This window comes from Girardinichthys multiradiatus, chromosome 18 (assembly GCF_021462225.1).
Source record: "Girardinichthys multiradiatus isolate DD_20200921_A chromosome 18, DD_fGirMul_XY1, whole genome shotgun sequence".
Classification (NCBI taxonomy): domain Eukaryota; kingdom Metazoa; phylum Chordata; class Actinopteri; order Cyprinodontiformes; family Goodeidae; genus Girardinichthys; species Girardinichthys multiradiatus.
This window is the reverse complement of record NC_061810.1, coordinates 17,607,205-17,884,666: the sequence shown is the minus strand read 5'-3', so window position 1 is coordinate 17,884,666 and position 277,462 is coordinate 17,607,205. Positions and strand designations below refer to the sequence as shown.

General features: G+C 39.3%; 2 protein-coding genes across 4 annotated transcripts; one reads left to right on the top strand and one right to left on the bottom strand.

Annotated features, from left to right (window-relative positions):
* Positions 1-38,761: 38,761 nt before the first annotated feature.
* Positions 38,762-203,558, top strand: dscamb (Down syndrome cell adhesion molecule b). 3 transcript variants are annotated; one of them, XM_047392202.1, is made up of 33 exons: positions 38,793-39,548; positions 67,302-67,619; positions 69,488-69,634; positions 142,322-142,468; positions 143,714-143,992; positions 144,111-144,386; positions 146,444-146,740; positions 148,982-149,254; positions 152,565-152,843; positions 153,665-153,784; positions 162,026-162,205; positions 174,309-174,505; positions 176,710-176,806; positions 177,085-177,213; positions 177,290-177,457; positions 178,680-178,750; positions 179,010-179,253; positions 180,810-180,956; positions 181,983-182,138; positions 182,221-182,354; positions 182,499-182,652; positions 182,886-183,003; positions 183,087-183,253; positions 185,985-186,083; positions 187,332-187,520; positions 187,802-188,092; positions 190,632-190,808; positions 192,676-192,706; positions 192,929-193,044; positions 193,125-193,289; positions 195,905-196,105; positions 196,532-196,834; positions 202,215-203,558. In XM_047392202.1, exons 1-33 carry the CDS (start codon positions 39,506-39,508, stop codon positions 202,727-202,729), a joined length of 6,228 nt encoding a protein of 2,075 aa, XP_047248158.1. In that variant the 5' UTR covers positions 38,793-39,505; the 3' UTR covers positions 202,730-203,558. The 3 variants fall into 3 exon arrangements, with proteins under 3 accessions (XP_047248160.1, XP_047248158.1, XP_047248159.1); XM_047392203.1 differs by having other exon boundaries at positions 38,794-39,548; positions 193,125-193,274; XM_047392204.1 differs by lacking the exons at positions 181,983-182,138; positions 182,221-182,354; positions 182,499-182,652; ... (10 more) ...; positions 196,532-196,834; positions 202,215-203,558 and adding an exon at positions 181,055-181,217 and having other exon boundaries at positions 38,762-39,548.
* Positions 203,559-222,106: 18,548 nt separating this feature from the next.
* pcp4b (Purkinje cell protein 4b) lies at positions 222,107-276,151 on the bottom strand. Its single transcript, XM_047390915.1, has 3 exons — positions 275,905-276,151; positions 241,467-241,518; positions 222,107-222,740 (listed from the first exon to the last, which is right to left on the bottom strand). Exons 1-3 carry the CDS (start codon positions 275,911-275,913, stop codon positions 222,610-222,612), a joined length of 192 nt encoding a protein of 63 aa, XP_047246871.1. The 5' UTR covers positions 275,914-276,151; the 3' UTR covers positions 222,107-222,609.
* Between the last annotated feature and the right edge of the window lie 1,311 nt (positions 276,152-277,462).

Below are 277,462 nucleotides of genomic sequence, written 5' to 3'. Positions count from 1 at the left end.
AACCTTCTGATGCCTTTCTTTCAACAATTGCTTTCTTCCTGCCACTCTTCCATAAAGGACAGATTTGTGAAGTGCACAATGAATCGATGTCCTGTCAAAAGATTCTCCGAGCTAAACCGCGTATCTCTGCAACTCCTTCAGAGTTGCCATGGTCTTCTTTTACATCACCAATCAATGCAATCCTTGTTCAGACTGTAAGTTTGACTGGAAAGCCATGTCTTGGTAGGTTTACAGTTGTAATCTTCTTTTCATGTTGGGGAAATGTTGGTCTATCACATTAAATGCAAATAAAATGCAATGAAGCTTATAACTTTTACATAACTGAATGTAAAATAAAATCAGTGAGTATGAATACTTTTGCAAGGCACTGATGTCTTGCACATTTAGTTTGGACAACAATGGGCAATAAAAAATAGAATAAGCAGAAAACAATTTTGACATGTTGAAAACGAATTATCTCCTCGTAATAAAATGTGTATATTAAATTATCAAAATTGTTTGGCTGTTTTTTAAACTAATAGTTTAGGTATTTTGATATTAATAAGATGGAATGATCAAAAATGTGTTATTTATGCCCTGTATAAACAATATAAAGCCAGCAATCCACTCCACCTCCCCATCTTTTGAGCATCTCTGAGCCCCACGATAATCAGCCCTGCGGCCCGACCACAGTAATCTATAATGCCGATGAGAGATTTGCTGAATCTGTTGCCATTTAGGATGCAGGGTAATTACGGCACAGACATGATGGAGCTGGATGAGCAGTAAATGGGGATCACAGTGGGGTAGATTGTCCACATGTTTCTGAGGCAAATCTCATTTCAGAATCCAATCTAGCATACTGTTTTATTAGCGGAGCAGACGGGGTCATTTAGCTTTTACACTCGTTTATTTAAATGTTTAAACAGATAAAAAGTAGCTTTAGTTTGCTTTGGTAAATGATTTACAACTTGAGACTGTGATAAAAAAAATGTATTTAACACTTTTTATATTTTAAATAACAACCCTTGCTTATTACTTTAATGTTTTTGAGCTTTTTTTTCCCACTTTAGAGACAGGCATAGTTGTAAAGATTATGATTCTTGATTAATAAATATTTATCAAGAATTATAATTAAAAATCATAACTCAGGAAAATAGTTTTCTTAACCAAAAGTCATTGCTTATGAATAGAAATCAGAGATGTCCTCTGGTGTTGTAATTATGGACTCAAATCACTTAATAATTACAATTATTTAATTATCATTAATAATTGATGTTAACCAAAACCACTCTAAATGTCACTGTTTAATTAAATGCTTCACCGAACGGTGGGGGAACTTTGACCTTATTTTGACAGATAAATCACTCTTGCACGAAATAAACGCAAACGCTTCGCTTAAAATGTATGTGAACATTTATTAAAACCTATTACTATTCTGGTCTAAAAATCTTCACCCAACTAAATATGGACTATTTTACAGAAGGGAGTAAAATGCCTATCTAAAAATAATAATAAAAGAAAATATATGCACATTGAGTGTCTATAAAGATCAAACCAGCAGTTTTATGGACAAAATGTGCAATTTGGGTTAACTTGGAAAGTGGAGCAGAACCACTGTACAGGGAAGACTTCTTGCTGTGCTGATGCGTCTCGATGGCAGCTATCAGCTGGTAGAACGGTGGGGCCATGCCCCCACTAACTGCTGAGTGCCCCAAATCTCGAACAAAGGGTCATACAACTATGAGGTGGGAACTCAGTGGAAAAACTCCAGTAATAAAACTGGGACAAAGAAGTGGTCAGGCAACGAGGCCCAGACCGCAGCTGCTTTGAATGGAAAACCTTTAAAAGTCCGACTTCTAACTCCTGGCTGATTTGGGATCAGCTGGATAAAAACATGAACACGCACCTTGCTGATCGCATCCGCGCTCCACGATTCAGCAACACAGCAAATCAAACAGCTCCGCATAAAACAGTTCATTCAGTATCGCATGCAACAAGTTAATACCTGGGATTAACTACTGGTGATTCTAAATCACCTTAAACTATGACACACCCTGGCCAGACCTCTAAATACACCTATCTGATTTAATATAAAAAGAACAAAATTACTTTGACGTTGACTTCTTCTCTCCACCGGTGTGAGGATGGGTCGTAGGTCTGAAGAAACCGGGGGGGACCAGAGTGATAGACGTCCATATTTCCATATTCAACTCAAATACTGTAAAGTTCTCACCCGTCCAAAATGGGAAAATATGAGGAACCGTTGTGGTCGACTGAATCAACAAGAAGGAAAACTCATCTGCTTGGCAACAAACCTTTGTGGGTTTTCACCTGCGCCGGAGTGTCGGCGGGATCTTTGATTGGTATATGAATCTTCTGATCTTCTTGTATCAGACATAATTCCAGCTTTCAAGCTCTTCTGGGAATGGCCGTGTGGAGGAAAAGTTCGCCTGGGAGCTTTTGTCTCTCCAGATATGCGCCCCCGTTGCGTCGTCCCGTGAGACACGCTGGAAATGGCGGCGAAAACATTGTTTCCTCAGCTTTTTATAGCTTTGATGACGTCAGCTTTGATGTCCATCGCTGCAGTGAATGCTGAGCTGCCCATGTCGAACTGCGCTGCCCAGTCGGTCTATCTGACCAAAATGGATGACCCTAACATAGTTAACATGCTTTTTATAACTAGCTGCTTCCCTTTCTTTCCCTCCCAGACTTGTCAACCTTGTAACAAGGTGTTCCTATTCACACCTGATTCCACAAGAGAGAAGAGACTGCGGATGAGATTAGACAGACTAACCAGACAGCAAGTTCATGGAAACACTCTTATTGCATGTTTCCAACCTCATGAAGGACAAATGATTTTGATCATATGTGTTTTTCAAGATTGCTACTTTTAACTGAATGCATGTACTTGATGTTGAGATATTCAGAAGTATGGTGAAGGGTATAACAGTCTCTCACAGACCATTCACACTTACACTTCCCTCTGTGGTGGTAGTGTTGCCTTTGCAGGGTATCTGTATATATTTGTTCATTCATGGGAAAAACCTTAGTGACACATATGTGAGTCATAGAAGCTAGTGTCCAAAAAGACTGCGGTAGGAGTTAGATACTGTCCCATCTTTGCACTCCTCAAGGCACTAGTCATACCCGCAGCAGTCTCCTTAGTTACTCCACAGCTTGCACACACAAACAGAGACACACATGGACCTTCTGTGTTTATTCAAATACCACAGATCCCACCTGATGCTCGGGTTGGAACAGAGCAGAAGTTACTGCAGCTGTGGGCGGGAGACCGCGTGACAAGCTGTGGACCTCCTCATTACCGAGTTGCTGTCAGGGCAATGCTCTCGAGTGGGATATGTTTAATGAAGCGGTCCTTTACTCATTCACACCAAGGCCCTCATAGAATCTGTTAAAAATTAGAAATTAGTTGAAATCCACCAGATTGATTTAGGAACCCACAAAGATTTTCACTGGAGGGTAGAAATTGGTTATAGATATGCAAAAACTAAGATGGAAATGTAATGCCCTGCAAATGTTTGCACACCTCTTGACTACATTTTTGTCACAGTAAAACCGTAAACCATAATGTATTTTATTGGGATTTTATGTGACAGATCAATTCAAAGTACAACAACATTGTGAAGCGAAAGAAAAATACTCTGCTGCAATTATCGTACGTAAAAAAATGAAAAGTATGGCTTGCATTTGTATTCAGCCCCTTTAATGTGATATGCCTACATAAAATCCAGTGCAACAAATTGCACAAGGTAGGGTGATTGTACATCTCAATTCTGAATCCATCGTCAAAAACATACAGTATGGATGCAAAACCACTGCAAATCTATTATAACATGGCCACAAATTGTGAAATGGCAGCAGGGAAACGGCTATGTCAGCTCTGGAGGAGCTGCACAGATCCACAGCTTAAGTAGGGAGAATCAGTCAAAAGAATAACAATTCTACTACTACTTCTAAAAGAAGTAGGAAATTGAAGAATTTCCTACTTCTACATGAAGAAGGAAATTGTTGGAAGAAAGTCATGCGATGTCCTGTGAAAAAGGTGTTCTAGTCAGATTATGCAACAGAATTCTTTTAAGTCACCCAGAGAAGGGAAAAATAACCCCATACTCAATAAACAAAATACAATACTGTCATGGAGTGACATTTTGGACTTGTTGGTTTATTTTGTAATTTTGATTCTCCTTATGGCTCTTTGTTTATTTCTTAAGTTATTGTTTCTATGTTCCCCTCTAGTTTCTCTGTTTACTTTAGTTCATAGTTATTCTAGTTCTTTATTTCCTCCTCTGATTTATTCTCTTGCTTAGTTTGTGTTTTCTGGCTCCAGTCTACTTTTCCTCCTTGTTTTCGGAGCCAGAGTTGCCTGCAGCACACTCTCCCAGTTCGGAGCCTGCCCCATCTCGTCGGAGATGTCGCCGGCGCCGCAAGCAGTCCGCAGTAGCAGCTGCAGCAGTAGCAACGCCTAAGCTCTTCACGTCCGCAGCAGCAGCAACGCCTGAGCTCGTCACGTTCGCAGCAGCAGCAATGCCTGAGCTCGTCACGTCCACAGCTACAGCAACAGCAGCGCCTGAGCTTGCCACGTCCGCAGCAGTAGCAGAACCTGAGCTCGTCATGCCCTCTGCTGGTCTCCGGTCATCGGTACGACCTCCTGCTCCGCCATGGGTTCAGGCTGGGTTGCAGGAGATCAAAAAGGAACTTATGAAGTCACGTTGCCTAGAGTGTGTTCCTCACTTGACTATCAATCCTCAGGATCTGGTTGACATGCACACTATCTTACTAGATGAGTTTCTTGCAGAGGGATGGCTAGACGCTCCAGCTCCACTCTCCGCTGGAGGTCCCTTCGATCCTCTTCTCGTGGCCGTTATGGCAGCCATGCCTCTGGACTCACAGCATGTAGCTAAGCCTACAGAGCCTCAGCCGGCCGCCGCCGGATCTACAGAGACTCAGCCGGCCGTCGCCGGATCTACAGAGCCTCAGCCGGCCGCCGCCGGATCTACAGAGCCTCAGCCGGCCGTCGCCGGATCATGGAGTGACATTTTTGGACTTTATGGTTTCTTTTGCTAGTCCTTAGATCTTAGGTTGTTGTGCTACCTCCAGTTCTCAGTTTCCTTTAGTTCATGTTTATTCTTGATTCTGTTTTATCTTGGTCTGTAGTTTTCGTTTAGGTCTGTTTCACTGTTTTGTTAATCAGTCCCTTTCCTCATGTCTTAGTCTTATTAGGTTCACCTGCTCCCTCTGTCTCCCTGCGTCCATGTCACACCTGTTCCCTGTTTCTTTGATTACCTGCCTTTTCTTCCCCTCTCTGTGCTCTTTGTATATTAGTTGTTCTGTTTGCTTAGTTCCTCGCTGGTTCGTTCTGTTACTACCCCGTTCCCTACCACGTCTATGCTTTGTTTTGCTTCGCTTTGTTTTTATGCTACGTTTACCATGTCTATGCTTTGTCTATGCTTCGTTTGGAGACTATGCTACGTTTTTGCTACGTTTTTGCCTTAAGTGACCTGCAGAGTTCATGTAAGTTTTGGACTGTACTTATGATTCCTCCCTGCAGTGTTTTTGTTACGTTTTTGATTTTTTTGAATAAACAAGGAAGTACTAAGATGCGGCTACCGAGCTCTTGTCTGCGCTTTGGTCCGACCCACAGTCCTCCTCCGACATTACGAACCAGCCAAAAAGAGGACCAAGCAGAACCAGAGACGATTACCTTGTTTGAGTATTTCCGACGTGCTGCGGAGAAGAGCGCACGTCAGGATCAGGAGGAGAGAGAGCAGCGGTCACCGTTTTGGGGCACAAGACTGGCTAGGCCTCTTCCGGGTACCGGTCCGCTGCGTCACAGACCCTCTCCTCATCCCCGGAGTAAGTCACTAGCTCCAGTCTACTTTTCCTCCTCGTTTTTGGAGCCAGAGTGGCTTGCAGCGCACTCTCCCAGTTCGGAGCCTGCCCCATCTCGTCGGAGATGTCGCCGGCGCCGCAAGCAGTCCGCAGCAGCGCCTGAGCTCGTCACGTCCACTGCTGCAGCAACAGTAGCGCCTGAGCTCTTCACGTCCGCAGTAGCAGCTGCAGCAGCAGCAACGCCTGAGCTCGTCACGTCCGCAGCAGCAGCAACGCCTGAGCTCGTCACGTCCACAGCTGCAGCAACAGCAGCGCCTGAGCTTGCCACGTCCGCAGCAGTAGCAGCAGCAGTAGCAGCAGCAGTAGCAGCAGCAGTAGCAGCACCTGAGCTCGTCATGCCCTCTGCTGGTCTCCGGTCGTCGGTGTGACCTCCTGCTCCGCCATGGGTTCAGGCCGGGTTGCAGGAGATCAAGAAGGAACTTATGAAGTTACGTTGCCTAGAGTGTGTTCCTCACTTGATTAGCAATCCTCAGGATCTGGCTGATGTGCACACCATTTTACTAGATGAGTTTCTTGCAGAGGGATGGCTAGACGCTCCAGCTCCACTTTCCGCTGGAGGTCCCTTCGATCCTCTTCTTGTGGCCGTTAAGGCAGCCATGCCTCTGGACTCACAGCATTTAGCCATGCCTCTGGACTCACAGCATTTAGCCATGCCTCTGGACTCCCAGCATTTAGCCATGCCTCTGGATTCACAGCATTTAGCCATGCCTCTGGACTCACAGCATTTAGCCACGCCTCTGGACTCACAGCATTTAACCACGCCTCTGGACTCACAGCATTTAGCCACGCCTCAGGACTCACAGCAAGCAGCTAAGCCTACAGAGCCGCAGCCGGCCGCCGCCGGATCTACAGAGCCTCAGCCGGCCGCCGCCGGATCTACAGAGCCTCAGCCGGCCGCCGCCGGGTCTACAGAGCCTCAGCCGGCCGCCGCCGGGTCTACACAGCCTCAGCCGGCCACCGCCGGGTCTACAGAGCCTCAGCCGGCCGCCTCCGGGTCTACAGAGCCTCAGCCGGCCGCCTCCGGGTCTACAGAGCCTCAGCCGGCCACCTCCGGGTCTACAGAGCCTCAGCCGGCCGCCTCCGGGTCTACAGAGCCTCAGCCGGCCGCCGCCGGGTCTACAGAGCCTCGTCACGACACGGAAGAGCCCGTGGGCGGGCTGCCTCCATTTCCACACCATGCTTCGGTGGAGCCCATGGCTGTCTCCAAGACCTGGTCCTGAGCACCTGCTCAGTTTCCTCTGGGGGGTGTTACTGGAGATACGGACTGACTTTTTGACTTTGCCTGACACACCAGAGCCTGACTCTTTGCCTGACTCTTTGCCTGACTCTTTGCCTGACTCCGAACCGGACGCCAGGGCCAAGTCTTCAGGGTTTCTGCCTGGGTCCAAGTTGGACGCCAGGGCCAAGTCTTCAGGGTTTCTGCCTGGGTCCAAGTTGGACGCCAGGGCCAAGTCTCTGAGGATCTCGCCACATCATACACTGCCTGACTCCTCGCTTCGTGGGTTTGCCTGGCATCTCCGCAGACCTCCGAGGCGCCTGCATCCTTGCCACAGACCTCCGAGACATCGGCTCCTTAATCGCTGGCGTTGCCGCCGGCCTCCGGATCATCAACCACTTCGCTGGCTGCTTCGTCACTGCCGGCCCCCGGATCATCAACCACTTCGATGGCTACTTTGTCACTGCCGGCCTCCGGATCATCAACCACTTCGCTGGCTACTTCGTCGCAGGTTTCCGGATCATCGGCCTCCTGGATTTTGTTAGGCTCCCCTGGAGATTATGGAGTTTGGTTTTGTTGTTTTGTTTATTGGGAGTTATTTTTGTTTGTATGTTTTGTTTCATGCTTCGTTTTGCCATACTACCTGGAGTGTGGAATAAATTATGATGCGGCTACCGAGCTCTGTTCTGCGTTTTGGTCTGACCCACAGTCCTTCCTCGACATAGAAACAAGGAACCAGCAAGGAACTAAACAAACAGAACAACTAATATACACAGAGCACAGAGAGGGGAACAAAAGGCAGGTAATCAAAGAAACAGGGAACAGGTGTGACAAGGAACAGTTGAAACAAATACAAAGGCTGAGGATGGGTGAAAGGACTAAAACAGACAACACAAACTAAGCAAGAGAATAAATCAGAGGAGGAAATAAAGAACTAGAATAACTATGAACTAAAGTAAACAGAGAAACTAGAGGGGAACATAGAAAGAATAACTTAAGAAATAAACAAAGAGCCATAAGGAGAATCAAAATTACAAAATAAACCAACAAGTCCAAAATGTCACTCCATGACAAATACATACAATTCTAAAAAATGTGTAAGGCTCGTACTCGTACTCGTCGTCTTCCGCTTATCCGGGACGGGGTCGCGGGGGCAGCAGACTCAGCAGAGACGCCCAGACGTCCCTCTCTCCAGACACCTCCTCCAGTTCCTCCAGGGGGAGCCCAAGGCGTTCCCAGGCCAGCCGAGAGACATAGTTCCTCCAGCGTGTCCTAGGCCGTCCCGTGGGCCTCCTCCCGGTGGGACGTGCCTGGAACACCTCCCGAGGAAGGCGTCCAGGAGGCATCCGATATAGATGCCCAAGCCACCTCAACTGGCTCCTCTCGATGTGGAGGAGCAGCGGCTCTACTCCGAGCCCCTCCCGGATGGCCGAGCTCCTCACCCTATCTCTAAGCGAGTGCCGGCCACTCTACGGAGGAAGCTCATTTCAGCCGCTTGTATCCGGGATCTCGTTCTTTCGGTCATGACCCAAAGTTCATGGCCATAGGTGAGGGTAGGACGTAGACCGACCGGTAAATTGAGAGCTTTGCTTTTCGGCTCAGCTCCCTCTTCACCACAACGGACCGGCACAGCGCCCCCATTACTGTGGCAGCCGCACCGATCCGTCTGTCGATCTCCCGCTCCATTCTTTCCTCACTCGTGAACAAGACCCCGAGATACTTAAACCCCTCCACTTGAGGCAGGAACTCCCCTCCAACCTGAAGAGGACAAGCCACCCTTTTCCGGTCGAGTACCATGGCCTCGGACTTGGAGGAGCTGATTCTCATCCCAGCCACTTCACACTCGGCTGCGAACCGCCACAGCGCATGCTGTAGGTCTTGGCTAGAGGGGGCCAGCAGGACCACGTCATCCGCAAAAAGAAGAGACGAAATCCACTGGTCCCCAAACCAGACCCCCTCCGGCCCTTGGCTGCGTCTAGAAATCCTGTTCATAACTTTTATGGACAGGACCGGTGACAAAGGGCAGCCCTGCCGGAGTCCAACATGCACCGGGAACAGGTCCGACTTAGTGCCGGCAATGCGGACCAAACTCCTGCTCCGCTCGTACAGGGACCGGATGGCCCCTAATAAAGGGCCCCCGATTCCATACTCCTGGAGCACTCCCCACAGGGCATCACGAGGGACACAGTCGAATGCCTTCTCCAGGTCCACAAAACACATGTGAACCGGTTGGGCAAACTCCCATGAACCCTTGAGCACCCTGTAGAGGGTATAGAGCTGGTCCAGTGTTCCACGGCCGGGACGAAAACCACACTGCTCCTCCTGAATCCGAGGCTCGACTATCGGTCGGACTCTCCTCTCCCAGGGTATTGGACTCTCCTCTCCAATACCCTGGTGTATTGGACTCTCCTCTCCAATACACCAGGGTATTGGAGAGGAGAGTCCAATACCAGGGTATTGGACTCTCCTCTCCAATACCCTGGTGTAGGCCTTACCAGGGAGGCTGAGGAGTGTGATCGCCCTGTAGTTGGAACACACCCTCCGGTCCCCCTTCTTATGAAGGGGGACCACCACCCCAGTCTGCCAGTCCAGAGGCACTGTCCCCGACCGCCACGCAATGTTGAAGAGGCATGTCAACCATGACAGCCCTACAACATCCAGAGACTTGAGGTACACAGGGAGGATCTCATCCACCCCCGAAGCCTTGCCACCGCGGAGCTTTTTAACCACCTCGGTGACTTCAGCCTGGGTGATGAAATAGTCCAACCCCGAGTCCGCAGCCTCTGTTTCCACCACGGAATGCGTGATGGCAGGATTGAGGAGATCCTCGAAGTACTCCTTCCACCGTGCCTCTGCCACAGCCCGGGCCGCAGCACGCTTGGCCTCACGGTACCCGTCAGCCACCTCAGGAGTTCCACAAGCCAACCACTGCCGACAGGACTCCTTCTTCAGCTTGACAGCATCCCCCACTGCCGGTGTCCACCACCGGGTTCTGGGACTGCCGCCGCGACAGGCACCGCAGACCTTACGGCAGCAGCTATGGGCAGCAGCATTGACAATAGATGCGGAGAACATGGTCCACTCGGACTCTATGTCTCCAACATCCCCCGGGATCTGGTCAAAGCTCTCCCGGAGATGGGAGTTGAATACATCCCTGGCCGAGGGCTCCGCCAGGCGTTCCCAGCAGACCCTCACTATGCGCTTGGGCCTGCCAAGTCTGTCCGGCTTTCTCCTCCTCCAGTGGATCCAACTCACCACCAGGTGGTGATCAGTGGACAGCTCAGCCCCTCTCTTCACCCCCGTGTCCAAAACATGCGGCCGAAGGTCTGATGATACGACAACAAAGTCGATCATCGACCTCCTGCCTAGGGTGTCCTGGTGCCAAGTGCACTGATGGACACCCTTATGTTTGAACATGGTGTTCGTTATGGACAATCCGTGACTAGCACAGAAGTCCAATAACAAAACACCACTCGGATTCAGATCGGGGAGGCCATTCCTCCTGATCACGCCTCTCCAGGTGTCACTGTCGTTCCCCACGTGGGCGTTGACGTCCCCCAGCAGAATAATGGAGTCCCCGGGAGGGGCACTATCCAGCACCCCCGACAGGGACGCCAAGAATGCCGGGTACTCTGCACTACCACTCGGCCCGTAGGCTGAAATGACAGTCAGAGACCTCTCCCCAACCCAAAGGCGCAGGGATACGACCCTCTCATCCACTGGGGTAAACCCAACACGAGACGGCTGAGCTGGGGGGCAAGAAGCAGACCCACACCAGCCCGCCGCCTCTCCCCGTTGCCACTCCTATGCGTGGAGGCGAGCCCGACTATTTCTAGTCGATATCTCTCGACCTCCCGCACAAGCTCAGGCTCCTTCCCCCCCAGCGAGGTGACATTCCACGTCCCCAGAGCCAGCCTAAGCATCCGGGGATCGGGCCGCTGAGGTCTCCACCTTCGTTCGCCACCCAATCCTCTTTGCACTGGTCCCTCAAGGTTCGCCCCGCAGTGGTGGGCCCACTGCAGGTGGTGGGCCCACTGGGGTAAGGCAATAAAGAAATATTAGGATGAGACCAAAGTGAACTTCACATGCGAAACACTATGTGCGTACCCCACGACTCTACGGTGAATTACGATGGTTGATGCATCATGCTGTGGAGGTGCTTTTCTTTACGCTGGTTAGAGCTGAGGGCAAGACGGACGGAGATAAACACAGACCAGTCCCGGAAGAAAATCTATTAGTGGCTCCACAAGGCTTGAGACTGGGGCAGAGGTTTACCTTGCAACCAGGCAATGACCCTAAACACATAGTCAGAGATCAAGGCTTATTTATTGAGAATCCTTAGCAAGACTTAATAATTGCTGTTCACAGACACTTTCCATCCAACCTGACTGAGTTTGAGCTACTTTGCAAAAATGATTGGACAAAAAGTTCAGTTTCTAGATGTTTAAAGCTGTTGGAGACATATCCCAAAATACGTTGAGCTATATTTAGGGTGAATATTAGTGCATGCCCAGATTTTTGCACACCATGTGTTATAACTCTGACAACCCAGGGTTCAGACCAGGAAGCAGGGTCGTAGTTTAACACTCCTCTCTGCAGCTTCTGTACTGTTACCCACCCATTACCCTGTTAAGAGTGTCTTGCCCATGGCCAAAACTGAACAGTTTAAAAAATAATCTAAAAGGAGGAAATCATGAAAATCTCATAAAAATAAATTCAACTTACACCGAAAAGAAGAATAAAATAATCAAATGTGGCTTATTGAACATAAGATCTCTCTCTTCGAAGACATTGTTAGTTAATGACTTGATTTGTGACAATCAAATTGATTTATTTTGTCTCACAGAAACCTGGCTGCAGCAAGAGGATTATGTTACTATAATTGAGTCAACTCTTACTAATTATTTAAATTTTCACATACCTCAGAATACTGGGCAAGGCGGAGGAGTAGCAACCATATTTTAGTTCGATGTCTTGATTAGCTACAATTCTTTTGAATATTTATTCCTCATTTTTTCTCATCCAAATTGCAAAGCACTAAAACCACTTCTGTTAGTTGTTTTGTACCATCCACCAGGCAGATCAGCTCTCAAACATCTTATCTAATTTAGTGTTAAATACAGATAAGGTCATTATAGTTGGGGAGTTTAACATTCATGTTGACACTGAAAACGATAGCCTAAATATAGCGTTTAATGCTATCTTAGACTCAATTGGCTTTGCTCAAACCATTAGCAAACCTACCCACCTTTGTCTTCATTCTCTGGACCTTGTGCTGAAATATGGCATAGAGTGTAAAAAAATAGCAATATTTCCTCATAACCCTGTCATGTCTGACCATTTTTAATAAACTTTAAGTTTAATTTAACAGAGTACTCCCACACCTGCAGGAAAATTTTGTTATAGTAGATCATTATCAGCAAATCCTCTAACAACCTTTAAAGAATCTGTTACATTTTTTATTTCCTCATTATCACAGAAAAAAACAGATGAGGGTGATAATATTATTTTCTATCCCCTTTACAAATTGATTCTCTTGTTCATAGTGTTACTTCCTTACTGCGATAGAATGCAGCCCCCTTGAAAAAGAAGGTACTTATTCATAGGAGACTGGCTCCCTGATTTAATTCAGGGCTGTGTACTTTAAAGCACAATGTTCGAAAATTGGAGAGAAAATGGCACTCTACACAACTAAAGGATTCCTACTTAATCTGGAAAAATAGCCTACTGCTGTATAAAAAGACACTTCACCAAGAACGGCTTATTTCTCATCATTAACAGAAGAGAATAAGAATAATCCTAGGTTTCTTTTAGTACAGTTCGTAAATTTACACAGAGTTATAGCTCTGTTGAGCCATCCATTCCGTTAGCTCTCAACAGTAATGACTTTATGGAATTCTTCAGAAAATGGACTTGTGTCTGTATTTGTTCTGTTAGATCTCAGTGCTGCATTTGATACAGTCGATCACAATATTTTCTTAGAAAGGCTGGAACATGCTGTAAGGATCAGGGGAACAGCACTAAGCTGGTTTAAATCTTATTTTTCTGACAGATTCCAGTCTGTTCATGTAAATAATAAATCATCTTCAAACTCCAGGGTTAATTGTGGAGTACCACAGGGTTCAGTGGTTGGTCCAATTCTCTTTACTATATATATGCTTCCAATAGGTAAAATTATCAGGCAACATGAGATAACTTTTCACTGTTATACTGATGATACTTAGCTTTATTTATCTATGAATCCTGATGAGCACAACCAGTTAGAAACTACAGGCATGATTTGAAGACATAAAAACGTGGACGACTTTAAATTTTCTGATTCTAAATTCAGACAAGACAGAAATTGTTGCCTTTGGACTGATGTCTTTGAAAAAGAAACTGCTTAGTCAATCAATTAATGTGGACGGCATTAAATTGACCTATAATAAAGTAAAAAACCTCGGTGTTATTTTTGACCAGGACATGTCATTTATATTCCACATTAAACAGATTTCTAGGATTTCCTTCTTTCACCTCCGGAACATTGCCAAAATTAGAAATATCCTGTCCAGGAGTGACGCTGAAAAACTAGTCCATGCATTTGTTATTTCAAGGCTGGACTATTGTAGTGTTTTACTATCAAGATATCCACAAAATGAGGTTAAAAGCCTTCATCTGATCCAAAATGCTGCAGCAAGAGTTCTGATCAAAATTAAAACGAGAGATCATATTTCTCCTTTTTTAGCTTCCCTTTATTGGCTCCCTGTTAAATCCAGAATAGAATTTAAAATTCTCCTTCTCACATATAAAGCCCTTAATGATTAAGCTCCGTCATACATCAGAGATCTGACTGTTCCATATGTTCCTAACAGAGCACTTTGTTCTCAGACTGCAGGTTTACTGGTGGTTCCTAGAGTCTCTAGAAGTATAATGGGAGGCAGATCTTTTAGTCTTCAGGCTCTTCTATTGTGAAACCAGCTCCCAGTTTTAGTCCATGAGGCAGACAACTTGTCTACTTTACTGACTAAAACTTTCCTTTTTGATAAAGCTTATAGTTAGAGTGGCTTAGTTTATTCTGAGCTATCTCTGTAGTTTTGCTGCTATAGGCTTAGGCTGCTGGAGGACATAATGACTACTTTCACTCTATTTGCTACATTGTCATACTACTCTCCAGTTTTGGGTTATTTGCTGTTATTTCAGCTTTTAACTTTATGTTTTCTCTCTGTTTTTTTCTCTTTCTAGAAGCTACATGTGGCCTTGCTCTGTGTTTACCTGTGGCACCTTCCCAGAGGGGGATATTGGCCAAGCTGCTGCTGCCAGCAACCTAATACTCACCTTCGACAGATCTTTCAGTGTTTAACCCTGTCTCTCTTAGACAAAGCTACTGTCTGAACTTCTGCTGTGTCTAAATGTATGTGCTCTCTTTCATACTCTAGACTTGAAAACTCATCTGCTATTTCTGCTTAACTGTATTTCTCTCTTACACGAAGCCACTAAAGGAGCTACAACCATTAATATTTCACCTTTCTTTCACATAGAAAGTACTACTGGATCGGTGGTTTTGTGTTCTTTTTGTGTCTCTGCTCTGTTCTCTCAAACCAAAGTCGGTTGTGGCAGATGGCTGCTCACACTGAACTGGTTCTGCTGGAGGCTTCTTCCTGTTAAAGGGGAGTTTTCCTTTCCACTGTCACTACATTCATGCTCAGTATAAGGGACTGCTGCAAAGTCAAAGCATGTAGTGACTTCCAGTGTCGCTACATGCTCATTTAGGAGGAGTGTATACTGCAAGTCGCGGACTCGATGCCATCTGCTGGGTTTCCTAACAAAGAAAAACATTTTAACCAATTTCAATAATAAACTGAATCCGACTGCACTGTTTGATTGTTAGGATTAATTGAAATGTATGTACCTGACTTGAAATTTGTATGATTCAATTGAATTGACTTTGTAAAGCGCCTTGAGACGACATGTTTTGTGAATTGGCACTATATAAATAAAACTGAATTGAACTGAATTAAATTCAATATCTCTTCCACTTCCCAATTGTGAGCTTCTTTGTGTTGGTCTAGTGGTTGGAATACTATAACTTTTTACATCAAACCTCTCTGATGCAGTTCAATTCTTAATCAATTTTTTCTTATTTTTGCATTAACCTTTTGAAGAGATGTTTGTGTGTATTGCAGGATTGACAGGAGGAGCAGTTGTGTGTATCACATTCCCAGTGTGACTACCAGAGGTCATATCCGATGTTACACTTGGAGTTTGCTCCCTCATTAGGATGGGCATCTCCAAGGTTTTCCCAATTAGAAACTCTGAACCTGGCTCTTAGTTCCCATGAGTGAAAGGAGATCCGGTACACCTCATCTCTCGCCAGAAAATTGCTCCCACACACTTACCTTACAATATTTGAGAGGTTCATTAAAGGACGTGTACATTATTCTATTGTTCCCTCATTTTCCCACACTCTGTTCTGTTTCTCTGAAAAGACACTCTTCATTGAAGGAACATTGTGATGAGGACTGGTGCACCAGCTCACCTTGCAGAGCGCTCTTGAGTCTCCTTTGCGCTTGACTGTGTCCCTCTATTCTTACAGCTATCTATCAGTTTCATAGTATGCAATCTGCATCGTCCTAGCCTCCCACCACCCACCCACCAGGGCTGTATCCGTTGTGTTCTGTGCAGATGTGGGGAAAGAGGAGGGTGTGTAGCGTGGTCGTAGGAAGGACTGAATGATAGGAGGAAAGGAGGAGATTGGAAGGCAATGTGGTGGGGGGCTAGGAGGGGTTTCTTCATACATTTTTATGACCACATAGATAAGGTCAGTGGTGTGCCATCGTTACTAGGCAACACTGCGACCCTGAGTTAGATTGAGTCATGAAGCTGAGAAGTCAGATACCCTTCTTACAACAGCATCGCTTCAGTTCGCTGTGTGCATTTGATAGCAAGCCGCCTGTCTCCATGTGTGCTCTGAGAGTCAAGGATGAAGGACTGCTTGAATGGGACGATTGACTGTGACACCGGAATAATTAGAAGGTCATTGATCGGGTTATTACGTTACAGCCATGTTGGTGATATACTGATGTCCTCACCCGTTAACATGTGTGATGATGGTAATGGTGATAAAAAATGACAATAAAGGAGTTTGATTATATATTTTTAATGATCCGGTTCATGTGGGGATATACCAGACTGTGGGCGTATTGATTTTTCCAGTTTTTGAACAGAGAAAAGGAGGAGACGGAGACCAGGCGCAGATGGAGCCAAAGTACAAATGACCAAAATCCACCCTATTATCTCCCTCCCTGTCCTTCTATTTTCCATCTTCACTCTGCTTCCCCCTCCACTCCCCCTTTCTCTGCCCCCACTTTTCCATCAGCCTCACTTCCTTATTCCTGCCACACCTCCAGCAGCGTTTCATTAAGTTTTTGCCCCCCCACACTTCCTTACTCTCTCCCTCCTCCATATGATCTCGCTCTCCTGCACTCTTCGCCTCCCATTTCTGCCCCTTTCAGCGTCCTAGTTTAGCACGTCAAGGTTGGCTACAGATATGCTGCTCTGTGCCTTGGGGCTAACCAATGGGAAACTGGCTTGGGTTGCTGTAGTAGGCTGGGGTGTTCGTTGCAGGAACTGAGTGGGAGATGGGAACGGTTACTGTATTGCAGGGCCTATGGTCCGTTCCTCTTGCTGGAAATTTAATCTTTTTTTAGACTGCATCAACTTAACAGTTCATATGTGGGATATCTAATGATGGGGCTAAAACATTTACAAAAACTTGCATTTTTACTTAATTTTTCACCCCATACATATCAATCCATGTACCTTAATGAGTCATGATGGCAACCATAGCAATAAAAACTCATCCCATCATGTTTCTTGCATTTTAATATTCCGTTGGAAACTTTTTAATGGGATTTTTATCACTTGCATTTTATAATACAATTAGGTTTTGATTTTCTTTTGTGTTTTTACCATTTGCTTGTTGTTCAGTTTTGTTCTTTAGGTCTTGCCTTATTCATTGCATATCCCTGTGTTCATTATCGTTAGAAACATATTGCAACATTAGTTTTTTCCATTGTGTTTAGTTTCTTAGTTTATTCTCACGTTCTGTTCTTTGTACATTTAAATTTTATTTTACTTTAACGTATTCCTCCTTCACTTGTAGTTCCATGAATCTCAGTTCAGCCTTGTTCATGTTAATGTCTTCTTCCATCAGCTTTCCTGCCTTTACCTCATAAGAGCTTTTGCACATTTAAATCGTGGGTCTTTCCTCCCCTGCCCCAGTATATAAGCTTACCTGTATCATTGTTCTTCATTGGATCTTCCAGTTATCCTGCTCGTTATTCTTTGTTGCCATGCCTGCAGTCCTCTCTGTTGTCCTGTCTGTATTCCTGCCCATATTCCTGGTCTCTTTGTATTTGTAAGTTTACTATCTTCTATTATAAATCCATACAAAGTTATTTCCACATTCCTGTCTGTGCTGTGGTCCGTCAAACAACCTATATCACATGACAGTTTGTTTATGGGCACAAAATTAAGTATGCAGGGGCATCATACATAGGAAAGGTGGGTCAGAATTAACGTAGGCAATAAGTAATGAACACACAAGGAAAATATTGAGTAACAAGGCAAAGAAAGGGTGAAACTGACTGAAATCTGTCAATATTTAGAAAAGCATTTCTGCATTTGCTGCCATGTGCAAACATGTGGTTTAATATGAACTTATTGAGTGTCTTATTATAAGAGTATTCCACAGAGTGATACAATTGACAGCAGCAAAGATACCTTTTCACAAAAAAGTCTTACTGTTGCAGAACATAAGAATGGCAATGGTTACAACTGCATTTACGTCTGAATATTCCATTTAGCGCCTTATGAGCCATGATCTGGAAGTGGAGAGAACATTGTTTCACCATGAACAGGCTATAGCCAGGTGCCCCTGACAGATTTTTGACAGAGGAGTCAAAAGCATGAACAGAAGACTTGTTCAAAGCAAAGGAACACTTGCAAAGAGCTTCAGAAAGACTTGGAAATAACTGTTTTTCCCATGAGCAATGCACTCAACAGTGGCTTCTACGCAGACTTGCTGCACAAGACTCAACTGCTGAAGAGAGAACATGTTGAAACTTGTTTAAAGTTTTTCTGGAGAAGATTTGGACAAATCAGTAAGATACTTGGAGAAAAAAGTTTGGTCAGATGAGGCCTAAGCTGAGCTCTTTGGATGTTATTGGAAACAACATGTTTGGATGAAGAATATTTCTGTAGATCACCCCAAAAACAAGATTCTGAAGATGAAACGAGTGAGGCTTTCCAAGCAAGACAATTGTCTCAAACACACAGCCAAGGAAACTCTTAATTGCTTTTATGGAAAGAAAACTGCTAAAACAGGCCTGTCATTTAGCTGACTTCTATACAATTCAAACTCCATGGAAAGAACTTAAGATCACAGCGCAGAGAAAGGAACCCCTGAAGACAGTTTCCATGGAAGAATGGTTCAAAAATGCATCCTGAGCATGGCATGAGACATTTATTCCCTGTGTCATTCCCATCTTTTGTCCATAACTACATTTGTGGACCAATTTGCTCTGCCTTCTTTGTCTGTGTGGATTACTTTTCCTGACAACTAGTGTGCATTTTATATCAGTGGCCTTACTACAAATATTTTAACAAAAAAAAACCTTTCGAAAACCAAAATCTAAGGGAACTAAGTAAAACAATTACGCAACACCTACACATAAAACAAACACAACTGAAATCAGGTCCAAACCCCCTTGCTATATCACTCTAGGATGTTCTGTCACTGAACATAAACTGCAAGCATAAAGCTTCTACTCCAAGCTTAAAAATGTAAACACCTCCTATGAAATAGACCAACATTAATTAGTATTTACTCAGTCACAGAGGTAAACCCATTTAACAGTGTATAAAATTACCACACATGCACGTGCAACGTTTTAGTTGCATGTGCGTTCATAATGTTTTAAAAACTCTACACCAAATACAAACAGCCCTATGCAGTGCTTTACATATATATTACATACATTATGTACATCCCATAATAAACTGGCCTATGAAAGCTATTGAAGGCCTCCTGCTCTGGTTTGAAAAACTCACAGAGAAAACTCATGGAGGTAGGAGGGAGGAGCAAATAACACATGTGCAGACCTATCAAACACAAACAGTTTAAAATGATTTAGCTGTTAGATAACGTAGGACTAAAGCTAGTGCTAAGTAGCTGATATAACATTAGAAATATTGCATTCACACTATATTACAACACAAAGCAAGCTACACCAATCTATAGGCTGTTGTGAAGTGTATATTCTTTAACTGTGCAATTTATAAAATTAATGTGTGAAATGTATTGTGAGACTTTTATAAAAGCAATATAAGTTTAAAACAATTCTCTACAGTATTAAATTCTGCCATTTCTGTTCATGGTGATTTGGCAAAATCATTAAAAGAACATCTGCAATTCTTACTCCACAATGTCTCAAGCCATTTTAATTTGAATTCCTTATATACTAGTGATGACTTCAGCTCTCTCAAAGGTTTGTTGAGAGGGGTGTGGGATTTATAGCATGCCTCATTGCTTAGGTGCTACATTTGTTTTGCTTTAAAATCATCATTTTGTGCAGCTGGATGTTCACATTTGGGTGTATTGACAAAATACACAAGAACCTGCTTTTGAATTTGAACACTGCTTTAGAAAATTTGCTAAAAAAAATTTCTGGCATAATGCATTTAATTCCGTGAGCTGGCAAAGACTTGAGTTTCCTCCAATTTGACATTGTCCAAACAGTACAGGGGTTTAGTAGATCACTGCAAACTGAAGTCCTGTCAGTTGTCATCCAGTTGTCATCCTCACCTGTGTACCATTTCTTGGTTCTGTCATGAAGTGTTGTGTTCCTGTCGGACCAACATGCAGAGCAACACTTGGCAGCAGCATGGTGAGCTTCCTTCGAATACTACTACTACTACTACTACTACTACTAATAATAATAATAATAATAATGCAGATTATGACAGGTTCATTGTAAAGATTTATATAAAACGGATGAAAGCATTTTATGCAGATTTATCCATTTGTTACTAGGACTTAAGGTGAGTTTGTTTCTTCTATCATTCCATCCATTGTTTGTACCACCTATCCAAGTAGGGTTGCAGGGCACTGGCGCCTAATTCTAGAGGTCATTGGGAGACATGTGGGTGTATTTTGACCTGGAAAGACTCAAAGAGAAGGCAGGGATGCAATTATAAAAGTTTATTAGTGAGTGTTTATTTATTTGGCGCTCAGACCCCAGTGGAAGACGTAAATGCTGAGGATGACATGCGCTTGAATGAACATCTTAGGGTTAGAATTAAAGGTGTCTTCCCCTCTGGGATCCAATCCTGGTGGTGGAGTGGAGGCCTGAGGAGATTTGGAAGGAGTTTGAAAGCCAGGGGATGGAGATGGGGTGGAGGAGGGTCAAACTTCAGCTGAAGAACACAGGGCTCCATGGGTGAAGATCTTAGAAAGCGGAGCCATGAAGGATGAGTGGCCGGGGAGAAATGCGGACTTGACACTGATTGGTGGAGCAAAGCCGCATGGAGGAGTAATTAGACGAAGCTGGAGGTGATGATGAGTCTTCCATGTTGAATTTTCGTTTAAACTCCATTTGTTGTCTTTACTATTCAGCTAGCTAATTGGCCTCTAAAGAGTTCATATTTTAAGGTATCTTCATTGTTTACCATTTAGAATTAATTTATTTTCACCAATCATTGTTTTCATGCTTTAGGTGCAATGCGAGGTTTATCATGTGTTATATTATATAGATTTTGGGACTTTTTGGGTGATATCAGTGTTTTATTAGTCAGTCAGTCATTTTCTACCGCTTATTCCATAGTGGGTCGCGGGGGAGCTGGTGCCTATCTCCAGCAGTCTATGGGCAAGAGGCAGGGTACACCCTGGACAGATCGCCAGTCCATCGCAGGGCAACACACAAACACTCATTCATACACCTAAGGTCAATTTAGAGAGACCAATTAACCTAACAAAAGCATGTCTTTGGACTGTGGGAGGAAGCCGGAGTACCCGGTGAGAACCCACGCATGCACAGGGAGAACATGCAAACTCCATGCAGAAAGACCCCAGGCTGGGAATCGAACCCAGGACCTTCTTGCTGCAAGACAACAGTGCTACCAACTGCACCACCGTGCAGCCCCTGTTTTATTAGTTTCAGCTATTTTTGTTTAAACTTCTTGAATTTATGTCGATTTACATGTTTATAGCTGAGACTTATGTCACTTCACAAAATGATGATTAATCTTATTTTTATAAATCAGTATTTGCAAATTAGGTGCATTTTCTTAGATATATATTTTCTTAGTTTTCATGATCTTGTAAAATGCTCTACTATAACAGTATGTATATCATTGCAATGCACTGTATACAGCATATGGCAGCTGCATGATCCTTTCCTAGAATATACACATTATCCTTTTGATTTTACCAGATGTAACCACACTAAGAACCCCTCTATATTCTCTTTACATGGAGATCAAAACATGCATCTCAGTTTTAGCCTTTTGTCAGCAGTACCTCTGATATGATGAATTCAGAAGCTCCCGATTCTTTTGACGCAGTTGGCACCCTCTCAGTTGTAATTTAGAGAGCGTGCATGTGTCCTCATGCTGATTGACCTGCAGGTGTCTTTTCATCCCTAGGGGACTGCATAGTGTAAATCTATACCACACTGAAGTCTGTTTAAGGGCCACATCAATCTGGGGTGGGCAACTTGTAACCTTACACTCACTTGTATCAAGAGCCACGAGTGTAGCTTGTCTTTTATCAATGTCATTGTCTTAGAAAACAAAGGGGATCATCATAGCTGTGCTTAGGATGTTTCTATTTTGAGTTAATGGGCTGCACATTGTAAAGGCAACCCGATCCTCCTCTGGGTGGTGTAGGAGTGAGCCGAGGGCTGACATTTTGCTGGTGATTGGCCAGTCTGTGTTTAGTTGTGAGAGACACTGGTCTTCACAGAAATTATCAAAACAAGTGGCCCCATCCTCAGGGATTACCCCAACTGTCTGCACACAAGTAAAAAAAAGAGTTGACCAGCGGGACATGGAGGAAGGGATATATGTGTGCATAAACAAGTGGGGTGAGGGAGGGACCTGAAGGAAAGAGGACGCAAGATCAAAAGATCCAAAGCTGAAGAAGAATTTACTTTATTGCTTAGACAGCTTACAGATTTTTATATACACACTTATACTTCACTTAATCACAAAGAGACAGAAGAGCTGCATCTCACTCAGTTAATATTAAAAGTAAATGACTGCAGAAGCCAAATGTCAGATTTGAGTATTTTATCTTTTAACATATCAACTGGCAGATCAATGAGCAGACCTAAAGTTTCAGTTTAGCGGCATCATTAATGACTTCTCTGGAGCTGTTGAGTAGAGTTGAGTAGAGTTTATGTATATGTTCAGTTAGTCACTACATTACCTAATCATCTAATTTGCATAATTTGCCATGTGCAAATAAGGGTAATGGAATCTGTTGAAGAGAAGAATAGTAATGTGGGAGAAATAAAAAAAACACCTTAAATATACTTAGAACAAAAAATTTACTTTGACCTATCTTTTTTACTTTGTCCTATTTTAATATCAAAATACCAACCCACGTTTTTTATCTCAGCTTGACAACAGCAAATGTTGTCAAGCTAGAATAACTTAGTCTGTTTCAAAAAATATTTATAATGAATTATTTTAGTTTTTATACTTAGTTTTCTTTAGTCTGGTTTGGTTTTTACCCTAATGGTCCACTTTGCAGCCTGCAACTAGTCTGCAAAACATGAATATTTGTAGCATAACAAATTGGACATTTTTTGGGGGGATACAATCTACAGCAACAATCCAAACCTTGATACAAAAAGAGACATAAGAGTGGTCTAAATTCTCATTAAATACAGCTTCACTTAGTTGGTAACACCTCTGAAAATCTTGATTTGTGGGACTTTAGATTCCTGCATCTAAACAGCTGCTCTGCCTCAGTTAACCACCCACCTTGTCCCTATTCTGTGATCACCCCTTCCTAAATATAATTTTATTGGTCCTGTAATTGTTTTGCCAGTTTTTTCACTTTAATTGTCTCCTTTGTGTTTAACTCCCTGGTCGTTACTTTTGCTTCTTTCAACCAGCTCTATTATGAGTTTGCCATCCTCCTGCTTGTGTTTGGGTCCAACTCCCCAATCTACCATGATAAATCTTGTTTTTCCAAACAATCCATGCAACTTCCTCTTTGTCTCTGTCATGTAACCGACTCTCCTCACAGAGCAAAGCTGACAAACCAGTCATTGACACGTGCCAAACGGCACTATATAAATATCTTATCAGCGGGAGTAAGATGTGCTTTTTATTGACAACTGTAGCTGTGTGTGTTGTGTCACAATTTGTTAAGTAGGCACAATCCCAACAATGTGGGTCCTGATATCTGCAATGCCTAATCTTGAATGACTTTGAGTGGCATTTATGGCAAAAAAAATAATCATTGCACGGTGGTGCAGTTGGTAGCACTGTTGCCTTGCAGCAAGAAGATCCTGGGTTCAATTCCCAACCAGGGGTCTTTCTGCATGGAGTTTGCATGTTCTCCCCATGCATGCGTGGGTTCTCACCGGGTACTCCGGCTTCCTCCCACAGTCCAAAGACATGCCTGTTAGGTTAATTGGTCACTCTAAATTGCCCTTAGGTGTATGAATGAGTGTGTGCATGGTTGTTTGTGTGTTGCCCTGTGATGGACTGGCGACCGACCTGTCCAGGGTGTACCCCGCTTCTCGCCCATAGACTGCTGGAGATAGGCACCAGCTCCCCTGCGACCCACTATGGAATAAGCGGTAGAAAATGACTGACTGACTGACATTCCTTCTTTTTTAACTTAGTTCTCTATAAGGATTTCATGGGTTATTTACTATGAACACCATAGTAGTTTACTGTATGTAACAATGACTTACATGCAGGGACCAAGAAAGAGACACATTTATGGATAAGAAGTAGGCAATGAAATAAAAAAATTCTTTATCACATTCCAACATCAAGGATGTTGCTGAAGACTGCTATTTGTGAAAGACTGGTTCTCTCTCAGGTCTTCTCCTAATTATAGTGCAGTGCCATGATAGGATGCCACCTGTGCAATAAGTCCAATTGTAAAGTTCCTTGCTACTAAACATTCCACGATCAGCTGTTAGTGGTATTAGCACATAGTGGAAGGGATTAGGAACAACAGCAACTCAGCCACGACGTTGAGGTCATGTGAAATCACAGAGTGGGGTCAGGTTGACAACTTTCTGCAGAGGCAGTAGCTACAGACCTTCAAACATCATGTGGTACAAAGTGCAAAGACAAGTGTTGGATGCTGTGGTGTAAAGCAGTGGTTCTCAACCCTGGTGCTCAGGGCCCACTGTTTTAGATGTTTATCTGATCCATGACAACAGAATCAAAGGATTGCATTACCAGTTTGCCAGTTTGAACCTTTGAGCTCAGGAAGGCGTTATAAGGTTCCTGGCAACATAAAACATTTTTAAGAAGTTATTCATCCCTAGTGCAATAATTATTCTTAACCAAATGAAAGGATGATATCTAACCACGGTATGCAAATGAATATACAAATTGTTGACATTGTTGATATTATAACTGTATGAATGACTGTCTGTGTGAATGTATTTTATTTTGTGTTTTGAGAGCCAAAGGAACATTTCCACCTTGGTGGAAAACAAAGTTTTATTTTACCTTCTCAGCATGCCTGGATTTGCTACAGAAGCCTGTTAATGACCTATTTATTTAAGTCAAGTGTGTGGAGTGAAGGAAACACCTAAAAAATGCTGGACAGCAAATCCTGATGACACGGATTGAAAACCACTGGTGTAAAGCACATAATCATTAGACCAGGGGTGTCAAACTCCAGTCCTCGAGTGCTGGTGTCCTGCAACTTAAATATGTGTCCATGGTCCAACACACCTGAACAAAATGGCAGACCTACAGGGGTTGGACAATGAAACTGAAACACCTGGTTTTAGAACACAATAATTTATTAGTATAGTGTAGGGCCTCCTTTTGCGGCCAATACAGTGTCAATTCGTCTTGGGAATGACATATACAAGTCCTGCACAGTGGTCAGAGAGATTTTAAGCCATTCTTCTTGCAGGATAGTGGCCAGGTCACTATGTGATACTGGTGGAGGAAAACGTTTCCTGACTCGCTCCTCCAAAACACCCCAAAGTGGCTCAATAATATTTAGATCTGGTGACTGTGCAGGCCATGGGAGATGTTCAACTTCACTTTCATGTTCATCAAACCAATCTGAAGGCACTGCCTTCAGGATACAATGTTTGAACCATTGGATGCACATGGTCCTCAAGAATGGTTCGGTAGTCCTTGGCAGTGACGTGCCCATCTAGCACAAGTATTGGGCCAAGGGAATGCCATGATATGGCAGCCCAAACCATCACTGATCCACCCCCACAGCTTCACTCTGGGCATGCAACAGTCTGGGTGGTATGCTTCTTTGGGGCTTCTCCACACCGTAACTCTCTCGGATGTGGGGAAAACAGTAAAGGTGGACTCATCAGAGAACAATACATGTTTCACATTGTCCACAGCCCAAGATTTGCTCCTTGCACCATTGAAACCGACGTTTGGCATTGGCATGAGTGACCAAAGGTTTGGCTATTGCAGCCCGGCCGTGTATATTGACCCTGTGGAGCTCCCGACGGACAGTTCTGGTGGAAACAGGAGAGTTGAGGTGCACATTTAATTCTACCGTGATTTGGGCAGCCGTGGTTTTATGTTTTTTGGATACAATCCGGGTTAGCACCCGAACATCCCTTTCAGACAGCTTCCTCTTGCATCCACAGTTAATCCTGTTGGATGTGGTTCGTCCTTCTTGGTGGTATGCTGACATTACCCTGGATACCGTGGCTCTTGATACATCACAAAGACTTGCTGTCTTGGTCACAGATGCGCCAGCAAGATGTGAACTAACAATTTGTCCTCTTTTGAACTCTTGTATGTCACCCATAATGTTGTGTGCATTTCAATATTTTGAGCAAAACTGTGCTCTTACCCTGCTAATTTAACCTTCACAATCTGCTCTTACTGGTGCAATGTACAATCAATGAAGACTGGCAACCAGGCTGGTCAAATTTAGCCATGAAACCTCCCACACTAAAATGACAGGTGTTTCAGTTTCATTGTCCAACCCCTGTACCTCCTCAGTATGCAGTCAAGTTCACAGAGTCCTGCTAATGGCCTAATTACTTGACTCAGGTATGTTGAAGCAGAGACAAATCTAAAATGTGAAGGACACCAGAGCTTCCGGACTGGAGTTTGACACCTGTGCATTAGACTATAGAGCAGTGTTTTAAAACCTGGCTCCTGAAGGCACACTGCCATGCATGTTTTAGATGTTTCTTTGGCTTAACACACCTGGTTCAGATGATTGCAGTTCAGCAAAAGCCTGTTAATCAGCCATCAACTGAAATCAGGTGTTCTGAAGCAGGAAAACATCTAAAACATGCAGGGCAGTGTACAATGAGGACCAGGGTTGACAAACACTGCTTTAGAGCAGTGGAGACACGTGCTCTGGAGTGACAAATTATGTCTCTTTATCTGGCAATCCAATGAATGAGTCTGAGTATGGGAGTTGCCAGGAGAACAGAGCTTGCCTGACTGTATTTTGCCTCATGTAAAGTTTGGCACAGAGGGATTATGGTGTGAGTCAACTTTTCAGGAGCTGAGCTCGGCCCCTCAGTTCAAATGGGAAGCCTTAGTGCAGCATGCCAAGAAATTTTGGACAATTTCCAGCTTCCAATGTTGTGAGAACAGATTGGGGATGGCCACTATCTGTTCCAACATGACTGCACACCAATGCACAAAGCATGGTTCATTGAGATTGTTGTGGAAGAACTTGACTGGTCCGCAGAGTCCTGTCCTCAACCTGACACAACACGTGGATAAATTACAGTGGAAAACATGAAAGGGCAGGCCAACATCAAATTAAAACATCATATTACTCAAATTTGTGTGAAGGCATTGGAGCAAATACTTATGGCAATTTAATGAATCTTTTGCAGGTAAGATACTGACTCCGGAAAACATCTTAACCTCCAATAGTTCTTCAACTCTAATATTTATATTTAACATATAATTGTAGACTGTGAATTTTTAAAATGTCTAGCCACTGTCTGAGCTTGCAGGAAACTAGCCCAGATATGTCCTGAAAAGACTGACATATCTTGAATGCTTTCCACTAGTTAATAAGAAAAAAGGATTAGACCTCAAGAGCCTTGACATATTGATCAGCTGCAAAAATTGCAAAGGTCATCATTGATGTCTTTTTATTCTGGTATTGTGTTAACATACCTACTCTTAATTGCTCGTTATTGCTCCAAACCAGCAAACACCCGAACCTTCTGATTTAACAGAGGCTCAAACGTGCTGATCGTCAATTAATCAATTTCATTTATTTAGCAGCATGTACTGGTATTTAACATCTAAAATTCTGCAGAAGTAGCAAAGGTGTACCTGATTTCACACACTTACATTTAGACTGTTTGCTGTAACAGAACCTTGACAGACATGTCAATTCCTGCAGGGGGAGGGTGTGTGGAGTTTCCATGTTCTCACCCGTGCATGCACGGTTTCTTGACGGATTATCTGGTATTCTACAACTTTTAGATGCGTCCCTTGTCCAACACACCTGAATCAAATGGCTGAATTTCCTCATCAGCATGTCATTTAACTCTGCAGAGGCCTGGTAGTGAGGCATTCATTTGATTCAGGTGTTTTGGATAGGGAACGTCTAAAACTTGCAGGATAGTTTAGAGAGACCAAATAACCTAACAGGCATGTCTTTGGACTGTGGGAGGAAGCCGGAGTACCCGGAGAGAACCCACGCATGCTCGGGGACAACATGTAAACTCCATGCAGAAAGACCCTGGGCCGGGAGTCGAACCCAGGACCTTGCTGCAAAGCAACAGCGCTACCAACTGTGCCACCGTGCAGCCCCACTTTTCTTTTATTCAATGACAAATGAAGCAGTATGGAATAAATAAATTAACAATATAAATACTGACTTTGATAATTTCCGTTTGCAAGCTTGTTTGTTTTCCTTTTGTCTCCCTCTCTTTCTACCAAAGAGACTGGATGAAAAAAGGTTTCATTCCGGTGCATCGTTCCCGACTCATCCCTCCCCTTCTCATTCCGTTAGCATAGGGAGGAGTAAACTCTTGCGTCAGGTACTTGCCATTCGCAATGTCTCATTATGTACCTTCAGAGTGTGGCATGAGAGCCCCCTGTGAAGTAGCAAGCCAGATGTACTCTTGTTGAGATTTGGAAAACCAGAAATGGAATTGATTTCAAAGGCGAATGCCACTGCTGCAGTGTAGGAGCACGATGGATCCAAACCGAATGACTGAAGTGAACCACTTAACCCGTACGAGCCTTTATGTCACATCTGTTGTAAAACAGTAGCAACTAACCTGCATCTGCACTAAAACATAATCATCTGATGCTGTTTTCACAGCTGGGAATAAAAAACTTAAACTGGGCCGTCTCCATCTTCCTGACAATCCACAATCACTGTGGTGTTTAATTGTTTAATTTGCCAGACTAAAGTAGCTACAGATTCGCATATGGTCTGTTGAGGCATCTGCTCTTTTTCAAATGGAGTTCTGTTGTTTTTAGTTTGCACTTTTTGTCTTTAAACCTGGCAGTTTTGTCTGTTTTCCCTGTCTGGGCCTAATGATTAGTATTTTTTGAAGGGCAGTTTTGTTTACAGAGACTTCATAATCCATTTTATTTATTCTTTATGGTTGCTTATTTATTTTGGATATTTAAAATGTCTTCCAGTTCCAATGTTAAATGTTCTTTGGAAATTAAAGTTTATTGATCTTTCAGTTGGTGTAGCTACTTGCATTATTATGCTGTTATCATTTTATTAATTGAAATTGGTCTCTAAATAACATTATCGTTTATCGCAATAATTTCTGGGACGATTTATTGTCCAGCAAAATTTTTTATTGTTACAGGCCTAACAGTGATAGTGGTAATTAAGACAAAGAACACCAACAGATTCAATGTTAGCACATAGAGTCATATCCTTGGCTCATGACGTGTCTTATATGTGTTCTTTTGTCTTCTGTCTGTCTATTAGCACACACACATGCAAACATGCATGGCCACACAGCAAGGCCACTACTGTCTGCAGCAGCCCAGAGGCCCCATTGTCACATTCACTTACCACTGTTTGGGCATCATGGTAGGAGTGGGGACTACTCACCATTTAACCACATGCTGTGTACTTTTACTGCATCTTATATATGTTTAGAGATAATACATTGTCTATACCTTCTCAGCTGTGCCAGAGTATAATTAGGTTAGGGATCATGGCTGAATACCTCAGCTCAGTGATCACAAGGTCATGGCTCTTGCCTTCAGAGTGAAAATTAATGTATTGTCTTTCACATCGGTTGCACAGCTGTTTGACTGTTGTAAGTGATAAACACAAGCACCTGTTTTTCAGCAAGATGTTCCTCCAACCGAAACATTTGATTTGCAAGAAGCTTCAGAGTCTGTTAAATATAATCTTCTAATCCAAACTACAGTACTTAGCAAACATTTTTATATTTTGTCACAAGCTTCAATGTATTTTATAAGACTTTAACAGGAAAGGCCAAAACTAATTTGTGCATTTAATAAACTGATACATTGTTATGATTTTTTACATCAATAATCTGAGCAGTGTTATGGGGATTTGTATTCTTGGTGTCTCTACCAGCTTTTGAGGACAGGACTCAAACTCAGCAGAACTTGAATGAAAATATCTGTAAAAAGTGTTACCAAAGATTGTCATTTGGATTTAGGTAGGTCCCTGGGCCATTCTGTCACATGAATGTTATTATATTCCTCTCTTACAGCTCTGCTGTATGTTTAAGGTCATTGTCCTGCTATAAGGTAATCTCTGCCCTAGTCTTTTGCAGCCTCCAACAGGTTTTCCTCCAGGATGGCCCTGTATTTAGCTCCACCAATCTTCCCACTAACTCTATACCTGCTGAAGAAAACCATCCTGAAAGCATAATGCTGCCACCACAATGTTTCTCTGTGGGATGGTGCTTTCAGGGTGATCTCCAGTTGGAGTTTCCACCACTTGTAGCGTTTTACTTGTAGGCCCAAAATGCTGACCAGATGTTTGCTGTGTTCCCTACATGGCATGTGGCAAACTTTAAACAGGCCTTCTTATGAATATCTTTCAATGATGGCTTTCTATTTGCCACAATTCCATAAAGGCCACAGTTCTGCATGGCTAAGTGCATAGCTAAAGATAATCATCTCAGCACATTCTCCCACATGAGCCGTGGAACTCTACAGCTCCTCAAGATTCACCATGGGGCTCTTGGATGTTTCTCTGATTAATGCCTTTGCCATGTCTGATAGGTTTGCTGTACTCTTTTCATTCTTTGCCAATTTCCTGAAAAGTGCTGTGTTTCTTGGTCTTCATTACGTTGTTTGTTCACTAACTTTCTCTAAGAAACCTCTGAGGCCTTCACAGTTGTATATATTCTTAGATTAAATTAGAAACAGGTGGACCAAACATAGACTGCTGGAGATAGGCACCAGCTCCCCCGCGACCCACTATGGAATAAGCGGTAGAAAATGACTGACTGACTGCATTTAAATTGCTTTGGAATTGGTTGAATGCAAAGCAACATATTCAGAAAACCATGTACCCTTTTCAAACCACTCCACAACAATGGTCTGCTACTGTTAGTTCACCACATACTGTACAAGTTTAATTTTGTATTTTATAAATGACAAAATGTGAAAAAGCCAATTCAGTGTACATGTCTCATTACATTTTTGTCGTGGAATTAAATAATATAACTTTTGTTGTAACTTTAAATGTTCTGGCTTGTAATAGTTTGCACCTTAGTGAACATTGTAATAAAATAAGGTTCCTGGTTTCACAAAGCAGAGCAGCACACGAATAATTCTCCAATTATTGTTTTTAACCAGAATAGGGCAAATACCTAATCAAATATTGGAGGCCATGGAAGCTTCAGCCAAGGCTCTGGCAATGGACAATACAATAAAAATTAGGAAAACAGACCTTAATAATATGCCCTGCGATGGACTGGTGACCTGTCCAGGATGTACCCCTGCTCCCAGACTGTTGGAGATAGGCGCCAGGTTCTCTGCAACCCACTGTGGAAGAAGCAGTAGAAAATGACTGACTGACGGACCTTAAAAATATACTAATATTAGCTAATGTTTCTCAGCAAATTACATTTGCGTTCTTTGCATACACCTGTTCTCACCTGCTTGCTGTAAGGTCACGTGTTTGATGGTGATGTGACCACCTGTTTGTGTGCTGTCAAACACAGAGTGTGTATACAGGTGGAACTCCCATGTTTGGAGCACATGTACAGTGGTGGGAGATTGTATATACTGTACACACAACACATAATGACTTTATGGGATTCTTCCTAAATAAAATTGATTCTATTAAAAATAAAATCTTTGACATTCTCCCGAAGATGATTACTTCATCCTCAGCAAGTGAGACAACATTGAAAATAATTGTAGAACCTGATTTGTGTTTGGACTGTTTTGATCCTGTGGAGCTTCCTGAGTTATCAGAAATATTAGCTTCATCTAAACCTTCAACTTGTATGTTAGACCCAATCCCAACCAAATTATTTAAGGAAGTGTTCCCTCTGATTACCAGCCCCATTTTAGATATGATTATCCTTAGTAAATGGATATGTACCACAAGCTTTTAAGGTAGCAGGTAGCTGTAATTAAACCTTTGCTTAAGAAACCTTTGCTTGATCGAGATGACTTAATAAATTACAGACCTATATCCAATCTTCCATTCTTATCTAAAATTCTTGAGAAAATAGTTGCTAATCAAATCTGTGAGCATTTATACAGCAATGACCTGTTTGAAGAGTTTCAGTCAGGTTTCAGAGCTCATCATAGCACTGAAATAGCTCTGCTGAAAGTCACTACTGATATTCTTATGGCCTCAGATAATGGACTCGTGTCTGTTCTGGTTCTGTTAGATCTCAGTGCTGCATTTGATACAGTCGATCACAAAATTCTCTTAGAAAGGCTGGAATATGCTGTAGGGATCAGGGGAACAGCGCTAGGCTGGTTTAAATCTTATCTGTCTGACAGATTCCAGTTTGTTCATGTAAATGATAAATCATCTTTAAACTCCAGAGTTAATTGTGGAGTACCACAGGGCTCAGTACTCGGGCCAATTCTCTTTACTATATATATGCTTCCAATAGGTCAAATTATTAGGCAGCATGGGATAAATTTTTACTGTTACGCTGATGATACTCAGCTTTACTAATCCATAAATCCTGATGAACCCAACCAGTTAGATAGACTACAAGCATGTCTTGAAGACATAAAAACTTGGATGACTTTAAATGTTTTGCTTCTAAATTCAGACAAGACAGAAGTTGTCGTCTTTGGACCGGAGTCTTTAAAAAAGAAACTGCTTAGTCAATCACTTAACCTGGATGGCATTAAATTGACCTCCGGTAATAAAGTAAAAAACCATGGTGTTATTTTTGACCAGGACATGTCATTTAAATCCCATATTAAACAGGTTTCTAGGATTTCCTTCTTTCATCTCTGGAACATTGCCAAAATTAGAAATATCCTATCCAGGAGTGACGCTGAAAAACTAGTCCATGCATTTGTTACTTCAAGGCTGGACTATTGTAATTTGTTTCTATCAGGATGTCCACAAAATGCAGTTAAAAGCCTTCAGCTGATTCAAAATGCTGCAGCAAGAGTTCTGATGAAAATTAAAAAGAGAGATCATATTTCTCCTATTTTAGCTTCCCTTCATTGGCTCCCTGTTAAATCCAGAATAAAATTTAAAATTCTCCTCCTCACATATAAAGCCCTTAATGATCTAGCTCCATCATACATCAGAGATCTGATTGTTCCATATGTTCCTAACAGAGCACTTCGTTCTCAGACTGCAGGTTTACTGGTGGTTCCTAGAGTCTCTAGAAGTAGAATGGGAGGCAGATCCTTTAGTTATCAGGCTCCTCTCCTGTGGAACCAGCTCCCGGTTTTGGTCCATGAGGCAGACACCCTGTCTACTTTTAAGGCTAGGCTTAAAACTTTCCTTTCTGATAAAGCTTATAGTTAGAGTGGCTTAGGTTATCCTGAGCTATCTTCCTTATTTTTTACCTCCATCTTCTTCCCTCCCTGTTTGATGGAGTAAGGGGGAGTCAGGTTTAGTATAAACCGGCTCAGTTATGGTTGAGGTGCAAACACACCCTCCATTTCTGCTACCTGTATGACCCCTTCTCTTTTCCAATGGTTATGGTTTTTAGTATAACAATAGCCATCAGTGGGCTCTAGATGGACAAACTGTCTACTTTTAAGGCTAGGCTTAAAACTTTCCTTTTTGATAAAGCTTATAGTTAGATTGGCTTAGGTTATCCTGAGCTATCTCTGTAGTTATGCTGCTATAGGCTTAGGCTGCTGGAGGACATAATCACCACTTTCACTTTCTTCGCTACATTCTCACACTACTCTCTAATTCTGCATTATTTGCTGTTATTTCAGCTTTAAACTTTGTTCTCTCTTTTCTCTTCCTAGAAGCTACATGTGGCCTGACTCTGTATCTACCTGTGACACCTTTCTGGAAAGGGGCATCATCCAAGCTTCTGCTGGAAACAACTTAATGCTCACCCTCTGCCGATGACCCACATGGCTCTGTCTTTTAGTGTTTAACCCTTTCTCTCTCCTAGAAATGGAAATTGACTGAGCTTTTACTGTAACTAACTATGTGCTTGCTTTCAGACTCTAACCTTGAAAACTGGCTCAGAGTTTATCTGTTCTTTCTTCCTAGATGAAACGACTAAAGGAGCTACATCCATTAACATTTACTTTTCCTTCCCATAGAAAGGACTCCTGGATCAGTGCTTCTTTGTTCTCTTTGTGTCTCTCCTCTGTTCTCTCAAACCCCTAGTTGGTCGTGGCAGATGGCCGCTCACACTGAGCCTGGTTCTGCTGGAGGTTTCTTCCTGTTAAAAGGGAGTTTTTCCTCTCCACTGTCGCTACATGCATGCTCAGTATGAGGGATTGCTGCAAAGTCAACCCCAGTGACTGTCCACTGTCTCTACATGCTCATCCGGGAGGAGGGAATGCTGCAAGTCTCTGACTCGATGCAATCTGCTGGGTTTCCTTAGATAGAAAAACTTTTTATCCAATTTGAATAAATAACTGAATCTGACTGCACTGTTCAATGGTTACGATTAATTGGAATGTATGTACCTGACTTTTGTGAAGTGCCTTGAGACAACATGTGTTGTGAATTGGCGCCATATAAATAAACTGAATTGAATTGAATTGAACATAACCTCTTGCAATTGTTAATTCGGTTGTGTGACTCTATGCCTTATAGCATTAGTTTTACAGTCTGTTGCAAACAAACATAGCCTTTTTTATTTGGATTGCTTTATTTATTCCCCAAATGTCTTCATTTCAGCTTCTCATAAAATCCTGTTTGCCGAGTTATATCACACTGATGTTTAATTTCTCCTAAAATGTCAGATGGCACACTCTAATGCCATGGATCCTTCTGTCAATGGCTTGAACCCACATTCAGATCTTTTTCTTCCTCCATCTTTGGAGCTTGTTTGCCTTTGCAGGCTGTGAATGTCACCTTCAGTTGAAAAGAAAACAAAATTTAATTCTTCTAACACTGCTTACTGAACAATGGGAAAATATGTCACATTTGTGATTCTAACATCATTTTTTCATGCATCATATACATGTAATCCTTAAGAGATATATTAGGGGATTGGGAGGTCTCCTGGGTAAGAGCTCCTATTAGAAGCAAGAGCTCCTGATTTATTTATTTATAATTTTTGCGAAAAAGAGCATTCGGCAACACTGACGGTGAATTACAACATTTAACATACAAACATGTCAAAATTTTGCAGCGGTTGATAAACTTGCTTGCATGTTTATGCAAACCATTTAGAGCTAAAACTGCAGCACGCTCCTGCTAATCCCCTGTTAACTGACTGAGGCAGTATCTCTGACCCACTGCCCTGATTCACCAATGTTTTCTCCTTAGCACCCCAGAGACTTAAACTTATTTGGATTTATCGTTGGGCTTAGGGAAATAAGCAAGTTACTTTATCCTCTTACCCAATTAAACATGCATTCTGGAGCAATAATAGCTACATTTGTTTTTGTAAAAAATGTCTGAATAAAAAAATGTCTTATTTAAACATCTTCTGAATAAATCACATAGAAGGAAAAACAACAAATAAAAAGCATTTGAGGCAAGCTAGAACAGTTTGTTCAGGTACAGACAGCTGCACATGCAGAGTGGCACTGCTGTTTGTCTCCTGCACTGGAGTGAAAAGAGCCAGACAGACAAGTGGGCAGATATTGTAGACAAGAAGCCCCAACTAAACAGGAAAATGTACTGAGCACTACACCTGCAGTCACACAGCCACCAAAGTTATCTAGCCTCTGCTACAAAAACATGTTTGACTGACCAGTATAAAATCTAACACTGTCACCATTAAGGATCTTCCTCTTTTGTTTGTTCACATTCAGAATTGCAAAATCAAACCCTTCCTCTCATATCAGATATAAGCACATAAATAAAATGAGTAGCCTGGAGATTACACTCTCAGTAGCATCCTGTCATGTGGTATAGAGAGTGAGCTGCAGACTGTGCTGCTGGATAAATCACATTCAGCTGTGTGGACAGGCCCACAAGGCTTCTGTAGCCTTCCACAGCAATACTCCTGACTTCAAGGAAGGCATTAAAATGGAGGGGTGGTGGCAGGGTGGAATATGGGGTTCAGGGAAGCGATGTGCAGAGGGCATGTGTGTGCTGACGATACTGTTTGTTAACCCCCTTTTCTCCAGGCTCTGACTGAATACCACCTTTGCTTTGTGTTTTCTTCAGAATTATTTAAAAGTGTGGGTTAATGAAATAAAAGAAAGAAACATTAACGCCCATTTTTTTTATCCCTTTTAGCTGCTCATAAATGTGCACCACTTGTCTTTGAAGATTTACATCCCTACAAAGGGGTGTTGCCGGCCTGAAGAATATGCAAACTAAGCTGCTGATAAGGGCCTTCTTGATCATCCAGTGCAACAAAGACCCTAAGCCGGTAACTGTTTACAAATAAATCACAAGTAATCGACAACCTTCCATATGTGCTGGCCCTTCCTCCCATCGCCCTTGAGTCTGCCTTAAAAAGATGTGAATGGACTGAAAGAGCAAATGAGTAAGTAGGAGAAAAAAGCTATACCAAAACAACAATTTCCAATTTCACCTTCCAAATCACTTCATCCCAAGTGCAATAAGCAGGTTGATACTTTGGTGGGTGATGGTTTTATCTGCTTGATTCACTTCAGTCAAGAGAAACAAATAAGTGGCCATTCTAAAACTGACTGGATGGATGGATGGATGGATGGATGGATGGATGGATGGATGGATGGATGGATGGATGGATGGCTAGCTGGATGGATGGATGGATGGATGGATGGATGGATGGATGGATGGATGGATGGATGGATGGATGGATGGCTAGCTGGATGGATGGATGGATGGATGGATGGATGGATGGATGGATGGATGGATGGATGGATGGATGGATGGATGGATGGATGGCTAGCTGGATGGATGGATGGATGGATGGATGGATGGATGGATGGATGGATGGATGGCTGGATGGATGGATGGATGGATGGATGGCTGGCTAGCTGGATGGATGGATGGATGGATGGATGGATGGATGGATGGATGGATGGCTAGCTGGATGGATGGATGGATGGATGGATGGATGGATGGATGGATGGATGGATGGATGGATGGATGGATGGATGGATGGATGGATGGATGGATGGATGGATTTTAAAACCACTTAAAAAGGTCATTTGAAAATGAAAAAGATTTAAATCACTTTGAAGTTGTTTTGATGTTTAGACAATCCAGTGTTCCGGATGTACTTGAATGCACCATAAAAGTGCAGCTGTTGGGAAATCTGGTCAAGACGGTACCAGTGTGTTGTCCCATCTCATATCCTGTGCAGCGTCTTGGACTTGTTGAATGCTGCAAGTAGCTGGATTTGGACTTTAGCTATTTTCTCTCCAGTAATGTTTATAATCCCATACTGTTTAATGTTGTTTAAGATGAGCAATTTAGTCAAGTGCAGGGTGAGCTATGTACCTTATTGCTGTTGTTCCTACACTGAGATAAAGTTCTGGTTTGGTCCATCTTTCTTTCTTGACTGTAGATGCATGAGAAACTTAAAGGTTCAGAAAAAGCAGATTTTAGTGAAAGCTGGGAGTCCTCTCTGTTTTGTTTAGGTATCAATTTTTAAAGTTGAGTTACAGAACATTCCATTGCGCACTTGGTTCCACCCATACACATCCTGCCTGTGTTCAGGTATAAAACAACGCTGTATTTGTTTTGTACATGTGCATACTGAACCGACAAGGCTGCACTTTCGGTGCTTTTGGTATATTACACCTCAACTATTAGGGTACCACTGGTGGCACAAAGACGATTAGAGTTGTGTCCGTCTTCATCTCTATATATTTGATGACCCTTCCACTGACCACAAAGTCTTATATGCATAATGTTTTTATTGCATGAAATTATGCAACAAAAAAACAAGCTTTGAGTAGTAGCAACATTTATTTATTCATTCCTATTAATATATTCTTCTGTCATTTGTTGTGCACGTTTTGATTGTCTGACACTCTATCTTCAATCTTAAACTGTTTTAGATGCATCAACCAACTGGTTAATACTCAAAATCAGTTTTCTGTTGATCAGCTCTAATTGAGGATCAGCAGGTTAAAAAGATCTTTTTAACCTATTACTGAAATGCGTAACTCAGAACTCTCACCGTTTTTGTTCTATAAATACATCCACCCACAGCATGTTCTTTGATGCATTAGTTCAGTAAAATGAGACAAAGGTTTTGGACAGATGTTTTGCTACAAAAATGCTACATAACTGGTCATTTTTTATTTATTTAAATTAACTACCTCCAACAAAAAACTTGCAGCTTAAGTTTTCTTTTTTTCATGTGTCATAGATCTTGGAAAACAAGTCTTATTGGTTGAAATCGTAAATTTAAAAGAAGTCAGTAATGTCCTGGTAAATGCATGTGCTAATCAAACTGGCAGATTTTTTGTATGTAGGTGGTGGGTGCATGATTTTGCAGACTATTAGGTTTTAGAAAAAATCATAAGGAGGATCAAGTTTTTCTTGTCTTTTTCCATCGACATAGAAACATACCATTTTGTGCGCCACCCCTTAATTATTAGTGCCTCCCATCTGGGAACCCATTGCAAAAGTTTATGGAGGCGTCCCTGGGGTAAAAAACCGGAATGCTAGATCAATTAAAGCCAGACCTAGATGATGTGTGCACCTGCACACAAACAACGCTTTACTCTGTGCCGATATAACACCGTGCGTAAAAATCCTTGGTGCCTCGGTGCGTCAGGTGCCTTATTTCCTTAATGCAAATGCACCGCTCAGTGCGTGCTCTCACACCTCCTTCTCCTGGTGTCCTGCCCTCAAGACGGACCGCTAGCCGCCTCTGCTCCTTTAAGGCAATGAGGAATTAAAGCGTCTGCAGGGGCAGGGGGAGAGGGTTATTCTGTGTAATGCTCAAAGAGGCGGTGAGACTGCGATCAGAGAACGACAGCGGGGAAGATGCGCTTGCTCGCTTCTTGCTGGACGCAAAGAGGCGATGAAGATGGTCTTGACTTTGGAGTCTGAACAAAACAGCGTCTTTTTCATTTTCGCATCCTCTCTCCACTTTTTTGCCTCATTGTTCTATTAGTTGGTCAATTTTTAATTGTCTAAAACTATTTTTTCCCAAGGATGACCCGGGAGTTTATGTTTAATTTAGATAATCGAAGCTTCTGATTTGTTTATTTTGCAAATTTAGTCTGGGCTAATTGGGGAAATAATTTCTGGCACCAGGACCCGACTCTGACTCAGCATCACACACACCTGGGCTTTACCACTTCAGCATCCCCTTTGAATAACAGGGAGAAGCAGCAAGACGCGGAGCACAAGAGGAGAGTCTGCGCGCAGCGCTCTCCCCAAGACAATCACAGAGCCTAATTTTGTCCTAGGGAAAAAAAAAAACAGAACAGCAAAACATAGGTCAGCGACACGAAGTAAAAGTAGGAAGTAGATTTTAAAATAAAAAAAAGTATAGAGACTAGAACTGGTTTGCTTCAAGACCCACGCAAATGTTTAACCTTACACCAGGCGCACTGAAGAGAAACCCAGGGAGGCACCGGTCGGAGGAAGACGAGAAAGCATAGCTTTGGGGGGATTGAACGGAGCAGGGCATGTGGATATTGGCTTTTATCTTCCTCCAGAGCATCTTGAATGGTAAGTTTATAATCTGCCACTCAAATGTCTATTACCTCCTGCAGAAAACTAAACAAAAAACAAATCAGTGTCAGGCTGCTAAATGACTGAAGGGGTGGGTGGGGGGGGGGGGGGGGGGGGGGGGGGGGGGTCACCTGTGACCCACACGGAATGGATTTTATACGGTTGTGGAAAGGTTTGACACCGCTGATGGAGGGAAAGGGCGACGGGTGAGGTTTGAACTGATGAATCTCTCAAGCTCTCCTGCAAAAATACAAATTTCTGGCCTTCAAAAGCACATCCTGAGCCAAATGAAACCATGATATCGTTTATTGGGCGTTAGTTCATAGATAAAAATTAAAATGCATTGATGGATTTTGTGTTTTATTCAAAGTTTTAATTAATTTAATTGCGACAAATTAATGTTTTTTTTCCATTTTAATTTCAAACACATCCTGTCACATCTTACTTCCACTGAGGCCCTTAGTAATGAGTGACGTCTTTAATGTAATAGACATTTCGTTTAACCCTTTCCCCCTCCCCCACTGTGAACATATTTTTCAAGTTCATGTGGGCTTAAATGAATGAAAAGGTGTTCAATTGCCAAATATAAAGACACTAGCATGCACATCCTCTTTGCATTAAGATTATTTTAATTTCATTCATTGCTCTTAATGCATCATTTCTACAATCATTTTCTCATATGTTTTGATCAGTTTTATTAATCCTGAAATGCAGTTTAAAGATATTAGTTAAAAATTATTAAGTCTGTTTAATTTAGAAGTAGATCACACAGAAATAAATGTTTGAACCACATTTCCCTTTTTCTCTTTAAATAATAAGTCATGTTTACATCGTATGCATTTTTGTGTCACTGCTGTTACCAATCACAGATTTTTTTGTGCACCCATATAATGTATCCATAATCAATGGTGGAAAATTGATACAGTTTATTGCATTCACTTACTGGCCGGAGTGTCTCCTACAGGGAGGGATTATGGCTGCCTGGGTGTGTACGAAAACAGGGGGAAGGCACAGGGAGTGTTAGATGAACGAGAAGGGAAAGAAAATAGTAACATGTCCGTAAGAAAACACACCAGGACGATATGTTGGGGTCCATTCACGTACCGAAAGTAAAACCAGCCAATTGTTGGCTGGCCTTGTATGAAAAAATGGCTAAAATGAAAAGATGAATTTGCAAATCAAAAATTGGCAAAATGGAGATTTACAGGTATGAATGTGTTTAACCGCATCAAGGGGCTGCAATATGAGATTTCGTATCCCCCCCAAAATGGATTTTTCTCTCTAGCCGGAATGATAAAATACGGCTTCGAAATTGATTTTTGTTTCTGTGTCGACTGTTTTTTTTTATCGGAGCTGAGGCAGCCCTCGGTCGGCGCTGTTTATTGATACTGACTCCATATAAAATGGTATCTCCCTCAGCCCAGCTTGTGCTGAAACTCATAAAGGAACAATAAGGAATCCTCATTAATCATAATCATCTGGCTCTGACATTAGATCAACCACCATGCAAGATTGTGTCCATTTATTGCAGAAGGGATTATTAAGGAGGCCTGTGGCAAAAAACTGATAGGGATTAAGCCGCATTCAGCGTTCAGTGGCAGACGTCATACTTTTCCATGATGTCTCCTTGATGTTGTATGATGCATATGTTTCCATCCGTTGCTGTTACTTGATTTCTCCATCACTGTAGCAGAGCCTGGCTCTAAGACTTTGTCCTCTGCGGCTGGATGTTTTGTTGATTATCATGAGAATGAGGTGTTCATCGGCTGAGCAGTCGTTGTCAGAATGAATGAATGACCTTGTAGATTGAAGCCAGCGAAGAGATTGAATTCCAGACAATTCTTGCTGTTTCCTAGTTGGGCCTGCTCTCACTGGCCTGTCTCTATGGTAACCTGCTTAATGGGCGTTGGGAGCTTTGTCCTAAGCCCCCCCAAATCTAAACTTACAACACAGTGTGGAAACCTATATCTTGTTTTGCTTGTGGGGTCCTTTAGCCAGAGTATGGTTGGATCAAACCTCTTCACAATTTGGGTACCACTACAAAATGGCAGAACCAGAACAAAGCAGGAAAGGGAGGAACAACTCCTTACTCAGATGTCAGAAGACAGAGTTGGTCTACAGGTCTATGAATCCCAGCACACACTGTTGCATTAGATGTGTTAAATAGACAAATTGCAGCCAAATGGGTTGATTGTCCCTGTCTTAACTATTAAATGGCAAGCATATCATTGTTGATACACGTGTCTCGAAAAAAACAAATTTTGTACTATCTTCAAAACCTATGATGTACTATTGTAAATTATGTTTACGTGTGTCATGTGTTTCTTCTTAAAGCATACATAATGCATAATTTTAATGTGGCAAATGTGGTACATGTTACTATAAATGCCTAATGTATCAATTATGATACAAAAAACTATTAAAATCCAGGTAGTGTTTCAAACTGAATTTTTTTCCGTTTTATTCAAATCATACAGAAAAGTCAAACTTAACTAACTTAATTCTTTTGTGTAAATATTGTGTAGAAAAAGACTGATGATCAATTGTGTTTGTATAGAGCTATGAATTGTGAGAATCGTGGATTACAGTAAATCAGGGTTAATATGAAGACATATTTAGATATTTGAATTTTACTGGAAGATGAAAATAAGACATATTTCTCCGGTGAAATTTTTTTATATGGACAGGCTTTGGACTGATGAGATGGTTTCTGGATACCATTTGAGAAGATGATGAGCTCATTTTTACAAACGCAAACCAGTATGATACATAATTTCCAACCAGAACTACTACACTTCTATCAACCACTGAAGGTATCTCTCTGAATTGCCCTCTTTCAGCAAAGATAATGCATTACTGGCAAGATGTCTCTTAGCCAGCTAGGGAACTGAGTTTAAGTTTTATGCGTTATGAAAAATCAGGCAATTTTACGGGAAGGGTAACAAAACAAAACAATGACAGAAACACATGAAAAGTTCTGGACTTATATATATGTTGTGCATTAACACCTGTGCAGGCATGTAGCTCATCTGGTCAAAACACCGGCACATGTTGCTCTGCTTCTTCTGTTCATCTACTTTCAAACCACTAATACATGTACAAAAAACAGATTTAAACAACTTTTAGAGCAAGACCATAAACATAAATCTTTATACACATTTTAGACAGATTAAGAATGCAAGCATATTGTTTTAACCATGCAACTTGCTCAACTGCACAGTCAATAAACCACAACAAATATACATAACCAGGACATTTCATGTGTCTCCATTATTTTGTCTATATTCCTGTATATTTGGTTTTTAACAAATAAGAATTAAAGTCTGCTCTTCATCTACATAGAAACATCCTGTCAGCAGAGCGTCATGTCTGTGTTTCAGGGGAACTTTGGTGAGTTAACTTCAAAGAGTTGCTGCTACTGTACGAGAGTGCAGTAGTTCTGGTTTGGAAATTTCAACAGTTCATTCAACTTTCTCTCTGATAATACATAGAAAGCATCTTGTCAGCGCACAGCATGTCCAACTTGAATGTATATTGACAATTGAATTGTTCATCTGACACATTTCATAAATATGCCTTCATTTATACAGTTGTTCACTCACTTTCTTTGCTTTCAAAAGGAATTCAGTCTTTCTTCACACTTTGATGTTGCTACCACAATATCACGAAATGAAATCTGGCATTTTTATATGATTAGTAGACTTTATTTTGTGGACTTTTAATTGATTGTGTATGATATTAAAATTAATTAATGAGGAGAAAACTGGTTGGTCTAAATGTAGATCAAATATCTCCCACTAAATCTGGGTCATGTATAGAGGTAACTGACTCATGTGTAAATGAGGTCTATATGTAGCCTCAACACTGAAACGAGGTCCATTGCTCAATGAGTAGACATGGTTGTGATACAGTAACTCTGTAAGCCTTGCTATCTGAAAATTGCAGCAACACTGCTTAAAATACTGCATTTGAATTTCATTTTGGTCGATAACAGACAAAGGTTTTTTTTCATGTTCTGGTGTTTAGCCATTCTTACCTGCTCCCTAGTGTTGCCTATTGTTTAGAAGAGATATAGCCATGAATGCAGTAGGTGTGATAACTTTGTGGTGTCAACTGGCTTGAACCATGATATTGAATTAACCTGTTTGTTTTGTAACCTAATAAAATTACTTTTATAAAATCTTTAATAACATAACTTTATGAATTATGTAAGCCAAATCAATATAAATCACAAATAGTGTGGCAACCATCAGAGCGGAGGAAATAGAGCAAGCTGGATTCTAAGTTAACTTCAGTGAATCTCTCTATATAAAAAATGCATTTTAAGAAAACTAAACAGAGCTGATTGGACATTATTGCTAACCTGTGATCGTGGTGTTAATTTGACAAATCCCCCCTTTTACTCCATGTTCCACATGTTGCATGAAAATGAAGGTTTGTGTATTGCATGTTTTTTTAGGAAATTGAGAATTAATAAATAAATAAAAACTAACTCTAACGAGTATTCCATACACCACGGTTTTTGTATCAAAACTTAATTTTAAATATATAATGTATGCTAATAAAAGAATGGGTTTAACTTTGTCATGTTATTAGAATGGATATCTTAAAATGTACATGATTTAAGTGCTTTTCATAAAAACAATAAAGCAACAATTTTTTTAATGCTGCTAAAATGATGCAACATTGATTATTACAGCTATAATATTGTTGTCTGTGACATTTATTTATTCTCATTTTCATTTTGATATAGAGGCTCAGGCAAAAATAAACACCCACCAATTTTCGTGGTAGTACTCTATTGCTAATTTTTATTGCTAATCGGACCAAATATTATCCTTTATGCCATCCTGCTCTTTATAGAGCATGACAGATGTGACAAGCTTATACTAGCTGGGTAATTAGTTGGGTTTTCTGCTCTGATTTAAAGGTGTGCTACACGTAGCTTGCCAACACTAATTTTAAAGCAGTTATACCTTAATAACGGTGAAAAGTGGAGCTCCTTTAGTTTCCACACCATGAGTTTGCAGTACCTGGAAATATTTCCAAACAGCCAACTCTATCTGTCTTGTAAACAAGGAAAAGATTAAGTACCCCTTTTTCAGCCAGCTGACCTGCAGCCTGTGCACCAGTCTAAACTAAATACAGCCAGGGGAAACTATGGTCACTCTGGTCACTGCAGCACCCTAGTGTAATTAAAAAGGATTTCTAACTGAGAAGGTTCAACATAAAATTTTTGCGATTTTGAAACAATACCTTTTCCAAACCTTGTTATAGACTGATATTGGGACACTGTCCATTCCATCATACCTTGCTTTTTACAATTAATGCAATGTACAAAAAAAATGAAATCAAAAGACAGCTTTGAGTCGTAGGTCTTATCAGACACACTCACAATATGTCGCCTTCTGCAGCTTATCTCTTTATTTAAGATTTCATAAGTCTGCTGTCGCCGGCCCTCACCAATGTTTAGGCTATAAATTTAGCCATCATCACAGAAGAAAAAAACATGAAATAACTGCTTGAAAGTTGCCTCTAGGCAAGAGCACAGCAAGCTAAACTGGCCTATTCAGATCCTCATTGAAAAGCTATAATGAGACAGGGTGTTTCACAGAGCCCCCACAAAGGCTGTGATGATTTGTAGACATACACGGTGCTTCGTCCCTGTGCTCGTGGTTTAAAAAGGACTTATCTTGTTTGCTGTCAATAAACGAGCATTTATGCAGAGGTCATCAAATCATGCAATCAAATTTTGATCTCAATTAGCTGTGACCTTTAGACATGCACACACACACACACACACACACACACACACACACACACACACACACACACACACACACACACACACACACACACTCTCTGAACTAAAGGAGCTCTTTCAGAACATCCAGTCGTGTGCAGCCTGTAGCACGCTAAATAGCTGCCAGCTTCAGTTAGCTTGCCAATTTTACATGACCTCACGTTATTAGCAACCTGAAACTCTGGATGGAGATGTTGGAAGGACTGGGAGGGATAGATGGATTAAATCTGGCCACAAGTAGAAGGAGTGAGCTGGACTTTGTAAGTTGATAAATCTACATGAGGGCAATGAAGGCAGTGTACTTATAAGAGCCCATTTGTTGGAGTTAAAAGGCGATTCTCAAGTCTGCATGAAGATGCACAGTGATAAGTGGTGTCCATAGTTAGTGTCCTGTAAAGAAATCTGATCAGCTTTACAGCTGCACTCACAGCCATTAGTCTGTTTGCCAAGTAGGACAACAAACAACAATTAGGGTTTGGTTGTGCAAGAATATAGTTGCCCACTGAAATTAAATGTACTCATGAAAACAAAGGGTATAGTCAAGTTGTGCAGTCTTACTCTGATTTGAATATCTAATGGACTAAATTAGGTTTACAAACCCACTTACTTCTTGCTCACCTGAATGAATTATAAAATGTTTTGTTAGGTTACGTTGCATGATTCCAGTTGAAAGAGTTGCTAATGTTGGGTAATGGATACCCTGATGTGTGATCATAATAGATATCCCCTAGCTCATACATCTTAGATCTATAATGAGGGCTACTCTACTGTACCATTCCTCCTCGAGTCTGTCTAGCTCTCCAATTAGGCGCAAGCTTTGGTGGGTCGGTGTGTGTGTGTCTGTACATGTGTGTGTACGTTTCACCCAATGTAAAATCTAATTACTGATCACACTGTGTCTGTCTGGATTTCACTGAATCAGAGGTGTAATTGCACAAGCCCGCGTGTAAATGTCGTTTGCATTAAAATGTTAACGATATCATTTAGCATCTGCGGGGAAGAGCGGCAAAGCCCTCGGCAGCCAGATGTAGTAGGTGTTTGATCATGCGTGCAAAGTGAGGTTGTAGTACATCTGGCATGGATTTCCCTTTCTGACAGGGTTCCTAGGCAGAAAGGATGTTTTTAATTCACTCAGCACCTGTCAAAGTGACATGTTATATTATTGTGCTGAGCTGCACAGATACTGTAGAGGCAGGATCGAGTTTAAAGAATCATCTGACAGAGAGGAACTGTCCAGAACAAGAAATATGTACTGCTTCTATGTAGTGCTGAAGCACATTTTTTTAAATATATTTTTTAATAATCTTAAAACAGTCCAATGCAAAGAGTAAGATTTTCTTTCTTTCTTTAGTGTGTCAGCATTATAAACTACTGTATATAGAGTTAATGTACACTGCTACTAAAAAGCAAGAAAGCAAAACAAAAAACAACCAAAATGATGCGGATTTTTTTAAAACACTCAACTTTACTTTTTGATGCACACAGACTAACATGCTGCTGAAAACATATTTAATCAATTATTTTTACAGATTCCACATGAGCAGCATTTATTGCACCAAAATCACGTCTTGCACTTAAAACGACAAACCACAACTACAATATATTGATTGTTCAAATTATCCAGAAATCATAAATCGGATCTTGGAATTAAGTTGCACTCATATTAATAGTGTTCCGGCTGAACGTTGGTAAACCAGTAACATTTTATGATAGTTGTGGTCAGTGACCAGGCTAACTAAGTTCAGCAGTTCAAGCCAAGAACAAAGATATTTCTATTTTTGTTCACTCAAATTCAGCAGCAACATGCTTGCTAATGGAGGTTATACTTGAAATCTGACTAATTTAATGAGAGACAAAATGTCAGAAATTACAGTAAGCACGGGGCTGCACGGTGGTACAGTTGGTAGCACTGTTGCCTCGCAGCAAGAAGGTCCTGGGTTCAATTCCCATCCACAGGTCTTTCTGCATGGAGTTTGCATGTTCTCCCTGTGCATGCGTGGGTTCTCACCGGGTACTCTGGCTTCCTCCCACAGTCCAAAGACATGCCTGTTAGGTTAATTGGTAACTCTAAATTGCCCTTAGGTGTATGAATGAGTGTGTGCATGGTTGTTTGTGTGTTGCCCTGTGATGGACTGGTGACCTGTCCAGGGTGTACCCTGCCTCTCACCCATAGACTGCTGGAGATAGGCACCAGCTTCCCCACAACCCACTATGGAATAAGCGGTAGAAAATGACTGACTGACTGAAAATAAGCACATCGTTGCCACAGACAGAACTGTTTAAATGTTCCAACTTGAAACTCAGCAATTCTGACTTCTGCATATAAAAGTAACTAACATGGTCTCAAGGTTTTCTTTGTTCTGCCAGATTGTCCTGGTTCCCTCATCTTTTTAATCCATCCCAATTATGTTTAATGCCTGTTCTTTTTCCATTAGGCTGGTTCATCCTGCTTTGAAAAGCTCTGGTGGAAGTTGCCCCTCTGCTACTTTGTACCACCGTTTTTTATATACATATTGCCATTTTATCCCATTCTTCTTTTGTGCATTTTTATTGCCTGTGTCCTTGCTTTATTTAGGAGCCAAGTAATTATTTGTTACTGAGTTTTGACTGAAGAAATGCTCACTTTGTTGCTCTGTTTCCTTGTTTTTTTCAAAATATTCTTTTATTAAATAATAAAAAAAGCAAAAAAGCTACTAGAAACACCAAAATTTTAAGGTTTTTCCATACCCCCTGTATATTGTGATAGGACAATCTATAATTGGGTTTTAAAAGATTATAGCAATATATTTGGGAAGACACATTCTGTTACTCCACAGCATCTGAACTAGTTTTAAGTGCAGACTTTAATGACACCATTTCAAAATGTTTTTTTTCACTATCATTAACATTATCCACATAATATTTTAGCCTACTTCGTGTTGCCAGACAAGTTGTATTCACATAATTTCTTGAACAGGTTAGACATAAAAAAAATAAAAACTTAGGAAATCTGTTAGGGGGTAAATACCTTTTCACATAAAATATTGCATAAAATATTATAAGTATATATGAATAAAAACACATGTTGATAGCAACTGGATAGCACTTCAAGACAGGCTTAACTTTGAGGAGAAATCTCGTAGCATTTTAAAATTGCAAGGTCTTGTGAACTGATTATACTCCTACTCTTCAGTCTGTAAAGCAAACATATTACCCCCTATTCCAAGGTTGCTTGGCAAGGTAATGCTCAGGGTAGTGCGTTGTGTGAATATTCACATATGCATCCTGTCTTCTGCTGTGTTATAAACGGTGCACTATTCTACTGCTGTTGTGCAACATCTAAGCTCCTGTTTATTGTGAAAGACATTGGGTGGAGGTATTATGAGTTTCCTATCTATCCCGCATCCACTCAAACATTCACATTGCACCTCATAAATTCTGCCTCTTAATCCAGTCCTCCACGTAGCCAGACCAGGCTTTGAACTCAGCGACCAAAAGGCAGAATTGATCTCCGCTACTGAGGCCTGAATGTGATGCATGATAATAGTTCTGCAAACCAGTATCTCCAACACTAATTTATGTGCGCCTTTCTACACACATTACACATTACAGACATTGTGTGCAAAAATAAGAAAATAGAGAAATATATACATTTTTCCTTAACCTCACTGCGGGTTTTCAGTAATTGTATCATTGCTGCCTTTGTAATCCTAATATTTAGGGCTGCATTTCCTGTGGACATTTCACCATCACATCTGCCCACCTTCCAGATATTAAAGTAAACTAAGGGATAATGGAAGAGGCAAAGCTGGATAGACAGTGTGACAGAAAGACAAATGGGTCCAGCTTGGTTTCTCGACACTGCTCTTTATTTTTAAACCTGGCACAGATGCTAAGATTTAAGACCAAGCTGGTAATGGTTATTTTTAGCCCACCATTTTTAAAGCGCTGTCATCTTGTTGGTAAGATGCTGGGGTGTGAAGTGCTCTTCACTGTGCATTTGTTGGTGTTTATGTGAATCTCCAAACACTTCTTTTATTGTATATTGTGAGGTGTGTGTTCTTGGGTGTACATGCTGCTGTAAATGCAAGCTTTTAATTGGAAGGCTGGATGGGTGGGTAAGGGTGTGACATCAAAAGGAGCCACAGGAGTCTGATTTATGCCCTTCCAGCCACCCATCGATCCCTCAGCCTGGTGTGAGACTGAGTGCATTGTCAATAATCTTAGCACTTTGTGGTATTCCTAGATTCCCAGACCTCCTCTGCTCACTGGAAGGTGTGATGCTGCAGTAAGCCATCTTGTGCAAGATCAAATAAAAGGGCATGGGGCTTGGCTGCAGTACGTTTGATTGCTGGGTAATCTAGCAGTGAAAAGATCATTTTGCAGTTGCTGTGCTGTTGACAAAAATAGAGAACTGGTGCTATTGTTTGTACAAAGGAAGGTAATTTAGACAAGGCCCTGCAGGGGTCCCTTAAAGCATGTAGCAGTGATGCACATTGTCTGTGTTGCTAAGTGTTGACAAGACACTTGGCAACACAGAGATGAGGTCTTTCATGGGTCTCTTTATCTGGACCATCCATTCCCAAAAGTGATTATGCTAATAAGTGTTTGATCAGATGATTAAATTGATACCCAATTTATCTAAAGCACTAAATGCCCTGAATACATTTGTGCCTGATTCACTGCCAAGCTTCATATGGCATTAGTCTATTGGTGGCCTAGTCACAGACAGAAAAGATGACCAGAAATAAGAGGAAATAAACTGTACATAAATATCTTTTTATTTAGGCAATGCCTCATAAAGAAGATGGGGTTTATATAAAGCAAGCTGTGGGGACTGAGGGAGTGAGGAGCAGAGAGAGAAAGGAGGAGAAAATAAGTGCGCCTTACGCTGGGGATGGGGAGGGGGTGCTAAAAGGAGCCGTGCTGTGGTCCCTTAAGTGTTGAATAAACATGCTTGGTTTAGCGAAATTGCAGTGATAAATGTTTAATATGATAAGTCCATAAAGACGATCAAATGAGTCTGGAGTATTAAAATGAGCGCAGCACACAGCAGCAGCTTACAGAAGCAAAGAGCAAGGTGAGGGGGCAGGGGCTGATAATGGCAGGCAGAGTTAACAGGATGAGAGAAACCAGCTGCTGTGACATCAACATTAACCGGCCCAGCCAGCTGCTCGTTGTGCACGGCTCCTGGACAAATCAGGGAGCGGTGCTGGATCTTTAAAGGGCTACAGCAGCCCTGTAATTCTATTACTACCTGAGCAAAATTTGTAGTCAGAACAGCAGGGTTTTGGTACCACTAATGCCAACCATTACCACATTTTGAGTTGCCCAGCTATTCAAGATTACTGGAACGAGCTTCATACCATTTCCTTCCAGTGGTAGACTTCTTTTTTGGGAGATTTGACTCTGGATTATTGGAATGCAAACGTTAAAAAAATACTTCGTATCCCGTGGTTGCCAGTAAAAAAACAATAGCCAAAAAGTGAGTCACCCAGCATTGAGGACTAAATTGACACAACATATGACATTTGTAATGGAAAAACTGTCTTTTCCACTGAGGGTACAATTAGATACATTTTCTTTGATTTAGACTAAAGGGGCTATATATAAATGGGCCATATATAGAACGTTAGTTCTGACTTTACATATTTATGTATGAGATGAGGGTTGATGAACGGTTTTGTTTCAGTCACTTATTTTACCTGCATACTATCCGTCTGGGTTTCTTGCCTCATTTTCTTAACACCTCTCGATGTACTGTCTAACACAAGGACCACCTGTGGCGAGCTCCCCCACCCTGTTCCATTGTGTTCGCTGTAAAAACTGTAAAACCAGAGGTTGTAATGGTGATTAATTTTTCCATCTGTAATTATTAAATGTTTTTCAAACTGACATTTTATTTTAAAAAGAACAGCATGGTTGCAAGAGACTTTTCAAAGAAGACTACAGAAGTGCGGCAAAAATTGCAGAGTGGTACCAGTAATTAGTTAAAAGGAAACAAGGCTAGAACTGATAAAACTACTCAAATAACACCTTCAATGTAAGTATGAACTGTAAAATGTAACACAAGATACCAATAAAAATCAAAGTCAAAGTTACATTGTATTGGCAAAAGTATTTTCTCATCTGCTCATCTCTCATCTGGGAAGGCTGTCCACGAGGTTTAGGTGGGTACTTATGGAAAAATTTGTCTCGCTTTCTAGAAGCACATTTGGCAGGTCAGACACTGATGTTGGATGAGAAGGCCTAGTATACTGAAGCATTCAGACCCTCTTTCACTATAACTTAGAGGTCAAGCCGACATCACAATCTCCTTTGCACCAAATTTTACAGTTGGCGCCATGCTGTCAGGTAAGGACCGCTTTCCTGGCAGATGCCAAGCTCACATTTGTTCATTGCCAGACTGAGGGACATTATTGGTCACGCCAGAGAACTTGTCTACACTGCTCTTGAATCCAGTGGCACCACTGCACCCAACACTTTGCATTGCACTTGGTTATGTGGAGCTTGGAGGCAGCTACTTTGCCAGGGAAACTTCTTCCATGCAGTTCTCTACTCGTTGTTCTTAATCTAAGATGAAGGCTTTAGGACTCAGAAAGGTTGTTTTGGACAATGCAAGCTCTGTAAGAAAATTTTCCTGTGCTTGATCCCCGACTTCCGAGTCTGTACTAAATTAAGGGCACATTTTGGATATTTTTAAGAATCCAGACTGGATTTGATCATCCTTCGTATAATATCCAGAGTACTTACAAATATAGTTTGGTCATCTATGAAATAATTTTGATGAAGCTCATCAGTGGCATTAAACTGATCAATATCTTTTCAGTTGAATTAAGTTGCATAATAAAAACATACATTTTTTTTTTCCAATTAAGCTTTCATTGCAGGATTGGGGCTTGGGGAATGGTGGAAAGGACTTGCCCAGGGCTACATTCATGCAAGAACCACCACTGCTCGTCAGCATGATAGAGCCTTGTTTAAAGCGCTAAATTATGTGAAGTGAATCAATTGCTTTATTTAGCTCCCAGATACACTTTCATCATTTCAGCCTGCAAACAAATAAACCTAAACTTCCTTTTTTCCTATAGTGTTAAAAGCAGTTAAAAAGACAAACGATTGTTGTCTGAGTTGGGGTCATTCTTTGTGAAAGCTATTTGGAGTTGCTCTTATGTTTTGTAGCGTGCAGGTGTTCAGCAGACATCCACTACTGCAGCATCTCTGACGACCCTTAACCCAATGGCTGGTGACATAATAAGGTTGATCGTCCAGAATGTGACATGTCTTACTAAAGGAGGGCCTCTGCTAATGGGCATCTGTTCAACAAGATTGCTGCAGCTTAATCATATTATAAAGGTAGGCAGTGCATGCTGACCATTAGATTATTTTTGAGGCAATTCAATTTTATCTACTTATGTCTCCATCAGACTTGTAGTAGTAGAGTGTACTACCGCATGTACAACCCTTCTACTCTTAGATTACAGGCTAAACTAGGACACCAGCAATGATTTTAATACGCTGAACAGTGCTTTGCAACAGTGTTAGTACTATTTGTTCACATTTTGTCACAAACTTCATATTTAGATTTCTAGGATTTGATGTGATAAACCAACACAAAGCAGTGCAGAACTATAAGGTGAAAATAATACAATAAATGGTAAAGATTCCTTATCTCCTAGTTTTTCTGATTCATTGTGAAATACAGCAGAGCATCTCTGCACTTCAGAAATCACCTCATTACTAACTGGAGACCACCTGTATGTAGATTTTCTGTGAGGGCCTCGGAGGTTTGTCCGAGAATATTAGCATACAAACAGAATGATGAAGATCAAAGAACAGAGCCATACAGGATTCAGAGATACAATTATGGCAAAGTTATAGTTGAAGTTCGGTTATTAAACTAAATCTCCAACTTTGAAGGTCTCACAGAGTGCTATTCAAACCGTCATTTGAAATCTCTTTAGAGGAACAGCAGAGATCCACAGCTCCGGTGGGAGAATCTGTTTACAGGGCACTATTAGTTGTACACTCTACAAATCTGCTCTTTATGGAAGAGTGACAAGCGGAAAGCAAATTTCAAAGAAAGTGGTGGCAGCATCATGGTATGGTAGTGCATTTCCTCAGCAGGATCAGGTAGATTGGAGCTAATTACAGGGCAATCTACGAAGGAAATCGGTTTTATATACAAATTTGAGACTGGAGTAGAGGTTCACAATCCAGCAGTAAAATATCTCAAAACATACAGGAAGAGCTACAGTGGAATGGTTTAAATCACAGCATATTCATGTGTTAAACAGCCAAGTCAATGTCCAAACCTAAAACAAATTGAGGATCCGTGGAAACATTTGTGGAAAATGTTCTCCATTCAATTTGAGGGAGCTTGAGCATTTCTTCAAAGAAAAGTGGGCCAAAAAATGCTATTTTTAATGTGCAACGCTGGAAGAGATATTCCCAAAAAGACTTCCAGCTAAAGGTGGTTCTGCAAAATATTGACTCAGAGGGACTGAATGCGAATGCACGCCACACTTTTCATGTGCAATTTTTCTTTCTCTTAATTATAAATACTTTTGCAAGGCACTGCATGTACCCTCAGCATTAGAAATAGAGTACACATTTTCTTGCATCTATTAATATCTACTGTTAGTTTGAGCACATAATAAAAATGAGCATATTCTTATACTGTATTATATTGAATCAACACAATTTCATCCTTTACGCAGCAGGGAATTTTTCGGTTTATTTTTCAACACAGTTGCTCAGACACTAAGAAACATTTTTATATAATGCATTAAAGCTGTCACAGTCTACCTAAATAGCCTCAGTGTTGTTTTTTTCTGATCATCATAATCAGATACACATGTTGTCAGCTGTCACTTAATAATTTTGTATATACCTCACATAAAAAATCAGATATACAATATCTTTCTAAAAATGTATTTGCCTTTGTCTCTCAAAAGGATGAGCGTTTGCTCTCTATATATAGGCTTTAATCTCATTAAATAGGTTGCACAGGGGTAATAATGCAATGCTTCTCTTCTCATTTCTTGGTGAAATTAGAAATGTATTCCAATTAACCAGGTAAAACTGCATGTATGGTAAATGTAAATAATTTGGAATAGATTCCTTCATATCACATTGACTATTGCAGTTCAGTAACAGCCTTTTCTTTCACGCTGAAATCCAACCCAGAGTAAATATGCAGGGAATCATTGCAGCGGCTCGAATGTAATATTTGCTTTATTTACTCTATCACAGCCATGGAGTTCCCTCCACCTTTGAGCGACTTTCTTACATCACTAAGCAATATTAGATTTCCACTAGTGGAGGTTTTTATTTATCATCATCAGCAGCAGAGGGAGCTCCTATAATTTGCTACAATATAATCTCAGATCCAATCTTGTGCACTTATCATCGTCATCAGTTGCAGGAGCATAATTTAGACATCAATGTCTTTATCACTCAGTTTCACTAAGAAACAGTCCAGGGTCTCTAGTTTCCCCTCTTGATGAGACGGGAAGTCACACTGGCCCATATGAGACATGAAATAGACTGAGGTAAAAGGAGGAGGAGGAGGCTCATCTGGTGTGGGGGCCTCGTTTTTACTGTTGCCCATCCCTCCAAGACATCAGAGGACAGATCTGTCGGTGTGGATCAGCAGCTTGCATACATCCAGCCCTTTCTACTGTCACAGCCCTGCTTAATATTCATGAGAGCAAATTGGTAGACCGTCATTTAACTTGCGTGCATGGTGTATTGCCTCTGGGCAAATCAGTTCAGTGGGAATGCTTACTCATACTGCACTCTGTGGCCCTGACTGGTTATCATTTGCCTATTTCAGACTTACTAACTATTTAGTTACCTTCACTTTAATTGACTTTCACATAAAATAAAATTTATTTTGGTGAAATCAAGGTTTTAATTTTCAGGCATTTCACAGAAGGAGCGTGTGTGTGTATAACCTGTATTTTAAATTTGTGTCATAGGCAGGTCATTGTTATTTTTAGCTGCTGCGAACACAGCCTCATCACATGCGCTGCATATATCATACTAATTCTGTTATCCATAAATGCACAGTGGAAAAAGAATATTTGTTGAGATTGAAAATTGCCTCAGCTTGTGCTCAGTATGAGTGGGCCAGGTATGATCTCCACATCCCAGGCAGACTTACCCTACGGGTATGAAGCAGAGAGCTGCTTTAATTACCCAAGGATCCTGGTGTCACACTGTCACTGGAAGGCACCCAGTGCCACCCTACCAAGCAATGCAGAGTCCCTGTACCGAAGTGGCAATGACAACTCAGACAATGGATCTGCTTGCCATTCAGATGCAATACATGAATTGTCTGAATCATTTGAGAATCAGTCCCACTGTCTCTTTGATTCTCTCTTTGCCTCTTTTTGTTTGCTAGTCCCCTTTTTCCATATCAAAGAGTGTGCAGGATAAAAGTCGGCAGTACCACGGAAGGAGGAAATATGGGCACGGCACATGTTTGGATTAAAAATCACACCAACCCCAAATAACTTTAGTATGTTTGGAGAGTTGGTTATTGGAAAATAATTGTAAAAATTGTGAATCCAGGATCAAATATAGTATGTTGTTGGACGCTCTTCTGCAACCACTTTTCCGTGCAACACTGATTTCTAGTCCAGGAAAATAAATGTGTGTAATTTATCACACAACTGATCAGTTATTGACTATACAGTAAGAAAAGTGTTCACACCCCTGTAAAAATTCACAATTTCTGTGTGGGGCAATATAAATTTTTAATTGTCTGCTTTAATTATGACTGTTTAAGGGAAACATGTATATAACATAAGGAGCTACAATAATCTGGTTGTATAAGTGTGGTTTACATATACCATAGCTGAGAAGCAAATGTTTTTTTTTTGAGTTTCCAGTGTACTGCCTTTAGGAAACGTTAGTTTTATGTTAAAGTGGCAGAATAAATAAAATATAGAAGCTTGAGAAAGGTTTTAATAACACATGACTGGGGAACTGGTCCAGTTTTTATGTAATTTAGTAGATATGTTGGGTGTATGTGTAAATAATCCGATCTGCAAACAGCTGGCACATTTATGCTGGAGCATTTATTCACGATCGGTCAAAAAGGTTTCTGAAAATTGCCAAACTATTGGAATGTCTCATTGATGCATCAGGCAGCATTACAAGCACCTAAAAGAGTTTAATAAGGGTTGTGTTATGGGTACAAATGTGGCTGCATGGAGGTATTATTGCCTGGTGAGTGGGGGTACAGTTATACTGGCCCAGTTTTGGAATCAATGGGTATGTGAGGGCAGCCACAAGTAATGAAGTTTCGGGTCAACTAAGACAGACATAATCTGAGGATGATTGATCGATAATGTCTCAGAAATCTCATGGTATCTGCAGCTGCCAACTAGATCAGGACCCAACTATTGGAAGCTCCTGCACTGTGTCTCACCAGCTGGCATCAACTCCACTGTGCAGAGTCCCATGCACAGGCTTCCATTACCACCACAGCAGAGACAGCTGCGTTTTGAGTGGTGTCATGACTGGGAGGAATGGAGTGATAACTAGTGTCATCATATCATATTCACCCATTAATCTGGGTTCTCCATCACCTTAAATGGTGGCACTGAGGAAAAAGAACACTCCATGCTAATATTATGGAGTGACACCCCTGGTGTTATTCAGGGCATTGTGAGGTGATTTTTAGGATCAAAGGGTTAAACGCTTTCTTCAGTAGCCGAAATGCTTGAAAATAGAAAAAAACAAAAACAAAAAAAAAAAAAAAACCCAGAAAAGATTACATAATCCAATAGTTTTTAACTAAAAGAGATGTCTTACACTTTTTTTTTGCATCACACAACATTTACTCTACTGATATCTACTCCACACATCCTTCAGTTCTACGATGCCAGCTTCATTTTCTAAAGCTCACATATCCACGGGATTTAATTCGAGGTTTGTGAATGGCCGGAGGAAGCAGCTCGTCTTAGCAGCTATTTTACTGAACTGTTATGACACTGTATGTCAATGGACTGGCTATGTCATGCTGAGATTTTCTCATGGCCAGGCAGTTGCTCAATCTTTTGCATCATATGAAATAGATAATCAGACCTAGTACTAATCCGCTGGGTGTCTAAGGTCAATTTAGACAGCTGTGGATTGAGAAGTTCCTAGGTAACATTTAAATGATAAAATAAAAAAGGTTAATTGGGGAAAATAGCTGTAGTCAATAGAGACACTTTTAAAAGGTGGCCTTGAGTAATAGTATATCCGCAACAGTAGTAAAACACACTTTCCAATTCTGTTTTTTTACACACTAAATCTTGTTGTAAGTCAAGTTTTTCTGTATGACAATACAAGAATCATTTCTTTTGCACACATAAATAAAATAGGTGTTTATCATATCCATATTTATATATGGATATGAAAGGAAACCACAAAACAACCAACTAAAACAAAACAAAATAAGAAACAGTAAATAAACAAAGCACCATAAAATCCTGCTTTGAGCAATAAAAGATAGCTGATGATCTCTGCCTTAATTCGACTAACATTTTCATACTGGGGAGCAGATGCTTCACTTAGAAGGTGGTGGACACCAAAGCAGAGCAAAAAGGAGCATGATTCTCACACTTGAATTATCCCAAATGATAGGTTTTGGAAAAGTACATTAATAGAGTTGCTCCAAATCAGCCATTTTTGATAAATTGCTTTAATGCTGCTCTTTTGTCATGCAATCTTTTATCTTCCTTTGACATGGAAACACTGTGAGGTAGTTCTCTTTGCACATTTGTATTCTGATCTTGATGGAAATTGCTTAATAGAACACTACGATCAGTCTGCACTCTAAAAGGGGTTATTATAAAAAAAAAAAAAAAGCTTTTTAAACCATTCATTGCAGCTGCTAAAACACAGGTTAATTTAGCAATGAAAACCTAATAGATTGCACTTCCTGAGAAGATTTCTTTAAGTACATTTCCAAAGAGCTTAATGGTGAACTAAAAGCATTATGCGAGAGAACCAAACAGAAAACAGTAGAATAAAAAAGATTATTTAACTAGAACAGATAAAAAAGACATAGTGACACCTCTCTTGGTCAAACAGCTTTTTTCTTTCTTCCCTGAGTATATTCTGGTTTGGGAAAGATCAGAGTCAGTTATAGATACATATGATGCATTATTGAACAGTGTCATTTATTTCATCTTTACAGTTGAGCTCATGAAAAATGATGTCAATTACTGATTTTCTCTGAGGCAATGTAGTAAGTGGTTGTACCCTGAGGTCATTTGTTGGGGCATGAAATGGTGCTTTCTGTGAGGTCGGAGGGAGTGACGTACCTTCGTCATCAGAGCATGTGCTCTCTGGCTTCTCGGCCAATTAGGAAATTGGGTAGTGAACTGATTTGTTCCCTTCCACCAGTCCATTTCTTTTTTAATGAAATCAATCGTGCTGTCACTCAGTCAGTCTAAATTGAGTTGCTGTCATGTTCTTTTTCATATGTCACAGAGGTGCATATTGAAACCGCTGTCGCATTAATCCTGGTCCAATTTCCCAATACTTCTTATACTTTATATATTAACTGAGAAACAATGATTTACAAAAAAAAAACCCGAAATCTGTGTTGTTTGTTTATCTTTTAAATCAGCAAAAGTTTTTGTTCATCCATCCATCTGTATCAAGGTCAGTGTGGCAGTAGGGTTGGAGTTTACAGTGCATCTGGAAAGGATTCCCAGTACTGCACATTCCACATTTTGTTATTTTACAGCCCTATTCCAAATGGTATCAAATTAATATATTTCCTCAAAATTCTACAATACCCCATTATGACAATGTGAAAGATGTTTCTTTGAGATTTCAAGTTCCATCAGGTTGGATGGGAAATGACTGTGCACAGCCATTTTCTCTCCAGAGATGTTCAACTGGACTCTAGTTTTGACTCTGGCTTGGCCAATCAAGGACATTCACAAAGTGGTTCTAAAGCCACTCCTCTGAGATCTTGGCTGTGTGCTTTGGGTCTTTGTCCTGCTTAAAACCTTCGCTGCGTTGTCTCAGGTAAAGAGCACTCTGCAGCAGGTTTTCATCCAGGATATCTCTGTACATTGTGGTATTCATCTTTCCCTCTATCCTGACTAGTCTGCTAGTTCCTGCTGCTGAAATACATCCCCATAGCATGATGCTGCCAACGCCATGCTTCACTGTAGATATGGTATTGCCGTACGGCCGGCCTGCTCTGGGAAAGAGTCCTGGTCGTCCCAAACGTCTTCCATTTATGAATGATGGAGGCCACTGTGCTCATTAGGACCTTTAAAGCAGTAGAAATTGTTCTGTGTCCTTCCCCAGATTTGTGCTTCAAGACAATACTTTCATCTCAAGGATGAGGAATGGTATCAGTAGGCACCTCAGCTCAGTTTTGCGTTCATGGTGAAGCGCTATGAAAACTTATGTAAACGTGAATTTTTTAGTTTTTTATTTGCAATGAATTTGCAACAATCTCAAACAAACTTATTTCACATTGTCATAGTAGAGTATTGTGTGTAGAATTTCGAGAAAAGAAATTAATTTGATACATTTAATACAGTAGGCTGTAACATAACTAAATATGAAAAAAAGTGCAGCACTGTGAATACTTTCTGGATGCAATGTTTAAAATAGAATGGATTAGATCACAATATATTTCATGTCTTAGAATGACCCAGTCAAAGTCCAGACATAAATTTAACTGAGAATCTGTGGCAAGGCTTGAAGTATACCACAATACAGGTCCTTCTCAAAAAATTAGCATATTGTGATAAAGTTAATTATTTTCCATAATGTCATGATGAAAATTTAACATTCATATATTTTAGATTCATTGCACACTAACTGAAATATTTCAGGTCTTTTATTGTCTTAATACGGATGATTTTGGCATACAGCTCATGAAAACCCAAAATTCCTATCTCACAAAATTAGCATATTTCATCCGACCAATAAAAGAAAAGTGTTTTTAATACAAAAAACGTCAACCTTCAAATAATCGTGTACAGTTATGCACTCAATACTTGGTCGGGAATCCTTTTGCAGAAATGACTGCTTCAATGCGGCGTGGCATGGAGGCAATCAGCCTGTGGCACTGCTGAGGTCTTATGGAGGCCCAGGATGCTTCGATAGCGGCCTTTAGCTCATCCAGAGTGTTGGGTCTTGAGTCTCTCAACGTTCTCTTCACAATATCCCACATATTCTCTATGGGGTTCAGGTCAGGAGAGTTGGCAGGCCAATTGAGCACAGTGATACCATGGTCAGTAAACCATTTACCAGTGGTTTTGGCACTGTGAGCAAGTGCCAGGTCGTGCTGAAAAATGAAATCTTCATCTCCATAAAGCTTTTCAGCAGATGGAAGCATGAAGTGCTCCAAAATCTCCTGATAGCTAGCTGCATTGACCTTGCCCTTGATAAAACAGTGGACCAACACCAGCAGCTGACACGGCACCCCACACCATCACTGACTGTGGGTACTTGACACTGGACTTCTGGCATTTTGGCATTTCCTTCTCCCCAGTCTTCCTCCAGACTCTGGCACCTTGATTTCTGAATGACATGCAGAATTTGCTTTCATCCGAAAAAAGTACTTTGGAACACTGAGCAACAGTCCAGTGCTGCTTCTCTGTAGCCCAGGACTGGGGGATGCGGCACCTGTAGCCCATTTCCTGCACACGCCTGTGCACGGTGGCTCTGGATGTTTCTACTCCAGACTCAGTCCACTGCTTCCGCAGGTCCCCCAAGGTCTGGAATCGGCCCTTCTCCACAATCTTCCTCAGGGTCTGGTCACCTCTTCTCATTGTGCAGCGTTTTCTGCCACACTTTTTCCTTCCCACAGACTTCCCACTGAGGTGCCTTGATACAGCACTCTGGGAACAGCCTATTCGTTCAGAAATTTCTTTCTGTGTCTTACCCTCTTGCTTGAGGGTGTCAATAGTGGCCTTCTGGACAGCAGTCAGGTCGGCAGTCTTACCCATGATTGGGGTTTTGAGTGATGAACCAGGCAGGGAGTTTTAAAGGCCTCAGGAATCTTTTGCAGGTGTTTAGAGTTAACTCGTTGATTCAGATGATTAGGTTCATAGCTCGTTTAGAGACCCTTTTAATGATATGCTAATTTTGTGAGATAGGAATTTTGGGTTTTCATGAGCTGTATGCCAAAATCATCCGTATTAAGACAATAAAAGACCTGAAATATTTCAGTTAGAGTGCAATGAATCTAAAATATATGAATGTTAAATTTTCATCATGACATTATGGAAAATAATGAACTTTATCACAATATGCTAATTTTTTGAGAAGGACCTGTAGTGTATACACCAAAATATATGCTTTAAACAAATCGGTTAATTTGTTTATTTTAGAACTGAGTCCCTTAAAATGTGGGGTCCTTCACACTCATCTTGAGTACCATTTATCAACAGGTACAGTTTTGACCCTCCAACCCCTCCCACCTCCAGTCTGCGTTATCTATGCTGTGCAGAGAAGATTGATACTTCCCGAGGGTGATGGAAAAAGAGAATGAATCTGAATTTAATATGACTTTGATGTATTATTTTCATCTTGGCCAGTGCCACAGACCCGCTGAGAACCCTTAACACCATCCTGCTGCATTTTAAACTGTTCACACTGGCAAAAAACTTTTTTGATTTGAAAGACTGAAGAAAGGACTTTATACATTAACTTTCAGCACCCTGGGGATTCAGCTCTTGTTTGAATGATTTCAGGGTAAAGAGCCAACCTTTAATAGTGAGGACATTTTGCTCATGTGTTTGGGCCACATTACACATCTGTGTTTCTGTTATTTTCTCTAACACATTACCATGGATGATAATGGTTAAATACCGGCCACAAGTTAAAAGAAAGTTGTCATAATAAAATTGCTCTGGGTTTTGCCAGAGGACTCTGCATGCCTTCTGGTTTTCCAGGAACAGACAGAATGCTGGTATCTCGATTTTAAGCACTCAAATAAAAATGGCAAAGTATGTAATATGTTTTCTAGAGGTTAAATCCATTGCAAAGTATCCATAAAAAAGGAATGCATTATTTGTCCTTGCCTTTTTTCTTTGAAATGCTATAGAGTAAAATCCATGGCAAACCAAATATTGTATATATATATTTATGAACAAATAGATGGATTCAGTCATTAGAGTACCCTGTTACAGGAACCTTGCAGGCTTGCCTGAAAGCTGAGTCACAGTTGACATCTTGGAGAGGGTGATTATTTTCCAACAACAAAATTTAACTCGAAAATATTATGCAAGGTCTGTGCTTCATTTTTACCAAGAAAAATACTTTGAGACACCCAAAAACTAGCTTACAGTCTGTAGGTTTTCATTTTCTTACCCTAAATTTGGTTAAATTAGGGGCCTCTAACGCAAGTCCTCCACAGTCACTGTCCTGTGACGTTTTCATGCATCACTGCTCTAACACAACAGAATCAAATGGTTGAACTACATCCTCAGGATGTAACTGGGGTAAGCAGAGGCCTGCTAATGAGCCACTGATTTGATTCAGGTGTGTTGGACCAGGGATGCATTCAAAAACTGCAGGTCAGTTGCTCTCAAGGCCTTGAGTTGGAGACTACTTCAGACTTAGTTAAACATGCAAATCTAGCAAAATTGACATATTTAAATTATTGTTTTTGATCAGATTGCACATATTTTGAATGATGTCTCACAACTGAGTAATATCCAGTAATTATTTGGGCCTCATCTTTTTAGTTGTCTGTTTTGATTTTAGGATGATGATATTATTATGGTCTGTGCAGTAGTAATAAATATTTGATGTAAAATAGAAAAATAGAAACAGTTCTTAAAAAGATAAAATAAAAACACACATACATACATTCTTACTTATTGCACTATTACCATTTTTGCATCTCCCTTTACATTCTGAATCAATAAATGGCTCATTACCAGACCTGTGCAGAGCTGAGAGGGCATGCTACTGAGGGCATTCAGCCTTTAGATCCAGGTGTACTCCAGAAGGGAAGCATCTAAAGTTTCAGGAAAGTAGCTCTCCAGGACTGGACTTGGGCACCCCAAATGTACAAGGTCAGTGTATCATAACTGTGTTTTAGTGATAAACAAGCACAGGCAAACATGCAAACTTTGCCTCATTAAGGAACTTCTGATGTGATCAAGAAGAAACAAAAAATATGCAGACATTTTTGTCCCTTCTCCTTTTTCTATCATGGCATATTATTTGATCTGAACTTTAACTACAAGTCTAAGATCATGAATTTTCTTTTTAACCTGGCCAGTTGTTGGTTATTGACAAACAGGCAGGAATGTGTTCTGGGAAAGATTGGAATAATTTTTTTTCTTCAAAATTAAAACATCCTATCTTCCATCCATCTATCCATCCATTTTCTTCCATACTGGGTCGCGGGGGAGCTGGTGCCTTTCTCCAGCAGTCTACGGGGGAGAGGCGGGGTACACCCTGGACAGGTTGCCAGTCCATTGCATGACTTCCAAACTTCCTTTTTTTGTATATCACAACAGCAGAGAAACTGAGGTTTATCTTTTTATGGATTTGTCATCTTGTATCCTCTGGCATCATTCCACTAAATAAAGAATTTATTTTTTTAGCATGGTGAGTTTTAATAGGCAATATCAAGCATGTGTTGTTGCAGCAGCAATCTGTACATACTCACTACACCTCAATGGTTGCCAGAAAGTGAAAGTCAAGAAAAGGATCAGAAAAGATCACGCAACATTTAAATGGATGGCCCATGGGACTTCTAAACTACTACTTTTATAAGACCTCCATCACTCTGTTGCATGTCTGCCTTGTCGTTCATTGGCATATAGATACATGGGTTTATGCAAACAACATCCCATCCTTGAAAACTAGTATATGTAATTTGTAATCTAGCTATGCTAGGCTGCCATTTCCTCTGATGCCGCACTTATTTGATTTGTCACAGAAATAAAATTCTGCAGCATTAGCATTATATGTAATATACTTCACATTGACACTGTTGCTACAAAATATATGTAAATGCTATATAAATGTCCTGACAAGGACCTGGTAACACTGTTACATATTCTTATGCTACATTATGCAAACTCTTTGTTTACACTAATGAAGCTACACTTACCTCAGCATCCCACATGCCTGCAGTTCCTGACATGGCAGAGGACCTGACCTTATTTTCAACTTTTTTCAGCTAATATTTGGGGACACTGACTGTCTGCAGAGAATTGAACTTTAATTTCAAGGTGGTCAGACAGTAATAAATATAGAAAAAGAAACAAAAGATGGTGGCATTTTTGCAAAAAGTAACTAACTCAGTTGTTGCGTCCTTACACGGCCACCCTGATACAAATTTTACGAACATGTTTCATTTACAGGTATTAGTTTTTCTCAATATTGTCTTCATTTCTTCATATTTAAGCCCATGTAAAGCAAGGGTTTACATATGCCAAAACGTGCCAAGACTACAATTCTGTAGCATCTTGATGTGCTTTACTGCTAAAGCCGGGCTTAGTTTTCTGGGGCCATTATTACTCTCCTGCATTTTCTCTATATTTGCATGGGTAGAAACATATCTTAGAAAAAGGCCCTGGTAGGAATACATTTTGTAATTTTTCACTTAAGCTTTTGGATGTTGGAGTTTTGTAAAGTGATACCAGACTGAATTTGTTGAATTTTTTTCTACATTTTAATATAGCCATATCAAATAAAAATAGTCCGCAGCGCCTATGTTTTGTTAACTTTACCTTTAAATAGTTTAAAATCATTAATATCTGTTTAAAATTGCTTTGAAATCCTTCTTTCAAAGTAATATTTTAGGTTTTAAACAGTTTATGCTCTGAGGCACAAAGAAATACAACCACAACCCTCTTGGATCACTAACTGATTTTAACTTAAGAAATGATGTGCTACTGCTGCTGCTGAGTGGGTGTGGTTTATGTTGTTGTTTTTTTCTGTTCTTTATAATAGTGCTATTATTAACAACATTTTCATCTTACTTATTACTTACTTATTTACTTATTTACTTATTTAAAACTGACATCAAATGTAGATAAATACACACCTCAGGTTCTACCATCATACTATTTATTAAATGAAAATGAAGCCAAAATGGAAAAATTTGTGAAACAAAATAGCTATGTATAAAATGAACAAAATTTGCATGTTTTTTTGGGAAGTTACTATTAAGTTGCTACTTCCTTGAACATATACTTCAGCTACTGGAACGGGTGGCTGAAGCAACTACTTCTATCATGCTAATGGTTATAGATGTTCCCTTCTCTTTCCAATCCCATAAGTTAGTTCACATTACTTGAAATTGTATTTCCTATATTTATTATTGTATATGTCAGCTTTTTAAAAGTGCTGTTTTCATTTTAGACATTTCTACAGTAGCAATAAGTAAACTACTTTTATAAGAAGAAAAATACTGTTGTATTGATCAGGAGCATGGTAAATAAAATAAAAAAAATTATCCTTTCTAATCTGTAACAACAATAAAAGTAGTGCGGACGTGCCTGCTGACATAAACAGGTCACTCAACTGTCTCATTGCTAGTACAGAACTGCTCAAGCAGAGAAAAGGAGGGAAACGTCTGCAATTTGAAACCTAGTTAGGAATTTATGAAGTGCTAAAATGTTTTTTCCCCAGAGAGCTAAGCCAGCTGCTAGTGCCACTGTGAGCCGTTTAGTGCAGAGCCTCGTCACCAGGCTGAGATGGCAAGCGTGATGCACACAGTTACTGTGCTTTTGCCTGAAATACAAACAAGCACAGCCTTTCATATCTGCTGGCCTGGCTTTTTATGCTAAAATAAAACAACTGTAGATTTCTATGAAGCTAATTGGCCCAACATTGACATTTATTACTCTTCTTTCCTCTAGAGAATAGTCCTGCATTTAGTATCATTCACCTTTCTCTGATACAGGTTTACATTGAAACTTACAGTATCTCACAAAAATGAGTACACCCCTCACATTTGTGTAAATAGTTTTTTATATCTTTTCATGGAACATCACTGAAGATATGACACTTACTACTATACATACAATGTACAGTAGTTAGTGTTCAGCTTGTACAATTATGTCTGAATCCCTGGCAACAAAAGTGAATTCACCCCTGAATTAAAATGTCTAAATTGTGCCCAATTTACCATTTTCCCTCCCTGGTATCATGTGACGCGTTAGTATAACAAGGTCCTAAGTGTGAATGAGGAGCAGGTGAGTTAAACACTCTCTCATGCTGATCACTTGAAGTACAATATGGGAACTTACGGCAAAAAAACTCCTTGAGGATCTGAAAGAAAGAATTGTTGATAGAATTGTTGACTATAGGCTATAAAAAGATTGCCAACACCCTGAAAACTGAGCTGCAGTTTTCAGGGTGTTGGAGCAGCCAAGACCATACAGTGGTTTGACAGGATAGGTTCCTCCAGAGCAGGCCTCGCCATGGTCAACCAAAAATGTTGAGGGCACGTGCTCAGCAAGATGGTGCACAAGAAAGCCCACAAATACTTTGCTGAAGACTAGCAGACTAAAAACATGCATTACTGAAACCATGTTTACATTATTTTACATTTGATCAAATTGGCCTGAATTCATAATTTATAAAAGTGTATGTGAATTGAATAGCCCCAACTTCCCAGGAATAAAATACAATGAAGAATCTTACAACTGTCTTTGTATAGACACACATTGAGTGAAAGACTTTTGAAGATTACTCATTAGAGCTTTCTAATTTGTAAGCGAGTGTGTCCAAACTCAATCTGATTCAAAGAAAATTACCTGAAATTTATGTGATTGCATCTTCTTTTAGATTGGTGCTTCCAAACTCCACTTTGTGGAAAACAAAATGAAAACATAACTAATGTAAAAAAAATTTCTAATAAATACATGTAAACATTAACAAATAAAGATACAGCATCCAAAAAGTGGTGAACAAAATACTGTTTAAATAATGAAAATGTTGTCTCTTCTCTTTCTTACCAGTTTTCGGTGAAGATCTGCATTCCAGCCTATACTTTGTCAATGCATCTCTGCAAGAGGTAGTATTTGCCAGCACAACGGGGACTTCGGTTCCCTGTCCTGCTGGGGGTGCGCCACCCGCTTCGCTGCGGTGGTATTTGGCTACTGGCGAGGAGATCTACGATGTCCCTGGCATCCGCCATGTTCACCCTAATGGAACCCTCCAAATCTTCAACTTCCTGCCATCCAGCTTCAGCAAGCTGATCCATGACAACACATACTACTGCACTGCCGAGAACCCTTCTGGCAAGATCAGGAGTCAGGATGTCCACATCAAAGCTGGTGAGTTTGCCGAGTAGATGTGACGGGGGGCAGTTTTCATTAGGGTAGGATAAATGAAGCAGTAATAGTAAAGGGAGTAGAAACTACAGAATAAAAATATCAGAGCCTTATATCTACTTACTATAGTTGCAGCGAGATTTTACGCACACACACAAGATTTTACTGTAATCTGAAGACACAGTTCAAGGTGTCGCGAATATTATTTTCAGTGTTGTATCAGGATTTTAGTTGATGATTGATTTAATTCATTGAACTTGTTACACCAGATACAAATTCACAAACATTGGCTGATATTTGTACATTAAATTTCAGTTTCCATGCATGTATGAACTACCTGGCAATAATAAATTTGGCCAGTTGGTTAGACTTCCACTGTCTGGATAACCTACAGGTGATATAAATGACAGTGGCCGAGATACCAAAGATCATGTAATGGTAAATCAGCCCTCTCTTACAAATTTGCAATGTAGTCACTGTATTCAACTGGTTTTCATATGACTTATCTAGGCGAACACTGTATGTGTGTATTGATAAATAACTGTTTCATTGTAGAAATAAAGATTGATGTTCCATCCATTCATCCATTGTCTATACCAGCTTATCCATGGATAGTGGGATGTTCCTCAAAGTCTAATATTTAATTTTATTTGTCTAAACAATACTAGAAAAGGACTAGATCAGGGATGTTTAACGTGTGGCCCGGGGCCATTTGCGGTCCTCAGAATGACTTTGTGTGGCACCTGGACCAAAAACATTTTTGTGTAATTTTGTGACCCTTGACTACATTCGACAGTTTTGGCCCTGTAGCAAAAGGTTAGGAAACCTCTGGTGTAGATCCTGCTGTGGTTCACTTCTATGCAGATGATACAATTATTTATATAGTGGAATCATCTTTAAAGTTAAGGCAAGTTAAAATGCCAAAATATACTCCTTCATATACTCCTGCTGATTAAATAGAAACCTTAATGTTACTGCCTTTTATGACACTCATTTAGAAGGAATGGTGTTTTATATTGATTATAATTATCTTAATTGATAATTACTTGTTTAATCTCCTGAAAAACGTAGACAAGAATTAGGCTAATTTTGTTTAATCTGTTTTATTTACATGAATGCACATATAGTGATCTTTTAGAAAAAAATGGATAAAGTATATCATGCTGCTCTGCACTTTGCAACAAATGCAGAAGCAATGACATACCAATGCAAACTTTATTATTTTGACAGTTTGACATGAAAAACTTATGTTTTTATTTTCGTTGTTAAAACATTGATAGGTAAGTTAACACATTGTATGGACTGTCTGTTTAAATATATATCCAGTGTTTACTGGATAACACCTGGTTTTTGAAAAAGGTTCTTTTGATATTTCGTATTCCACAAATATACTTGCTTTGTTAATATATATTACTTTAGTGGGGAAGGCTCTCCATAACATGGGTTCATTGTCCTAACATAAGAATTTTAAACAAATCAAATCAAATATTTTTTGTTTATAGTCCAAAACCATTGTTAGGGTTCTTTCTGCCACTTTATGAGCTTAATCCCATTGGTAAACATCAGTGAAAAGGTCATATGCATGAACCTTTTACCATTCTGAACAGGTCAAATGCAAATCCAGTTCATTTCAAATTGACAATGACCATTCAATCCCGTCACAATCAATGCTCAATCAAGTAATTAAGTATATATATATATATATATATATATATATATATATATATATATATATATATTTATCAAGTGTATATTTAGAAACTATTTTCTTGCTATGAAGGCTAACTAATTCCACAAGTTCTTTGATAATGCAACATTACCACACTGTACTGTTACACTGACATGTTTTTGTATTTTTCCTTGCTTGTTAGTTTCGCGGGAACCCTACACAGTCAGAGTGGCTGACCAGAAGGCTATGCGAGGCAGTGTGGCCATCTTCAAGTGCATTATCCCTGCTTCTGTGGAGGCCTATGTCTCGGTCGTATCATGGGAGAAAGACACAGTTTCACTGAACTCAGGTATGACTAATTATATTATTATATTATTATACTGTAGCTGCATGCAAACTGCCTGTGGTGACAGGCAGAAGAAAGTGCATTGCAATCCGTAAAATCTGAAGGTAAAAAATAAATGCAATGGCAGCGAAATCTTGTAAATTTTGTTTGACATTTTACATGAAATAGGGTAAAATGTAAACTTATATTTGTGATATTAAACTTTTGACAAAGGAAAACGCTGACTTATCTTTCATTGGTCTCTACTGTTTGACCAATATGTGCTGTGAGTTATCTTCTTACATGGTTGTTGTTGTTGTATGCTGGGGCTCTGCAGACTCTACAGCTCAGTCTCCCACTAGCCAGAGGATGTTGATAACTGTCAGTTTGAATCACTGGCTTTCTCTCTCCTGTACACACTCCCCTCTCAGCCAACTCCATTTTGAGTCCAGCAAGGGGGTAAAGTGGCTCAGTTTACATAGCGTTATATTACACTGACCTAGTTACCTGCCTTGCTTGAATCCAGCAAAACCACATGATAACACAACATTCAGCATTCAGCTGGTTGAATTTTACTCATGTTAAATGGGATGCATATCTTTTTGATTGCTTCATATGCTGCCCGCTGGTTGATTCCTACTCCATACTGAGGCGTTCGGGGACCTGTAAGTGAGCCCTTGATGTCATTTGACTGAGGGCGGAATCTGGGACAGTGTTTTGGTGGCATTTTAAATGCATCTGCTCAAGCATGAAGATGTGTCTTCTGATGCATGCCACGGACTTATTTACTTGAAGTATCCCGAGCTGCTCGCTGAGAGTTTCAGGTTGAAGACAATGCCTGATGTCACAGAGATTGAGCAAATATGCAGCATGCAGATATGATTATGTTCTGCAAATAAAATGAGTTGTGTAGACAAGGATTTAATGTTCAGCTCTGCAGTATGTGAAAAAAATTCTCCAATGTCAAGGTTTAACATCCAAAATCCTGTTTCAGTTCTTTAAAAAAAAAGTTTATTGGTAATAATTTGGCAACTTACAGTACCTTTTTTGCCTTACAATCACACATCTCTATGTGTTTTATTGGTATATTGACAAAGAGAAAACTAATCAGAAAAGCAGCTGAGAGGCACATGGTAATTCTGGAGGAGTTTCAGGTATCCAAGGCTCAGGTATGTTGGCAGGACAGACAAGTAGTTATTAGTTTTGCACTTCAAACATCTAGCCTGCAAAGATAAGTGGCTATTTTTGAAAGAAAGCCATAACAAGTGCAGTTTAAACTTTTCCACAAGCCAACAAGCATGTGAAAAAAGGTACTTTGGTAGGCTGAGACCCAAATTAAACTTGTTGGCCTTCATGCAAAACACTTTGTTTGGAGGAAAACTAACACTGCGCATCACCCTGAACACATTATCCCTACAATGAGGGTGAAGATGGATGGAGCTAAATAAAGACCAATTCTGGAAGAAAGCCTGTTATAAGCTGCAAAAAAGCTTGTGACTGGAACAGAGGTTAACTTTCTGATATGACAACAACCCTTAAACACACCACCAAAGCCAGAACCTGTGGAAAGACTTGACATCTGATATTCACAGACGCTTCCAACCAGTCTGACTCAGCCAATACATATTTTGTGATGATGAATAATCAAACCATTTATTCTAAATGTGTAAAGCCTGTTGAGACACAGCCGGAATTACTTGCAGCTGTAATTGGAGTGAAAGATGGTTCTTTAAAGTAATGACTCAGGGGAGCTGAATGTAAATGCATGCTACACTGTTCCAATTTGTAGGTGTACACTTTGAAAACCATGCATCATTTTCTCTTCCACCTCACAGTTATGCACTACTTTGTGTTGGTCTGTCACAAAATCCCACATTAAACACAAAGAAGAATGTTTGTTTCTTTATTTGGAAAATCAGTTGTTACCAATTAAATCAGTACTCTTAATGATGTGCTTTCTTTTTATATGCAAAGAAGTTCTAATGGATCCTACTGTATCCTTCTTCTGTTTTGGGTTTTTTCACTAGCGTACAAGGGAACAACAATAGTGGATTGTCCATGTTTACTCCAATAAGCACTGCAGCAGGCGAGTGCTGTCAAAAGTATGAGCACACGGTCAAAATCACTGCTGCTCGGTGATAAATATTTGATGGGAGATTCTGATGCATGAGCGGATTCACCTCGCACTGTTATGGAGAGGGTATGTTGACTCAAGGAGTGTGTGTGTGTGTGTGTGTGTGTCTGTGTGTGTGAGAGAGCAAAGAACAAGGGAGAGACACACCATGAAGAAACTTGACAATGGCAGCTGCATGCAATTTGACCCAGCCTAGTTTTCTGACTTTTTTAAGCCCCTTTTTTCTTTTCATAAAAGAAGATTCAGTCTCAGTGGAAACAAAATAAAGCTATCCCACAGATGCACTAAATTATTAATCTGGGGTTTTTGTTCGAAATGGTAGCATCAAGTGCACTTCTCTACCCTTGCATTGCTCATCAGAATAAGAGCAGAAACAGGTCTGGAGATGAGTAGATGCTCTAAAACAACTAAACCTTTGGTCCCCACTGTATTACTATGAACTGTAAATGTGTGTTTGTGTAAGGTCTGTGACTCACTAACTCACAAAAATGAAACTAGTTTAAACCACAGCTGCTAAAATCTTGGACTAACCAGTGATTCACATTAGAAGTAAAAATAGATGCATAATTACAGACCAGGGCTTGTCTTAATTAATCAGCTGTGATTGAAAAGTTAATTACAATATGAATTACCTTTCAGAACGAGGACTGCTTAGTAGTCATTTGAAGTGGCCTGCTTCAATGTAAATGGGCACGATGCAGGCTCACTGGGTCCTAATGTTGCCACTAACATACCATTAACCTGTCATGCATTTTAAAGCGCATCTGTCTGCCCGAGCTTTCAAATGCCCGGCTCCGATCGCCTCCTCACTGCTTTTAATAAACAATTGACAGAGCTAATAGAGACATGAAAGGGTGAATAGAAAAAGACAAAAAAAGCAGAGTGGGAAGTGGGGAGTGGGGGGTGGGGGGGGGAGGGGTTGAGCCCCTGCCTACTCTGTTCCTACCAGGATTTTATATGGCCAACCTGGACACCTCATGTGTGCAGGTTGCATTTGTTTGCATGTCCTTGTATGTACCTATGTGAAGTGTCTTTGCTTTTCAAAAGGGATGGATCTGGGATGGTTTGTGTTTTTTGTTTTTACCATCTACTTCCCTTTGTCTCTGAAGACAGAGAAATTAGTTTGGTGGCCTTGGGTGAACACAAGAGCTCACATACAGAATGAGATGCAAACTCAAGTTGCTGCAGGAACCTTGTGCTACTTGTAAATGTTGTGCAGATGAAGCATAAATTTGGTGTCTGATTGCAGCAAAATCCTAAATACTTGAATCCTCCTGATGGATCTTTCAGATCCATCTTTCAGATCAGTGATTAACGTAATTTTCATGAAATATTTAATTCAGCTGTACTTTATAATTAGAAAATGTACAAAAAATCACTAGGATATCTACAATAATATTGCTCACTTATATCTATAATGGGTTTTAAATTGGCTCAGACTTGTGTACTAATCCTTGTATAATTTATAATGTACAGAGAAAGCAACACGGGAAAGTTTAATTTGGAACAGTGTTGAGACTATGTCTCTGTCCATCATTTAAAAATATGATGAGATTACTGCTTAGAATACATTATTAAGCCCATTTTGGGTCAATAGACAAACTACAAATGCACTGAAAAATTAATACCCCTTGAACCTTTCCACTTTTTATCAGACTATAAAAATAAATCTTAATAAATTACTTCATGCCAAGACCTAAAAACTGTTGGTCCCCCTGAACACACCACTCCCATGGTGAAAGACAGTAGTGGCGGTATCAGGCTGTGGGGATGCTTTTATTCAGCAGCAAAAGAAAAACTGGGCAGAAAGATGAATGAAGTTAAATAACACTATAATAACATGTAAACATATGGAAGAGTTGATAGAGTATTAATACATTTGCAAGGCACATTCTGTAAGTCTTCTGGTCTTTTCACAGAATGCAAGTTTATTTTTTATTTTAATGTATATTTTTTTAAAATAACAGATTATATTTTTTATGAAATAATGAAGAATATCATAGTTGGTTAATTTTACTTAAAGATATATCAAGTTATATTGATGGTCTGGAAAGAAATACATGTTATAAGCTAAGGTTTTCTTGTCAGCCCACTTCAAACATGTGTAGCATTATCTGTGATAATGAGTCTCATTCTTTTATTATGTATAATCAATAAAATGACATAAACATGACAGACTGAGAACTTTGGCTGTCATTGGAGGACAGACAGTTTTATGTTGCTAAGAAGAAGACTTATAACCTGACAACAGAGAAGAGAGGGGCCTTTCTTTTCACCACCCTTGGCATTTTTCATGTTGTGTTGCCTCACAACCTGGAATTAAATTGGATTGTTTGAGGATTTGCACCATTTCATTTAAAGAACATGCCTACAACTTTGAAGATGTATTATTTTTTATTGTTAAGCAAACAATAAATAGGACAAAATAACAAAAAACTTGAGCATGCATAACTGTTCACCCTCCTAAAGTCAGTTCTTTGTAGAGCTGCCTTTGTAACACACTTAAATGTTTTCTCTTAAACCACCTGAGTGTTGCTTTAGCAGTATACTTTGGGTCATTGTCCTTCTGGAAAGTGAACCTCTGTCCCAGTCTCAAATCACAGGCAGACTGATAGGTTCTGTTCAAGAATATCGCTGTATTTAGCACCATCCATCTTCTCCTCAACTCAGACGGGGTTTCCCAGTCCCTGATGCTGAAAAACATCCACAGTATGATGCTGTCACCACCACATTTCACTGTGGGGAATGTGTTTTTCTTGGTGACCAAAAGGTTAAATTTTTGTCTTGTCTGACCAGAGCACCTCCATACATTTGGGGAATTGCCCACGTGCCTTTTGGCAAACTCAAAACATGCCTTCTTTTTCAAGACTAAGTAATTGCTTTTATTCTGGCCAATATTCCATAAAGCCCAGCTTTTTGGAGCAAATGGCTTATAGTGGTCCCATGGACAGAAACTCCAGTCTCTGCTGTGGAACTCTGCAACTCCTTCAGGGTTACCTTTGGTCTTGGTGCTGCCTCTCTGATTAATGCACTCACTACCCAGTCTGTGAGTTATCCTGGGCGGCCCTCTCTTGGCAGGTTTGTTTTGGTGTCATGTGCTTTCAATTTGAAGATTTTTTTTTTTACCCCACCCTGACTTGTACTTCTCAACAACGTTGTCCCTGACTTGTTTGGAGAGCTCCTTGGTCTTCATGGTGAGATGGCTCTTGATTAGTGATGTTTCAGCCTCTTAGGCCTTTCAAAAAAGGTATGTTTATACTGACAGATCATGTGACACTTAAATTGCACACAGGTGGACTTCATTTCTCTACTTATATGACTTGAAGGTAATTGGTTGTACCAGAATATTGTATTGTCTTCATTGCAAGGGGGTGGATATATAAGCACATACTTTTCATTTTTTTATTTTTTTTCGTTATTCTTTTGATAAATGTTTTTCATTTTGCGTCACCATGCTAGACTTTTTAGTTCAGACCCATAACATAAAATAAAATAAAAAAATAAATCATAGTTTGGAAGTTACAAAATAGGTAAAAAGCCAAGGTGGGTGAATACGTTCAAAAGGCACTGTAGATGCCTGGCAAACCATTTCATAATTTCTTTCATCATTCTGATAAACTCTTTTTTTATCCACATGTTTTTCGAGGTCTGCCAACTTTTGGTAACAATTTTCTTAGCGAATATACACTCCCTGACAACTTTATTAGGTACACCTTGCTTTTACCAGGTTGGACTTCCTTTGACTTTCTGAACTGCCTCAATTCTTTGTGGCACATATCTTGTTTGGAACATTCCTCCTGGACATTTTGGACCTTTGTCCATATTTAAATTTCAACATCTCTGATCTACTGCTAATTTATCAAGTGCACTTCCAAAATAAGAATGTCCTGTTTCACTACATCCCGAAGGTGCTTCTTGGACTGAGATCTGGTGACCATAGAGTACAGTGAACTCATTGTCATGTTTAATAAACCTGCCTGAGGTAAAGTGAGCTCTTTGACAGTACATTATCCTGCTGTAAGTAGTTACAAGAAGACAGGTACGCTGTAGTTGTAAAGGGATGGAGGTTGGTTAACAAATATACTTAGGTAGGCTGTGGCACCAGCTGTGGTCTTCTCCTGCTGAAATTCATATGCTTCAAGGTTTAACATATAATATGTTCAGAGATGGTATTCGGCTTACCTTGGTTGTAACAACTGGTTTTTTGAATTGCTGTATCTTTTCTATCATCTCAAACCAGTTACCCCATCTTTCTCTGACATCAACAAAGCATTTTTGTCTACACAACTGCAGCCCACTGGATGTTTTCTCGTTGTTGGACCATTCTTTGTAAACCAACCAGATGGTTGTGTATAAATATCTCAACAGATGTGCAGTCAGAAAAACTCAGACCAGTGCATCTGGCACCGACAATCACCCATCATTCAAAGCCACTTAAATCCTTTTTTTTCACCATTCCTATGCTGACTTTGAACTATATTGTCACCACGTCTAGATGTCTAAATGCTGTCAGTTACTGTCTTGTGATTGGCTGATTCACTTATTTACTCTTTACTAGGCTATTCCAAACTTTAGTGTAGTTAAAGTATATACAGCAGACATCTCTTCCTGGCAAAGGTAAAGGAGTGTTGTCCCTACATCAAAGATCCGAAGCCTGTGATGTATGCCAGAGAAGCCCAAACCCTGTAGTGGTGTGTCAAAGATTCAGTGCTGCTTTGGCGCAATAAGATAGCAAAATCAAATGTTATAGTACCATAAAAGCAGCTCTGGTATCTTCACATTTTATGCGAAATCAAACTTTAAACTATTCATATTTCATTACATAACCTATTTGGCACAGTGCCCCAGTCAATTTCTAGCTGCATGGAAAAATGCTGGATTTTATTTGTTTTATGCAAATAAGTCAATCCAATCCAATACCCAAAGCATTGAGTGAAAAAGTGAATAAATCTGCTAACATTTTTCAGTCACATTCATTTTGCTCCTCTCTTGCATTCTGCTCACTCCTCCCTCATGGGTTTGTGTGAGTGCTTATAGAGGCTAATTAAACAGTTTGCTTGCTAATAGAATCACAGTCACAACTATCCACAAGCCGACTCGCAGGATTGTTCAGACTGTCTTCAGAGGGGCAGCTGTAGGTGTTTCGGCTCAAGGGGCTACTGTTTGTGTAGGGATTTATCATGCCAGTGATGTGCCACCACCTCCATTTTTTACTGAGATTGACAGTGAGGGCAAAGAGAGGCAGGCAGGGATAGGGCTGTAAATTCAACATGCCCAAAGTCAGGCCAACCTTGAAAGGAGGGCACAGTGGTGGGATCAAGCTTTGAAATTTAGAGAAGGAGAGAGCAGATTGAGAAAACATGAAAAGGAAAAGACTTGAAAGGCACAGGGGGGTGTTCTTTGGTAAACTGCATTGTATTAACCACATGAATTGTCTTCTTCTTTCCTGCATCACTCCCAGATTTCAGTTTGTTCTATTCACTCAAAATGTGCTTTGTTGATCTCGCTGTTTGGAGGCTGGAAATTGGGTCATGGCTCAAGCAGAAATGGCTGATCCATGTATATAAATAAATACCAATTGGGCGACAGATCTGGATATTGATGTAAAAGTGCGTGTATGTACCATACATATAGGTTTCTGAGTGTGTGTTAGGAGTTATTTTTTGCACACTACTCCACCCGTCCTGCAGTGAAACCTTATGAAAACAACACAGCCTCATCATTTCACCTTCCTCACCATCCCTCCACCTCCCACACAGATCAGCAGTTAGTGAAATGCTGACCCTTGTCTTTCACTGCACCCCTTTTCCCAGTCCACACACACACACACACACACACACACACACACACACACACACACACACACCACACACACACACACACACACACACACACACACACACACACACACACACACACACACACACACGGTGTGGGAGGCTTATTTTCAGTGGTTTTTTTCCAAAGTTGTCATTTTTACATTTATTTTAATTTAAATCCATAATCCGCAGCTGTACAGATAGAAGGTGTTTTTGGGTTTGGGGGATTGGGTCAGTTCTATAAAAAACAAGGAGGAGAAGAATCTACAAAAAAAATCAATAGTTGTGTGCATTAATCATGCTGCTGCCACAAAGAATTATGGAAACGTGAGCTGACGGATGTATTTCATGCATTTGCAACATAGGAGTGCCATATGAAGGGGAGTTTGGGGAATTGGAGGACAAGACAAGACCCTTTTAGCAAGAAGCAACATTAAAACATAGTAGCTGGGTGGTGCTTTTTTTGGTGTTGTTTGCAGAAGTGACATTAAACCCATTGTAATTTTTAAAGCTCACTACTTGCATTTATTCAGTATTATTTTAAAGGCTTTGATGTTACAGCTTATTATATTTTAATTGTAAAACCTTTCCTAGAAGCAGTGGTTTCTTGATAATGTGGCTCACTGGCTTTTTTTCCTTTATCATTATCTTTCAGTTTCTCATCTTCACTCAGTAATGAGGTTTTTCATTTGGAAAAGAAGTAAACCTTGTCCTCCTCTGACTTTCTCTTTGAGCCGCTGGTGTTTGAAGTCTCCATCTTAGCTGGGTTGAGGGTTTGAGGACGTGATACATATTTGATAAGGATCGATTGCAGGGTTACTGAGACTGAGATGGAGGGAAATCGATCCTGGACTAGGCTTCCCAAAAGCATCTTAAAGCAAATGTGATCTTTGGAGCATCTTTCTGGCTCAGCAGCATAGCTATAGACTTGTACATTTTATTTCAAATGCAATGCAAATTGTAGGTCATACATTTGTTTCCTTTTTTTTTTTTTTTTTTTTTACAAGAGCGCTCTTTGTTAGTTATTAAATGTCCTATCTAAGGTTTATTTGTTGTGAATCCTTCACTTACAACCATTATGCACATATAACAATAAGGCAATCTGTTTAGTGACGAGAGTCTAAACAGCAGACAACATTCTGGCATGGTGGCTGTGATTCCCAGCTGATACTCCATACGGATAGACAAAATCAACAACTGTTGAGTCGGGCATCCTTCCATCAGTGTTTACTGATAAACAGTGGCAATATGGCAGCCATTAGGTTGTTTAGGCAGGGAATGATTAGGGTGGTGATGGCTGGGCGCAATGGGAGACTGAACACGCTCTCATCTTTAATAGGCAATTTGGCTGTGAAGGATGGCTCTTTGTTTTTGACTTGGACTCAACGCAGCTCCAATGGGTGCTGATTTGAAGAAGCGCGCTGCAGTAATCTGGTTTATAGAAATGTTGTAAATTTATAGGATGCAGACCAGTGAGATTTACTGAAATAAGGTGTAGAATATGAGGAATAAATTAAATTTTGGCTAGCTGATGCTATAAAGATCTGCTACCAATCCGTGTAATATTATTACCAGAATTAGATTTGAACACTTATACCTTTTGAATAAAGAAATATCAAAGGATAATTTGTGTCATTTGCTCAGAGATATGTAGAAATAGGGATTTAACAAGGGAAAAGCTCAGTTATAGTGGAGGGTCTGCCAGAGTTTAAGGATTGCTGTGGACTGGAACCAGACCAGAACCACCCTGGCATCAGCTCAAAACACAGATCAGTAATATGCAAAGTGTGAGCTAATTACACCCAGGACCTGCAATATTTCTAATTAAAAGGCAGCCTGTATGTAGATTTTATTTTGTGACAGGTGGTGGGGTTTAGGTCCATATGTTCCCAGCTGAATAACTGGGATACATGGAGACATACTGGTGTGCTTAGTCACATGCGATAATGTCACAACGTCTGATCCCATCTTAAAAGTGCCTGATTAGAGTAAAAAAAGCACTTAATAACTAAAATCACCCTGCTGACCCTAATAAGGATTGTACACTCAGTTTTTTACTCCCTCATCGTCTATCCAATCAAGGATTATTACGCGCTCTTATTCCTCTCCCAGGGTGGTAAATCTGGAAAAATACAGTAAATCACACTGAGCCTCTTCAAACTTTCACACTGAGCTTCAGAGCCGACGGCCCCATGCTAAGCATCTATAACACTGATTAGACATGAGCATGGTTTTAGAACACCTGCTGGACACCATTCAGAGGAGGAGATATAATTGGGCGTCTTTAGTACAGAACAATCAGACAGATCAGCTCACGTTACATTTATACTTAAACATCTTATTTGAATGTCCAGTTTACCTATGATAAAATTTACAATTCAGCCTCATTTTTTCTGTGGATTAGAAGCGAGTTGATCAAGGTGTGTAGATATAACCTTGTTGTCTCAGACTGTTTTCTACTAGCAAGACATGTAAGCATACAGGATGAAATACAAGGGTGCCAGGGAGAGTGTCTATGAACATTCATTTTTTCATTACATGAACTCAAACCTCAATTGAATTTGGGTCTGGACTTTAACTGGACCATTCTAACAAATAACTAAACCATTTCATTGTATCTCTGGCTGTTAAGGTTTGTTGTCATGCTGGAGAGTAAGCTTCTGCTTCAGTCTCAAGTCTTCTGCAGTCTCTAACAGGTTTTCTTGCATGTTTGCCTTCTATTTAGCTCCATCCATCTTTTCATCAGCTCTGCCCAGCTTCCATGTGCCTACTAAAGAAAAGCATCCCCACCCCATGATGCTGCTTCCACCATGTTTTACATTAGGGATGCTGTGCAGAGTGATTTGCAGTGTTAGCTTTCTGCTCCACATCACATGTTCCATCTGAGTCAAAAAGTTGAATTTTGCTCTGTTCTGACCAGAATGTCTTCCACATGTTTGCCGTTTCATCTACATGAATTGTGTAGATGAACAGCAAATGGGACCTCTAGACTGTATTCTAGCCATTCTTCCATTAGATTTGTGAAATATGCGACTAATCTCTTTATGTCCACCAGAGGTGTCATGAGTGTCTTTGCTGCTTCTCTGATTACTGCTGTCCTTGTCTGGCCTATCAAATTTAGGTGGACAGCCATGTCTTGGTGAAGTTACGGTTGTGCCATACTCTTTCCATTTTTGAAAAATGGATTAGGATTGCCCTGTGAGATGTTTAATTCAAATACTCACCCCCCTGTTCCGATTTTTATTTGTAAAATGTTTGAAAATGTTTTTCTTTTTCCTTCTACTTAATAGTTGTGTGCTGCTTCATGCTGGTCTGTCATATAAACTCCAAGTTTGTGATTTTTATGTGACAAAATGTGTAAAGGTTGTGAATACATCTGTCAGGCACTGTAATAAGCTTCTCTTTTGGTCTGGTTTGGCTTTGAACATATAAATCATAATAAAGGAGCCTTTCGGAAATTTATATTATTCCTACTTTTGTAAATATTGCTGTATGTTATTACTTAGTTCATTTGAATTAATTATGTTAGAGTTTTAAAAATTTTAATAGTTTTTATTTCTATCATGTTCTTTTACCTGTTGTGCAGTACTTTGGTTAATCACGTGATTTTATTTTTTTTAAAGTACTATATAAATAAACATGGTAAATTACATGAGATACACGATGTTGCGGCTTCTTGCAGTAAAATGTAATCAGCAAATGTTATTTGGTAAGAAAATTTTATATTTCTCTATCTTCAACCCTTTGTGCCTAAAATATTAAAGTCTTACTCTCTTAGGTAGTTCCAGTGGACTTTTGTTTTCAACAAATTCTTCATCAAATTGAATCCTTCACCAGCAAATGACCAGCTGACCTCACTGCAAGGTGACCTTCCATATTATTCTTGATGTATGAGGCACACAGCACCATTAGTTTTCTTCAAGGCTTCATTTTCTTTCTTCTTGCCTTTTTCTTGGCATATCCACTCTCGCAGAGAAGCAGTCCCACGCAACGAGTATTCTTGCAGCCTGTCTTTGACCTCACCTTCCCATCACACATCCAACAACTTAGTTTCAAACACCAGAACTCCCAGCTGACTGCTGGTAAGTGGATGTGGTTAAATCAACAGCGCTGGATAGGCAACAGGGAGTAAGTCCCTGCCTTATTCCTACTTTAATGTTCACAGCTGCTTTGCTCCTTTCTAAGTAGCCACGCCCATTTGCCTGAGATGTTTATGATTGTTTTCATGTTATTTCCAATGAATTTATCATGTGAGAACCTACCAGGCATGATTTCTAAATTAGGCTCGTAAATGAGCAAATCCAAAAATGGTTAAAAAACAGAGCAACTGGACTTCAGTTCTTGTAGTTGAAGACGCTGCGCTCTTCATCCGAAGGGCTTTCTCAGTTCTAAGCGAGGGTAGGAGAAAATCCAAGCTTTTGAACTGTTAGAAATGTGTTGTTCTGCACATCTAAATACACATGCAGCTCAGACTCCTCTAACAATAAGGCATTGTTAGTGCCGTTGTTAGTCTGGATCACTGAGAGATGTTTTGGTCACATGCAGAAAGATGTGAACCTTTTTTTGGATTTGCCAGGTCCTGGATGACTCAGAATCCTCACCAGCACACTTGTAAATTGGCATAAAGAGTTAAATCAAAGGGTTTGCACTCAGACTGTAGTCAAACTGTTGTTTGCGGCAGTGACGTTATGAGGTGACAGCCATGTGGCCTTTTGACAGACGCAGCCTGCAATCCTTCCATCAGCGTAGGAGTCGAGCTGGCCAATCAGAGCCAAGTACGCATCGCTGCACACGCTTATCACCTGCATACAGCTGCTGCTGCCCCTCTGAGCGAGTGAGTAAGCGAGTGACGGGACTAGGGAGAAAGAGAAAGGAGGAATGGTGCATCCAAGACAGAGGCTGATTTATGTTCTGTTGTTGAACAGTCAAAGCAGCACCTCTCTCATATTTTTTCTGAGAAGTGGGTATAAGGCCTTTTTTTACTTAATGGCACAATCCACATTTGCAATTTAGTATAAATAAAAAAGAACAAGTTTTATTTTTGTTGTACGTAGCAAAAGTCCTGCAATAGTTCAAATGTGATTTAGAGTGGAAGCATGCTTCGTAGCCCTTGTGAAATGAGAAGGGGACGAGAAAGAGGGAGAGATAAGCTCAATCTGAATTGATTTTTGTGTTACTTTCTGCTGTACTTTAGTTTCCATAGCAACATGGTCAGGTTCTCTCGGCCTCCTAGGGCAAGTGTAATTGTTTTGTATTTGTCCCAGCCTAGCTCCCTTTCTTTTCTTTTTTTCTTTTTTTTCTTTTCTTTTCTTTTCTTTTCTTTTCTTTTCTTTTCTTTTCTTTTCTTTTCTTTCCTTTCTTTTCCTTTCATATTTGGCTTAGAAACTGAGCAGATAAAATTGTCTTCACTGCATATCTATACCAATAGCTATAAGGAAGGTTTATGATGTGAGAAAATCTGCAGAAATTGCATATTTTAATTTATTTGCCTAAGGGATTTTATCACAGTTTATTATGTGTTTTTGTAGATTTTTTCCATAAAAGGTTTGTTGTTTGTTCAAATTATTTCAAAGCTAAAAATAGCATATTGGTACTGTTTTACCTAATTAACAGCTTAAATCTAAAGATACTCAGTTGATATAATTCAATAATTTTTTGTTTATTTATACTGCACCAAATTACAACAGATGTCATTTCAAACAGGTCTATTTGTGTGTCGCTATATAGAATCTAATTCAATTCAGAACTGTTTAAGTCATTCCAATCCAGTCCAATCATACACGAAGATCTAGTAACATAAATGGCAACTAGATCCTAATACTTTAATACAGTAAAGTCAAAATCTGTCAATCCAGTTGGTAAACACCAGTTGGTAAAAATGTTTCTAAGGAATCCCAGCCAATTGCATCAACTTTTAAGCAATCATGCCAAAAGTTTTTTTTTTCATTGTCACAGGATTTAGTCTCTTGCCTTAAGAGTTTTGTAACTTCCAACAACTAAATGGGTGGACCTCAAAATGTAATTGTGTTTCTGTTATTATTGATGCTGTGCATCTACTGTAGCTCTTGAGGACTGGACTTGGGCATCCCTGACTTATCGCATTGACCGACATTATCACATATCACATGTTTCCTATAGTCATGCCCTTAGTGACATATTCTTTCTCTTAGGAATAAAATGACACCCTACTTTAAAAAAGGCATTTACAGGAAATCTAGGCCTGTTGGTTCAATAATGTTGCCCCAACTCAGCAAGTATAGATTTATATCTATGTTTGTTGCTGTTGATCTGGAAACATTAACTTGAGAAGAAATAGGGAAAAAACATTCCCAGAGAGGAAGCCTAGATCCATACTGAGACCATGAGTAAAAGACAGGATGCTTGAAACAGAAAAATCAGATGAATTTCCTCGACGTAAAGTAACACACAGCAAAATATAAAGTAATATTTAATTGGACAGTGTTGCATTTTTGTAATACTCTGGTTAGTGATGTCAGTTAGTTCCTTTTAGTGTAAAGTGGAGCCAATGAGTTTAAAGTAAGCTCCTGCATCTGTGAAAGCCTTGGACCTGCACCAACCTGCTCCGTGTTTTATGGAGCCAGATCAATGCTGATTAATACACATATGCCCCAGGGACAGTGAAGTAGCTACACTGAGAACCAAAGATACCATCCAAGGCAGTAACAAAGCTGGCGTGTACTGAAGATGGCAGATTAAATAATTCAAAATGTGACCATACAGAAAGAAGTCGCAGCCTGTGTCATGTGTTTCTTACAGTGAATCAGTCATAAGCTTAGGTTCAGTTTCTAATTGGACAAATAACGTTCATTTCGTTGCTCTCTGAATGTAATTTGGTTTATTAAGTTGTGATTGTGCCTTTTCCAAACAAGGTCTGCAATTGCAAGCCAGGTTACCAAAAGTTCAACCACACAACACCTAGATGCAGAGTTGCTCACATTATTTGTTGAAAGACAGAGCCCGGCAGTGTCCACACACTTAAAGGCCTCTTGGTGTGGTGCATGCATTGTTATGTCTCCTGTTTCCTTGCTTTCTTCTCCATCTCTCTCTCTGAAGCGCAGTGTTGAAACAAGTAAGAAAAATGAAAAAAAGGAGGAGACATGTTTCTGTGCATGCCTGGCGGATAGATAGGCGCTGCATAACTAACAGTTCTCCTCTGAAGTAGGGAGAAATCTATTTGCTTGTAGAAGCTGCTTGCATAATCCTTTAGTTACACTTGCCAGCTGTGAGCAAAGATAGGGCACTGTGGGATTCGGCATGAATATCACTGGGAGGACAAAGAAATTAAACTGATAAGTGTTTGTGCGCAGGGTCCTTTGCATAATCCAGGATAACCCGTAATCTAGGTAGTTTAAAATCACATTGGAATAGATGTGGTGAGGAACCATTAATGAGAGCATGCTGTTTCAAAACATTTGCCTTGGCTAAAAATAATCCAGGCGTTTGAGCTAATCTGAAATCAGAGGCTTGATTTGTTTTGTTTAGATACATGCCGCTGAATGAAATCTTCATGGACGCACTTTTTCTGCCCTAATTGCCCATAAGTAAAAGTCTGTACATATTTTGGTTAACACAGTGGGAATAAAAGCCATATGAGAGGACTGAAAGGATTTTCTTCTTAACACCTCTCCTTTCTATCTGCTTGATATTCTTCTTTTCTTGTGTCTCAGCCAAAAGTGTGCACAGCTTTAAGGAGCCCACCCACATTACTCAAAAGCTTTCAATACCTCCATCCCATCTCTCCCCACCTTTTAGGGTATTTGTTTCCTTAGACTCCTCTGCCCCCGTACCAGCATTTTACAGCTCTGCCAAAGTGTTATTGGACAGTAATAGACAGCTGCTGAAAGAAATACTGTCTGCATGCTACAGTGCGTGGACCCCATGTTGGCTGATCCACAGAGCTCTCACATCTAAAGGATGTGGGATGTGATAACCAAGCTGAAAGATAAACTGGTACATTTTTCCCTTTATTGGCGCAGCTTTGCCATCAGCGTTTGCTGCAGTTTAGATCCACCACATCAGCTTTACATACTTAAAGACCTAAAAATATTTCCTCAAGTGTGTGACACACTTAAACCTAAATCAGAAGAGCTCTTAAGAAGAACGACTTTGACAGTCACATAAAAATCTGACAAGAGATCAGTGTTTAATTTATTTTTATTTCCAGAAGTTTTATCTAAATCTGTTATACAACTTAAAATGTATTATTGCTTGTAAACAAATTAATAGATGGTCACAACTATAGGACTTGATTACTGAATTGAAAGCATTTGCTATTAAGTGTAGCTGCATGAAGCCGTCAACCAAATAACATCACTTAATTTCTGCATCATGTTATTATGTTGGTTTGTGAGCCTTTCAATGCAGCCCATTTAATAGCTGTTTGTTATGGGGTGTGCTGCAGAATGCAATCTGCTTTTTAGCAGAATAAGAACAGGGTTCTTATTCTGGGTTTAGGGTGTAGGGTTTAGGACTGACTTGGTTAATCTGAGACTTTCCTAATTTCTGTTGGAGTCATGGTCAATTATAGAATCTGCCTGTCAGTTACATGTACTTACAATAGGCAAGATGATGATAACTTTGAGTATAAATTGCAAGGTTTGCCAGTATCATGGTATTTATAGTACGATTTACAATAAAATGTATAATATGATCTAATTTATCTAATTGCTTTTATATGAAACTGCAGCTAAAGTAATATATTTTTATTATTATTTCAGCTCTAAGGAAAATTAGATGTTGTTGTGATTTTCCTTATCTAAGTTTCTTCAAACCATGATTATAGACGGGTATAGCCGTGGGCAGGAAGGATCTCCTGGTCTGTGTTACAGTGGATCTTGTCCTACTCAAAATATTTTTATTTTACTAAAAAGATATATGTAAAACTAAGAATTTTTTTAAAACAGATACTGACGGATTTAATAGTACTTAGCTAACTTTTTGAAGCACAAGAATATATATATATATATATTTTTAAGATTTTGAAAAACACTGCTTCTCTATGAGACATTGGAACAAGACAGGCTTGTGCTATTTTTCTTGATCTTGTTGAAGTAAAATGTTAATGCTACTTCTTTTCCTCATGTTACATGCTATCACTTAAAAAACCAACAGGTCTTTTGTATGTACTATAACTATTAACAAAGATTAGAAGAGATTAGAATCTCTCAACCCTTGATGTTTTTGCTCCAAGAAAAGAAGTACCTCCCCAAAAAACACCTTCGTTTCCTTGGTTTTTTGCCTTTGTCGTCTTGTGGTTACAGCATATCTCTCAAGCCCATGTAACATTAACATTTAATGACCCAGGAAAAACAATAGAAAAATACAAAAAAAATTGGAGTCTCCGCATCCGTTAAGGCTTAAATATTTATGAAGTAGCAGGTAAATGACTCAAAATCTGAGTGCAAGGAGGAAAATGGGAGCTATGAGGAGGGTGACTGAGGCAAAGATGGGAAGAACTCCCTTGTAAACCTGGACTCTGAGGGGGCTTCGGCGCATAATCAATGAAGCACAATGTGTATTGTATCTGTGGCATTGAGTCGGCTTCAAAAAAGCCAATCCTATTTTTACAGGGGAGACATGTCTGTTGCTATGCTCTCTGAGAAGGACTCCTGCAGCTTGAAGCAGACGGAGAACTTCAACTCAGGGTTCATGTCACACCTCCAGGGTGGACGAAACAAAAAGGACCCACCAAAATGAGACAAGCTGCCTCCGTAGCCCCACACATTCAATTGTTTATTAATGATTTGATCCATTATACCATTAAAGCAACATGTTGACACCAGCAGAAATAGACTGCATTCCTTTATTTCTTTTTTGACGGAGGTGTGAATGCAGTGAGACCCAAGCTTTCTGTCAAAAGAAGAGGGACACATACGGAATGAATTTTAACAATTTATTAAGTTGTTTATTATTCAAATGTTGGATTTAAACAAAGGAATAAAACAGTGCCATGCAAACGTTTTGCCCAATGCAGAGTTCTTCAAATTTTTAATATCAAAGATAACCTTATTAAATGCAAAATGTAGTTTTCTAAATTATGATCTGTCTGTGACATTTATTAGTCTGGAAAGGGTTACAAGTCTTTGGTACTCTGGTGAACAAATAGTGAGAGCCATTATCCACAAGAAAACATCAAATAGTGGTGAACCATCGCAGGACTGGCTGGTCTACAAACACTACCCCAAAATCACACATTGACAACTCATCCAAAAGGTCACATTAGAACCCAGAATGATATCTAACGCGCTGCAGGCCTCGCATCAGTTAAAGTTAATGTTCATGATTGAAAAATAAGAAAGTTACTAGGCAAAGTGACCCCCATGGCAGTGTTCCAAGGCCCAAACCACTGCTGATCAAAGAGTACCAAAAGCCCCATCTCACATTCCTCCAGGACACACCTTGATCATACCCAAGACTTTGGAGAAAATATTCTTTAGACTGACAGGACAAAATTGAAACATAATGCAGTGTGTGCTTCCTGTAATATTTGTTATAAAACTAACACAGCATTTCAGAAAAAAGACATATACTGACAATCAACCATGGTGGTGATAGTGGTGGTGGTTTTGCTTTTTTATCACTTTACCGATTTGCCATAATTATTGAAACTTTCATTTAGTGTTCTACCAGAAAAGCCTCGTTGTCAGTTATCACCAATGCTTGATGGCAGTTAGTGCTGCCAAGAGTGGCACAACCAAGAAAAAGGTTTTTAGGGCAATTACTTTTTAACCTTGGGCCTTTTTGGTTGGATAGCTATTTTTCCTTTATATCTTAAATCATCATTTGAAAACAGCTATTTTATGTACTCAGGTTACCTTTATCTGAAACAAAAAAACATGCTTGATGAGAAAAACATGCAACGGTGACTAAAAGGCAAAATCAGAAAATCTGTAAGTGGGCAAATTTTTTTTCAGAACACTGTAACCTGTTCAGATGGACATTTGAACAGGTTTGTAATTCGATGAAATTGTCGCAAACATCATGCTAATGTGGTTATGGTGAAATGTTTTGATTAAAAAAATGGCATTCGCTTTTAGCTCTTCTAAACACTGTCTATAAAAAAGTTGTTTGTCTGTGTTATTCCTTAGTAAACATGAAGATTAACTATTGCATACATGTATTAACTACTTACTGTAGAAACAAGATGATTGTTCCCAAACAAGTCAAAGATTGTCTCCTTGTTGTGTGTTTTTATGTCATCTTGTCCAGATGTCATCTATTAGACATCAGATTAGGAAGAGACTGGTGTTGGATTAGCCAATCCAGAGCCAGAATCATTTTAGATTAGATTATAGTATATGGACATCTGGGTCCTTGTGATGGCTCTGCTCAAATGAAATAACATTAAGTCAGTGTTACAGAGTAAGACAGTACACAGACTGTAATCAGTCGCCAAGCAGAAGGAGGATGACAGCATTAAGACATGGACAGATGAGAAATCCTTCGGTTTTACAACTTCCCAATTACAGAGCACAACAAAAGCTCCGCTGCGGCTCATAGCTGTCGCTATGAAGTCAAAATTATAAGGGAAGACAGGAGGTGTTTGTCTGTGTATGTGTGTAAGTACAGAAAATCTGAGCTTGTGTAAAGAAGGTGATCAGGGCTTCAGTACAGAGAGGCATGTCTGCTGATAATTATGGTTATTTTCTCCTTCTTCTCTCTCTTTGCTCAGCATTTGTGCTCAGGGCTCCTGGCAGATAGATGTGCAGAGATTACACCTTCTAATTGGTGCTAGTGGCGGTGGGACGGAGTGGTTCACTGTAGTTTAGTGCTGCGTAGACAGGTTCTTATGCATTGTGGGTTAGTAGTAATGACAATAATGGCTTTAGAATGTGTGTTTGTTGTGTGGCCATAAGGTAAATTAAAGCATTCAAAAATATGTAGTCAGCAATGGTTGCACAAAAAGATTAATAATTTAATACCAAATTAAACACACTAAATGCATGTTTAGGAGGAATGAGATAAATATTTCATGTCACACTTAGAGTAGTTGAAGTAGACTGACACTACTGATTGACTGGTAGCTCTTTAATTATAAACTTGTTTAGGTTTTTATTAAAGATAAGGGTGGTGTGATACTGGGTGTTAGAAGCCTGTCGGGGGTTTTCTTTAATTTTTTATAAATTTAATTATGTTCAGACAAAAGAATTCTTTATTCCATTTTTTTTTTGGAAAATAAGCTTTCGATTTTTGTGTTTGTATATGTAGAGAATGTGAAAACAGCAATTTTTAGCAGATCGTTGTTCTGAAGCTTTACAAGACTGGCAAATTCAAACATGTATACAGAAACATATCTTGTATGAAAACAGTTAAAAACCTGTTAAATTAGATATATTTAAGTTTCTAATTGGAACGATTTGCTTCATTTTCAGTACCCCTGTTTATTTAATTAGCAGTGTGATTTTCTATTTCATTAATTCGCTCAATCAGTTCTTAATATGAATTGTTTCTATTTTTTATTACCCATGTATTAATTACTCTGGTATTTTCTTATCTGCCCTTTAATTACTCCATTAAACTAAATATTTTTGTATTATTATTAATAATATTATTATTGTTAATATTACAAAGATGCTTTCAAGCAAGTCAGACAAGCTTTCACTCGTTACTACAAAAAAAAAGAAACAAAACCAAAGGCACTGTAAAGTTAAAACAACAAAATCCTTTTCTTGTTTTACCTTTATACATGAGTCCTTAAAATGAAAGAGAAAAAATCCCTCCATCCCTGTACCTAACAGAAAAAAATGCTGTTAAGTATATAAAATTGTGTATACAGTTACAGTCTGAGCCCATGCATATAAAGTGTCTCTGTGAACACAAAGTATCTGGCGCTCTATGTTGTAAATTATCAATCAGGCTACACAAACATCTGACACAAGGCGTATGATGAATGATGATGAAGTTGTTAATATATGACATTACTGGAGATGACAGTGTGATGAGGATGATGCTGGAAGTGCATCACAAACTCATCTGCTCACTCTCTCTGTCTCACTTACAGTTTTTTGGCAAAGTGTAAAAAATGATCCTCAAATGAAATATCATGAAGGTTTTTTTTGTTTAATTTTTGCACATTTTGCAAAAGATACCATGATGCACACCTGTAAAACCATGATGTCCAGACGCACAAGTGTATGTGCACACAGTAGTTCTATTGTGTCATTTGTGCGTACAGAACATGTTTGACAACCAGCCTCTCCCTTTGCAAGGGTATCTATGAAAATATGAGATTCTGGTTGCAATTGTTTCTCTTTTTTCCTGGGGTCTGTGTCATGTCTGATTAAAGTTAACCCCTCTGAAGCGGCTGGTGCACCGCTCCTCTGTATCCTCCATTCTCTTCTGTTTCTCTTTTACCCCCACCCTCTGCTTCTGCACACTTCAATCACTCCATCCCTGTTCTCCTTCCTCCTGGCACTCTGACAGCACAGGAGAATATGCACCCTCAAGGTCCCACCCTCCCCTACTGGCTCCCACGGGTGGCGTTTCCTTGGAAACAGTGTCAGAGTTGATTGAGTGGGTGCAGATAGATGGCTGCCCTTTATCGGACTACACCACCGCTCCATCAAAAGCAACGAGAAAAGACCTGCTTGCACGCACCCCTGTGTGCTCAGCCTGAATGGATCGTTCCACCTGACACGCGTGAATATTAGCTCGGCCCAGGCTGAGGGTGTGTTTGTCACTGTGTGTGTGTGTGTATTTGTGTGTTCTCTTTTTTTCCTCTGTGTATACTGAATTTCTGTGTTGAAAACTGCTTCTGTGCAGTGTGTCTGTGAATGAGTGTGACTGACTGGCAAAATCTCTCAGTGAATTGGACATACAAGGGGAGAAACTGTCTGCAAGTGTCTTCCCTTCTCCTTGTCCTTGGGAAAGAAACAAAATGGAGACTGTTTTTTTTTTTTTCCTGCTTTTGTCTCCCTCTGCTCCAAATGATGCAGCAAGGAAACGCAGATCCCTCCACAATTAGCTTTAGAGAAACTGAAAGGACAGATTGTTTTAAATACCTGTATTACACCCCCAGATAAACTGTATAGTGAGAGTAATTGGTTGTTAAAATGCTTAAATTGAAACAATTGCAAATAGTGCTTTGCCAACACATCACCGGTGCAGCACTGATGGTCTTCATCTAAAAATGGGCTGATGTAAACAGCTCACTGTTGAATGTGTCACTAAAAGCTGAAACAGCACAAACTTTATACTTTCCCACTTAATTACTCTACTGTGCTTTGAACTTTACAGACCATTGTCCAGTTAAATTGATATGAGAATATTTTAATATCCTAAATCTTGTTTTTGGGTGCATTTGGGTGAAGGCATGCAAGGAAAAACATAGCAGTGCATCCCATATTTTTCATAAAAGATTCATAAAACTTGGCTTACAATCAAATTACAAAGCACAGCATCATAAGCTGCAAACTTGATTTGCTGTCTGCTTCTTTATTTTGTACAGCCTCTGAGCTTTCATATGAAAGCTTGTCAGTAAAATTGCAAGTGTAACTAATGTAAGATAGAAAAAAGAATTACTGTATTGTTTTTTTTTTTACCTTTTTATGTCCATAGGTAAACCTGCATTAGAACAAATGTTTTAAAAAGTAAACATAACGTAACAAAACTTAAACTGAGCTACATATTGTTAGATGTAGTAGCAAACATTAATTTGCGTCAGTTATGTTTTTATATAATATGAAAAACTCCTCCAATGCAATTAAAATGTTTTTCTTCACTTCAGGAGGAAGTTTTGATATATGAAAACATCCACGTCTGTGGATTTGTATGTGTGTGGTTAGCTAAACATTTAAGAGTAAACAAATACAATCAATGGAAAAGAAACTGGATATTTTAAAGCACAATGTTTTATGCTTATCAATAAGACATGGGATGTATCTTTAGAGCTTAGGTTGCACCTGTGCAGACAAGCAGCCACTTTAATGCTGTAGCCTATAAGCACATATGCACAGTATTATGAATTTAGTCATCGCCTAAGGCCTCATCTGGGCTAAGTTCAGTAGCCTGTGATAATCTGTGATGGCAGCGTATTGAAGGAAGTGAATTAAAAGTTTGGAAAAAAATAAAGAAAGTAAAATGTTCTGGTGGCTGTGGATTGAACATTATGCTTTTCTGTGACTTTCCAATGGTGAATTGTAGGTGTCTGAGTACAACTGTGCAAGGAGATCTCAAACTATGATACATTTTCTGTATGTACATCCAAGCATTCATGTATATAATCTGCAATGAGGATAACAGAAGAGTAAAGCTGGGTCGTGCTTCCTGAGTATTAGAGTATTAGACAGATGGAATAATTAATGACATCACTAAAAACAGCACATAGCTGCATGCTGCAAAAAGGGTCATCATAATATTACCAGAGGAAACCTCAGCTGCTTGATAAGGACATGATGAAAAAATCAGCTCCATATTGTCAAAATCACACACTAATTTGGATAACCTCCCCCACAGAGACTTTGTAAATTGATTGAACTGCCACAGAGCCTGTACTTTCGACAAATTCTCATCCAATTTCACCTCCTGTTTTCTTTGGCACCAGGGTATCTTTTCCTGGTTGATTTGCATCAATAAACCTCAGTAAGCAAGGCATTGTAATGCCTAATTGGGCGGTAATGAGCTGTCGAATTATGCAGAGTGCTGAGGTTCAAGCTTATTAGTTGCTTGGTTGCCCATAACATTTTCCTGTCTTCCCTTTGCTACTAAAGTGTTACATGATTGTCAATGCAATCTTCCTTTCTGTCTCACCTCCTGTACTCCCTCACTGATTTATCCTTACACATTTTTCTCCTACCCCTACCCCCACCCCTCTCTGTTGGTCTAAGATAGCCCCTTATTGTCCAGGAGGCCTTGGTCATGTACAGCGAGGCAGCAATCAGCATGGTGGCCATGCACATCAAGATTCACAATAGCCGTCATTCTGCTGCTGTTAGCTAATGTAATTCTCTGAATTACTCAAAGCCCCAGCAAAGGGAACACAGGGTTACAAGCCAGGCTAATTAAAGGTCTTAAAGGTCTTGTCTCTCCTGAGTAGTCAGAAATACCTCACAAATGTTACATTTGTTCTACCTATTCTTTTGTCTCTATCAGAGCTGGCATTTTTGTACAGCATAGATTTGTTGATTCGTAGGTATCCAGGGCTAGGGAACACTACAGAGAAAGAGCGGTTTGCTAACTTGTTTACTGCCAAATGGGTTGTGTTAGTATCAAAAAAAGTTAGATCTAGATTTATCAATTCAAGAAAACAGCTCTTCCTTCATTCTGTAGTTATGCTGGTTATTTGTACAGCTTGGCTGTGCTTCAATGGCACAGCAAGGTTCACATTTTCTGCCAATCGACCCTAAAGCTTTTTACTCTAGAGATGCAGTAACTTCACTGGATCAAAACAACTTAGGAACTACATTTCTCATTATTATTATTACAGCTTTTAATAAAACAACAGATTCTTCTGTACTTACGCAACAAGCCAAACCTTTGGAAGCAATATTAAAATTGTATAAAAACGTTTGTATATAGTGCTCATTTATTGGTTTTATGTATATATTTTGCACAAAATATATATACACATCGGATATCAATGTCAGTCCAAACAACAACCACATTGTGTAAAAACAAATAAGGACAAGGAACAGTATGTACAAATGTGTGTTTTTTTCTTAATCAATATAAAATATGGATGGCAGATTGTGATAGTGCAAGTATACTTCTTTTGTTTCTCAGCAGAGTAGCTGACTACTCAGGCTGCAAGGTGTTTATTGTGTACAACAGACAGACAGCCTGGGGAAACAAACGCTCTGTAGTGGCTGTCTCATTAGCGCTATGAAGTGCCGACCTTAAGGTAAAGCTCTAAACAGTTTGTGTCCAGGATGTGTGGGGTCTGCAGAGATGTTGGCTGCCATTTTCCTGACCCTAGACCTTTTATTTTGAAAGTAGGCAGACAGGTAATGGGGTGAAGAGAGGGGCAAGACATGCAGCCCAGATCGCCATGGCCAGGACTCAAACCAGGGGGCAGGCACGTCGAGGGCTGAGGCCTCTCTATACATGGGCTGCTCGCTCTACAGCTGCACCAGCGCACCGCTCAGATTTGTCCTGTTTTGGAGATGAGCCAAACCACACAATGATGAATGAGCACAAAACAGGCTGAATGATGGCAGTTTGGAAGATGACCAGCTGCTCCTTTGGAAGGTTGTACTTGTTGAGTTGCCATTGGACATACGGTCTCTGCTGGGCCTTCTTCCGAACAGTGTCTATGTGTGAGGACCACCTCAGGTCTCGAGAAAGGGTGGTTCCTAGATCCACAATAGGCACAGTGTTGTTGAGGATGTTGAGGAGAGGCAATGTAAAGGGGTGTTCTCTGGAAGTCCACCGTCATCTCCTCTGTCTTCAGTGGGTTTAGCTACAGGTGGTTCTGAGCGCACCAGTGGACCAGTCGATCCACCTCCATACAGACAGTATGCAGACTTGTCAATGTCCTGGATCAGACCAATGACAGTGGTCATCTGCATACTTCAGGACTTTCACAGACAGGTCAGCCGAGGTGCAGTCATTTGTGTACAGAGAAAAGTGGAGTGGAGAAAGAACACACTCCTGGGAGATGATGGTGCTAATGATTCTTGAGCAAGGAGAAGATGCTTTTCAGCCTCACCTGCTGCACAAAAAATTACTTTAGGTGACGATTACATGTCTTCTGTAGCAGACATCAGTTCACCAACCTTCATTTATATCAAAACAGATCCAACGTCCTCTGCTTTTTCACATTTTCTTTATAAAACACACTCATATTTACATGCACATATCTTTTTTAACAATATTTCCTGAAAATATCTCATATCTCAATTAGACACACATATGAAAACCTGAAATTGTGATCTGGCCGCGCGAGGACGTAGAGTTTGTTAGTTAGGTTTTTTTTAACCTAAAAGACCCTTGCCAACAAATTGTAAAGCCTCTAAGGGCTACTCATCGTCATGCTTTAAAGGCCTTGCAATTAGCACTGCAGGAAGGAGGGTGTTTGCATGTCAGGGTGTTAGTGGTGGGTGGAAGTGGTTGGTGGGACTTAGGGATTTATTTTCATCTTGCAATCTAAATGCATTAAGAAAGAAAAATGTGCCCCCAAGCAACTGTTGGCATTGCATACAGAGCTGCTCTGCTCTAAAACAACACTGAGCCTGTGCTCAGTATTGTTTTAATGTATTTACATAACGCCGCTAAATGGCGAGACTTGTTCCACATTCACCTACATAAAGCAGTGCTGTATTGCCTAGGGGTGGAAAAAGATGCACAATCACACGTTCATGGTCAGGCAAATAGACACACGCAGATGAGATTGTTAAGCCTAGCCCTCCCATTGCTACCCCCGACCCAGCAACACACCCTGTGTTCACTGGTGATCCCCCTGCTCACTTGTCACTTGTGATTGCCAAAAAGCAAGGCACCATATGTCATTCTTTTTGTAAGATCGACCACCTCCTGTGTCATCTTAAATACACACTCATGCACGGACGCTGGCACAGACACACACCTACAGGGGTTGGACAATGAAACTGAAACACCTGGGTTTAGACCACAATAATTTATTAGTATGGTGTAGGGCCTCCTTTTGCGGCCAATACAGCGTCATTTCATCTTGGGAATGACATATACAAGTCCTGCACAGTGGTCAGAGGGATTTTAAGCCATTCTTCTTGCAGGATAGTGGCCAGGTCACTACATGATAGTGGTGGAGGAAAACGTTTCCTGACTGGCTCCTCCAAAACACCCCAAAGTGGCTCAATAATATTTAGATCTGGTGACTGTGCAGGCCATGGGAGATGTTCAACTTCACTTTCATGTTCATCAAACCAATCTTTCACCAGTCTTGCTGTGTGTATTGGTGCATTGTCATCCTGATACACGGCACCGCCTTCAGGATACAATGTTTGAACCACTGGATGCACATGGTCCTCAAGAATGGTTCGGTAGTCCTTGGCAGTGACGCGCCCATCTAGCACAAGTATTGGGCCAAGGGAATGCCATGATATGGCAGCCCAAGCCATCACTGATCCACCCCCATGCTTTACTCTGGGCATGCAACAGTCTGGGTGGTACGCTTCTTTGGGGCTTCTCCACACCGTAACTCTCCCGGATGTGGGGAAAACAATACAGGTCCTTCTCAAAATATTAGCATATTGTGATAAAGTTCATTATTTTCCATAATGTAATGATGAAAATTTAACATTCATATATTTTAGATTCATTGCACACTAACTGAAATATTTCAGGTCTTTTATTGTCTTAATACGGATGATTTTGGCATACAGCTCATGAAAACCCAAAATTCCTATCTCACAAAATTAGCATATTTCATCCGACCAATAAAAGAAAAGTGTTTTTAATACAAAAAATGTCAACCTTCAAATAATCATGTGCAGTTATGCACTCAATACTTGGTCGGGAATCCTTTGGCAGAAATGACTGCTTCAATGCGGCGTGGCATGGAGGCAATCAGCCTGTGGCACTGTTGAGGTCTTATGGAGGCCCAGGATGCTTCGATAGCGGCCTTTAGCTCATCCAGAGTGTTGGGTCTTGAATCTCTCAACGTTCTCTTCACAATATCCCACAGATTCTCTATGGGGTTCAGGTCAGGAGAGTTGGCAGGCCAATTGAGCACAGTGATACCATGGTCAGTAAACCATTTACCAGTGGTTTTGGCACTGTGAGCAGGTGCCAGGTCGTGCTGAAAAATGAAATCTTCATCTCCATAAAGCTTTTCAGCAGATGGAAGCATGAAGTGCTCCAAAATCTCCTGATAGCTAGCTGCATTGACCCTGCCCTTGATAAAACACAGTGGACCAACACCAGCAGCTGACACGGCACCCCAGACCATCACTGACTGTGGGTACTTGACACTGGACTTCTGGCATTTTGGCATTTCCTTCTCCCCAGTCTTCCTCCAGACTCTGGCACCTTGATTTCCGAATGACATGCAGAATTTGCTTTCATCCGAAAAAAGTACTTTGGACCACTGAGCAACAGTCCAGTGCTGCTCCTCTGTAGCCCAGGTCAGGCGCTTCTGCTGCTGTTTCTGGTTCAAAAGTGGCTTGACCTGGGGAATGCGGCACCTGTAGCTCATTTCCTGCACACGCCTGTGCACGGTGGCTCTGGATGTTTCTACTCCAGACTCAGTCCACTGCGTCCGCAGGTCCCCCAAGGTCTGGAATCGGCCCTTCTCCACAATCTTCCTCAGGGTCCGGTCACCTCTTCTCGTTGTGCAGCGTTTTCTGCCACACTTTTTCCTTCCCACAGACTTTCCACTGAGGTACCTTGATACAGCACTCTGGGAACAGCCTATTCGTTCAGAAATTTCTTTCTGTGTCTTACCCTCTTGCTTGAGGGTGTCAATAGTGGCCTTCTGGACAGCAGTCAGGTCGGCAGTCTTACCCATGATTGGGGTTTTGAGTGATGAACCAGGCTGGGAGTTTTAAAGGCCTCAGGAATCTTTTGCAGGTGTTTAGAGTTAACTCGTTGATTCAGATGATTAGGTTCATAGCTCGTTTAGAGACCCTTTTAATTATATGCTAATTTTGTGAGATAGGAATTTTGGGTTTTCATGAGCTGTATGCCAAAATCATCCGTATTAAGACAATAAAAGACCTGAAATATTTCAGTTAGTGTGCAATGAATCTAAAATATATGAATGTTAAATTTTCATCATGACATTATGGAAAATAATGAACTTTATCACAATATGCTAATATTTTGAGAAGGACCTGTAAGGGTGGACTCACCAGAGAACAATACATGTTTCACATTGTCCACAGCCCAAGATTTGCGCTCCTTGCACCATTGAAACCGACGTTTGGCATTGGCATGAGTGACCAAAGGTTTGGCTATAGCAGCCCGGCCGTGTATATTGACCCTGTGGAGCTCCCAACGGACAGTTCGGGTGGAAACAGGAGAGTTGAGGTGCACATTTAATTCTGCCGTGATTTGGGCAGCCGTGGTTTTATGTTTTTTTGGTTACAATCCGGGTTAGCACCCGAACATCCCTTTCAGACAGCTTCCTCTTGCATCCACAGTTAATCTTGTTGGATGTGGTTCGTCCTTCTTGGTGGTATGCTGACATTACCCTGGATACCGTGGCTCTTGATACATCACAAAGACTTGCTGTCTTGGTCACAGATGCGCCAGCAAGACATGCACCAACAATTTGTCCTCTTTTGAACTCTGGTATGTCACCCATAATATTGTGTGTATTTCAATATTTTGAGCAGAACTGTGCTCTTACCCTGCTAATTGAACTTTCACACTGTGCTCTTACTGGTGCAATGTGCAATCAATGAAGACTGGCTACCAGGCTGGTCCATTTTATCCATGAAACCTAACAACACTAAAATGACAGGTGTTTCAGTTTCATTGTCCAACCCCTGTACATTTGGGAGCGCTCACATTCAGACACACACTACAGACACAATTTTTCAGTCAGTCAAAGACAACGACAAACTGCTATTCCCCTCAGCAAATGGCTCTCAGATGATGAAAGTGAGCTTATTTTGCTTCTGGTTTTTAATGTGCTGCGTGGATGTGATCAGAAAGGGATCGCATCGCCGCTCTTCTCTCTGTCTCCCTTTCTCAGCATTATACTGTCTGTCCCACCTCCCAGTCGAATTGAAGCACACTCGAACTAGAGAAAAAGAAACAATTCCCAGCTGGTTGCTAATTCTTAATTTTTTTTATCCTGGCTAACAGGTGTTTTCCAGGGGAACAGCGTCTTTCACCTCCATTTCCAGGCTCAACTTTCCTTTCTTCCCTCTCTGTAGATTTTGTACATGTTTTCCAGTTGACAGTTTGGTAAGCTTGATTTTTTCACATGTTGTCAGACTGGAAAAGAAGATCCAAAGAAACATCTGGCTGAGACACACTGCTGTCGTTACCCTTCATGAGCTTCTGGTTCATCATCACGTCGACTGGCTGACTGACAGCAGTCACTGATCAACATATTGACTCTAATTAACTGTCTGGCTGGACATCTAAATGAGTGACTCAAGCACAGACATACTGGCTGGCTGGCCTGCTTAATAACTAACACAGGCACATGCCTGGTTTACTGACTCACTAATTTACTGAGTGACCTACTAAAGTCCTGGCTCTCTCCTGACTGATTGACCTGCTATCTGCAGACTGACCAAGTGCCTGTTCCCCCGACTCACCTGTCACTGGATATGTTTTCATCACTTTTATGAGGGAAGCCTAACTCCTCGCATCAGTAGAAATGTCAGACTGAGGGGCCCATTTCCATTTTTTCCAATTAAGTCTGATGGAAAGTAAAGTGACGGAATGATGAGATATGAAAAGGGCCTTGTATTGGTAGCGTTGCCTCTTTGTTGGTGCGTGTGTGTTTATTTAAATAGGAGACTCCAACCCTGCAGTCTGTTTCATCCATTGACAAAGTTGTGTATAGCTCTGTTGCATATGTCTTTAAATCTGCAATCAGTGTATTCGAGGATTTGGAGCAAGTTGTTGATATTGAGCTGCTGCCTGATTTGTATGTTCAGTTTATTGCTACTAGTTTGCTTAATGTTGTCTATTTTTTCTCAGTGTTGGCTGTGGGTTTCATTGGTTAGTTTGTTAAATTAAAATTCTCAGTTGTGTATTTAATTTAGTTTTAATGGAGAGATTTTCCAACAATCTAGTGATATTTTGATTATCATAGACATTTGATAGAGATTTAAATATGTGCAGCATCTAGTAATCAGAAGATCTTCCCTACAAAGCCGCTCATCCATGGACCAGAAAAACAATAACATTTCTGACAGAGACTTGAGATTAGCTTCTTTTATACCATAAAAGCATTTGATAAAGGGAAACATGATTTTCTACATAACTATAACTTCTTTACTTCTTAGTAACTCAGCGACTCCCCTTTAAGCAAATATGTGTTAAACAGACACAAGGAAGACCCAGGACACGCTGGAGGGACTATGTTTCTCGGCTGGCCTGGGAACGCCTTGGGATTCCCCCAGATGAGCTGGCCCAAGTGGCTGGGGAGAGGGAAGTCTGGGTTTCTCTGCTTGGGCTGCTGCCCCCGCAACCCGACCCTGGATAAGCGGAAGACAATGGATGGATGGGCATAAAAAGAATAGTGTTGTCTTCTGTCAAAACAACAATAAATTAGGTTTGAAAAGTTTGGAGAAATTTGGAGAGGACATATGGGCTACAAAAAACTAGTTTTCAATAGAAATCAAGACTGGACAACCTTAAATTGCCTAAAAATGACTATTGTTTAGAGGATACAATTTCAACAATTTTAATTCAAATATTCTTAATATGTTTCAAGCACCCTAACATCTTAACCACAATAGATAACCTTCATGCTGTCCTTATTTAGAGTAAATCTAGATTAGCTGGTCCAGGAGGCTAAAGCTAACGGTTAGTCCGAGAACGGCCAAGACCAAAATGGACTTCTAATTTCTTCAAGAACTCTAACCCCAAAAATTAATAGTCACATGAATTTTTCAGGTGCATACACTCTCTCAGCCACAGTAAACATTACAATAAAAAGACAGAATTGTTAGACTTGTTAGCTCAAGAACAGAAGTTGCATGCAATGCTGTCTTATGGGTCATTCACATGAAAATATGCTTTGATTTCTAATTATTGGATGCACAAATTGTGGCCACATGGCGGACTGAATGTGTGACTTTCAGTGTGCGAGTTTGTGCGCAGGAGGTCTTAAGACGCATGCTTGTCTATGAATCCGTGGCTATAATCGTGTGTGTAGTGACTCATAAAGTACGGCTGTGGACGCCATCTGTGACAGCTGCTACATAATCAAATTACTACTGCTTCAATTTGGCTTTGTCTGTGTGGTGGGTCTGTCTACGTGGCCACAGCCACTCAGTCTGATCCTGTTTCCTTCTCTGTTCTTCTCATGACGTTACCAGGTCTTGTGTGTCTGTTGTGCGTGTTTTTGTTAGATGTTTGTGGCTGCAGGTCGGTTCACAGGAGATAACTGATCAAAACATCACCGCTTAAAAGGAAGCGTAGTGTGTCAGTGTGTCACACAAGCTGTGCTTTTACATGTTCTGCTCCATTTATTGCAGACACACAGGCCTTCTCATCTTTTCCTTTCATCTTTAATTTTTACATTGCTCCTCTCGCTCTCCGACTCTTGTAGAATTCCCAAAACCTAATTAATGATGAAAAGGACATTTTCTTTAGCAAAGTCCTTAAAATATGTTTTCTCTTTCCCCTGAGGGCATCTTATCACACATCCAGATTCAGATTTTACTAAAATTAATTTAGACATTTTTAAAGTTCCATCCTTTCAGCATTTACTGCTGTGTTAGGTGTTTCTTTCAGCCAGTTAAAATATATTTTGAAAGTAATATTTTGTCAGCATATAACAACTGATTTGGAATTACAGTAGGCATGAATGTTGAATTCCAATCAAAATAAATGTTTGTGACTAAATTGGGGTGTAAATTAGTCATTAAATAAATAGCAGTTTTTATTTTTGACATGTATGGTACAAATTGAATTGAAGTAAATCCACCAAAAACAATGTCTACCACATAATTTACCTGAATAGTATCACAATTTAATGATATATTCAATGTTAGTATGTGTTGTATGATTTTATGACCCCTCTCAGACTAGTTATTAGCTTCTGCCTTCAGGACCAACCAATCTGGATTAGTTCATATTAACTACTTATAAGGTTTTAACAGGACCTCACTTGAAAAAATCTCTTTAAAGCACCTTTCATAACTTGTCATCATTGCAGAGCATCACAAATCTTCTTCCAGCTCAGTCCCTGCTGCCATGTGTGACTGTAAATACTCCTGCTATCAGAAACCGATTGTAAAACATTGACCTCAGTCAGACTATATTTCTAGACCAGCTGGTTGCCCCTGTGTGTTTACCCCTGTCTCAGTCTCCTGTGTGGGTATTGTGTCTCCCACAAGGGCATTTTGTCACCACCCAGCTGGTCTTATCAGAGCCTTGCAGAGTTATATGGCGCTGCAAAGGTCATCCACACCGTAGGAAGCAGCAGATAGAGACTTGCCACAGTCTTCTATCTCTTCAGCTCCACTCAGGCCTCTAGAATCTCTGTCTTTATTTTTTTTTCTGTCATTTGTGAAAAGAATCAATAGTTCACAGGTAGACAGCATAGCTCAGTGATGTTTCATCTTGTTTATTGCCATCCTTCAGACGCAGAGCAAGTCCAATGGACTAAGATGAAGGATTGCATAAAATGTCCCCAACTTTGTCATTATCTTCTTGGCTGCTTATGCCCTTGTGTAGAGCTGGGGCACTTTGCTTCATTACTGTAAGGAGAGTATCTTAAGAGAGGAATGGCAGGTTTCCAGTTGGCTCTATCAACTTGTCAATCACTCGGGGCCTAATCTTAGCTCTGCCCCTCAGTGCTGCCCATCATTTCCTGGCACTGTGCTGCAGTGAGTAGATCCAGTGTACCTAATTCCCCTGAAAGAGATAAGACTTAATGGATGGCCTGCTCAATTATGCAACTATGGTTTGTTGTCTTGCATCTTTCTTGGTGGGATCCTCCAAACTGCGCACATCTCTTTTTTAATTTCTGTTATTTTAGAAAACTATGAGTGACATTCAGCGCTGAGCTGCTACACAGTTCCAAGTCTCCTAATGATAAATACAAACACAATTAAAAAACCTTTTTGTGATCACTCAAACCCATCTACTCAACAAACACACACATAGGATGTACTCGCCCATCATTCCCCGCTGTTGTCACAGTAACCATCTCACCTTTCCCTCACAGTCCCACCCTAATGAGACCACTGGAGGACAGCAAGAGAAGCAAGGGGGTGGAAGAGTGAAAAAGGCACAAGGCAAAGCAGAGATATATCACAGGAAAGATAAGCAGCACGCAGGCAGAATCGCCATCATCTTGTTTCTGCTTTATGCATACAAGCTTCACTCTCCGTCAAACGGCCAGGATCATTCTGGAAACAAATGTCGTGGTCCTGCCAGCCAACATCTGCTGATTACAACGTCTGCTCCTGATCGCACCACAGTTTGCTGCCTGGGCATTTCCATATAAATCCAATAACATCGTTAATAGATAATTACTCCACGCTGCATGGTTTGTGACCGCAAACAGAGATTAAAATTCAATTAAAGGTAAAAGTGTGCGTGGGTGCTGCCAGCTCTGCCTTGCTGAGTGGCTCCTAATAAACTCAATGAATCACGTTCAGCAATTATATCTGATGCACGAGCCTATAATAAGGCCGAGGCCAGAGAGCAACCAATTTTCAGCACGGAAGTTCTAAACCCGCACATTTCTTTTGTGAAGAGAGGGAAATCAAATAAATTGAAAAAAATAAAAGATTAAAATGTTTACGTAGGACGTATCCCAACATTTCAGCCACAACACTCTCTGCACCTTTGTTGATTTCTGTCACAGTTTCTGTTATTCTGAGGGTTTTATTTTGAGTGCACATTAACATTAAGGCCTCTAAGTGCCCCTGAGTCAGCAAGCTCTTTAACATGTTCTCTACAAGCTTTGTTAGAGAGAAGCCTCTCTCACTGACCACTTAAGTGAGTTAAAAACAAAGGATTAATACATTTCAACATCTTACACCTACATTAAATTATATTAGAGCAATTTTTATTTATTAATAAAATAAGTGCAACCAGAATTTATAAGGAAAAGACTTATTCTAACCCTAAACACTTCTGTTGTCTTTTGAATTTTCAATCTAAATGTCAAATTATTTACATTTTATCCAGAACCCATTGTTGAATAGTGTGCATATGCATTTTTATTAAAATGCAACGGTTTCTCTCTTTTTAGCAGTCAGATTCAGTGTGTCTAATTTCAGACTCATCTTCATTCTCAGCAGAGGATTGGGTTATTTGTAGCATAAAAATTGAAAGAACGGTAAAGGGATTATTTTAACCGCACAAGAAAAATTATCTTTAAACATTTAAAAGTTTTATGCCTTAGTTCAGATTTGTTAACAACTTAAAAAAATAAGTTACTTTCCTTGAAAAGTCAGTTTTGTACAGAAAAATACCTGTTACTCTTTTCACATTAAAAAATCATACCCATAATTTTAACTGCAATAATATTGGCAAAGGAAACCACACTTCTCAGCAGCATTGCTCTCTTATTCATGGAAACTGCAGCAAGACATAATAGAATGTTATGATAAAGAGCTGAAAAAAGTAGCACTAAGAATCATGTTTGTAACATTCTGCAAAGACCAGACAATGTAGGAGAACCTACCTCGTAAAGAAAAATAGTTTGTCCTGGCATGTCTGCTACAACTGGTATAGTCTTTTGCACAGTCTTGGTTAGATCGTTTGGGTGTTTAGAGAACACAATAAGCTTTCATGAGTAAGCAAAAACCTTCTGTCGCAGGATCATGGTTGTTTATGATTGTGGTGGCAGTGCATCACTATTTTGGATGGAGTGTAGCAGAATGTGCTGGCAGCAGCGCATCCATGACTTGGGACCATGTGAACTGGTGGACAGCTTGAAGCATGAGAAAATATGTGGACTTGTTAGACTGGCATGATCTACCTGCATACAGCTAAGTCCTGACAAGGTCTGAGGGTGTCCTGCTGTGCTGGACCTGGGTGCGGTCTAATTGTGGGCATACCTGATAGTATCCATGTGGGATCATCATGGAAATGTGCTGTTTATACATGGAGTCTGGTGAGGGTGTTTCTATGACACAAAACCTGTGAGCATAACACAGAGTTGCAGCAACATGATTCCAAAACTGCCTAAATCTAGCAGTGTGGTCTTCATCTAATGTGACAGGACAATATTTGAGTTAATCATTCATGTTTACTTTATAGTATAATGTTAAATGTAAGTATAGGTGTCACTATTTAGTTGAGAAAGACAGGTTTATATTGGTTCACAACAGTGTTAATTATAAATGACAAACTAAAGTGACATTTATCGTAATGTATTTGATTTGGTTTTTATCCATATTTTCTGTAAAAAATATACGTAAGAACGTTAATAGAAGAACACTGTAAAGGACGGCCTTGGAGCTGCTATTGTGCTGTATTTTAATTACATTTTTCCAACCTGTTCATCTAATATCTACGAATAATCTAACCTTTGTCTTTGCCACTCTTACTATATAACCGTGATTTAGAGATACACTGTGAATTTCAACAGCATTTGTCGCAACAAATTTGTAACAGTTTTTAAAGTGAAGTTTTACATATGGTTCTGCCATTTTTAAGTTGACTTGAGCTCCTCACATGTCTTACTGTCTAATTTCTCTCTCTTACACCAGTGTAAAGGGATGATTGTGGAGCTGGATGCAGGCCTATTGGTCTTAACTACCTCTGACAGTTTAGAACGGGGGAAATAGCATCCATCAGATCTATGTTTTCCTGAGGCTGCTCAGAAGCACTTTAAGCACTTTAAGTAGAACAAGAGAATTGACCAAATTATTTGGCATATTAGCTGGTTTTTTCCAGAATTGTCCTCATGGCTAGATTTAAATCACTATTAACAAGAAGGAATATGTCCATTCAATGACAGCTGCATTAGAATACTTAATAATCATATGGTAATATTAGGATAACTGTGATCAAAACCACACAAACATAGATACACATGTACAGCATTCAGACACAAAGAGAAAGAGCAAGCCAGAGCAGACAGCCAGAATTACATTGACATCTGTTCCTTTTATGTACTTTTAAAGTCCCTCCAGCTGCTATGCTACTATAAAAACCTTAAAAGGAGTTAATGAGTCCTCAGGTTTTTAGAACAGAGGGACAATTACCCTCTACTGATTCAGAGCTGACTATTTCATATTGAGGAACTAAACTAGCAGATGTTATTTGGCAAGCTTTTTGGACTATTAGTGTGAGCAACAGGTTTAAAGGCTCTCTAAATGAAGTCATATACTGTACTGAGACTACTTAACAGATAGAGAAGTAAGATAGAAGCTGTAAAAGCTGTGAGCTGTTTTTTTTTTTTTGACAGTGAACTATAATGTATTAGTTTTCAAAGCAAGACATTTTTTTTCAGCATGTTTTAAATGAGATTGAAGGATCTGCATCTTCAGGGTTGATCTTTTTGTTAGTATTTTTGTCAACACTTAGGGCCTGATCTTCAAAAGGTTTGCGTGTACAAAGCCGCACACAAACCTGTTTGTGTCAAACGAGGTGGTAATCGGATTCCAAAATCAGGGGAACTGCAGTCACAAACTTTTTAGCATGTCTGCCTTCATGAGTCTGCAAAACATATGATAATGACTCAAAAGCGCAAATTCATGGGAGGAGGATATGCAAATGTCATCCCTTACCACCTGCAATGCGATTTTCAAAGCCTGAAACAGTTTGCGGGCGCAATTTTGCGTGTGGATTTAGCACGTTTGAAATGCAGGTGCTGTCTGGGACGCAAAAATGTCTGCTGTCACTTTGGCCAGAAGGAGGCAAAGATAGAATGACAGATGACAGAGAGAGAGAGAATCTTCTGTACATGTGCCAACAGATTTGGGTTGTCAAAAATCAAAATATTAAAATAAATGAGAATAGGTGATTATATAAAGGATTATCTAAGCTCATATTTGGAGCCAATCACAAACAAAGCCACGATATTTCTCCTATGGTAAAACTCCTGGCAACACTTCATTTAACATCCTTCCAGCGTAACATCGCTGTCAGTGATCATCTGATGAACGCGCACATAACTGATCAAGCACGCACAGCCTGTAATCACACATCATGATAAAGAACCACTGTGCTTTGATGTTGATAATTTAATTAATAGGAAAGAGCTGAAGACATTATAAGGCAGCTTAAATCCTTCATCTGCAAACTGGATGCTAAAATCACATTTTAGCAGGTGAAAAATCACCATTTTAAGGCAGCATTATTGACAGTACGTTATATCATGGCAGGGCAATCGGAGCTGGATCAGTTTGATTACGTTGTTTAAATGTGAACATATGCTAGGGGAGGGTTTTGTTTATGCGGTAAAAATTATTTTGCATCACCAAAAAACTATTTAAACAATCAAACACATTGTATATTGTTAAAATACTGGCAGAAGAAATAAAACCAATTTAGTTAAATCATTGGAAAATTATTAATTTTTGCGTACATAAATGTTCGATTAAACCTTTTTTGCAGGACAGTTATGTGACGCTATGTTTTAAAATGAGCAAAGCTATAACATACAGATTGACTAATATTTTTACTAATACTTTTTTACTAATATTACCAAAAATGTATTGCAAATTTGTTTCTCTTGGAATATTACATAAGTCAAAGTCTTTCATCCTCTTTCGCTTTTAATGCAAGAGAGACGAGACAGAGATTTAAAAACAAAGATTGAACCAATGCAAAGAGGTTAGCATTCTCCCTCCTCAAAACTCAATCCAAATGTTTCTGGTAGATGAAAGCGTGCTACCTTGCTATGGGGTAAATTTGTAGCCTGTTTTACTTTGGTAAATACAGTGGAAACACTGGGAGATGATAATGGCCCCAGAAAATTACTCTGGTCCCTGGAAAGGGTTCCTGCTCTAGAAAAGTGTCTTGAAACAGACTGGCAGTAACAATGCATTGAGGTAACTGGCTAGTTAGAGATCTAATTGCAAACAAATAGCTTAACATGAAAGATCTTGATGTATATTATTTGTAATATTGTAACTGTGCAACATATAATGCTAAATGTCAGCTGACAAAAAAACCCAGTTGGTATTTGGACGATACATTATAAGTGATGCGTTTATTGGAGACAAATTATTTTCAGCTTGACCAAAGCCTATAGCAAGTAGGTTGAGGTGGCCACTACTTAATATTACAGGTGATATAGTACAAGCGTATTTTGTGGACCCTTTGGACAAATGTAAATATTTATTAGCTTTATAGTTATTATTGCAAAGCTGCAGCATGTGCATAGCTATAATAAAGTGGGTAATTTACCAGTCAGATTGCTCAAGCTGTTTGACTTGTAGCCTTTAAACATTACGTTGGAGGATGCTGCAATGTATTGTAGACTCAGGGCATTTAATAAAAAGAGTTTTTTCTGTAATCTAATATACTTTTATCTTTTGAGGAAAAAAAAAAAAACCCTGTCCAGTAACCTGGAGCACTCTATAATTTGGCACATCAGAGTTGTATAAAAAAATGGAAATTGAATTTGGTCATGAAAACTACAAATGGAACATCTTTAAATAAGGAATAACAATGCCCTGCCAATGGTCTTCAGAGATAAAATGTTAAGTAAAATACTAAGTTTAGTAGCAGAACTCAAAGCTTGTTTGTCCAGTTTTGTCCTTCTTTTTGTAATTTTGTAATTACGTCAAACGTGGTACTTCACTATGCATTAAAAACACACATCTGTGTTTCGATCATTATTTCTTTACCTTTGCAGCGTTGCATTCGCATGCCCAGCACTGTACTCAACACAATGTAGACATTCACTTTATCAGTGATGAAAACTGATTATCCTGATAACATTCCAGCTCTCACAATCCTCACCCTGTCGTAGTGTTCGCTCCCAATCAACTTCTGCTGTCAATATTTACTGTCATCTGCCCCTGCTGTTACATCTGCTGTCTTTGCCTCGCTCTCGTTTATCACAGTCTGCCTAATTAGTCACATCTCTTGGTTTAATTACATCAAGTAGAAGGAGGTTGAAATCTCAAGTAGATCAAATTAAGCTCTATGCAAATGCTGGCGTGTCTTGTTCCAGGTCTCTGTGGCAACAATGTCTATCTCCCTTATTTCTGTTGGGAGGACACACGTGAGGCTTGTCATCAGTTGCTAAATGAAATCTTACAGTGGAAATCACCCCTATTAGGCTAGTTAGGTGGTTGACTGTCTGTTTAAGTTTCCAGAGAGAAGTGACTAATCTCTGCTGGGATTGTGTGCGAATGTGTGTCAGAGAAAGAGATACAATCAAAGAATAAATCAATTTCATTTTATTTTGGGAGCAAAACCAACAAAGTTTTACTGTGTTTCGATAGTCCTGTGGAAATGACACACACCTTGCATACTAGTTGTTAGCGAGTTACTAGCTGTTAGCGAGTTATTAATGTTGCATACATTTGAAACTAGATTTTTTACATACAGTGTATAAAAAGATATAACATTTTTTTCTCTGTCTGACAATAAATCAGACTAAATTATTCCTGTTTTTGGTCAGTTAGGATTACCAAAGTTATTTCTATTTACTAAATGGCAGAACAATTAGAGAGAGAATTTTCATAACTTTTCTCACACTTAAATGTTTACATACACAAAGTATACAATGCCTTGAAACAACTTGGAAAAGTCCAGATGATGAGGTGACAGCTTTGCAAGGGTCTGATTCACAACATATCAGTAAAATGGAGGCACATCTGTGGATGCAACATCTCAAACACACTGCTTCCTTGTGTGACATCATGGAAAATAGGAAATAGTAAACCAAAATTGGTCAACTGGTCATTCTGACTGTTCTAAAATAGAATAAATATGGTTTGATTTAATTTTAAACAGTGTTTGCTTATACAGTGCATGTAAATATCTAATATCAGCTGCATTTTCAAAAATCCAAGTAATTAAATCAATAAACAAATTCCAACAAAATATTAAAAAGCAATGAACATCCTGGTGTGTTTTTATCGCTATGGTTGCCATGATGACTCATAAAGGTACTCAGATTGACTAGCTAAATGAGGTGTGAGAAATTACTGTATATACTGATATTAACAGAAATTTTAAAATTGTGTAAAAGTTAACATCCCCTCATTTAAGCTTTTAACGTACATTTGTAAACAACGAGGTAACTTTTTAGGGAGAATGTAATCTCACCACTGTTATTAACAATAAAACATAAAAACATGCATTGTGCTTTGTGTCAAAGCACAAAAGCTGATATTGATGTTGGTGAAAAATTATGCAGTTTGTTGAATAAATATCACCTCAAGAAAAAAATGTCTAAATATTTATTACTTATTAGAGGTGTCGATTTAGTTTTAAAAAATTGGCTGCCCAGGAATCCTCTTCAACAACATGATGATAATAAAGTAGTTAGATTTTGATTTGTTGTTTAGGAAATGTTGGAGATTTTATCATAGCTATTTATTATGACCAGCTGCTATATGCATTTAGACAATAGAAGGAATCAATAGAATTGCTTTAGGAAAAACAATAAAACCATAGAGATGTTCAGTGGAGTTGGTAGAAATTGGAAAGTTCATTTAATATTTGGACATAATTTTAAAAGAAGCATTTATGATTTTTGTATTGATACATACTTGTGCTATATATTTTGCAGAAAATGAATAGTATTTAATGAAAACAACATTTCAGTAGTAAAAAACAAAATTTGAAATCAACAATTAAGTTTTGTTTGTCTTGAAACTTGTCTAAATGTGAATCACAAAAATGAAAATTTAGATTATTGCAGTAGTGAAAACTGACCTTTGTGTCATTTACTCCACCCCAGTCAGGAACCTTTTAATTATAAATCCCTAAAAGCAAACACATGCAGTCACCTTGTTGTAGGCATATTGCTCTCACCAGTTCCAACCTTGTGTCCCATCAGTGCCATCATTAAGATTTCAGCCACGCTGTAAGCCAAAGTCTCCTAACCCTTCACCCTTCTCATCAGTCCTGTAGCCCCACATATGTGACGAATATGCTGACCGTGTTACCACCAGAGACTGTAGAACTCAATCTGGGAGGGACATTGTCAGAGTTATCTCTGCAAATTTGTGCCACATATTAAAATGCTTCTTTTTGAATTATAACAATTTTACCTTGCTATTTTCTTTCCTGCATCTTAGTAATTACAAACATTATTTTACTTACATGATGTAATCATTTTTGTGTACCTTAATAAAACTGATAAAGGTTTATTGCCTGATGTGCTAGATAAAAAAACAATTTAATGATTTGTACAAATCGTGTATAGGGTTCATAATGTGCTTTATGCCAAAACATATTTTATTTCTGATTTTATTCTGACAGTTTTTTAAATTCTTATTTTATATGTGGCCCTCTGTAAATGCTTCCCAACAAACAACTGGCCATTGTTTGCGTTGTACCCCAGATGATCCCCAACATTGAATAATGCGTTATGTGTCCAGCTGCACAAAACTCAGCAGGGGGCTAGCAGTGTTTCTTTGCTCACATATAGCACCAGAAATAGAGCGGGGGACACTATCTCACTTCACTTTATTCAACATTTTAACAACATCTGTATGCAGATAACAGAAAAAAGACACAATCAACTAGATGTAGCATTTAGCACAGTTGCTAAATTGTATGTTTTTCTGTAACTGACACCTCAGATTTAACATCGAGGGTCCTTGATGCAGCCTCCTCCATAAAACCTACAACAGCAAGGAGCAGAAGTAAAATAAGCCCTGTGGCAAACGGCCCTGTGTGTCTTTTAAAATAAGCCAAGATGAGAAACTAGTTAACATTTACAAATGCATGTCTGTCAACTACAATGCCATCCAAAAATGTATATTTTTAAGTAATTCAATTCAAAAACTAAATCTCATACACAATTCAATTAATTCAAATGAATTACACAATGAACCATTAATTAATCTGTTAACTTTAATGAACATTGCTCAAAATAGGTTTTTGCAAAAAAAAAAAAAAAAGTCAATATTACATTAGAGGAATAAAACATTCATTTATACAGAAATGTGAGCCTAATAAAAAGTGTTTCCATTGACTTTGCAGTATAAAGAGTCAACCCAGAATCTGGTGCTTGGGTTTATTTTCCAAATTAAATGCAAACATTATTTTTTATCTGACTTCAGAGCAAAGGTCCAGGCCTTTTTCTCCCTGGCTCAGTTAAGATGTTTCTATCTGGTGCAGGAGTTGTTTACCTCAAGGAATGCAACAGTTGTAGCCCACAATAGCCCTGATACCTCTGTGTGTGGTGACTCTTAAAGCTCTGACTCCAGCAGCAGTCCACACCTGGTGAGTTTCCTCCAAACTCTTTAATGATACTTGCTTCACAATCCTCTAAAGGCTGCTGGTGTTCCTGTTACTTGCTCACATTTTTCTACCACCATTTTTCATTTCCCTCAGCTTCTCATTAATATGCTTAGCACTCACTATGTGAACAGTTAATGTCTTTAGAATGACCTTTTGTTACTTAAGGCTCAGGTACAACTTCGATTGCCCAGTTTCTATGGAAAACTCTGATGTAGAGAATTAAGTTTATGCCTTTGCTTTTTGTATGAAAATTGAATTTATTTATCTTTTAAATTTTTTTTAAAATAACTTCTTGAAATATACCACTAATGAATAATAATTAAAAAAAATACTAAAAAGAACAGGAGTTAGCATTTTGGGGATGAAATCACTGAAAAAAATTCACTTTTCAGTGATTTCCTAATTTGTCAAGAACTGCCTCTACATTATCTCTTTAGCTAAAATCAAACATTTTCTGAAATGGGTGCATAATGGTCAGAGTGGAGAACTGCACTAAGACGGCAGCAAGCATCAGTAGCTTTTTAAAGTGTTCACAGTTGTCATTATGGGTTAAAATGTTAAAAAAAGACATGAAGAACAAAGTAGTGCTTCAGCTGTTTGACTGAACATTCACCTGCTGTTAAACTGCCTCTCACCCACCACAAATCTTTATAAACTAAATAGTCAGCAACTAGAGCTGCAGAAATACTAAGATCAACAGCCACGCATGTTGATTTTATGGATAAATGTATTTTTTTCATTTGTTTGGTTAGTCATAATCTACCCTAAATGGTCACCCTTATGCCATAGTTACAAACATTGGAGTAAATAAAGAAGCCTCTCTCCTTGACTAGTTGTCTCACATCATTTTCAAGAAGAAGAATTACCACCTTTATTTAAAACAGTTTTCTACTGAATATTTTGCTACAGATAAAGAAACACTTTGGCATGAGGATGTGTTAAATCTTCTTTAGTAAGATTCTACAGTAGTTTGTTTTTAAGTAAAACACTCTCTCCTTGTGCAGCAGTCTGGAATTAGTTGACACTGAATAGCTCCCATTACCCATCAAATAGAGGTCATTTGTGCCACAATCTGACATTAGTGACAAGCCACATCAGCCAGTGCCTACTCTTTAACTTCAGATGAGCTTAGACGCAGCAGAGAGACGAAAGACAATGGGGGTGGAGAGGAGGAAGATGGAGGAAAATGGGGAGATTGTGCAGCTTTTTCAGACAGATGTTGATGTGGAGCTGTCTGAAAACCTGGATTACTCCCCAGAGTCTGACGTTTTAGAGAAAGGCAAGAGCTAAAAAAGTAAAGCTCAAAGAAAAGAAAGAAATGAAAAAGGAGAAAATGAACTAAGCAGATAGAGACTACTGAAGGTAAATAAAACACTTACAAATAGAAGTTAGATGAGATGCAGAGAAAGTGTCAGACATGATGAAAAAATGTAAAGTCTTCTAATATGTGTATTATTGTATTACGTTTTGCTTTGTTGCCTTTAACTTAAAGTTCAGTAAATACCTGGCATAGCTAAGCAAGTACTGTAAATAAAACTGAAAGAACTGACAGAAGTACCTTGTTGAGCCCTTAAACAGAACAAAACAAGGCCATCTTTATTGAGAATTAATTACCTGTTATTTCCTTATTGGTTTACCAAGCTGACCTTCTTGTTATCTTGTCACAGGCATCCTGAAGGTCTATCTATTTTATTTTATTTTTTTCAAATGTTTTGCTTTGAAACACATTTTAATACCATTTCATCAGTCAGCATGATATGTCCTGTGCCCTGCTTATGTTGGAGAAAAGTTATAATATTATTATTATAATATTTTATTATAATAATTTTTTTTTAAATGCAATAATCCTTCCCTGACCACCTTGGGATGAAAGTTCAGTGATCTGTAAAACAGCCTACTAGTGCCCCAAATGGTCACATAATTGGTTTGAAAAGTGATTGGACTGCGCAGATGTCTCAGCCTCTGAAAGCATTTAGGATGCTGAGATAAGTCAAATTCATCAGTGCAGACAGAGCATCTGCATAACATAGCATTACAGTAGGTTAAGTAACACTTATATTTAGATTATTACTGTGACATTTGTGTCGCAATTATATAGATTTCATAGTAGTGCTGCATATGGGTGCAGTACATCTGCCTGCCTAAGTTTGACACTCTTGCCAAAGATTTTTTTGACATGTTCAAAATATCTGTGGCAGCCAGTCTTAGCTGCAGATCGCAGGTACACAGCAGTGTGATGGTGACATTGTTTTATTTATTGAGATAGATCCATCTATTTCCTATACCCGCTTCTTCCGTACAGGGTGGCAGGGGAGCTGGTGCCTATCTCCAGTGGTCTACAGGCGAGAGGCAGGGTACACCCTAGACAGGTCGCCAGTCCATCGCAGGGCAACAAAGAGACACACAGGACAACCAGACACACACCCATTCACACTTAAGGGCAATTTAGAGAGACCAATTAACCTAACAGTCATGTTTTTGGACTGTGGGAGGAAGCCGGAGTACCCAGAGAGAACCCACTGTGCAGCCCGGAAATATATCCTTAAACGAAAAGAAAATTAACAAGGGATTTGAAGACTTTTCCCAAAGCCCACATTTGGTGATTAAAGATGCATTAAGAAATTATAGTAATTACATATGATGTCATTTGTGATTATCTTTATCGTTCTTTAGTGAAACATTATAAAATAAAAAAAGATAAAAAGTTACACTGATGAAAAAATTTGTTTTACATCTAGCAAAGTGTATCAATTTTGAACTGTGACATATATTTATTAAAGGAACAGGAGCATATTACAGATTTACAGCTGACTCTGGGTACAAACAGCACACCAAAGATACAACTTTCGTTCGTCCCTTGAGTTTGGGTAACGTGTAAGCTTGAACAGTTTATGGTGAAACAAAAACAAATACAAACATTCCTCTGAAAATTATTAGATACACAAATTTGACTGTAAAAACAACAGAATTATTCCAATTACTGCTCGGTCACCTGGAAGACTTCCTTGCCTTTAGCGTCAGTCAAAGGAATGTTTGACCCTTATTAAAGTGAACATTTTACCCTCTCTGCCTCAGAAGATAACAGAGGAGGGAAATTAGGCAAATACTGGCTGGAGATCTGATGTAGATGCTGCTAAAAGCAGAAACAGCAGCAGGCTGGTATAATAATCCAACTGTCTTCTACCCATGTGTTCCCCTCAGACTGAACTAATATAGTTTTTGCTGGGTAATGATACAGGGATGCAAGCTCACATTCCCCCGTAATTGATCCTGCCGGCTGCCTCGCACTAACGAGCTAAATGAGGAGGAAAACCCTCCCAGCAACTGGAGGCTAAGAGAAGACACACAGAGGGAGAAGAAGAGAGGAGAGAGATGGCTTAGACAAACAAATAAACATGTACGAGTCAAACTAATGGCAAAAGAGGGAGAAAAGCTTCTGATACAAAGGCACTGAGATTTTGATCCGTTACTATGACGGCAGGATGCTGTAAGGAGATCAAAGCAGGTGGAGTAAAATGGTTGAAGAGAGCAGGAGCTACTTGAGTATTCACTTTTTGTTTTTCTCTCTGTTCCAGAGAGAATGAGCAGAGAGAAAGAGAGAGCGTTGCGGACAGAGCACCAGTGCATGCTGCCTCTTTCATCTCTGACAACATCCATGGGGAGATTGGGCTATTGTGTATGTGGAGTGAAATATTTCAAAGGGATGCTGGCGCAGAGCTCGGGCTGGGCTTCGTTTGGTTGTGTTCCGGCTGTGAGATGAAACACACCTGGTTCCCAGCCCTTTTCTGGATTAGACCACAGTTTGTCCCCTAATGCCACAGGCACTGACTGATTAATCTGCTCTTAATTTAACTTCTGGCTGATAGTATTATTTAAACAGGCCTCTATCTGGCAGTGCTGAAATGGCCGATCATTCTATTTTTTACTGAAATTTTCTTTGTTAATTACATTAGCCTTTCGTATTAGTTCATGTTGTTTAAGAATGTAATTAGAAGGCTTTGCTATAATCTGGTTCCTTGTCAGTGGAGTTAGCCAAAGGCTGAATGCAAAGATTAATTGGTGAGCAGTGATTTGAATTTTGAATGAATGATTTGAATGATTTGATGTATAAGGTTTGAGGGGACATATCCCAAACGACTTGTAGCTGTAACTGCAGTGAATGACGGTTTAACACAGTATAAACCCTGGTTGAGTGAATATAAATGTTTGCCATAATGGCATTCCTTTCCTTTTTTATGAAGATGATATTCAGCTGTATATGTCTTTTAAGCCTTATCAGCTGGATAGGTTGTCCACCTTAATCCACTGTTTATCTCAGATTATGTTTGGCTTTCCAGCAATTACCTTATTTTAAACACAAAATGACTGAAACCTTCTCCTGAGCAAGGATCAGTCAGGTTCTTGCCTCTTTTTGTGATGTTTTTGTCTGTGGAAGCTGCTTTAACAAATAAACTTTACTACTTACTTAGTACCTGCAAAAAAGTTTAAACCCTGTATGTTTTTCCTTCCACTTTACAATTATGCACTACTTTCTGTTCATCCATTGCATACAATCATAGGAAAATGACTTGAAGTTTGTGGCTTTTAGGTGAAAAAAATGTGAAAACCTTAAAAGGGAACAGTTGTGAGGAATTATCATGTACCTTGTTGCTAACATATGATCATGTTGTGCTCTGAAACGGATACCCTGAATCTAAAGCTTTCCTTCCCTCCCTGTTTCATGCTTTTGCCTAATGGCTACAGACTCATCTAATGGATAAGACTCACAGACATTCTAAAATGAAAATAAGTCCATTCCCAACCCACAGAACAAGCGTAATATCTACACAGCATGCAAACTGCATCTGTGGATCCACCTTGAATTTTAATCAATAACCCCCAGAAATACATTGTTCTTTCTGAAGCCAATGAGGGCAAAGACACAACATAGCGAAACTCAGTAATGTGTAAACAATTCCCGTTTTAAAATGGTTGGTGCAGGAGAAAAGTCCTGTTTGTGTATATGTATGTGTGTATTTATGTATTTTTGTGCTTTTACCCACATGTGTTGGTGTGTCTGCATGCGTGCTGGCAGTTGTGTCTGCTGAAACGGAGATGGGAGCTGCTGAATATTCATAATGTCTGTGTTCAGTTAGGGCCAGGAGATAAGACGTTTATGTTCTGGCAGCCAAAGAGGGAAGAATTGTGTATGTGTGTGTGTGTGTGTGTTTGCGAGTGAATTGGGCTGTGGAGGTGGGGGGAGCAATGGGTGCGGCCAAGATGTGTCGACATCACTGGTTTAATGGTTTGAATCTAACTTAGGCCAATTAAAAGGCACGCTGCGTGCACTAGGGTGCACTCCCATTCATTTCGGGGGAAATTGAGGTTGAAATGAGCCATTGTTAGGCCACGTGGCCACCGTGCATACTAAGTGGCAGACCTGCAGTGGCTTTCCAACACAGTGCATAGAGGACAGAGGAGAGTCTTTGACTGTAGACAAGGAGAGGCAGTGTTCGCTTTGAAAATGGGAGGAAGGAGAGAGGAAGGGATGCTCGTTGAGAGGAGCGCGAGGGATGGAGACAGATGAGGAGAGAGAGCGAAAGAGGAAAGAGGAAGATGTAGGGAGAGAATGGCAAGAGGCAAAAGACGAAAGCACAGAAAAAGTATATGCTCTAAGAGAAGAGGACATTTATGAAGAAAAATGTGGAAGATAAAATAGTTGTGGAGCCAGAGATGATGTAGAAATAAAACAGAAGGACATAGCAACTAACATTAGAGAAATGAGACAAAAACAGAAGGATGTGACCATATGGTGCATACACACAAAGCCTTCATGGGGCTGCAGATGGAGGTTGCCTGGCTGTTTGGTACAGTAGCTCTTGCCCTCCTGACGTCAGCTGGACAGCAAACTGGAAGTGCTGACTGAGCCTCAGACACACACACACACACACACACACACATAAGGGGAAAATGCCTGCAAAGACAATGCCTGAATATTGTACATCACAGCATATCAAGCAAATGTGTGTGTGTGTGTGTGAGAGAGAGAGAGTGTGTGTGCTTGCGTATGGGTTAGTGTGTATGTGTCTCAGGCTCCAAAATAACAGATGCCCTAGCTGATAGCATCCAATGAGAGCCCAGTCCTCATCCGTGCCGTCGCTTCCTATCTTCTGCAGTCCACAGCATCTTGCCCTTGTCACATTCCCAGATGAACATGGCTTTCCGACTGCTAACAAGCCCCCTGTCAAAAACAGCAACCTAACATTTTTCATCATCGTGAGAGCTCGCTGTCCAAATCCAGATTCGAGTTGCCAGAGGCGATTATGTCACAACAGCGCCCAGTGGAGAAATGGAGCCACACGATTCACTTCCTGTTTGGCTACGAACGTTGCCACATGATTGGAGGAAAGCATGTATCACTGTGAGGCTCTGAGCCACTCCATCTGTGGCAGTAGTCTACATGTGACCTCTGGTTAATGTCACATGTCACAGACCTTTATCTCAGCCCCTGTGACAACGTGACTTGACAGAAATCTATGACTGGAGTGTGTTTCCTTTACAGAGTTGATATTTAAAAGTAACTGCTGGGATACACAAAATTTCAAAATTTTTTTGATTATAGAAGGGAGGTCCTGCACATAACAAAGTCAGTCAGTCATTTTCTACTGCTTATTCCATAGTGGGTCACGGGGGAGCTGGTGCCTATCTCCAGCAGTCTATGGGCGAGAGGCAGGGCAGACCCTGGACAGGTCGCCAGTCCATCGCAGGGCAACACACAAACAACTATGCACACACTCATTCATACACCTAAGGGCAATTTAGTTACCAATTAACATAACGAAGTAGTTATCTATTTTATCATAAGCATTTATTTGCTTAAAATGCCAACATGGGATAGAATTTAGGGTTTAATTCACTCATATTTGACCACACATTGATCTAAACTTGCTTATTTTGACATGTACCTTCTTGAGGTAGGCTTGAATGTACCTGGTACGAACCCCTTAAGTTAATATACATTGCCTTGCAATAGTATTCATACCTGTTGAACTTTTTCACGTTTCAGCCTCAAACTTCAATATATTCTACTGGGATTGTATGTGGTAGAACACACAAAGAGGTGCATAAACGTAATATGTGATTGAGCACTTGTACTTGGAGAAGATCAGGTTGACAAAGGACAAATGTAATATGGTCACCTTTCCTTAATCCTTACAGAAGGGCAGATGCTTCATGGGACATTGTATGTATTACTACAGTTGTAGCATTGTAACACTGTGTACTGGTCTTTATAATGTAAGATTAGCTGTCATTCAATCGTTTGTGGTCCCCGGTGTTTCCCAGCTCTCCGCATACGGTCTAGTTTTCAGAAACCTTATAAGATATTAAATGAATATGGTGTAAATATATGCATTTATTTAGATTTTGTAACCTCAGTGGAGCTGGATTGTATAACAAGTTACAATTTCAATAAAAGTAGAAATTAAAAGGAAAAAGATAGTTTTCATGTTTTATTTTTTGTTTTGTTATTTTGAGTCTGAGGGAATTTGTACTCAGGCTTGTTTTCTCAGTACTTTGTAGAACACCTTTTCACAGATTCCCAGTTAGATTATGGCTGGGCCATTCTATGACATTAATATTTTCTCATCACTACTATGACATTACAGCTAGGGTTGTATGTTTATGTGGTTTTGCTGCTAAAAGTTAAACCTCTGCCCCAGTTTCACTTTTTTGCAACCTCTAACAGGTTTTTACAGTATTGCGCTATATTTATTCCATTCATCTTTCCTTCAGCTTTGACCAGCTTTTTCTTTTCCAGCTGAATAAAAGCAAGTACAACATAATGCTGCCACCAACATGTTTTAGGTTGAGGACGTATTAATTTGTAAATAAATAAATAAATCACGCATTATTCTCCTCCCACTTCACAGCTAAACCTATCACAACTAAGTCTGTGGTCGCAGCATGATAAAATGTAAGATCATATTTTGTATGAAAATCCTGTTTAGGTTTTTGTTTGGTAAATGTTCACCTTTTTACATAGTCGTGTTATTGTTAACATAAAGAAAATGAGGCAAATGTCCGAAATTTTTATTTCCAGTTAAAAAGCACAAAGACTAAAAAAAGAAAGCACTACTGCATAGACACAGCGCACTTCATCAGGTCTTAAAAATCAAAGGGCTAAAGGTGTCTTCATCATCAGATTACATCTTGTCTGAGGGCTGTGGGGTGATACTGACAACTGTGTGAACTGCCCTTTAGTTTAGCTACACTTGTTATCATATTTTCATTTATGTTAGGCATATTTGGTTTAAGAGGTTGTGTCGATAAAAACCACGTTGATATTCATTTACTTAAAATAAATGACTGTACGCCAGCTCATGACACCTGCACTTACAGATGAGACATTGAAATATTTTCAATGTACAGTTTGTCATTTAGTTTTAAGCCAAAGACTATATGTTAGGAATAAGCAGGGGTGTAACAATGCATTCACCTCAAGAGATGATACAAAAAGGAACTAGATAACACAGGACTTTGTGGAAAATTAGCTTTGACATATTTGTTTTGTTTTAAACAATTGTTGCAGTGGAGAATAATCTAGTTCAGCTTTGTCTTGATCTATGTGGGCTCCAATGCAAAAAAGCATCGAAAGAGCTAGATAGAGTTGGATTTTTACAACTAGAATAAACGTTCCATAAATCTCAAGCTGTCTTTTATACAATCTCTGTTTATTACAGAATTATCATTTGGAGGTTTAATCCGTGTTGTATGGTTTGCCTTTTTTTTTATAGTGCTTACAAATAATTTGTATCTTTTCTGTCGCTCTGTCAAAAAACTCTTTTTTTTACAGTGTACCCAAAATGCTTACACACAAACTATTTAAGAGTAAAGAGGGCTTCTTTAACGCTTATGAACGTGGTCAGCCAGCCCAAAAAGCTGTCTTTATTAGCCCGCCCTGGCAATACATCAGGGTAACTCAAGAATTGCTTCCTTTCGCGGTCAAAATAACAGTCTCAAACACAGACACAAAAGAGTGTTGAGCTTAAAGTACAAACCGGTATATCCAAAAGCTCATATAAATATATGCTGTTACACTCATTGAAATAAGTAAAACCAAGTTATTAGATGTGTTGGATAGATCTCCTAGGAGCAATGCATTGTTTACATGAAACTGGGTATGCCTTTATGCTCTTTATTTTGCTTAGAGGATATACACTGAATATAATATTATGTGAGGCATTTTATTTGGTACAAGAAAAAAGGCCAGAGGCTACAGTTTGTTTCTGATTGCATCTTGTGTGAGTAGCTCTGATAGTTCTGCCCTTTTTTTGTTATGCTTCTTTTGTTTTTCTTACTTATTTTTCTGTTATCGCCCACTCTCTGTGAATAATAGGCTTAGTTAGCATGACTTACAATAAAGCAAATAGACAAGCTCCTGCCACTTTGCCTTTTTCCTTAGATACCTGTGACCTGCTCTAAAAGCTAACTTTTGTCTGTGAATATCTATTCATAGCAACTTTGAAGGACCATATTAAGCCATTTCTAAAAAATATCAATGTCTTCATTCTAAAACCTAAAAACCTAAAACCTGACAAATGTCTTTGCACACAGTGCCTTGCAAAATTATTCACCCTCCTTGGCCTTTAACCTAGTTTGTTACATTCCAACCTGTAATTTAAACATGTTCTAATCTTATTTTATGTGATGGATCTGCACTAAATACTCTAAGTTGATTAAGTGAAATGAGAACAATATATATATAAAATAAGAATAAAAAAAAGAAAAAAAACTGACTATTGGCATGTGCATATGTATCCACCCCATTTGCAATAAAGGCCATAAATGTTCTGGTGCCAGTTCAGTTAACTCTTCAATTTACTCAGTGAAATGAAGTCCACCTGTGTACAATTTAAGTGTCACATGATCTGTCTGTATAAACACATCTTTTATGAAAGGCTCCAGAGGCTGCAATACCACTAAGCAAGAGACATCTTATCATGAATCTGTCATAGGACCACAATAAGCTTTACAATCCATAGAGCTGGGCTTTATGAAATAGTTGCCAGAAAAAAGCTGTTACTTAGAGTAAAAAATAAGATGGTATGTTTTGAGTTTGCCATGTGGGTGACTCCCCAAATGTATGGAGGAAGGCGCTCTGGTCAGATGAGACTAATATTGAACTTTTCGGCATCCCAGGAAAATGCTATACCCACAGTGAGACATGTTGGTGACTGCATCATCCTGTGGGACCACAAAAGATGCATCTACAAAGCACTTTATGGGGGGCGAACAGTTATGCATGCTGATGTTTTCTCTTATTTTGTCCTATCTGTTGTTTGTGTCACAATAAAAAGATATTACATCTTCAAAATTGTAGGCTTTGTATGTTCTCTAAATGATGTGGTGCTACATAACTCTCAAACCGTCAGTCACACCAATTTAATGTAAGGTGGTGAGGCAACAAAACATGAAAAATGCCAAGGAGTGTGAATACTTTTGCAAGGCACTGCAAGGCAAGAAAAGAACACCAGATCTTGCAAGATAACTAGCTGAAAATTTAGGTAAACACTGAATAATTTAATTTTGTCTGGATAAACATGTAAGATGTGTCCTAAAAGTATCTTATCTTACAGCAGTTGTTCCTTGTCAAAGAGAATGACTTTAAAATTCACCAGAGAGAGCAACTCTAAATTCAGTTTCTTCAAATAAAAACACAACCTCAACAAGTTATAAAATTCATTAAAGAAAACACAAGACAGAGACACAAAAGACATGAACTGTGTGTGGCTAAGAGTTAAATTTAGTTTCATTGTTCTATATCATATTTTGTAGCCTCTGAACACTAGGTATGTTGTTTTAAAAGGCTATCATTGATTACATTTTTTCCAACTTACACCTATATAATAATAATAATAATAATGCATTTTATTTGACAGCGCCTTTCAAAACACCCAAGGACACTTTGCAACATTAAAAACACAATTAAAACATTGGGGAAAGGAATAAAATAAAAACATAAAACCACAAAATAAAAACATTTAAAGTGAGAAGGCTAACTTGAACAGATGAGTTTTCAATTGTGTTTTGAAGAAGAGAAGAGAATCAATATTACGGATGTCAGGAGGAAGAGCGTTCCAGAGTGGGGGAGCAGAGTGACAGAAGGCTCTTTTCCCCATGGTACTGAGATGGACAAAGGGCACACTGAGTTGGATGGAAGAGGAAGAACTCAGGGAACGTGAATAGGTGGTGATGTGTAGAAGATCGGACAGATAAGGAGGGGCGAGGTTATGAATTGTCTTGAATGTGTACAGCAGGATTTTGAATTGAATTCTAAATGAAACAGGAAACCAGTGAAGTTGTTGTAGAATTGGAGTAATGTAATGAAATGAGGCCGTTTTAGTAATGATGCAAGTAGCAGAGTTTTGAACCAGTTGAAGTTTACGGATTGATTTCAGAGGCAGACCAATGAGAAGAGAATTACAGTAAACAATTCGAGAAATGACCAGACTGTGAACCAGGATGGAAGCAGAGTGCAGGGAAAGAGATGGACGAAGTCAGTTAATGTCACGAAGGTGGAAATATGCAGACCGGGTAATATTAGTAATATGAGAATAAAAAGACAGAGTGCTGTCCAGAATGACACCCAGACTTTTGACCTGAGGGGTTTGAGAGACCACAGAACTGTCAACACTGAGAGAAAAGGTATTGACTTTAGAGAGAATTGATTTAGTGCCAGTGAGTAGAAACTCTGTTTTATCACTGTTTAATTTGAGAAAGTTGGATGTGAACCAGGATTTTATTTCTGCTAAGCAGTAAGTGAGGGAGGAAGGAGGGAGCAAAGAGTCAGGTGCAGTGGATAAGAAGAGCTGGGTGTCATCAGCAAAACAATGAAAGTGGATGTTAAATTTACGGAAGATACTTCCAAGGGGGAGAAGGTAGATGATAAAAAGAAGGTGTCCCAGGACAGATCTCTGGGGCACACCAGAGACCACGGAGGATAAATGAGACTTGAATGATTTAAGCTGGATGAACTGAGTACGGCCAGAAAGATAAGACTGAAACCAAGCGAGGGGTGTGTGTGTGATACCCATGGAAGAAAGTCTATGAAGCAGGATTGAATGAGAAATTGTGTCGAAGGCTGCACTGAGATCGAGGAATATGAGAAGAGACAGTAAACCTGAATCTGCTGCCATGAGAAGGGTGTTGGTGAGTCTAAGGAGAACAGATTATGTGCTGTGACCAGAACGAAAACCAGGCTGGAACTGTTTGTACAAACTATTCTTGGTTAAATGAAGATGGAGTTCAGATGCCACTGATTTTTCTAGAATTTTGGAAATGACTGGAAGGTTAGAAATCGGGCGGAGATTATTGAAATTATTTGATTCCAGTCCAGGTTTTTTGAGGATAGGAGTAACAACTGCAGTTTTGAGGATAGTAGGTACAATTCCAGAAGAAAGAGAGGAGTGAATGATGGCAGAGACAATTGGAAGAAGGGAGTAAAGGCAAAGTTTTACAAGAGCTCTTGGAAGAGGATCTAATGAACATGTGGAGGGTTTAGATTTCTGGATAAGGTTGGCTATTTCAGAGACTGGAGGAAGCAGAAAGGAAGAAAAAGGCTGACTGAGGAAATGAGGATCAAAGAGAAAAGTGATAGGAGATGCAGGACAAAGTTGCTGATGAATTTTCCTAATTTTATCATCAAAAAAGGACATGAGAGAATTACAGGTGTCATCTGAATAGAAGTGAGAGGGTAGAGGATCGGGGGTATGAAAGATATTGTTTAACATTGAAAACAAGATCTTGGTATTTCCTTTATGCGAAGAGATAATGGTAGAATAGTAAGCCAATTTAGTTTGAGAAATTAAAGTCTTATAGTGTGCAACATGAGAAATATACATGTCCTTATGGACAGTAAGACCCGATTTTTTATGAAGTCGTTCCAATTGATGACGTTTGGATTTAATAGACTGGAGTTCAGGAGTGAACCAGGGGGCAGAATGAGTAAAGGTAACAGATCGTGTTTTCACTGGAGCAAAGGAATCAAGAATATGGGTTAGGTGACTATTATAAAGATCAGTGAGTTGATCAGAAGTCATAAGATGTTCAAAATTCAAAGTGGAGCAAACAGTAGTGGAGAAAGAATGAGTATTGATATCTTTAATGTTCCAAAAGTAGATGAGCGGGGCTGTCTTGGTTAATGAAACACACAGTGAAATACTGAACGACAAAAGAAAGTGGTCAGAGAAAGAGAGTTCATCAGCTTTACAGCCAACGGGAATGATTCCAGAACAACAAACCAAGTCCAGGGTATGTCCTTTAACATGGGTGGCAAAATCAACAGATTGACTGAAGCCAGAACTGTCCAGGCAGGATAAAAAATCGTTGGTAAGTGCGAGGTTAGTGTTATCAATATGAATATTAAAATCACCCAGTAAAATAACATTTGGTGAGAGAGCAGACAGATGGCTAAGGAAGGAAGAACAATCATTTAAGAAGTCTTTGTGAGGCTTAGGGGGGCGATAAACTGTAGCAATAATGGTAGGAGTTGGTCCAGAGACTTTACATACAACGCTTTCAAATGAGCTGATAGTAGGCACACTCACTCGCATGATTTTCCAGTTGTCGCAATGAATTATTGCGAGTCCACCCCCGCAACCGGAGCTACGGGGTTGACAAATGTAAACAAAGCCAGGTGGGGTAGAGTCGTTAAAATGTGAAAAATCCATAGGTAGTTGCCAAGTTTCTGTCAGGCAGAGAAAATCAAGCTTATGGTCAGTTAAAAGATCCTGGATGAGTTGTCCTTTGTCCATAAGTGAATGGATGTTGAGCAGTCCGAAGTTGACAGAGATGGATTTAGCATGGTGGTTAGCTGCTCTAGCAATGCTAGCTAGCATGTTGAGATTTGCGATCCAGGAAGCTTTCCTAGTAGGTTGACGGTTATCAGTCCAGATGGAATGGATGGTTTTTGATCTGTCAAGCTGAAAACTTCGTCAAGACCCATGGTGGAGGTATCTCCGGCGGGGCAGGAAAGCGACATCCGGATGAAGGTGCAGCATAACCGGGAGAGAATTGGACAGGTGCCAACGCAGACCGAGGAGCTCAGCAGATGAATATGTAGAATGGGCAAAACCGGTTCAACGAGGAAGGACAGGATAGTCCATACAAGCAAAAACCAGATGCAATAGTGATTAATCCACATCGCGGCAAGAGTTCGGCTGATAAGATGAGAAAATCCACAAGAAATCCACAGAAGTCCACAGAAGAGTCCACAAAAGAGTCAAAGGTATGGTGATGAGCAGCGGCAGCAAAGCGCGCCAGCAAAGCGCGCCAGCAAAGCGCGCCAGCAAAGCGCGCCAGCGTCCACTCACTGATTGTATGTTTCCATGGAGGTAGCTTCTAATGGTATATTATGAGCAAATGTAGCCAATATGTTAATATGAAAACAATCGATAAACAGATTGAAAGAGATGCAAGGGAAAATCTGAATTCATCTAGTACCGTATTTTCCGCACTATAAGGCGCACTTAAAAACCATTAATTTTCTCAAAAAATGACAGTGCGCCTTGTAATCCGGAGCGCCTTATATATGGATCAATTGGTTAATTGGTTGATCCATACTGGTTGTACACGGCGCTCTGTCAAAATGTTTCAGTACGACTGGTAAACTATAAAGCCGCACCGCTTGCAGCATTACGGCTACCTTAGTCAGGGGTTGTCGCCGAAGTAATAGCGGTAAACACCTGTACTGTGCTTACTCCTAGTCCATCACCACTTGTGTGTGTATAACGACCCCAAAATTGCACCTTTCAAGAGACATGCTTACGATGCTGAGTTCAAACTCAAGGCTGTCAGCTACGCAGTCGAACATGGGAATAGAGCAGCAGCGAGAGAATTCAACAGTTAACGCTACTATATTGTGAATGTACTGACGTTTGATTTAGTGCATCAAACTGTTTCTTTTACGTGTTTACTGAATCAGGGAAAAGTTCCCTTTCACGTTTTAACTAACGTTTGATTTCAACTTCAACTTCATAGACTCCAATGCATTCCTAACGTGCGGTTGGCTCTATTCAATAGAATTCTATGTAGAGGAGACCTTACCATGAGAGTGAATGGAGTTATCAGAACGCTGGTTTGTAGTGTATTAATAAAGTTTGACTGACTGACTTATCTGACTGTTTTGTTGACATTCTCTTTAGCACAGCTCCATCTAGTGGATGCATAACGCAACCCCAGTCAAACGTTTGACTGCAATAGCTTCTATTCTATGCGCCTTATAATCCGGTGTGCCCTATATATGAAAAAAGTTCTAAAATAGGCCATTCATTGAAGGTGCGCCTTATAATCCGGTGCACCTTATAGTGCGGAAAATATGGTAATAAAGACGTGAAAATGATTTTAATTGTGTTCAGTGCATTTTAAACACTGACTTAAGATTAATTAGAGCAAGGGTGTCCAGCTCCAGTCCTCAAGGGCCGGTATCCACCAGGTTTTACATGTGTCCTTGCTTCAACCCAGATTATTGCTGAGTCACTTCTTTAGCATGTCACTTAGCTCTGCAGCAGCCTGCTACTGAACCATCAATTTAAGTCAGGTGCGTTGAATCAGGGTGATGTATAAAACATGCAGGCCTTTGAGGACTGAATTTGGGCACCACTGGTGTAGAGGTTAGAAGTTAAAGACATTTTAACAAAACATAGTTTGCTCCTTAACACATGGATTCAATTCAGAAAATAGCTCAGATGATGATTAGAGAGTGAAGATCTTTGTATTAGTTGGCCCCATCGGTATTGAGTGAGGTCTGAACTTGTGTCTCGTTAGTACATTTTTTATTCCACCCACCCTGTACCCTTGCAGACTTGATGTAATGATTCACAGTGGTTCTATAGTGAGACCGAACTCTGTAACCGTCCACAGACTGAGTGCTGGGGATAAAGACGATTCACAGTTATTAGATTAATTTGCTGGATCTGTTGGGCAGAACATGTCTTTCTCTTTGCTTTGTTGTTCTTTTTGTGTGCACATGTGCGTGTAGGTGGATGAGCCTTAAATGTTTTGTAGTGTGGGCTCACATGCCATTGTTCAACGCTGGATCACTTCCAGGTGCAGTCTGTCTTTATTATATTCTGTGTATTTCAGTTTGTCCCAGAATGTGTGCATTTGTGTGCAAGGCAAGCTAAAGAATCGATTAGTGAGGGGGGCTGACAGCTCTGCCCGCTGTGTGCAGCAGAATGCATACTGTAGCAAGGGAGCACCATCAGTTGCCCTGACAACACCAGTGCCTGTCAACACCTCCGTCTTAATAGTGACAAATTGTCCTTATTACATCAGCGTTAATTCCCCCCGATCTCCCTCAGATGAAGATACTTAGCCCCTCACTGATCAAATTGTGTCAGCATAATTACTGGGAACAGAACCATATTAAAAACCAGGGCTTCAGACCCACTGTCCAGATTCATCTGCAGGCCTATCACTCAACATGCATCTCTGCCTAAGAAGGAAGGGATGCAGGGTGGCAGGGCAGAGAGAGAGACAGGGAGAGAAGGAAATGGGGAGGATAAAAAGAGCACTTTTTACTTGTGCGCACAAAGAGAGCTGCAACTTTCCACTTTTAAATTGTTCACATTGTTTCTTATCTGACCATCTTGGGGTAAAAGTGCAATGCTCGATACATGACCTCTGAGTGGCCCCAAGTGATCAAATAATCATAATCTGAAAATTCCGAAATTAGGGCAAGCTTCCCTGCTGTCTCAGCAACTATAAACGTTCAGCATGCTGAGGTGAGTAAATCTTTGCAGAGCGTCTGCATAGCACGGCAAAAGAAAGAAAGAAAGAAAGAAAGAAAGAAAGAAAGAAAGAAAGAACTAGACACTGAAGTTGTTAGTTTCTGTCATTAGTTTCTGTCACTAGACACTGAAGTTGATTCCAAATATTGTTCTTAAGTTTGATTTTTGTTAGTATTACAAAGACATGGCCCTACTTAGAGCTACTGAACCCATTGAATTGAAATTATTGCATTATCAGTGTCTGTTATATCACAAACACAATAAGCTGCTTGGAAAGAACATTTTATACACAGTTGTTAAGTTTAAGCTAACATTATAAACCAAAAATGATTAAAGCATAGGACGTGAGCATCACTAAATCAGTGGTGTAGGGTGTGGATGTCAAAGAAGCATAAATGTGCAAGTATTGCATAGTGTAAAACTAATCAAACCCAAACCAGATGTAAACTAAAAGAAAACTGGAACCAAACCAAGACTAAACCAAGCCAACCCTCTGGAGTTGCCTGCTTCCACCAAAGGATATGAGAAGCAGGCAGGTTTAAATAGACTGGGAACATTGGTCCCATGTGTTCCCACTCAGCATGGTTGGCTGTTAACACTATACCCGAGAGACAAAATGTTAAGAGTGCAAACAGAAAGCAGTCGTTACAGATTTGGGCGACTAATGCTTCTCTCCACTGGTACCTACTCAGCTCGGTTCAGTACAGCTATATTCGCTTTTTAGCCTTTTCCTTTGGTAACGTGTACTGACGATACTATTTTTAATATCTGTTTGCTTGCAGTTCCAAATGAGCTGACCGGTGCAGAAAACACAACATTAGAAGACTGTCACAGCACATTTAATTAACCAATATCTTCAGTGTTAAATCGTTGTATGCTGGGCTTATTGTATCTTACCACTGTCACTGTGTGAATGTGTGCATGAATGGGTGAATGACTGATTGTAGTGTAAAGCGCTTTGGGGTCTCTGGCTATACAAGTTCAGGCCATTTACCATTATTGTGTATATGAGTGCTATAGCAAGCTTGCATTAAGTATCGTTAGCTTAACCTCACATGTCCTGTAGCTAAAGTTTGATGCTGCTCCATGGCTTCTTTGGCTCTTTTCTTTCACTCTGACCACAGCCATTGACTGAGCAGCAGGTCCTCTATTGTTCTGTTTGTGCCACTGCAAATCACATCATGTTGAGATGGTACTTAATTGTAACGGAAAATGAACCAAAACATGTAGAACCAAACCTTACCGTATCTAAGTTGAGTACAGTAGATACTAATGAAAATGCGGCCAAAGAGTCTTTAGTTTATGGAGTGTGATGTAGACATTATGGAAAATGATGAGAAAATGTAGATTAACTGCACATGATCTAGTCATCAATAATAATATAAATTTCTTTTTTCCCTTAATATTGTGGACCCCTATCATAGCCATAATGTTTTCCTGTCATCTGCTATAATAATATGCATATTACAATAGTTTACTTAGGATGCTACAAAAATGTCATTCTCCACTCCCTTGGAAACTTTTGTTTAATAGAACAATTTCATTTGTCTTTGAAAGATGTTGGGAGAGGCATCTCGTGGGGTTGAAGAAGCATGGGCTACCTAAGGGGAAAACCTATGTGGACTATACAAAAACAATGATTAAAATTTGAAATTTCATTAAAGCGCCAGCCTAGTTTTACAATAACTGGAATTACCATAAGCAATTTTCACAGCTCTATAGATATGGATTTAGCTTTGCCTTTAGCTCAGCAGTGAATTAAGTCTCTCCCTCTCGCGCTGTGCTCGTCCTGAATGGCGCTGGAATGGAATTCACAAATTAGTGTCGTCTGATGGAAATGTGCTAATTGGTGTTGTTAAGCTGCTACAATAATTAGGTTATGATGGCAGACTGCTACACATGTTGCATGTGCAAATACACGTGCACCCAACTGCACATATAACACATTCCTTATTGGGCGAATGTGCACCCGATCTGCCTGAAGCCAAGAGTCCCTCTGCAGTGGAAATAAGAGGCAAGATTTAATTAATCATTTTATTATCCATCTGTGAGTATAATAATTCTTCAGACATAAAGTCAACACAGAGTGCAGCCACTTCTCTGCTGTGGCTTAGGGAGGTTTTTATTCTTTTACCATATATTGCCATGAAGTAAGGCTTTGCAAATTATTAGATTAGTCATCTGGCCATTTGGCTGCGAACTATCTCTCTAATAAGATGAAAAAGACAAAGCACAGATGCAAGGGATAAAGGTTTGTGTAATAAGAGCTTTGGTAATCCCCCCTTCTTGAGGTTTATGGGTACAAAGATAGGGTGGTAGAAGTGGATCTACTTAAGCTGCGTGCCTCCCTCCTCAAATTAGTAAGCTTACTTCATTAGTGGAACTCCAACAGTGTCAGACTTGGAGTAAATTTCTTGTTTCTGTGAACTGTTTTCCATGCATTGAGCATTAATTTAGTTCAATTTAATGTACTCATTTAGCACAGATTCACAACCAGCATTGACTTATGGCACTTTACAAGGCAAATGGGTCCAATTTATATAGAGATATATGTAGTCAACTCAATCCAATGATATAGACAGATTCAAAGTCAAATACAAAGTCAAAAGTCTTTTAGTTCTATCCTAGTCATATTGTAAAGGCAATCAAGTTCTATTTATGAGTACAATTGGTAAACTATTTTATCTACGAAAACCCAATAGATTGCATCGAGTAACTGAATTTGCATTAACAAAATGCTAAACAACCACATGGAAAAGTTTGCACAATCACATACATTTCTTAAATACTGTAACATTGCTTTACTAGCTGAAAGCACCTTCTGTCCTACTAAAAATGCTCTAAAGTCCTGCTGCTATTTTGATGCACCTGTCCTGACGTGTGCCAACCTGCTCATCAACATGCTGTTTAATGGCTCTGGGCTTTAGCAGAGATTACTGGATTGCTAACCTCATCAAAGACATCAGCAACCCCCCCCCCCCCCCGTCTCTTTAACCTTGGAGACCTGACTGTTTTTCAGCAGTTCTTGTGTAGTACTGTATGTGTGTACAGGTGAATGCCTGCAGCCTGCCTCAGCAAGCTGCTATACTTTAATGTAAAATTAATCTTCTCACCATGTGGTCCTGTACAAAGGTGCCCTCCTATTGGGAACAGAAACATCTTCTTCATTTATTTGTAGAGTGTTGCTTTTCTGTAGCTTTCTTATTGTAGCATGCTGAAGCTTATGTCTTTGAAATGTATTACTCAACTGTTAAGCCAACTTCTGCCTTTAAATCTGATGTGTATGTTTTGAAGGAGGCTAATTATTCCTTGATAAACACTGTTTTCTGAGAGAATTTATGGCTCCGAGCTTGCTGTTTAGCAGCCCCATTAGCATTTTACAGCATTTACAATAGAAGGAAAATCTGTTTTTAAGGAAAAGCATTAAATGGATAGTCTGATGAAAACCTGTTTTTGTTTCATTGTCCCAAGTGCTTTGTTGTTATGTACATTTAGCATTATAAATATTGTCTTGTTCTACATGATTAAATTTTTTCTTTAATGTTGATGAGAGGGCTCCTGGAAGCATTATTTCTAAAAATTAATTATGCTTCTGAAAATAGTTTTTTTAAGTAGGGTTGTGTGGAGTAGGTATGAGCAATCAGCGCTTAACCTGCAGTAGACAACAATCTCTGTTAAAAAAAAAAAAAACAAGCTCTAAACTTTCTTTGCGTTGTCATCAAACACTTTTCTAAGAGAATTTTATCAGTATTTCTTTAGCTCAACAATGTTGTTTTATGCTAAAATATCCTACCTTTTTTTTGTGCTGTTTTCCAGCTGATTTAAACATGTATTAGAAAATGTATGTTGTTTTTTTTTTTTCAGTCATTTAATTCATGTTCTGTTACTGTTTGTACAATTTGGGCTTTTAAAGTCACATGAAGTGACATGAATGTTGCTCTATTGAAAAACATATTCTAATGCAACAGTGACTCCAAAAAATAACTAATATGGGGTATGGTTAAAAAGGTTCAAATTTTGTCACATTTAAATGAGTGACATTTCAGAATGGGCCTTGTATGATTTGAGTACCTCATGAGACCGTTTTCTAGATTTTCCAAAATATGATTGCTTTGTTTGCGTTCTATTGCAGGTAAGATATTAATTGCTCAGCAACTAGCCAGCACAACCCCACTTAAAAAAAGAGTGAAATCAAAACCTTTAATTCACCCAGTAAAACCTTCGCAAATTGATTTCTGGACAGAATTGTTTATTTCATTGTTCTACACTCAACCATAAGCAATTTACACAACATGGAGGTATTTGTCTACTTTATATTTTCCCTAAGAACGCTTCAATATCCAGACTTATGCAAACCAGTTTTTGGTTAACAGGCTCCACCTCCTCTTACTCAGTTGCATCAACCTAAATGAGGGAGTGAAAGGCATTATTTATTAAAACAACATCTTTACTTGTTTTTCTTTTTCTTTATTAAAAAGTAATTGTTCATCTCATGACACTTGGACATTTTTGCATGAATTATAAAGCACAGCTTATTTATAAAAAAATGTAAATAAATGATTGAATTCTGAGTAGTGTTCTTGAATTACCATTCAGTTCGTTTCACTCTGTCAAGTTGTCGTTACCTTTTTGAAATTTTTCTTCCTATACTTAGAAAAATACCAAGTTTTAAGTTTAAGTTTCATTTAAGTGATATGATTTAACACACATTTTAAAATAAAGTGAGTATTTTCTTAAATTGTGAACACTATATTAATTAATGCAAATTAGAGTCCATGTTCTTTTCAAATATGGAAAAAGTGCATTTATTTTTGGGTTTCAGTTCTGGGATTAAGGTGCATATATTTGGAATATTTAGCTGGCATATTAAATATGCCAGCTAAATGTGAACAAAAAATTTGCTTTTTAGACTTATACATTTGTTTTTAATTTTCATAAGCCAGTTTTGAAAGCATAGAACTTATCATGATATGGATGGTGGGCAGAGGGATCATAAATATGGTACTCTAACTCATATTTTGCTTGTTTACTTAGAGGTGTTTAAAAATGTGTTTATATCCTATATCTTATTAGCAAGTATAGTTTATGTTTTGTTTAGTGACGCCATATGCAGACAGAAAAGAGTCATAACTTTTAAGCACATGGAGCATGTACCATAAAATAAAATGACATAATTTTTTTTAAGGTTATTATTGAAATAGTAGACAAATATGAAATAACATTGCTTTTTGGCATCCACATTGTTATTATTTTGTTTTGTAAAACAAGTTCATTCTTCCATTTAGGACGTTTGGGACTGCAGGATTTCATTGCAGTGTTCTCACACAGCCAGCCACAGTTTTAGCGTTCAGCACACAGAAGGAAAGACGGGGAGGAGGAGAAAGAGAGAGAGAAAGAAAGCACAGGAGAAGGAAGTAAAATCAGCCAAACAGGAACACAGAGTTGTTTTGAGGCTGACAGAGAGCCTCTTTACATTCCAGCTCTGATGCCAAAACTTTCACTGAATCAAGGATGCCTTCTTCATTCGGGCTTCAATGGCAGCTCTGTCATTTACTTGTATCTTGAACATCTATTCACAGCGCAGGTGCATTGATAAAAAGACATTTTTTAGATGACCTTTACAGGTGCTGAAGATTTTTGCAGACTAATTTGTATTTTAAATATTTATTTATAAACATTTATTATTTATTCACAGTTCATTAAAAATATATTTTGTTCACTTTTTTCTGCAGTTCTAAGAAAATGTATCTTTACTTCTCTAAAGGTATCTATTTTTAAAACAGAAGAAATAGGTTCACTTAGTGCTTCCCTCAGACTTTTGATTATGCTGGAAGTGTTACTTTGTGCACATTTAAATCACATATTGGCAGACTGGAAACAGTAAATACTTTATACCTTGTAATCTTCCGTTTTCTGAAGGGTTGGGCTTTCCAGGTTTCTGGGGATGGCAGTGTTAAAAAGTCCCAAAAGCCCCTCTTTGAGGCCTTATCACAATTAACAGGGCATTGGTTGCACAAAAATGTCAAAAAATGAATGTTAGGTGAATTTATTACTCTAAATTGCCCTTAAGTGTGTGTATGTGTATGATCATTTGTCCTGTGTCTTTGTGTTAGCCTGTGATGGACTGGCAACCTGTTCAGAGTACACCCCCGTCTATACTGTTTCATTGTCCAGACTTGCTTAACCTTGTAGGGTTGAAGGGGGGCTGGTGCCTATCTCCAGCGGTCATTGGGAGAGAGCTGACTACAGATCGGCCATTCTATACTCAAAACCCGGAGTTCCTAAAAAAGAACTAAATGAAAAGTCAAAAGGTGAGGAAACGTTGTTGCACAAAGCTATGCTAAGTAGTGCAGGGCTATTTAAGGATTTATAATTAACTTAACTTAGTCATACAGTAATAACCTGTTTTCTAGCCAGTAAAAAAGACACATGAGTGAGACCTGCAAGTGGACAAACACATAAGTATTGATGCAAAAAAAGACACCCTGTCAAAATGGCCGGATTTAGGAGACTGTGGGCCCCTGGGCTAGAGACAGTGTCAGTACCCCACCCAAATTTATTGAAACTCTCAAAAATGTTAGATGTGGATTTTAAATTTGATCATGATTTTTGTAAACTTCCAGAGTTTTTGTTTATTTATTCCCCTTTGACACATGTTTAATGCTTACTTCTCATTACACTCTAAAAACAGCCCAACTCAAATACGGTTTGGTTTATTGACCTAGAATACTGACTTTAACTTTCAACCTGAACTGTTAGAAAAAATTTATTAATGTCTGTAATGTAACATTAATGTAACACTAAGACTACCAAAGAGAAGAATTCCCCATAATATGGATTAAAAATAAATGTATATTTAGGTTAAAAATGATCATATTAAGAAACAAAGAAAGTAACCCTATAATGTCTGACACTTCCATTTACAAATAATTGAATTTAATGGCAAAAATATATACCCTATATAAAGGGAGCATAACATTTTGCCTTTCTATATGGACTTTATGACCAATTTCTTGGTCAAAGAATGAATTTTGAGTATAGCTAGCATAACACAACTTTTACCACTGTGAAGATATTAACATTGCTTGCTTTTGGATATTCAAATATTTAGAAACTTAGGCAATAAGATTACTTGTTCTTCCTGCAGAATCATCATGGTACTGATTTCAGTTATTTTGCATGCTGCTATGCATTAGCCCAGAGGAGCTCTAAGGTGGAGAGTTCAGTCCAGAGATCTGACCTCAATCAGAGCAGATTAAAGCTGTGATCTGACTTGTAGCCCCCCTGTGACCTGTTTCACGATGCAACTCAGAGCAGGCAGAAATGAAAAAACTCTTTCCTTTTAAGCAGTGTATCCCCTCTGCTGCTTTTCCAAAGAACGAGTGACATCAGAGCCTAAAAATAGGTGGATATTCCTAATGAGAACCAGTGATAGCTATTTGTTAATAATTGTTTTGTCTTAAAGGACACTGAAAATTTGAAGTGGGCCAAAGCAGGAGCTGGACCTAGTACATTCATGAGCCCATTTATCATCCCATTCATCATCTCTGTGGCTTTGCTGACCTGACAATTACTGGGACCCTCTTCACTGTGTTGTATACACAGTATGAGAATCAGAGCTGCCTTTGTCGTTAAACAGCAATTACTCACCAAGCCAACCTTTACAGAAGTGAATACCTTTTCTTACACTTTTTTGACCTGTTAATGATCTAACCTATAGATTCATGTTTTTGTGGTGTAATATTTATATCAATTTATGTCTTGCAAAAATATTCATACACCTTGAATTTTGTCACACTGCAACCACAGATGTTAATGTCTTTAATTGGGATTTTTTGTGACGAACAACATAAAGCTGTTTGATATTGTAAAGTCAAAGGCCAATAATACATAGCATTCATTTTTTTACAAATGAAAATCTGAAAATGGTGGTGTGCATTTGTATTAATCCCCCTTTAATCTGATTCTACATAAAATTCTTTGCAACCAGGTGTCCACAGAATGACTTAATTAATAAATGGTATCCATCTCATTATAAGTACAGCTGTTCAGTGAAGGCCTTGGTAGTAGTTTGTTTGAGAATTAGTGAACTGCATCATAAAGAACAAGAGAAAGAGCAGGCAGTCGGGAATAAAGTTGTGCAGAAGTTTAAAGTAAGGTTAGGTTATAAAAAGATATACAAATCTTTGAACTATTTACAGAGCATCGTTCAATGCATCCTTTAGGAATAGGAAACCTAATGAGACCGGGCCATACCACTTCAACCAATAGACCAGGGGGACTAGCATTAATCAAAAGAGTAGCCAAGATGTCCATGGTAACTCTGGAGGATCCCCAGATCAGTTTGGAGAATCTTCTGACTACACAAATGTTTCTGAAGCACTCAAAAATGTGTCCTTTATAGACGAGATGCAAGAAGGCACCAACCATTAAAACAAGGGCATAAGGAGTCCAGTTTAAAGTTTGCTTTAAGCAATGAAGGAGACAAAGCAAACATGTGGAAAAAGCTGTTCTGGCCAAAACAGAGCTTTTCATTCTTCCATGCAAAAAAAAAACCAGCACTGTACATCACCTTAAAAACCATCACATTGGAGAAGTGTGTTGGTGGCAGCACATTGCTTAGGATGCTTCCCTTTAGAAAGAATAAGAAAGCTGATCAGAGTTGATGGGAAGATGGATGTACCTAAATAACACGTAACCATGGAAAAAAAAACCTGGTAAAAGCTGCCAAAGACTTGAAACTGGTGCTGAGGTTCACCTTCCAGCAAGGCAATGACCCTAAACATACAACCAGACCTACTAACTGGTTTAGATCAAACCATACCAGGCTTTAGGATGGCCCCAAGTCTGGATCCAAATCCAATTGGGAAGTCCTCAAGTTTATATTCACCCATCCTGTCCATCAAGTCTGATTAAGCTAGAACTATTTAGTAAAAAAAATGGATTTCAATTTCTGGTTGTGCAAATTGACTGGAGATATAAACTCAAAAAATATGCAGCTGTATTTACAGTGAAAAAGCATTCTACAAAGTATTGATAAAGGGAAGTTAATACAAATGCACACCACACTTTTTAGATCCATGTATTCTTTTCCTTCCCCTTTACAACTAACAATACTTTGTGTTAGTCTATCCAATAAAAACATTTGTGGTTGTAATGTGATAAAATGTGAAATATTGAAGGGGTAGGAATACTTTTGCTAGGCATTCTAAAAAGCATTGAAGAATGATTTTGATATATTTATTCAAGTAAATATGTTTTTCACATCTCACCAAGCTGCTTTTAAAGCCAGGATAAACACTAAAATTATGTTTATTTTGGAGACGTATGAATCACCTCCGGTCGTGCAGAGCGACAGATGAACGCTGCATTGCCAATTAGGGTAAAAATGTTGGTAGTTTGTCTTATTCAGTCTTAAATTTGTCAGGTGAGACCAAACCAGCTTGACATTCATTTGAATCACAGAGAGATCAGAGCGCATGTTGGCAGTGTGACACCAGTTCATCTGTACGTCCGGGCTTATTTAGCCTGCTGAGAAGAAGGGCCCGTGGTTTGTATTAGATCCTGTCTTTGGCAAAGTGGAGATGATTAGATAAAGTGTGTCTGGTTGAGTGGAGCACTTTTTCACTTTGCAGCGGCACTGCTGTGAATGAATGGAGAGAGGGACTTTACTGTCTGACAATAGCAACGAAGTATCTTCTAAGAGGATTTTCAATGCATGTGGGAACTTAGACTTCGATTAGCTCCTTAGTTAATCCAAACCAGTGTAAACCCCACACTACACTACAGTGCGTTTTAGCATACTTGCTGTCAAGTGTTTAAATTACTGTATACCTTTTTCCCACGCCTACACCTATGTGCACAAAAAATCCTCCTAAAAGCTGATGCTGTAAGCAGGTGAAAGAGCAACAAAATTAAAGAGACACACAATAGAACACATTTTGAATCTCTTCCCTGCTGTAGTGTCCCTTCTGCCTGCACTTTATTCTGTCATAACACAATAACTGAGCTCTGATGTCTTAAAAGGTTTAGCAGGAGCATAGGGGTGCGTGAGGAGAAAATTGCTGCAGCTCACAGCGGCTGGAGTGAAATACCATTTTGTCTCACTCAAGATGGATTCCACAGTGAGATTTCAGAGGGCCAGTACTGATTCAAAATGGAGAAGCCAGAAGGGAGGAAGAGAAGCGAGGCATGGATGGGGATAGATTTGGAGCAGATGACTGGATTTTGGTTTTTCCTTCTGTGCCACAATGCACAGGTTTCAGGTTTTTTTACTCTTTCTAGATATTAAGTTATTTGCTATAGTGTTAGGCTCCAACTATTTGCACATTATGCAGCCCTAAATAAGGATTAAATTATAACAACCCATTTCAGAATAGACATGAAAGAAGCGCTCAGAATGAAACAAAATATCGAACAAAATGATAAAAACAGGCCTTCTTAACAGTGAAAACAACTCTTTTTACCAACTGTCTTGCTTTCTGGTATGCATACATGGCTGCTGGGCAAACAGATACACACACACCGTCACACCCTCCCTCCCTCTGTTTATAGATTTTACTTGCTGGTTGCCCGTCTAACAGCCCTGTATGTAAAACCCGTGAAACCCCTTTAGGACATCATATCCGTGGAATCCATTGTCGGTTCTATCTAGGTCAGTGCTTACAATAGCTGTGCAGTTTCATTTCACTTCTCCCGCCTCTGTCACCCCCACCCTCCGCCCACCCACCCCCCTGTGCTGAACCCCACAAGGCTGATTTCATTTTGCCTGTGTAAACATCACAAAATGCACATAAAATCCAAGCATATTAAGCATGCTTTGCTTCTTTAACACATATTAGTCTCCAGCTAAATATTAAAACAGGATGGTTTGATGTTAATATGAGTGCAAAATCCTGTTTGGAATTCTTTTTTTTTTTTCTTTTCTTTATTCAGCAAATTGGTCCAGGCCATGTCCTAATTCAGCATTTCCATCCTGAAATGTTGTAAAAGAACACAGCATGGCAGCCTGCCATTGAAACATGAAACATTGAGAAAGACTAATTATAGCCTGACATATGGTTGTTTTTGTCTGATATATAGGGGATGATGTTAAAAGGCCTAAATAAGGCCATATGTAATTTGGTCACCCACACAGAGACAAGATTACCATCCACTTGCTTGTTTGTGTCTGTTTGGAAAATATAGTTTTATTTACCCTGTACTGCACAAAAACATTTGTTTTAATTTAAATTAGTGTGGGATTCTTGTTGGATATTACATGTATTATTAAAATTACACAACAAATCTGATTTAGCTGCTTTAATGCTGTCTAGTTGCCATCCTTTTTTTAATTTAACTGGGGTGCAATTATAAAATAATACAGGCGGATTTCTTTTGTTATAGTTCTCATACAATACCCAAAGTTCTGCAATGATGCAGTACTTGCAATCCTGTTCTGTACAGAACTTTGCAAGATGCACGTTTGTTTTATTTCAAAAATCTTTCTGCAGGTGTGCAAAAGCTGAATGTTCAGTATACTGCAATTGTTTCTGTTCAAAACATATGCGTCAGCAGCCAGTGTAAACATTATCTGTACATTTGAATGTGTTAATAACTGTTACTATAATATTAATCTGTCACTCATTGTTTTTGAAAATTATTTTAAAGTGTTAGACTTTTAATTATACACAATTTTATATTTGTATGGGTAGAAATAGGAAGCTTTTTGTTTTGTTTTACATTAATAGGGTTCATATCTGAAGATCAGTCTAAAATCTTCCTCCTTAGTTATTTTGTGTCTTTTTAATACAATCAGGAGTTCAGGGTAAATTTTTCCAATTCACCAAACTGTACCCCGATTTCATGCCTACTTTCACTTTTATCTATTAAAAACATTTTCCACCGATGTACTTTCACCACGGTGTGAAATTTTATTTCACTTTTTCAGTTAACTATTTGATAAGAATGCTGGATGAGGATAAATAAGTAAAAATACTCAGATGTCAGCATAATTCCATTTCATTAAGTATAATTGGCTGAAGACTCTGTATTGAACTGTAATTTAATTGATTTGGGTTCTGATTATCTTTTGGGGCAGTTGACCCGTCTTCAATATGACAGATTATGACCCCTGATCATACCAAAATAACTGTGAACAACATCTTGCTGGTAGATGTTTATTGGGGACACATCACCACATTGACTTACAGTAGATCTGAGTAGATTATAGAAAATTACATCAAATCACCGGATGACAAAGGACTGACATGCAAGGCATGATGGAATGAAAAAAAGTTTGAACACAAAATGATCAGAAAAAACTGCTAATTGTGTGATTTATTTATTTTTTTCAAACCTGACAAAAAAGATGCCACACTAATTTGTGCGCTAAGGCTTTAATCTGTCACTGTCTGTGTAATTATCAAAGTTTCTAAAACTGTTCCTCCTCTGGCTTAGGAGGCCTTCTTCACAGTCTCTGTGTTAGAATACCCACCTTTACACAGTCTCCTTTAAATTGCCTTTTCAATCAGTTCTGACATCAGTCAGCTCCCTTGGGAATGTGAGGTTCCATTTGATGCTGCAGAGGAAGGTTTATTACCTCATGGATGTTGACAACCCCATTCAGCCTGGTTTGATCTGTTGAATTAACATAATGTTACTTCACTTAAGGAAGTGACAGTGACAGCCAAAAAAAAATTGGCTTTCTATATTAAACAGCGACACCGGTGAGGTTACATGGCAAGCATGAACACAAAGACAATGAAGGCTGTTAAAGATCAGAGATGCTTAAGATATGCAGATCTGAATTCCTGATTCTGACACTGCTGGTTCGTTATGAAGCAAGTTTCTATTTTGTGTTCCAACACAGCTAACATTACTCATTTAAATATGTACTTAAACTCTGTTTAAGAGGCTTTCTAAACCTGTGTTTTCTTTCAGATTTATTCTTAACTGTTATCCCGTGGAGAAAGAAATCTGTGTAACAGTCTTACAACTGCTCCCCAACATGTCTCTCCCCTTGTTCTTCTATCTGCCCCAGGACAAAGATATCTCATCACATCTACGGGAGCCTTGTACATTGTGGACGTCCTGCCTGAGGATGGCCTAAATAACTACCGCTGCACAACACGCCACCGCTACACTGGTGAGACACGCCAGAGTAACAGCGCGCGTCTCATTGTGTCAGGTCAGTATACTGGTTTCATACCGGAATATGCTTAACCAAATAAACTTAAAATGTGTGTTAATGCGATGTATAATTAGACTGAAACTGATCCATCCATGGTTCTATCATTTAACACATAGTGTGTCTTGCAAAATTCTTCATACCCCTTGAACCTTTTAATATTTGGTCACTACAAACCTAAGTGTAATTTCTGCAATGACCTCCACCAGGGTGAATGGTGTGTTCAGGAGGTTGGGCATATTAGTTTATTGCCACACATAGTGTTTTACATGTAGTTTGACCAGAACACCTGCTTTCACATGTTGGCTGTGTCCACTACATGGTTTGTAGCAAACCTCCTTACAACTTGTCGTCATCTCAGGAGATTTTGTGGATCCATGTAAACTTTGTGGACCTTTGCAGCTCCTCTAGACTTAATAAGAACATCTTCTCTGCTTTTCTGCCTAATGCTCCCTTTTCTTCCCAGTTTAGGTGGATGGCCAAGTCCTGATAGGTTTGCAATTGTGCTGTACTATTTCTATTTTTGGATGATAGACTGAACAGTGCTCCATGAGATGTTCAGAGCTTGAGATATTGTTTCATAACTTAAACCTGCCTTAAACTTCTTCACAGCTTATCCTTGTCTGTCTACTTTAACATGTACATGAACTTTGATGACATCCTATTCTTGATCAATAGGTCCAATTTGTTGATGGACCCACCGTTGTCAGCAACAGCTACTTTAACTATTCTGTTAACATCTTCCACAAGGTTTAGGAGTGTATTCATAGTTAGATGAGAAAACCAGAATTGCAGCCTCTGCTCTAATTCATCCAAAAGGTGTTCAAGAAAGTTTAGGTCAGGATTCTGTGCAGGTCAGTCAGGTTTTTCCACACCAAACTTTATACACCTGCAGCCATGGAAGTGATTGTAACACTGGATTCATTGATCTGGTGGTGAGACCCAATACTTCTGGCAATGTAGTGTATGTCAGATTTTCAGATTTGTAAAACAAATAAATTAAACAATTTATTATTGTCCTTCTATTTCACATTCATTTGCTGCTTTGTGTTAAACTATCATATAAAATTCAGATAAAATACAGTGAAATTAATGGTTGTAATATGATTAAGTGTAAAACAAACACAGCTCATGAATGTTTTTTAAAAGGGGAACACAAGTGATGATGAATATTAGTCTTTGATCATAATGTTCAGCATGGAGATGCTCACAACAAATTAACTCAAAAGTCTCTGCTCTGTCCAGACCCCACCAATGCAGAGCCAGCCATTTTGGATGGCTTCGACCACAGAGAGGTTAAGATTAATCATCGAGTGGAGCTGCCCTGTAAGGCCTCAGGCTTCCCAACACCCAAATACCGCTGGCTGAAGGACAACAGCCCTCTGGAGCCAGACAGTCGTTTTCGCCAGACCATCTCAGGGTTGCTCATAGAGAATGCACAGCCCAGTGACTCGGGAACATATGTATGTGAGGTTTGGAACAGTTATGGCAATGCAGAGGTTATGGGACATCTGTATGTTAAGCGTAAGTATCATCAAAGAAAATAAACTGTGTTGATAATCTTTCCTAACTTTGTCTCTTAACCATCGCAATAAAAGAAAACCTCTCTACAACAGCAATTCTCTGTTTTCTGAACCTACAGAGCCCTTGAAAGCAGTGGTCAGCCCTCGAAAGGTGAAAGGCAGCGTGGGTAGCAAGGTGTCTCTGTCTTGCAGCATGAGTGGTTCCGATGAGTACGAGCTGTCATGGTATCGCAATGGAGAGATCATCTACCCTGGAAACAATGTTCGCTTCACAGGGCTTAACCGAGAGAACCTAATCATTGAGGGAATGACAAAAAGTGATGGCGGAGCTTATCAGTGCTTCGCCAGGAAGGGCAAGATGTCTGCACAAGACTTTGTGCAGGTTATCCTGGAAGGTAAAATACCCCTTTAATAAAAAATAAAAAAAACCTTGTGTACAGATGAATTAGCAGCTGGTCTATGTATAATAAATGAGTTGGATATTAACATGGGGTTTATGTGACCACCAGTATGATCATACTAGACTTCACACAAACACATATAAAATGTAAGTGCATGGTCATGTCCAGCCTTGGCATTGTTGCTTAGGCAACTGTCTTCTGTGGTCAGGGAGGCATGAGAAGAAGATATTGATCATCTATAATCACGTGGAACAAACCTAGATTATCAGAGAGAAGCTGCAGGCAGGCAGAGAAATTTCAAAGGCCAAACACACTGCATGTCTAGAGGATAGCTCCTGGAACAGTACTAATGATATAAAAAAGAAACTGGCAGTTTTGATTAAATAAAAGTTGTATTTTTTTGTTGACTGATGTGTTCAGACAGTGAAGAGAAACGATCCTGCATTCTGACTCCTAATCTTAAAGTTAGATCCATAATGAAAAGCAGTTTTAAATCTTCTGACAAAAAGGTAATGCTTTGAAGTTCACATACATTAATCCTTGACATCAAAGTCATATTAATTTAAACACTGTATAACCTTTGCTGCATATTTGACAATTTTTTGGAAGAATTCGTAGAGTTAAATTCAACTGGTTGGTCTCCTACCATGGACTTGATTTTTAATATAGTCAATACAGTTGAGGTTGGGTCCGTTCAGTGCACCAATACCACCAGCATAAACTTCATCCTCAGCATAACGCTAACACCAGATTTAGGAGTGTTCCTAGATTCAAAAGCATCACCTTGACTCCTCCAAATATTCCTCTAATTGTGGGCAACCTTTGTCTTGTCTGATCATAAAACTTTTCTCCAGAACACATTTATCTTGTCCATGTAGATAGCCCCATATTTCAGTCCAATCTGAGAGTGCTGATTTTGGAGCAGGAGGTTATTTCTAGGTTGGCACCTTCTTAGTCGATGTTGGTGTTAAACACTTCTCTCTGGACAGTGATTCTGGTGTTCTGGCAGCGTTCCTCTGTGGTGGTAGAGAAATAACATATCTGTACAAGTCTACAGATGTGTTATGAAGTTAGATAGTCCAGGCTTTCTAAAGATGTACTCAATTTATGTTATAATTTTATGTTATAATAAAAGCAAATCCCACAATGCAGAAATGCAGAAAACTGTATTAAATCATTCTAATGGTCACTATATATTTTTTAGATTAGGGAACTTCAATGAAGATGTCCAGCATTGCCACCATACCTCTAGATCCGCCACTGCCTTGTTGACACTGTAGTTCTATTTTCTAATTCAGATAGTGTTTAAAAAGTGATTTCTTCCTCACTCAGCTGCAGCTACCCCTGTGCTCCTGTCTTGCCTTTTCTTGTTCTGTTCGTTCATAAAAGCTTGGTTTCTTTGCATTTCTCACCTTTAGTTAAACAAAACACATCCAAGCGCTATATTTTTACCTGGGCACAGCGAATGTTGACAACACTAGTAACTTTTCCTACAATGAACCAAACCATCATCATGACAAGGGCAGTCCAGTTCAGGGCAATGTGCTCAGTTCTTCTTCTACTCTGTCTGTGACGTTAATAGCAGTGCGACTGGCTACCATAATAGCTGTTGTTGAGCGCACCATGCTCACTCGCGCATTCTACCAGTTTCTACCTGGTTTTACCTGGCTTAATAACAGTCCACATGCGACATTTTTTTAATTCTCATTCACAAAACGGTAAAATCGGGGACATTTCCGGGGACATGTCGTCTAAAATGGGGACTGTCACTGGAAAATCGGGGACGTCTGGTCACCCTACCCTAAACCAGAGGTGGAGCCAGTGAAAGGATTTTAAGTATCGGAGTGATGCGGCCGTGTTTCTTAGTGTTTGTTATGAGACAGACAGCAGCATTCTGTATGGTTTTAGGCCAACTCAATAAAGACTGGCTTATGACAAAAGATACTGTACCATCTGAAGACAAGTTAAAAGACAGATGTCTAACGCAATGCTTTGATTGACTGACCCTCTGTCTCATTCCCCACTGTGCTCTGCATCGTCCCCCAACGCAGATGGGACCCCAAAAATCTTGTCCTCTTTCAGTGAGAAGGTGATGAACCCCAACGAGCCCCTGTTCCTCGTCTGCAATGTGAAGGGAACGCCACCTCCCAGGTGCAGCTGGTCACTGGATGACGACCCCGTCATCAAAGACGCCCACCACCACCTGGGCCATTTTGAGACCCACGAAGGCCACGTGGTCAGCCAGCTCAACGTGACCCACACCCAGGTGCAGGACGGCGGGTTGTATCGGTGCACGTGCAGCAACTCGGCCGGGGTCGTGTACCACCAGGCTCGAATAAACGTAAGAGGTGCTTGTCAAATCAGCTCCTCCAAGAACAACAATACACAAACTGTGTGTCTCTTTGTGTTTGTCTGCAGTGAAGGAATGAATGCTGTTGTTAGGAACTGAAATATGAATTGCAGCTTATTTCCTTTAAGATTTTGTTAATGTTCTGTAATTTCCTATGTGCTTGTCTGAAGGTTTGTTAACGTTTATTTACACCTGAATTTTGCTCAGTAATTTTATTTGATTTATTAAATCTCATCACATGGATGTTCCCTTTATGGCTTCACTCAATGGGCTGAGCTTGCCTATTTCTGTTTCTTTCAGCCTTGAATAATGTATAATATTATAGTCTCTTTGAATTATTACAGAATGATCATAGCTGTATTCATAATTTAAGGTAATTATCTGGGGTTTTTGCACATAAATTTATCTGAATAAGGTTTGCAAATACCCAGAAGACAAATATATTTCTTCTGTCTAAATACATTCATCCACAGTGTGGTTGTGAGTGCGAGTGACTATTCATGTGTGTCTGCGTCGGCATGTATTTACTCAAGCAGCCAGCCCAGCTTTTTGTCAGCAGATGTTAAAGAGATTACTCTGTTTCCATTTTAATAGATACAAGATGAGACTCTGAATGCATTACATTTTATTAGACGCTTAATGTACAACAGTTGAGTTATAAGAGCGAGTGTTACTTAAATGTTACATTTCCTTCAGATAGTTAGCCCACTTTAATCTGCTTGTCATTTCATAGCCTTATGTTTATTTACATTTAGAGCTTGTGCAGCAGCAACAGCAGCTTAAAACAGCAGCTTCACAGCATATTTAGAGACAGGTAGCACAACTAAAGCTAGATTGAAAATATACAGTAGCATGGAAAGTATTTACCAGCTTACACATTTATTTATTTATTTTTTTATGTCGCACTTAATTGTTTCTGATTATCAAATTAACTTTTTTATCAGACAAAACTAACCTGAGTAAATGTTTGTGATAACAATGAATCGCTGTAAAGGAATTTTGGCCCACTGTTCTTTGAAGAATGGTTTTAATTCAGTCACATCAACGGGTTTTCAAACGTGAAAGGCCTGTTTAGGGTCATGCCACAGTAAGACCTTACCTGTTACCTCATGTGGTAAAGCATGACTTTACCTAGTAGACAAGAAAATCCATGGCTTCATCAATCATGGCAAATTGTCCAAGTCATGAAGCAGCAAAGCCGCCCCAGGCTGTCACACTATAACCAGCATTTTTGACTGTAAGTATTATGTTATTTTTTCTTAAATGCTGTGTTAATTTTACACTAAACGTAACAAGATGCACAGCCTTCAGAATGTTTCATTTTTGTCTCATCCGTCTAAAGAATATTTTCCCCAAAATTCTGGGGATCAAGATGTTTTTTGGGATGTCTTTGTGTTCTCTCTGGTTAGCTGTGGTTTTGGTCTTGGAACTCTGCCATGGATGCCATTTTTGCCCAGGCTGTTTCTTATTGTTCAGTCATGAACCTTGGCTCAGGCAAGAGAGACCTGCCATGATTTAAATGTTGTTCTGGGTTCTTCTGTGACTTTGTGGATGAGTCGTTAATGCGCTCTTGGAGTCATTTTGGTTGGCTGGCGACTTCTGGGAAGGTTCACTATTGTTCCATGTTTTCTGCATCTGTTGATAATGATTCTAACTATGGTTCACTGGAGGTAGACCTTTCTACCCAAAGCGGTAGAAAGCTTCTTTGTAGCATGCTCCAGACTGATGGATTTCGATGCCTTTTTTTCTCACCTGGTCTTGATTTTCTTTAGATATCATCTTATGATCTTTTAGCCTGCTTTGTGTTGTCAATCAGCTGTAAGTGGTTTGCTTATTTTAGAGGTTCAAGGAGTAATAAAGCCTAATGTGACAGTGGCTAGTGAAATTAAACCAAAAAATCTGATCATTCACAGTTAATTCATGAAGGGGGTAAGAAACATTTTTAAGTAGGGGCAGGTTGATGTTGATAAAGGTTTTCATTTAATAAATCATTCGAAAAACTGAATTTAGTATTTACTCAGAACATCTTTGTCTGATATTAGATTTTTTCAATCATTTGAAACATGTAAGTGTGACAAACTGTAAGTTGGCCAAATGCTTTTTCACAGCATACTTAGTTTATTTACCAAAATGACAAAGTAGCGGCTACTTTGCAGCTAGCTCGATGTGATATTAATACTCCGGTCTCTTTCAGTGTTTTTGAATTGAGAACCAATTCTCAATCTCTGTCCATTTGTAGGCCGTGCCAGCATCCGTCCAATGAAAAACATCACAGCAATTGCAGGACGGGATGCCTTTGTTCACTGTCGTGTGATCGGCTACCCTTACTACTCCATAAAGTGGTACAAAAACTCAGCCCTGCTCCCATTTAACCACCGACAGCGAGCTTTTGAGAATAATGGTACTTTGAAGCTGAGCAACGTACAGCAGGTGGATGCTGGGGAGTACAACTGCAAGGTGATGGTGCAGCCCAACAAGATGGAATCCCAAAGTGTTCATGTTCAGGTCAGAGGTCAGTATATTAGGCTTCACGAGAAAGGGTTTGCCAAGATATAAGCTTTGCCCAAACTGTAGATGACATTTTGTAGGAAATGTCAGTGTAATGCTCCACATAAACAATTAGTTTTAATGCAACTGTCATATCTCAAATTGCTAGTCTGCCCTTAATTAGATAATTTTATGTCTACAAGCACCTCAAATTCTATCATTAAACATTTTTAAATCCATTTGCTTAAACTTTAAACTTGCATTAAATAGTTAGTGCATGTGTTTTGGGGTGATTTTGAGGTCTACTGTGATGCTAGTCAGTGTTTGTGAGACACACATATTAACATTTTTATCTTTTTGGATCTAACTTAGTGCAAATAAAAACTTACCTTTTTTTTTTCCTTTTGCACATGCCATTTTGTTTAAATATGTAAAGCTGAGGAGAGCTTTGACTTATCGTGTAATCCTTGTGCAATTGTGCATTAGATAGAGTGGGTTTATGTATTCTTAAGTGTGATAAACGTCAGTAAGAAACATCTACAACTTTATAGTGTGTGCTGTATTTACTTCAAAATAGAATAGTGTGAACCAATTGCATTTATTTAAAACATAAACGCAACATTTTTTATGCTACTAAAATAACATAACTAGTACAATTATAATATCATCTATAACTTTTTTTGTATTGATTTTCTTACATGACAAATATATAAGAAAAAACGTGAAGAAAAACTAAATGTAGTAGTTTTCCCTTTTCCTTTTTTTAGTTCTACTCTTTATAGTGTATTAAAAAAAATAAAGTTCATATTGGCTGTTATTTAGCCAGGCTATCTGGTTGCCAGTCTCCATGGAGATACTTAATAAATATATTAATTATAGTTTGCCAACTGTACTTTAAAACTATTAACTTAATAAAAATGACAGGTTTTGCTCCTTTTAGTTTTCATACTCTGATTCTGTGTTTTCTGCAACTGGAAATGGCCACAAGAAGTCAAACATATCTTTCTGTTAAACGAAGTAAAAGTGGGGATGTCCCTTCTTTAGCCAGCTGCCCAGCAGTGTGCAGCAACAGTTAGATATGGGAATTGCTCTCCTTCACACTATGCCTTATACAGTCAGTGAAGGTGCTGGTCATTCATTAAAAGGACAATGTAGAAACAGCTTGAGTGCTTTTTAAATCAAAACTTTTCTAAACCTTGTGGACAAGCAGTTAGCCCATAACAAACTTCACATTTAACTTTGTTTTCTTAAAACTTCATATTTTAAGTAAACAAAGAAGCAGCACAATATACAGTATTACTAGCTATACAAGGAACAATTGAAGTTGTTATTCCATAGTTGGGATTGCTCTGAACTTTAGAGGTTTTCTTTTCAACTTTGATACAAACAGACTCCTGCTTTTTGTAGGAGAGGTTTTCTTCTGCAAAAAGCAGGTTCTGAAAATATCAAAGTTATAAATTATTGTTTGAACAAAAGCTAGAATGTTTTGTCACCTTTGAGGAAGAGGATGTTGGAAGTTTACAAGCTGTCACTTATTACTTTTTCAGTACTAAAATTAATGTCCTCAGAGGTAGTTCTTTAAAATAAATAACAGCATTTCACAACAAATCATGCTTAAAGTCAGTTTTCAAAAATAAATTGAGACATATATAAAGTAGAACTAGATGGGATACTCAATTTTTCATTGTGCTTCAGTCAGTCACAAACATACAACCTGTGCCACTGACTGTGTTGCTGCGTTGTCAAGAAACAGTTGATTTAAACTGGTGGACATGTTTTCAATGGGTCATCAAACATAAAAAAAAAGTAGATTATTAAGAATTCCTGTAGTGTCAGCTAACTCAGAACTGCCTGCTAGTGACTAACAACAATGCCAAATTGATTAATAACATGAGGACAGGAAGGCTTGACGTTAGAAACCGGATGACCTAATTGCGTGTGTAAAGAAAGCTTAAATGGGCCTTAAACGTAGGTGATTATAATAGCTAAACTCACTGCTTTTCCAACAACTTGAATAAACAATTAAAGTAGGTTTATAACATGTGCTTCCATCAAAGTCACTTTATAAAACTGATTATATAATAGAGCTTTATGAATAGTATAGGTCATTGCTCTTTAGCCTTTCTACTCTCAAGGACAACTATATGCAATGAACAGATATCATCAGCTTTGAAAATTAAAATCTATGGGATAAAATTCCCAGGGGACGAAATTCACTTTATTAGGCAAGTCAAGTCACTGAATCAATGCATATAAAGCTGTTTGAGTCATTCATATCACTGGGCTGAGTGACCGATCTCCTCTGAGATCTTACCACTGAAATAGGTAATACTAAAAAGGGCTTCCCCATTACGCCTCCATTTAGGTGTCTTGTTGTCACTATAAAATACATTCCCGTGGAGCAAAAGAAACCAGGGCAAAAAGAGACTGATAGCATAGGAGAGAGTGATGATATAAAGCAAACCTTCCCAGTGGTGCTGTAGCTAGCGAGTGCATTTGTTAATTTACTCTGCTCATGCTTAAAATGCGGAAGTGTTTTGGGGGAATCCCTGGAGTCCATTATCTCCACTTTGTTTTGAATTAAATAAGCTGCTAAAGTGCTGCGCATTTCAGTGCAGTTTGAACTCGCTTGGACACACAAGCTGATGACTTGTGCAATGGTTGGAGATTTCCCACTGAATACAGAACAAGCAATTTGAATACATTATTTTCATATAACTGTGGGATTCCGCAGCCAGACTCAGTTTCCTGACCCACTAAGCAGTGGAGTCATTTTAGAAATCTGCCTGTATTTAGAAGGCTTGGTTATTTGCATGGGAATGAGATTATATTTTTACAGTGGCATTAAATTCAGTTACTGTACGATGAATGGACAAATAAAATTTATATATAAAACATTTTCTAATTATTTTAGTGCTCATTGGGAAGCTCTGTTTCCTGTGAGATTGACAAAAATCATAGTTTAACAGTCATCAAATGTATTAATAAAAAGACACAGCAGTGTGATAGATTTCAGAAAATCTATTGTGAAATTATTGAAAATAAATGTTCACTACACTTATTATTTTTATTTGTAAAAATCTCATAAAATTTCAACAAATTACATTGAAGTTTGGTTGTAACATGAGAAGCATAAGTAAAAGTTCAAGGGATATAAATGCTCAGGCACTGTATTTTCTAACAAACAAATCACAGACATTTGGTCTCACACAGTATCCTCAGCTGTGCCAAAATGACCCAATCTGTGATTGCCAAAAAATTAATGACCTGTTCAACATAGTTTCTATAATTATGTGAGGGCCTTAAACTGGTATTTTTTATGCTCTTGTTTGCAGTCCCCCCCTACATCCAGCCCTTTGAGTTTCAGCGCTTCACAATCGGTCAGCGTGTGTTCATACCTTGCGTGGTAATGTCTGGGGACCGGCCATTGGACATAACCTGGCAGAAAGATGGGCGCCCAATTCCCGCCAGCCTGGGTGTGACGGTTGACAACATTGACTTCACCAGCTCACTGAGAATCAACAACCTGACACCTGACCACAATGGCAACTATACCTGCATCGCCCGCAACGAGGCCGCTGTTGTGGAGCATCAGAGTCAGCTCATTGTTCGAGGTCAGAAAGCAATATTTAAATGTTTATGTCACCTTCCTCAGTATGCCTGCAGACCTTTACTAAAGATTCACCAATGAGTTTTATAACCCCGATTTCTTATCTCCAGTTTTTGCAAAGTTTTGACATGCCAATATCAATTGTAGACAATTGAAAATATTTTTTGTAGCATAAGAGGTATCATTAATAATTTATATTAGAAGCAGAGGTTGTGTCACACTGCTCTCTTTAGCTTAATATATTAGCAATTAGCATTGTTTGCACATCAAGCGTTAAAAAAACAAGGAGACTCTGTGTTCATAGAGAATGTAGATTTCCAAAAGACTGCCAACATTATTAAATTTAGCATTCTCTGTAACAAACAAGGTTTAAAGCTCAACAGGATCAAAGAGAGCTGCTTTACTGCAAAAATGTTTAGCCTTCGTGTTGTCTGCTGATGCACTCTTTTGCTCACGTGCAGCTTGACTGATCTTCAGACTTGTAGGCACATGTCATAGAAAGTAGTTTTTTTTAATAGGTTCTTACATCTCTGTGATCCATTTGACTTAATTTTTAAACAGCTATCTGATACTAAAAAACAGAAAACGATTAGAATTTTACATCTCTGATTAATGAGCTGCTGGTCATTAATCGGGCCTGTTCAAGCAAGAAATCCAGTCACCAGCTAATATCTTGGTGCATTTCTTTGTTTTTACTTATATTAATCCCCACTGGAAGTCCCTTCCTACAATAAATACCTATACAAACCTTGTCCTATATTAAAGACATCAAATGCATTGTGCATAACAGTAAACTGTTCTTTTCATATTTGTGTCTGTACATAGTTCCTCCTCAGTTTGTGGTTCAGCCTGAGGATCAAGATGGGATCTATGGGAAAACTGTGACCCTTAACTGCTCGGCTGAAGGCTATCCACCACCCACTATTGTTTGGGAACACTCCAAAGGTACATTAAGCACAGATGATTTGAGGGTTTGTAGAGTTTCCATCTTAATCATTAGAAAATCAGGGAGAGACACAGGCTGACTGAAGCAGATGGAGTGGGAAACAGCAGGGCAGCAGGTGCGTTCAACCACTTGAGCAGTGCAGATGAAGAGGGGGCCCAGATGTTTGCTTCACCATCTATATAACCTGGGATGAAAGAAGGACAACAGCAGAGTAGAGTGTGTTTGTGTAAGTGTGTGTGCATGCGGGCTAGCCTCAATGATCAAAGGAATACAAGAATCACATGTGTTTTTTTGTCTTTGATGGGGTCTGTCTGTGAACGTATGAGAGGCAGGCCTTCAGGCCTGATTAACTCTGTATCTGATCACACTGAATGAATAGGTCTGAATGAGCTCTGAGTATGTCCACTCATGTGTAGTTTTAAAATAAGCTTCTGTAGGGATGCAACACAAAGTTAACCAGGCTGCGGATTTTAGTCTTGTGCTCTTAGGGGCGTCCATCAACTTTTTTTTTTTTTTTTTACAGATTTCAAGTTTGTTCAAAATATTGGAGAACACATAAATCTGAACAGGACAGATCGCTTTATTTTTATTACACATTTTACTCAAAAATGAAAGGTGCAACTTGGTTTTCTGTTTCTGTATTGGCATGTAAACATAAAAGCAATGCACATACAGTACCATGAAATAGTGTTTCCCTCTTATTGAGTTCCCAAACATTTTGCATTTTTTCCGCTTAAAAGCTTCAAATTTTCAAACAAAGGAGGGAAAGGTATTCTGATCCATCCATCCATTGTCTTCCGCTTCTCCGGGGTCGGGTCGTGGCGGCAGCAGCCTAAGCAGAGAGACCCAGACTTCCCTCTCCCCAGCCACTTCGAACAGCTCGTCCGGGGGAATCCCAAGGCGTTCCCCAGGCCAGTTGAGAAACATAGTCCCTCCTGTCCTGGGTCTTCCTCTGGGCCATGCCCGGATGACCTCATCAGGGGCGTCCAGGAGGCGTCCAGGAGGCATCCTAACCAGATGCCCGAGCCACCTCAACTGGCTCCTCTCAATGTGGAGAAGCAGCGGCTCTACTCTGAGTCCCTCTCAGATGACCGAACTTCTCACCCTATCTCTAAGGGGAGGAAACTCATTTCGGCTGCTTGTATTCGTGATCTCGTTCTTTCAGTCATGACCCAGAGTTCATGACCATGAGGGTAGGAACATAGATCGACTGGTAAATCGAGAGCTTCGCTTTTTGACTCAGCTCTCTCTTCACCACAACAGACAGGTACAGTGACCGCATCACTGCTGACACAGCACCAATCCGTCTATCGATCTCCCGCTCCATTTTTCCCTCATTTGTGAACAAGACCCCAAGATACTTGAACTCTTCCCCTTGAGGCAGGACCTCCCCCCCGACCCGGAGAAGGCGCTCTACCCTTCTCTGGCTCAAAACCATGGCCTCGGACTTGGAGGCACTGATTCTCATCCCAGCCGCTTCACACTCGGCTGCAAACTGCTCCAGTGAGAGCTGTAGATCAATATTCGATGAAGCCAATAGGGCCACATCATCCGCAAAAAGTAGAGACGAATCCTACAGCCACCAAAACGGATCCCCTCAACACATTGGCTGCGCCTAGAAATTCTGTCCATAAAAGTTATGAACAGAATCGGTGACAAAGGGCAACCTTGGCGGAGTCCAACCCTCACCAGAAACAAGTCCGCAATGCGGACCTGGCTCTCACACTAGTCGTACAGGGGCCTAATAGCCCGTATCAAAGGGCCTGGTACCCCATACTCCTGGAGTACCACCCACAAGATTCCCCGAGGGACACGGTCAAGCGCCTTCTCCAAGTCCACAAAGCACATGTAGACTGGTTTGGGTGAACTCCCATGAACCCTCCAGGACCCTGCTGAGGGTGTAGAGCTGGTCCAGTGTTCCACGGCCATGAAGGAAACCACACTACTCTTTCTGAATCCGAAGTTCGCCTATCCAACGGACCCTCCTCTCCAGAACCCCGGAATAGACCTTACCAGGGAGGCTTAAGAGTGTGACTCCCCTATAGTTGGAACACACTCTACGGTCCCCCTTTTTGAATAGGGGGACCACCACCCCGGTCTGCCAAACCAGTGGAACTGCCCCCAATGTCCATGCAATGCTGCAGAATCGCATTAAACAATGCAAGCCTACAACATCCAGAGCCTTAAGGAATCTCATCCACCCCCGGGGCCTTACCAACGAAGTACCAGAGATTGGAGAGCCCTCCCCAAGGTCGCCAGGCACCGCTTCCTCAGTGGAAGACGTGCCGGTGGGATTGAGGAGGTCTTCAAAGTACTCTGCCCACTGACCCACAATGTCAGCAGCACACCTTCCCCACTGTAAACAGTGTTGGTGGTGTACCTCTTCCCCCTCCTGAGATGCCGGATGGTGGACCAGAATCGCCTCGAAGCCATACAGAATTCGTTTTCCATGGCCTCTCCGAACTCCTCCCACACCCGAGTTTTTGCCTCAGCAGCCACCCGAGCCTCATGCCGCTTGGACTGCCGGTACCCATCAGCTTCTTCCGGAGTCCCACAGGCCAAAAAGACACCGCATGAAGAGCGGGATTTTCTGCCCCCTAAACTGCCATGAATCCCGCTACTTTGCAGCTTTATACAGCTGTCTTCGGCAGGCGAAGCTCGCATCATTTAAGCCAAAGACGTACACAGGGGGGAAGGGGTGGGTAGGAGGAGTGGAGCGGAGCGTCTAGGTGTTAACGACTCTATTAACATATGAAAGCAGGCCAGCCGCAGCAGTATCCCCACATGGGTACTCAGTCATTGGATGAAACAGCTAACATCATCAATCACTAATCACATGTGATTGGCTGTCATACCATAGGTAGCCCTGTCCCTATTGGACACACTGAGCCTTTTTACAGGACTCAGTTAACCCCTCCCTTATGATTTATAATAACCCTGTATCACAAATATAGCCCTTATTCAAACTATGCACATGTTTATGTAAAAAATATTTCAAATCATGTGTAATTTCCTGTTCTACTTCACTTTCTACTTCTTTAAAAGTAATCTTACCCGTTTCCTTCTTGACCTGCACCGAGCAGACTTTTTAATAGCTGTCGCTTTCTCTGCCTGATCTGGCTGGCTGTACCGGAAGTTCCGGCACACCGTTTCATAGTGAGTCTTGCATCCAGCAGGAATACATTTTATGTTCTAAATACATAGCGTTACCAATAACTATAATCAAGCAAAAAAAAAAATAATAATAATAATAATAAACAGAACCACACACACCACAGTGATAGTGATACTTACACACAATGGAAGCATAATCCACACCATGTTACTCTAGGCTTGACTTCAGAGCCTCGGCCAACTCAGATGTGACCTCCGCGTTGTAAGGCAAACAAAGTCTGTGAAAACAAACGCCGTGATTAAGTAAGAATGAAAATAAAATAGAGCCCCTGCAAACGCATACTTAAAATTATTAGCTTTCACACTGTTTGTTATTACCCTTACCCTTGTAGTGGCTGAAATTCGAATTAGAAGTGTGCAGGCGGCGGACAACCTCCTATAAGAAAAGATGGAAAAAAAATTAATTTGCTCAGTGAATTTATTGTAATCTCACCCGATTCTTTGCGTTTTCGGTTTAGAAATGACCAAGTCTTACCACAATTTTCAGGTTGTTTCGGCACCTTTTCCTCTGCAGCTCTTCGGAACACGGGGCCTTGGACTCTAAACGACTCAGTCTCTCATTACAAGTCCCCAAATCATTGCGGACCCGCGCTAACTGCTGGCTGACCTCGGTAGCAAACTGAGTCATCTGGCGAGACAACCCAGTCATTGTAGCAAACACTGTCTTTTTGTCAATGGCGGTGTTACTTCTGTTAACGTTTCCCCATCAGATACGGTTTCCCCTAAATCTCCTCACCGCCCAGGCAGCAAAAAGCACGCGTGCTTGTTGCAGGCTCGGAACCGCCATGCTGTGCTCGTGCCACAGGGAAACTACGGTAACCCTGAAAGTTTAAACATCGTGTTTCGGAGAAGTCGATCTACAGTTGTTGAGCTAGTGTGCTCTCATTAGATAAACTGACTTAAATATCATAATTTTATGGATGCATACCCATAGATGGAGAGAAAGATGGATGGATGGATAGATAGATAGATATAAACATAGCAAAACATGAACATATTTATACACACACACACACCCTCATACCCAGCATCATTTCTACCTGTTGAGCGCATTGCTGGAAGATGTGTTGTAAATACATCCACTGTCCATTTGAGCAGGACAGTAGAGAGGGTGACTTGTTGTAATGCCACTTTGCACAGGGGTTGAGATCTAGAACATGTAGATAATGCATTGGACAGTGATAAAAATCAACACGTATTTATACCACCTTCAAATATCTCATAGTAAAAACAATTTTTTACAACTCATTAAAGAAAAGGGGAGTTTAGAAAGGAACCACAAACGGTAAACTCCAAAACCCAAACATACATGCACCACAGATAGAAGCAGGGAAGAATAACCTAACAACAAGGGCCCTCTGAGACCCACTTGCACACACTACATAAACATACAACCACTAGTCTCTCCCCACTGAATAAACAGGGAACACACCCTCCCCAACACAAGCAAAATTTTATGAGACTTTCATCATTGCCTTATATATACCATACATTAAAATGTCAAAATGCAAAAATAACTGAGAAAGATATTCTTGAGAATTTAATGTTGGCTGAATGATCCCTCTGTACTATATTTCACGTGTAGCCACATATGTCAAAGGCTCTAAAAGATTACAAGGACTGTAAATGTTAAATTCTTTAAAATTTTAGGAAAATAAAAATCAAACTGTTGTTACAACTTGTGTTATTTGCGTCAACCAATTGTTCAAATATAAATATGCGGTCACACTGCTGTGTTTGCCAAGACCTGTGTTGACTAACTGATTTGCATTTGTATGGCTCACAAGAAACTTTCTTTACATGTGAAAGCCTGCCCCTGACCTGAGGAGAGGGGGGTCAGGGGGGCAACATTGACAAAGAAAGCTGACGTCAATTCCTAGCAATTTACGGTGCTGATAGAAAACTGCCGTTTTCAGCCACTATCCTGAAGTTCTGCTGCAATTTTACGTGTCAATAACAGCCGATAATCCCGCGTTTCATGCAGTGTTCAGCCTGACAGCCTTCCTCACTCCCGGTGTCCACCAGCGGGTTCAAAGAAATGCCGCCGCGACAGGCACCAACAACCTTGCGACCACAGCTCCAGTAAGCTGCCTCGGCAATGGGGGTGCGGAACATGGCCCACTCGGACTCAGTGTCCCCCACCACCCCTGGAACGTGTTTGAAGCTCTCCCGGAGGTGGGAGTTGAAGCTCCGCCTCACGGGAGACTCCACGAGGCGTTCCCAGCAGATCCTCAAGATTCGTTTGGGTGTGCCAGGTCTGACCAGCATCCTCCCCCACCATTGGAGCCAGCTCACCACCAGGTAGTGGTCTGTGGAAAGCTCCGCTCCCCTCCTCACCCGAGTGTCCAAGACATGCGGCCGCAGATCAGATTACACGACAACAAAGGCGATTATCAAACTCCGGCCAAGAGTGTCCTGGTGCCAAGAGCACATATGGACACATACTTATGCTTGAACATGGTGTTAGTTATGGACTATCCATGACCGGCACAGAAGTCCAATAACAAAACACCACTCAGGTTCAGAACGGGAGGGCCATTCCTCCCAACCACAACCCTCCAGCTCTCACTGTCATTGCCAACGTGAGCATTAAAGTCCCCCAGCAGAACAAGGGAGTCCCCCAATGGGGCGCTCTCCAACACTCCCTCCAAGGACTCCAAAAAGGGTGGGTAGTCTGAACTGCCGTTTGGTGCATAAGTACAAACCACAGTCAGAACCCGTCCCCCCACCTGTAGGTGAAGGGAGGTTACCCTCACCTTCACCGGGGTGAACCGCAACATACAGGTGACAAGAAGGGGGGGCAACAAGTATGCCCCAGCTTAGCGTTTTTCACCAATGGCAACTCCAGAGTAAAGGAGTGTCCAACCCCTCTCAAGGAGACTGGTTCCAGAGCCGGAGCCCTGCGTCGACTATTTCTAGCTGAAACCTCTCTACCTCGCACACCAACTCAGGCTCCTTCCCCACCAGAGAGGAAACTTCCACGTCCCAAGAGCCAGTTTCTGCAGCCGAGGATCAGACCAACAAGGTCTCCACCTTCGGCCGCCACCCATACCGCAATGCACCCGACCCCTTTGGCCCCTCCCACATGTGGTGAGCCCATTGGAAGAGGGACCCACATTTCCTCTTCGGGTTGTGCTGGGCCAGGCTCCATGGGTGAAAGCCCGGCCACCAGGTGCTCGCCAGCGTGCCCCACTTCTAGGCCTGGCTACGGGCAAGGGAACACTGTTTCCATTTATCTTATTCGTCATAAGGGGTTTGTGGGCTGTGCTTTGTCTGATCCCTCACCTAGGACCTGTTTGCCGTGGGTGGCAGCTTGATGGCAGCTGTTGTTGGCACAACCAGTTATTAGGTTTAGAGGGCTATTACATTTTCATGTAGTGTCAGAGTGGTTTGGATAGCTTTTTTCTCTAAATAAATGAAGCAAAAGTGTGACAACAAAGCAAACAGAGGAAATCTGTAATGGGGGATATGCTTTTTCACAGCACTGTATTAGGCTAAATACAAGAAGTGTGGGTAATAAATTAAAAAGTAAAAGCAGTAATAAATTATATAAAAGCAGACAATTTCATGAGGTATGATGGGCATCTTAGACTGGCTGTTGATTTAAAAAAAAAACGTCTGGTAAAAAACTATTATTGGTAGAAATAAAAATCACTCCTTTCAGTGAATTATTTGTCATAAGACCATTTTTGGTCCAGAAAATAGGTTACTGGCATAGATTTAGGTAATAAAGAGCTGTTTTTAAATGAATGGAACTAGAGATAAAGGTCAGCTGTCGTTATCACAACTTGCCCAACGTGGACTCTGTAATTCAAGGAAAAACACACCTACCTACCTGGAGGCCTGAACAGTTACCACTTGACCATTGGAGTGTTTTTTTTATTTGCTGGGAAGTGATTCAACTTAATTCTCCATGTAAAAAGCTGGTCCACTCACAAAGTCATAACTCACTAGTCATCATAAAATATTGACCATGCACTCTGACCTTAACAATTGGCCTTGGTTGTATTTGTTAACACATTACATGTGAGTGGCTAGTGAACTCTGGCCAAAATCACGTACCTGACCAAAGTGACGATTTCTAATTAGGCTTGTTTCTAACTTTAGAAATTCTTACCTTGCAACCATGTGCAATCACACAAGAGGCAGAACACAAAAAGCCTGGTTGCAGAGTTTTTCTTTTGTCTGGGTAACTGTATGTATTTGCAAAGGAGTGTTTTTTTTTTATTGCAAACTGCTAAGAAAAAATGAAAGGCCTAATGTAGACACCACAAATATTAGGTCCTGGAGACATCATCTGTAGGTATAGGCCATCTCTAGAGAACATACAAAATTTATTGATGGATGAATATTTCAATTATTTATAACCACATTTTAACCTCAGATCAGGTAAAATTCAGTTCATTTTACTTATTTGGTGCCACTTAACAACAGAAGTCATCTTAGGGAGAGTAAAATAATCTATTTCAGGTCAGTTTTCAATCTGTCTGATACATCCAGATTATGTCTGTTGTGGATTTTTAATGTGAGTGATTTTGAAAGTCAAAACTAAAACTGAAAATCTTTAGGAATATTTTTTCCCTCTACTAAATGTGTTTAAATAACTTAATGCAAAACTTAATGCAGTAGGGTGTTAAGATTTACCAATAATATGCAAAATATTCAGTCAGAGTTGGACGCAGAATAAAACTACAGAAAAAAATGCTTTGTCTAATTTTCCAGGACATGTAAGAATTTCATCAACTCAAAGATAGGCTGCTCTCTTCTCTCCTTCTGGATGTTTTTAGCCTGCACCAATCATGTTAAACATGAACATTATGTCTGTTCTGATTACATTACTCCAGCAGCTCAGACCTTGGTTTCGTTCTGCTCAGCAGCTGTTTGGCGATTTAAGGATTCAGGCTTTGTGTTAAGAAACATGTTAACAGTCCTCTTTAAATCTGACAGACTTTGTTATCAAATCGGTTAAAGCAGAGGCATGGTCACACATACGTGCACACGCTGTATGAACCACACAAATCAGTTTTTCCCAAACAATCTAATCTTGCCTATTCTTCTTGCATCAGGTGCTGGCGTCCCCCAGTTTCAGCCCATCCTTCTGAACAGTGGCTCTCGAATCCAGCTGCTGAGCAACGGTTCGCTGCTTATCAAACACGTGCTGGAGGATGACAGTGGCTTCTACCTGTGTAAGGTCAGCAACGACGTTGGAGCTGATGTCAGCAAGTCCATGTACCTCACCATCAAAAGTAAGAACTGGTGTTTAATGATGATCTATAGCCCCTTAATATAGGATATAGTGTGAGTAAGCCATGTTAAATCATATCAGCATTCATAAACCTTTTAGTCTCACAGTTTATCAATAATGAATCAGTCTCTCAAAATCAGTATAGAGGATGAATTTATTATCTATTCATTAATCTGTCCTGTATGTTTCTCAGGATTAGGGTTTATGCAGGATCAGTTCTAAAATTAACACTTCAATTAATGTAAAGAAAAAAACTTATAAAATATGTAATGAATAAATCAATGTATAATCAATCACACTAAAGTGTACTTACTAATGATTTAAATAAACAAAAAGAAACAAAACCACAAATTTATCAGCTAACAACAAATATTACCAATTAAGTTTGCTATACTACTTCAGACTGTAAGAGGCAGTTTAATGACTTGGGAATGAATATTTAAAATACTAGTTTAACTTATTAAAGTCTAAGACTTTCACTCAAAATCCTGAAGAAAGGGGTTTTACAGGCTAACTTTTAGTCTAATCTCAATGTTACTCTAAAAAAGGAAAAGATGATTAAGTTTCAGAACCAGCTTCAGCACCAGGACTGCCATGATAGAAGAGGAAAAGAGTGTCTTAAAGAAAGTTAAGTGACGCTGATAAAACATCTAAGGTCAGGCGGAGAAGAAAAGAATAAGTACATTTACACAGCAATAGCGGAATACAGCAAAATGTCCAGTGTAAAAAAAAACATTTATTCCAACTTAATCTGACACAGGGATTGTGCCTCGCTCTGACCTGGTTGGGAACGGCTACTTGAGAAGTTTTTTGGTTCTGTCTTACTGAACCTAGACTTGCATACACTTCTGGTAGAGGAGTAGTCATGAAGGGGTGATCAGCCAATGAGTGGAGGACTTAGGCCAATGTTAGGAGTTGAATATAAAAATAAAGTCTATTATTTTTTTCAAAGTCACATTCTTTGGGCTCATAGAGACCAAACCTTTCAACATTACATTATTCTAAATGTGCTAACTATTTCATGACTGTGGTTATTTTTACACATGATCATCCCACTGAATAAAAAGCCAGATTCACATTTCAGGGTTTAGCACACGGATTAACATTTAAGGTAACAACTAATCATTGACTATTCCAAAGATTCATATTAGCAATATAAGATCATTTATTTAAGAGAAAGTTTGACATGTGTTGGCAGGCTTAATTGTGTAACAGTTTAAGTCATAAAATCGTTCATAAAGACTTTGAAGACTGTCAAAATACATTTTGTCTGTTGTCTAAATTTGTGATCTTTCAGACATTTTGAAGCGACCTGCATCTAGATGCCTAATGCTGGTAAAAGGTCAAATCTGAGTTGTTTGTGTGTAGCACAATTGTTACAAATGAGCATTAAATGTAAGATAAATATGATAAATGCTCAGAATTAACAGGGTTATGATAACTTGGAGTCTTTTTTAACAGTTTGACAGGGAACATCACTTTTAAAATATTAGTAGTCAAAGCGAAGAACAGAAAACAAATTTTCAGTCTGTTAAAAAGCTGTCAATTTGGCAATAGCAAAAGCAGCAGTTCTTTCTTCAGTAGTTTATGTCGTAAAGTCACAGACTATTGAACATGTACCCCCCCAGGCCTCCCTGCAGTGCTGGGAGTGGCTCTTTATTTTCATGGAGCTCAGATGTGAGTGGAGCTTATTTTCACTTTTTTCACTACAGTCATCAAACTAGAGTACGAGTATCCCTGCTGATGGGCAGACCTGTCTCTGTTTCATTCTGCTCTCTGTATCCTTCTTTCCACAACCGTCTGATATGTGAAAACACATACATATTACAAATCATGACCAAAATAGAAGAGATTTTATGTGTTTAAAAAAGGGTTTTTCAGTCTGGCCCTGACTTACGGCCACTCTGAATAAAAATAATATGTATGGTACTTTCCTTGTGGGTAAATATGCATTTAATATCAGTAATATGTGTTGACATGCCATAGATGCCTGTGTGTCACCATGATTAGGTCTCCCAGTGTTTAAGGCTGGGAAGCTGTCAGCACTGCAGAAGAGTGCTCAGAGACAAACATACTGTGTTTTCATAGGTCAGTTTTCTGACTGTGGCATCCAGTTGCTATGCAGCAAGCTGACCTATGGCAGTACTAACCTTACATTCTGTATCTATTTTGCACCACACAGGGAGGAAAAATTCTGGTTAAAGCTGCTATAGACTCAACACGTAGTTGCATTTCAAAATATACATATATCTAAGATGGATGTAAGGTCATAAAGACCTGTGGCCGAAAATGCAGCTATTTAACCAGAATTTGTTTGTTTAGGTATGCTATATCTGTTTAACAATGTAATTACTAAAAGCACCAGTAATGGTCACATATCCCTAATATTATTGGAACATGGTTGGTTTCCATGATGTGGCATGCAGGATGTTGGTAGCAGAATAACACATCGGGTTTTTTTTTCATACGTTTATTCAAACTGGTATCATTTGCCTCCTGCTGGTGTATGCACATACAGTTCACACACACATAAGTATGTTTTTCACTCTGCTGAGGAAGTGTGTCTGTCCCTGCATTTATGTTTGTTTATTTGTTTTGAGGGGCTGAACTGCAACAAAAAGTGCTTTTAGATTTTTTTTTGTATTGTATTCTTGAATTAAATTTGTATTATTTATTTATTTCTATTATTTTATCATGTTATAAGTCTTTACATTGAAAGTTTATTACTTTTCTCTGTTTCTGAACATCCAGTGGACATAAATATCTACACACCCCTGTTAAACTGCCCCGTTTCTGTGTTATAAAAAAATAGCACAGGATAAACAATTTTAAAACTTTTGTTCCATGTGGTTTGGATGTTTGGTTTTTTCTTTTTTTCGAAGAAAGGGCTTCTGTCTTTCAATTCCACTCCTAAATCCATACATGTGGAAAGAGATTATAGTCACATGCAGAACAAAACCAGTACCATTGAGAAATTCCTTCATCTGCTCTTGGCAAATGTGTAGACAAGCACAAACCCTGGGGTGTTTACACTTTTTATATCCTCTGTATACCACAAACACATTTTAAACTTCATAGAATGAAAGAACATGTAAAAGAGTGTCCAGCCAGAATACAACTTATTTCCTTTTTAGAAAATGCCATGCAGATTTTCTTCTTTAACTTATATTCTTGGACTTCTCTATCACTGCTTCCCCATTTCTGCCATATAACTGCAAGTACCATAAATTCTAAAAGAGCTCATAAACTTTTATTTATTTATAGAGTATGTGAAAAATATGTGCTGTTAAAATGTATTCAAACAGTGTTGACATGAGCCCAGATAAAACTTAATTTTGGTTCGGGTTTGGAATACCGCCCGACATTTGGGGACCTCTGCTATGTAAATACAGCAGTTTCACACTTAATACCCCTTTCATGTTATCACATTGTGTATTTCTGTCATGTATTTAAGAAAATTACAATCAGATCTTTTAGTCTAACACTTTTGTGTCATAAGCGACACAACTAAAATTTGCCACATACACTGTGCATATGCATCACTGCTATGGAGATTATGTACAAAGAACAAGAACATTTTAGCCATAATCTGTTAGTTCATTCAAGCATGGGAAAAACATGCAAATCAGTCCGACATGGCAGGGAAGTTGTTCCCGCTTTCTGCTTAATTCAGATAATAATTATTTGAGCTTCAGTAGCACTTAGAAACTATTTATAAAGCACTGAAGTAAAACACAGCAAAAAACAAAATAGTGACTTCTCGGCAAGAGATAACTTGTCCTCATACAGTATTTAACTAGGTTGTATCATAGACAATACTCATACACATACTTCATAAACATGACAAGAATTGATGTTTCACAAAATTTGCCTAATTTCTTTTTTAGAAACATAAACATGTAAAACATTTTTGAAATTTTAGATTTGCTGACATACAGTATATGGCTAGATTAAAAAAAACTCATTTAGTGTCTCAATGGGTGTGTTTGGAGTAGGACCTAAGTTCAAGGAAGGTAGGATTTGCATAATGAGAATTGAATAATCAGTGCCTAGTGCAGAGACAGGCAAACGGAAAATAACGGGAAGAATATTGGGAGGATCCGTGAAAGAACAAGGAGAACTAGATAGCTTATCTGCTGAACTGAAACACAAAAAAACCAAGGGGGAAAATTTACAGAAATAATTCCAAACGTACAAACAGAACACAAAAATATACTAAGAAACTAAACAAGGAATGAATTAATAGGGCAACACCCTTTTAACAATGAACAAAGAGAAATTAACTGAATATGGCAAGAACCAGAGACCATAAATAAACAACAAGGAATTGCTGAGAACACAATCACAAATAAAAACCAAAACCTGAGGATTATAACAGTTACAGCTGCTTTAAGCAAAATGTTCTCTCATCCTATAGTGCATGTTATGTTATCTACGCTGCATTAAACAACAATAAAATATTTAAATGCACTTTGCTATAGCTGCTGGCTTCAGTTTCTATGTTGTTTTGGATTTTATCAAGGGGATATGGACAGCTTCAGGGCTGTATAGTTGTATAGATATTTAAACATTTACCATGTTTATTTAGAATTTTTCTGGTTGCTTCTAAAATGCCTGAGATTGAAATTCAGGTACAAATCCTTCATATTTTCTCAGATTAATAACTGTTAATCAAAGTTTGTGTTGCTCTTACCATTACTAAGTGCTGTTTTTGCACATATTGGAGGTGATGCAACTTAGTCATTAATCCCAGTTGTTCTTTACAAAAATTTTGTTTTACAATGTATGCTCTGTGCATTTAAAGCTGAATTTTCCTGCAATATTATAAAGTCTTTTATGATTTAGTTTAGCTTTGATGCGGCCTTATTTTCATGTTGGCACAGGATAATGCTATATGTGCTATTCTAACCCTGCTGCCATTGGCTGATGTAGTCATTACATGCTGGCTCAGCCACACTCTTTTCACTCATCAGCAGATCACATTTCACATTTCAATTCCCAAAATGTACTTATGTATTCAAGATGCTTTCAATAAAAGAGTACTTACTCGCATGAGTGGTTTGAAAACTGGAGACCATTACTGTATTCCTGTTCACCAACACTATTGTGTCTGCAGTTTAGTGTTTATCTGTTTGCAGGTTTAACTAAATATTACTTGTCATTTGTAAGCAATCTTAGTTTTTATACATACTGAGGGTGTATTTTATTGTGAGGGTGTCGGTGTATCTATGCATGCTGCAGTCTGTGCATTCTGCCTGCATGCTGCATGTGCAGTCGTGAATGCCTGCGTGAGACGATTGAACTCTTGAGTGCATTTCTGCCTCATTTAAATCAGTCAAAAACCTCAATTAGAAGTCACCATGGGGCTCAGGGGAAGAGTGGTCTGCATGTTTCTCTGCTTTATTTGCACTCTCAGTCGTTCTCTGTTTATGCACCCTCAGCTGGTAGTGAAAGATGCAAAGGTGAAACGACACATTATTTGCTTTATTTGAAATGAAAAAATTATGCGCTTTTAGATTAGGGCCCCTTAAAGTGTTTGATGGTGATATTGATTTCTATAAAACCTAAATATTGGATGACTGTGCTTAAAATTTAGTACACAGTGATTCATGGTGACTTGTTTTAAAGTAAGTAAACATTAATTTGCTGTTAGTCCTTTTAGTTGATGCCAGTCTATGTAGCATCAACATAGTCAATGATGTGGCAACTGTTCAGAGGTTTTGGTACAGATGCCCCATCAGGATTTTTGGCACAATCTTGGATAACAATCCGAGTCATATGAAAATACCTATTTGCAGATATCCAGTTCCACTCTTCCTTAAAATTAATTACTTTGATATAATCTAAAATATTCATAGCTTTATAATTTGTTTCTAAAGAGCACTTGATGTACACAATTCTTGGGAAATAAATTCAAGTCCAGCTTCTGCTGACAATATTTTCAAGAAGAGCAGTTTCCTGAAATACTAGCTTAACACTAGCAACTTAATTGTAGGTTTTGATGCGACTTGTTGATATTTCGACTTGTAACTTACTTCAGTTGCAGTTGTGTGATCAAAAGGTTAATCTCTGACTTCATAAACTGCTTTGAAAGTCATAAATTTTGTTGACCAGTGCTTCAGCCGTTTTCCCTCTACATAGGACAACTGTCTTAGCAGGACTCATGCACCTCATAGGACACAGACAAACCAGGACCTGAAGCTGTCAATTAGGTATCACTTTCATTATTTACATTATCTATGAAAACATAGATTTGTTTGACCAATAAAATAATGTGCAAGGCCCATCATGCAGTTTTGCAAGCCATACACATTGAAATAAGCCATGATAAAAAACAAAATAAATAGCTGGAGGTGCCAGTGACAAAAGCAAGAACAAGTGTCAAAGAGTCCGTGATTGTTTAAAAAAAACTTTGACCAGAATAGGAGTCTGATCACCAGTAATGGATTGTTCAACCTTTAAGGAGGTATCAAACTTTTTTATTAAGCTCACATGTCTGCATTTTAATGGGTCTGAAGTAATATTCAAATCTTGTCATTTTTGTTATCTGTAAGCAGAAACTCATCCCAGTTAAAAGAAATAAAGGTTTCAAACCACCCGTTTGTGCGTAAACAATCTATAAAATGTGTTTAGTGAATTGAGTTATTGAAATAAATGAACTTTTCAATAATATTCTAATTTATTGAATATGACTATAGTTTCTTTAGGGTGGTTATATCAATTTCTGTGTGATGATCATTGCATTATTTTTCTCTAATTTAAGGGAAGGTGCAGAGGTTTGTGTAATTTGCATTTATTTAATTTGGCTGTTAAATCCATTTTTTATGTGAGATCAAACAGAAGTTTATGAAAATCAACATAAAAGTTAATTTCCACGTGTAAAACCTAAAGAACAAGCGAAAACTGATAAACTGCAAATATAATCCATTATGACAAATAAATCTAAAGTTGAAAACGGACTATTACTTTAAAGTTAATAAGAAATACTAATGCGTAAAATTGGTAGCTTCAGAGTTCTTTAAATAAATCATTTGAACTTTTCTATTGTAATACAGAAGAAAGTGCAATGTCCAATAACATAAGGAAACTGTGCAGTCAAATGAGATGTTCAAACTTGCCCATCCCTAATTTCTCTTCTAGCCTGATCCCTCCATATGAGTCAACATACTCTACCTCTCTGCACCATTCTCTTGCTCCCTTTACGTCCCTCTCATTTTCAGCACCTCAGCTTTCATTCTTTCCCTCGTCTTTCTGCGCTCGCATCTTTCTTTTCCCATGTGTTTTTTTTATTATCTGACCCCTGTAATATTGCTGCATATTAAGAAATATACATCGACAGAGCAATTACAGGCTATCAAAAAGAATACCTTTAGCCTGGGGCAATGCAAGTGCTGCCTGGTAGATGCAGGGAGATTAGATGAGGAGATGAGGAAACCTCACCTTAATGTGAGGCAATGAAACACAACCAAGGTCAGTAAAGATCAGAGAACATATTTTATATGTTTCATTCACATGCAAAACACATTGATACAAGGTCAAATGGAGACTCAAATGTCTCTTAGTGCACAAATGAATTCGTATATTCACTCTGTACTCATGCAGGCAGTTGACCAATGAATATTTTCATGGGTGCTCTTTTTAAAGTTGCTCAAATGAGCAAACATGATTCTCAGTGATGTTAACTTGCTCTGCCAAGGTCTTCGATTTGGATGGGGAAATAAGTTTCCATTAAGGAGCAATAACATTTAGAGAAGGGGCAGAGGAAACTACAGTTATTGGACTCACTTAAAATTCATAGTTGGTATGCAAAATAAATCAGCAGCTTCCTTGGCAGGGGCAGTGAGTAAGGCAATGATGGCGTGGGGATCGAGGGAGAGGGCGGGGCTGGATATGAATAAGAAATGAGGTTTAAACATAAGCAGTCCCAAGTCTGACACACAAAACCACACTGACATACAAGAACCTCACTTGCAAATATAAACACATGAAAGCTGCACAACTCTTTGATTTTTCTTTCTCTGCTTCTGGCATGGAAAGGTACCTTGTGGAAACAAACGTGCTCAGCAGATCTGTGTGATTGTTTGTGTGGGTGGTTGTTGTGCGTGGGATGTGTGCTTGTATGTACAGCATGTGCTTCCAAACTCTTGATCTGAGTTTAGCATACAAAGTACAGACCAACTGTTAACTTTTATTGGTATTAATAACTTCTTTATGTACAGGCATCCATCCATCCATCCTAGTCGAGTCTAGGCATGTGTGCTGTGTGGGTTTTGCATGTTTTTCCCAGGCATGAGAGGCTGCTTAAGATACGCAACAACTCTGCTCCAGCCCTGGAAACTGTAGTAGCTGAGTGGATGCTATAAATGGGAAATGGACTGAACTTATATAGCGCCTTTCCAGTCAAACTGACCGCTCAAAGCGCTTTACACTAGAGGCACATTCACTAACACTTACGTTTATACACCGATGTGCAGATACGTTGGCAATTTGGGGTTAAGTGCCTTGCCCAGGGGCACATCGACATGTGGCAGGAGGAAGCTGGAATCGAACCCGCAACCCTCGGATTGCAAGACACTCTTTTCACTGAGCCACAGTCGCCTTATAATTGGTATTTATTTCATCTTACAAGGAGAACAGCTCCTGGTTGATCTAAATTGAACACATCAGAGCACAACACAGCACCAAATCAATGAATTCCAGTGTTCCAATCACTTTCATGGCTGCAGGTGTATAATGTTTGGTATGGAGAAACCTGACTGACCTGCACAGAGTCCTGACCTCAACCTTCTTGACCACCTTTGGGATGAATTAGAGGATGCAAATCTGGTTTTTCATATAAATATGAACACAGTCCTAATCCTTGTGGAAGATGTTTAGAAGAACGAATACCCCATTACCTGAATTACTAATGAGCAAACAATTGAATTTGGATTTCCTAAAGACTTATTTTATACCAATGCCTTGGTCATAGCTTGAAACATATGCAGAGGAGGTTCAGTAAAGTCTGATCACGGGTTTGCCTAGTCCAAAATGGTGGCTTGAGAAGAACAATTCTGTCCTCCACTCTAAGCCAACAAACACACATTTTTTTAGTCAGTGTTTGGTTAAAACTACCCATCTTCAGTGCCAACATTATAAACCCAGCATTTAGTTTTGAAGAACTAACCTGCACGGGGCTGCTAGGTGGTGCAGTTGGTAGCACTGTTGCCTTGCAGCAAAAAAGTCCTTAGTTCAACTCTTGGCTGGGGGGCTTTCTGCATGGAGTTTGCATGTTCTCTCCATGCATGTTTGGGTTCTCTCCGGATACTCTGGCTTCCTCCCACAGTCCAAAAACATGACTGTTAGGTTAAATGGACTCTCTAAATTGCCTTTAGGTGTGAATAAATGTGTGCGTGGTTGTTTGTCCTGTATGTCTCTCTGTTGCCCTGCGAGGGATTGACGACCTGTCCAGGGTGTACCCTGCCTTTCACCTGTAGACTGCTGGAGATAGGCACCAGCTTCCCCGCAACCCACTATGGAATAAGCGGTGCAGAAGATGAATGAATTTAGTTTTAAAGTACAAACCCAATAGCTCTTCTGTATGTAACTATAGATTAAAATTACAAGCATTAAAATATTAGGGTAGAATCTTTTGACACCGAGCTTACTTTAGGCTCACTAAAATATTCCACAGCATTGTATTTGCCCAAATTAATTAGAATTAAACCAGAATTAAACATTAAATTTTTGTAACCATGTAACCTCCCTGACACTTCACTGCAGCTCATTTGTGAAGTCAAAATAAATGCAGCTTGATCCATAAAAGCCCTTGAGGGCATGATCTTCTGCTGTGTATGCATGTCTCTACTACTGTTTTATTTTTTTTACTTACATGTCATTTTTAGTCATTGAGTACAGATGCACAGCTCAGAGTAGACCAGGAAGTATTTGCTTGTCATGGTGTGTTCCTGAATGAGAATGTATCTGCGTGTCTTTTTGCGTGCATGTCTTTGTTTGTGCCTGTAAGACACAACAGCACGGCCAGCGGACTAGTCTGCTGTGTACGAATAATCAAAGTAGTCTCTCTCATCATTAAATCATGGCTGTCCTGGTGGGACCCTAAGGAGGGAGATAGAGGGAGTGAGTGAGGGATCATAGTTAACGCTGCAGGGGTACATGCTCTCTCCCTCTCCTCTATCGTGTACTGAGGGTGAGATGTGTCATGAGCACAAGTCTTTTCTGCTCTCTTTGCTCGCCCACTTAGCTCCCCCAGACACAGCTGCTCACACACACACACACACACACACACACACACACACACACTAGTTTGTGCATATGCACACATAGTGAAACACTCTAGCTCACTGATATGTTATTCAGGAGTGTACAGACATTCGCTCACTGACTCAGACACACAAACTGCATCTTTTCTAGGAAGCAAAGACCTCTAACCAGGGCTGCATTAGAATCTGCCATATGTAGCTGCCATTACAGTTCTGTTCAGTGACACAGTGTTCTGTACAGCATACTAACTCCCCAGATCCCACAAATCAAACCATTAAAATGAATATCATAAAAATGTCTGCATAACATAAAATCCATGTATCAGACTGTCTTTTAAAAGTACACATCAAGCTAAACAACAGTTTTTGCTGCTGCCTTTTGTTAGGTGAGCAGTGACCTATGTCATCACGTGAAATGTTACAGTTTCATAGACCGATATAGCCTTACATAGATACTCTGATAGCTGTTATTAAAATCATGGGAAACCAAATGCCCTTAGAGGTCACCTAATTGTTAAATGAAATCCACTCATGTGTAATTTATTCAAAAAAGTACAAATCCAGCCAGAGTTAACATGAATGATGTACATCAAAGCATATTCATGTAATAAAATGCCCTAGTCAAAGCCCAGACTTAACTCCAACTGAAGCAACCTGTAGCAAGACTTAAAAATTGCTGTTGACAAATGCTCTCTGTCCAAGCTTAAGTTTCTTTGCAAAGAAGAATCTGTAAAAATTATCTAGATGTACAAAGCTGGTAGAGACATACTATAAAACACTTGCAGCTGAAGCACAAGGTCAGAGAACTGACACAGAGGGGGCAAAATACAAAAGAACGACACATTTCAGTGTTTTATTTGTAAAAATAAAATGTTAAACCATGTATATTTTTGCTTCCACTCAATTATGCACTACAAGGAACTGGATATTGAAAAAATATTGTTATTATTCAAAGTGGCATACAACTGGACAAAACATCCTTGATATCTGTGATGCTCTAAGTCAAACTTGTGGCAAAAATATTGTTGAATGCAACAAATGGGTTGTATGCTATATAGTGATTTAAATATTTCTGTGAACACATAAAAGTCTGAGTGATCGCATTTTAGGCTATAATTTAAGATAAAATACAGTAAGAGGAAGATATAAAATAAACCTTACATATTCATCAATCTCCACAAGTTAACACAACATGAATCCAACTCAGTATGTTAAGATTTAAAAAACTGAAAGCATCACCCAACAGTCTCAGTGTTATGCTAAGAAGTCAGCTTTAAGTAGACAAAAAGATGAAATAAAGGAAGTATGCAAGTGTATCTGTGTTTAGTGATTTCAAACTGAAGGTGAGACGTTCACAGCATACATTTGTGCGACTGATCGACACACACTCACACACTGACTAGATCTGCTGCTAATGAGCTCGGTGTGTGGTTACGGCATAGAGCCAGACTGGCTCCACACTCAGACTGATGGGAGTTCACACAAGAGTCAGAGCTTTTTTCCTCATCCTTCTGCCTCATCTTCAGAAAAGCAGCATGTAACCGTTTGCTGTCGTTATCAAAGCAGGCGCAGGTTCACCTTAAGGGCTCCTTTCCAATCTCTAAGTATCGAGGAAGACAGGCAAGTCAAATGTGGCTTCATGATGATCCCTGGAGAGTTTTAACGGTTGTCACAATTATCTCAGAGAAAGTGAAGCTATGTTTTTTTTTTTCCACACAAAGCAAGATTGTGACGTCAAGTCACAAATTTATCTCTTTTTTTAATTCTTTGTAAAACTAAGTCCACTCTACTGCCCCATTAATACTCCTTTTTGAGTTTTTCTCATTACTTTTTGCTCCCTAGTACCAGCCATGATCACCTCCTACCCAAACACCACTCTGGCCACGCAGGGTGAGGAGAAGAGGATGAGCTGCATTGCTCACGGGGAGAAACCCATCATGGTTCGCTGGGAGAAAGAGGAGCGCATCATCAACCCCGAGACCAGCCGTTACGTGGTTACTGTCAAAGAAGTGGCTGACGAAGTCATCTCCACACTGATGGTGAGCAATCAGTGTGACTGTAAATCTAACTGAATGTGAGGGGAGTGATGTCACTCTGAGGTAAAAACAACAGTAAGGGGAGTTGGAGTAGAGTTGGATCAACTACTATGTTACGGGGAAAGTTTAGTGGTGTGAAAAAGTGTTTGACCTCCTAGAGATTTTCTTCTGGTTTTGCTTTATTGTCACGCTCAAATGTTTCCTCACATTTATTTTCAGACATATAATCTGAGTAAATAAAAATGACCTAACTATATGTACCACCACTAGTGACAACACTTGCCATCAAACATTTTTTTACATGTTTTTTCTACATCACAGTGGAGGAATTTTTCATTTAATTTCATTTGAAAATGTTTATTGAACATTACAGCAGATGTAACAGCAGTATTTACTAATACTCAAGGACAGGAGCATGTTTGACTGTCGGTGTGATATTCTTGTTCTAAAATGCTGTTAGTCTTAGCCTTTGTCTTGTCAGCAGAGGCCGCCCAGACATAAGCAAGCTGAGCCGCTGCTTAGGGCCCCCAAATCATCTTGGGCCTCCCAAAATGCTTGAATTTCAACACAGACCATAGGTCTAGAATTTTTATAGTTGGCTATTGGGAATACAAATACTATTACATTTGATTAAACAGTTTCAGCATAGATAAAGTAAAAGATTTTAAATGGTTTAAAATAAAAATTTTAATTTTGAAAGAACTGGCAAGTGTACAAAGCATAATTTTAATTGTTTGATTGCTGTGTTATAAATACAATTTGATGCTATGAGTTTAGTTTTTATTTGTGTTTGGTCTAGGTTTATTTAAAAATACTTCCCAGCAAATAAAAACCAATTCTCCATGATTGCATTTCAGCTCAGCGAATCAAACTTGGCCCCCTCTCCCAGTATGTTAAATCTGTATTGAAACGCTGTTAGTGGTGATGTTCTTAACAGGAAGAGGAGCCCCAAATGAAATTCTGCTTAAGGCCCCATACAACCTTGGGCCTGCCCTGCTTGTCAGTCTATAAAATATTTTTCCAAAAGTCTTGGAAATACGGAGCCTCTCAAAGGACATTAAGGGGTAAAATTAAAATAAAAAGACATTCTCATTTGCACCACATACTTTCTCATGCGGGGCAGATACTTTCATATGCGCACCAGACTCTTTTTTTGTGCGCACCAGATTCTTTCTCCAATTCATTGTACAACTAACAGAGTATTTCAAACTACCTGACCTAAATGTGCTTTATTTCTGGCTTGGGATTCAATAAAATGACGTTGCTGCGTCGCTTGCTTAACGTCACCCTTATATTGTTTAAGAACAACACTTGAAACTAATGTTAAAGTTCTGCGGTCTATGTTAGCGAAAGTATCTGGGGTACAGATTAAAGTATCTGGTGCACATGAGAAAGTAACCTTAACTAAAGCTTTGAGGGCTGCAGTACTTAAGATGTTGTTCTGGGTCCTTTATGACCTCCTGGATGATCATCAATGTGGTCTTGGAGTAATTTTGTAGGCTGGGCAGTCTTGGGAAGGTTCACCACTGTTTTCTCCACTTGTGGATAATAGCTTTTACTCGAGTTCAGAGGATTGTTAGAAATGACTTTGTAACCCTTTCCAGACTTAATTATATCAGTGACTTTGTGTCTTACCTGCTTTTGAATTTCTTTCAATTGGGGCATGATGTGTTGCCCAAATCTTTTAGCCTACTTCCTATGGTCATACAGGTTCTGTTTAACTGATTTGTTGATCGCACTTTTGATGTGACCGGTAAAGGAGCTCTGAGTAAGGCAGGGGGTGATTACTTTATCACATGTGCCAGGTTGGTTTGAGAAAGCTTTTTTCTCTTAATAAATGAAAACATCTTCTGGAAAGGGCTTTGTGTGTTTACTCTGGTGATCTTTGTTAAATGTTGAGTTGGTTTAATGATCTAAATCTTTAAGAGTGACAAAAAAGCAAAAACAGGAGAAACCCTTAATGGGGTAAATACGTTTTCACAGCATCATGTCTACTTTTTCAAGTTTAACAAATATTTGTTCAGAAATAATTTAGTCTTTATTTTCCCTCTTGGCTTCGAATGGAAGATTTTTGGATTATGTTAGAGTAAGACAGGAAACTGCTGGAAAAATCACACACAATTCAGTGACTAGAATGAACCAGTTTTATAAGTGGTAGTCCAGCTGTGCCTTTCTGAAAATCCAGAGTGTGGTGCATTTCTCTGCAGATCATGCCAACTGTTCGTGAGGACTCAGGGTTCTTCTCCTGTCATGCCATCAACTCCTTCGGCGAGGACAGAGGCATAATACAGCTGACAGTGCAGGGTAAGATTTCGTCTCCTCTGAGCTCAGGAAACTTGTGTTTAGGAGATGTGAATAAAACCTTATCTCTGAGTTGTAAAGATTAATTTTATTATTTTCTGTCCACATTTATTAATGTTTTTGCCCTAAGTTCTGGTATTTATATGATTTTACTGGTGATATTACAGTGTAAATTGATCCATAGGACTTGTCTTTCTTTGATACATGTCTGTTTGAGGATATCTGCTTATATTTTCCCCCCTCTCTCTCTAAATATACTGTTTTGTTTTACATTTCCTCAGAACCACCTGATCCTCCAGAGGTGGAGATCCGGGAAGTCAAAGATCGAACCATAGCTCTCCGCTGGACCATGGGGTTTGATGGCAACAGTCCGATCACAGGATATGATATTGAGTGCAAGAACAAATCAGGTACAGATTAAAATGAGATTAAAAACTGCACTAAACTTAAGTGTATGTTCACAATTCCCCATGTTGTTTCTTCCAGCTTCATGGTTGTCAGCCCAGGTAACCAAAGATGTGTCACCACAGCTTAACCAAGCCACTATTATTGACCTCCACCCTTCCTCCACTTATAATATCCGCATGGTTGCCAAGAACATTATTGGCAACAGCAACCCCAGCAATGAGCTCACCATCACTACTGATGAAGCAGGTTAGTTAGCTTCATTTGAGGATAACATTCCACTCCCATTGACTTTATATAACACCTAACACAGGCTGTAAGTAAGACTGCCCACCAACTCTGAAGAATCTTAAAGTTAATAGAATAGTGAAGATTAACAAAAAAAGACAATTATATGCCAAGTAAAAAAAGAAACCAAATCAAAAAATATTTTATTTATGACACTGTGGAGAGGAAATAGTTATAATTTACCACAAACCTAAATGAAATGATCAAGAGTTAGTTTGCTTTTCAGTACAGAGACGTAAAAACAGAGTGCACCTTGCTGTAGGGAGTGAGACTCAAAGTATAGCGAGTGTGATGGTAGTACTACGATTTTTTACAAAGCAGGAATCATCTCCTAGTTGCACTCTTACTTACAACCTGAATCTGTACATACACAGGCGGAAAGACGTGCACACGTGATCTCATGAAAGAAGTAAAACAAGCAATTATTTACAACATAATGCATTAAGATAAGTTTCAAAACACATTTACTGACTGATAATTTCAAATTATGCTTCTGCAATAAAAAATACATCTAAAATAAAGGTTAAACACATTTTGTATAGTTTTAATGGAGAAACTTTATTTTCACATTATTTACTTAATTTAATCATTACATTGAAGAAAGACAAACAGATGTAAATGTAAATATTTTTGTTAGACAAAAATATTTCCTCTCTAATTAGAGGTTTTTAAGTTTTGGTTTTGGCCAAAATTTGTTCAGTTTTTGACAATATTCAGATGGATGTTTGGCAGGGACATTTTCCAAAGAATAATGATTATTCTAAAAATAATAACTGCATAGCTGTTGAGACTATAATCTCATATAAATGACAAATAGAGCCGTTCAACATTGCTTTTAGTTAGGCCTATAAGTGTTCACTTATCTTCTATTGCTTGTAATGATTCCTCCTGGGCATTATAGTATGCTGAAATGGCACATTCGATCAAATTAATAACTAAACTGAAGCTATAAAGATCTTTTATTTTCATTCTTTTTGTCTCATTATTTAAGTGGAAAGTTGAAGATATTAGATTTTTTAATCATTATTGATGTGAGGTTAAAGCTTTAATGTTCATTACTGAGTTTGACTGTGAAGGGAGAGATTTGTAGCTCAACAGCATCATCTAGTGGGCATGTTTTTCGACTCCTTTCTGTTTTCGGTACAGACTTGTGGTAATGGTAAATGATATACCTGTTTCACAGCTCCTGATGGCCCTCCACAAGATGTCACTCTGGAGCCCACCTCCCCACAGAGCATCAAAGTTTCCTGGAAGGTACGCTCATAAATGTATTTCATATCATTTTCATATTGTAAGTAGTAGCAGTTTGGGTTGTAATTGTGTAGTGTTAGTTTGACATAACTGTATGAAAATGACAAAACATTTAAAAAAAAAATTATTGTAAAAGTTTGCCTTTTTACAATATATTCCACTATTTACCACTAAAAACAGTTGTGATAAAAAAAATATGGTCAGATGTGATGCTCAGTTGCCTGTGTTTCCTCATCTCATCTCATGTCATCCTCATCCACAGCCTCCCCAGAAGCATCTGCAAAACGGTGTGATCCGTGGCTACCAGGTGGGCTTCAGGGAGTACAGTCCTGGTGGGAGTCACCAGTTTACTATTATCAGTGTGGATTCGACAGGAGACACCACAGAGAGCATTGTATTGGACAATCTAAAGAAGTTCACTCAGTACAGCGTGGTCGTCCAGGCTGCAAACAGAGCTGGAACAGGACCTTCTTCACAGCAGGTGGTAACCAAGACCCTGGAGGATGGTGAGCTGGGCATGTGGGGGTCTTAAAATTTGGGGAATATATGTAAAATATTGTTCCTTGGAACAGTATTAAAGTATTTCTTTAGGATGTTAACTGATTGACTAACAGAAAGCTGTAAAAAGGACACATGGTGTGCAGATAAAAGGTTTTTTACAGAAAAAAATTTACCTTCAGAAGTTAGTAAATAGAATGGATCTGTGTGTAATTTAATCTAAGTATAAATAACTGTTCTGTGAAGGCTATAGAGTTTTGTTAAAGGACATCAGTAAACAAACAGCATCATGAAGACCAAGGAACACAGCAAACAATAACAAAACAATATGCCAAACTTTTACCATCTTACTGAGCGCTGTTCAATTCAAAAAATGGATAGTTCTACAAAGTCATCTACCTAAACTGACTGGCAGGACAGGAACACTATTAATCACAAAAGCGGCCCCTGGTAACTCTGGAGGAGCTGCAGAGATCCCCAGCTTATGTGGGATCTCTTTTCAGATTTGTATTTAGTAAAACATTGAAAACCATGAACCCTTTTACATTCACATTTATGTCACGTTTTGTTGGTCTATCACATGCAATCCTAATAAAATGCATTTATTGTGAATGTGAGAAGATCAAAAGGTATAGATTATTGTATAAGACACTATAGATTGTTTTCTAAACCTAATGTAGCCAGCCTCATACCATTTACTCCTATTACCTGCTGTGGCAGGAGAGGCCACAGACATAGCTTGTTGCAAGAGGCCTCCATCTACTGGACACATTTTGAAAGTACAGCTTTCACAGTTAATTCTGTCTTCACGGTTCTCTCTTACATGTCAAAATATTACTCGTTTTATGTAAGGTATCACTTCTACTGAAATGAGTGAAGAATATATGAAATGAATTCAGATCAGTTGGAACTATAAATGAATATAGACAGACTTTTTGAAATAAAATGGAACAAAAACAGTATATATTGCAAACAAATGTAAACTGACGTGTGATTAAATTATGTATAACCTTGCATATTCTCAATAATAAGGGAATTATTTCAAAGTATTGTAAGATAGGAGTTCTCACAGTGGAGCAGTAAAAATACAGAAAACCGTTGGTTAAAGGGAGACTAGTTAGCTTTGGGGAAGCTGTATCATATTGTTCTCTCAGTCTCCCAGATGATATGGGCTAATTAATGCATTTAAAAATATATCATATCTATTTTGAAATAGCAGTTTGTATATATTGATTTACTTAATGAGTTTTAATTTGATCATATGACTATATCATACAGACTTCTAAGAAATGCTCAGACCTACGACGAGTGAATCAGTGATTTTGTTTTCAACAATTCTTTATAACTCTTTATCTCAGAGTCTTGTTAAATAAACATGTTCACATTTGAAACAGCAGCTCTTCGATATGTATTTTCCATCAGTATTTATTTGTGTAACTTATTGTTTAGTTCTCATTTATTTGCCCATGTGAAATTCCAGCCAATGACTAAAATAGTCTCTTAGGAAACATAATCAAGCATCCAGAAATGTTAGAACTAAACTCTCGCCTTTTATTCTTGATAGTGCCCTCTCGCCCTCCTGAAAATGTGCTGGCAGTGGCCAAGTCTCCAGAGGTGATTTCACTCTCCTGGATGCCCCTGCCCAGAGAAGCTCTCAATGGGAACCTGCAAGGCTACAGAGTGATCCACTGGGCCAACCTGCCTGATGGAGGTACTGCCTTTATAGTTAACTTGCCTTAAATGAAGGAATTATTAAGATGGCTAAATCCTGATACAGCCATTTTTTTTTCTTTTTCATGGAACCACCAGCTGGAAGCTGTGGATTTGTCATAATGTTATATGGTTGAGTTTAATATTAGCTCATTTTAGCTAATTACAAATCTCATAAACTAGAACTAATTTTTGCAGACTTGCAAAAGGTAATTTTTCTTTAAAGCTAACTAACAATGTCAGTACTCTATCTATCTATCAATCTATCTATCTATCTATCTATCTATCTATCTATCTATCTATCTATCTATCTATCTATCTATCAATCTATCTATCTATCTATCTATCTATCTATCTATCTATCTATCTATCTATCTATCTATCTATCTATCTATCTATCTATCTATCTATCTATCTATCTATCTATCTATCTATCTATCTATCTATCTATCTATCTATCTATCTATCTATCTATCAATCTATCTATCTATCTATCTATCTATCTATCTATCTATCTATCTATCTATCTATCTATCTATCTATCTATCAATCTATCTATCTATCTATCTATCTATCTATCTATCTATCTATCTATCTATCTATCTATCTATCTATCTATCTATCTATCTATCTATCTATCTATCTATCTATCTATCTATCTATCTATCTATCTATCTATCAATCTATCTATCTATCTATCTATCTATCTATCTATCTATCTATCTATCTATCTATCTATCTATCTATCTATCTATCTATCTATCTATCTATCTATCTATCTATCTATCTATCTATCTATCTATCTATCTATCTATCTATCTATCAATCTATCTATCTATCTATCTATCTATCTATCTATCTATCTATCTATCTATCTATCTATCTATCTATCTATCTATCTATCTATCTATCTATCTATCTATCTATCTATCTATCTATCTATCTATCTATCTATCGCTACCAATTCCATGAAGCAGCACCAAATCCGCACCCAAGACTTATTGTTGTGTCTCCTCGTCTGTGTCAGAACTGGGTGAGATTATGAATGTGACAACCGGTCAGCCATCTCTGGAGCTGGATGGTTTGGAGAAGTATACCAACTACAGCATCCAGGTCTTAGCCTTCACCAACGCTGGAGATGGAGTCCGCAGTGAACAGATCTATGTTCGCACCAAAGAGGATGGTATGAAAAAAATGTATATTTACTGTAGGTTTGTTTGCTATTGGAGAGCTCATAATAATTATATGACTCTTTTTTTTCCTAGTTCCTGGCCCACCAGCAGGGGTGAAGGCTGCAGCCTCTAGCAGCTCAGCTGTATTTGTCTCCTGGCTGCCTCCAATTAAACTTAATGGCATCATCAGAAAATACATCGTCTTCTGTTCTAACCTGCACCCGATGGTATTAGCATTTGTATACCATGAGATGTTTATGATCTTCTGTTTCCTTTTATTTATACTGAATCCAAGCCAATGCAGCAAAATTGTGCTAAATATTGCCGCAGCCTTGTGTTACATTATCCTTTCTCTTCTCTTGGGTTTACAGGTGATGAGTGAGTTTGAGGCATCTCCCGATGCATATTTTTACAGGATCCCAAATCTGGCTCGAAACAGACAGTACAGTGTCTGGGTAGTGGCTGTGACTGCTGCAGGACATGGCAACAACAGTGAGAAGATCACAGTGGAGCCTCTGGCAAAAGGTACTGGATCCTCCAAAGTATCCCCTGATATTATGTATTGAACAAGACTGCCTGGATGTTTTAAGAAGACTTGTATGTTTTCCACAGGATTGGTCTTTAAAGCTCTAATCAATATTTTTGTTGACAAGCAACTATTTAAATATTCAACAAACCGTGTGTTTAATTTATAGTTTTTAGTGAGTACCTTTTTGCCCTTTCTAATATATTGCTGTTTATGTTTGCATTGCTCTAAGCTCCAGCTAGGATCCTGACATTTAATGGAACGGTCACCACTCCCTGGATGAAGGACATTGTCTTACCCTGCAAAGCTGTTGGGGACCCTCCTCCCACCATCAAATGGCTCAAGGGGAAGTAAGTCATGAGCATTCATGTGTCTTATTACAGCCATAATTCAAGGTATTCCTTGAATATGGAATTTTCCTGTTTGTTTCCAGCACAAATGGGACACCTGCACCTGTTATCGTGGATGGTCGTCGTAGCGTTCAGGGGAATGGGAGCTTCATTATACGTACAGTGAAAGCAGAAGACTCTGGGAACTACAGCTGTGTGGCCAGCAACAACTGGGGGTCAGATGAGGTCACGCTGAACCTGCAGGTCCAAGGCAAGTGATCAAAGCACTAGAGATGCTTTAGTGGTCAGATGTTTTTAAAGATACCTTATGTCACTTTGGTACAAATGAATTAATTTAGAAAGATTAATCTCAAATTAGGTTTTTACATTTCCAAATTGAGACATAATTTGAAGAACACATTGTTATATAAAGTTGGCTGAAAGTATCTCAAGATGTGAGTTATTATGTTTAACATATCTTTAGCCCCAATGCATAATTGCCTGAGTCATATTTTGACAACTTTTGCAATTATGCTATGAAGCTAACTATATTCCATAGCAACTACCTGTTGTAAAGTAAAGTAGGAAGTTATGTAAAAATGTTTTGAATGCAGTTCTTATAATTAAGTAAAAATGGTGCGAGAAACATAGATAACTGTATGTAATACAAAAATATTTGCATGGTAAAAATAAAATTCAATAATCAAACAAAGAATGTAAAGAAATTAAGGTAAAATAGCAACACAAGAATACTTACAGAGACTGGAGTGAGGCACATAATAAAGAGAGACAACACTAGAGTTGAGGAGAGTTACCAAAAACTGTACTGAAGTAAAAGTGGAACTACAACATATTTTTTCTCAAGTAAGAGTGAAAAAGTATTTGGTAAAAAGGTTACTGAAGGACTGAGTATGTGATCATAACATCTGATTTAATATTTAAAAGTGATGTAATCAGCCAGACAAAAGTATAAATGTATGTGCAAATTCCGGTATTTAATGCTGGTATTTTAAAAATCAATACAAATACATTACATAAATACAAAATAACAATTTTCCATATTAAATCTTTTCAGCATAAAACGTTTGAAACCAGTACTGTATATATGTTAGAACAGGGTAAGATACCTCCAGTGACAATATCAGTTTACTCTATACTCAATTGATCTTCAGATGGCACAGCTGGTTCAGCAGATAGAAAATAACATTAAAACAGTGCAGCTTGTGTACAAACAAGATATTTCACTTAAACATAAACTGTAGGTGTGTCTCTGGTGCATTTTTGGTTGAAACAAGATTGTTCGTCATTCAGTGAAGTTACTCATGGTTCATAGAGTAGCCAAAAATTCTACTCAGGTAAGAGTAGCAATACTTCATAATAATATTACTCAATTAAAGTAAAAAGCATTTTGGACTAAAACTACTCCTAAAAGAGCATTTTGTCAAAAGGTTTCTCAAGTAACTATAACTACCTTCTACCCATCTCTGGATAAACCCATTAAACAAACTACAAGCACAAGAATTATCTGACTGAGAAACCAAGAAAATTTGGCAAAAGATGAAACATGAACCGTAGACTAATGAAAACATGGAGCCAGGACAGACATCTCACCTACCATGAAACATTAAGTGGTTCATTGTGAATTGTCCACTTTTATAGAGTCAAAGGTTGGTGTAAAAACTATTCTATAATAACATAAATCTAAGGGCATTTAAGAATAATTCCATTATTCTTCCAATATAAATTTAATCCTCCATTGTATGAATTTATTTAGGGTGGTATGAAAAAACTGTGTTTTTGTTGTCAGTCAAACATTTAATTAAAAACAGTAAGCTAATTTGAATATTATACCAACAAAAGATATACATTTAGATATTATGCAAATTTGAGACATTAAGTATAATTAGGCATAATAGTAATCAAGTATTGAAATTTTTTTTTCTGCAACTATTTCTAAAAAGGACTTTTGAGTTGAATTGAAACATACATTTATGTACAATCCATCCTGGTCCATTATTACAGTATTTCAAAGATAGCTTAATAGTGTAAAATCCAAACCGGATGACCTTCCCGCTGTGACTGCTGGATGGCAACAAAGTGCTACCAATACGATAGTTGGTATTTCTAGAATATGTATTAGCAGACATTAAGGATGAAAGGTGTTTGAGGCAATTACAAGAAAATTGTCAAATAAGGGTTAAATGTCACTCTCCATCTGCCCCTTTGACTAAAGGACATAGCAAGTCAGCAAAAATATAGTTTTTTGTCAAAATGGGAAATGTTAAAAAATATGTTTTTAGCACTAGGTCTTTTATAAGTTTAAACTTAATCCAATTTTTGCTGATGTTTGCTACAGGAACACAGAAAGGAGTAGGTAAAAGAAAGTTTAGAAGGGGAGTAGTTATAAACTTATGTTAGGCGTTGACTCAGAAATTTTTTGATTGCTTATGATTTATTATCCATTTGGCAACAACTTATGCAGATAGCTGTTACATTATTCTGTGCTGTTTTCTGTACTGGTGGTGCTTTAATATTGGCAATTAACAACCATAATGATGAAAGTTTAACCAGCCACAGGTCCATTGATGTCTGTCTTCATAAAGCTGGTAGTCATTAAAAAACTAGAACAATCTCAGTGTTATAACATCTACAGTTAAGATATAAAGAACGTTTGTCTGATTTAGGTTTTGAACATATCAAAGATCTAACATTAAGTGTTAGATCCACCACAAACAGACTGCACTATACTATCATTTATTAAACACAGCTAACATGGAAAAGTTTGTGAGAAACAAATTACGGTACACAACAAAATTCTGACATACATAAATACAAAAGATGTGAAAACATTAGAATTTAAAGGCTGTGTATTTGCTTTTTAACAATGGTGTACGTAGGAAAAATTCAGTGCTGGTTGATTTTTATTCAAATAAAACCGTAAACTGGTGACAAAAAACATTATAATACAAAACATGATCAGTATGCTTACCTGCCATCCACAGTGCCCCCTGACCAGCCACGCCTCACGGTTACCAAGACTACCACCACATCAATCACGTTGTCATGGATACCTGGAGACAACGGAGGGAGCTCCATCAGAGGTGAGGGTGCCACCCTTGCACTAACTCCCACATACTCACATACAACAACTGAAGCAACGTGGAAAGTTTGATTACAACTAAATGTAATGAAGACAGCCATAAATAAGCTGCAGCTTTATAAAAATGTGAAAACAATCAGCTCCTGTCTGCAGTTTGTGATAGCCTTTGCCCTTCCCCTTCCACTTTGGTCTAACTCTGCTGTTCCGTGAATGGGTTTCATTATTTGCAGGTACAGCACGACAGTTAAGTCCTAAAAGCTAGATTAAAAAAGCAGGAGAAAAGATTAGGTCCTTTTTGGATGAAGATTAAAGCGTTTCATCTTAAAGCACAATCACAACTATACTATTTGTGGTGATTTATCAATGTTCCTAATCAAAGTGCTTCTGTCTTTTGTGTTGCAGTCATTATAGAAGCTGTTTAAGTTCATTCCTCTGTTATATTTGCTTTGCTTGCCTCCTTATAACATCATTTATCACCAGAACACACTTACCGGAGCTTACTATGGTCTATGCATAGCCCTACCGAATGCATGGAGGGGATCAAATTGTGGTTGTTTGAATAAAAGATATGTAAGGGGAGCACAATTTTAGGAAACATGCAATTGCAATGTTATGTTAAATATTGTGATGATAATATCAGTTGTGATTAACCTGCATTTTCCTTACTACTGTCTTTCTTTTCCATCATGAAAATGTCCTCACCAATCTCTGGATCTTGGTCACAAAGATCTAAATGTGGCCATAAAGGACATTTAAAGTCAATACAAGTAACCTGCAAGTAGGATGTAATGCAATGCACATGAAATAATATGGCTTACCAATTATTTCAATCCAAATACTTGTTTGCAGTTGAAATATTGCAAACACTGATATTGCGATGGTGACTGTAATTCAATACGCTGCAGCTCTACTTGAATTTATGAGTAGCAGAGAGTTGTAAATGTGTAGGTGTTTTCTTCTTACTACCAAACCTTAGTGTCATATTTTACCCTTCGAGTTCTCTTTCAGAAACAAGAGATGCCTGACAACCTCTTTCTGATTTATATTTTAAATTATAGTCACACATTTACCCTTCGTTATTCTTTTATTACTACAATATTTTTTTATAAAGTTTTTTTCTACTGATTTTTGCAAATGCAATAGGACTCATTTAAATTAGTAAAAAAAAAAAGCATATTATGTTTCTTCTGAACAAAATATGAATTTATTTCAGTTTCCATCCTTTTCTCTCACACGTCCCTCTTTTCAGGTTACATTCTGCAGTACTCAGAAGACAACAGCGAACAATGGGGCAGTTTTCCCATCAGCCCCAGTGAGCGGTCATACCGTCTGGAGAATCTGAAGTGTGGCACCTGGTACAAATTCACCCTGACAGCCCAAAACGCTGTGGGTCCAGGACGCATCAGTGAGATCATTGAAGCAAAGACCCATGGGAAAGGTGAGCACTGTGGTACTCCCTGATTTTTTCTTAGTTTTTAACATCCTAATTAATCAAATTGCTATAATATTTATGTATGATCTTTGAGAGACAAACTTAAACAAATAACTGAAAACATTTTGTTTTTCCTATCTATTATGTTAGGCTTTAAAACATTTTAATTTCATGTAATACAAGAATATTATAAATCAAAATTAGCTAAATTGTCAATAAAATATTTTGTCAAAAATCTGAAACATTTAATACTCAGTTTAGGTTCTGCTTTCTGTGTGTTTTCTCAGAACCACAATTTGCCAAAGAACATGAAATCTTCACCAGCATCAACTCCACCAGGGCCAGGCTCAACCTGGCCGGCTGGAACAACGGCGGCTGTCCAATCACCTCCTTCATACTGGAGTACCGAGCGGTGGATTCAGCCACATGGACCACAGCCCAGCGCACCTCACTCACCAAGAGCTACATCCTGTATGACCTGCAGGAGGCAACATGGTACGAGCTGCAGATGAAGGTCACCAACAGCGCTGGTTCAGCTGAGAAACGGGTCACCTTCGCTACTCTAAATGCTGATGGAAGTGAGTTGGGAGTAAATTTTGGGTTTCTCTAAACCTGTGAACAACCATTAAAGTAGTTGCAACCTTGTTGTACACTCAGCGATGTGTGGTGATAGTCATAGAATATGACTCTGAAGTTAGAGGTTGACAAACAAGCTAGGAAAATAAATACACAGTAAGATGATAATGTAAAGCACAGGTGTTAAACACCTTTGAACATAAACACCTTTCCAACTGGAGGAGACCAGATTCAAGTGAGATAAACAGAAAACAAAATGTAAGTAATATTTTTTTAATTAAAAAAGAGGCAGTAAAAAAATCACTCTCGATGTGATAATAAACATGAGGTTTACACTTTTAACAGACCTAATGTTAACCTGAAAGGGTTCTCTGAAACCATGCAGCCAAGATGAATGCTGAAAAATCTAAGTGGTCTGTTTGAGTCTAATTTATAGCTCCATAAATAACAGGGTTATAGTTATTTTATATCAAACCTCTCTGCAGTTCTGCCTAAAACCAGCCTTTATAGTGTATAAAGAAAATTTGGTTGGCCCTCACATTCTCTACTGGTCATTTGGTTGCTTTATGTGGCTTTCAGGACCACAGTTTGTTTGATTTCAGCAAGAAACAACGGTATAACCTGTCAGGAATGATAAGAGCTGGTGAAACCTTGGAAGAGCACTACAGACTCTGTGCTTGGTTCTGGTTTTGTTTGTTTTTTTGCAGAACTGTGTGTGCTGTCTGTTAGTTTGTCATGAGTGCATAATTGTGTCTCCGGGCAAAGGAGTATATGTGGATGCTGTTGTCACTTTGACAGTAAATTAATAGCTCTGCTCTGCTGCTCAGGCTGACACAGTCTCTGCATTCTCCTGCAAACCATGTGAGTTAAATCTTTTCTACTGTAGCCAGAAAGACACGCATTCACCGACCACTTTATTAGGACACCTACTAAGTTCCTGGTTAATGCAAATAGCAGCTCAGCCAATGACATGGGGACAACTCAATGCATTTAGGTATCTAGACATGTTGAAGACAACTTGCTAAAGTTGACCTGAGCATCAGAATGGGAAAGAAAAAGTATATAAGTGACTTTGAACGCATGGTGTATGATTTTATTACAATGATTGCATTGTACTCATCTTCTGATGGCTACTTTCAGCAGGATTTCCCACATGTCACAAAGTTCAAATCATCTCAAACTGGTTTTTTGAACATCACAGTGAGTTCGGTGTGTACTCCAGTGGCTTCCATAGTACCTAGATTTCAGTCAAATAGAGCACCTTTGGGATGTGGTGGAACAGGATATTCACAACATGGATGTTTAGCTGAAAAATAAGCAGTAACTGCATGATGCTATCAGGTCAATATGGACCAAAACATTTGAGTAACGTTTTCGACATGTGCTGATTCTATGCCATAAAAAACTAAGTCACTTGTGAAAGCAAAATGAGGTCCAGACCCATTACAAGAAAGGCAAGAAATCTCTTTCCTAATCTCCAACGGAAAGCTAGGTTACATACTAGCTCTAAACCTTTTCAGAATGGTGTACTCTGTGATGCTGCTAAATGGAAACCAGGGCAACAACAATGTCACTGACATTATCTACTGTTTTGATGTCAGTATAATCAACTTGCAAAAGCTGCAAGCTCAAACCAAGGAGAAAAAGGTAACAGTTTATAAACTGTGTACAACGAGCAGCTCCCAGATGTTTACAAGTTTACCTACCTTGGAAGTACTGTCTTGTGTTGTACACTTAGATGACAAAACTACCCTCAGGATTAATTAGACTAGTGCCGCCTTTAGACGCTTATGAGTATTCATCTTGAGACTGCTGAGGGACCTGAGACTTTCCAATTCCAACTTCATTTTTGTCTGAGAACTTGGAAATCAGACAGTACAGCGAGAATATAGCTTTTGTACTGAATTTATTTAATAATTCATACATTACATGCTAACAGTTAAACCAGCAGTGGTAGGAGAGAATGGGAAACGCTCTACTGTTTTTGTTCCTTCTCTTACTATATAGTAATTTTTATGCATTCATTTTATTCACTTGGACACTTTTGCTGTGTAGACTTTACAACAAAAAACTTTTGTTGTTAAGTTAGTTTCGGTTACCTAATAATCTTGCAAATCATTCATCTGATAGTGGGGAGGAAATGAGTCGCTAAATAATATACAGCGCGCTATACTTTGTCTGTAGAGTGTAATAAAGGACATATTTTTTAAGATCCTTGGATGATTAGCTTTAAAAGTGCACATACAAATCATGCATATGGAAAACTACTAATCAAAGTTTATTTCCTAGGAATCTTTCATCGTTATGAACCTTTACTGTTACATAAAATTTGTTCCTCGTTTTCTGCACACAGCAACACTGGTATTTTTGTGCTTAGCATTTCAGTGTTTCAGATAGTTGTGCACAACATAAGCCCTGTAGTGTGGTTTAAAATGATTTACCTGAACAGAAATCAAGGCACAAGCTTTAAGGTCAACACTCAGATGAAGGTGTTGGTTGAATTACACAGAAAACACCTAATGATGTACATTTCTTTCCAAGGTACCATCCCTCCGCTGCTGAAGACAGGAGATCCCATCTCAGACAACATGTCCGGCAGCGGAGGTCTGAAGATGGTAGTGACCATCACCTCTGTTCTTGTGGTGGCTGTGCTGGTGTTTATAATGCTAATGGTGCTAAAGAGGAGAAGGAGGGAGCAGAGGCTTAAAAGACTCAGAGGTACGTTCATATCATTAGCACTAGGATTCCTACACAGCCTTGAAAAGTCTGCAAAAGTATGAAATTTGCTGCAATTTGCTCCATCTCCTGAGCTTTCATAAACAAACAAAATACAAGCTGTCCCCCTATCTGTGTTTAGTGTAGGAATGTTCAATCCAGATTTTGAAAAAAAAAACTATTAAAGAACTGATTTAATTTTACAAAAATAAATAAACCGGTGATGTTTATGACACTGCTGGATCAGAAGCAAATCTGTTTGTAGAACATACACATAATAAAACCCAACAAGGTCGTTTTTTGGACAAAAAATGTCTAGAAAAGCTTTTATTTTTGAGTCTGGAATTTTGAAATTAACATTGTGTATGAACCCCAGGGACCACAAACTGCAGATAAACAGATATATACAGAAGAAAACATACAGAAAACCATGTTGTTAAAATCTTTTCAATGATCAAGCCTATGAGAACAGCTGCAATAAAGGCAAAGGAGATGATAAAGTAAGCTCATATTGTTAATAAAGTTGGAATGTGTTTTGGTATGTCAATAAGTGGAATCATCAATGCTTGTAAAGTACACTGCTCAAAAAATAAAGGGAACACTCAAATAACACAACCTAGATCTGAATGAATGAAATATTTTCATTGAATACTTTGTTCTGTACAAAGTTGAATGTGCTGACAACAAAATCCCACAAAAATCATCAATGGAAATCAAATTTATTAACCAATGGAGGCCTGGATTTGGAGTCACACACAAAATTAAAGTGGAAAAACACACTAGAGGCTGATCCAACTTTGATGTAATGTCCTTAAAACAAGTCAAAATGAGGCTCAGTATTGTGTGTGTGGCCTCCATGTGCCTGTATGACCACCCTACAATGCCTGGGGCCCTGCGGCCCTCCAAAGAAATGCCACCCCACACCATTACTGACCCACTGCCAAACTGGTCATGCTGAAGGATGTTGCAGGCAGCAGATCGTTCTCCACAATGTCTCCAGACTCTGTCACGTCTGTCACATGTGCTCAGTGTGAACCTGCTTTCATCTGTGAAGAGCACAGGGCGCCAGTGGCTAATTTGCCAATCCTGGTGTTCTCTGGCAAATGCCAAGCGTCCTGCACGGTGTTGGGCTGTGAGCACAACCCCCATTTGTGGACGTCGGGCCCTCATACCATCCTCATGGAGTCGGTTTCTAACCGTTTGTGCAGACACATGCACATTTGTGGCCTGCTGGAGGTCATTTTTGCAGGGCTCTGGCAGTGCTCCTCCAGGCCCTCTTTGCACAAAGGCAGAGGTAATGGTCCTGCTGCTGGGTTGTTGCCCTCCTACGGCCTCCTCCACGTCTCCTGGTGTACTGGCCTGTCTCCTGGTAGCACCTCCAGGCTCTGGACACTACGCTGACAGACACAGCAAACCTTCTTGCCACAGCTCGCATTGATGTGCCATCCTGGATGAGCTGCACTACCTGAGCCACTTGTGTGGGTTGTAGAGTCCGTCTCATGCTACCACGAGTGTGAAACCACCACCAACATTCAAAAGTGACCAAAACATCAGCCAGAAAGCATAGGTACTGAGAAGTGGTCTGTGGTCCCCACCTGCAGAACCACTCCTTTATTGAGTGTGTCTTGCTAATCACCAAAGATTTCCCCCTGTTGTCTATTCCATTTACACAACAGCAGTGAAATTGATTGTCAATCAGTGTTGCTTCCTAAGTGGACAGTTTGATTTCACAGAAGTTTATTTACTTGGAGTTATATTGTGTTGTTTAAGTGTTCCCTTTATTTTTTTGAGCAGTGTATTTCCAGTTCTGTACTTTTACAACTCTGACAGGGCTATATATGGTATTAACCACCTCTTTGCTGACTCACAGATGCCAAAAGCCTGGCAGAAATGCTGATGAGGTATGTATTCCTAATTTTGATTTGTGCACGCTCATTTGCTTTTAGACAGAACATAAATCACACTGCAAGCCAGAAGTACAGCCCCTTTCAGTAAAAATCAGATATATTGTGTTGGTGGTCCTTTTGCCTTCATTCAACTTCTTAGCAGCTTAAGTGGAACTGAGTTTGCATTTCTGCAACACAGAAGTCACACAGCTGAGGAGATTTTTTTTCTCTCCACAGTAAGAACACACGGACGCCAGACACGGTGAACAAACAGCAGCAAACACTGAGAATGCACATTGACATCCCCAGAGCCCAGCTCCTCATTGAAGAGCGAGATACAATGGAAACAATCGGTAAAATGCAGGGAGTGAAACCTGCCTTTGCCATATGCTCCATACTCACCGTTTCCTAAACCCTGCCTCCTCTCTCTTAGATGACAGGTCCACTGTGCTGCTGACAGACAATGATTTTGGGGAGACCAATAAGCAGAAGTCTTCCACAGTGACCCACACAGTCCACTACCAGTCTCTGTCCCAGGCCACTGGGCCCCTGGTGGATGTATCTGATGCCAGGCCTGGAACCAGTGAGTCCCACCATCGTCAGTGCTCAACATTTACTTCCTTTACTACTAACAATGTGTCGTTGTGTGTTAGTGACAATAACAAAGCTGTTGTATGCATAATGCAATGATTTAGTTTTATGTGGTTGTTCTGCATATGTGAATCCTACATATAGTAACTTGCGGAAGTGTTTACATTCCTGAAACTATGTCACATTTTGTCATGTTACAGCCACAAAACTCTAACGAGTTTTACTGGGATTTTATGTAAAGACTAACACAAACCAGACTTGATAAAAATTACCTTCAGAACTCACCTAGTTGGTAAATGGATTCCACTGGTGTGCAATTTAATCAGGTACCATGGTAAGCTGCAGAGATTTACAGCTCAGATGGGAGAGTGTGTTGACAGGACAGCCATTAGTCATACACTCCAAAAAGCGGGCCTTAAGCAAGAGTGGCAAGACGTCGTCCAAAAGCCAGAAGATGTCCAGATATAAAGTTTGCCATAAGCCATGTAGAGGATGTGGCGAACATGTAGGGGAAGGTGCTCTGGTCAGATGAGACAAACATTTCGCTTTTTGGCCTACATGCAAAACACTGTAAAGTGGAAAACTAGATTGTACATGACCCTGAATGCACTGTCATCATCACATAGTGGTGGGAACATCGTGCTTTCAGGATAAACTGCTAAATACAGGGTAATCCTGGAAAACCAGTTAGAGGCTGTAGAAAACTTGACATGGGGCCAGAGGTGGTAACCGCGTCTAGGTCCCAAGCTGAAAGCACCTCCTTAAAGGGGCCACCTTCCTATATAGTGTCCTGTGATGTCAGACTTGGGACACCCCGTCATATCAGCCGCAGTGCCCGCTGGGATTTGTAGTAGCGGACTATACTGGGATACAAAATGGCCAATGACGTTGGAAAGGCATAGTGGCGTCCAGCAACGTGCAAACGGTCCAATACTCAGCAAACAAGTGGTCCAACACCCCAAAGCATTTTGTTCAAAACATTATAAGGTGCACCTACACTTACACCATTATAAGGTCTAAGCAATTAATTCCGCAAATTAAAGTTGGTAAAAAATGTTTTATTCATTCTTTTTTTATAAAAGATTTGCAGATGATATACCAATTCACCTTTATATAAACATATGTGAAAGCATGAAGGGCATAGAACGATGTTTGATCTATGTAAAAAGCACCCAAACACTGGCACAAACTATATGCTCATCCAAGTCTAACACACAGCTGTTAACACACAAGCAAAGAGCCACATGACTGGTTCATTTAACCTGACCAGTGTGATGTAAACTCACATTGCTCACTTAGATCTTTCTTCTCTTTGTGGTAAGTTCACAGCCTCTATCATTTTGTACCTCCATCTCTGCTGACTAAAGTTACCAGCTTTATTCTTGTCTTTGCATGAACCTGGCCTCAGACCTTTCTGAATGGTTTTATTATCATCACCTCCTGCAGCGAACAGGGCACCAGCAGCATGTCTGGGTCAGGCTGAATGAGACAAAGGTTCTAGGTTTAAGTTTGACATTAGTAAAAATATTTGGTGAGTCCAGAAAAAGTATGCAGGGAGGCAGAAATGTATCAAAAGAGATTAGCCAATGTATCCTTCCACCTAAATATTACATGTAATCAGTGTTGCATGAATATCCTGCCAGTAAAGGTTAAGAAGTTCCAAGATATTTTTTCATTAAACAAGCAAACAGACTCAAAGTGACTTTAAATAATGTTCCACACAAGGTTAATGGGGGGAAAAAGGCTCGATGACCTACTGGCTGCAGTCTTTACAACCAACTTCTTGAAAATATAGATACTATGGTAGACCTGTTGCCAAATCAGCTGCACAAATGTATTCAGAAAACATTAAAGATTAGCCTTTTACAAACTTAGGGAAAAAAAAAATAAAATAGTTGATTTATTTTTAAGATAGATGGAATCCAGGACCAATTGAAATTTTGTCAACTACTAACTAGTTAGTAGCTATTATTATAGTCTATATCGTCCAAAATGCATATTATGTTTGAGATTATTACCAAAATATATGTCTTCTTCATACTTTTTTTACTCCAAGCAGGAATCCAGGCAAAAAATTCCCTTTGGTTTTTATTTTTATAAATTATCCTAAAATATATATATATAAATATCAATAGAACAAATTTCTGGTATTCATACTGTTTATTTGATAGGTTTTAATATCATGGGTCCACTGGTAGGTGTAGGTATCATCTATTAAGAATGTGTTTGGGAAAACATGTCTCTATTGGACAAATTGTTGTGTTGGTTTGTACCTGAATGGAATAAGTACAATCTGACGGCGACAGAGCAACTGGGAAGTTAATCAATCTATTGCTCACTAAATTAATTTCTAAAATATATTTAGTAAATTGGACTTATATTTACTTTGATTACATATATTTAAAGGTATTTGTATAGCTGGGTTTGCATGTCTAGCCCCCTCACAGCACCATGATTTCCATTGCAAAGCACTGTTTGGACTCTTAAGTTGAAATTGTGTAGAACTTTTACTTATATATTGATTGGTTATTCAACAAGTGCAGAAGTAAGATGATTTTCATCTGATAACCTAATATTAATTGAACATAAATACTCACAGTTTCCCCCCCTAATCTACGCTAGATCCCACTGCCAGACGTACTGCCAAAGCTGGTCCTGCTGCAGCACGGAGCCGCTATGCCAGCCAGTGGACTCTGAACCGGCCGCATCCCACCAGCTCCTCACATACGCTGACCACTGACTGGAGACTCCCCACACCACGCGCCGCTGGATCTGTGGACAAAGAGAGTGACAGCTACAGTGTCAGCCCCTCACAGGACACAGGTAGAACCGAAAGAGATGGAGAGTAACACCAGGAAATCACACAGAAACAACATGAACTCAGTCTGTTTTTTTAACAGTTAAAACAACGTGGCAGAACTTGTACTGTTTTTGTGAAGTTGTGAAAAAAACTGATCTTATATTTTCATGTTTGTTATGCAAAAAATGTTGGATTGGTACTTATTTAGTTTTAAAGTCAAACTTCATAGAGCAGCCTTGCTTAACATTTTTATGCTATACATGTGACTCCATCTTGAACCCACGTCATTTATCTTTACTTTTTACAAAATGGGTTTACTGTACTGTACAAAATAAATCCCCTTAACCAGCAGAATATTACATCAAAATATACCCTTCGTTCTAAAGAAATATAATGCTACACAAGATAATATGTGTCACCATACAATGTGCTCCTCTTCTCATCATAAGATCGTGCCCGGAGCAGCATGGTCTCAACAGAGAGTGCATCTTCCACCTACGAGGAGCTGGCCAGAGCCTACGAGCACGCCAAGATGGAGGAGCAGCTCCGTCACGCAAAGTTCACTATCACAGAGTGCTTCATCTCTGACACGTCATCCGAGCAGATGACAGCAGGGACCAACGACTACACCGACAGCCTGACCTCCAGCACACCATCGGAGTCTGGCATCTGCCGCTTTACCGCTTCCCCGCCCAAACCTCAGGATGTTAGCAGGGTCATGAACATGGCCGTGCCCAAAGCACACAGACCAGGTGAGGAAGTGGGAGTTTGGACAACAACACTAAGCATGAAGCCAGTTATAAGGGAATGGTTAAGATCAAGGAAGTGCCAGAATGGCCCCGTTAAAGTCTAGACCTAAGTCCAATTGAGAATTATTGCTATCAATCCAATGTTACTGAGCCTTAGCTATTTTGCAAAGAGAACTGGAAAAGATTTTAGCATCAAGAAAACTGGTGTTCTTTATACGTTCAAGTTAGATCAAGTTAACTAAAGTATACTTCTTAAGACAAAGTAATGTAACATAATTAAAAAAAAACAAAGAGCAATGAGGTTGAGCTGAAGATTAAACCGTTTTTGCTTGTAATTGTTTTTTGCATGTAATGTATTTTTTTGCATGTAAATTATTATTGCAAAAAAACAAAAAACAAATGACAGGAGAGTATAACCATAAAGCAGCATCTTTAATTTTTCACAAGGATATTTATCTAAGCAGTTTGACAATAAACACTTTTCTGTTACTTATGTTATCCATCTTTTTGCATGGCAATCCTCAATAATCTGTCTACAGTTCTTTTAAAGGAGGAAAATAGATGGCAACACATTTGATTAGCTAGTTAATAGCCTGTCTGTGGAGACTCCTTAATTAACTTTTGCCTTGCATCTTTGTTAATTGAACTTGGTTTAGTTTTGTATCCTGTTGTGTATCTTATTAGTCTTCAGACATCTGCAGCAAAGTCAGGTAGAGACTCATTAACCATCACTCAATATATATTACAAGAGCTTTCTGTGCCTTTAGTCGTATTATTTATCTGTAGCTTTCCCCCCTAACAGAAAAACTAAGCCTATTAGACATCATAAAATGATAATTAGGACTTGAGGTTTTCCTACAGCAATCCTGGCATATGTTTTATTGTTAGGGAACTTTTTCCGCTAAATTATTCCTGTTTCATAACTACACATTAAAAACTTGGTCTCAAAAGCCGAACATTACTGTGCATATGCAGTCTAGTTGCGGTCTTACCTTAGATGACCCTCAGCTCCTCTTGGTAAACCCATCAGTTACTTGATCCAGGAGCTACACAGAGACAGGCGTCGACCACACACAATGCACACATGACACAAACTGAAAAACACTCTGCTCTCTGACACATGCAGACAGCTCGTCCATCATCCATCCTGCTCTCATGTTATAGTCTGTCTAGGACCTCTGCTGGAGGTCTTTTCTTACGAGGAGCCGAAAAGTACTTTAGGTCTGCAAATGTGCCGGAGGTTTCCCCGTCAGACAGCAGCCGAAGACATCAGATCTCCTTCTTACGTTTCAGGTCTAATTATATTATAAAGTACTGTGCACAGGACAGCAGATGTGTCTAGCAGAGAGAGGGCAGCTAAAGGCTATCTGTCAACCTGATCTCAAAGTATTGTCACTGAATACAAAACAGCACTTTGCTGATAAAGGAGAGACCAATCAGGATAATCACAAGCTCTTTGCTAATCAGACCAGAGTGGCAGCTCTCAGTGAGAAGACTGTGGTGTCACTTTCACTGGAAAGACAAGATTTAGGATGTTTATTAGCTGTTACTGTCATACCGAGCCAGTGACTGAGTTTGGGGTTTGTGGTTTTTTTTACCTGGTTTGGAACTCTGTTTCCCCTTAGTTCTGTGTCTTGTCTTGTTAATTGGTTTCACTCCCTCTGACTCCCAGTAGTGTCACCCACAGCTGTTCTGTGTTTTCCTTGATTACCTGGTCTTGCCATTCATTGGTTGTCATTGCATTTCCTGTTTGTATTTAAATTCTTTAGCTGCCTTAGTTCCCAGCTGGTTCCTTGTTGTGTCTTGTGTGTTGATAAACTGTCTAACACATCGTTGTGTCTAGTTTGGTTACTCTATGTCCTGGTCTGGTTCTGATCCTGCTTACTCCTGATGTTCTGCCTGATATTGTAAGTGAGAATAATTAAAACTCAACTTACCTTCATTCCGCTGGCTCCTAGCATCTTGGCTGCATGTTGGTCCTACCTCCAAACCTGAAATATGACAGTTACATTTTTGTGGTGTTAATAATTCATGTATTACTGCAGTATAAGTAATTTCAGCATTGTTTCAGCAAACATTCCAGCAAAGAATATCCATGGTGCAAGTACTCAGAGGAGTATTTTCATCCATTTTGAGAATTATTTTCCATCCATATTTTTACTGTTCATGGGCAAAACCTTACCTTGAAGACTTCGAAATGAATACTTGTTTTCTTTGGATAATCGCTCAGTTTTACATAGCTGTATACAAAATAATTTACAAAACGTATGTAAAGAGGAAAGGTGCTTTCCTAAACTCCTAAACTGCTAATGTTGTGTTATTTGCATCAAGAGTTCTGCACATGAACCATGTGTTATGATAATGACCCAAACGTGCAAATATATGGGAGGAGGATATGCAAATGTGATGCCTTACCACCTGCATTGCGTATGATCAAACCAGGAACTGATTATGGGTGCTGTTTTTTGCATCTAGATTTAGCGTGTTTGAAATGCAGGTACTAACTGGGACGCAAAAATGTCTGCTGTCACTGTGGCCAGAAGGAGGCATAGGTGGAATGACAGATGACAGAGAGAGAGAATCTTCTGCCAACATATGCAACATATGCCAACAGATGTGGGTTGTCAAAAATAAAAATATTTAAAATTGATGAGAATAGAGGATTTTATGTTAAATTATCTAAGGTCTGATTTGGAGCAATTCACAAACAAAGGCCATGACATATCTTTTACGATAAAACTCCTTGCAAGACTTTTCTTCTTGCATCTGGATCATTCCAGACAAAAGAAAAGGTAGGACACCATTACCTTAGAATTATTTTAGTTTGATTATGGTTCATTGTCTCATCAAGAATCCACTGGTTCAGAGGAGAACCAGAACCAAAAGAAAATAGCAACGAGTATACAATTAATAAATATTATATGTATAATTTTAGCTTTGTATCTATCTCAGTAATGAATGAAAATATTTTACTTCAAAGAAAATTAAACTGAAATAATGTAATATTTTAAGTATATGGGTACAAAAAGGTTTCTTTACAGGTATGAAATGTAAGTAGGAAGGGACAAAATAACAATGTACAACTGATGAATGGGTGTATTGACCCCCAGCTGATATCAGTTGGCTTAATCCAGCCAAGACATAATTAAAACATGCAGCTTATTTCATTTTCTTAGCAGATATGAGAGGGTAATTAATATTTTCGTGTTCTCAATATTGGGGAAGAAATGCCAGATTGTGAATTTGCAAATATCACAACTAAAGGAGTCTAATTAGGGTGTATTACAGTGTAAATCCCAGAGACAGCAGAGTTGCTGGTGTGCCTTACACTAGGTGAGTGATACACCTTCAGCTTCATTGTCATCTCTATTACATTACAGAGTGACCTGAGCTGACCTCACCTGTATACCATGTTATATAGGCCAGAGGCAGGGATACAGCTTTTACTTGAGGCAAAGAGGCTCACCTGACTGAGCTTTAATGAGAAAAACATTCTATACATTTAGTTTCTCTCTGCACAACAGAGGAAGGTGTCATCTGTTGACAGCCATGTAAATGTGTTGTATAACAAACAAACATCAGTAAAATATGTAAATATCTTTCAAACAGAGGAACAACCTATTGATGCATCAGAAATTTCAACAGATGAATGTTTTTTAGAGCACTAAATGCTGTTTAGATGATGCACTTGGTTTCATTGCTGTAACATCCACAGTTTACTAACTGATTAATTTTCAAACTTCATTTCTAATGAGCTTCCAAGGAAACACTTGAATCTATATTTAATTCAATTAACGCTTCAAGCCATTCATCATGTTTGCCGGCACTAATGGGGCTTATCCATAACCAGAGTAATTTATTCATTCTTCCTGTGAACCCAGGAATCTCTCCCCTAAGGTCACACAGAGCACTGAATGTGCAAAGACGACCTTGTCTAAGCTTGCATTAGTGCAGATAGCACACCTACATTATATTAGTACATGTGTGGGCTGTGTATGTGAGAGTGTGTCTCCATGGGTGGGAGAGATGATGTGCTAAGAGCAACTTTAGAGGTGAATGTTGTCTCTCTAATTATGTGCTGATCTCTGCAGCTATGAAATTGTAAAGTGTCAATTCTGTTGCAGCTGTACAGATGGTAGAGCATCTAGTGATCTTGCAGATGTGTACATCTAGAATTATATTTTGAAGAGTTATTTGTGCTGTCTTAGAAACAGAAGATAAAGCATTTAGGAGAAGGGGTGTGCTGGATGTGAAGTCTGCTCATCCTCCCTTCCTTTAGCCTATCTGACAAGATAAAAGAAAACTCATGTTGATTTAACACATTTTAAATTTGACCTGGTTGATTACGCAAGATGTTTTGACAGTTGTTGGTGTCGGAATGTTTTTGCAAAAGTGCATCTAACATGTGACCACAAAAAGGTTCACATTAACCTAATGAAGTATTTAACTTGTGCATATTCATTTAAATCAGAAATATGCTCAGTTAGCTTGCTCTATCCTAATACGAAATATTAACTTTCGTGGCCAGATCAGATTCTGATAATAACAGACAATATAACAAAATACATTCAGTTATCCATTAAGTCTTGCATATTTTGCTAATATAATTACATTAACCTTAACTATGAGAAAAACCGAGGTAATAAGGGATCATTGTTGAAAATGTGTAAAACACAGCCTTTTTTTCTGTGAAGATCATTTAAACTAACAGGAAGGAATTAAATAAATGGTGTCTTGGTGAAACATCCGAACCTGTTTAAAGCACAAATGTGTTTTTCCATCTGCTTCATTGCTAGAATGGTACTCGTGCTTTCTTAGCACCAGTTCATTTTGTCCCCACTTATGCAAGCACTAGCTCTTATAGCAAGGTAGGGTAGAGGTAAAGCAATGTAAAAATCTAAAATTATTTATTGGTTTACATAAATGCTACTTTACTCCACCTTTCATTTCAATGAGACAGCTACTCTGACCAGAAATACTTTACATGTTGTGTTTTCAGTACATGTTTCATTGGGAAAGGTCATTGGTGGTGCACCGCTTCCTACATCCATTTCCTATGTAAACAATCATCAGCCTCTGTTTTTCTTACCACCCCATGTAAAAAAAACAAAATTTATGGGTTCATAAAATAGTATTTTACTAATTATATTGAGAAGTTAGCCCAACTGGAGCTAGCAGTTAGCCTAAAGCTCTGGAACAGCTAATCTGGATTTATAGTAAATTAACTTTTTACCAGAACATCTCTTCAAAAATTTAGAACCAATCCCATTAATGTTTATACAATGGCATCAGTGCTGTTGCTTCATAGTGTTGTTAGTTTTCTCAAACAGCGTAATATTTATTTCTAATGCTGCTTCCTATTTCTCTGTGTGTTGCCTCCTAGGAGGAGAGTTGGTCCACTTGCCGCCCTACCTTCGTATGGACTTCCTGTTGAATCGTGGCGTGCCTCTGCCAGCCCGAGGAGGGGCAGTCAGCAGCAGTAGCGGCAGCAGTAGCAGCGGAGGAGGCGGTGCAGGAGCTGCTGGAGCAAGCGGAGGTGGTACTGGTGCTGCAGGGGAATCGAGAGGAGGCGGAGGAGCCATGGGCCAGGCCTGCCTTGAACCCCAGAGGAGCCGTACCCTAAAGAGGCCTCCTCCGATGGAGCCCACACCCATGGAAGTGCCCTCTCCCAGGGAGGTTCAACAGTGGCAGCCAGGAACTGCCTCTACCCTTCCACATAGGGATGTCCGGGAGAGGGGGGAGGCCCGGGGTGAGGTCCGAGGAGAGGCCCCCCCCTCAGGAGATTTAGCCCAAGCACAGGCTGCCAAGCTCAGCACCTCACAGGAGTCACTGCTGGATTCCAGAGGACACCTGAAACAGAGCAACAACCCATATGCCAAGTCTTACACTCTGGTATAACACTGGGACACATGGGACTGCTTCAGACAAACAGGACTGCTGCAGACACAAACTGAGAGGATGAACAAGAGACAGGCGACTGGCACAGGAAGGACAGATTACCACAACAGAAACTGTTGTACATAGAGCTGTTTCTGACATGCGTCTGAAGTGGATGCTTTTCTTTGACTCTTTTCTTTCTGTCCTCTTTGCTCTTCACTGTTGCTTTCACATGTTTCTTTCTCTCACAACTCGCTCCTGTTCAGAAAAGTTTTCTCTCACAGTTCTTATTTTCTACTTGAATATTCTTTTATTCTAAAGTGACAAAATAAGAGGATTGCCAAAATGATTTATTTAAAATTTGAGAAAGATAAAAAAATACTATTGAATTTATATCAAGGACAATTATAGTCATTATTATTATTAATATTGTATAAAAACAGAAAATATCTAAAAAATAAGAAAGGAAACTGAAGAGGACTCTGAGGCACTGTGCAGGAGAACGTTGCTTTCTAATTTATTTTTATTTTTCATTGTTGCAGTGTAATGTGATTGGGTAAACAGTGGAGATTTTAACACAGCGAAGAGCCTATAGAGGAGGAGGAGGAAGAGTGATGCCAGACAGGACCGCCAATGCTGACCAATCGTAATGTTTTTCAGACTTTCTGACAACTTGCATGGCGACTGATCAAATGACAATTACTAGGAATGGCTGGAAATCCAAAAAAAGATAATTTTGTCACCCTGAGAAATTATACAATGTGAATATATATAAAGAGAACACTTTTATTTGTGGATATTATGGAGAAAATGATTTGGTTAATAAAGTCCTAAGTCTTGTTTGCACAAATCAGAGTTTGATTTATTCTTTCCACAGTTTTGTTATGGGAATAGTTGACAATTTCTCCAGGAAAGAATTGTGGGGTCAGACACTGATGCTGAATGAAAAGGACTGGCTCACAGTCTCCACTCTAATTCTTTCAAAAGGTGTTGTTTGTGGACCTTGCTTTGTGGACTGGTGCACAGCATGAGAAGCTACAGGAAGAGGCCATCCCCAAACTTTTCACAAAATCTGAAAATTTTCCAAAATGTTTTGTTGCAGCAGCAAGATGTCTCTTACCACTTCGTGGCTGAGTTTGTGTTCTTTCCAATCGCTTCCACTTTTTTTATAATACCACCACCAGTTTACATGTGAAAATTAATTGCACAGATGTCATCCTTATCATGGAACCACCCCGAAATTCCCTGGGCTCCTTGAAGTGACCTATTCTTTCACAAATGTTTGTAGAAACAGTCACATGACAAGGTGTGGGACTTTTCATCTGTGGCCATGGAAGTGATTAGAACACCCAAATTGAGTGATTTGGAGAGAAGACCAATACTTTTGGCTACACAGTGTATTTTAAAGGACTAAGTTTGTCATACCTGTTAAAAGTCCAATAAATATTGAACACTCGTGGGAAGCTCTGATTAGAGCCACCGCTTCTCAGCATTAAAACGAGTCACCTGATTAGATTTGTGTATCTGATTAGGATGCCTCATGGTTGCCTCTCTTTGGAGGTTTATTCTGGCATGACCTACTAGGAGGAGACCTGGTGCCACACCCATAACTCAGTGAACGAACTGGCCTAGGAAGGCCTTAGCATTCATAATGTTTGGTTGTCCTTCCAATGATTGCAATGGATTTCTGCAGGAAACATGGATTAGTTCAAAAGATAAAATTACGCTTCTTTGGTTAGTTGTTGTAGATAAAGATGCACAAAAAGGCAAATTAGGTGAGAGCAGGGGTATGCATTGGTCAAATTATTTGACTTTTTGTTCTTTTATTCTAAAGTGACAAAATAAGAGGATTGCCAAAACGATGTATGTAAAATTTGAGAAAGATAAGAAAAAAAATCTTTTGGATGGACTTGGATGGACTGCTTGCATTTGGACAGAAGCTGACAGAGCATGCTTAGAACTAGGGAAATGGAGTTGCTGTGATATCAAATGGTACCAAATTCTTACACATACAGAATAAAGTGCAACTAGATGGGGGATAAATGAAGATCTAACCCACCAGAAAATGTGCAACGAAAGGGTTGTGGAGTAGAGATGTTAAAATGATTAACAATAGGACTATTTCTGCTTTAATGCAGTGAGGATGCCTTTGACAGTCTTCATAGCAATATAAGCTGGACAAACAACAGAGATGAGATGGCAACAGGCATCAAACCCAAACACAGTCTCCAGACTCGTTAACATGAAAAACATAATAACGAGACTTATTCAGCTTCTTTGATTTTCAGCAGTATCAGTTCAAGTAGTTAATAGAAACACAAACAATTTTGAGACCTGGGTGAAATATCTTTTCTTAGCTTTTAACATTCACGGAACAAATCTGTATACATTTTAATAAAACAATATAACTACGTACAATAAAAGACAGACAAAAATATTACTAAAATTTTAAGTCTCATCAAACATAGAATGGCCAATAAAACAAAACACGTCTTTGTTATAATGCTAAGAGTTTGTTGGAGTGATAAATCTTTCAGCTGAAGATGATCCTGATGATCACCGAGGACAGAAACTAATTTACATCAGGGGGGTTTCCAAGTCCTGTCCTCGAGAACTACTATCCAGCAACTTTTAAATGCATCCCTGCTCCAACACAACTAAAAGTTGAAGGATAGCAGAACTTGATGACTGGGCACCCCTACATTTCATTTTGTTTCTGCTTCTTTTATGCTCTTTTAAAAGTTTATATAAGAACTATAATGTAGTTCCATATATTGAACAAAATAACACTGCTTAAATTATGTACAACCTTGGTCTTCAACCAAGGAGCAGCTGAAGTGATTACTTAAGAAAATTTAAGCAGTTTTTTTTTCAGTTAGGAAAGAAGAAAAATAATTTAATGTTTATTTGATCTTGTAGTGAAGATATCCAAAAACACATTACAGTAGGAATTCTTGGACATGAAAAGCGGCTTTGACAAGCACGCCCACCATTTATGTGCAAGTATGTAAGCTTTGTCTTAGTTTTCATCAACAGATGGCACTGTAAAGTAACTGAAATAAGCCTGTTTCCTAAGTGATGAGGGTGGTGACTTTCAAAAGGTGCAAAAACACGGTTCAGTGTGAAAATGATATGTGACAGCCTGCATGGAAACAACAGGAGCAACCCAGCATTCTATTCTATCATGAGTCTGCCTCTTGCAGTTGCACACTGTGCTGAACGTAGTGAATTATTCATGCCAGAGCGTACGCTGGGACGTCTATCAGTTTTATACCAACATGGAGATCCCTATGCTGCCCAAAAATTTGAATGAGACAGCAGAGACTGCATCCACACTAAAACAAACTCAAACTATCTCTTTCTTCAGGGAAATTTATGCAAATAAGGGAATATTCTTTTTTTTTTTCCACCCCAGTTTGGTTTGTGACATAAATCACTAATAATAGAGCTGCCTGTTTTATTCAGCTTGTGCATGCAATGCAACAAAAATGTGCTGCATGCTTGGAAACTAGCTTCCTGATTCAAACTGTATGTATTTTCTGCAAATTGTTCCATGGAAATGGTGGCAGGAGAAATACAACTTACCGTGGGTGGAAATAATTGCAGTTTATTTTTAAATCTGTGGACTCCCCTCGCTGGTGTGTGGTGCTTTAATGAAGATGGATTACCCACCTTGCCACTGAAAATACGTTACTGTTAGGAAGAGACGGGACTGGAGTGTTAATTTGTTACTGCAAACCATTATCACACCTCCCACTGCCCTAAGCAGACAGAATGGTAAACTGAGATGGGCGAACGGAAACAGAGGCCTTTCCCCCATTAAATGTTGCTGAATTTTGTTTCTTTTATTAGAAATAAATAAATGTGCTTCCAATAGGAATGATTGGTTGAATTATATTGAAGAAAGAGGTTTCTTATATACAGGGGTTGGACAATGAAACTGAAACACCTGGTTTTAGACCACAATAATTTATTAGTATGGTGTAGGGCCTCCTTTTGCGGCCAATACAGCATTAATTCATCTTGGGAATGACATATACAAGTCCTGCACAGTGGTCAGAGGGATTTTAAGCCATTCTTCTTGCAGGATAGTGGCCAGGTCACTACGTGATGCTGGTGAAGGAAAACGTTTCCTGACTCGCTCCTCCAAAATACCCCAAAGTGGCTCAATAATATTTAGATCTGGTGACTGTGCAGGCCATGGGAGATGTTCAACTTCACTTTCATGTTCATCAAACCAATCTTTCACCAGTCTTGCTGTGTGTATTGGTGCATTGTCATCCTGAAACACGGCACCGCCTTCAGGATACAATGTTTGAACCATTGGATGCACATGGTCCTCAAGAATGGTTTGGTAGTCCTTGGCAGTGACGCGCCCATCTAGCACAAGTATTGGGCCAAGGGACTGCCATGATATGGCAGCCCAAACCATCACTGATCCACCCCCATGCTTCACTCTGGGCATGCAACAGTCTGGGTAGTACGCTTCTTTGGGGCTTCTCCACACCGTAACTCTCCTGGATGTGGGGAACCAGTAAAGGTGGACTCATCAGAGAACAATACATGTTTCACATTGTCCACAGCCCAAGATTTGCGCTCCTTGCACCATTGAAACCGACGTTTGGCATTGGCATGAGTGACCAAAGATTTGGCTATAGCAGCCCGGCCGTGTATATTGACCCTGTGGAGCTCCCGACAGACAGTTCTGGTGGAAACAGGAGAGTTGAGGTGCACATTTAATTCTGCCGTGATTTGGGAAGCCGTGGTTTTATGTTTTTTGGATACAATCCAGGTTAGCACCTGAACATCCCTTTCAGACAGCTTCCTCTTGCATCCACAGTTAATCTTGTTGGATGTGGTTCGTCCTTCTTGGTGGTATGCTGACATTACCCTGGATACCGTGGCTCTTGATACATCACAAAGACTTACTGTCTTGGTCACAGATGCACCAGCAAGATGTGCACCAACAATTTGTCCTCTTTTGAACTCTGGTATGTCACCCATAATGTTGTGTGCATTTCAATATTTTGAGCAAAACTGTGCTCTTACCCTGCTAATTGAACCTTCACACTCTGCTCTTACTGGTGCAATGTTCAATCAATGAAGACTGGCTACCAGGCTGGTCCTATTTAGCCTTGAAACCTCCCACACTAAAATGACAGGTGCTTCAGTTTCATTGTCCTACCCCTGTATATTTTTTCATTTTATGACCTTTATTTAACCAGGTTTATCCCTCTTGGAAAATATATTTTCCTGGAGGGACCTGGCAAGATGGCCACGCTGTAAAATATGTCTGTCATGATTCCCTTTGTGTCCAGTAAGTTTATTTTTGTTTAATAAATGTATCACTCTACCATTCGCCTGCTGATATCCTGCTGCCGCTTTGGTGCTTCACCACCGCAAACCCTGACAATGTCACGATTAAAATGCTAACAGTAGAGTTTCCTTAAATTATCTTCTACTTGGAGGAAATTCCAGTTGTTTACAACATTTAGCTCCTAATTCACGAAAGGAATATCAACACATTTTAAGGATGTTTTAGTCACGTTTACTCCTTTTGTTTAGCTGTCTCTAATCCTGCATTTTTACTGTTAAATTTGGAGTGTTTCATGGTACCTTGGATGCACTGTTTTGTACAGTATATTTAGAACACACAATTAAAGGGTCATTAACACTGTTTTGCTTAAATTCGTGACAGGCTAAGGAGAAATTTAGGTCATTTGAATCAGGGGCGATGGAACCCAGACACAATTAAACCAGCAAGGCAGTGCATCCCCCAGACCATGACATTGTTCCAACTTCTCAGTAAAGACAGTAGCTTTTGGCTGCCTTAAAAATGACATCTTCACATAATTTTTATAATTCCCCATGTGTACAGAAATGTAATAGGAGGAGTCATTATGTGGGAGAAAGACAAAAAGTAAGTACACTAATTGATTCTTAGTTTTTTTTATTGTTTATTTCATTTTCTCACAAGCTTCTCCCCCTCAACAGGGCTTAGAAGGCTTTATCATGTATTATATTAGAATATTATGATTATTTGTTTTCTTGAAGCTGGTTTCGTTTTTAACTCTTTGAGCAATTTAAATGAACTGTTTGAAAAGGAAAACCACAGCGTGACAAGGAAAAGACTGATGGTGTCCCAACTGTATTTCATAATGAGGTGCCTGAAGAATAGCCACGAAGCAGAGCTGTATATTACAGAGCATGAAAAGGAAGTACCTTTCCCCTGAGTTCCCACAACACTCCTCTAATCAATCACATCTCCAGCTCTCTCTGCAGCCTCCCAGGAACTGATGTACTTTGTTTTCTTGACAACATGCTCATGATGTTATCTCCAATTCAGATCCAATATTTTTCTCCATCTCACTGACCCTTGTGCTTTTGTCTTAGAGTCCTCTACTGATCCAGCAACATCAACATCCTTGTCCACAGTGAGCCATTAAGAGCTTGGGATACTGTATAGCCTGACAAGAAAATAGTTTTCCATGAGTTAACACTGTCAAGCCCAGGCAAAAGTAAATTTTAACAGCAGCTACTTGGTTAAAACAAAACTCAATTAAACTGTCTTAATGTGATCAAGCTGTTATACTCTGAGGATATGATGCAGTTTGTACAAAAGGTAATGGAGAAGATCTCTTGATTGAGTGGCGATCAAAATGCACAATAAGGAAAGAATACAAATGCCACACTGCCTTGCATTCTGAGATTGCTGGGAACCTACACTCAGCCCTGTTAAATGGTTGTCTGTAGGTGTTGGTCAAAGAGAGAGATGAGCAATAGAAAGAAAAATAGAAAAGAGAAAACGGAGACACGTTAATCCCCATGTGAACTCAAAACAAAGTCATATTGATTACTGGTTGTTTCTCATTTCAAATTTTGTGAAGTTTTCGAACACTTCCAGAGCAAAGGGTGGCAAAACCTTAGGCATCATAAACTATTTTAATAACTGAGTATAATTGTCTCAGCTTCACGTCAGAAGTACCTTTGCAGCTGGTAAGGTGCATTTGATGTAAATGATGGTGATAAACGTTCCACATGAAGTCAAAAATTAGCAGTTTCATTTACATCTGTGGCATCTCTTCCTTGGTTAATGCTTTACACATATCAATCTTACACTGATTGTCAGGGCATGGATCTGCCATATTCCTGCACAGTAGCTGTGTACATCTTTGCCCCCAACATGGACATGAGCTGCATGTAATTTCTTGATCCCATTCCCCATACAGTGTATTTATGTTTCACACCACACCCCCTTTACTCTGAAAATCCTGGATAAAATCCAAAGTTAGACGTTGTTTTCAGGATTTATAGAAATTGCTAATTAAATGTGAGTAAATCTTAAGAAGTTTAAGAGCTATGAATACATTTACAAGATACTGTAAAATGTGTGATATGCATTATACTTTGAATCATTTCTATTCAAGTTGTAATATAGACAAAATAAAAGGAAACCAAAATAACTGAGTTTACATATAATGTTATGATCCTTAGGTGATTAGGTTTCTTTTTTATCTATTTTCTCCTATTTCCTGTTGTTTATGATCTCCAAGTGCTGTCATTTTAGTTCATTCTTGTGTTCTATGTTTATTCTGAATAATTTCTGCTAGATCTTCCCCTGGGTTTCTTTTCATCTCTGTTCTGCTCCTTCTGGGTAATTAGTCTCCTCCCCTCAGCTTCTCTGCCTTTGTCTCTGCCCCAGCAGCACCTCATTATCCTATGTTTTATCTGCATTCTATGCCTTTCTCCACACTAAGCTCCTTACTTCTTATTGTTCACTGCCAGATTCTTTCATTCATCTGTCATGCACCTCATCTCCATCTGTGATCTGCCTGTTTCCCTGCTCATGCTTTGTGTCCTGTTTTTCTTGTGTCAAATCACTTGTAAGTTGTTATTTTAAAAAGTATTCTGTCGCATTTTAATATCTGCACTTGTGTCCTTCCATAATCAATTACCATGGACATGCAAGACATTTGGCCAACATTGATCTCTCTAGAACATGTTACTGCTTCTGATTAGGTGATGCATTGTCTGGTTAAGGATGTGGCATTATTTAGGCCATTTTTAGTTACTATCAATTGAACTCAGGTCAGAAATGTTGAAGGCATAATGCCAAAATGAGATGAGATCCTTCCATGTAATCTATGCAACAATTATTAAATGCTCACAGTTAAATCTATAAAAAGTAAAATGAGTATGTCTTCACACTCTGACTGAAAGACTGAAGAAGAGGCTTGAATGGAGTCGTATATTAACCAACAAATTAAATTATGTACGATGATGTTCCACAGTTATAAATGTAATGAGTGATCTTTGACTATCAAATCAAAACATATATAATTATTAATATGATTGAATTAAGATTGTGAACTGATGATTAAAAACATTAAGGTTTAGAACTATTAATTAACTATATATGAAAGAGATATGTTGTGGTGACGTATGAATAAAAAGAATTAAGTGTTGGTTTTTAACTGTAACTGAAGTAAAAGCAAAAAGCCAAGAGTGGAAAGTGTGATATTATGTAAAGTTTAAGGTTGAGCAGATAAGGGAGAGAGCTGTATGCTGACAAGGAGGGATGAGACCTAGCTGCATGCTGACAGCGAGTCTCAGCAGGACCTTGAAAAACTAATTCATGCATTCATCTTTAATAGAATTGATTGCTGCAATGGTGTCTTCACAGGTCTGCCTAAAAAGTCAATCAGACAACTGCAGTTGATCCAGAACGCTGCTGCCCGGGTCCTCACTAGAACTAAGAAAGTGGAGCACATCACCCCGGTTCTAAAGTCCGTACACTGGCTCCCTGTGTCATGGTATGACATCCTTGGACTTGGTTTGTGTTTTTGTATTAACCGTTCTTAGGTCTATGGTTTCCTTTATTGTTAATTAGTTCCACCTGTCCCTTATGCCTCCATGTTTCCTTGCCACACCTGTTCTTAGTTCCTGTGATTACCTGCCTTTGTTTTCTCCTGTATATTAGTTGGTCTGTGTTCTTTGTTCCCCAATGGTTCCTCCGTCACTATTCCTCGTTCACATGTACACATGTACGTTTTTGGCTCGACTCATGTTTGTACTTGTTGGATTATGTTACGTTTTGGAGACCTTTTAATTAAAGAAAAGTCTTCCTCCCATCATGCGGCTGCCAAGCTCTTATCTGCACTTTGGTCCGATCCAAACCAAGAACGTGATACCCTGTAGCTCAGAGAATAGACTTTAAAATACTTCTGTTAGTCTATAAATCACTGAATGGCTTAGCACCAAAATACATTACAGACTTGTTGTCAGTGTATCAACCACCCAGACCTCTCAGGTCATCTTGCTCAAATCTACTCTGCATACCCAGAACCAGAACCAAACATGGAGAAGCAGTTTTTAGTTCTTATGCTCCACTAATCTGGAATAAACTCCCAGAAAACTGTAAAAGTGCCGAAACCCCAAGTTGCTTTAAATCAAGATTAAAAACGTATTTGTTTAGAGTGGCCTTTGAATGTGTTATCTAAACATTAGTTAAGTTTTCAGTCCAATTTTCCTTTTGTTTCTTATCCATCATTCTATTCTCTTTATTTTTTTTTGATTATCTCTGTTTGATTTTCTGTATCATTGTAATGTTTTTCCTTATGTACAGTGCCTTGAGTGCCTTGTTGCTGAAAAGCGCTATATAAATAAACTTGACTTGACTTATTTTGGAAGCCAACAAACAGCACAAAAAAGTCACTGTGACCGCAAGAATATGTGTTGGGCAATAAGGAGGTATTGCGCAATAGCGGAGCAGCATGACAACAAGGGCTGGCCAGTGAGGCTATCTGCACTATAAAAGGGCTACCAAAAAATGGAACTGCCGTTGTTTTCTCGCAGAAGACCAAAAGCAAGATCGGACGGAGAAAGACACTAGAGACGAATCAGAGGACCCGAGACACAGCCCAGCTGATAATCTGCTTGAAAAGGGATCAACCCATGTGCCCTGAGAAGAACTGTGGCTTGAAATTGAGAATCTGATTTCATCTACTGCAATTTGAACTTGATCGATGAACAACTGATTTCTCCGAGTTTCAGACTTTCAGAAAGTCCTGAACCAACCTCTGTTATACCTTAAGTGTTCCCTTCAACTCTTCAGCCTCTGGAAGTTACTGACTCTTGAGACATTCTGACTTTACTTCACTAAAAACCTCAGTGGCACACCATCGAAACCTGGAGCATCAGTGCCTGTCTGCTTAGAGGAAGAAATCTGAAGATTTTGGTTGCTTTCCGCCCAAGAAATCCACTCACTGCCTCCAGAAGAATTCATCTTCATCGGGTGCATGGATGAGTCTCCGTCTTCAAAGCCTCCTCCTTAAGCTCACCAGTTTCAGCATTAGGTTTAAGTTAAGTTAAGTTGATTGATCCATTTCTATTATCTGACTATTATGTGTTGAGTTTTATGCTGTTACTGATTCCGGCAAATCCATTACTATTTCAAGGAAGCATATAAAATTCTAGATGAATTGTGGTCAGTTATTTGAGTAACCTTATTTTTGGTTTTTCATTGGTGGTAGAAAGTCTTATTGCAATGGTTCAAAATTGTCATTAGAAGGTTTTCATAGGTTGCCTTAAGCCAAACTTGTTAAAACAACGCCCTCAGGGCTCGAGCCAAGTCACTAAAATTAACCCAACCCATATACCAAGTGCAAGTTGTAAAATTAGGGAATGAACAGCCATTAACAGAAGTGACTATTGAGAGTTGGATGACTGCTGTGGGCTACTCGGTTGTCCAAACCACCAGCTGAAGAAGGGTGAGAGTTCTGGATGTAGGCTGTTGGATGTTAGGTGTGTCATTTCCCGACACTAGCTTAAACAGATCTTTCCTCAAACCTGCTTAGTAAGAACGTTTCGGCTAAGGAAAGTCCAGACCCGTTGGATGGAGAGCTGAACTGAGCAATCCTCTTACAAAAAAGAGAAGTAGGAGGAAGGGGTTAGCTCATTGGACAACGATGAGCTCTTGTAACATGTTAATATGTGAGAACCAGGACCAGGGGAGGTGATATCATCAACCAGATGTCTGATTCCAGCTACAACTGCCATATTTTCTTCCGATCCTGTAACATATTTGATTCCTGTAAAATATGCAAACTTTACTTTCATCTGAAAAGGACTTTGGATCACTGAGCAAAAGTCCAGTCTCTGGTTCAAGAGTGGCTTTACACATTGAATGTGAATCATGTGGCCCATGCGTAGGGTTTGGCTTTGAGTAACGGTTCTTGAGGTGCTGAATTCAGTCTCCGTCCACGCCTTGTGAAGCTCTACCATGTTCTTGAATGGATTTTGCTTGACAATCCTTTTAAAGCTGTGGTTATCCCTGTTGCTTGTGTACCTTTTGCTGTGTAACTTTTGCCACACTTTTTCCTCCCACTCAACCTTCTATTAATTTGATTGGAAACAACATTCTGTGCCCAACCTGCTTGTTTAGCAATTACCTTTTGTGTCTCACCCTCCTTGTGAAGGGTGCCAATGACTGTCTTCCAAAAATCTGTCCAATCAGCAGTGTTCCCCATGATTGTGTAGCTTATTGACCCAGACTGAGAGACCATTTAGAGGTTTCGGAAACCTTTGCAGGTGTTTTGAGTTAATTAGCTGATTAGGGTGTGACACCACAAGTCTCCAACATTTAACTTTTTTACAATATTCAAATTTTCCGTGACAGTGAATTTTGGGTTTTCATTATCTGCAACGTTCAACATTCAGTATGACTGTATGTAAACTTCTGACCGACACTACTAATCTGCAACGTTTACTGGGATGTAGAACGGACATTGTTTTTGGAACTTCATTGGTCACACATTAAAACTATATTTTCAAAATCTGTCACGCATGAGCAGATTACCACCAGATAAGGCTGGTATTGATTCTGACAGGTACATTCTGATTGTTTTGCTTTTTATCACCTGAAAGTGTTTCATACACACTATAACAGGCTGTTTACATATAAAGTTGAGCACAAGTTTGTAGATCAAGTTCCTTTTTCTATTTATTTTCTTTGAGGTGATATATGCCACTAGATATTATAGCACAGCAAACACACCTGAAAGCTAAACACGCCACTGGGCTTGGATTGGCAGCTGCAAAAGCTGCAGTCCTGTTACTGAAGGGGAGTGTGGTATAAATAGCACCTAGTTTCTGAGGTAGATTCACAATCATGAGGTCAGTGGAGCAGCAATGCTGCCGGAGGGTAGGGTTTCTAGGACTTTGTTCAAATTTTAAGATAAGGAAATAGGCACCACCTTGGTTTCTGAGAGACACTGAGATGGCAGAAATTGGAGACAAGAAGAGTGAGAAATTTACTAGCAGTCTTCTTGCTCTAGGACACTGGTTCATATTTTGTATCTGTCAGACTCAGCATTAAAAGCAATCAGCGAACCCAGGTCAAAATAAGGAGACTGAGATCTATATTTATCTGTTCTGTTCATCCTCATCTTAGACTTTACACTTTTCGGTGAAGGTGTGGTGCTTCAACAGTTAAAGCCCACGTGTGGTATGTTCATTTAAGTGGGACAAAAATCGTTGAATGTACAGTACAGACCAAAGGTTTGGACTCACTATCTCATTCAAAGAGTTGTCTTTATTTTCATGACTATGAATATTGTAGCTTCACACTGAAGGCATCAAAACTATGAATTAACACATGTGGAATTACATACTGGTTTTCCAACAGTCTTGAAGGAGTTCCTAGAGATGCTTAGCACTTGTTGGCACTTTTGCCTTCACTCTGCGGTCCAGCTCACCCCAAACCATCTCGATTGGGTTCAGGTCCGGTGACTGTGGAGGCCAGGTCATCTGGCGCAGCACCCCATCACTCTCCTTCTTGGTCAAATAGCCCTTACACAGCCTGGAGGTGTGTTTCAGGTCATTGTCCTGTTGAAAAATGAATGATGGTCCAACTAAACGCAAACCGGATGGAATAGCATGGAGGTGCAAGATGCTGTGGTAGCCATGCTGGTTCAGTATGCCTTCAATTTTGAATAAATCCCCAACAGTGTCACCAGCAAAGCACCCCCACACCATCGCCTCCTCTTCCATGCTTCACGGTGGGAACCAGGCATGTAGAGTCCATCTGTTCACCTCTTCTGCGCCGCACAAAGACACGGTGGTTGGAACCAAAGATCTCAAGCTTGGACTCATCAGACCAAAGCACAGATTTCCACTGGTCTAATGTTCATTCCTTGTGTTCTTTAGCCCAAACAAGTCTCTTCTGCTTGTTGCCTGTCCTCAGCAGTGGTTTCCTAGCAGCTATTTTACCATGAAGGCCTGATCCACACAGTCTCCTCTTAACAGTTGTTCTAGATATGTCTGCTGCTAGAACTCTGTGACGCATTGACCTGTTCTCTAATCTGAGCTGCTGTTAACCTGCGATTTCTGAGGCTGGTGACTTGGATGAACTTATCGTCCGCAGCAGAGGTGACTCTTGGTCTTCCTTTCCTGGGGCGGTCCTCATGTGAGCCAGTTTCTTTGTAGCGCTTGATGGTTTTCGTGACTGCACTTGTGGACACTTTCAAAGTTTTCCCAATTGTTCGGACTGACTGACCTTCATTTCTTAAAGTAATGATGGCCACTCGTTTGTCTTTACTTAGCTGCTTTTTTCTTGCCATAATACAAATTCTAACAGTCTATTCAGTAGGACTATCAGCTGTGTACTGCATCCACCTCCTGCACAACACAACTAATGGTCCCAACCCCATTTATAAGGCTTGAAATCCCACTTATTAAACCTGACAGGTCACACCTGTGAAGTGAAAACCATTTCAGGTGACTACCTCCTGAAGCTCATCAACAGAATACCAAGAGTGTGCGGAGCAGTAATCAAAGCAAAAGGTGGCTACTTTGAAGAACCTAGAATATAAGACATATTTTCAGTTGTTTCACACTTTTTTGTTCAGTATATAATTCCACATGTGTTAATTCATAATTTTTATGCCTTCAGTGTGAAGCTACAATATTCATAGTCATGAAAATAAAGACAACTCCTTGAATGAGAAGGTATGTCCAAACTTTTGGTCTGTACTGTAGTTAGCCTTACAGTGAGCTTGTGAGATACTCTTAACAGACTTTACATCAGTGGTCTAATCTGGCACAACTGTACAATTGCTTTTTTTCCTATGGGTGGTGAATGTGATAAACAAATATCTAATTTCAGCTTTCTTAGGCCTTGTTTCTGAAAAAAACAGCAAATGTACACAGACAGTAAAGCCTGCCAACACTAAATATTATTGTTTTCATGAAGTGTTTTTGCCTCATACACTATTTAGTCCACTTACTGTTATCAATATTGATAATAGTTCTTGCTAGAACTATGCAAAAATAGCTTAGATGAACACAACACTGCTGTCAGTTCAAGACAACAATATTGCTAAGAGAAAGAAAAATCTACAGCTATGGCTGCTTTGACAGTCATATGACAAAATTAAATAATTATTAAAACATTCTTTCCAAAGCAAAAGCGGATTTTATTGAGAGAAAAATACAAAACATTAAAACTAAAAGTTTAGGATTGTCTGTTGATTAGGATGAACAGGAGTGAGGTTTATACTAAACGTGTTGGAAGTACAATGCCTTGCAAGGTATTCATGGGCCTTGTTTTTTTTTCTCACATTCTATCACATTACAACTGCAAGCCACTCTTTAATAAAGGCCATGCTTAAGAAACCTACCTGTTTTTTCAAGAAACTCTCCTTTGAGCTGTGGGTTTCTGCAGCTCCTCTAGAGTTACCATGGGTCTCTTGACTGTCTTGGTAGGTCTGCTATTGCACCATGAATTTCCATTTTTAGATGGTGGATTGGTTACTTAAATTGTTGCACTGGGTTTTATTTAGGAGTCATTTTACTTTCACCTCACAGCTATGCACTATTTTGTGTTGTGTTGTATAAAATGTCCAAATTAGAGAAACTGAATTGATTAATTTTCACGACAAAGATTAGATTTTGTTTTGCAGTGCACTTTAAGTCAAAGAAAAATGTTATCAGCTGAAAGGCCAAATTTTATAAGCTCGCTTTCTTTTGTATTGGATATAAAGCCTGGAAATATTACCAAACAATAGAGTACATAAAGTAATTTCTGATCGACAAAGTGGCTTTGCTTTACTCAGAGTTGAGATACAACATAATCATTTATTCGTGCATTTGTATGCAATATTTCTCACAGACTGTGAATTATTGTTCCTCCAAGGAATGTACTTCATGTACTTTATTTTTATTCTTTAACTACATTTGCTTCAGTGTCAATGAATAATGAATTCCCACATGGTTCGTAACCACATCAGCAGCTCACGTGCTGTGTTCAGATGTCTGAGAGGTCAGCGCTCTATCAGTGCTTTCTAGTATTGCTTTAGTTTAAGGATAACTTCATTTGATTAAACAACTATTCAATTTATAAACTTCTTAAGCAGTCACCACAAAATCTGCTGTGAATTTTCTCAACAAAAAAATAGAAAATGTCATTCTTTAATGTCTCCTTAAGATGCACTGAGCTAAAACAAATATATTAATGCTGTTGCAGACATAATTTACGCTGATTTCTGCTATACAGGTCTTCTAACTCGTTTTTAATAACGTCAGGTCCCAAAATACCAATAGATATAAAAACAAGAAGATAGTTGTATTTTACTGAAATTTGGCCAGGGAGCTTCCTGACAACAAAGATGCAAAACTGAACTATTAACATTAATCAGTTTCTAGAGTCAAGCCAAGTTTATTGCTCTGATCTGCACAGTGGGTATTACAGTTTTATGTCATCAATCGATGCTAATATTCCTATGTGCTCATTTCTTGAGACATGTCACAGAAAAAACAGTCTTTCAGAAGAATTGATTTTCACTTATAGACTAGAGTCTACGAGGTGAAGAGTCTAATTATACTGATTCCAGTGGCAGCATCAGTCAGTCGTGCACACAGCAGGCTGTTATTTTTGACAATGAAATCTCTTGCAACGTACTCACAGGCTCACACTCGTTATTTAGAACAAATCCAAGCTCCTATTGGAGTGACAGGCTACTAATGACTAATGCAATTTTAATGATGCAAACCCAGAAGAGTCATCGTTCTCTGAATGTAATGGGAGCATTAGACCTAAGGTCAAAATAGACATGTCTACAAACAATATGTCAAAACATACAAGAATAATGTAAGTTTAGGCTGAGCTGCGTTCCTGTAAAAACCATGATATGGAGTGATTTTTTAGAGAAAAGAAGCTATCCGAATAGTTACATTCTTTTGATGAAATATATTTGCGAAATATTTATGTGTGAGCCAATCATGAAAATGTCACAGATGAATAATTATTATCTGTGTCCATGCACTGTGAAACTGGTTTCTGTAGCTGTCAGTACAAAAGCAAATAAAACAGTAACATATCATAAAAACACATGATTCATTTTTCCTTACTAATGCACCGTGGATTTAGGCAGAGATCAGCAGATAGAGTATAACTAAAATACATCTAGACTACGTGTCGCTTTTTCACCCTCTACCTCCGGATATTAAAGATTTACTCCACCATCTGCAGACGAGAAATTCATCTCCATAGGCAGCACAGACGGCACGTGGTGACTTTCACAGTTCTGTTCTCAGCGCATGTGGAAACACACTTACAGTCCATGCATCACCATGTCATTATCGCCACAATGGCCTTCACAGCACATCTCTGCTATGTGTGATCTCAGACAGCACAAACAAAGGTGCCTCTGTTGACTTCAGAACCCATACTCTAAAAATTAATTTCAGAGTGAGACAACTCTGTCAACAGATTGTTGTAAAAGCTTTTTTGTTGTTAGGACACAACACACGTTAGTACAGGTAGATGAAGACACAATGGACTGTTGCCTTGTCATCATGCCTGAGAGGCGAGAAGATGCGCTAAATATGAAACAAGAGCAGAACAAAATCTGCATATGTTAATGTAATGATTCAAATTCTAGTAGAGGACACTGACATAGTAACCACAAGAGCCCACTTTGCCTCTGGGATGCTTTCCTCTATGGACATTCAGACTTGGCAGGATGCTTTTTAATAATAATCAGGGGGAGAAAACAAAGCAACCAAGTAAACAAACAAACTCCACTGAGACAGCCTCTTCAATGAGACCTTGACTGAAAATTCAAAAACATGGATGCATTTAAAGGAGTACAATTGTTTGACAAAGCCAGCCCTAAGTTGGCTTGTTAGCAGGTAAATACAGCTGTGTTCCAACTATCCACTGTCCAATATCCAAAACTAGATTAATCACTGTTTTGGTAGAGATTTTATTTTTCTACAAGGAAAACAATTCAACATTTAATGTAATAGAGAAATGAAAAAAACAAAAGACCCAATAGTCATGAGATCCATCATGCTGATTAATTGTAACTGAATCATTAATTTAAAGGAGAACATTTGAAATTATAGCAGTGTGGAGTTTCATTAGTGAGGTTGATCATTCTCTGAAAACTCACCCTGGAGACTCAGACAGTGCTGAGCTCCAGGGTGACCAAAGGTCTATATATACCTGTGAGTGCTGTAACAATCAGAATGTGAAACTAAGCTACCAGTGATTGTCTGGCGTACAGGGAAATTGTGCAATATTTTGAGAAGTGATGGGTGGGGGGTCTGGAGGCCACAGGTTTGTCAGACCTAACAACATTGAATTTAAGTCTCATTACACTAACAAAAATGGTGGTACTGCCATCATTTTATGGGGACAGTTCTCATACTGTGGTCTCGGTGCAATTTCTTACATTGTCTGAATATATCAAATATGTTTGAATACATCAAAATACTTGGAGGAGTCATTTTGACTTAAGCTGAAGAGAAAATGCTGCTGAAATGGAAATCAACTCCAACCACACCAGTAAGCAAGCAGAATCTTGGTTCCAGACCAACAAGATTAACATTGTGGATCACCAACTCAAACCCAGGTCCTTAGCCCAATAGAAAACTTGTGGGTGACATAAAAAATGTTGCCAATCCAAGAACTATGAGCTGGAATAAATCTTTCTTCAGTAGTTCTAGTTTAGAATAGAATGTATAATTTTCCCAATGCATTTACGAGCAAGGAAATAAAATTAAAATATATATTTAAAGGATTTTAAACATTATTTACTTTTTAAAGGTCTGTAAGACTATTATTTTGAAGCTTAAATAGTGAGTCTGAAAACATTACTGAGATGTTTTACTTTTTGTAATACTTTCTTTAGTATTTTTTTTGGTCGCTATAAACCATCTAGCTGCAGATAAAAGGGATCTGTGAAAACCGAGAAACACTTTTAATCCTCCCAGACTTACAAAGGTGATATGTGGGCTCAATTTCTTGTGGTGTAAAAGGTTATCACTGACTAACATATAATTAACTCAAACACCAGTTATGCCCAGTCACGAACCTGAATAAGAGAATCAGTTCAACTTCAAGTTTTGAATATATGTACAGAAAAAGCCCCCTCAGACAGAAAGGGAGGTGAGTTTAAACCTTTTCCACTTAGCAATATTTAGTTTTATATTTTGAAAGAAGAGATGCAGGAACCCATTTGCACTGGAAACCAGTGTAATTGCTAAACATTTTACATTGGGAAGTTACAATAAATCTCCAGGAAATACAGACAAGCTAAGAACTGACATTGATACATCATCATCATTACCATTCTAATGTCCAGTACTGTCTGTGATGGTGATGCTCATAGTTTTAGTCATGTTTGATGATATTGCTTCCACCTTCTGGATGGCAGGTAGGTTGTCATTTTAACTTTATGATCTGGATAAAAAAAGATAGCTAATCACAAAAGTTTTTTAGATATAACTTCTATATTAGAAATAAATAACATTAATTTGGTCATCCTTAGTTCAAGCATGTGCTGAAACACAATGGATAGACTGAAAAACCACTGCTTTAGATGTATAAGTGATGTAATAGTATAGCTTGGGAATGTTGTCTTATGTTGTGTTTTTCATAAGATTTTGCTGTTTGTTGGAATTCTGTGAATTACATTTTGTTTGTTTTTGTTTTATAATTCTGTATTTCAGTAGCATTTATTGCTTTGTATTTCCTGCTCACACTGCACTGTAGCAAAGGTCATTGGCTCGAATCTCAGCTGGTGGTTTTCTGTGTGGACTTTGCATATTCCCTACTCCCCATATGTGGGTTTCCCAGGTACTTGGTTCCTACTTTGGTACAAAACCATGCATATTAGGTTAATTGGCTTCTCTAAATTTCTCTTAGGTGTAAGTGCGTGTCAGCTTTGCTGTGACGTCTCTGGAGGTCAAGCTGATGACCTTCTGCAACTCAACCAGGCTCATTCAGACAACTTTCTACTTTTAGTATTATCATAAGAGTACAAGTGTGCACAGGATACGGAAGTAGCACATTCAGTTTGTGGTGACAGATTGCAGTTTTTTTATGCACGCACACAGTTTCCACACAGTTTTTATTTATTCAATGTACACTGATACAGAGCTTGGACAGATCCATGCAGGTAAGAAAAATGCTTCAGGGTGAATGAAAAGTTCCTGGCCTGGTTTCCTAAAACCACGCTTTAACATCAGCTCAGGAAACAGTCCTAGGTACAGTACAGGAAGGGCTAGCACAGCGAGATTATGAGGATAAGTACAAAAACATAGAGAACTTATGATACATGAAGTATATATGGCAGGACAGAAACCTAAATCTTTAACCTTCCTCTCGTATCTATTGATACAGCAGTCAAAATACTAAATAATAGCAATCATAATGACAGGGTAATGAGAATTCACAGACATAGTCATAAGATTAACAGGCTATTGCATTCCCTTCCCCACCCAACCCTCTCACAACCCCTTCAGATTCAACAGGTATGAATTTGTTTACATGCAAATGTCACACCGGCGCCAAAGTGCTGTCGTTTCCACACGGCGACAGATCAACATGACGCTCACTAGGACTTCTCATCGCGCTTCTTCTTCTGGAACTTCCTAAACTGGGACTGGATGGTAACCGCTGCCTTTTCAGTCTCTGGGGCGTCCATGTCAATGTCAAAATCCTCTGGGACGTCCGCCTTGGACTCATCTGGAGGGGAAAGGAAAGAGTAAAAGGTTGAGTGATTAATTTATTTATTTTTCTTTGTTAAACTCCTAACAGCTATTCTCCAGTTGCTGAGCAATCGTGAAGAAGGTCAAAAAAACGTTTTTTTTTTTTAGAGGTTGGAGCTTGAACATAGTTATATCTGTATAAGTTTATATCTGAATAGTTTAATCTGCTGTGAAAACTACACATCACTACTGGAAACTGTCCTTTAGAAAACAGATTCCAACCCATACAGCTAAAATGTATAGTACCTTGCAAAATCCTTCACACCCTGAACATCTTTATAGTTTGGTACATAAGAATCACAAATGTCAACATATTTTGTTTGGGATTACTGTGATAGACCAACTAAGAGTGGTGCATAATTGTGAATCTTAAAAGTGCAAAATGCATACTGACCCACCCCTTTTTGGTCTGATACCACTGAATAAAACCCAGTGCAACCATTGAGAAACTACCCAATTAATGAATGGAGTCAGCTGTGTAGAATTTAATATCATTATAAATCCAGTGGTTCTGTGAAGGCCTCTGAGATTTGTTAGAGAACAATAGTGAACAATCAGTATCGTGAAGACCATGAAGTTGTGGAGAGGTTTAAAGCAGAATTTAGTTATAAAGGGATATCCCAAACTTAGAACCTCTTAGCGAGTACTGATCAGTTCATCATTTGAAAATGATGAAAGAGTATTGAACTACTGTAAAACTGCAGAGGCATGGCCATCGACTTAAACTGACAGGCCAGGCAAGAAGAGCATTAATTAGGATAGTAGAACAAGAGCCCCATGGTAACTCTGGAGGAGCAGGAGAGATCCACAACTCAGGTGGGAGAATCAGTTGACAGAACAGCAATTAATCATGCACTGCACAAATCTGGCCTCTGTGAAATAGTGGAAGAAAGCCGTTACATAAAGAAAATTATTAAAAGTTCTGTTTAAAGTTAGCCACAAGCCATGTAGGGAACATAACATACATGGGAAAACAGGTGCTCTGGTCGGATAAGAGCAAGCGCCACCGAGCGTCATTTTATAGACACAAAAAATGCACAAAACATTTCAAAGAGGTGCCTAGTGATGAGATAAATACCTTTAATATTCCTCATTCATACATTTATAGAGTGATAAACTCCATTAATCCACCAAAGACTGAAACAGAGTTCTTACAGAGGAAATGAGCTGTTGTGTCACAGGCAAAGGGCAAAGCATAAAGTGCACTATCTTTTAATTTTCTCTGGAGCTCAGACGACTCAGGGAGGACAAAACTGATTCAAGTTGGTATCAGCAAACATTAGGAAAGAAGAGCATGCTCCAACTCTTAATCCATAAGGTAATATGCTGTGTTTTACCTACTACTACTTTCTGTAACAATATTTAAAAAAACAACAAGCTAAATATTTTTGGGTCAGTTGGTAGACCATGGTTTGCACTGTTGTGCTTCAGCTAGTGTGTCTAAATATTAGCTTAGGTTTCTCCTAACCACAGTCTGTGTGTTAATTCTGCAGATGTTTGTATTTTCTCTCTGTGTGCTAAAACATGCATTTGTAGTTGGATGGTGCCCTTCAGACTGGGTGAGCAGGATTGTTCCATCTTCTCTTCAGTCTGTGGTGGGCTTGTGACCTGTGCCCCTCCCATTTGACTAACTATGCATTTCCTTTACTGGATCAAGTCAGTATAAAAAAAATAATAGTGGTCTTATTACTGTCAACATATCAAATGTATCCACGGGAGCTCAGGAACCTGCTTCCAAATAGCAGACATCAGGATTTTTAAGGTAAAAAAGCAGAGCAGGTTGGTACTCTGAGAGGCCATGACAAGATAATACTGACCTAAGACAGTTCTACCGTGACTCAGTCAGCAGTGGCCTGTGCATTGCAAGATTAACTTGTTTCCTGTCCTGAACATTGTAATCCCAGGACTGCTATTGAGTCATATGACTGTGCTGTTTTTTGCCTTTGCGTAATAATCAAGTATTCCTCAACACATAACTGTGTTTTCTGTCTATTTTATTTTTTCTTTCTATGCCTAAAACAATATATTGATCTGGTGGAGTCTGATCCGCAGATCTTACTGTAGACAACCACATGACAGACAAGAGACGAGACCAAAAGCAGAGAGGAGACTCCTGAATTGACTCTGCAGCTAATTCATAGGTTCTCTAGGGGTTGAGACTGTGTACCTCTGTCTTGCAGCTAAAGGAGGAAACACTAACTTCTCTGTCAAGATGAGCTTTGAATCCTGCATTAATTGATATTGAATTGTCCAACACTCTACTGCCTGCTGTTTTAATCCCAGCTGCTTTAGCTGTTGGGCTGTGCCCTTTTCTGTCTGCAGTGTCAAACACAGACATTTTCATCATCTTTATTTGACAAATTGTTGCTTTTTAACTTCAAAGTTTGCCATGGTGGAGACCATAGGCTATGATCAAAGCTGTTGAAAGACTATCATTGCTGTAGCTAAAAACAGACTACTGTCCTGTAAGAAGTTCAACCTCTGCCCCGGTCTCAAGCCTTTTGCAGCCTCCAATAGAATTTCCTTCAGGATTCTTTGAGTTTGATCCATCTCCACTTCAACCCTGAGCAGTTTTCCCACAGCATGACTCTGCCAACACCATGTATCACTATAGGCATGGTGTGTGTGCAATGCCAGTTTTTACTCCCAAAGAATACCTTTCACATCTTGCTGTGTCCCCCACAACGGAGATGGCAAAGATGTAAAAGGTGGAAAACTGCAAACAGAACTTTATTTGGCTTTCTTACTTTCTTCTGTCAACAGATTCTCCCACCTGAGCGGTTGATTTCCACAGCTCCTCCAGAGTAATAGTGGATCTCTTAGCTTTTTGTTTTTTGATAGGCTCAACATTGCTTCATGAGGTCTTTAAAGCAATACTGCTTTATGGCCTAACTTTGAAAACATTTGGTTGCAGTGGATTTTAATTAATGCGTATCAGAGTAAAGGGGTTCATTTATTACATCTTTACATGTAATGTATTACATCACATTCAGATTGCTACTTGTAAGAATTTGTAAAAAAAAAAAAAAAAACATGTATATTTTTCCTTTTACTTCACAACTATGCACTACCTGGAGTTGGTCTTTTGCATAAAATCCCCACAAATAGATTAGTGTTCAAATTGTCAAAAAAGGTTCAAGAGGTATAAATACTTTTGCAAGGCACTGTATGACTCTGTAATCTTTTACCTGATGTTATTGTTATTTTTTATATTTTCCATGTCAAAAAGCTATTGGAGCATAAACTTCGCATCACTCTAAATTATTATTTTCAATTTGTTACATTTAATCAATATTTACTTTTTCAGGTTTGTAGTTCAATTGGAAGGTTTAGGGCTGAAAATATAAGTACCTGACTGCATTTTGCAAATAAAACATTTGATGCTAATCAGCCAATGGTAAAATTGTCTCAATAAACCATCACAATTTTACCTTGTTTTTTTTATTTTTAGAGCAAATTCCAAACCATGCTTTTAGTTTTCTATCCCTAAATTATGAGTACAGACTGATTTTGCTTCTCTGTCAACCAGATAACCTCAGACTGTCTTTATTTTCTCACATATCTGGATTGTCCACAAAACCAAGGTGTATTTGAAAGTGCAATATTTTGTTCTTTCATCTTCACACAGTCAAAGGATGAGACTGCATAACAAAGACAGTTTTAGAGGACTCCTTTGTAGGATAAGGGTAATCTCGAATTCTGTGTGCACTATAACTCTTAGAAAAGTAAAGCTTTGCGTAAAGCTTATTGTGTGAAGCAAATTTCGGTTCTGGTACCTTCATGTAGTAATTCACACGTCATTTACATTTTCTTTCAATTTATTTATTCAGTTTGCAACTGCATGGCAAAATATGTATAAAAACGATACATTTTTACAGTATAAATCTTTTTAATGCTGGTAAAAGAGTTTTTATCAAATATTAGTTCTGGCAAAAAGAATCTTTAAAAAAATCCTGGATCAAGATGGTGCTCCGCATCACCATCCAAAATCACCTTGTCTGAAAATTTTATTCAAATTCATTCAGAACTTTGGTATATTTTGTACACAGAGAGACAAACAGAGACCAACGTGGACAAAACATAACCTCCTAGGAGGAGGTAATGAAACATCCTGATGACATTTTTGCTGATGTGTTTATGGAGTAAATTCCTATTCCATATTGTGCGGTATGTGTTTCTGTAATCACTATAAACGTATTAGCCCATTTTTTTAGGATTCAGGCATCAGCCTGCCTACCATTACCTTGATTAAAATCTTCAATCCTGAGGTAAGATTGTCATCCCTTTTTGAGACTGAGGGTAGAAGCTGAATGTGACCGTGATGGATGATTCTCAATTAAAGGATTTAAGGACCTCATCATCATGCACAAACACAATGAATTATCAGGCCTATTACCTCTGTCTTAAACGAGTGAGTGTGCAATAGCTGCTGCCGAGGAGTCAGAGCACATAATTCTGTTTGTGCTTTCAGAGGAGGAGAAAAATAATGAATTGTGAGTTGTGCTTTTCAGAATTAAAAACTTCTTAAGGAGACAGACTCCTTTTACAAAATAGTTTGATAGCTTGTTGCGAGATTTTGTGTCCATGGGTCATGTAATGTTACTGACATTTGTTATATTTGCTTTGACGTGTAATGGCAATAGCAGGGGTGGAGATTTGAACATAACGATATAATGCTAGCATTGAGTGACCATATATGATATACAATCTTACATGAGGTAGTGCTTCCCTGAGGTCCAGACTGTTGGCTAGAACTTCAGTCTACTAGATTGAAGGCTAGCACCTCTTGTGGCAAAAATGAGTATTACACAAACAAACCGAATAAAATGATGCTCCATTCAGTTTCTGCCGGAAGTCAGAGCATGAAACTGGGAATGAAGTAAAGAGTGAGTTGGGAGCATTATAGTTGCAAGTCAGAAAACTGTGGGCTTGGCTAATGAGTGTGCTAGCTAACTGCTATTGCAAGCCAATAGAAGTCAATAACAATTGCTTATCTTATGTTTCTTAATTTTGTTAGTTAAAACATAAAAGGAACATGTTCACAAATTAATATTTTACACCACTATGTGTGTCACAGATTTAAAGAGATATCAATTTCAGAAGTGCTAACCATTCACCTTTCCCAGTTGGAATTCTGACTTCAGGAGGTATTCTTATTGTATTTTGACTGGGAACTTCCAAATACAAGGAGAACGCACCATTTTCCTCAGTTGTTTTTCTGTCTCCGTGTAATTTTGTCTTAAAGTCATTATAGTTGTTACCCCCATGTCATACTTAGCTATTGTCATTTAAACCCAATCTACTTGTTTTTTGATCTCATGTACCTAACCATTGTGTATTGGTTTATTTCTCTTAGCAATGAGGTATTTAATAAATTATAGAGATAAATAATCAAAATAAGTGCTCAGATTTTGTATGTATGTCTTGATTTGTAGGTGCTGAGATTTGTTCTGGGTTCTGCCTCTGATCATAATTGTTTATGTTTTCCAGATAGAGTTTTAGTTAATTCCTTTAGGTTTGGTTTCTTGCTTGGTCTGTTTATAGTTCATAGTTTTGTTATTTCTGTAAGATTTATCCTTTGGTTTCATTGTCTTTGCTTCTCTGTTCAATTCCAATAATGTTTTGTTTCTATTCTAAGCCACTGTCACCACAATTATCTTCATCCGGTCCAGCTGCTTCTGCCAATCAGTCTCACTGTTTTCACCGGTTCCATACTCCATATACACTCTTCTGTTCTGTCTACTCCTTGCTGGAGAATACTGTTTGTTTTTTGCCATGTCACATCCATGCCTGCCCTCATGGCCCGCCCTGTTTTTTCTTTTATTATTTTCGACATACCGCTGCCTCTGCCTGCCTGTTTGCACTTCTGTCCGGTCCGAGAACCACACGTTTGACATTATATTTAAATTCAATTACAAATTATTTTCCAAAGTCTTTACATTACAACCTACTTTTATTGAATGTGGTTCTGGTCCACATATAGACCAGCTAATACTTATGAATTTTGAGAGATTATGACCTCTGATTCAAATTCAATTCAAAAATATTTTATTAATCCTGAAGGGAAATTAAATGTTGTTATAGCTCATATTATGAAGGTTTCCTCAAAGAGCCGTTGTAGATGCTGATGGCTGTGGACAGGAAGGATCTCCTGTAGCTGTCTGTCTTGCAGCAAATCGGAAGAAGCCTCTGACTGAAGACACTCTGTTGTTGTAGGACAGTCTCATGAAGAGGATGCTCAGGGTTCTCCGTAATGTTCTTCATTTTATGAAGAATCCGTCTTTCCACAATGATCTCCAGATGTTCCAGAGAAGTCCCCAGAACAGAGCCAGCCTTCTTTATCAGCTTGTTGAGCTTTTTTAAGTCCCTGGCTCTGATGCTGCTTCCCCAGCAGATGATGACAGAAGAGATCAAACTCTCCACAACAGACTTATAGAAGATATGCAGCATCTTGCTGCAAACACCAAAGGACCTAAGCTTCCTCAAGAAGTACAGTCTGCTCTGTCCCTTCTTGTAGATGGCTTCTGTTGCATCTCCACTCTAGTCTGGTGTCCAGGTGAACACCGAGGTATTTATACTCCTCCACCACCTCCACCTCTTATCCCATGATGGAAATAGTGTTTGACCTATTCCAAACCAGAGCAACTATCATAGACCTTTTGGGCATATAATTCCTATTTATAGTTGCATAATCACATTCTTACAGTAAAATATGAATACATTATAGATACCTATTGATAGGAAATTCAAACAATTGGTTAATAAAGCAGGTATGAAATGTTCCAAAAGAGGTTATCAATTGGTCAGTATGAAACATTGTATGGCAGACAATGCCTTTTTGGATCTGAAAAGCTGGATGTGGTTTAGATTAAGACTGCAAAATAACAAAATAGTGATTTAATGAAATAACCAACATTTTTTACTTGCCTTTCAGGCACTACCAACATATGCATAATTGTTTTACCCCTTTAAAATAGAAAAGTATATTATAATTAATAAATTTTTTGCTTTTCTTTCTTTGGTTGGCTTTCAAGGCCCAATATGTCCCTCCTTGCTGCATTTCTCTAATTAGCTTTCGAGATGTTTTTAATTCTATATGGAGGGTATCAGTCCTTGACCTTGGGACCTTACTACCTTTCCTGCAAGTCTTCCCCCATTCTCCATTTGCCCATTTCCTGTCTGAGTAATGCAAATAAAGGCCACTAGTGCCTCAAAACCTTTAAAGAAGTATTCATTACCCTTAAATTCTTGCACATTTTGTCACATTACTGTAAGTGTAAAGTAAAATGAAGGATGCATGGTTTTCAAAACATTTTACAATTAAGAATTTAAGGAACTTGTATTTAGCCTCCTTTACTCTGATAACCTCTAAATAAAATCTGGTCCAAATATACTGGTTTTAAAATACATGTCTGTGTGTAATCTGACCTCAACATAAAAGAACTGTTCTGTCTTTCTGAGGTTTGATAGAGACCATTAGTGAACAATAAAGGTAAAATTTTCTAAAAATTTCAAATGAGATCCTCCTATACTCGCTTATATGTGCTTGTATATGGAAGGTTCTGCAGATGCAAGCTTATGTCTATCAACAGAGATAATATTCAGAAACCTGTGTGTGTGTGTGTCTGCTTTCATGCAGTGAGCCTTTCTGTTGGTATATTTCTGTTTCTAGCTGAATGTCAGTGTGTGAAACAAAATTTCATCAGCCCCAAGGCCTTAAAACACCAGAGAGGAGTAAAATGACGAGGGAGACCCCAGTGATCAACATACAAAAACACATGAGGGGCTGGTTGCGTATTGATTGGCACGGTAAGCTTGGTTTTTAGGTCAACATTCGCTGAATTTTGGCAAGAATATATATGTGTAACCCACTTGAGGATGAAAAAACAAACAAGGAAGCTAGGGGCTTTAAAGTCCTGCAGAGGGAATATGTGAATTCAGCTCTTTATAGCATTCAAAGGTCTAATGCAGAAATGATTTACTAACATATCTGACAAACCAAGAAGGATTCACTCCTACAATAATTTAGAACAGCAAGGCTAATTAAAAACTGTAAAGAAAATAGGTCATCGTCAGTTTGGGAGCATGTCCAATGCTAATTAAAAAAGATGACTTTGATCTCTGAGGTGAGCCTATTTGAAATTACGCCTTTGCCTTTTTGAAATGAGGTGGGAGGTGGTGTTGATGTAGCACTTTCTACATTGTTCTCCAACAATCCTAAGACCGCAATATTCAGAGAGAGGAATCTTGCAGTTTTAATTATCTAATACCCAGTGTGAACAAGTAAATTCAGTGTTGTGATCAGTGTGGTTTGTTTTGTTCTGATTTAAAGCTTTATACTCTACCAAATAAAACCACCTTACATTATGTTTTAAACTGCTACAAATCATTACTTTAAGGTTACCAGTGTCTGTGATAGGACAAAATACTCCCTGACTGAGAAATTAATCAGAGATGGTGGTTGCTACTGTAGAGTGGTGAAAACATTTACGTTGCTCACTATTTGGTGGGATGGGGAAAAAAGATATTTTGGACAAAATCTGATGATACAGAAACACCACAATAATTTTCCTCTACGTAAAAATCTGTCTAAGAAGCGCTATCCATATGTTGACCTAATCTGGTGCAATAAAGGTGTTTTTACTATGAGACTGGATATTAAGCAGATTCCTATTAGCTTGACACTGTATGTTTGAGACAAACTTTTAATTAAAGCTGCTGTCACACTGTTTCCAATCGTGCCATGTATGCTGACATATATAAAAAAAAAAAACGTTATTTAGGTCTAAACATAAGGGAATGCAGGGGATATTAAGTCCTGTCACATCTTTAAAGTATGAGTGCAACTTCTAATACCCTCCCATTATCAATTATGCATATTTATTAAGATTTCTGGTTTGGAATTTATAATGTTCTGCTGTGTGAAGATGGAATACATTATGCTGCCACCATCTCATGTTTAAAAAACACTCTACAAATGCTTTCAAGTGCTCAGGTAATTAAAAATATGAAAAAAGTCATCCCATCAGTTTCATTTTGAGTTTCAAGCATCCTGCATATAGAGGTAAGTGGAACATCTACATAGCAGAGCGTGAGATAAAGTGTTACTGCTATGATAATGAAGTCGGGATTGTAACTCTATAGCAGCAGTGCACATCTGCGTTATATGACATGTGAGGGCTGCTCATTAAGGAAATCTGTGACAGCCAGGCTTATGTGGCGATCCCATTGTGTATGCTACAGGGCCAAAAGAAAAGTAAGACAATGTTCCTACGGGATTGTGTTTGCCATTAAAATCAAAGACGGATATGATGGTGGTATATAGAAAAGGAAGCAGATGCATTCCTTTGTTGTTTTGACAAGAATAGACTAATTAAGATGTCTTGTAGAGTTGGCTGCTAACTTTCGGCAACAGAAGCAATCAGGAAGTCTCTTCCACTACAGCCACGCAAATGATTTTAATCATTTGCATGGCCATACCTAATGTACCTTGTAATAAAAGGAAATGGTGACAGTGTGCAGTGCAATTTGTGAACATTTTGAGAACACTGCAACTGGCTAACAGTCAACCACTAACAAAGTAAAAGTTAGCTTTCACTAACTAAACCTAAATTCATCAAATTCAATTATCCTGCAGTTGGATAATTTACAGTTCTTTATCATTTAGCTTCTATACAGCAATTGAAAAAAGTTGTTATTTTGGTATTATTAGGCTATGTAAAGTAAATGAAAACTTCCATCCGATTCCATCAGCTTGCTAGGCATTTGTACTTGTTCTATTATTTTTTACAAGCAGTTTCTCTCCTCCGTGCTTTATCCAGCCTCCCTGTTACTGCTGATATCAGGAGAAAAGCTTTGCCGCTTCACTGAGAAGAACTGCTGTATGCATTTGTATTTACCCAGTTCAAAATGAGTTCCTATGAATATGGACACATTTGTTTGTAATGGTCCTTGAGCAAGAGAGAGCTTTTCTCTGAAGACTGTGTTGTGCTCGGTGCTCAGGGATGCAGAGTGGGCGAATGTCAATAGCTGAGTTTTTCCCACCTACCTCACTTTCAGTGTGTGCTTTGTGTGTCTGTGGGAAAGCACTTTTTACAAGCTACAAATTAATTTCCAAGGTCACACCACAGAGAAATACTTTGTGTTTATGTGAGTGTGCAGCAGGGTACGCACCTCCCTTTATTTTTTGCATTAAGTGAGCAGAAAAACAGACCTGCATTTTGTTGTCAGGCAAAAATGTGTCCCCTGCATCCCAGCGTCTGAACGTCTTATGATAATGTGGATCCAGTTAATTGCTGTTGGTTTTATTCAGCATTGCCTAACAAAACTGGTGCTATATCTGTGAGATCTCTGCTGGCTGGTTCTGGCACTTCATTGTTCTCAGCTGCAACTCATCCAGCTAATGAGCTCATGGCTTTTTAAGACAGCTGCTGACACAGTCTGTTGCTGGAACATAGTCTCTGTTATGTGGACTTCTGTCAGCCTGCCTGATCGCTTGTTGTCCTGCCTTCCTGTCGATCTGCCCATCTGTCTGCCTGCCTGTCGCCATATGGAACTCTTCTTCAGGAAATCTGCACTGTAAATATTTCCACCGCCAGAACACTCTCTCTCTGCTCGGATCCTTGGGGCTTCCTCATCCTCTGGCTTCTAACAACTCTAATCAAGGTCTACCTAAGTTGGAACAATAAAACCTCATTTCAATCTAATTCTGTGCATCGAATCTGTGTCATCTTCTGATTTGGTTATATTTCGACAACCTGAGTAAATTAATGATAGTATGTTCCAGCCAGCAGACATGTCGAAAAACAAATCAGATGAAGATGAACAGACCTCCTGGAGGGAACGCCTCCAATCCACTGAGACCATGCTTCAACAGTTGCTACAACAACAAAGGACGACAGATGCCCATCTCACGGAACTTGGTTGTATGGTACATGCCTTAAGTGAAATATTAACCAAACTCTCACCCGCTCCTTCCAATCCTCCAGCTCGTTCTGAGAATCCTCAGCCACCCACAACCCACTCGTCCGGAATCCGAGAACCTGATTTCCGTCCGTCTGAACTTTTTGATGGCAACCCTAATAATTTTGGTGGGTTTTCTCTCCAATGTGAGTTGGCTTTTAGTCGTTCCCCCTCTCTGTTTCCGACTGCTGCTTCCAAGATCACTTTTATTGTTACCTCCCTAAAAGGATCTGCTTTACGCTGGGCGCACGCTTTTCTCACAATTAACCCTATTGAGTCTCTGAGTTACGCTGTTTTTTTCAGTCACTTCAAGGAAGTCTTTGATCAACAACTCCAACAGGAGACAGCTGCTAAGAAGTTACGTACCCTCAAACAGGGAAAGAGGACATTGGCGGAGTTCGCCATCGACTTCCGGGTGGCAGCACAGGAGGTGGGTTGGGATGAAGCGGCACTCAAGGGTATTTTTGTGAATTCCCTTACAGATCAGATAAAGGACCAGTTGGTTTTAAGAGATCAACCCGTGAGACTGGATGATTTAATCAAACTGTCAATCCGTATTGACAACCGCCTAAGAGAGAGACAAGCAGAGAGGAATCATAAGTCAGAGTGGCAGCACTTTATGGCACCTCGGACCGCTTACCTTGATACACCCACTTCCTCTTCGGAGGGATCTGTGGAACCTGAGCCTATGCAGGTTGGTCACACTCGTCTCTCTCCTGAAGAGCGACAATGTCGTTTTGGGGCTGGTCTTTGTTTGTATTGTGGACAAGGTGCACATTATGTTGCAAGATGCCCTAAGAAGGGAAAAGAGGGGGCTCGTCAATAGGTCAGGGGACTTTGATGAGCATGTCCCATTTTTCCCCTATATCTCGTCTGTGTTTTCCAGTCACTATTATTATTGGCCAAGAAAAGTGTCCAGTGGATGCTTTTATTGATTCTGGTGCGGAACAGAATCTTATTTCCTTGGATCTAGTTGACAAACTTAAGATACCTTCTCAGTCTCTCAACCACCCCCTTTCTGTTTCGGGCATCACTGGTCAAACCATATCTCAGGTGAAGTTTAAAGTGCCCCACCTTCACATCATTACCTCAGGTAACCACCATGAATGGGGTGAGTTCTTTGTTGTCTCCTCTATCTCCCCACAATTGGTTCTAGGATTTCCGTGGTTGCAGAGACATAATCCTGCGATTAATTGGGTGGAGGGCAGAGTAGAGAAGTGGAGTGATTACTGTCTCCAGAATTGTCTAAAGACTGCTGTCTCTCACTCTAGCAAACAAATTGAACCACCTGAGCCTGTTGATCTGTCTAAGATTCCTCCTGAATACCACAATCTTGCATCTGTTTTTAGTAAACAGGGGGCTCTTTCTTTACCCATGCATCGCCCCTATGACTGTGCTATTGATCTCCTTCCAGGTGCTCCGTTACCATCCAGCAGACTATGCAATCTCTCTGGACCGGAGAGAAGAGTCATGAAGGAGTACATTGAGGATTCCTTAGCATCCGGGATCATTCGGCCATCTACCTCCCCCGTTGGCGCCGGCTTCTTCTTTGTGGGGAAGAAAGACGGCACATTAAGACCCCGCATTGATTATAGGGGGTTGAATCAAATCACAATCAAAAATAAGTACCCCTTACCACTCATTGATTCTATACATGACCAATTACACTCTGCCAAGATTTTTACCAAGCTCGACCTGCGCAATGCGTATCATCTGGTTCGGATCCGAGAGGGTGACGAGTGGAAGACAGCTTTCAAGACTCCCCTGGGACATTTTGAATATTTGGTGATGCCTTTTTGATTGACTAACGCACCCGCTGTTTTTCAGGCTCTTATAAATGATGTTCTCCGTGATTTCCTCAACCTCTTTGTGTTTGTTTATCTGGATGATATTTTGATTTTCTCTCAGAACATTGATCAGCATCACCAGCATGTCAGGACCATACTCCAGAGGCTTTATGAAAACCAACTCTTTGTAAAAGCTGAAAAATGTGAATTCGGTGTTTCTTCTGTGACCTTCTTGGGTTTTATTTTTGAAGCAGGCAGGTACAGAACGGATCCCGAGAAGACCAAGGCAGTGGCAGAGTGGCCTACTCCAACGGATCGCAGGCAACTCCAAAGGTTCTTAGGTTTTGCAAATTTTTATAGAAGGTTCATAAAGAACTACAGTCAGGTCACTGTGCCTCTCACTCAACTTACCTCCTCTCTGAAGACATTCCATTGGTCCCCTGAGGCAGAGAAAGCTTTTTGCAAATTGAAAACTTTATTTTCTTCTGCACCCATTCTGACTCATCCTGATCCTAGTGCGCAATTCGTTGTGGAGGTTGATGCTTCTGACATTGGAGTAGGGGCCATCTTGTCTCAACGTTCTCCTATAGACAACAAGGTGCATCCTTGTGCTTATTTTTCTCGTCGTTTGTCGTGAGCAGAGCAGAATTACGATGTGGGAAATCGAGAGCTTCTGGCTATCAAGTTGGCGCTTGAGGAGTGGCGGCATTGGTTAGAGGGGGCGGAAGTCCCTTTTCTCATTTGGACTGACCATAAAAACCTCCAGACAAGCCCGTTGGTCCCTGTTTTTTGCTCGTTTTAATTTTTCTATCTCTTACAGACCCGGCTCCAAGAACATCAAGCCCGACGCTCTCTCTCACCAATTTTCTCATTCTGAGCAATCCGAGACTGAAGCTTCCATCTTACCGGAATCCTGCATTGTGGGCGCCCTCACCTGGGCCATTGAAAAGGACATCAGGGAGGCACAACAATCTGAACCAGACCCAGGTACTGGTCCTGTAGGCAAACTGTTCGTTCCGAACTCCATCATCAATAAAGTTCTGGATTGGGTTCATAATAATAAACTTACCTGTCATCCGGGGATTAATCGTATGATCACTTTTACCAAGAGGTATTTCTGGTGGCCCACTATGAATCCCGACATTAGAGTTTGTCGCAGCTTGTCCCACATGTGCCCGTAACAAGAACTCAAATCAACTTCCTGCCGGTCTTCTTCAACCTCTGTCTACCCCCAGTCGCCCATGGTCCCACATCTCTATTGACTTCGTCACTGGTCTCCCGCCATCTGACGGAAACACAGTCATCTTTACCGTTGTTGATAGATTCTCTAAGACTGTTCATTTTATTCCCTTAACTAAGCTTCCGTCTGCATTGGAGACTGCTCAACTTCTGGTTCTTCATGTCTTCCGTATTCATGGCATGCCCTTGGATATTGTCTCTGACCGAGGCCCGCAGTTCATTTCACAAGTCTGGAAGGAGTTCTGTAGGGCTATTGGTGCTACCGTAAGCCTTTCATCTGGTTACCACCCTCAGTCTAATGGGCAGACTGAGAGATGCAATCAGGAACTGGAAGTAGCATTGAGATGTGTGATTAATGACAACCCTTCTTCCTGGTGTAGACATCTCACTTGGATAGAATATGCCCATAATATTCATACTTCCTCTGCTACTGGTTTATCTCCCTTTGAGATTTCTCTGGGCTATCTACCTCCATTATTCCCCAGTATTGAACCTGACACTGTTGTCCCCTCTGTTCAGCATTATATCTCCAGGTGTCGTAAGATCTGGCGTCAGACCAGGAGGACACTTCTACGCACTTTGGAACAAAATAAAAGGTTTGCTGACCGTCACAGTTCCACTGCACCGGTCTACTGCATTGATCAGAAGGTCTGGCTCTCCACCAAGAATATTAAATTAAAGGATACTACTCGAAAGCTGGCCCCCCGTTTCATCTGTCCTTTTGTCATAGAAAGGATCATCAACCCTTCTGCGGTGAGACTCAAGTTGCCAGCTTCTATGCACATTCATCCTACCTTTCATGTTTCACAGATCAAGCCAGTCTCGGAAAGTCCCCTGAATCCACCCAGCAAGCTCCCTCCCCCTGTTCGTCTCATTGATGACCATCCAGCTTACACGGTCAATCGTATCCTGGATGTTCGACGTAGGGGGTGTGGTTTTCAGTACCTTGTGGATTGGGCTGGATATGGACCTGAAGAAAGAACCTGGGTACCTCGTTCTCTTATCCTGGACCTTGCTCTCATTACATCTTTTTACAGACGTCATCCGGAGAAACGTACAGGATTGCCTGGAGGCAATCGTTGAAGGGAGGGTACTGTGAGATCTCTGCTGGCTGGTTCTGGCACTTCATTGTTCTCAGCTGCAACTCATCCAGCTAATGAGCTCATGGCTTTTTAAGACAGCTGTTGACACAGTCTGTTGCTGGAACATAGTCTCTGTTATGTGGACTTCTGTCAGCCTGCCTGATCGCTTGTTGTCCTGCCTTCCTGTCGATCTGCCCATCTGTCTGCCTGCCTGTCGCCATATGGAACTCTTCTTCAGGAAATCTGCACTGTAAATATTTCCACCGCCAGAACACTCTCTCTCTGCTCGGATCCTTGGGGCTTCCTCATCCTCTGGCTTCTAACAACTCTAATCAAGGTCTACCTAAGTTGGAACAATAAAACCTCATTTCAATTTAATTCTGTGCATCGAATCTGTGTCATCTTCTGATTTGGTTATATTTCGACAACCTGAGTAAATTAATGATAATATCAATGATAAAAATGTAAACAAAAATACCTACTCGAAGTTCAGAAGCTTACAGAAAAGTGTGCTGTGTGTGTGTGTGTTCTTAAATAACAGCATAGAAGAATTACAATGAACTGTTTTATTGCCTACTTACCGGAAAATTAAATAGGGAAAAGGAAATAAAAAGGTGTCGTCAATACAAGCAATTTGGACTCTCTCACAGAACTTACCATAAAAATAAACTAAAATATCAATTTCAACCTCCCAAGCAGGCCTCATTCAATTATTTTTAGTAAAATCAAAATGAATGTAATCATGAGCTGCTAAAATCAGATCAGCTTTACTTACAAAGCACATTTAAAACGTTTAATTACAAAAACCTTTTCCAAGAACTAGGCGTCCTTTACTAGGGCCTTCTGGGATATCTGAGTGAACCAGGGCCAAGCTGGAGCTAAGAAGGAGAACTTCTACTCTCGGACTGGCTCTCATATACAGGGCACATCCAGAAGGGTTTTTAAAGAAGGTCAGATGGGGGCACACTAAAAACATAAGGCATAACAGAATTTCAGGAGTCTTGCCTAATTATGTTGGATCCTACAATTTAGGTCCAATTTAAAAACAAAACATTATACTAAGGATAACAATTCTTTCTGTCAGTAAGTTCATATTTGAAAATACATATTTACCAAAAAAAATTATCAGCTGACTTGATCAGCACATGCTTTCTTTTGATGTTAACCCACAATTTCCCTCTCTATGGATCTTTTACAGTATGTTTTGAATAACTTGTCCATATACATGACCCAATGTTACTCTTACATGGTCCCGACTCTGGAAACCCTAGTTCTGCCACTGTTCTGCTTGCATCCATCTAGAACCGTGAAGCTATGCTGAGTCAGGGCAGCAGATCAAATTACTGTCATGATTTAAGGGAGGTGAAAGCAGAGAGAGGATATTACTTTTCTCGTTGAAGCCTTTATTTGCTTTGCTGTGATAGGTTTCATGACGGAGACTCAAAAATAAGCATGATTTGCAACGCACTTGGCACATGGAGCAGATCTTTATTTCCCCCAGGACCAAACTGACACCGGCTGTCTATCTCTGTGGAGGGAGGCATGGCAATCATCAATGAGATGTGATCAGAGAAGTTGATGGCCATATAACAACTTGTGTCTCCAGTCTTAACATTAAATTTTAGATCAGAAGGTTGGAGCCATTTCTAGCTGCCTACTTCCTTGGATGGCGCTGTGGACCAGGTATTTTGTGTGTGTGAGTAACTGGCTAATTGTATCAGTTGTGATTTTTAAAATCCGACTATATTGTGAGGAGCCTGGATTTGATGCTTTTGTGAATTTTTACAGATTCTGCACATATTCAACATAAGTTCGGACTTTGCATTGTTGCAAGAATTTGATGGGATCAAATATGCCGGACAATGAGTAGAAAACAATACAACTAAAGGTGCATCACCACCGATTTCAGCTTTGGAAACCAGGGCAAAAACTGGAAGAAGTACAGTAAATTATCTCTTGTGATGATACTAGCCAGTGGATTGTTTGTTTTCTCTAATAAGTGTACAAGAATAATAAAAGCACAGCAGGGTACTGAAGTAATGATTTCATTATCAAAGGAAAGTTTATTTATTTACATTCACTGACTCCCCTCTATAAGGAAGATAAGCCACAAACGGTCATTGCTAAAGAAGCTGACTGTTCAGCGAGCTGCATCCAGGCAAAATAATGTAAAGTTGAGAGGAAGAAAAAATTCTGGTAGAAAAAGGTGCACAGGCTACAGTGATAACCACAGATTAAGAAGATTGTGAGTTAAAGCCACATAAGAGTTTGGGGGAGATTCACAAAGCTTGGACTGTTGCTCAGTTCAAAGTCCTTCTTTTTGTAATAGGTGAAAGTAAATCCTGGAGGATGAATGGGGAGGCACAGAATCAAAGCTGGTTGAGGTGCAGTAGGAAGTTTCCAAAATCAGTGATGATTCGGGGAGACATGCCATCTGCCGGTGTTGGTCCACTGTTTTCTAACAAGTCCAAAGCCAGCACAGTCATCCACCGGGAAATTCTGGAGCCCCTTATGCTTCCCTCACCAGAAAAGCTTATGATTTTATTTACTCGGCAAGTGCTCACACTGCCGAAAGTGCTGATACATGTTTTAATCACAGTGTTTGGCTTAATTGCCTGACCTAAACCTCATGAAGGCTTTTTTCACTAAAGAGGTTCCAGTTCTTAAACGGGGCTGGTGCTAGAAGCCACTTCTTAACTGGTTCTGTAAAAGAACCGGATCGTTTTTCCATAACCTGAGAGTCAGTATAAATGTCTCATCCAGTTAATAGTTGGTGCACCCTCTGTTTTATTCTATGTTTTTGTAAATGATCATTGGACATGGGGACAATTTACCTTAATATCCCAGTAGCTCTGCAAACAAATGGCTTAATGTCACCATCTAAATTAATAATTATATTGTTTTCAACAACATGTTCATGTGAACGCTTCACAATCCCAAATAAGTTGACCTTTCAACTGTACAATCAGCGCAGAATCTGTGGCTGTCAACAGAAACGGATGAGAGACTCTAGCCTCTGCAACATGACAGGGAAGAGATTCAAGTGCTGCACCTTCACAATACTAATATAAACCATGTAATGTGGATGGAACATAGTGAGTCATTTTACTGTATTTACAAGGCATTGATTTTAGTGCAGTTTCGGACTGGGCTGTATTATAGGCAAATGCTTATTTTTATGTGACTTACAAGGATTCAAAACTCCTGACAGGGAAATTTCTCATTTGTACTGCATATTTACTATAGACACTTTTATATCTAGTGAAGTTATGGCATGCTCATATAACCATCACCTATCAATGACCGTTTTATCAGTGAATTTCATTAATTCCATCTAAAAATCACATGATATCTCAAAGTCTTGTAACATAGTGACTGGATCTGACAGAAAGTCCAGAGGTAGGGCTGTGTGTGTGTACTTCAGCCCCTGTTACTGTCAGTCATTTGTCATGAGTCTTTTAAAGCTCGTAGCAGATTTATAAGCTGCGACATACAGTAAACTCCAGTCTACTTACTGCCACTTTGGTTCTCCTCTCTACTTTGTCTCCACTGACATAAGGCATAGGTCTGTTCATTTTTTGTTGCTAAAGAAAAAACATCTATAAACTGTCTTCACATGACTGTTTGTTTTACCTTTTCCTCCAGAGGTCTTGTTATTGCCAGCAGCTGGCCCGGATCCTTGTCTCTGCAACATAAAACAAAATAAATGAGTTACAACAGCACATTTCTGTCCATCAAATTCTGAAACAACTGAACATGTATTTCCCTAAGCTGCTACATTAGGGGACCTATTCAGAAAGTATAGTCTCAGTAGGTTCCCCTTTTGGTTTCAAGCCTCCTGCATGCCAACGCGAGTAAAGCAGCTCAAAAGCATAGTGTGATGTGTGAGATTAAATTATATGACTTGGTTATTACTAATTTTTTTTTTTACAGTTGCGTTAGTTTAGTAGCAGTGGCACAAACATCAGCATACAATGTGTGTGAGAGTCACAGTGCTGTTTATAATGCAGAGTTAAATGTGTAGTAAGATGATGGCTGAGTGTTATTTTCCTGGGTCATTGTTACTTCCTATGTCATTGAATTAAAAGGTAGATATGAAATAGTTTGATGGATGTATTAAACTTGTTATTAAAACCAAAAGTTGATGTGCCATGTCTCTTTCCTCTGAGGTAATCACGTTTCAACCTCATGATTATTCTGACATCTACTGGAAACAAGAGCTGCTGTTTCTTAAGAGGCCTCCACTGACTTTTTCAGCCAACAGCAGTTTCGTTAATACCATGTTGGCTGGGCAGAGGATGCCCTGCAGACTCAGGGTCATTTCACAGTAAAAATACATAAATATTAAATGTTATACAGTAACGAGGAGTGACACAGAACCAGAGGTATTGCCTCTACCATGATCTGGCACAGTGACACTACCAAGGTTAGAAAAGCCCTGACACAATCAAAGCAAATGACCTGATTACTTCTGAACTGCCACATAGCAGCATCACAATCAACATCACATTATTTTCTTTATGCAACACACAGCGCTAGGTGAATGTCTTGAGTGCTGCTTTGAATAAGAGGTTAAGATTTTGCAAACAAAGTTGCCAGGAGGCCAAAAACCAGCAATCTGTGTGGTTATGAGTTTGTGTGTGTGAGGATTTAGACTGCTTATAAAGAGCCTGCTACTACGTGGTCATGACATATTGATTATACTCATTAAAATTCCATCTACATCATAAAATAATAGGTTGTAAAATGCTGTTTAGGCTGCCTGAATAATAGAATAGAATAGATTTTTAGATTGGCCTAAAAAAAATAGCAGATGCTTTTTTGACGATGACAATTGTCACAAGTACAATGACATTGAAAAAAAGCTCTCATCAGTGCATAGAAAAATAAAAAACTGTATGTAATATAAAAAAATAGAAGCAGTTTGTTAAAAACATGAAATAAAAACCCATATACACGCGTTCATACTGACATAGTCACAAAGGACAAAGTCAGCTATAGTGTAAACAGACTTCCTCAACAGACATACATTTGTGATGCTGTATAATTGTACATGTTCACTGTTACGATGTAAGATATAATCCTTGTATGTTTACATTGTAAATGGACAACATTTATCTAAATGTCAGCTGGCATTGTTTGACGGTCAATTATTTACCCAAGCACATTACGTATATTACAAGTTCTCTCGCTTCGGTTTTCATTTCTTAAACTGCAAATGGAGAGCTGCTCTCCAGAGAAATACCACAGCCCAGCTGTGTAAATCTATGCAGTGCCCATTTCTTTTAAGACGTGATGCAACGAGATTTTTGTCACTCGTACTCGTCGTCTTCCGCTTATCCGGGACCGGGTCGCGGGGGCAGCAGACTCAGCAGAGACGCCCAGACGTCCCTCTCCCCAGACACCTCCTCCAGCTCCTCCGGGGGGAGCCCAAGGCGTTCCCAGGCCAGCTGGGAGACATAGTCCCTCCAGCGTGTCCTGGGCCATCCCCTGGGCCTCCTCCCGGTGGGACGTGCCTGGAACAACTCCCGAGGAAGGCATCCAGGAGGCATCCGGAAAGATGCCCGAGCCACCTCAACTGGCTCCTCCCAGATGGCCGAGCTCCTCACCCTATCTCTAAGGGAGTGCCCGGCCACCCTACGGAGGAAGCTCATTTCAGCCGCTTGTATCCGGGATCTCATTTTTTCGGTCATGACGCAAAGTTCATAGCCATAGGTGAGGGTAGGAACGTAGACCGACCGGTAAATCGGGAGCTTCGCTTTTTGGCTCAGCTCTCTCTTCACCACAACGGACCGGCACAGTGCCCCCATTACTGTGGCAGCCGATCTCCCGCTCCATTTTTCCCTCACTCTTGATCAAGACCCCGAGATACTTAAACTCCTCTACTTGAGGCAGGAACTCCCCTCCAACCTGAAGAGGACAAGCCACCCTTTTCCGGTCGAGTACCATGGCCTCGGATTGGAGGAGCTGATCTTCTTTTTGTCAGTGCGTATTTAAAATGAAAATACATTTAGCACAAAAACTGGAAAGGTGAAATATCTCCAGTCTGACACCTAGTATATTGTGTAAAACATTTTCTCTCTGGTGAAAATGTTTCTTTGACAGTTTGTAATTAAAAATATTTTGACTTAAACATTTACATATGTTTAAAAAACATTAAAATACTGGATATATCTGTTCACATCTTTTGGATTTAGAAGGGTACTTTCAGTATAATAGTCGTGAAAAGCGAAAAGCTTTATAGAGCGCATTACAGAAAAGAGTAGAGGAGTACTAGCGACTGTGAGCAGCTTAAAGCTACATTTAATAGTTCTCCTTTTAATATGCAGCAGAGAGAGAAAATGGATATAATGATAAAAAGAAATAAAAGCAATCTGGTCTGAAAGGAAGAGGAACAGACTGAGAAATGTAATAAGAATGATGAATTATCTCAATCACTTTTTTCCAGTAAAAACGAATACGTTAGTATGCATGAGCATCAATATGCTACTGTGTGAAAAGCCTGGCTTACACTAGTTTAATATTCAATATTTAGTTGTTGTTGTTTTTTTAATTAAACAGTTTTGGAAAAACATTTGACATTTTGGTGAACATAGGTTTGAATCAGCACTGGAAGAACTGTAAATGTGGAGTGGGACAGTCTAGAAATGATTGCATTAAGAAAAGACAAATTGGAACTCCATACTAATACCAGGGCTGCAATGATTCCTCGAATGATTTGATTAAAACAAATCCCCGAGGCAAAATCTCTTGTCTCAATTCTTTATTTATTTCAGGTAACTCCATATTGTTCAACCGCCTGATTTATTTCCCCACACGGTCATGAGGTTCACAGAGGACGGTTATTGTAATTGTGTTTACACAAGAGCGACCAGTTTATTTAAAAATAAAATACAATTTGTTGCAAACTAATATTGAATATTACAGAACACAACACTTCAAAACTATTAGAAGCAATAAAGGTTTTTGTCATGTACCTTAAATAGAAAAAATGGAGAGTTTTAGGCTGAACTAATGTGGGCATGTTAGCAGCTTTTCGTTTCCAGTGTTTGTTCTCTTTGTGTGTTCTCAAAAATAATTGTTACATGTATATGAGACAGAATGCAATTGTTGTTTGATTATTTCTTATCATTTAGTCATTTAAACAAACTATAGGTTTGGGGTAACCGTGTGAGTGGTGTCAGAAATGATCCCAGAACTTGGCCTTGATCATTGACCAGAAAAAGAAACTTAAAACTTAAATCCTTTTAGAACAAGTGAACACACCATACCTAAGTGTTACCAGGTTGCATTAACAGCACTCTTCAATGTGGATGGACACTGTTACTGATTGAGGAAGTCTTAAACTATTTTAAGTATTATTAAGACTTAAAAATATTGTCAGGGGAATCACAGAGATTCAACAAGCTATAGGTCAGGTTATATTTTCTATGCGTGTGGTTAAACCAGGCTGCAAGAGTGCAGGAGACAGACCCTTACAGTAGATGAAAGAAAGAGTAGAGTATATAAGATTCTCTGTTTTATCCCTTTGAGTTTTCAACTAAGACTGCACGATTTTATGAAATCATGACATTGCAGTTTTATTGTTGAACATTGCAATGACAATTACAATTACAGTTAACCCACATTTTCCTTTGTACTCCGCCATCATCAGAATGTCCCCATCAATCTCCCTGAGCTGTATGATCTTGATCGCTGAGATCTATATTAGCTGAAAGCATAAAGGACAGTGAAAGTCCAAATATGTTATTGCTTCGATGCATGTCACTGGAAATTCTATGGCTTTCTTTTGTATTTATTTTATTGAACCTTTATTTAACCAGACAAGTTATTAAGAACAAGCTCTTATTTACAATAACGACCTGATCGGAGACACAAGGACAGAACAAATATTGTATCCAGGCAATGTCTGCAATTGGATATTACAGTTACAATTTTAGTTAAAATAGTTAAAAAGCAACCATGCGCTGACAGCCACAGAAAAATACTTTGAATATTGTTATATCTTTTTATAGTACTTATTCTAAAGAGAATTCAGAATCAGCAAAAAATCTGTAGGTCAGACGTTTATGAAAACACGAGTTTAAAAATCGGTCATGACATTCTGATCAGTGCATCTCTAAATGGCAGGTTTATACACAAAGGTAAAATTAAACATATACAGCAGGGTTGCCATCACTATCTCTGAGCTGGATTGCTCAGTATTCAGAAACAAATGTACTGTTATACAAATAAGAATGATGCCAGCAATCCACTGTTATCCTCAGAATTAATAGGAAGTGACGAATGTGCAAGTTGACACTGGAGCACATTAGCAGGACAATGCTGTGTTGTGATTGTTCTGTGCTTTTACCTGCACTTCGCTAAGGGCTATGTTACCCAGTGGTTTGTTTACAGTCTCTTATTAATTAGGTCTTATTATGCAGCTAATAGACAACTAAGGCAAACTTTATTCTCAAGTCATTCTTATTAGATTTATAGACAAAAAAAGGACAGAGTCTGATAGCATGCTGTAATCGCCACTTCTGCTCTTCGAGACCACATGCTGTTTGCTTACATAAGGCTGCATATGTACTACAAATGTAAATCATCAATTGAGATTCTAATTATGTCCCAAAACATGAAACCACAACAGAAAATGCATTTCTCCCCTCCACACCTAAACAAATGGTCATCTCACATAATATTCAAAATTGCAACAAATGACTGAAATTATGGCAATCTGGGTCACCCACTGGGTCCCTTGGCTGCTCAGTCAGCTCATTCGTCTGGTGTTGTAGGTCATACATGTACAGCTGCACCCCGTCCTGTGTCCTGACAACAGTGTTAACGTTTTTTTCATTACTTTCCTTGAACATTTTAGCACATACTGGCTGTAATTCCCCTCCTCACTATATTTATCACAGAAAGACAATGTGCTCCCCTGCATACCTCTGGAGCTGTCTTTTGCATTGCAGGGACTTTCAGCCATTACCAAGGACCTAAAAAATCCCAGTGAAATCCACTGAGGTTGTATATTCTAAAGTGTAAAAACATGGAAATGTTAAAGGGATATGAATACTATTGCAATCCTGCAGAAAATTAAAGTGGACACAGTTTGTATCTTAGATATTACTGCCCTTTAAGTAGATTGACAGAATGTTGATGTTGAAATGGGAAAATCTGACACACATTTGCAAACCACAATGTTATCAAGGGCTCCCACTTGAATAAAAAAATCAGACTAAGATGAATTACCAATGAATTTCATGATAATACATCTTTAGAATATAGCACCAAATCTATCTGTCCCACATTGCATGCCATTCCAGTGTCCTTTTTTGGCCATTTTTTATGCTCACCACAAAAAAATCGAGAAGAACCTCTGTGCAATATTGTACCTAATTCTCTTAGACCTTTTTACTATTTTTTTATAATCTTCTTTGAATAAACCCAGGGGGAGGCAGCAGGAACAAGGCATAGTAAAAGAGAGACAGGAAATGGTTTAATTTAGCTAGCATGTATCTGTCAACCTCCTGGGGGATTTAGCTCCAATAACTTATCACAACTCTCACAGCTATTCACTTCCTTGTTCAAAGGTTTCCAATTTGGATCGTGTCAGAAGGGCTTTGCATGCTTTAATGGAGGAGGAGTCGAGACGGCATCATGCTATGTGTTTTCTTTTCAGAGATTCTCTCTCTGCATTATTAATTCAATGCTTTAAATGAATTTCAAATGGCACGAGCAACGCTTTGATGCTGTGTGGAGCGGCACGTGTGGCGAAAGTATGAGGCACGCTTGTTAGCTCAGAGCACAACACGCTCACTTTTTTTGAGAAGAAGCATCTAAATTGGGGCAGGTCTTTGATGCATCTCTGAGTTTCTGAAAACTCATCACTCAAACTGTGGAAAATGCTGTATGTACGTGCAACACTGCGGATGATGTTTATTTGTTATGCTCATCAGAATACCTGTTAGCCTTTTATATATTTGTCAGGAATACTCAGAAGCGGAACAACTTATCATATGTCTCTGGACCGTGTCATATTACAGTAACTCACCTGAGCCTGCCTCCTGACAACCTTTAGCTTTTGTATTGTTTTTCCAACCACTAATCCAAGTTAAAAGGCAGCAACCAAGTCTTTCCAGCAGTTTTTCTAATGCCCATGAAATTAACTGCAGAGGCTATGGTAGCTGATCCTTCACAAAGTACCAATATGTTTCCCAAAAACCTTCTGTAGCGCAAGCTGAGTGAGCAACACAAGACGGCAGTACCTGCAAGTGTGCTGCCCTCCAGCTCATTTGCATTCATGTTTGCTTGTAGACCTTTAATGTTGACGTAACATTGCAGCTTTGTTGAGCAAGATTAATTGCAAGGGCTGGATAGTTGTTTATTTTTATATTATGGAGGCATTCTGATAGGCCTGTAATAGGATTTACAGGCATAGTCAACTTGATTTATATCTTGCACATTCATTTAAAACCAGATGTTTACATCCACCATAAGAAAAGACACATAACCATTGCCAGAGTAATGAGTGAAAGAACCTTTTTACAAAATTGTTTTAACCTTGGAGACAAATGTTTGACTATATTTCCTTAGTATTGGTGGAATGGCATGTTAAATCAATGCATGAGTTGGACCAAATGTTATGATTATTCTTCCACTAGCTAGTTCCTCAAACAAAAAAACCTTTCCGCTCTCAGTAGAGGAGGACATTTTTTCTGTCTCCCGCACCCCTCCCATATCTGCCCTGCTTCAGCTCTGTGTCTTGTCTTCTTTTTGGAGCCTCTTTTTGCATATCTTCCAAATTCTTAGTTATGGATTTGGTCAGCTGGTCTCTCAATGCAATTGGTCAAATTATCTCGACGAGAAGACAGGGTGAAGGAGAGCCCAACTTGTCCGGACTGGACGTTTTTCTCTGGATACACAATGGACTCCTGGCAGAAGTGGAGGATTGTGTGTTTGTCAATAATGTCAGTCGAGGATGTGGAAGATGTGTACATAATTGGATGTTTGATATCAGGATGTCTGCTTTTTGGAGTCAGCGGTTTCCTGGCATATCGAGAAATTCGGAGAACAGCAGCTGTTCTGGCAATTGTAAGGCTGTCTGGCATGTATGATGGGATCTTCAGGGCGATCAGCACTCAGACTGAGATGTTGCATGAGCTGAATAGCAGACTGGATGTGATCCTTAGGATCGCAGGCAGGTTGCGGTTCCTGGACTCAGGGGTGAAATGGGATAAATCTTGGAGAAAGTTGTTCGCTCGGATCTGGCGAAAGACCAGGAATTTGGCTGTTTGGATACGCCTTTGAGAAGCACCAGCGAGACTCTCAAGGCTGACGGAAAATTAAGAGTCAGCCTAACCCAAATAATTATTGTTTTTCTGAATCTGGCTCCCCTGCACGGCCTTGATGGCTGGCTATCTTCAACCTCTCCTGGAAGTTATGTAAACATGACGCTCTGCTCCCTCTGCCCCTCTCTTCCCTGAGGACATCTGTGGACCTGCTCAGAGCTTTGTGGCCGGTTGATGTACATTCCAACGAACCATCAAGGACAATGGCCTCTAGGACAGAGCTTCATGGACTTACTTGCACACACTCACTTGCACACACACACATGCTCAAGATAAACATACGCACCCCCTCACACCACCTTCACCATTTCCGGCGTGATGTTGTTTTGTCAACTTGTTGCTTCTTTGTGCTGAGGTTTTTTGCAATCTCAAACTGTAACCTGCTAAGGATAAAGTGTCAAATATGATTTTTTTCCCTCTACTTACCTAATGTGGCCTCTTTTCTCATCTAGCAAGGGCAGCGCCTGTGAGTGGGCAGCAAAGCCTCGGTGACTCGTCCCCCCCTTGTCTTGTGTCATGATGTATGTTTGGATGGGTTGTACTGGAATTCTAATTTCCCCTCGGGGATCAATAAAGTATCTTTGAATTGAATTGAATTGAATTGAATTTGAAAATAGTTGAATAGCTGAAATTTTGACCCATTCATCAACTGATGTAACTGAGTCAAATTCCCTTGTCTCTCTGAAGTTCACCACCACAAAGACATTTTTTATTTTTTTTTTGCAGTGGTGATGCACATTTGAATATCTCCATTTAACAAAATAGTATGCTAAAAAAATTTTAATCTCTCCAGACAGCTGGACGATATGAGGAAGAACATATGACAATTCAAATACCAGTCATTTCCAGTATTGTGCTCCCCCACCTTTATTTAAACAGCCCATTTGAGTTATACAATAAAAATAAAGGTGCAACTAATTTTAATTGTAGGTGATCCTACAAATGTGCATCAAATTGAATTGAATTTGCACCCGGCCCTTCTCCTGAGCAAGCAAGTTGGCGCAGTGGTCAGTTGTTTACATGAAGTCTTTATCTTTGCAGAAATCCCTTATTCTGACCATGTGGCAATAGTGGAAAGAAGAAAATCCCTTTTAAGAAGAGAAAGCTCTGGCAGAGCCACGTTCAGTATGAGTTGCCCCCTGCAGCAACCGACAACTAACAACCTGTAAAAGAGTAGATTTGTTTATAACTTTTCTTTATACAGGTGAGGTACACTGAGACCCGAGGTCTCATTTTCATAGACCTGCAATCATTCAGTAAGTTTCCAGAAAGCAACCATACTGGTTAAAATAAATGAAATAACATTACAAGGGTTCACAGATAACAGCTGATTTCTCTGCTCTAACCTGGGAACATAGCGAATGGTTGGCAAAAGGCCTTAAATCATACAGGAGCAAATGCATAATGAACAAAACCTTTGCAATTATGAGAATTTCACACTTCTTTACACATTTTAATCTCTCCTGTGGTGATGCTACTGTAGATGTCAGCTCTCCAGCCATGATAATCATGTTGTACTCAGAAGGAAGGGGGTGTGGAGGCGGGTTAAACGGGTAATAATTTGTCTTAAATTCAAGGTGTGCCCTGAGGCCCTTAGGTTTAAAGAGAGAATGTTCTACCCAGCACAGAGGTGATGAGGAGCTATCACCCTCTCGAGTAGACAAGAAGGCAGTCCAACTACTGCTGAGCAGCTATGGAGCTGAGCCAAGTGTAAAAAGCAATAACTGTGGCTCGATTACTGAGGGGGTAAGGGACTATACCCTCACTGTGCAGATAAACAAATACATGTTGACCCCAGTGAACAAGTCAGTAAAGCTAGAGACACAACCTAATAACCTAAAACAAGTAAATGAGAAACCAACAAAGCTGAAAAAGAGTAATTATATGAAGCTGAAGGAGAAGATGGAAAGTAAAGATACTTGTAATAGCTCCTTTTAATCATTAACAGACTCAGAGGTACACAAGGTCAGTAAGGAATGTTTTTCGTGTTTTGTGTGCTTTTAGAAATAACCAATGTAGCATACTGCCTCCGAACTGATTCTTCTGGGCTTTCAGCTGGAATGCCATTAGGAGACGCCATAAACAAACATACATAAAGCAGAGATAATAAAGTCACACAAAAACATGGTCAGCCAAAACAAGCAGAGCAATAAAATCCTTGTTTCAGTGTGCATTTACTGTGAGGCTCTTTCCCCATCAGAGAAATATAAATATATATTAGCGTACAGAGAGGGAAATGAGCAAGGAGATTTTATTTGAGGATCCACCCAAATATCTGTCTGTTTTCATTCTTCAGAAAACACATCTTTATTCTCTTAAATATGAGCCATAATTTATTTTGTTGTTTTCCACCCAACTTTTGGGCGTGATGTGGAAACTCATTAAACTCCCAGTTGCTTGGATGGTGAGTACTAATATGTATCCAACTCCCCAAAAACCTAAAATGGGGTCAAATTTGATCCTTCTTAGATCTAACAAAAACTGATCCAGATAAATATGGAGCCCTAATGTGTTTATTCTGCAATTTTCACTGCTGTAATTCTGCAACCCATGAAGAGTGTTTAGAGTTTAATGGAGCAAACAAATCCTCATTTTAACAAATGTGCTTATTTGCTGTACAGTTCGCTGTGGAGAACTGTAGAAGACTGATACAGCTTTAATGCCATCTATAATAAGAAAACAGTCAGCAGCCTATTAGCATAGCCTGGAGTGGAAGCAGGCTTTTGGTAAAGATCTGCCCAGCAACAGTAAGGACTATCAATCTCTGACAGAAGTAAATGATTTGCAAAATCATGGCTTTCAATATTATGAGAGGTACAAACACTGTAAAATAACAGAATACACCAAAATATTACCATCAGTGTTGTTCAAAAACTTTGCCAAGATCTTTGAAAAACTCTTAAAGCATTTGTGTCTCTGCTATTGTTTTATACAAATTGAACATACAATTACTAAAAAATAAAAATGTTCAAGAGATTAATCTGTTATTTAAATCAATAACAGATTTCACTAAGTGCAAAACCGATTCACAATGTCACCACAAACAACACAAAACAAACTAAAACCTATAAAAACTGATTGAAGCAGAGAACTACTCATTAAGGGACATTCTATAGAGGATCAATTCTGCCATAATTAGGAGTACAAACGGCAATAAATAAATGACTCAATAATATAATTACTGGGCCATAAAGTAGCTAGCCATATAAACTAGAGTGCCATTAAATGAAAAAAATATATAAAAATAAGAGATTTATTCAATAACTGATCAATTGGTCAAAAATAAATTAAGATTTCTGTTTTAAGCTTTAACTATTGTAATTGCAATTATGCTTATTTAGTTTTTTAACCGCTACTTAAAAATTTTTTTTAACTCTATATTTTTCCTGTATTTTTCTAGCCTTTCTATTTCTTTTATATTTATTACCAATCATATATAAAAAATGTTTTTTTCATCAAAAATAATTTTTTTCAAATCATTTTACTGTTCTTTTATTTCTTAAGCACAAATACATTTTCCCCTCTAATAGATCCCTGCTGTATTTATTTCCGTCATTCTTTTTTACATTCCTTGGTTGCTGTATTGTCTTTTCCGTCTCAACATGCAGCTGGAAATGTAGAATGGAGTGGGGCGGGTCAGAGACAGAGGGGGTGACCGTTGGGACAGCATCACCCTCTCAGCTTGTCTGAGGTAAAGCCTCTGGGTAGTAGGTGCTGAGTCTCATTATGGCTGCCTGGTTCTCCAAAGAAGCGTTGTACATTTGGTGGTACTGTATATTAGAGGAAAAATATAATAAAGGATTATAAGAAATAAAATGGCTAGGAAAAATTAAACAGGAAAAAATTAACTTGTATTAAATAAAGGAAAACTTTAGAGTTCAAGAAAAAGTATGACTGAAATTTAGGGGTTTAAATACAAAATAAGCATAATAGCAAACAGATAAATTACAATAGTTAAAGATTAAAAGAGAAACATATTTATATCTGACTTATTGATCAATTATTGAATATATATACAGGGGTTGGACAATGAAACTGAAACACCTGTCATTTTAGTGTGGGAGGTTTCATGGCTAAATTGGACCAGCCTGGTAGCCAGTCTTCATTGATTGCACATTGCACCAGTAAGAGCAGAGTGTGAAGGTTCAATTAGCAGGGTAAGAGCACAGTTTTGCTCAAAATATTGAAATGTACACAACATTATGGGTGACATACCAGAGTTCAAAAGAGGACAAATTGTTGGTGCAGGTCTTGCTGGTGCATCTGTGACCAAGACAGTAAGTCTTTGTGATGTATCAAGAGCCACGGTATCCAGGGTAATGTCAGCATACCACCAAGAAGGATGAACCACATCCAACAGGATTAACTGTGGACGCAAGAGGAAGCTGTCTGAAAGGGATGTTCGGGTGCTAACCCGGATTGTATCCAAAAAACATAAAACCACGGCTTCCCAAATCACGGCAGAATTAAATGTGCACCTCAACTCTCCTGTTTCCACCAGAACTGTCCGTCGGGAGTTCCACAGGGTCAATATACACGACCGGGCTGCTATAGCCAAACCTTTGGTCACTAATGCCAATGCCAAACGTCGGTTTCAATGGTGCAAGGAGCGCAAATCTTGGGCTGTGGACAATGTGAAACATGTATTGTTCTCTGATGAGTCCACCTTTACTGATTTCCCCACATCCAGGAGAGTTACGGTGTGGAGAAGCCCCAAAGAAGCGTATCACCCAGACTGTTGCATGTCCAGAGTGAAGCATGGGGGTGGATCATTGATGGTTTGGGCTGCCATATCATGGCATTCCCTTGGCCCAATACTTGTGCTAGATGGGCGCGTCACTGCCAAGGACTACCGAAACATTCTTGAGGACCATGTGCATGCAATGGTTCAAACATTGTATCCTGAAGGCGGTGCCGTGTATCAGGATGACAATGCACCAATACACACAGCAAGACTGGTGAAAGATTGGTTTGATGAACATGAAAATTAAGTTGAACATCTCCCATGGCCTGCACAGTCACCAGATCTAAATATTATTGAGCCACTTTGGGGTGTTTTGGAGGAGCGAGTCAGGAAACGTTTTCCTCCACCAGCATCACGTAGTGACCTGGCCACTATCCTGCAAGAAGAATGGCTTAAAATCCCTCTGACCACTGTGCAGGACTTGTATATGTAATTCCCAAGATGAATTGATGCTGTATTGGCCGCAAAAGGAGGCCCTACACCATACTAATAAATTATTGTGGTCTAAACCCAGGTGTTTCAGTTTCATTGTCCAACCCCTGTATGTATACATATATATATATATATATATATATATATATTTTTTTTTTTTTATTAATTTGTTGCATTTAGGGACACTCTAATTTATATGTCTAGCTACGTTTTTTTTTTTTTTTTTTTCTCTATATGTATTCTTAATTACGATCCTCCATAATATCCAGCACATTACTTAACCTTTTGTCATAGATTATCTCACACTGGACCATAAAATTGGGTGTAACACGAAAGCCACTCCTTACCCAACAATAATCGTCTAATGATCCTGGCAAAAGAAGATTGTTTTGTTGAGAAAACATGTCAGCATTTCAAAAACAAACATTTCATCAAGATAAACAAAATAGGCAACCCAAAGCACAGGTTATCCTGACCTCTATTTTTATTGTCTCAAAAACATTTTTCCCATTAAGTTAATTTCCTTAATACTTCAAATTAAAATATTTTTATATAAGTGGCATATTGTTTGGAGGATGTTAACATTATAACAGAGTGACTGTCCATTATGGTTTAAACACTCTGTACAAAGATGTAATGTAATTACAACTTTGGGGGCAAATTCAAAAAGCTTTGGTTTGCACTAAATGTGTGCAAACCAGATTTTGTGTGTTCATCTAACTCTCGCACAGCACAGCAAAAACAGATCTGCACCTCAAATGGCCTTACAGAGGAAATAAAGTGTCTTTGCTGATGTAGTTTCCACACATTAGGAATGAATTTAGGGTGAAAGTTTGCCCATATTTATGAATATTTATTTTACAAAACGGCCAGGGCTGGAATGTCACATGTTGAGGGATATCAGTCCTGCTCAGATGTACTGAGAGAAGGGCGTGTTGGGGCAGCCCGTAACAGAAACCAATAATTTGCTTTGATTTCTAAGTGTTAGTGATAACAAGATGTAATCATTGTGAGGAGAGCAAGAACATTTCTTTTTTGTTCATGCATGTAATAATGAACATCATTACTGATTTAGGAAGGCCATTCTGACTATGATTACTCCCTGATACAGTCAGATGGCTTCAAAGTTTCCAGGAGTGCCTTAATCTTGTCAGCACCTAGAGGTTGTCCTCTCGGGCTTGTTTGCTTCTCTGCATGTATTTAGCGCAATCTGCTTTGAAATGCAGTGTAGAAACAAAATGTGTAAAAAAGAAAGCAAATTGCATTGCTTTGAAAATGTGACCCTTTGTGTTTAACAGGTGGAAACCTAAACATTGACGCACACTGAACACATTAACATAGTGGGAAGAGTTTGGATGGGTAGCTTTGTTTCCATGACAGTGACATGTTCACATTATGATTCACAAATATCATCTTCAAGGTTATGTTCAGATGAAGCTGCTCTGCTGAAAGCCTGAACTACCGCAGACACTTTCTCTGTTGATTTTCGAACCTCTCTCTCCTGCTCTCTCTTCACCTCCTCACAAATCAGTCCCCCCATCCTCACCGTGCAGCCAGTGGGAGTGTGTGTGTACTGTATGCTCTTTACTACAAGTGGTGTGTGTGTGTGTGTGTGTGTGTGTGTGTGTGTGTTACAGACCACTCATCTGTATGAGCTCCACTGGCAGTTACATAAAGCATACTGTCATAAGAGCTGCAGGGCATACTGAAGCATTGCCAAATCAGTGCTGGGTCAATAACTCCCCGTTGCAGATTTTTTGGATTTTCTTTCTTTTGTATGGAAGCCAGTGCACATCTAGTCAAAAATAAGGAGATAGTGGGTGGCTTCTAACTCATGCAGTGTGGCACTAAGGTCAGTAATTGCCATGAAATCTGAAGGTGTTATGGGACCCTTTTTTATCTTAAACCAAAGACTTTAGGCACAGTAATCAAAACAAAGATTTTTGTGAATAACATAAAAGCCCACAAGAAAAGAATACTTAAAATCATCAAATTCTAACACTAAAGGATAAAATAAATAATTCAGATGAAATTTTCTTTACTATGAATATTTAATTTAGAATTAATACATGATAATCTGATGTCACAAATACATTATAAAGTGTGCTATGAAAGAATAAGATTTATTAAATGGTACTTTGTAGACCTTGCATGCGGTTTTACAAAGAACCATTTACAATAAGATGAGTTATTTTCTTCGGTAAAATCTTATAAATAGAGAAATAATAATGGGATATGCAAACTCTTTACCAATAACACTAATAATCAAATTTAGACACAAATGTATGAGCATCTGTCTCAGAAATAACATCTAAACGCAGAGTAACCAACTTGCAAACTCTTATAAGATGACCATTTACATGCACCGTACATTTAATACAAGACTGCTGAAGAAGCCAACGGTTGGTTGTTTAGCTGTAGAAAAATCCAGAGAGCGACCAAATAAAAACAAAATAGATGAGGAGCTGCAACAGTTACTTGTAGAAATATAAATTAGAATTGTGTGCAATGCAAATATTGGAGGTTTGTAACAGAGTTTTTATCTCCAGAAATGTTACATACCCTCTATTTGAAGGCTTGATGCCTTAAATAGAGGGAATGTAGGTGTTTCCATCGTTGTTGCCAAGAGTTTCATTTTCTACCAATATCCTGAACAAATCCTGCTGTTTTGTCAGGGCTCTTTTTTCAATCCAAATCATTCTAAGAATAAAATAAGAGATGAAGAAAAAACAAAAAAATCCTTTATTTGCATTGTGGAAGCTTCCTTTATAATTACTTTTAGTAGGAAAGTTATCTTGTACCATTACAATGCTAGAGGTCTCTGAGCAAAAGTGCAGGAGTTGTAAACGTTCATGGTTTGTTTTCCTAAAAAAGGAAATTTGATTTTTCAGTTTCATTTTAAAATAGCATTTCTGAACAAACAATGTCTCTGCACTGACATACTCTGCTGACATTACGCATGCACTTAGGGGAACGTCTGCACATGTTTATTTGTATTTATTATACTTACAGCCCAAGCAAATGTCGCTGAATTCTTAAAAACCAGAGCTGTTTGTGTCAGATTAAGAAAAAAAAACGGTGGTAATTCAAAGACAAGAGAAGAAAAAAGGGTAAAGCAACCATCTGCTTGACTACCAGACATTTTTGCAAATATTTTCTCTACTCAAATAAATTGTAAATTAAGATTTATTTCAAATGATGTTTTTTTCCTCCTAAAAACAATGAACTGAAAAAGTAAAAATATGAAAAAAAGCTTACTGGGTTAGAAAGGTTAAACTTCATTAATTCCTCAAAGAGTACGATTCTGTTCTTAAGGTTTTAGGTAATGTATTGATCTTAACCCTTTGTAATGTTTTTCCTTTCCACCAATATGTAAGTGATAACATAAACTGATGCAAGTTGCTCACATTTGCTGAACTTGATGGGTATATCTGTATCTGCATGTGTTTAGTGCAATGTTTCATGACTGTAGTGCAGAAATGAAGCAGATGACATGTGCAAGAAATGGAGCAAATAGCATTGCTGTGTGAATTTGGCCTTCTGTGTTCAACAGGTTCAAAGCTAAACACTGAATTAAACTAAATATGCACAACCTAAAAGGAAGTTAAGACCATAAAAGTGAAGTGAAAGTAAACAGCAAGCTACAGCAGAGAAAAGGTTATTTTCTCCTAGGTCTGAAAGCCAGTTGTCAAATTTGAACATCTTTTAAATGTTGTGCATACCAGAAAGTCAGCCACACGCATCCCCACACATCTTCTTTCAGACGTGAGAAATATAGTAACTGCTTCACTGTTTGCAGTGTTCATGGCTGCTGCCATTGTCAGACAGCCTCAGCTCAGTGCACATGTCTGCCAACCCTTTGAGAAACACATAAAGGGAACTTCTGTTGAAATAACGAGTGTAAGCAAAAAGCAGAACGGCTTTTTTTGGCTAGAAAGAATCTGTTAAAGCATCTCCTACAAAGTTCTTTCATTTATTTTTGTAAATCTAATATTGTTTTGGAGGGTTTTTGCTTGGCAGCTGTGAAACCCAACACTCCTTAACTGCATTTAATAAAGAATAATATGCTAAATACTTTGGGAGCCCATAAAGGAAAATCATAAAACGTAATATGCATCAAAATACTTCTGGGAAAAAAAGCTTTTTATTTTAATAGGGATGCTGCTGTTCTTGAACAAAAGAAAACAAAAGGAAAAGGAAGGAAAAAATTGCAACCTGGCATTGAATAGTTTTTTCTGACTTTTGTCTATTATGCAACTTAATGAACCAAACAATTGGTGAGTTTTTTTTCTTTAGAGTGGGGGTATCACTAATCTCAGTGGACTAGTTTCCTCACTTTGGGATTTAGCACAGGGAGTGCACTTCATTGATAAAAGCCGGAATAAACTAACCAGCAAGCCAGTAAATAAATGAGGTTGTTCGCTCTGATCAACTGGAAATTTGGTTCAGTCACTGAGCTCATTTACCAAAGCTCTGCAGCTTTAGAGAACAAACATGTTTTCTGGCTGAATCACAAGGAAATCAACACATGTTTTCACAGCAATGCTTCTTATCTAGTGAACATTTTAAAATTTAAATAGATCTGATAAGTTTACAATGCCCCCAGATGTGCACTTGTGTTCTGTACTGATGCAGTTGCTTTATGGGATTTTTTGGGGGTGAATTCTTAATGTACGTTACTTGCTGGGTAAAATTGTTGAATTTATTCATGGTGATATCTCGAATCCTATCATTATTTGGTGCACTGTTATTGGTTATTTGTGCAATTCTGTTAGCTGTTGATGTACTGTGACAACGGCGTGTTTTCTTTTTTTAACTGTTTTGCTTCTGCAGCACATTCTATAATTCAAAGCAAGATTGTTGCAGAAGTACAGAAAGTTTTTTGTAATGAAAGTTTGTTACGAGCATGCAGTTTCTAAAACCACCAGGTCTGTTTTTTATTTTAATTGTTAAATCATCTTTGTGGATTTGACACTGCTGGCAGCGGCTACACAGTATGCTTATTTTCTTTGTTTAACTATCCCCGTTTTTTTGTCTTTTGATTCAAAATCAGGACTGCAAAGGTCCTTTTCTTTTTATCTGAAAGTCTAAATCCCCTTTTAGAAGACATTTTAAAGCTGGGATGTGTTTTGCAGGCCCTAGAGTTTATTATTTAGATCAGATACAGAATGAAGAGTTGAAGCTGACCCACCTTTGAGCAACCCGGTTTTCAAGAGAAGATTTTCACAGAGATGGGTTCTTCAGTATGTCTGAGGCAGATTTCACTTTGATGCTACCACTAAATGTTATATTTGTGCCTTGCATTGAATACAAAGTGTGTCAAATGATCCTGGAGCATTAAATTGTGCCTAATCATTGTTCTTTATCATTACACAAGTCATGAAAGGAGCTACCATGTTTACCTGACAACAACACTGTTTCGAGAGGAAGTAGCTACTTTTTGAAGTCCATCAGTTATGGTAAGATTCTGCTTACTCTACAGGTTATACACAGTTATTAATGCTAACTGCATTAATCATGCTAGCTGCAAAAAGGTGGTAAAGATGAGCAGAAATAATGGCTTGAAAACATCAGTCTGTGTGTAATTAACCTATATTAATGTATTTTACTAAATGAATGAAGTTACTGAAATAAACAAACTTCAAAAATATTGTAATTAATTTAATATGACTGTATTAAAAAGTGACTCAGCATCAGCTGCTTCATGTGACTCAGCAATAATTACTTTAAACTTTTAAGTAAAGTTTCAAACCCAGAAGGGATCGGTTTGTTTACGGATTGATCAACTTATTGGCAGAAACCAACTGTGTCATTCTGATCAGATTCCAGGTCCAATCAGCCGTCAGGGAGTGTCCACGTGTCATAGCAAGTGCTCACCATGTCCCCAGGTAACCCAGATAGCACTTCTGTCAGCCTTTATGGGCCAGGCAACTTGAGAGTAGCTTTCCAAATGAACTTGGAAGAACAAGGTGTTCAAATTAAGCCTCTAATTATGTCAAATGATGGATCTGTTCTCCGCTTATGCTGTCCCACCAGGCACCTTTGGGTGGAAATGTCCTGCAGAACATCTTCCAGCAATGTGATTTTACCAATGTGAGGACTCAGCTCAAACTGTTTGACTGAGATCTTAAGATCGTCTCTCAATGGCCAGCAGTCAAAGCATTGCTCATTTTGAATTTCACTGCTCAGCTAGAGCAACCAAAGCAGTGGGCTGATTTAAAAAGAGAGAGAAAAAATTGGCAGTGAAATGAAATAGGGCTGTTATCTTTGTCTCTGTGTTTATTTTGAGACTTGGCAATTTTCTTCGTCCAAGAGCTCCCATCTCACACCCAATGGACATTAACAATTTAAAAAAGCACAAGTAGGCCATACGAAAACTCCAGAAGAAAGAACGCAAGGACAAACTGCCTCTGTCAAATTCAATTCAATTCAAAAAGAAGGAGGAAGTCCAATTTAAAACTGTAACAACAAAACCACTGGAAACAGAACAAAGGCTGCTGTGAACTTCTGGTAAAATCTTTATTGGCTTTATTGTTTGATTCTGACCCCTAAGCCTTTAACATTTAGTCTGGGTGTAATGAGCTCTTACGATATTAAAACTTCACAATAGTTCTTGCTAAAGGGAAGTGAAGTCCTAGTGCAGTCAGCATGTGACCACACCAGTAAACTTAGTGTAAGCTATTATTATGAGGTCAGGATGAGAAGTTGTGTACTTTAAGCTTGACAAACCTGAATTTATATTTGAGACTCTTGTTTTGAAGTAAGAAAGGAAGTAGTTCTTCCGCTAATAGTGTTATGTCTGCTAATCACAGTGTGTTATAAATGTATTATAGAATACTCCATCCCTTTCAAATCCAAAAATGTACAAATCTTAATTTGTCCTTGTTCAGAAGGACACAGTCAGTTCTCATCGATAAAGAGGCCTATATTTGTATCCTGATTGTATCCTGAATGTTATGTTTGTGGTGCGGTCATATGTATTTAGAATTTTTTTAATGATTCTCTGCTGGCTACAAAACAAATCGCTCTCTGGGAATAATAATGTTTATCTTTATCTTGATATCGAATTTTATATAACTTTTACTCCTTTTGAGAAAACACAAAACGTGTATTTTCCGAATCAGAATCATGAAAAACTTTCTTGCCAAGTAGTGTTTCACACATACGAGGAATTTGCTTTGGTGGTCAGGCGCTACACATAGACAAACATACAGCTGGCATAAATAAATCTTCATTCCATTGCTTGTCTGTATACTTTCAAGAAATTACAAAATAAAGGCCACTAGTGGCGCAAAACAAATCTCAAGAATAAAAAGAATCAAGCCAGAACCTGTTGTTAGATATCACACTGAGCATCCAGTACCTCAAAAATAATATGGGGATGTAGTGGACAATCACGGTGCAGGTCAAACACAAACTGTTTACATCTTCAGATGTTTATGAATGACAAGCTCCCACTGCTAAATGATTCAGGTCCTCATTTGCCAACTTAGTCCATTTTACAGTCCAGCGACAATTGCCTTGTTTCCAGTTGTTTTTATGTTTGGCCAAAGAACAGCTGAACTTTCAAGTACAATTAAGGCAAATGTTTAAAATCCCTTTTACAATAAGTACCTACAATCCTGGTGACCTTAAGGTCCTCTTGTTTTTCCATCAGTTTATTCAGATCACAAAATGCAGATTTTCAAACACGCTTTGCTGCTGCTGTGAAACAAGCATTCAACAAAGACACAATACAAACTGTGACAATTTTTCCTTTAAACAGCCACATCTGTTGCCTTTTGTCATTACATTGTGCTGTCTTTTTTCCTAAGTTCTCTTCTTTTTGTAAAACAAAAATAATTATGTAGCTGAAGTCTGAAAATAAATATGAATGCACCAATTACAGGGTGTAAAGTCTGAGAAAGGATACAGGGAGGGAAATTCACCATTTAAAATTTAATCGCCCTGCTTATGAGCACATTAATAGTTATGTCTGAGAAAGTAATACACCCAACATGTTTAAGTGCCTCATGTCAGCATTAGTGTAGATATCTGAATCAGGGACCCCTGCAGTCACAAACCTATTTTGGTGGCCTGCCTACTTATTAGATTGCCTTGCAGGCGCTGCAGTCCCAGAAGTCTCTCTGGTTTGAATCTGCGGAGTGATGCAGTAATGATTTTTGTGGGAGGTAAATTTGCGGCCTGAAGCAGTAATGCTTTACTAATTCAGCACCTCTGCACATACTGAACTCATGAGATGAATGACTAAAATGCTAACAAAAGCTTACCAACATAGTGCACTGTGGCAGAGATGGTGAAAAGGCTTGATTTGCATGACCCGGTTGAGCTCACAGATGACTGTAGTCTCTTTTTTCTCACCTTAATACCAGCTACGACCATATATTAACACATTTATGGTTGTCAAAATGCCCTTTCACTTTCCAGTCTGTTGTGTTACTATGTGAACAGTGAAAGCTACCACATAAATGATGCTCAAAACCTACACCTTAATGTATATCAGAAATGTCATAATTAACGACCAAGTTCAAAGACAAACTTTGATATTCAGTCATTTTTTAATTATTATTTGCACAACAGTAGTTTAATCTAACAGTGACTCATCTGCCTCACACCAGATAAAACAGCCTTTGCAAACATTTTCCAATACGACAGACGAAATTAAGATGTCGTTTTATTTTATTGATTCACTTTAGACAGTATTGCTTGTGCAAAATTAAACTGGGAAACAGGAGTCCATCAACCTTGTGTACACAGCTGGTGTATTTACGACTGTATGGTAATGAGAGGGTAGCTACACATGCACTGCAAACACTGTTTTCACCCCAGACACTTAACCGCCCAATGTGTAATAGCTTCTGCGTTCATTTGGCAACAATCCAATTGATTTATGAGGTAAGGAGTGGGTAAATTCCCATTTATATCTTCTTTGTTGAAGATCAAGATTATGTTGTTGATGAAGAGTTTGGCGATTACACTCTGAGGGGGAATCTAAACCTGGTTCAATCAACAACACATAAATAAAAAGTCTATTAGCTGGTTGGTTGAGACTAGATTGAGCCTGCGCCTACAGGGGGTCCCTGTGATGTGGAAAACATCCTGCATCGTTCCAGTGCCTAAAACACAAAGTCCCTTTGGCTCCAAGGACAACAGGCCTGTGGCACTGATGTCCCACAACATGAAGACTCTGGAGAGACTTGTCCTGGAGCAGCTCTGGCTTGTAGTTTGCCTACCAGCCTAAACTTGGAGTTGAGGATGCCATCATCTTCCTGCTCAACCGTGTATACACTCACCTGGACCAGCCGGCAACCACTGTTAGAATTATGTTTTTTGACTTCTCCAGTGCATTCAACACCATCCGTCCGGCTCTACTGGGTGAGAAGCTGAAAGCGATGCAGGTGGATCCCCCCCTGCATCAGTGGTGTCAGAGAGAATGATCCAAGGTGTCCAAGGTGAAGGTCATCTTGGACAACAAGTCTCATCCACTTCATGACGTGATGGCCGGCTACAGGAGCACCTTCAGCCAGAGACTCATCAACCAAAATGCACCACAGAGCGCCACAGGAAATCATTTCTGCCTGTAGCCATCAGACTTTACAATGCCCAACTCTGAGTGACTAAAACTTAATTATAAATTTCTAAGTCGGGGCAACACGACCATACCCGACTTCCGCACTCAGGAAGGTTGCTCCTCGCATCAATAGTAGTAAAACGTTCTTACTGTGACTGTTTTTAACAGTTCTTTACTATTTATGCAACATTTAGCCAGTCATACACGTACTACTATTCATTGTTTATAAGACGAGATGTTTCAACGCTGTTTATATGCCTGAAATATCACATAGAACATTGTTGTTGTAAGACTGCTGTTACAGTTGCTGGCAATATGAGCAAAAACAAGCAGGAAACTTGAACGCTACAACTCAGAGATGACGTAAACTCCGACATCCCAGTTCCAACTTCTGAGGCTGGTGGAATGCAGCACTGAATATGGGAAAAAACCAAGACAGTGACCTCACAGCAAAAGTAACATAATTGGCCCTGATGCAGTTCAACACTGTGAATGCTACATCCTTCATCTTAATACACACACTGGTAAAAGTAAACACACATACTTCGAAAACATAAGAGAACTTGATGTTTCACAAAATGCGCTCTCTTAATAAAAATAACACATAAAAGGTGCTTTTAAAAATAAATTAAATTTTGTGTAAAGGCATTTGCACAATTGATCAATTACATTTTATTTAACTCCTACCCAAAGTGTGGTATTGAGCAGCAAATGGTCCAATCTGATAACGGTGATGGTAAATAAAGATAAGTCCAGAAAATGGAGGGTTCGGGTCTATAAACTCAATGAAGATCTTTGTCTTGTCAGATGTAATTTAAGTTGCCTTTTATGCTGAAAATAATACCAAATTTGTCATATTGGGAGTAAATAATTTGAAGAACGGTAGCAAAAGTGGAGGAAAAATCTGTAGCAGGAAGGGGCGCGGTGCTGATGGTGTAGGGGGCGCGCGACCATATACGGAGGCTACAGTCCTCAATGCGGCCGTCCCAGGTTCAAGTCCCGGACCTGGCAACATTTGCTGAATGTCTCCCCCTCTCTCTACCCCTCTTTCTTGTCTGCCTACTGTCAAAAAATAAAAAGGCCACTAGTGCTGAAAAAATATCTTAAAAAGCTGCAGCAACTCCAATATCTCTGAAGCTGAAAAGGGATTGAGAGAAAACTTGATTTCTGTTGGCTGTTAGTGTTGTGGCTAGGTTTTTTCAGTCTAAGTAGAACAAGAAATCACTCTCCAGGCTTAAAGTTGATTAAACAGCATTTTATTTAACTAATGTCTCCTTTCCAAACCAAAAGTAAGGCATGAGTTTTATCAGCAGATTTAATCCTCAGGATGATTTCTCTCTAAAATCATCCACTTATTTAACTCAAACTCAGAACTTCCAAAACTGCTGGAAAGTTTGAAAAACAAATCTGCAACATATTTTCCTATTATTTTAACATAAATTTGATAAACTTTTTTAATTTTCTTATGTAACAAAAAAGAACTGCCTGAAACACAGTGCCTTGCAAAAGTATTCACTGCGTCGTTGTTCTGATGGTTGGCGAACATCTGCTCCGGTATCAGGGCCTAAATTCACATCTACAATGCTCCCCATCTGTGGAGAAATTCTCTGGTGTGCTGCTATCTCTTCTCTAGCTTCTGAATGCAGCAGGTACCATCGCTGCTCACATTTCAGGCTGGTACTGAAAGCAGCGATTCTATTGGAGCTCATGTAGTATATTCAGTTTTATTTTCCTGCAAAAGGTGAACCTTTGCCCCAGTCTTTAGCTCAGCACACATCAGCTTTGACCAGCATTTCTATCCCTGCCAAAGAAAAAAATTCACTTAGCATGATGCTGCCACCAACATATATCACTTTTGGGATGGTGTGTTCAGGGTTATGTGGAGAGTTAGTTATTTATATATATGTTTTCTGTGTCCCTTACATGGCTTGTGGTAAATTGCAAACAGGGACTCTTATGGTTTAACATTTACATTCTTCTGTTCAGTCTTCTATAAATGCCAGGTTTGTGGAGTGTACAACAAATGTGTATCTTGTCAACAGATTATCCCACCTGAGCTGCAGACCTCTGCAGCTCCTCCAGGGTCACCATGTTCATATTTTAATAAAGAAATCTCATGATTATTTGCACGTTTAATTTTAAATAACATTGTCTATCTCTAGCGAGACAGCTTGAACAATGTTTTTTTCGTCAAAATTGCTAGTTTGTCTTTCTGCAGTACTGAAGGAGATTCTTTGTTTTTCTGTTTTTCTGGTATTAGGGGCTACAGGCCGAGACTCCTTTGAGAGCAATAAGAAGCTGGACTGTTATCTTGCCTGATTTTTTGAAAGCCTGAGAGTGAATAAAGAGTGCAAGGCATACATTCCCATTAGATCCAGGTGGGATAAATAATTTGCACTGCCTGCTTTGAAAATATTAATGAATTTGTGTTGGTTGGGTTGACTTCCTAACTTTTGCTCTTCCCCTTGGACCAAATAGTAATCAGATTAAGTGGAGATATTTTCATACGAGTCTTCCTGACAGGTTGATGGGGTCTAGATACCAATTTGAACTTTATCATAATATGATTACTTCATGTTTACTAATTTTGACATCTATCCTTTTATTTCTTAGGTATTATATTATTCAGTAAAGGTAGTTTGTTCTTTGTCTGATAAATATATTGAATAATTAATGAGTTGATAAATATCTGAGATTAATGACTGATATTAAAGTAATTTATTCAAATGGTTAATTATGCAGCCATATAGTTTAATATAGCGCTACATCAGTGCTATACCTTTGAGGCCTTCACAGATTTCCTGAGATTAAATGACATTCTGGGTGATTTCTTAAGGCAATTTGTTGGACTGGATGTTGAAAAAATAATGTTAATAACACATATCATATTCTTCTTAGTATTCTTCACAAATATTCACTACTTTGCTTTGGTCTACCACATAAATTCCCATTAAATTGTATTGACGTCTGTGGTTATATGTGGAAAAATGTCAAATAGGTCAAGATGTATGAAAACTTTTATAAAGCACTGTAAGTTATAATGGATATAACATGTAACAGCTATTCTTTAATACTAGTCAGCAAAACACAATATGTAATTGAGAAAAAATATATTTGATTTAGTAAAGGCCCTGTCTTTAAGGGTAATTTAACTCTCACAAACACTTTTGAAGCTTAGGTAAATGGAAGCAAAACACAAATTCTTTGTGTAAGGTGGGCTAAGTGCTTAAGTAGAGGGCAATTGGACTCTTATTTGTTGAAAACGTTTCGCCTTTAATCAATTCAGAACTGAAGAAGCCTTGTGGATGAGAGGAAAAAAGTCTTCAAGACACAAGAAAAGAATACCAGTTGCTTTTTACCCAAACACATAAGATTGTCGTGTCCTGGATGACTGAGAATCTACACCAGCGTAATATTAGTTGTGAAAACTAGAAAATGTCTCCTGATGCATGGGAAGCTGTATCTTGAATATTCCTTAGTAATGACTGAATGGCTGCAGGAATACAACAGCATGTTGTTCAATGCTATGACAATGAGTCAACATTGATTTCAGGCACACCTGGAAATTGTCCCATAAAATATGCATGAACTACATTGCAATGAGTCTGTCCTCTTTGTGTTTCCCACCAAAATACAACTTTAAAAATCACGAAGGGAAAAAGATGTTTGTTGTGCAAGTCTACACGACTGTTGTCTGTACCTTCATTATCAGTGTTTTTTTTTTTTTTTTTTGATGAAATTGCTTTATTTCTTTGGAATTGGGAACTTCTCATACAGACATGAGGAGAAGTGGAAAAATATATGGGAGATGAGAAGTAAGAAAACACCATCATCTGACATTTAGTATGTTTCTGATAACCGCCTACAGATGGATGATTAGTAAGGTCAAATTTCAGTAGCTGGGAGTGTAAACTGCTTATACTCACTGTCCAAACGCTAACTGAGTTGGCTTCCATCTGTACAGAACAATATTTTTTTCTTCTTATTTTCATATGTCTACACAAAAATAAGTTTAATTTTAACTTAACATTTACACGTTTACCTCTGTATGTTATTAAAGCATGTTAAGTTAATAAAATCAGTATAACATTAAACCCATCAATGATTTCTAGATGCTTTAAAACATATAACTACAAGGTAGCATTTAGACATTTATTGCTAAAAGACATGAGACTGGTCACTTCAGTTACTATAATTATGATTTTTGAGAAAATTAGAAACAAAATTAAAAGCTCACGTAAAAGTAAATATATCTGATTGATCCAAGCTATCTATTACTGAGGGGCTGCATGCTGGGGGACAGGTGGGAGCACTGTTCACTTACAGCAAGAAGGTCCTGGATTCAAATCCCAGCCTCTAGTCTTTCTACATAGACTGCATGTTTTCCCATGCATGCAGCTCTCCGGGTACACTAGTTTACTCCCGCAGGTTAGGTTAACTGTTAGGTTAATTAGTCTCTCTAAATTGCCATTAGGTGTGATTGTGCGGATGTGCATAGTTGTGTGTCTCTGTGTTGCTCTGGATACTGGACTGTTGACCCACTCAGGAGGAACCATGCCTCTTATGCAATGACCACTGAAGATAGGCACCAGTGCCCCACCAGCCCTCACCCTCACCCCTGTGACCCATAATGGAGAAGCAGTTATACACGATGGATGGATCTGTTACTCTCTGTGCATGCATTTTTATGGGCCTAAATTAGACAGTATAGGAGGTACTTGCATCTAGCAGTGATATTTTATTTAATTAGCTTTGGGAAACTTTACTTTCAATCAAACTGTTTTCTTTATTTTGCAACTAGAAGGCATGCTTCTCGGGTGTGTTATCCTTTGCTGACAGCTTTAATCCCAGGGACAAATCGAATCGCAATAATACACGTTGCTAAAGATAAATATGATCCTAGCAAGACAGCTGTCAGCTGTAAAAATGCAATGGATTTTATTTAAAAACAGATTTCTGTGACTGTGGGAAGAGACGCTGGTTGTTCAAAGGCACACCTCAAAACAGAAAACTGAGTGCAAAGTAGCTTTAAAAGGCAGAACTTACAAGAAAAGACAAATATATGGACAGAGGCAGGAGTTAATTTTTGTGATTGAGCACTAAGAAAAAGAAAACGTAAACAGAATCTCCAACCCTATAATCATAATGTATATTTACTCATTAAAACTTACTGGGAAAAAATGAGGACATTGCTGACTGAGTAAAAAAAAACTGCAGTGGACAAAGAAATAATACTGCTGCTGTAGTTTGAAGTGGTTAGAATTAGGCAAGAGCCATATGGTATCAAGTAATCACAAGACTTTAAAGGCTTCTGATTTCAAAACCGCTAAGATTTTGCATCATTCTGTTCCTATCAGAGTTAGTGCCGGCGAGACCAGAGTTTTTCCCAGCTGTCTGCAACACAGCACAAGGTTGTGATCCAACTCCCCCATATGTTGCTGCATGCTGCTAGTCGGCTGGCTAAAAAAGGGCTACTACACCTTTCCCTTCCTTACAACATAGAAAAATTATGCCATTTAGAAATAGAGTTGCAACATATATAAACTCAAGGCTTAAAACCTAAAGGAGCACCACCCATCACTCCTACTAAGATAATGCTGTCATAAAATCACAGCTGGCGAGCAATGAGCGACACGCAGTCCTTTGCAGCCACTAACAGAGCAGATAGCTCATTACTTGAACAGTAAAGCCGCAGGTGGACAACAGAGTTTTGGGCACTTTTTTATTCCTTCTGTTTGACATGGATTTGGTTGTCCCTGTCAGGATGATGGTGTAACACTTCATCAGGAAACACATTTCAGCTCATTGACACAGGCAGCAACAGAGGGGATCAGTCCAACTGAAAACATATGGTGTAAATTGAAAGAAATGGTGCGTGACAAGACTCCATCCTATAAAGTTAATCTGTCAGCTGTTTCACAGAGAGTATGAAACTAATCAATAAAAAAGTGTCTCTTTTTTTCCCTTCAACTAAATCCAAATATTTGTGCTGTTATCAAAGTTAGAGGAGGTGCAGCAAAGTACTAAGTTCTGGGCTAATTATTTTACTGTGCCTGATAGGCAGCATATTTTAACTATAAAATAGTTTTCTCTCCTGTAAAGGGTATTTTACAAGGCCAAAATGTTCACTTCCAAATTAAAATAAGGTGGATTTCTGTCATATGTGTGACTTTTACAAAATCAAATAGATATGACAGGATCCTCCAGGACTGCTGATTTCACATTTGGCATAATTGTAATATTCTGAAGTAAAATGCTATTTATGTGAAGAATTTCCAACCACTGTGCTACATATTAGTACTTTAATATCAGTGTAATGCAAGCAAAGTCTCTGGCACAGCTCTGCAACCGTGTTGCCTTAGTAACATAATGAGACAGCAGTGGTTGCATGTTTATTTCAGGCCATTTTCTGTAGTGTCGGAACAATTAGATCATACCAAAATTCAGAAAAACTGACAGCCTTTTCACAGGATGCTTCTGGGGTATGGACACAAAATTATTGAGCTCTTCATTAATGTCATTACCTTGGAAAATGGACGTGTCCTTTTAAAACTGTTTAACAGTAGAACATTGTATTCTGCTTATATCTGGAAAATATCTAATTGCAATACCATTGCTGTAAATAATGATGACATATTAATAAAAATGTTGCCCAGGTGTGTGCTGGTGTGGAAATCAAGGGCGGCTAGAGTGCGTCTAACAGGCCAAATGTAACAAACAATTAAATATGCCTAACAATTAAGATTTACCATCTAAATATGACGTCCAACCAGTCCTTTGCATTTGCAACATTGCACACTCTAATATAGTGATGACTACAGCAATTTGATCACTATGCAGTTCTACTTGTGATGCTTCAAAATTCTTTCACATCTACAGTACAGACCAAAAGTTTGGACACACCTTCTCATTCAAAGAGTTTTCTTTATTTTCATGACTATGAATATTGTAGCTTCACACTGAAGGCATCAAAACTATGAATTAACACATTTGGAATTATATACTGAACAAAAAAGTGTAAAACAACTGAAAATATGTCTTATATTCTAGGTTCTTCAAAGTAGCCACCTTTTGCTTTGATTACTGCTCCGCACACTCTTGGTATTCTGTTGATGAGCTTCAAGAGGTAGTCACCTGAAATGGTTTTCCAACAGTCTTGAAGGAGTTCCCAGAGATGCTTAGCACTTGTTGGCCCTTTTGCCTTCACTCTGCAGTCCAGCTCACCCCAAATCATCTCAATTGGGTTCAGGTCCGGTGACTGTGGAGGCCAGGTCATCTGGCGCAGCACCCCATCACTCTCCTTCTTGGTCAAATAGCCCTTACACAGCCTGGAGGTGTGTTTGGGGTCCAACTAAAAGCAAACCGGATGGAATAGCATGCCGCTGCAAGATGCTGTGGTAGCCATGCTGGTTCAGTATGCCTTCAATTTTGAATAAATCCCCAACAGTGTCACCAGCAAAGCACCCCCACACCATCACACCTCCTCCTCCATGCTTCACAGTGGGAACCAGGCATGTAGAGTCCATCTGTTCACCTCTTCTGCGCTGCACAAAGACACGGTGGTTGGAACCAAAGATCTCAAACTTGGACTCATCAGACCAAAGCACAGATTTCCACTGGTCTAATGTCCATTCCTTGTGTTCTTTAGCCCAAACAAGTCTCTTCTGCTTGTTGCCTGTCCTCAGCAGTGGTTTCCTAGCAGCTATTTTACCATGAAGGCCTGATTCACACAGTCTCCTCTTAACAGTTGTTCTAGAGATGTGTCTGCTGCTAGAACTCTGTGTGGCATTGACCTGTTCTCTAATCTGAGCTGCTGTTAACCTGCGATTTCTGAGGCTGGTGACTCGGATTAACTTATCGTCCGCAGCAGAGGTGACTCTTGGTCTTCCTTTCCTGGGGCGGTCCTCATGTGATCCAGTTTCTTTGTAGCGCTTGATGGTTTTTGCGACTGCACTTGGGGACACTTTCAAAGTTTTCCCAATTGTTCGGACTGACTGACCTTCATTTCTTAAAGTAATGATGGCCACTCGTTTTTCTTTACTTAGCTGCTTTTTTCTTGCCATAATACAAATTCTAACAGTTTATTCAGTAGGACTATCAGCTGTGTACTGCATCCACCTCCTGCACAACACAACTGATGGTCCCAACCCCATTTATATGGCTTGAAATCCCACTTATTAAACCTGACAGGGCACACCTGTGAAGTGAAAACCATTTCAGGTGACTACCTCTTGAAGCTCATCAACAGAATACCAAGAGTATGTGGAGCAGCAATCAAAGCAAAAGGTGGCTACTTTGAAGAACCTAGAATATAAGACATATTTTCAGTTGTTTCACACTTTTTTGTTCAGTATATAATTCCACATGTGTTAATCCATAGTTTTGATGCCTTCAGTGTGAAGCTACAATATTCGTAGTCATGAAAATAAAGAAAACTCTTTGAATGAGAAGGCGTGTCCAAACTTTTGGTCTGTACTGTATGTATGTCCAATTCATCAAAGTAAGTCAAGATTTCAATTAGAGCTCTGCAATATGTTCGCAGCCATCATCACAATACCAGTGTGTGTGTGTGTGTGTGTGTGTGTGTGTGTGTGTTGTAGCAAAGAACTCAATTTTTGGTCACCTAGTATGTTTCAAATAATATATTTGGCAAATTTGATGACATTTTACTGCCCCACTTGATATATATTTTAGTGACCAAGACGCTAAAACCCTTGGAGAGGGACGGGGACATTGTAATTATGGAAATGACAGAGATGGGTGATGGAATTGTGGATTAAATGCTACTGATATCAGTATTGCAATAATTTCAATCATAAAACAATAATATCAATAATAACTTTGAATTATGGTGTTTGCATTGGTGATATAGAAAACAATTCATTCACATTTAGATAGAAATAATCACACCTGCTGTGTGCATACAGTTCACTGTGTGCAAAGGTGACACTGACTCCACGGACAATTGACTAGCAGAAGGATTTTTTTTTTCATCAGGTAACAACTTGGGGCTGTTTATGTTTTAAATTGTTTAATTCTTACATTCACCAAAACTAATTCGATTTTTGGCCAGCCATTTTGAAACCAACTTTCATGTCCCGGTTTTCACAAAGCTCTGTCCCACCAATAACCAATTTAAGCTGATTCCACTTTTTCCTTAAAAAGGTGGAATCAGCTTTAATATAATATAATATAATATAATATAATATAAAAAGTTGTAAGAAAACCATTCCAGATAAAATAAGTGGGAAGTGGGAAAAAATAAGATTTTACTGATCTTTTAAAACAATGATAACATGATTGGAGAGTGTACATTTTATGAAGGCATCTTATATCAGCGATTGACGCAGCAGTACCAAATCATCCATATGAATTCCCTAGAGAAATACAATTAGCATAGCTTTTTATAATACTAAGATTTCAAAAAAGCTGCAAACATTTCCAAAATCGAGCATGTTCCATGGTAGGTAGAGGCTGAAGGCTGAAAACAATAATACACAGCAACCTTGTTTTTTCTCCGTTCAGCCTTCCTATTATCTGCTGAAAGTCTTACTCTCTTTCACAGTGTGAATAAACAACACACGTGAGAAAATTACAGTTACGTTTTAAATAGCCTCTTAGATCTCTGTGCTTCTTTGACAGGATGGAACAATGGGATAGCGCTTCATGAGACAATCTCCCTTAGAAAAGATCTTTGTTTGTTCTTAAGCCCGTCTTTGGCACAGAGTCTTATTGGCATTAATAAGTTCTTTTTCAACACAACATCAAATGCAAAACAATTAAGTCATTTGTGGCTCTGGTTTTTGAGTATAGCACAGGTTTTCTAGGGTTTGGATTCAAAATGTGAGGCAGCTGTTCACATCCATGCAATTCCCTGACTGGTGTCCATTTTAGCTCTCATACTCTGGCGCATAAGACATACTAAGCAACACTCGGTTCTCGAGATTGAAACTGACTATGACATCTCTGAATCAAGGGTCTAGAATCCAGAAGTTGGTATTTTTTTTTGAAAGTGCATATTCACTATCGTGATAATGGGGCTGAGAACTTTATCAATATCTAAATCTTGTTTTTTGTCTTTGCCTTTGTCTTAACTGTAAGGACTTAAAGCTGATTTTCTGTAGTTTATAGAAAAGTGGATTAATGTCCAGAAGGTTGTGCTACAAAAGAGAAAAGTAAGGTGTGTTTTTTTTATGAGTACTGTACCTCTGAGCAGGAGATTTAAGATGATGGGAGAAAACATGTCTAAGGGCAGAGAGTGCGGCAGCAATGATGAAGCGAGCACTGCAATGCTGACCACTGCAGACTCATCTATCCAGAATGCATTAAACTGCTCCAGCTTCAGTTAAGTCAACTATGAAGACTGATTACGCCCATAACTTCAACTGAGAAAAACTTCACTTTTCACGGCATAACACAAAAGGGTCAACTAAGCATAAATATTACTCCACACACCATGCATATCCTCGTCTTCTTAATGTTTCTCTGGGCTGCTGTTGTCCCTTAATATAACAATCATTATTAATTAAAGAGCATAGCCTCCGTTGCATGTCATCATGAAACAAAATACAGAGGAGATTTCCCTCCTGGCAAGGAATCAGTTATCCCTCTGCTGTCAGAGTTTCTTTTATTTAGACACCCTGAAGTCATATTGCTTTGAAGCATTGAAAAACATGTTAATATGCAGCTCGTGAAGAGAAGGAGGTTGATACCTGTTTTGGATGTATTTAAAGAAAAGACTAAATGTATAAAAAGATAAAGATAAAGGACCAACAGTCTTCTAAGCATGTTATAGCTCCTTTAGATGGAATTTAGTCGGAATTTAAAGCAGCATAAAGAGTTTTTGTTGAACCCACCGAGAGGCAGAACAAGTTGGACAACCTTCATGCAAATTTTTTTTTCTCTATAAACATTTCCATCATTGTCCTCCCAAATTGTGTGCACGGATGGGGAATCACAAGCACAAGAAAAATACTTAAATGAGTACAAATAAGCATATTTCAGTAGCATAGTTCAGTAGTCTAACTACAGTTTAAATGTTCTTCAAATGCAATTCAAACTGTGGTTAGTGGCATAAAACCCACTTTCAAGCTAATAAAATGAGAAGAGACACTAACATTCCTGCTTAAATAATTCATTGTTTCTTACCATTATTTAATGTAAAAGAACTACACCACACACATTTTACTGTTTACATCTGTCCAGCGTATGCGTTATTTCTGCCCTGACTTTGATTTTCTACAATCTTCAGATGTGTGCAGACTTTCCAAGCAACTGACAGAATCGTTTGGATGCAGGAAAATAAAAACACCCTTATCAGATAACTGTTAGAGGATAACCAGTCAGGAAGCACTTATTTCAGTTTTATTAGGCTTAGAAATACTACAAAACAAAGCATCAGGAATTGGCTGTAACATCTAAAACATTATTGGTGGCATAATGAAAATTTTAAATAAAAACTTTTTCTCCTTCGACTTGAAAATGAGTCGTTGGATGGGTGAAGAATCGGCTTCAACCACCCAGATAAACCCGCAACCGAGTATGTGAAATCCCAGTCCATCTGCTGGGAAGGCATCACATTTACTCAGATTCTCTGAATGGGCCAGTCCAGGTGTGCCAGAAAAAAAACCTAAGGACTTCTGCACCTGTTAACATGGTGTATGACTTTCAGTTCACCAATTGTGCTGTGCAGCACGCAACACATTCAAAGGTGAAATGTGGGATTCTGTAGGTATCTGACAGTATTGGTGCGCCCCGCTGTTCCATCCTGGATTCAGCTGCGCTCCATCTGACACTCAATAACTCACAATAACCCTGCAACACTTAAACCTGTGAAAGCTCATCGGGTTAAGCAAATCCGTGGCTCACACCTGACCACCGAATCTGTCTTAAATGTTGCTTCTCCCTGCGCGCCCTGCGTCAGGACCCTTGCGTACTATGGATAAAATCCCGACACCTCTTTGTTTTAAAACATAAAAACAGTCCTACCTCACTCATGGTAGAAAGTATCGCAGATGTGTCGCTTGCTTCCAGTAGGTGGGATGCAGAAGGAGTTTCAGCTTCAGCGGTCTTTATTAAAAGAGCGGCTCGCCGCGGACGGAGCAGCTTTATAAAGTGTTAAGCCCAACTCCTCCGTGTCATCACGTCACTAATAAACCAATAGGAACGCCGTGGGCAAATGTGTCTCCCAAGTCACCACCCAACTTCTTCGAGGGTTCACGCGTTGCTGTGTAAGCTCTTTTTACATGATCATCAGCCAAATGCAGCGGCTCTGTGCTGCTGATGAACTGTATTTCACTTCTGCGAGGCATTTCATGCACCAGGCGCCATGTCATCAGTACAAACTCTCATCTCACAAAGAGGGCATGTAGTATTGTCATTTCCACCTGCGTGCGTGGGTGTGAACACAAAAAATTTATTTCATCTGCCTTATTATGAGGAATTGGGCATTGTTTCATAATAAATGTATCATTTTTGTATGTGTTGATCATCTTTATTCAATAATTATTTTTCTTATGCAAAGCACAACCATCAAACTGTATATGACAGAATCACACACAGTAGTACATTATTGTGAAGTTGAAGAAAAATGTATACATTGTTAGAATTAGGTTTGGACTTTGACTGGGCCATTCTAACACACCAGTTATACTTTGATCCAAACGCTGTAGCTGTATGTTTACAGCTGGAAGGTGAACCTCTGCTCCATCCTCAAGTATTTTGAAGTAGCAACATGTTTTTTCCATGATTGCCCTGTATTTATCTCTCCATTTATCTTCCCATTCACTGTGACCAATTTACCTGTCAATATATAACCCCCAAAAGATGATGCTGCTTTCACCATATTTCACGGTGGAGTCTTGGTTTTCTGCCATGCATAGCATTTTGCATGTTTGTCAAAAAGTTTAGTTTGTTTCACATCTAACCAGATCACCTTCTTCCACATCTGCTGCATGCCCTACATTGCTTATGGTAAGCTGTAAGCAGAACTTCTTGTGTTTTTCTTTCAGCAATGACTTTCTTCTTTCAACACTTCTACAGATTTCTGGAATGCATGACAATAAGTCATCCTGTCAACAGATTTGGTCTTCATGATGCTGTTTGTTCACTGATGTTCTCTATTAAACCTCTGAGGCCTTATACAGCTGTTTTTATACTGAGATTTGATTACACTCAGGTGGACTCGATTTTCTGATTACGTGATTTTTTGAAGGCATTTGTTTTCTCTGGATCTTAGTTGGAGGTGAAAAAGCCTAAATACAATTGCCTGCCACACTCTATTTTGATTTTGTTTTGTAAAAAAAACTGTAAAACCTTGTATCATTTTCCTTCTACCTCACAATTAAAAGCTACTTTGTACTGGTCAGTCCCAATACGTTGATGTTCATAGTTGCAATGTGTCTAAATGTAAGCAAAGTTCAAGGTAAATGAATGCTTTGCAATACTGTGCTTAGTGCTTGTGTTGTGGAAAAACCACCTTTAAAAAGCAAAAAAGGCCAAAGGATAAGTACACTCCAGCAGTTTGTTGAAACTTGCAGAAAGTGAG

Coding starts and splice junctions, on each gene's coding strand:
- dscamb (XM_047392202.1), top strand. CDS start 39,506: ATGTGGATATTGGCTTTTATCTTCCTCCAGAGCATCTTGAATG. Junction 183,004..183,086: donor ATCAAATGGCTCAAGGGGAA/GTAAGTCATGAG, acceptor GTTTGTTTCCAG/CACAAATGGGACACCTGCAC. Junction 196,835..202,214: donor GCCCAAAGCACACAGACCAG/GTGAGGAAGTGG, acceptor GTTGCCTCCTAG/GAGGAGAGTTGGTCCACTTG.
- pcp4b (XM_047390915.1), bottom strand. Junction 222,741..241,466: donor CAAGACCTCTGGAGGAAAAG/GTAAAACAAACA, acceptor TTTCCCCTCCAG/ATGAGTCCAAGGCGGACGTC.